The following is a 288,358-nucleotide window of genomic DNA, read 5'->3' on the forward strand; positions in this document are numbered from 1 at the left end:
TATTGGAGTATCTGTTTTTGTGTTACCATTGTTGAATTTGCTTTTGTTGAAATTACATACGAGCACAATCTCCTAATGGTTATCCTCATTAAGTGCTTTACATGACTTAGCAGATCTTTCTAGATCCATGGTAATCTCTACTACTTCAACAAGTTTGGTATTTTTATGCCATAAAAGCCGTTCCCCAATCTTCTAGTTGGCACAATGCCTAAATATCTGTTCTCTGATATATTGATCAGCCTGGGTATCAAAATCACATGTCGACCCTAGAATGTGTAAGACAGCCACGTACCTTTCAATATAATAATTGGTTAATTGATGCAGTGAATAAAAATTGACCCTCTCCATATCAACATTAGGCTCAATGCAAAGATGTATTAGCCAATTGCCTCTCAAAACTCATCCTAATCTTCAGCACCAGCAAGAGTTTGGATAACTAGGAAGTGCTGGAAAATATCCTGTGCTTCAGCTCCTATTGCATTCAATAAAATACCTTTTTTCGTGGCTGCAGTAAATTTGTTAGCATCAATGGCAATCATGAAATTGTTAAACAACCCCAACCATTTCTTCCACTTGAAGGGTTGATTTTCCGGACTTTGAAGTAAGGGAGGTGGAGGATTACATTACTGTTTGCAACAAGAGGCTGCTAAGTAAACTCAAAAACAGTCAAAGTAGGCTTCATATAACTTCACTTAGCAGGAGCAACACTCAAATCTAAACATGATGGTTTGAAACCCCTTACAAACCATAATAAAAGTTCATTTCCAAGAACGTCTCTTTTTATGAAAAATTATCACAAGCATTGAAAATCTTTGGAAATTAGACCCACAACCAAAGAATGCAGAGCTATCCCTTCAGGCTGTTTCAGTTTCAAGAACCGACACAATTGGAAGAATGGAATTGGAAAAACACACAGGTAATAGTCTAAAAAATGGTGTAACCTCATAACATGGTATGGCCTCACAAAATGGTGGCCACACTAATCCATAAGCCCCGGGTGGTTGAAAGCCTCGCCGTGCACCAAAAGTCCCAGCAAGTGCGTTTCAGTGACGCATACAAGGATGTGTATCAATAACGATAGGCCTGCTGAAGGTGAGCTTTTCCTTAAAATAAACAAATCGCTGGATGGTAGTATGGAAAGCTGCTTGAAAGTGACACAAATTCCTCGAAATGCCGGAACCAATTAGACATGCTGCAAGAGTTAAATCGGGTGCTGGTGACAATACACTCTGCAGTGTAAATGTGGCAGGGCTGACACAAATCATCGCCAAACTATAGTAATGATCGACGGGCCAGTTTTCTCAACAAGAGAAGTTTTTTCACAATAAGTGTCCCCAGCAGCGTAGCGGTGACCACACAGGTGGACGACCGGTGACCAGATGCCTAAGGTAAGTACAAATCACAACAATTCTAACTTACGCCACAGAGAATAACAACTGGCATGAGAAGCAACTCACACCCTAACATTCTGCTAATGTGCCAAACACCTCTCTTCATTTCTCAATTACAAACTACTACAGATGTCTAAAGTAAAGTCTTCAGAGGTGTTGCTTACATGAACAGATTGTCGGTAATACCTGGCAGGTATGACCTTCTATAACCCAGAATAGCACTTCTTGGTTTTGGTTCAGAGAATCTGTTGCAACACTTCTACCTTCTCAGTTGGGGGTGTTGGGTTGGAGAAAGGTCCATGGTATGGCTCTGGAGAGCATGCGCCACTGCTTCTAAGTCACCAATAGCAAGCTGCGGCTTAATGATCCTAACCTCAGTGCAATGTACTTTTGTGCAATGGATTGAGATCAAGAGTGTGACTCTGTAATCTAGACGGGCACATCATCTGCAACCCCTTCTCCGAGCATGACTACTGTCGGCTCTCTGGGCTGTAGAGGACAGACATTGGTAGTGGCAAAATCATTGATAGTGACACAGAAGGCCTTATTACCTGCCCTTTTCAGGGAAGGATTTGCCTAATGACATTTACCACCTTTTAAAAAAAGTTAGTAAAGGTCTGCCAGACCCTTGCAAATGGATACTTCGTCCATCCATTTTGGACATAGATGTTGCACTTGTATACTGTTTAGCATTTTTAGACAATGCATGTATGAGTGGATATGACACAGATGGCCATAGCCTACACCTCAATCAATTTTGTAATTATTAAAATCAAGTGGTACCTAAAATGGAGGGTTGAAAGGAGAAACCAGGCAGAATAGGTGAATTGCTGGACTCCCACCAGGACATTCCAGGGATTCTTTAAGGTGCGTCAGACTGAGGGGTGTTAAAACAGAGGAGAAACAGAGGGGCATATTATCAAGGACAGGCGATACATTATTGCCGCTTTTATCGGCAGGAAACTGCCAATAAAGCGGCGATAATGGCCTTGATAATATGCTCTATGAATTCCAATCGAAGCCCATGTTAGATGTGTTCATAGAGCATATTATCAAGGCCATTATCGCCGCTTTATCTGCAGTTTCCTGCCGATAAAAGCGGTGATAATGTATCGCCTGTCCTTGATAATATGCCCCAGAGTCCCTTTAAATCAAGGGAGATTCTTCAGGCCCCTTTCTGGTCCATTGTTCACCTAAAGAGCCACATCCCACAGGCTAACAGGTTAATTACATTCGGCAGACTCTCTTGCCTTTGAGCTGTTGATTTGGGGTTTTCCTCCCTGGAGACTCCCAGCCCCGCCCTATGTGGGAAGGGTATGCCCAGACGTGGGTCCCGTGCTCACTATGCCACTGGAGTCAAGCTATCCTGGCTGATGACGGATCATAGCCAGAAACCGGTCCTAGGATGCTTGATTCCGGTCCAGGGAAGACATGGCTTGGCAGTTCGAGTTGGACTGTTCCCATGAGGCACAGGGTCAAGACTGATTTGCATATGGCCATGTCTGAACTAGGGTGGCGTGGTCAGCAAAATAACGATGGATTAAACAGAGATTTGTGACTGGGGGTGAATGTTTTGCCAATGTGCAACATTCCGTCCTTCATCTTGGGTGTTTTGCTGTTCGCCCTATGTGGAAAGTGTATGCCCAGACGTGGGTCCCGTGCTCACTAAGCCGCTGGAGTCAAGCTATCCTGGCTGATGATGGCTGATAGCCAGAAACCGGTCCTAGGATGCTTGATTCCGGTCCAGGGAAGACATGGCTTGGCAGTTTGGGCTGGACTGTTCCCATGAGGCACAGGGTCAAGACTGATTTACATATGGCCATGTCTGAACTGGGGTAGCGTGGTGAGCAAAATAAGGATGGATTAAACCCAGATCTGTGACTGCGGGTGAATGTTTTGCCAATTTGCAACATTCCGTCCATTATCTTGTGTGTTTTGCTGTTCGCCCTATGTGGAAAGGGTATGCCCAGACGTGGGTCCCGTGCTCACTACGCCACTGGAGTCAAGCTATCCTGGCTGATGATGGCTGATAGCCAGAAGCCGGTCCTAGGATGCTTGATTCCAGTCCAGGGAAAACGTGGCTTGGAAGTTCGGGCTGGACTGTTCCCATGAGGCACAGGGTCAAGACTGATTTGCATATGGCCATGTCTGAACTGGGGTGGCGGGGTGAGAAAAATAAGGATGGATTAAATCCAGATCTGTGACTGGGGGTGAATGTTTTGCCAATGTTCAACATTCCGTCCATTTCCTTGTGTGTTATGCTGTTCACCCTATGTGGGAAGGGTATGCCCAGACGTGGGTCCCTTGCTCACTACCCCACTGGAGTCAAGCTATCCTGGCTGATGACGGCTGATAGCCAGAAACCGGTCCTAGGATGCTTGATTCCGGTCCAGGGAAGACATGGCTTGGCAGTTCGGGCTGGACTGTTCCCATGAGGCACAGGGTCAAGACTGATTTGCATATGGCCATGTCTGAACTAGGGTGGAGTGGTCAGCAAACTAACGATGGATTAAACAGAGATTTGTGACTGGGGGTGAATGTTTTGCCAATGTGCAACATTCCGTCCTTCATCTTGGGAGTTTTGCTGTTCGCCCTATGTGGAAAGGGTATGCCCAGACGTGGGTCCCGTGCTCACTATGCCGCTGGAGTCAAGCTATCCTGGCTGATGATGGCTGATAGCCAGAAACCGGTCCTAGGATGCTTGATTCCGGTCCAGGGAAGACATGGCTTGGCAGTTTGGGCTGGACTGTTCCCATGAGGCACAGGGTCAAGACTGATTTGCATATGGCCATGTCTGAACTGGGGTGGCGGGGTGAGCAAAATAACGATGGATTAAATCCAGATCTGTGACTGAGGGTGAATGTTTTGCCAATGTTCAACATTCCGTCCATTTCCTTGTGAGTTATGCTGTTCACCCTATGTGGGAAGGGTATGCCCAGACGTGGGTCCCTTGCTCACTACCCCACTGGAGTCAAGCTATCCTGGCTGATGACGGCTGATAGCCAGAAACCGGTCCTAGGATGCTTGATTCCGGTCCAGGGAAGACATGGCTTGGCAGTTCGGGCTGGACTGTTCCCATGAGGCACAGGGTCAAGACTGATTTGCATATGGCCATGTCTGAACTGGGGTGGCGTGGTCAGCAAAATAACGATGGATTAAACAGAGATTTGTGACTGGGGGTGAATGTTTTGCCAATGTGCAACATTCCGTCCTTCATATTGGGTGTTTTGCTGTTCACCCTATGTGGAAAGGGTAAGCCCAGACGTGGGTCCCCTGCTCACTACGCCACTGGAGTCAAGCTATCCTGGCTGATGATGGCTGATAGTCAGAAACCGGTCCTAGGATGCTTGATTCCAGTCCGGGGAAGACATGGCTTGGCAGTTTGGGCTGGACTGTTCCCATGAGGCACAGGGTCAAGACTGATTTACATATGACCATGTCTGAACTGGGGTAGCATGGTGAGCAAAATAAGGATGGATTAAACCCAGATCTGTGACTGCGGGTGAATGTTTTGCCAATGTGCAACATTCTGCCCATCATCTTGTGTGTTTTTTTGTTCGCCCTATGTGGAAAGGGTATGCCCAGACGTGGATCACTTGCTCACTACGCCACTGGAGTCAAGCTATCCTGGCTGATGATGGCTGATAGCCAGAAGCTGGTCCTAGGATGCTTGATTCCAGTCCAGGGAAGACGTGGCTTGGAAGTTCGGGCTGGACTGTTCCCATGAGGCACAGGGTCAAGACTGATTTGCATATGGCCATGTCTGAACTGGGGTGGCAAAGGTGAGCAAAATAACGATGGATTAAGTCCAGATCTGTGACTGGGGGTGAATGTTTTGCCAATGTGCAACATTCCGTCAATCATCTTGTGTGTTTTGTTGTTCGCCCTATGTGGGAAGGGTATGGCCAGACATGGGTCCCGGGCTCACTATGCCACTGGAGTCAAGCTATCTTGGCTGAAGATGGCTGATAGCCAGAAGCCGGTCCTAGGATGCTTGATTCCAGTCCAGGGAAAACGTGGCTTGGCAGTTTGGGCTGGACTGTTCCCATGAGGCACAGGGTCAAGACTGATTTACATATGGCCATGTCTGAACTGGGGTAGCGTGGTGAGCAAAATAAGGATGGATTAAACCCAGATCTGTGACTGCGGGTGAATGTTTTGCCAATTTGCAACATTCCGTCCATTATCTTGTGTGTTTTGCTGTTCGCCCTATGTGGAAAGGGTATGCCCAGACGTGGGTCCCGTGCTCACTACGCCACTGGAGTCAAGCTATCCTGGCTGATGATGGCTGATAGCCAGAAGCCGGTCCTAGGATGCTTGATTCCAGTCCAGGGAAAACGTGGCTTGGAAGTTCGGGCTGGACTGTTCCCATGAGGCACAGGGTCAAGACTGATTTGCATATGGCCATGTCTGAACTGGGGTGGCGGGGTGAGAAAAATAAGGATGGATTAAATCCAGATCTGTGACTGGGGGTGAATGTTTTGCCAATGTTCAACATTCCGTCCATTTCCTTGTGTGTTATGCTGTTCACCCTATGTGGGAAGGGTATGCCCAGACGTGGGTCCCTTGCTCACTACCCCACTGGAGTCAAGCTATCCTGGCTGATGACGGCTGATAGCCAGAAACCGGTCCTAGGATGCTTGATTCCGGTCCAGGGAAGACATGGCTTGGCAGTTCGGGCTGGACTGTTCCCATGAGGCACAGGGTCAAGACTGATTTGCATATGGCCATGTCTGAACTAGGGTGGAGTGGTCAGCAAACTAACGATGGATTAAACAGAGATTTGTGACTGGGGGTGAATGTTTTGCCAATGTGCAACATTCCGTCCTTCATCTTGGGAGTTTTGCTGTTCGCCCTATGTGGAAAGGGTATGCCCAGACGTGGGTCCCGTGCTCACTATGCCGCTGGAGTCAAGCTATCCTGGCTGATGATGGCTGATAGCCAGAAACCGGTCCTAGGATGCTTGATTCCGGTCCAGGGAAGACATGGCTTGGCAGTTTGGGCTGGACTGTTCCCATGAGGCACAGGGTCAAGACTGATTTGCATATGGCCATGTCTGAACTGGGGTGGCGGGGTGAGCAAAATAACGATGGATTAAATCCAGATCTGTGACTGAGGGTGAATGTTTTGCCAATGTTCAACATTCCGTCCATTTCCTTGTGAGTTATGCTGTTCACCCTATGTGGGAAGGGTATGCCCAGACGTGGGTCCCTTGCTCACTACCCCACTGGAGTCAAGCTATCCTGGCTGATGACGGCTGATAGCCAGAAACCGGTCCTAGGATGCTTGATTCCGGTCCAGGGAAGACATGGCTTGGCAGTTCGGGCTGGACTGTTCCCATGAGGCACAGGGTCAAGACTGATTTGCATATGGCCATGTCTGAACTGGGGTGGCGTGGTCAGCAAAATAACGATGGATTAAACAGAGATTTGTGACTGGGGGTGAATGTTTTGCCAATGTGCAACATTCCGTCCTTCATATTGGGTGTTTTGCTGTTCACCCTATGTGGAAAGGGTAAGCCCAGACGTGGGTCCCCTGCTCACTACGCCACTGGAGTCAAGCTATCCTGGCTGATGATGGCTGATAGTCAGAAACCGGTCCTAGGATGCTTGATTCCAGTCCGGGGAAGACATGGCTTGGCAGTTTGGGCTGGACTGTTCCCATGAGGCACAGGGTCAAGACTGATTTACATATGACCATGTCTGAACTGGGGTAGCATGGTGAGCAAAATAAGGATGGATTAAACCCAGATCTGTGACTGCGGGTGAATGTTTTGCCAATGTGCAACATTCTGCCCATCATCTTGTGTGTTTTTTTGTTCGCCCTATGTGGAAAGGGTATGCCCAGACGTGGATCACTTGCTCACTACGCCACTGGAGTCAAGCTATCCTGGCTGATGATGGCTGATAGCCAGAAGCTGGTCCTAGGATGCTTGATTCCAGTCCAGGGAAGACGTGGCTTGGAAGTTCGGGCTGGACTGTTCCCATGAGGCACAGGGTCAAGACTGATTTGCATATGGCCATGTCTGAACTGGGGTGGCAAAGGTGAGCAAAATAACGATGGATTAAGTCCAGATCTGTGACTGGGGGTGAATGTTTTGCCAATGTGCAACATTCCGTCAATCATCTTGTGTGTTTTGTTGTTCGCCCTATGTGGGAAGGGTATGGCCAGACATGGGTCCCGGGCTCACTATGCCACTGGAGTCAAGCTATCTTGGCTGAAGATGGCTGATAGCCAAAAACCGGTCCTAGGATGCTTAATTCCGGTCCAGGGAAGACATGGCTTGGCAGTTCGGGCTTGACTGTTCCCATGAGGCACAGGGTCAAGACTGATTTGCATATGGCCATGTCTGAACTGGGGTGGCGGGGTAAGCAAAATAACGATGGATTAAACCCAGATCTGTGACTGGGAGTGAATGTTTTGCCTTTGTACAACATTCCATCCATCATCTTGTGTGTTTTGCTGACTCCCAGCCCCACCCCATCTTTCTGCTCACACCTTGTGCCAAAGACCTCAGCTGGATCACTCTGCGTCGATAAGCAAAAGGACAGAACTGCACATAACCAGTTTCAGAACACAATTACTGGAATGCACACCTGATTATAAAGAGGGGACAGGCACTAACTGCCAGTGGGCAAGGTTTGTCAACCAGGAAACCATGGTCTTCTTACCAATGGTGACAAGAAAATCGACTATCTAATTGGCACAGGTGCCACTCCGAAACCACAGAGGGTGTTCCAAGTGACTGGCCAAAGCTGCATCCCAGGAAACCTGCACGGTTAGCTTCCTGGCAATGGAAGAAGAGATATAGGATGCGAGTAAAAGAATGTGAGCTCCTCCAACACATTGATGAGAAGCATGGCCCAGTGGATGGGATGATGCTTGCCCCTGACCTGAATCCTGAACAAGAGGTGAAGTGTAAAGAGATGTTCTGATAAGTTTGTGGAAATATTGTGCATGACAAGTATTTCAGTACTTTCAATATGTCCAGTGCCTACTGGCAGAGTGAAAGGAGACAACTGCATTCTTCACTGCAGAAGACCCCTCTCATTCAAGGTAATGGCTTCTGGGTTAAATAATGTTTCTTACACATTTCAGTGTGGAATCGGTACCTCGAAGAGGTGTGTAGAGACCTATCTGGATGCCATTGCTTCATCAGTTAGTGTGAGGACAAATTTAGGCAGCTAGACGCAATTGGCCAAGCTGACCATTGAGGCTACAGAGTGTGAGAGGTTTCAATTGTCTGTGATCTATCTGTGATATTAGGAGGGGAATGGAAAGATCTGACATTTGGAGGCAAACGTAAAAGCCATACTAGATTGAAGATTCCCACAACTGAAATACAGGAGAGAGTGTTCATATTACCGGAACTTTGTGGCCATCTATGGAACTTTGGTTGCCTCTGACAACACTATGACCTCCAAGAAGAAGCCCAGAAACGGAATCTGGACTTAGGAGTATCAGAGGCTTTATGTCATGAAGGCTGCCTTGTGCAGTCCAACAGTTATGCAGGCTATTGACTACAGTCAACCCTTCATTGTGTTTTTGGCAAGGGAGTCAGAGTATTACTTGGCTTGCTCAACAGGAAAATGAGGGAGCATCAGGTTGCCTTAATCAACCTTATACTGCTGCTTAGTGAAGAAATCGTTTGCAATTGAAAAATAGTGCTTTGACATATTCTAGGTACTCTGCAGGTAAAGGTTTTTTATTTGTTTGGTACCAAGTATGTCGTCCAGACGGCTCAGTGGCTGATGGCTATAAAGGCAGAGAACCCTAAATTGCTTCAATGGTCAATCCCTTTAAAACAATTCTTATTTTCGGCAGAGCACAAACCTGTATTCTGCACAGTGTGCATATGGATTTTCCTGATGCTTTCCCAATCGGATAACCGGGCTTCTCCGACTGTGAAGCAAGTTCTGAGGCATTGTGATCTGGGGGGGGGGAGTGTATCTGCTGGGACAGAGAAAGGTTCCCTGCATGGCTTTGGAGAGCTTACACTTATGTCTTCAATTCACTACAGCATAATATTCATCATGGCAAGGCAGGCTTTAGTTTCTGCCTGTGCTAAGGAGAAGCCCCTACTCACCTCTGCGGGTTTTTAAAGTGCCCTGTCAGTCTCCTGAAACTGGGTCCTTCACCCATCCATGTAGGAATGGATGTCATATGTATGTACCATTTGGTGTGGGTATAAGATATGTGTATGGAGCATGTGTGGCCCAGATAGTCATAGCCACACTGGATTAATTGTATGTTTGCTGCATTCAGATGGTACCTAAGAAGGATTGATTGAGAGGGCCCAGAGAGCAGATGTGAATTGTAGCATTCCTCCTTGAACACTCCAGATTTGGACTGAGATATGTTAAGGAGAGGAGACAGAAGGCACTTGATCCATTATTGTTTGGATGGGCTACCCACCCCAGGTGAACACATACTTAAGTGGGGGCGACCTTCCTTGTTTTTGTGACTTTGTTTTACGACCCCCTGCCTCCCAGTTGAACTTACCTTCCTGTTAATGCCTTGTGAAAAAAATCTTGCTGGACCAGTTTGAGAGGAATGAGCAAAAGAGCCTGAACTGCACAGAACTTGTTTGGGAATTTATTGTTAGAATACATACCTACTGTCTGTAACTTTAATACACAGATGGAGCAGAACCTTCCAACCAGTGCACCAAGATTCGTCTAATGGATTTGAGGGTCTCCACACCAGTAGCAACAATAAGCTCTCTGTGCTCAATGGAAGTGATATATATATGGTAGGGTTATACACAGCAAACTCCCCTTGTCAGGTTGGGTCCAGAAACCTAGGATCTTCATTTTAGATTGTCAGAAAAAGCTGTCAGGACTCTGCTTCAAAGGAGAAAGCTGACCAACTGCTCAGGAGGGACATTGGAGATATTCCTGCTTAAGTGAGATGCAGCTCAGAAGATGTGGGCTGTGTAGGAGCCGAAGAGGACCAAGCCAAAGTTGTCCACTGTGCACCGAGGAAGGATCTGCACTGTTCTAGGAGGGTTAGGGTTGGGAGTCCCCGAGTTCTTTCCACAACATGACCAGACTGTGCCCCCAGTGGATGGAGGGTACCTGGGAACTCATGTCTGTCCGAGTTCCCCTGCAACATCTGGTTTCCGTGAAGCTGCGAGGTACCAAAAGAAATTAGACTGCAGTCTCCGGTCCAAGAAAAAGAGAAGCCAAGGTGTCTCAGGAGCCCCATACCAATGGAGTGGCCAACACCAGGAGCTGGGTTTGTGTATGTGCCCAATGAAGATTCTTCAGCCCCAAGATTCACTAATGTGTGGGCAGCAAGACCTCACAACCCCACTTTGAATGGTACTGACGATGGTACGATTTCATCGTTCCACCTCTGGGGGATGCTGGACATGGACAAATTGCAGCCTGCAAATTACCACTAAAACTCTTCCAAAATCCCTGTATGACTTCTGCCTGCTTCCCTCTTCAATATTGGACTCATTGGAAACCCTTTGTTTGATTGAATGGACTAGTGAGCACAGTTCCTAGTATTCACAGAGACCCAGCATCCACTGTGCATTCCCGTCAATGGTAGTACTTCTGCAGTTCTTCAGCTCCTAATTCTCTCCTCTACGGCTTGTGGGAGATTGGAACTGTGCACACCTGTGGATAGTCTTGTGCAGGCCAGTCTGTGACTCCATCCTGGGCTTGCTGCTGCCTGGAACCGCTTTTTAGCTGCCATTTTCTGAAGTTCCTTGTTTGTGCATTGAAGTTTAAACCTCGGGGTACCAAGGTAGATTTCTCTCAGCCCTGCATTGTTTTTGCTTTACTCCCTTGTCTGACTTTTTTCTACTGTTAGGTGCAGCCCCTGGGCTCCTCCCTTTCTACTTATTCCTAGTTTGCTCCTTCTGTTCCTGCTAATACATATCTTTGCTTATTCCTTTGTTCGTCATAGCTCTTGCATTTTCACCTCAGCCCCCTAGATTTTGCCCCTTGTTCGATTTCCCTTTCTCAGTGTTTCTCTTGCATTCTCTAGTTCTCTTCAAGTGTGAATCTCTTGCCTGCTACCGATCCTAGAATCCTTGTGATTGACTTGCTTGTTTGTTCTGCAGTTTTTCACTGAATGCCCTGCTCCTGACTCTTTGCTACAGATCTTACTTTACTTTCTAGTTCTTGCTCTGCATGCTCTTGTGTATGGTAAGTGTGTTATTTGTCCTCACCTGTTTATAAGTGTATTCCTTTGTACAGGAGTTGATTTGTGGGTTCTAAGAGGCAATTCTTGGCCCATCCTTTGCTTGTGTTACATGTAGTCTAAGTTTCTTAGCAGTGACAGTGTGACATTTCTGTGTACTTAAGAATTGCCCTGTGTTTGCTGCTGGACCCATAAGTGGTTGTCTCATGTGCAATCCTTGTTTGTGTCCTAGGGTGCACATACAGAATCACTTCTGCTGACTCCTTTTTATAGGGTTTACAGGGTAACTATCTGTAAGAGTAATATGCAAGAAAAAGTGACATTCCCTTTTGCTGTGGGAAGTTCAGAGTCTTACCTGTGTACACCCTAATGGTAACAAAGTGTGTTTGTCCATTATGGGTTCTGTTCCCTGTTTGTTCACATTAAGGTTGCTTTTCTTTCTCCTGTTTTTGAGCTTTACCCTCTTTGTGCCTTTTCTTTCACTGGTGTATGCCTTTTCCTGCTCCTCCGCATCGGTACACTACTTCCCTAGGCAAATATTTCTTGACCTTGAGGGGTGCACTGTGCACAGTACTGGAGAGAAGGTGCCTCTGCTTAACTAAAATGAACAATGCGATTGATGTTCATACACAAGCTAGTCAGACTAGAGAAGGTCCCTCTTCCGTAGGTGCCAGGGGCCATGCGGTTAGTAACCCAAAAGTAGCGTTGTTATGTGAAAATACCTGATCTACGCATGTGCAACAGGCATAACAAACAACTCAACAGTGAAAACATGCTGTGCACTTCATGGGAGTCGAAGCAGAGGGAACTTGGCCGGGTGTGAGTACAAGGGAGGAGAGAGGGTAAGGTAGATTTGCTGTAATATAAAATAGCCAGACCTCCAAACTTCAGGCAAGCCCATTGATGTTTCCTAGCAATGGTTTCGCCATGCCAAACCCTTTCCATTGGTAAAAGGGTTTTTGGCATAACTCGCTTAGAAATGCCACTTATAGAATATGAGCTTTAAATGTGTGTGAACACGATCAGTGTGCACATCCCAGTGTTTGGGCACTCCCTCTGGTTCAAAAATGGATAGACTCCGTTGAATTTCCAAAGTTTGTTTAATTTGAATTGAAACCGGTAAGTGTGGTGTAGATTCTACACCACACTTACCGGTTTCCCTTATACTTCCTTACACTTATTCGTTTTTTCTAAATTTTTCACTGGGATATGTTTGCAACAGCACACTGTTATGTAACAATGTCATCCAACCTTGATACAAACGTAGATCATTCTTATTTTCAGAGCTCCTTGAGAAAGGGCCATCGACCCGAAATGCATTGGAGCGACGATGATTTTGTGTAAAGTCATATAAACTGGATGAAATTAATCCACTAATGAAAGACTTATGAAAACATAAATTCAAATTAAACAAACTTTGGAAATTCAACGGAGTCTATCCATTTTTGAACCAGAGGGAGTGCCCAAACACTGGGATGTGCACACTGATCGTGTTCACACACATTTAAAGCTTATATTTTTGGCGTAAACGGACGGTTACGCCACCAGTTGGAGCACCTTTAACTCACGAGTCATTGAGAATATCCTTTCATAAAGCATACATCTCAACAACGCAGTGCATTACCCACATTGTTTTTTTTGACTTATAGAATATGGACATTTCTGTGCTCGAAGAGTCTCATGTGCTGTTGTGCCTAGCTCCAGTAAACATCAGGGTAGCACATATGTGCATTTCCCAAGCAACAGCCATAAACCATGGGCATCCCACGAGAACTGTAGACCTCTGCCGTTTGAGAGCCGAATGTGATAGATTGGAGAGAGAGGTTTTGATACTTAGCCTCAAGGGGGCAGATCATGGCTCCACTAAAGATTTAGATCTGCACTGCATGGACCCATGGCAGATGGGCCTACAATTTAGGGGAGACATCTGCGGTTCAAAGGGAAACACCCTACACCACCCCTAACTTTCAAAGACACAACATAGTAAACCTATGGGTGCCATCCTTCAGCAAGGGGTGAAATACATTGTGGGTACGTGGGACCAGAGAACTTGGACTTCGTGGTGCGCATTGCCAGAGGACTCTGTTACGCACATGGAAGATAACTGTCCAAGTAGAGGTTGGCCTGGGTCGAGGACCTGCTGAAGAGTGGCCCCCTCAAGTGTGCCCCCCAAGGGCCCAAACATGGGCCTCCTGTTTTCCCAGAGATCTCAGTGACATCAAAGATCTTCCACAAGGGACTTTCACTATCTACCTTTGACATCTGGAGAGCGGTGCCCTCTCAAGTGCACACATCGACTACTGAATCCCAACTGGTAGCGCGGTGTGTGCATGGAACCAAGACTTGTGTCTGGAGACCTGATCGTTTAGTGCTGAGATCAGAAATCTTGCCTGTATCTATGGCTTGTGACTTCTGTACTGCAGGAAACCTGACATTCATAAGCGTCTAGTTGGTGGTGAGCGGATTCACCAGTTGTGGGACCACGCGTTGCCCATTTGATCAATCGTGCCACAACTCTTTCGTGTAACACGCCGACTGCATGCTCATTGCGTGCAGTGTCCGAGTCACACTGTGCAACCCTCGGAGGTGGGGGTGTACCCGTAGTAGTGCCTCATTCTACTTCAAGTGGCTCTGCTGAATTTGCACCTGTGTGTGTGACTGGACTGGTCTAGGCAACATGTATCATCGTGCGCCGGACATTGTACCCCATCTCCAGGGAGGTACGGAATTGAAACTTTTCGCAGTGTGTCACCGGAATCGCCTGGTGCGACGCAACTCGAAGTGCACCGGTCTTTGTGTCTCCTTTCCAGGGAAATGAGGAATTTGCAACTCTTCGTGTTTCTGAAGTGCCTGGTGCGACTCATACCAACGCGTACCAGACGCTGTCCCTGAATTACCTAGGTACAACCCTGATCATTTTGTATCAAGTGGGGCACCTCTTCCTGACGAGAGGCTCCCCTGTGTTACTTCCTATTCATCGGTTGTTCCCTTTTTGAGCCTCATCGTGGCGGACCAACTGCCCTCTCCAAACCTGGCCCCTCCAGAAGACTACTGGACACCAGGTAGTAGCAACTGCAATTAACTGGGTTGGAGGAACGCTTCAGAGAAAGTTCTGAAGCCGGTCAAGAGACTTTGTGACTCCTTTGTGTTTTGAGACCTGAGGGTGAATTTCCAGTGTGGCTGCTTAACTACCCTTGTTTACATCTACTTCCTAATTAAAACTGCTACATATTCCCACTTGCTTCTCAAGGACCCTGACTAAGGGGCCGATTAGGATGGCGGACGGACTTGCGTCCGTCCGCCACCCCTGAGTAGGAGGGACCGTCCGCATGGGCAGCGGCGGTCCCTCCATGGCAATTAGGATGTGACCGCCACCCTGGCGGTCACATCCTGTATGTTTTACATTGCGGCGGGTGCAGCTTGAAGCAGCACCCGCCGCAATGTAATAAACGAAAGCTGTGCATTTGCGTGCACGAAGCGGCAGGCACCGCGCGGTGCCTGCCGCTTCGGGCACGCAAAGGCAGGGGGGTACCATAGGTACCCCCCATGTGCACCCCCCACGCAACCTTCACCCAGGGGGCCCACAACGGGCCCCCAAAGTGATTGTCCGTATGCTTTTCCACGGTAGAAAAGCCGCCGCGGAAAAGCATTACTTTCCCTACATCCTAATATGGCTGGCGGTGTCTGATAGACACCGCCTGCCATGTTAGTGCTTTTCCGCCGTGGTCGCCTTCCGACCGCGGCGGAAAAGCGGCGGACAGATTGTGAGACCCACCAGCCATCCTGATTTGGCGGTGGGTCTTTCAGGCCTCCTCGGCGGATTTCCCGCATACTCCGGGCCGGCGGTGGCTTCCGCCGGCCCGGAGTATGCGGGAAATCCGCCATCATAATGACACCCTTAGTGTGGCTTCGGGTGCGTTTGGCCCAATGTCGAGGAGGCAGAGCTGGTTATCTCTTATTTGGGGTTATAGAACAATCAGGGTGAACTAGAGGGTGGAGAGAGGCTGGGGCCACAGAGTCTGCAGCGTTTGATCCATTGACCTGCTGGGTACTAGTGGCACTGCATTGGGGTGCTGACTGCATATGTGTGCAAGAGCATTCCGTATGGACTGGCTGGTACCGATCGCACCATGTAGCGGTGCAGAGTGACTGTGTGTCAGTGCGACTGATCGTGTGAGCACCGCCTGTGATTCATGACACTGGCAGGCAGTGCTGCCTTATACATTGATTTTAGTGTTGATTTTTATGTGACACTCATGTATTTATCACAAGTGACTGCTGTGCCTTTGCTTTACACATTGCCTCTTTAGTAAGCCTGACTACTCAGTGCAAAGCTACCAAAAGGTGAGCACAGGTTATACACAAGTGTAATCACCTGTCCTTGACGGGAACAGTAGGTTCGGCTTGGTTGGGACTGCTGTGGGGCCCAGGTGGTCCAGGAGGGGCGCAGGAGTTGCCTCGGAATTAAGAACAATAGGCCTGCGTAAGGATAAACAATTAATGCCAGAAGGAGCAACAAAAATGAATGTGTCCTCGTGTAACGCTACTGGTGATATGTACAGCGCTCTGATACCCGATACCGGGTCAAGTTCGCTATATAAAACTCAGTTAAAAAAAAAACAACCAAAAAACAGATCCCGTACTACTTTAGCTCCCAATGATTTTGGGGCATTTCATGGAGCAAAGATTTCATGAAAGGCAAGGTTTACCTAAAAAACACAAATATGTTCCAGCACTTATCGTAGGGATTGATAGGAAACTCTTGATTTCTGGAGAAGTATGTAGAGAAACTCAGTCCTTGGGAAAAACCTTAAATAATGAACACTTTGAAACCATTCAGTTTGGGCTCATTGGGACTCCTGGTTTCGATATTGTTTTAAGCATGTGTGACAGTATATGATATCCACTTATGTAAGTGGGCACCTTGCACCAGTCCAGAACACCCTTATGGTGATTTAAGAGGTCTCAGACAACCTTAGAAAGCTATCCAACTGGTAGCTGTAGAGAGCTGCCTTCAGGCTTAGTACTGAAGGAGTGTAAAGCAGCTTGTTTTATCAGAATGCAATTTTATAGTGTAGATCAAATGAAAAGAGAACCACACAGTAGTTATAAAAATATGCATTTATTATATAACACTATCTAGTACGTTACAGTATCTCTTACATGGAGATGGACACAAAGCACACAATACTTTAGCAAAGAAATCACAGTAAATAGCACTAATACACAGCGGGCCCCAGGGGGGACCAAACCATACACTAACAAAGTGGTATAAGAACCATGACTCAAGTCACAACAATGTCAAGAGGACGTAGAATTGCTGGGACCCCACGGAGTGCATGTGCAGTGTGTGAACATGACTGCGTGCTCTGTACAAGTCTATGTGCAAGTCGCGGTTGGAATTTTAAAGTTTAAGGACACTTTCCAGTAGACGCTTAAGAAACCCTGTGGAAGGCAGTAGGTTGGAAAGCCACCCCACCCGTGGATATCATGGTACGTGAGTCCCTTGCTCACTTTGCTACTGGATTCAAGCAAGCCTGGTTCAAGATGGCTGTAATGCCAGAAACCGGTCCTAGGAAGCTTGATTCCGGTCCAGGGAAGGCATGGCCTGGCAGTTTGGGCTGGACTGTTCCCATGAGGCACAGGGTCAGATTGATTTGCATATGGCCATGTCTGAACTGGGGTGGCAGAGTGGGCTAAAGAACGGTGATGGATTAAACCCAGATCTGTTGACTGGGTGTGAGGGTTTGATTGGTTCAGATGCTCTGTCCATCACCACCCCCTTTTGTACCGCTTTGTTCGCCATAAGTTGGCAGGGTATGCTCAGACGTGAGTCCCTTGCTCACTTTGCCACTGGATTCAAGCAAGCCTGGCTGAAGACGGCTGTAATGCCAGACACCGGTACTAGGAAGCTTGATTCCGGTCCAGGGAAGGCATGGCTTGGCAGTTCGGGCTGGACTGCTCCCATGAGGCACAGGGTCAGACTGATTTGCATATGGCCATGTCTGAACTGGGGTGGCAGAGTGGGCTAAAGAACGGTGATGGATTAAACCCAGATCTGTTGACTGGGTGTGAGGGTTTGATTGGTTCAGATGCTCCGTCCATCACCACCCCCTTTTGTACCGCTTTGTTCGCCATAGGTTGGCAGGGTATGCTCAGAAGCGAGTCCCTTGCTCCCTTTGCCACTGGATTCAAGCAAGCCTGGCTGAAGACGGCTGTAATGCCAGAAACCAGTCCTAGGAAGCTTGATTCCGGTCCAGGGAAGGCATGGCTTGGCAGTTCAGGCTGGACTGTTCCCATAAGGCACAGGGTCAGACTGATTTGCATATGGCCATGTCTGAACTGGGGTGGTAGAGTGGGCTAAAGAACGGTGATGGATTAAACCCAGATCTGTTGACTGGGTGTGAGTGTTTGATTGGTTCAGATGCTCCGTCCATCACTACCCCCCTTTGTACCGCTTTGTTCGCCATAAGTTGGCAGGGTATGCTCAGACGTGAGTCCCTTGCTCACTTTGCCACTGGATTCAAGCAAGCCTGGCTGAAGACGGCTGTAATGCCAGAAACCGGTCCTAGGAAGCTTGATTCTGGTCCAGGGAAGGCATGGCTTGGCAGTTCGGGCTGGACTGTTCCCATGGGTCACAGGGTCAGACTGATTTGCATATGGCCATGTCTGAACTGGGGTGGCAGAGTGGGCTAAAGAACGGCGATGGATTAAACCCAGATCTGTTGACTGGGTGTGACGGTTTGATTGGTTCAGATGCTCCATCCATCACCACCCCCTTTTATACCACTAATTAAAGTGGGCACCTTGCACCAGTCCAAACGACCTTATGATGTATGAGGTCAAAGATAACCTTTAGAAAGCTATCTTAGTGGTAGCTATGGAGATCAGCATTCAGGCGTAATCTCTAAGGACTGTTAAGCAGCTTGTTGTACCAGAATATCAACTCCTGAATTAATCAAATGAAAAGAGAACCACACAGACAGTAGTTATATAAAAATATGTATTTATTAATATAACACTCTCTACTTTCCTCTACATGAGGATAGAACACAAAGCACACAATACGAGATCAATAGAACAGTTGTAAGTAGCACAATACACAGTGGGCTCCAGAGGGAGACCAAGCCATATACTAAAATAGTGGTATAACAGTCGCCACTGGAATCAAGACATGGTCTGGAGCACGTAGAACTCCAAGGAGCCACCCAAGGTGAGTCGATAGGGACCCCACGGAGGACGGGTCCAGTGTGCTAACACGACTGCAGGCCCTGTACAATTCCATGGGGAATTCGGTGTTGCAATTTTAAGGTTTAAGGACCCTTCTAGGAGGACTTCGAGCAAGCCCGTTGGAACTTAGAGGGTTGGAGAGCCACCCCACCCCTGGATACTATAGTACCTGAGTTACCTATCCCAGAGGAGCCGGGTGCATAGGTCTGGAATGCTGTCGGAAACCGCAGTCATTCTCAATGAAGGGCTGTGAAGAAGTACTGCTGCTGTGAAGGTGAAAAGGGTCAGTTGGAATCCAAGCCTAGATTCTGGAAGGGAGGTACCTGAAAGCACAGGAGACAGAGTCTGGGTCACTTCAGAGTGACCAGGAGCTCTGTAGACGAATGCCCACCAATGTAGGGTGCTTCAGGTGTGAAAAAGGGATGCTTGACTCTCCAGCCACGGTGACCAGGAGACGTCGACAATGACCAGGAGCCAGATGAGAGCTGAACCAGGAACAATTTCGAGTGTTGAGGGGTCAGTGTTCGGCTGGAGCACCAACAAGCCTTGGCAATAGCAACCCACGCAGGAAGGTCAAGCAGGTTACGGTGTGAATCAGCAAGGTCCAGGGTACTCACCAAGAAATGGGGAGTCAGAGCACATCTGGAGCAACCAGGAAAGCCCAACAGAAATCAAGATGACCCTCAGGAGACGGCAGCAGGTCTCAAGCGACTCCCCCTACCCTACCTTGCTTTGTGTTGTCCTTCTTTTGTTGTGCCCTATGTTCCCAGTTTGGGTCAATTTGTACTACATCTATGCTGTCAGCATGCAAGCCTTCCGGCACTGAAACACTTCAACATTGATATGTCTTGTCCATGGACACTGCACGGCGGCCCATTGCGGCCACTATGATATACCCATCGGTCCCCTTTTGCATCATTAGGTACTGGGCACCTTACAGTTTGCAACTACCGTTCTCTTTTGGCCATATAAACACTGTTCTGTCTATATGCTTAAAATGTTAATAAAAAAAGATTTAAACCAAAAAAGATGACCCACCAGGAGGACCCACAGGCCGAATGACCAAGAGTCGCGAGGGTACCTCGAGCAAGATTGCAAAGTACCAGCCCACGGAGCACTCTGGTGTGTGGCGTTTTAAGCTCCGAGTCAATTTTCACGATTCATGCCCTTATATAGGTACAATTCCCATTGCCCTTATATAGGCATAGAAATCAAACCCTTATTTAGGCATAGCCCATGCTACCCAAATACAGACATGGCTACTTCCACCCATACCAAATGTCACAACGACTTCTTGGAAAACCAGCTTAAGCAGTCAGGGACATCCCCTTGCTTGAATATTGATTTGCAAGAACTCAGTTACTTTACAAAAAACAACTATTCCTTGGGGTTCTTTCCTGACGTTCATATGCCCGACTTTACGTCAAACTATGGCATTCCTAAACACCTTCAAGGTATAAATATACCTTCACTTGCTCTAGCAAGATACGGTGGTCCGGAGCAGTTCGAAGACCTACTTGCCCAATGCAGCTCGCTACAGCAAGTGCAGAAGGAAGCTGACTCTCCAGCTGACACTCTGATCAGGAAGCTGCCCTTCTCCTGTCGAGAATTCAGCTCCAGTGTTTCCGGCTCCCCTTGCGAGGTGTTGTGAAATCGAGTCCCGAGACAGAGATACCAGACCTCCTTCATTCTAACAAGGTATGGAGCTGATTGGAACCTAGACACACCTTTGGTAGATTCTTGGCAAAAACTAAACCTATGCTACACAATACTTACTTCTTCCCTCGTACTAGACTTAGGTTAGGTACATTGGGGTAGGCGTATTTTAGAAGCACCAGTTGAGTATTTTAGTCAATGTTATTTATGTATGTATTTTTATATGGTTTAGATAACATACAATGCTCTTACAGTATTATTTCACATTACTGTTTACGCTGTACGCATTATATTTTGCAGTCTGCATAACAATGTAGCAGTTCACCTCTCTTGCATGAGAAAGAAGACTGTTCAATAAACCCTTTTTATGGAAAACGCCCGTCTCACTATTTCTCTGCAACTCTGTAGAAAAGAAGCATGCACAATTGACTGAGTGAAATACTTATCTATTGTTTCTGCGACTCTGAAAGATGTATTCTTATTCTTGGGTAACAAAGTTGTCATGTTTATGCGGTTGTCAAAAACGAATCCCTTCTTGCGTATTCGAGAGTTTCTAGTGACCTCTGAGTTAGCTGGCACACACACAATTAAGTTTAGTATATTCGATAGAGACCTAGTTGACCTCAGTCCTACGTCAAATCTATAGGATATATTATTCCAATGCGCAGAGCCTTTTGGGAATATAGGAACTACACTACATGGCACCCAACGTTTGGTAAGGCACTAATTTAACGCTAGATACTTAAGTAACTCAGTCGTGCTTTTCTCAGAGACCCCTTTTTCCGTAATACTCCAATAGACGTCTTGAGTGGGTAAATGGATAATATCCGCCATAACTGAGTAGGACGAAAAATCCTATGTATTCGTTTTTGGTTTGTTCAACGTTGAAGCATACAGTGCTCCAAAATATTGTGCACCTTATCTTTGTTTCCTTGAAACTTGCTCTGCAACTTTCATTAAACACTGTTGAATAATGGCGACAACACCGAAACCAGTGGAGCTGCAGCTGATCCAGCCAATGCAGCTTTTAACGTAACAGGCTTTAATGAAGTCGACGAGGATGCTATAAGCATTCCAGAAACTTTAAGGAAAACCATCACTATAAAACTTTTACGAAATGGCCTATCAGCAAGAGGTGGTAGGGTAGTTTTTGTGATAGAGGCACATGAATATCATCAGACAGAGGTATTCTATTCATGGATAGTCTTCCCTGAAGCAAATTAAGAAACACATGTGTTTCACTCCTACAAAGAAGATGAACCACCAGAGGAATTTATTCCTTTCAAGGACATTAAAATGTCACTAACATACCAAGAGCATGCGCTCTGGTTTAAAGGTGCCCTAAAACATATACATCACATTACCAGGCTTGGTCCACTAGGTTGACCAGGAGCAACATGGCCGGCCAGCTATACACCACATCCTGCCATTAAAGAAATGTCAGATGCGGAACTATTAGTTCAACTCAAAAAGCTAATCAAAATCTATAAACAATTGGTTCAATATGTCATGTGGAATTTCACGGTCCAAACGGGAATAAGGATTCCACAATACACCCCTTACCAGGGGAACATAACTAAAATGACACCACAGACTCTACATTCAGTCGTTGGTAAATTACCCACAAAACAGGAACAAATTCCATTCTGGACAGCTCAAAACATTACTCAAATAGAGGCAATATTTCTTGATACTACCCTCATGAGAAACACAGAATTCTAACAATCTGTTTACCAATGGGGATTGCACCACACCTGGAGGACTGCGGCACTTGGGGTACAGTCTTTGCTACAATCTACACTAAAACACATGGTGTTCCGTCTATGGCGGTAATACCAGACGTACTGAAACAGATTCAAAACGAATACGGGGCAGAGCCTGCTCTAAATCTAGGTATGAAATTGCTGAAAGATTTCAAACAGGTCTCAACAATAATATTAGCTAATATGAAAGGTGAAGCAGCATCCATGGTGATCCGCCAAAAGCTAAGAGAATTTGATGTAACTGAGCAACCACGTGAACTGGCCAGAATAATTGAAAAATCATATGAAGAATTAGGCAGAGACAGCTTGGGTGGGAAACCAGTTAAAGTTCAACTGTCAGAAAGTCCTGAAAAGGTCTTTATTAAAAACACTCCTACTCCTCCTAAAAAGAAGTGGGAGAACACTAAACAAACTTCTAAAGAGAAGCGTTCTTAATCCCCAGGTAGGTCTCCTCAAAAAGAGCCCTCTGAAAGGAGGTATAACCTTAAGAATAGGGATAGTTTGAGAAAACCTGATAGACATCAAGATACTGATAAACGTTCCTCTCGTACCTTTCAGACTTCGTCACAGAAATCTGAAAGAAGAGGACGGTCAGAACGCAAAAAAGAACGCGTGAAGTCCAAAGACGATCAACACGCTCAGATAAATAAGAAAACTCAATTCACCAAAAAGAAGGTAGTAGGTCTAACTCAAGAATGGGGAATGGGCTCAAACGATGTTGGACAGCGCAGCAGAAGTCACCATAGCTCGCAAGAACTGGAAGGATCATCTGGAGACAGTGGACTTGAATGAGTACATCCAAGTTGAAACTGCGGATTCCAAGGTTAGTGTCCCACATAAGTTATACGAAGTAACACTCAGGATGGAGGGGGACATAACTAGAAAAATAAGAGCACTCTTTTGGGAGCGACTCTCTCAGGGTATGGCATTCTTCTAGCTGAACAAGACTGGCCCCCTGAAGTTGTCAGGGAGTGCCCACATGGCGAAGACATCATTATGCCAGCTTTCTCCAACCACATTCCTATTCATTTAAAATATACCTATGCCAGGAAATGGGCAGTAGCCCAGGCTCCTGCATTATATAAAAATCACGTAGGGTGGGATGAGGATTCTCCTCACCATAAAATCCAATTAAAAAATAAACCGATTGCATAAAGGCAGTATCCAGTTAAGCAAGAAGCTAAGAAACAGGTCAGGGAGATATTATATCAACTTGAATACCAAGGGGTGATTGAAACATGCACCTCGTCAATGAACAATCCTTTGTTTCCTTTCTCCAAACCAGACAATACATATCGTCTAGTTTTGGATTACAGACATCTAAACTCTTGTTGCAAAACTTTTGCAGTACAAAATGCACACAGTGCAGCACTAATGAATAACATTGTGTGTAAAAAATACAAAACCGCATTAGATATTTTTAACAGTATCTTCTGTAAAAAAATTGCACCAGAAAGTAGGTACTTGACCGCTTTCTCAATTATGGGGACACACATCATTTCTGTCGTCTCCCCCAGGGATTCAAGAATAGTCCAGGGTTATTTTCAGCCAGAGTAACATAGTTACTACAAACCTATGATGATGATGCATTATCATATGTCGATGACATCTATTTAACAGATGATGGCTTGGATAGGCACTTGAACAGGGTGAACACCATAATATTGGGCTTCGCCTCTGAAGGGTACAAATTCAATTTTAAGAAATCACGAATTGCTCATTTAGACGTCCTTTTCCTAGGATATGAACTTTCAAGTGAAGACAAAAGCCTGTCAGCAAACTTTCTAGAGAAATGTGCGCTGCTCCTACCTCCAAAAAAGCTGAAAAACTTACAGTCGATTCTAGGTTTCCAGAATTTTGGAAAAACTTTAATTCTAAACTACGCAGAAAGGGTTAAACCTCTCTACGAATTAATCAAGCCTGATTTCAAAATAGTTCATTGGACTCAAAAAACACACCGAAATTTTGCGTTCATTGCTAACAGACATGTTAGCAACAAAACATTTACAAACACGTATTAACGTACGCAACTTAGTGATCCGCATCATACCAGGATAATGCCGATTCACATACTTAACCTTTAATGAAGGAGAAAAAGTACCAATAGCTTACAAATCACATTTGTACACACAAGCAGAAATTAAATTCACTTCAACAGAAAAAATTCTGACAGCAGTTCAAACTGCAGTACCAAAAGAGAGAGCCCTCGCACAGGGTAAGCGCATTATGGTGGTTACACCTGTACCTGCCTTAGAGGCAGTGACAAAAGCGAGCATTCTGAATGCTAAAGCTTTACATCCAAGATGGATACAATAGGTTAATTCTCTTGCTGCAACAGACGTTGAATACGTTTTGACCGTTATTTGAAAACACAAGCATTTCTACAATACGAACAAGAATGTCCTCTGCCTACTGAGAATCTGCCTCTAGAGCAGTATGAATGTATAATTTACACTGATGGATCAGCCCAACCCGCTACGGGGGGGGGTAAACAAGCTTATAGTGCTGTTTGCGCAATTGTTAAAGGTCGCTGGCGCAATGGTAAATTCCGACCAATGGCAATTAAAAATAATGCAATCTCTAGGAGATTGTACAGCTCAGTGAGCTGAACTACAAGCATTCAAGATGGCGCTTGAAAATACAGATCGCAAATTCCCCACACTCATAGTGTGTAATTCGTATTATTGTGTTCAATCTTACAATGAATACTTGCAAAACTGGATTCAAAACGGTTACAAAGATGCAAAAGGTGGCACAATTAAGCATAAATTGCTTTGGGAACAAGTAGTTCAGTTACGACAAGAACTACAAAAGGCTCACGTGATACATACACTGAGTCAGCAACGTGATGGCGTTCATTAGCTGATGAAGCCGCGATGGCAGCTGTGCAAACGGCTTCCGTAGCTGCAATCACTTGTTCAAAAACTAAAATAGACAGTGAAATAATGCAAGCTGTCAATGCTTCAAGCAAAGACAGCGGTAAAGCATTATCAAAAGGCTTTCCACTCAAATACTCATATATAACTGCAAATAATGTTCAGTTTGCTCGAATCCCTGGAGTGGGGGATAGAGTAATTCCAAACATGGAACATAGATTATGACTAATTTTAGCAGCACATGAAGGGCTCGCCTCTGCGCACCAGGTGTTTCCGCCACAGTGTCATTATTAAAACAGAGATTCTGGTGGCCGCGCATGAGGAAACAAACCAGAAACTATGTTTTGGAATGTGAAATCTGCCAGAAGATGAGTGTCTACAGTGAAACGTCCCGCGCAGACGCCCCTGTTAATTTCAGACAAACCATTAGCTTGCGTTTACCTGGATCACTGCGGTCTCTTACAGAGGGATGGTAACTATAAATATATCATGGTCGTAGTGGATTCATGCTCAAGATTTATTTGGATGTGGCCTCAGCGCTCGGCTGACGCTTGAACTGTTATAAAAGATTTGCAAGTCTTTATCAGCACATACGCAGTCGGCACGCTACATTCTGAGCAGGGTCCTGCGTTTAGCTCTCGAGCTTACAAGGAGGCCATGGCCAAATTGGGCGTTGCATTGCAGTACTCTAGTCCATTCCATCCAGAGGGAAATTTGGTAGTGGAGAGAAAAAAACAGGACATAAAGCAATCTATAACAGCTAAGGTATTAGGCTCGGGTGATGGGTGGGTCAAACATCTAATAACTGTCCAACGCAGTCTTAATAATCTGCCAAGAGGTTCCCTAGGGGGAATCACTCCATATGAAATCCTTTTTGGAACAAGAATGGTTATTTCGGATCTCGATTGTCAGACTTCAGTGGTAGAACAAAAACCCTTTGATATCAAAGATCGTTTGGCTGTTTTGCAGGACTTAAATGAAATAAGTAAAAGCCAAAGTAACGTGTTCCCGAAGCCAACAACCACAGAAGAGAAACCGACCGTCTCAGCTAAACCTGTCTGGATTCCAATGATTGGGAATCTAGTCAGAGAAAAGATCGCGGACAAGAATGAATTTTGGCCTTCTTACAGGCAACCAGTACCTGTCCTAGCAATCCACGGATCAAGAACAGTATTACTGCCGCCCCTTGCTGGTAAAAAGGAGAACAGGTTCGGGCCCATCGACCTGGTAAAACCACATCATGTGGCAGATCATAAGCAGTAGGCCAAGTGGACTCCAAAGATGTAGCAGACGCCCTAATCTGGCTACTATCCAAGAGGTTCAAACTGAGAGACTCATCACCTTTGAAGAATCTGCAGTGCGAAAAGAAGTACTATGCAACAAAGCCATGGAACTTGTACCTCTTGAGACCCAAATAACAGTTCGCCAAGAAACGCCTTTCTACAATGAAATAGCATCTGACTATACAAATGTAACAAGTGATCAAGTGGTTCCAGCGATTTCAACGAATCCTGATGCATTCCCTACAATTGACAGAACTGCCTCTGGCTATTTCATTAACTTTGATACGTTTTCCGAGGATCCCAGCGAACCTGAAACAACGCCAGTAAAAAGAACTTTTAAAGCACAAGCAACAGAACTTTTTCATCACATGGAAAATACTTTTCTGGTTTCACCATTGATTGAACTTTGGATTGTGTTGGGTGTACTTTTTCTTCTACCTTGGTTGACTCTTGTAATAACTTTGGGGATGCTGATAAATGGAAAATATGTTGAAAAGGACACAGCAAGTAAGAACATCAACTTAGTACACAAGCCACACAAATCATCTCATTGTGAACAAAGAGACTTGTCATCAGTGAACATCACAGCCATTCCTATACCTGGTGGTATAGCTTGGGACAGAACTGATTATGACATTTTCGCTCCAGCGGAGCAGTTGAAGATTCCACACCAGTTCAAGATTTCCTTGAATTACTTTGTTTCATCTAGTACCTTTTCAGATGATTGGGACTTTGAGACTGTTAATAATATGATGTCAGACTTAGAAATGTCTGCACAGTTTACAAATCATGAATATTTAGAAGTTTCATCAGATTATTGTATTGTTATAATCGCTATGGTCACCAGTTTTTGCACAAATCTGCAAACCCTAGAAATGTACTAATGTATAACCAATGGGACCATTGTCCAATGCCACCAAAGTGTAGCTCAAAAACATTTTATGGCAAATTTCCATACTTTTCTGGTTTTAATGTTTCAAATCCAGAATCATTTTACCTTAAAAATGTTAATAGGACAGGAATGAAAAGTATGTTGACAAATACCAAGCAAATTTATTCTGCGGCCTTTTATGCTCAGCTGTCTTCGTTAGGTTTCGACTTTTGGAAAGACAACATTGAGACAAAAACTGTCTGGGGCACAAAAGACTGGCAGGTGCAGGGTTTAGAAGCCTTATTTAGAGCCTGCATCATCCCAGAGGAAATAATGTTTTTGATTGACACTGTCCAACAGACATCTTGTCTTGGGTTAGCCAAGATAAAAGATTTAAACAATCCGTCAATACCTACACCTATACCTGATAGCGGTAACACTTCAGAGGGGGTGGTCGACGTACATACTATTTTGCTTCACAACAGAACAGATCCAGATTGGAAAAAATGGTTAATCTGGCCCACAGACACAAACAACTGTCAAGATAGAGTCCTGCATAAGACACAAGGGTTCACATTCACTAGGCCAGATCCAAGATATGTTCAGAGACAACATCCAAGAATAGTAATAACATACAGTGTAGGGAAACTGTGCCTTGAATGGCTACACAAGTCTACACTAAAGGAAGTAAAACAATACTTATCTTTACTTAAAGATGGCGCTGATCTGAGGGACTTCTTAGAAGGACCTACTAAACCGCGTCATAAACGTTTTATATACGCTGGTATCTATTCTCTGTATAATGAAGCATGGAAGATTACGCAAGCAGAGACTGCAGAACGAATAGGAGAAATTGATTGTATTAATTTAGAGAAATCTCTCTCTGTAGTTGACAATGGGTTAACGACTCTGTACCAGGATATATTCTTTGGACAGCATTGTATCCTCTGCCATAGACATAATGGAACAGGACTTGGTCATGTTGCAACATGGTCAGTCGCAACTAGGTTCTATAATACTATTAGGCTGGACGTTACGAAACCTTCGTTCAGGCTATGTGCCTTGGCATTTAATCAATACCATGTCACTGTTTTCAGAATTTAATCTCACTGATAAACAGATCAAACTGGCACAGACGGGAGCAGACTCTACGGTGCTGAGCATTGAAAAACTGTAAAGATTGCCATTTACTGTCGCTGAAAAGCCAGCCATTGAATGGATAATACCTCTGCCTGTTACAATTTTCCATTTTTAGTATTGCTTAAAACATATACCAGCAGGAATATATGAAAGGTTGGGTAAAGAATACATCAAGACATCCTGGGAATTGCCATACCCAGACAAATGTTGGAGGGGGGAAAGGAGTGTTTCTTAGTGGTAAAAATTGTGAAAACGCACTAAGCGGTTCTCTCCTTTGTCAGGGTATTAATTTACACTGGGCCTGCGATGGTTTCTCTAACAACTTATCCTGCCACCTGCAAGGTTCACCAGCTGCAGTGATTGATCCAATTTTACGGCAACTTTCTAATGGGTGTTACATTATGTTGAATGATCACAGCTGCTGGGGCATGTTGCAAGGTCTAACCTATCTCGTAACTGTGTCAGCCAGGGTCACTTGCTTTATGCAAGTATTGTTTCCAAAAACCAAGACAGACCGGGAGTTGCCGTTATGGCCTTCACTGAACATCTCTTCTATATGAATTGATAGTTTAAGCAGAATGAAAGCCATTCTTTTACAGAAAACTGTGCCATTGACCTCGACCAAAGAGACCTATGATCTGCAAGTTGCAAGGACTACTGAAGAGATACACACCCTATTAACTACAAATTGCCCTGTACGTTTCTCAGAAATGTTAGGTCGTATCTTAAACATGTCTGATACGAGTGGTATTGTACATGTATCTAAGAGGATTTTTTCGGGACTGTTAGGACCTTTGAAGCAGTCCTAGGAATATTTCCAAACTTCATGTATTCTGTGTTTGGCGGATTGCCTCTCATTTTGGGACTCGCTCCAGGGATACTATTTTTGCTCCTACTGCTTTGAAATGGCTAGCCAATCCACAGCAGACACACAGATCACAGTGGAAAATACTCTACTTGAAGTGTCGTGAGCGCATAGTCCAAATTTTGGGATAAACTCTTTTAAGAGAATTGAATACCACATGGTTTATGTCATTCAGCCCAATCTGGCAAGATTGCATCTTACCTGTTCTACAATGCCTGCTATGTGGAGAAGAATACGTGTTAGACATCTGTCTCACACTCCCATCAGTCCTGCCAACGGATGTTAATACTTTGCTTGGACCAGTGATGGCTCATGCACTGTGTTGTCCCCAGCGGCTACCAATCCTGATGATGGCATTCATTGAGATCTCACAGACGCAAAATGCTGACGGTGAGGTACAAGAGAAAAGCGGCACACAAGTACCATCCAATTCGAACATTACTAACGCGACCAACGCTGACGGCGATGCTTCACATCAATGTGCAATTAATCTTCTAATCCAACTTTCACCTACAATGGTAGACAAATTCTTTACAGACTTAGAAGATTTGATGTTTTCACCAAACAATAACACTGACTTTTGATTTGGCACGCTGTGTTCTGAGAGACTCTGAATTTGACCTTCATTTTTCAAAACAAAGTCCTAACTTTGGAACTCTATTTTTTTTTATGATCAAACTTTTGTTTTTCTAAATTTGTATTTTTTCATTTTCTGGCACAAAGTAATCTGCTTAAAGTAGAACTATTCATAGAGAACTAGATTTCTTTGAAAACTTCAAGAGACAATATTTGACCTTGTCCACACTCAAACAGTTTATATAATCTGCCATGGAATGTTCTCAACTTTTTCTTCTGTAATTAAGAGCCATTTCATAAATGTATTTTCGTGATTCATTCAGGTAGCATTTTCAAATGTCATCTATATGCTTTGAATGAAACATTGCTTTAAATGCGTACAGCACAAATACTTTTCGTGCACAACCAGTACCAATGCATTTTTATGTATTTTGGGTGGGTTTTAACACATCATGTTTAGATATGTTTTTATATGTTTAGAACTTAGTAATGTCGTACCTAAGAAAGTGGAGTGGGTGTTGTGTGGCGTTTTAAGCTCCGAGTGAATTTGCCCGATTCATGCCCTTATATAGGTATAATTCACATTGCCCTCAGTTATTTTACAAAGAACAACTATTCCTTAGGGGTTCTTTCCTGACGTTCATATGCCCGACTTTACGTCAAACTATGGCAGTCCTAAACACCTTCAAGGTATAAATATACCTTCACTTGCTCTAGCAAGATACGGTGGTTCGGAGCAGTTCGAAGACCTACTTGCCTGATGCAGCTTGCTACAGCAAGTACAGAAGGAAGCCGACTCTCCAGCTGACGCACTGATCAGGAAGCTGCCCTTCTCCTGCCGAGAATCCAGCTCCAGTGTTTCCGGCTCCCCTTGCGGGGTGTTGGGAAATCGAGTCCCGAGACAGAGATACCAGACCTCCTTCATTCTAACAAGGTATGGAGCTGATTAGACCCTAGAGAAACCTTTGGTAGATTCTTGGCAAAAACTAAACCTATGATACACAATACTTACTTCTTCCCTCATACTAGACTTGGGTTAGGTACATTGGGGTAGGCGTATTTTAGAAGCACCAGTGGAGTATTTTAGTCAATGTTATTTATGTATGTATTTTTATATGACTTCGAAACCATACAATGCTCTTACAGTCTTATTTCATATTATTGTTTACGCTGTATGCATTATACTTTGCAGTCTGCATAACGATTGTAGCAGTTCACCTCTCTTGCATGAGATAGAAGACTGTTCAATAAACCCTTTTTATTGAAAATGTCTGTCTCACTATTTCTCTGCAACTCTGTAGAAATGAAGCATGCACAATTGACTGAGTGAAATACTTATCTATTGTTTCCGCGACTCTGAGAGATATATTCTTATTCTTGGGAAACAAAGTTGTCATGATTATGCGGTTGTCAGAAACTAATCCCTTCTTGTGGATTCGAGAAATTTCTAGTGACCTCTGAGTTAGCTGGCACACACACAATTAAGTTTAGTATATTCGAGACCTAGTTGACCTCAGTCCTACGTCAAATCTATAGGATATATTATTCCAATGCGCAGAGCCTATTGGGAACATAGCAACTACACTACAACTTGGTGCGAGGAGGCTGGAGTTCTTTGGTGCAAATACTGCTCAGGGTCAGGACTAAACGGAGTCCAATGTACGAGCTCGGGAATCGCCAACAAGCATATGCAACTGCAAACGGACGCAGTGTACAGGGGTTCGGGTATGCAGTCCCCATGAGGGATACTGGCCTCAAACTTGCTGAGATGGCAGATCAACCTCAGGGACCTTCGTAACCCACTTCCTGTGTTGCTGAAATCTTAGGAGTCTGCAGGAGGAGGAAACCGGTCAGTTGAATTGAGGTGCCTCCAAATGCAGGGGTGTGACTCCTTCACTCCAAGGGAGATTCTTCAGTTGTCCTTAGTGCACCACAGGTCCTGCACGGAGCCTGTATGGAGCAAGGGCACAGACAAAGCTTCGGACGGAAAGGAGGACAAAGTCGAGCCCAATCGAGGTCCTGCAAAGTCCAGAGTGTCCAGACGGTCGAAGGTCAGTGATTTCATCTTGTAGAATCTTCTCCTCATAAAATCTAAAGTCTTACAGGCAGGTAAGCCCTTTTGTGCCCACTGGAGAGGGTTGGACAGATTCAGGGACCCACTTAGGGGAGGGGCAGGACAGAGGGGAGGTTACTCCCATGTCCTTTGTCCAGTTTTGCACCAGAGCAGGAGCCAATGGCTCCCAGAACTGGTTTGAACTGGACTATGCACAGGGACACCAAATGTGCCCTACGTGCAGACTTTCAGGCACTCTCAGAGTGCACTTACCCAGCCCCAATACAATAAATCTTGTCTGGGAGGTGGTCACATCTCCCTGTGACATGATGCCTATTTTCCTGCCTTCCTCTGCTCGAGCTTGGCTCAGCAGCAGGAGGGCAGAAATGTGTCTCTGGTCGGCAGCATCCATTTTGTGCTGTCCGGGTCCATAAAGTTGGCACCGGATAGACCGGTGACCCATGAAGCTCGCTTCAGAAGGGTGGAATCATACCTCCCACACCGGTTGCCAGTGTGGAGGTACGATTCCAAGGTGTTTGATACCAAATACGATATGTTTCTATGCAGCCGTTTTCGAGATAACATTTACCGCGAGGTTATAATGCACCTCTACCTATATGTCCGGCTGAGTCTTAGGCAACCTGGGAGAATGATCTCCGAAGGCTGCAGAGGGGCTCTGCTAATATAGGGACATCCTTGCTAATGTAGGGACATCCTCTCACATAAAACCCAGCACCTTGCCTTCAGGATTGATAAAGCCTGCTATAGGGGTAACTTATAAGTTTTAAGTGTAGTGACTAATAGATATAGTGAACCTATATCTAAAGTAAGTTGTGTGAGCACCAGCTTACACAGGCTGCAGTAGCAGACCAGTAGTTCCATTTTGCATGGCCTCTCATGGGTGGCATAATACATGCTTCAGCCCATGGGAGGCCTCTGGGGTACCTATTCCCTGGGTACATGGGTACCATATACTAGGGACTTATAAGGGTACCCCAGTATTCAATCTGGAGGGTACCAAAGTACATGCATGACAATATAAAGGAGAATGCAGATAGACTGCGGTCCTGATTAGCATGAACCCAGTCAGACTAGTCAAAAACAGTGCAACATCGAGCAAAAAGTAGTGGTAACCATAAGAAGCAGATCCTACTTTCCTACAATGGTAACTAGGTATCATCCTCTTAGAGCTGAGACGGGGAACCATAAATTCATCTTCTACTCTAAATGTATAGATAATGAAGTGATTATCACAAAGATGAATTGTCTGAAAGAAAAAAGAGGAAAAAATTGGTAATTCGATTTATTTGGAGTTAGATTTTTATAGGTAATCACAAATAGATTAAAGGCTATTCTAAGCTATATAGTGTTACAATTTAGTATTAAATATTTAAAAAACTACATCAACTTATACTTAATTAAAGTCTGTTTCTGAGTCCAACAAATGTAGTTGATCTTCCACCAGAGTGTGGTGGGTGGGAATGGGATAATGTTAGCCTCTGTTGTCTTTAATGAAATCAAGATTCTCTCTTTATGATAATTAGAGAATCGTCATTTCATTACAAGACCAGAGGCTAACATTATGCATATTTAAAGCTTTTTAACGCTGAACTGCTCATATGTTCCACAAGTCTAAGGTAAAACTATGAAAATGTGGACGCGTTTGACCAGTCCGTAGCTTTCAAGGTATCAAAAAGGGATCCTTCGGCCTAGAACACTTTACTGGTCATGGCCCCGTGGGAAAAATAAGCCCCAAATTTGGACAAATCTATTCCTGCTTCTGACAATATTAGTCTAACCTATCTAGCAGTGGTAGCTGTGGATACTGCTTTATAGGGTTAACAAAGGATATTAAAAGTTGTTTTTCATCCTGAGGTCTAATGTTACACATTACTTTTTCATAGGTTTTCAAGTAGTCCACTATACAGAATTTTTTATAATCTGGAAAACAGGGGTAGACGATGCTTTTGGTCATTGTTTTGGCCCATTTCCATTGAGAATGGCTCTAAGCTGGTGCTGCAACAGTAAGCCAGTGCAAGCCTGCATGTGTTTTTTGTGTGCCATTGTGTATGTGTTAGTTGTTCGGCCGACGCTGCAGTCACTGCACTATTACAAGCCTGGACATCGGATTACATGGTTGCAGGTCCCCAGAGGTGGCCAGGATGGACCCAAAACCACACAACTTATGAAGAAAACATTTCTCTCAATGCAAACAGGCATGGTGAAGGCTTACAACACGTATTTTGTGGGCCCATTGTAACTGGCCTTTGCAGAAAGTTCTTAGTACCGCTACTTTGAGACTAAAACTACAAGTTATTGTCGTGATAACTTACAACAATAAACTACAAATACATTCGTTTGTTTCTTTTGTTTCTTTTGAAGCATTTACTTCAAGTGGTAATTTGTGTGATAGTAGTATTGGTGTATAGTTTATTGCACTTACTTTTAATAAACCCATTTGAGTGGGTTTGGACTGGCGCTGAGGTCACTCTGGCCAGGGTGAGCCTAGGTCTGATGTGCTGTGACCTCGGGGTACAGATGGTGTCTGCCACTTGCACCCTAGTGCTTCTCAGGCACTAAACTGCTGCAGTGATCACTTAAACATGCAAGTGCCTACCCAATGCCAGAAACACCACCAGTCCCAACATCCAAAAGGGTTTACGGATGATTACACCAGCATCAGTGGTAAGCTATTGCCCACAAGAACACCACATTCTCACCTTGGCGGGCTGCGTCCTATCCAGTACTCACTCACATCATTTGCAAAACAAATTATGCTCCATCTACTGTGGGTTAAAGTAAATAAATGGTGCAATGACTCTGGGATACACACATGCTTCTCTTCACGCAACACGCTTTTCAGCATCACCCTGGAGCAACAGGGCGCAGGCCAGTACCAGTGGCCACCAGATTCCCAAATCCCCCTTTGTAAAGCCCTCTCAGGTGTAAACCCTCCCGTGATGCATCTGAGAGGGGCAAGGTGCACTTATTGTAGGGACAGCCCTCCATGGTGGTCCCCACAACCTTGCCATCCACATTAACCCCTTCCATGTGGGGCTCATACTCCCGTGGTGCAGGGGGAGGGTCCACGCGCGGCGACGCGGTGCTCGTGACGAGCCCAGCTCGTCATGCTGCACAGTGGAGCTGTGCTCATGACAAGCCTGGCTCGTCACGACTTCGCTCACACCAATAGAACCCCCGCACAGGCGGGGAATTAGCCACGCGTGGGTGGGCCGCGAAAGTTATGACGAGCTCAGCTCGTCATGAGTACAGCTCCACTGTGCCTCATGACGAGCTGAGCTCTTCAAAAGCATAGAAGGAGTTCATCTTCAGAAAGTAGTTGGTGATGCACAGCAGCCTCCTCAGGCGCACATCTCCCTTGAGGTGTGGGTAGATGCTTGTGTGGTGGCACTGAGGAGTTGGCGACCCGTAGCGGCAGCAAGCCTCTGCTCAGGTTATGGCAGGTGACTGACAGGCATGATGCCCAGAGCAGCAATGTCAGGCAGGACAGCTAGGACAAGACGGCAACACCCTTTCTTAGTACACATCCCCACATCACTGTGGAGCTTGTGGCAGACCTCAAGCACTGCTCTTATGCTGTATATAACATTATGCAGCATAGGAGCAGTACTAGAATTGGCTGGAGCATGCAAGCACAACGCTCCATTGAAGACCAATGGGGCTGTGTCATGCTTGCTGTAGCCCAGCCACGGCCCGTGGAGGGAGTTTCGGTGGGGCGGAGAGGCGGGGCGGGGGAGGGACAGGGTGGGGGGTGTTAAAAACTGGAGTATGGATAATTGAAGGTAAGTAAACAATGTAATTAATAAAATGAATTTCGTAGCGCACCCTGCATTGTTGCGATGCAGGGTGCGCTACGAAATTCGTTTTATTAATTACATTGTTTACTTATCTTCAATTATCCATACTCCAGTTTTTAGCACCCCCACCCTGCCCCTACCCCGCCCCGCCCCGCCTCTCTGCCCCACCGAAACTCCCTCCACGGGCTGTGGTTGCTGTAGCCTCTCGCAGGCTGAGGCCTCTATTAGGGGCAGATTTACAATAAACTAACGCAGCAAGTCATTCTGCTACGCCACACTGCATTAGTTTCGAAGTACAGGGATGCAACATATTTACAACAATATGTTGCATCTCTGTGCTTCCCTTTGCGCTGGCACACAAACTGCAGCCATGCACCGGCACAGGCACCCTTGCACCATGGTGCAAGGATGCCTGTATCACGAGGATGATTGTTTATGTGCAGGAAGGTTTCCCTTCCTGCACATAAACAATCAGAAATGGCGTTTTACAACTTCTATGTGTGCTGCATTAGCACAAATAGAACTTGCAAAACGTCATTGTTCTAATGATTGTTTATGTGCAGGAAGGAAACCCTTCCTCTACATAAACAATCACCAGAGGGGATTTCCTCATTCTATGTGTGCTGCAGAATGCAGCACGCTTAGAAAAAGGGAAAAAACAAGGAGAAATGAATACATTTCTCCTCGTTACGCCTCCCCTGGGGAAGCGTAGCATTCAGACGCATTTCCAGATTTAGGATTTCTTGTTAACCTGGAAATGTGTCAGGTCCATGGGTGTTGCGTGGGAACACCCACAGCAGCACTCATGGACCGCCCCTTTCACGCAAAGTGCTGCGTGTAAAGGGGCCATATTTACACGGACAGGAAAAGACGCGTAGAGTGGCTTTTTCTGCCCTTGTATATATTGGACAACAAAATGTGCTGCTAGTGAGTCACAAAAAGTGACACACCGGTGGTGCAAGGTGCTTGTAAATCTGCCCCTTAATATGTGATTGCCTATGGCAAATGCCTGCGGCCTCTCTCAATTAATGTGGCCTAGCTCAGCATGTGGCTGCGGCTTCTGCTGCCTGTGGAAGCTGACTGCTGCCTTTCTCAGTAGTGACTGGCCGGTTAGTGCCCTCTCTCAGTGCTTGCTGCCTGTGCAGGCTGCGGCCTCACATTGTATGTGACTGAGGCTTCTTCTGCCTGGGACCTGTCTCAAGGCTGCTGCCTGTGTCACCTGCAGCCTCTCTCAGTGTGAGGCTGGTCCAGGGCATCCTGCTACTGGACTCTCGCAGTGTAGCTGCTGCCTTTCTATTGCCCGTGAAAGCTCCCTGCAGCCCCGCTCAGTGCTGGCTGTGCAGGATGGCAGGGCCGTCGCTGTACATGCCTGCTGCCTATCTCTGACTGCATGTAAGTGCGGCTCCTGATGCCTGCTGTGCGGCCTGCGGCCTCTCTCCGTGCTGACTGCTGTCTGAGGCCTCTCTCGGTTCCGGCTTTGCTGTCTGTGGCCTCTCTCCGTGCTGACTGCTGTCTGAGGCCTCTCTCGGTTCCGGCTTTGCTGTCTGTGGCCTCTCTCAGTGCTGACTGCTGTCTGCGGCTTCTCTCGGTACTGACTGCAGGCTGCGGCCTCTCTCGGTACCGGCTGTGCTGTCTGCGGCCTCTGTCAGTGCTGACTGCTGTCTGAGGCCTCTCTCGGTTCCGGCTTTGCTGTCGGTGGCCTCTCGCAGTGCTGACTGCTGTCTGAGGCCTCTCTCGGTTCCGGCTTTGCTGTCTGTGGCCCAGGCCCGGTTCTAGCGGGTGGGCCGGGTGGGCCAGGCCCACCCAAACATGAGCCTGGCCCACCCAAACAGGATCCTTGGCCCTCGCAGTGAGGGCTGGCGCGCAGCGCCTTTGATAACAAAGTGCTTCAACCCTCCCCCTCGTGTGTGTCAGCCCGGACCGAGACAGCTCCCGGGCGCACACACACACAGACAGTTTTAGAGATGATGGCAGCCGCACCCGAGTACTTCACAGGTCGTTAAAGACCATTAGCATGTAAACGAGGCTTTGTTCATTTTTTCACCCCTTCATCTCTGCATGTTGAAAGGTGACAAATACTTTGACAACGGTAACCGTCGGTAACCTTTGCCTACTGTCCTGCTCATTGATATTTATTTTTCTATGCAGTGCAGGAGAAAAGAAGTTTGTTCATTTCTATTCACCTTTCCTGACCCCTGCAGTTCTGACACCAAGTTTGACTAATGGAGTAGGCAAGAGAATGTGTTCCAACATTTTTTCTTTTTAAAATCTGCACAATGAAAAAGTGCTAGCTCTGTATTGTGGACTGATACTCTAACTTCAAGCCGGACCAGTGTCGGTTGGTGCTGCGATGACACTTGTAGACTGTCGTTGGGAATCTAACACTAAAAACTTGAGTAGGGTTTGGGAATTGTACTTCTACAAATTAACATTTGTTCATCTATATTGGTGCGTAAACTAAGAAGAAGGTCAGTATGATGAACACAGGTACTGTGGTTCCCCGTCTTTCCACTCAAAACGAATCTCGACAGAATCATTTAGGCAATTTGAGATTTCTAAATTCTTTAAATTTGCGCAGGATTTATTCACTTTATAGGTGTACAGTGGAAATCTAAAGCTGTCCCATTTTAAAAAGGTCAGTATTCTGACTGGTAACATAACATTTTTTGGTAATTGTAATGCCTTATCTGTGCCTTAGCACTTGTTTGTGGAAGGATTGGCCATCACCCTGGCATTACCCATTGGGGCAAAGAAAGGCAGCTCTCACTTGCACTGTCACAACCTCTAACTTTTCTTTCCTTCGTTTCTGTTTGTATTGTTTTTATCACGTGCTAAGCGTGTAAAAACACTGAGCTAACACACTGACCCTCTCTCTAAGTCGAAAGAGGCACTAACCTAGTTATGCTGCTGTACTTTATCATGCAAGGCAAGCAAGGAAAGAAACTAAATATTTTGGTGCCTTAGCAAATAATAGTTTGCCAATTATTGCTACGGGTGTTTCCGTCTTGGGCAATATTTTTTATATACTTAAAATGAATTTACTATGTAAATGAAGGATCTCTTTTAGCTGGGTATCAGAAGTATTGACCCTGCCTACCACAAATAGTGCATATGCTAGTTTTACTGTACTTGTTTGGTTGTTAAATGTGGTTGAAAGTATTACCTCTTAACCTTTTGTGTGTGTGTGTTTCTTTTAAACAGTTTTTATCATCATAGTGGCCAATGCATGACAACAATAATAATACAGAATGCCCAGATAACGCTAGTGATTAATGATCCTGCTGGAGAGCAATCATTTGTCTGTTAGTAGTTTTTTAATTTTGATGAACTGTATTTTATGTGGAATGCTCCAGGGCTTTAAGTGGGATGAATAAACTGGGGGGGGGTCTCTCAAAGGGGCGTGGCCAATCTAATTGAGGACGTGGCTTAAAAACAGTACGTTATAAATCTGTGTTTAGCAGTGTGCGGCCCGACTTGTATTTTGCTGTGTCTGTCATTGCATCCAGGTATATGATACAACAAGTAACATCATACCTACAAGTCAGGACTATTGGCTTTGTCAATGGTTGTTAGTTGCATAAGATAAAAACAGCAACTATGGCTTGTATATAATATTGCAAAAGCTTCCACTTAAAGCACCGGTGACATCACAACAATGTTGCTGCTCCTGGGTTTCAAAAAGAGAAGCGAAATCCAGAGAGAAAATGACTCTCTTTAAAGGATTTCCCTTCCCCCTTCAACCCTCACCTGGCATGACTTCATGATGTAACTTTCCACTTGTGAGTAGTGTGAACAGGGTACACCAATGTGCCTGCTGTCTCGAAACGGGTCTGTATCGGGCTACGTTTTGTGCTCGGGTACTTTTGTCCTGAATGCAGTGACAGCAGACTGCTGTCACTGCAGTTCGGAAAAAACTGACTTCCTGCGACCAGCGCACAAAATGAGCCCGATAGAGACCCGTTTCGAGACCCCTTAAAAAAACTGCCGGTGCTCAGACCGAGTGAGACCAGGCCCACTTAAAGCCCTGGATAGCTCAGTGGGTTACTGCCTTTGTCACATAGATCTTTGTGTTACTTGCAGTTCAGAAGTTACAATCCTAACATAGGACAGTAACCAATAAACTGTCATCAAAGAGCTGCATACAAACATGAATGGTATAGTTAGAATGTCGCTTTTTTTTGTTTTGTGATATAGTTAGAACTTACCCAGTCTTCCATTATTCTAATGTTGCTAAAATGAGTATGTTTGGGCAGATATACATTTTTATCAGTAAAGCTGACCCCATGGAATACTCTTTAAATCCTAAGGTTCTGTTTCCCCAGACCAAACCCTCTTAAAATAGCCTGCACACCAGTATGGATGACATGTGATTCATACACCTTGTAATCCTCATTGGCTTATATGACATTCCCTATAGACTGATTTACATGCTTATATGATTCATTGTCTCTGTATAATGTATGCATTGTGTAAAGTACACACACTACACTGATATGAGTAGCGCTATACAACAAATGGAATCCATATGAGAGAGGGGCTACGTATAGATAAGGGGAACTGTTGGAGGGTGGCAGTGAGGGAATCCGAGGAGGAGGTAGTGGGCAGGGCTACATAGAGAGATGAGGGGCACTGTTGGAGGGTGGTAGTGAGGAAATCCGAGAAAGAGGTCATGCCGTTGAGGGGGGAGTTAGGGAGAGATATGGGGCACTGGTGGAGGGTGGCAGTGAGGGAATCCGAGGAGGAGGTCAATAGGGGGAGGGGCTATGGGGAGATGAGGGGCCCTTGTGGCGTGTGGCTTTGAGGGAATCCGAGGAGGAGGTCAATAGAGGGGGCCGTTGGGAGATGAGGGGCACTGTTGGAAGGTGGGAGTAAAGGTATTTACTGAGAAAGAGGTTTTTGATGCAACGCCAAAATAGACTTTCGCATCAGCGCTGATGCCGGCCTTTCTGTTTTTGTTCATTTATTAGCAGTCGGGTCATAAGGGCTTCAGTGGCACATACTTTAAAGTGCGTGCTAATTATATTTACTACAATATTCAATGTTTTAAGTTAGAAGGTGATTTTACTAATGTTTTTACCGGGGAAAAATTAAAGTGGAGCCTGATGGTGCCTGATATGGGGCTAGGGCCCAAGGCCATCTGTGAGATAAGGTGCACTGGAGAGGAGTCGTGGATATTCAAGCCTGTAAGGGAGTGCGCTGCAGAGTCCGGGGTCAGGTGGAGGTAGTAATGAAGAGAGATTCTCCCTGAAGGCTCGCACAGAGGGAGCCCGAAAAGTGTCACTTGCCTGATACTGTCACCTCAGAAACCTCGTCTCCCCATCAAAGGCACATTACATGGAAAAAACACTTTTTGAGAGTGATCACATTTAGAAAGAGATTTGGGAAAGAATGCATTTTACTGGGCCTTGTAAGACTAAGAAGAGATAAAGGAAGGCCCTGAAGCAGGCCTGCCTAGACATATATGCGACAAATCGAGCCCGCAGTGGCCCACCCAAATGCACCCTTGGCCCACCCAAATAAAAATTCCTGGAACCGGGCCTGCTGTGGCCTCTCTCAGTGCTGACTGCTGTCTGCGGCTTCTCTCGGTACTGACTGCAGGCTGCGGCCTCTCGCGGTACCGGCTGTGCTGTCTGCGGCCTCTGTCAGTGCTGACTGCTGTGTGAGGCCTCTCTCGGTACAGGCTGTGCTGTCTGTGGCCTCTCGCAGTGCTGTCTGTGGCCTCTCGCAGTGCTGTCTGCGGCCTCTCTCGGTTCCGGCTGTGCTGCCTGTGGCCTCTCTCAGTGCTGACTGCTGTCTGAGGCCTCTCTCAGGATGGAGGCGCACACTCTTGCAGTCACAGCCTGGCCCCTCGTGCCCCCCTGGGAGACTGGCGCTGCTGGCAGCCACTCGCTTGTAACCCGCTGCCTTGGCAGCCAGTGCCCGCCTGCCTCTCTCCTCGACGTCTCAATTTAGAGATGGCAGCTGAGACCAGGGGAAGCGGCGCGCAGGGTGCGAGCGCCAGCACATGGGGCCCGCCGAGCTCCCTGCCTGGGAAGAGGAAGCCCCCTCCGCTCCCAGCTCCGAGGCGGTGCCCGTCGAGCCAGATGCCACCCCCTGTGAGATGAAAAGATGCCCGTCTGTACCAGAGGCGGACGAGCAACCTAGGCCGTCAACGAAGAGGCTGAAAGAGCTGTATTTACCTGCTGAGTGAAATATCGTGTAATCTAGAGGTCACAGGTTCCAGTACCAGTGAGGCAGCGTAAGGGTTAATACCACAAGTTGCACTTATGCTGACCATGAGGAGTCCAGGCATATGATACCTAAAGGGAAATGGAAAACCTCCACTACAAACTGAATTGTTATTGTTAAATATATAAGATATTTTTGCAGCCCTCCGCTTCTAAACCTGCCTGTGTGATGGCAGAGTCACGAGTTGTCCAAGGGCACCAGGAAACACCCACAACAGCCGCAGGTATGGAGGGAAAGACCAATTCCAGTGACTCGAGGCCCGTCACCAGGGACGTTGTTTAGGGGGCCAGCAGAGGTAGCAGCAGCTACCCCCGACGTGTCCATTACAAGCCCCCGCACTGTCCTTGCGACCCTTGGCCTCAGACCTGGCGAAAGCAGTGCCAAGAATATGAGGCAAACAGTGCCCCGATGGGCTCTGTTTTCTTTCTGCAGCGCCCACTGGGAAATTGCATTTCTAGTTTGTTAAAATAAATATATTCAGCAGCACAATGTGCACTCTTTTGAATATAACATAGCATGAAAATGAGAAACAAATAAAAAAATGCACATTTGCACATTTTTTTAACTTGTTGCCATGCTTTAATATTGTGAATACGTGAAAAGTGATGTGTTTGAACATAACTGTCAACTCTGTACGTGTGATAGTTCTTTCCATGTGATCATAAATCAAAGCTTATTAACAAAAATAAACCATAAATCAACCCAGTAATATAGTTCCTTATTTAATATATGGTTCATACGAATTTATACAGAAGGGCGAGACTACGATTATTTTCCTTTTTGAGCACCTCCCAGTGGTTTACCAATATCATTTCTCTTTGAGTTATACACTAGACTTCAGGGATGTAATTATTGTGATTACATCAGATTACGGTCATGTAGCATCACTTTCTGATATTTAGAATCAAAGGTCGTAGGATGTCACTTTCTGTGATGCCATTCAGGCCAAAGTGTGTGTGATGTCATTTCCTTTACCCCTGACCTTTTGGCGAATCAGTGACCTTGCCTATCACCTGACTGCAATGATGCCTTGCCATAAAGGTACCAGAAAAGTTCGGCCTCACTCCATCACGTCAGCCTATTCCAACCTTCATGCAATCAGTGAATCTGTAAGTGCTACTTTTTCAAAGGACTGTTGTTGTAACCAGTGCCCCATTCAAAGATACCTTTGTTTATTTTTATTATGTCGAGAGTGACATAGTAAGTAACTCTGCCTTGAAAAATGAAAAGCAGCACTGCTTCCAGGGCAGGTACAGGGTTGCAAGCCTTACAAAGCCTGCCAATATGTTCACACCACCACGTTTATTTGAAGGTAGCAGCATCTTTGTTGTGTCGTGCTGCGTGTTAGTGAATCTGTTTGAGGTCATATGTTCTGAATCTGAAGGATGTATGATGGTACAACGCAGTATAAAACAACGCAACCATCACAACGCAGGTTTTACAACGCAAGTCGTTACAACGACTTGGGTTGGAGGGCGCTGGACTTAGACGTAGTGTAATTTACTATTCCAACTCCAGTATACATACTGTAGGGAAGGAGTTGGATAGTAAATTACACTATTCCTTGTCATAGAGCGCCCTCCAGCGCAAGTCGTGGTAACGACTTGCATTGTGAAACCCGCGTTGTAATGGCACTGCGGTGTCATTACTGCGTCGTAAAGGATGTTTCCCGAATCTGAAGACCTCTGCACGTGCCACAAATTATTGTTTTTACTGTTACATCTACTTAATTTAATCAAACAGCATTTGTAAAGCGCCACACTGTCACCCCTGTGCGCTGAGTCTCCGTCAAAGAGCTAGGTCTTGAGTCTCTGTCTGAAGTCTGCCAGTGAGGGGCTTGTTCAGAGCTGGAGGGGAAGATTGTTCTAGGTCTTGGTGGTGATGTAAGAGAAGGTGCGACCACCTCTGTGGCGACGGCTGATGCGGCGATGGGGAGTGTACGAGGGCGAGTGAAGAGGAGCGCAGGTGTCTAGAGGGTTTGTGGAAGATCCGTCGATGGTTGATGTGGGCAGGTCCTAAGGCGTAGAGGACTTTGTGGGTGTGCATGAGGATCTTGCATTACAAAGACAATCTTTTTAAATGTAGTACCTGCACTTAATTGCAGCAATATGTCACACTGTATTTGCTCCCAGTTTTCATACCATCTCACATGAGGTAAGGATTGCCTGCTACCCATCAGATACCACTGGAGACTGTCTAGCAATGGCAGACCAGGTGTCTAGAACCCTGGGCTAGAAGAGGGAGCAGGCAGTGTTACCTTCAAGCTGCCAGGCACTTTTTGCAACCAACTGAATCTAAACAAAAACCTGCCAGAGACAATTGAAGCCCTCCGCAGTACCCCCAAAATACCCATGGTGGAGTTTTGAAGGCTGTGCCAAATGAGCGATGCACGTTTGCTGTACTTTTTCTTTGTGTTATGCTTGAATATTTATGAGTCCCTGTGAGTTCAGTGATTTAACATTAATGGTAGAACCCCCACTTCTAAAACCTTTCTAGTACCACTGGAGGGATGTGGCATTACCTCGATGTCCCTAGTCCTCACTAATGAGGTAATATCCAATCAGAGACACAAAACAAATCAGGAAATGCTTGCTGACCCCACCCACCCTCCAGCTAAGGGCTTTAATGATCTAGCTTTACCTTAGCACTTCCTGTTTTGTTTCCTGTCTCTGATGGGAGATTGGGGGACACATAGGTGGCTGCCGGGCTTTCACCTCCATCTGACTGTTGAGGGATATCTTCTTCTGCTGGGATTTAGAAGAACCCTGTAACCAACAAGGGAAAGACATATTGGAGTTAGGACACGTAGATGACCTCCCATGACTCCTTGGCTAGGTAGGAGACAACCCGTTTGGGGTGGGGGATTGTTACTGTTGCCTATGCCGTCTGGTGCCGAGATGAACACACGGTTCCCTCTCCATCAAGCAGTTGCGGCAGTCACAAGCCAACATAAGGCTTCCTGGCAACCCCTTTGGGCTCTATAGGCGCAGCTGCAGGGCTGCGTAAAACAAGTCAGGTGCACAACCGGTATTTTTCATGTGTTTGCATGATGCGCTCATGCGTGTTCTAAATGGGAATTTACTTCCACATTTGGTGAATCCAGTGCATGCAAGTGACAGCTGTGAATGATTGTTTCACGCAATAACCACTCCTTGCTGTTAGCTAGCGTAAAAGGCCATTTATTAGGACAGGGCTGAACAATCAATTATAAACATAACACCAATAAACAGTTAACAATCCCCAAACTCGTATCTTTCATCCATCATCCACACCCACACTCCAGTTACTCACTCCCAATTCACCCAGCGTCCTCTTCACTTATACCATTCGCTTCCTCACTTCTATTTCAACCTCTTACAGCATCTCCAGCCATCGCACTCCTGCCAGCCGCACCCCCATCCTGCACCTGTATCCCCCTCGCCGGAAGGGAGAGTATGCCCATCATGGACTCCCCACCCTTCCCAAGTACTGCCAACACCCGCTTCAACCCGTCCTAAACTGGCACGCTTATTCAAAGCCAATCCCATTCCCCACTCCGAAACAACATATAGGGTGGGAGGGTGGTCAAAACTTCCCTAATCCTTTTTCCTGAGGCACTGGAGACAGGAAGAGGAAGAACCTCCTCTCCTTCCCCCTTTAAGGCTTCGTCTCAAACCCCACCCCTAACTACCTAAACATCCTGTCCCTATCTCGCGCGAACACCCCAGCGGAAGACTGGTCTGTCGACCTCACTTCCCCTGGGGGCCGCAATGAACTGTCACTTGCGAGCGCTGTTTGAAAGCAGTCCAAGCTGCCATGTCAGGTCCACGTATTTTAGGGCATTCTACATCATTGTTGGTGCAAGCCAGTAAGTAAAAAGCTTATAAAGCTTATAAAGCGTGTGAATGCCCAGGTGCCCAGGAGCCCAGGAGCGTCTTGGCACTGGCATTCCATGAGAAAAGACAGACCAAAAGAACAACATTATATAAAAGCATTTGAGAAGAGCCAGCTTTTTAACTTTTTAACATTTTCCTGAACTGAAGTAATTTAGATTGAGATCTCAAATTTACAGGCAATGATTTTCAAAGTTTACAAGCAGAGAAAGAGAAACTCCTGCCGCCCCATCTCGCTTTGTTGATCTTGGGGACAACCACTAGTTTGGCTGAATTAGATCTAAGCGTACGTGTAGTTGTTGAGAGAGCTGGTGTTTATGGTTAGTACTCACTATTAGCTATTTTGCAATGGAGAAACATGCAGTGGAACGCAGGCATTGTTCTCCTTTATCGTCATCTTCTACTGCTTGCAGTCCTGTACAATCACCTCCCCCCAAGAAAAGAAGAGGAGTGATTTAAGCAAGTCATTTTGGCTACTTTATCTACCTTGAAGAAGAAGAAAGCAGGATCACAATCTTTGGAAAAACATGACCTGTGTTCAGATCTCTCCAGTTCTAATTCTTCGGATGAGTCCTCTCAGAGCTCAATAGAGCATAAAGGGAAATATATGTCAAAGGTCATGTTACCAGACATTCTACAGAACATTTGGGGTTTCCAGAGGAGAATGTTGCAAGTACATCCAAAGAATCTGCCTTGCCACAATTTAAAACCCAATCTAACAAAGCTCTGCTCATTCATCAATTTGTTATTGACATTCTGTTGAATGAAACGGAAAGATCCAGAATGCATTAATTTGCCTTGCTTCATGACAAAACTTTGTCTCTTGTGGGGGATGAAAGAAAAACTCTCAGAAGCAGTTCATGTGGATTTGATTGCGGGACAACCTTTAATGGCTGAAGAGAACATTCTTAAGGATGGTGCTGATACAGATATAGATACTTCATTAAAGAAGGCGTATCCTGGCTCCCATCTAGCCATTCCTTCTGGAGTATATGGGGCAAATGTGACACAATCTTTACAGTCTAACTTTAAGACTTTGTTCAAGGCAATACAAGAAGGTGGGCAGTGTCCAGATCTGTTGGAGTCTCTGGAAAGGCAAACTGGATTTCTTTCTAATATTGCTTTTGATTCTGTCAGGCAATCGTCTCTGTCATGTGGTGCATCTATTGCGATGAGGTGCAATCTGTTCATAAAGGGCTGGAACACTGATTCAGTACAATGTACTATGGCTTTCAGATTGCCATTTACAGGCCTTTCGCTATTTGGTCAGTACCTTGAAGACAAACCTCATACAGTATTCAAGGAACAGAAGCATTCCTTTCATTCCGGAAACACCAGCAGAGCAAACAATTCTTTTTCTCTTCTTGGAGCAAATCGTTTCGTCAACCATCCGGTAGACAACAGAACACTGCGGGAGGTCAGAAGTTCCATGGAAAGGTTTTCCAAGAGAAATTTCAGAAGATACACTGTCAGGATTTAGGAAATACCAGTCAGCGTTCCTGGCTATGCCACCACGGAGGTTCCTACTGGTGAGATACCAGAAGTTGGTGGGAGACTTCATAATTTCTTGGAGAGTTGGTGTCACACAACATCCTACTAGGGGGGCTGAGCATTCCAAAGAGAGGTTATCAACTTTAGTTCCTGTCCCTCCCGCCATCATCAGGGATGGTTCATATGTTCCTACCAAAGGATCCACTCAGAAGAATGGGATTTGTTCCCTTCTCCTTAAAGAAGGTGATTGTTCCAGTACTGAAAGAGCAACTTGGACAAGTGGTTTTATTCAATTGTCTTCCTAGAAAGATGACCGGGGGATTCAGGATTGTGATCAACATCAAGTCACTGAACAAATCTGTTTGAAAATTCCCGTCCAGGATGGATCATTCTATTGATTCAAGCCGGATATGGGATGACTACATTGGATCTCATGGATGCATTTCTACATGCTCCCATGGCACCAGAATTTCAAAGCATCTACAGTTCTCTCCACAGGGGCACCATTGGCAGTATTGATTCCTACCATTCAGCCTATGGCCATCGCCCACGGTATTCACAAAAGTGGTGGCACCTCTTGTTGCTCACCCTTATCTTCAGTGGTTTTCAATCTTCCCTTACCTGGACGATTGGCTCCTCCAAGCCTCATCTGTCCAGGTGATGCAACAAAATGTGGACCAGATTATAGTTACACTAGAGAGCCATGGGTTTCTTTAGAACTTTCCAAAGTGCAATCTTCCGCCTTCAACTTGGACAACATTCATAGGGGGGGAATTTGACTCTCTTTTGGGCAGGGTCTTCCTTCCTCTGTCCAGGATCCAGCATCTACAATCTCCTCTGGCATATCTGTTGTCTCAGAAAACGGCAGTTGCAGCCGGCATGAATCACGGGTGGGAGTGCGGGGGTTGCCCGGGGAAGGGGTGGGGGTTAATTTAACACATTTTTTTTTTAAACGTACCTTCGCCTCCTGTGCCGGACTCCCGCGTCCCGCCTCCTGTTCTCTGCAAACAGGAAGAAGAAGCAGGCAGCCTCCCTCTCTTCCCCAAAGCCAATCACAACGCTCCAATGGCAGCGTTGTGATCGGCTTAGATGCCGTCCTTGCAGGCGTCTATGGAGAGGCCTTTTTCTTCATGCAGGCTGCGCAGAGAGAAAACGGAGAGTGCTATGACTGGTTTGGTCAGCCCTGGGGCCGATCAAACAGTCAGCGCCTATATCATTGGGCTAGCCACTCCTTCCGACCCGCCCACCTCCAACCAGGCATACCCTTTTTCTGCTTTCTCGTAGTGCGAGAAGCAGAAACGTAAAATGGTCTATATACCATTTTACGTTTCTGCTTTAGGCACGGCAAGAAAGCAGTGGGGCGATGCTACTACGCCCACATGGAGGAGCCGCCCCTGGAAAACGGCCACATTGTTTCAGTGGCTGGAAGTACAGGACCATATGGCAGCCTCAGCCTTCACCGTGCAGTGGGCCAGGTTACATCTACGGCCATTACTGTGGCACTTTCACAGATTTGGGACATTTCCTATTCAGAATGTGGCCAAGGAGATTCCAGTTTCTCAAGAAATTGTTCACAGTCTGCAGTGGTGGTTGGAGTCGTTCAACCTCACCAAGGGGATTGTGCTGCATCCTTCACCTCCAATAGTAGTGACAACAGACGCCAGTGCCCTGGGTTTGGGTGCCACAATGGGACGATTGTAATTTCAGGCTCAATGGGATCGATAGGAGGCCACGTAGTCTTCTAATTGGAAAGAACTTTCTGCAGTGGAGAGGTCCCCCCGGTTTTTCGAGTTCCACCTGATGGATTGCAATGTCCTGATACGCTCATACAACACTTTGACAGTGGCATACATCAACCATCAATACAACCAAGACATTAAATCAGGTGGCTTGTTCGATAGCGTGATGGACTGAACTCCATCTTCAATCCAAATCTGCTCAGCACGTCGTGGGCATGGACAATGTTGTGGTGGATGCCTTGAGCCACTGGCTCCTGCCTTTCAATATCTGTAGCTCTGCAATAGAATAGTCTGGCTGATCTGCAGGAAGTTCAGTTGTTCAGAGGTGGATCTATTTACTTCCAGACAAATGCGCTCCTACCGACCTTCTCCTCCAGGTCTCCGAAAGTGGGTACTTGGGGAGTGGGATGCCTTGCCAATTCTGTGGCCTCCTTATTTGCCTCCTGTTCCCTTCAAACAGTCAAACACTGGGCTAATTTTGACACCTGGTGTTCTCTTTATAATATTTCGCCTACTTCTTGTACAATTTAATTTATTCTCTAATACTAATTCTTTCTGGATGGTTTGAAAAAGGAGATGCACTGTCTACTTTGAAGGGTCAGTGGGCGACTATCAGTGCGTTCAGAGATTCAGTTTCCATTTCTTCGAATGCAGGTTGTTTCATAGTTTTTCTCTAACTTTACCTACTATGAGACCTTCTGTTCCATTTTCTTTCTCTCCAGTCCATCTTCATGCTCTCCAGTCTCCCTTTGAACCTTTAACATATGTGGAAATTAATTTGTTTTCTTTTAAAATGGAGTTTCTGATGGCCATCACATCAGCCTGGCACTTGGGGTAGCTGTCTGCTTTACTGTTTTCCCCACCATTTTTAATATTCATGGAAGATGCAGTGGTGTTAAAATTGGATTCTGGTTTGTTTTAAAAAATTCACTCTAAATTTCTTTCTTCACAGGAGCACATCTTACCCTGTCTCTGTCCTTCTCCTTCCTCTCCAGAAGAACGAATGTTACACACTTTGGATGTTAAATGTGCATTGTCTGTGTATGTTGACAGATCTGCTGCATTTCGGACATCTGATAGTCTCTTTGTGACTTTTGGTCTAGCAGGACTCGGGAAAGCAGCATCTAAGATGACTGTCAGTCTTTGGATTAAGGACACTTTTTCTTTGTCAAATCAGGGCTCTGATTTGCCTTGTCCTTCTAATACCCAAGCGAGATCCAATAGAGGAGTGTCAACCTCATGAGTGCCCTTTGATGAAAGCTGCCGGGCTAGTACTTGGGTATCAGAGCCCTCTTTTGTTAGGCATTATCGTTTAAATTGTGCTCCAACCATTAGTTTGAATTTTGGGAGTGGTGTATTTCAGGCCTTGGAGAATTCTGCTCCTGTTTGATTGTTTCAATATGTTTTGGATATGGCATTACAATCACTTGGGTCTGTTTTATATCCTCTGATGTACTTTATTTCAGGTGCAGTATTTGCAAAGGCCTTACTCTAAATTGTACTTTGCTTTGCTATACCTCATTCGTAATGACTGGGTCCAGGACGAGAGACATAGAGGTAATGTCTGATTACTTACTGGTAATCCGCATTACTGTTAGTCCTACTTGTCCTGGACCCAGTCATACTTCTCACCCATCCCCCCGATGTCAGGCCTTTGTGGTACTAGTTATTTCAGGAAGTGCTAAGGAAAGGCAAGATAATTATAGCCTCTAGCCAGAGGGTGGGTGGAGTCTGCAAGTGTTTCCTGTTTTGTTTCCGGTCTCTGATTGGATATTACTTTATAAGTAAGGACTGGGTCTAGGACGAGTAGAACTAAGAGTAGTGAGGATTACCGGTAAGTAATCTGGGCTTTATATTTCACCAGAGCTGAGGAATCTACCCTTGTCCTCCCACCCCTGAGCAATGGACTCAAGCCCTCAAGAGGAATATGTCACATAAACCTCTATAATTTCTGATGTGTATAAAGTGCACAACCATAGGTAGGTCCATGGGGTGAGTGGCCCCTAGGGAGTAAAAAAACTGTTGTTGGACCGGCGTCATGCTGCCGGCAATCGTGAAACATACTGGGTCTTTTAGAGCCTGGAAGGACCGGAGAGCTTCTGTGGATCAGCTGCTCATCAGCCTCAGCTAAATCACATGTCTTCGCTATCATTTAGACTACATTGAAACTTCTGACTGACCACAGGTGGCGTGGTCATAAAAGGCAGTGGTCCGTCAGTCCATAATCCCAGTATTCAATTCCCTGTTAGTTGCCCCTATGCAAACAGACAAACCTCCTGTGCAAAGGGACAAACCTCCTGTGTGTCAGGACCATTGTTAATTCATTTTTGAAAACAGACCCCTGGTTTGGGAGTTCCTTTCTGAAAAAGGAGAAAGAATGCTGAGTAGCCCAGGAAACATAGCGTCCTGTGTGACATTCATCTTTGCCGGATCACACCCTAGTACACCAGCAGATGAATATTTGGTAGAGATCAGGTAGGTGGTGATCTCTCAATACAACGGGCACCCACCATGAGGTTGGTGGAGACAGAGGCCCCGACTGACCCTAGAGGCTGGTGGGCCCAGGTCTAAATGATATTAACTGCTGGTACCAAAATACAACAACCATTGGAAAAACCAATAGGTCTCCCCTTTGGGGCCTTTTGGCTTTACCAAGGGTTTTAGCTAATGCTTTACACCATACCCTTTGGTGTGCAGCATGGGTAAGAAAGGGATCAAATTGCCTATTACTATTGACTGAAACATGGCTGAACGAAGACTCTGCTCCTGACATTCTACAAGCCGTCCCCCCGAATTATGGGATCCTTAGACTAGATCTCCTTGGATGCAGAGGGGGTGGGATAGCTATGATTCATAAACTAGCGGTATAATGCTCCCTGGTGAGGTTGTCAATAGAGGCCAGTGAGGCAAGGCTCTTTACTATCACAGTGGACAACATCCATGTCATTAAGGGCCTTTTGATATACCGGCCACCAAGCCCAGCCTCACAGTTCGCCATCAGTCTTAGGGAGCACGTCATCCAACTAGCACTACGTTATGCAAAGATTCTGGAGTTGGGTGATGTTAACCTACACTTTGACGACAGGGACAGTGCCCCGGCGCAAGAGCTCAGCTAGGAACTGGAGGCATTTCAACTAACATTACAATCCACCCTCCCGACTCATCAGCATGGGCACTTACTCGACCCCATTTTCGCCAACTGGGGAGAGATCCGGGTTGACACCCCTATTCCAGTCCCGTGGAATGATCACTTTATCACCCCCTTTAGAGTACCAATACCCAAGGCTCAAGGCAGGCCAAAATCAGACATTAATAAACCCCAGAGGAAGTGGTCCAAGTTTACCGCTACCAAATTCCATTGTGCTCTTCAGCAGGGGGGGCAACCTGGAGGGAGTGATATCGAAATGGCCTGCACTGCTCTTGATCAATGCATCTGCGAGGCACTTGACAAGGTGGCACCATGGGCTACTAAGGCTCCTAGGAGACAATCTAGATCCGCGCCCTGGTTCAATGAGGAGCTGAAGGCGATGAAATCCATCTGTAAACTTCTGGAACGTAGGTGGAGGGAAGATTTCTCGGAAGAAAGGAGGGCCACATATAAAACCAATCTAAAGTCATATCACTCTCTCATAAGGAAGACTCGAGCGGCTCACTACAATATGAAAATCGAACTTGCCGACAATTCCTCAAGATAACTTTTCATGATCTTTAAAGAGCTTTCATCCCTGGACAGAACCTCTGCCCCTAGTAAAACCTTTGTTGAGTCCTACAATCTGATAGCAGACTACTACTCGGATAAAGTAGAGAAGATCTACTCTACTTTCCCGGAGGAGGCCCGTAGGGGGATAGGTGATGGAGAGGGAGTATGTAATCTGGAAGAGTCCTCCTATCTCTCCAGCTTCAGCCTCCCCTCCCTTGATAAGTTAAAATCAATAGCATTGAGTATCAAGTCAGGCTCCCGAAAGACCCCATTAAACCAAGAAACATGAGGGATAGACATTCTAGGGCCGTACATCAGACATCTTATCAAACTTTCCTTTGAGGTAGGAATAGTCCCCCAAAGATGGAAGGAGGCAGTGGTTGTCCCTATTAAAAAGAAACCCGGGATCACTGCTAGCCAACTAGAGAATCTTCGACCCATATCTCTCCTACCTTTCTACACCAAAATCGCGGAGAAGGTGGTCAATGCTTAGATAACAGATCACCTGAATCAAACTAGCCTACTCCACCCACGCAATCGGGCTTCCGGGCCTCATATTCCACAGAGTCGGTGCTCCTTCTGTCCACTGAGACCATCCGCCGGCTGGTCAATGCTGGACAGACGGTGGCGCTGATTCTGTTGGACCTTAGCGCTGCCTTCGACACCGTGGCACATTCAATAACTATTCAGCGCCTTGAGTAAAGCGGACTGACCAACCTGGCTCTGAAATGGCTAAGCTCCTTCCTACGAGACAGGAGCCTTCAGGTATCCCAAGGGCAGTATTACTCAAAGAATATCAGACTAGGTCAAAGGGTACCCCAGGGTTCAATACTCAGCCCTACGCTTTTTAATTTGTACATTGCCCCTCTGTCTAACATCATTGATAAATACGGCATTAGTATCGTGTCATACGTGGATGACACGCAGTTTGTCGTATCCTTGTCCCAATCCCAGGAAGAAGCGGCCACAAACTTCTCGGCTTGCCTTCAAGAGCTCTCAGTCTGGATGGCTAATAACTATCTAAAGCTAAATGGCGGCAAGACAGAGGTTCTCATTGTGGGAAATTCCCCCACAATATGGTCACCGAGTTGGTGGCCGCAGACCCTGGGCACTACCCCCAACCCCCAAGGAGGAGGTTAAAAACCTGGGGATATGGTTAGACCCCACCCTCTCCTACGATCACCATACCAGGACGGTGGCAGGAAAGTGCTTTGGCATAATGAAGGCCCGACGGAAAATTCTAGATGTGCTCCCAGTAGCGGCCAGGGAAAACCCTAGTCCACGCATTTGTCACCTCTCGCCTGGACTATGGGAACGCACTTTATATAGATGCCAGCAATAGGAGCGTGCAAAGATTACAGTATATACAAAATGCCGCCACCTGCCTGGTCCTGATGCTTCCTAGGAGAGCCTCATCTAAAAAGGCCCGAACCACTCTTCACTTGCTCTCGGTCAGGGAAAGAATTATATTTAAAACTCTATGTATCAACCAACGAATTCTGATGAAGAAGGGCCCATGGTACTTGCACAACTTACTGACACCGTACACTCCCCCCAGAGCCCTGCGTTCCCAAGGCTCAGGACTGGTCAATGTTATAAAAAGAATGAGAATGGGAGGCCGTTCTTTCCGCTAACTTGCCGCCAAGCAATGGAACGCTCTTCCCCTTGAATCAGAGTACACTTTTAGGAAAAAACTGAAGACCTGGCTCTTCCAGGCATAAAACACTGCTTCCCTGGTGCTCTACCGGCCCGCTCCCGATGCCTCTCCGTAGCTTATGACCGCCACGCGGGGACACATTAGTCAGTGTGTAACCAGGCGCTCTACAAACTCTTTATTATTATTATTATTATTATTATTATTTTTATCATTATTACACGGCTGGCCACTTAATGTTGTAGGCGCTCGCACTACACATGCGGGTGTCTACAAAATGGTGATGTTTTTTTTTTCTTTTAGTTTACCAATCCAAGTTGAATACGTAGTTCAAGTGCGTGACGGAAGTAACACATAAGGGGTAACCAACATGGTGGGATGGAATCATGGAGGATGGGAGTAAGGAAGCAACAGGAGGGTTGGGGAAGGCAATAAAGGAAGGGATAGCAGGAAGCAACATGGAGGGTACTGGATGAAAGCAAAGCAATTTATAATAATATGAAAATAATTGTGCTGGGTGAAGCAGAAAAACACTGTAAGTGGAGGAAACACGTAGACCCCTTGCAGTGCTTAAAAAAAGCGTGGATAAAGATTATTATAGCAAAACTATGTAGAGAGGAAGGAAAAAATTTAAATGTTTAAGGGAAAACGGCATTAGATAAAATTGTTAAAAAGTTAAAGTGCCTGGGAGCGTGACTCGAAGGGGGGAGCAGCCCTATAAACATGAAAGTGGCTTTAACCCCTTGGCTACGGCGGTAATTCTGCTGCAGCGCTAGGGGGCAGGGGGGCCGCGTGGCGCTCCCATGCTCTTGACGGAACCGCTCCATCACGAGCCTCGGGCGCGCTGTGCTTGTGATGGAGCCGTTCCGTCATGGCCCCGCCCACTCAATAGAACGCGCCGCGCAGGCACATCACAGCGCGTCCGAGGCTGGTGACGGAGTGGTTCCGTCACCAGCATGGAACGAGTTAAAGAAAAAGTAGTGGTGAATTCAACTTTTGTAATGTGATGAAAAGAAGTGTACTGAGTAAAGAAGGAAAGCACGGTGAATAGAAAAAAACCACATACGCTCTCATGGAATGCTTAAGAAAAGTGTAGCTTAAGCTTTTTTAAATTCTGATAGCGCTAATGGTACGAAATTAAATGTAACCATAGAAGTAAAGGAAAGATCCTGGACGAAATGGTTTAAAACTACACAGGAGAGCAAGTGGAATGGCCAATCTGTATAAAACTCTAAACACAAAAAAGTAGAACTTTTATTATGTTGTGAGAATAAATGTGCTGGGAGAAGTGAAAGAACACACAGAAAGGGGGAAACACATGCACTTTCATGGAGTGCTTTTACAAAAAAATGTTTCCGAAAAGCAGACACTTGTGGAAAGATAAAAGGAGCCAGTTGGAGAGAGGTGAACAGGCTATGTTGAAATTGAAAGGGCCTGGGTCTGAATGAGATCGCCAGTCTTTATTTTTTTTTAAATGCCCCTTTGTAAGTGCATGTTGGCAATTTGTGCTTGACTAAGGATGTTGCACGATCAGTGGGATTGATCCTCTCTTACTCGTTTCACTAAAAACCTTAACGTTATCAGAATGTTTTACTGTGTGATTCATTAAAGCCAACAGAATTGGAATAAAATCCATGTTAAAATATTCACATACTTTCTCTTTCATGATCATTGTGCAGAAGAAGAAAAGATAAGGGACTAAGGGCCATATGTATCAAGCTAATTAGCATTCGCAAAGGCCGAAGTTCGCAGAATTTCGACCTTTGCGAATGCTAATTTGCTAAATGGTATGTATGTAACATTTTTGCTGCAAAATAAGGAATCGCAAAATTAGCTATTCCTTATTTTGCGATTGCACTTAAGGAATCGTAAATTTTGCGATTCCTTAAATGCAATGTATCAAAGACAAATTAATGCAAAAATGCCCATAAGGATTCGCAAATTACCACCAACTTCTAGTTGGTGGTGAGTTGCGAATTCTTTTAACAAAGCAATTTTCAAAAAAACCAAAGGTGCCATATGACGCTCATACATGCCCTTAGGGCATGTATGTGCGCCATATGCCCCCACATGTCATTTTCAGGGGTGCAGCAGGGTGTTCTTGAGACACCCCTGCACCCTTGAAAATATTCCTAATTTGCGATTAGCAAATTGCTAATCGCAAATTTCCCCTTCATTCCTATGGGCCTCCTGGCCCATAGAAATTAATGGGTAATTTGTGATTAGCAATTTGCTAATCGCAAATTAGGAATGTTAAGGAATCCCTAAAAAGAAGCGATTTTTTACATACATACCGTTTTGCGAATTCTAAATAGCGATTCCTTAAAAATCGCTATTTAGAATTCGCAAAACGGAACAATGATACATATGGCCCTAAAATATTAAATAGGTCCTGTTGTGACTATACTTACTATGATCACTAATCGAAGCCCACTTTTTCTAGCCCAACTTGACAAAAGCTTAGAATAATATCATAACCATTCTCTCCATAAACATAATGTCTTTCACTTTAAGGTAAACATTTCTTGGAGTGTTCCAACTATCACAGAGAGCCACCACTAAAGAGAAACAACGTCTGACTATGTCAACAACCACACACAAATGTAATGAAATATGCCCAACATTACAGAGGGGCATGTCTCAAAAATGTGGATCACTCACAGACAAGAAAAGCACTGTAGATGAACCAAGTATCACTGTTGGGCGTCCCTCAAAGATCATAAAGACCATTCCTCCGTTTTTGGACTCAATGTAGGGTGTAGTATGTTTGCTTCTGCTGCAATGCTGTAGTGCCCGTGCCTCAGTGGTGTTCACAGCAGGGCAGATGATTGTTACATGCTGCTCCTGTGAATGTTCACAGGCTCGGCCATCTTTGAAAGGCTTGCTTAAACATCTCTGAACCTTCAACTCTAGATTTGATAAATGAAAGCATAGTACCAACCACCTTTGCTCTCTGCTAGCTGTATCTCTTGCCAAGTTTCGGTTCTCTTGTTCAGTCCCATATGAATATTAACAGAACTAAGTGCTCTTCAATAGCCTCCTTAGATTTCATTTTGATGGTGCTCCGTCAGTTGCTCACTCATGCCTAACATGCTGCGTCATTCCTTACGCCTGCGTCAAGCAGGCGCAGGGTTTTGATGCAGCATGGACGTAAAAGTGACTCCGTGAAATCTTGTAGATTTCACTGCGTCACTTTTATGGGGCTTCCTTGCGACGGAACGCCCACCCTGCATACATTATACCTTGATGCCTCACATTGTAAATCTGTCGCATGGAGGCGCATTGTTCACGCCACTGCTCCGTCACAGAAGTGATGCAAAGGTATTGTAAACATGTCGCAAGAGGCTTGTAAATCTGCCCCCCAGTTGTTTTAAACAGAAATTGAATAAGGTTTTAATGTAAGCCTATATGCCGTATTCAAAATCTAAATATTCCATGTGAAATTTTTCGAGATTTGGGTTTCTGTTTTTTTATAAAATTGGTTTACATAATTTCTTCATTGGCAACATGTTGTACTTCTTTGTAATTAGTCACATATATTCTCCCACAAAAAACAAAAACACATTTTGTTTCCATCAGAAATGGAAAACCTATATTCTTTTTCACAAAAAACCTTTCGGTGTGAAGCTTAGCAAACAAGGTACCAGTTACATCGAACGACTGGTTGTAAAATGTGTTACAGATTACACACCAATGCTTTGCAATCAGTCTTTCTTTTTGTGATGCTACCTATGTACTAATAGGTCTCATTTTCAAATGTTCAGTATCATGGGTCAGACCACTTCCTCATTCCCTTCCGTTTTCACCTATCGCACGTTATAACTCTTGCCCAACCTAAAAGAGCTTCCATCTGGTTCCGCAACACTAAAAACATTGATCTTGGCACTCTTTATGATTGATTCTGCTATGCTTGCAGCAGCCAGGGCAGCTGACATTGGAGCACAGGGTTCACAGTTCGATCCCCCACTCCGGAGGCAGCTCAGCTCAGCACTGTGTGACTCTGGGCAATAGCTCACTTCATTTCCACTACGGTCCCCAGCGCCTTGAGACCCGTAAGGGTGAGTAGTTCGTGCTTTACAAATACGGATTTACATTTTTTACATTTAAATTAGACCCTAACGTGGATGTCAAGGATCTCACTTCCCATTGCCTCTCAGTCCTTGCAGTCAAAATCAATAATGTCGCTCCACTCCACAGCAAAAGGAAAAGACCCACCCATTCAGCACCTTGGTTCAATAAAGCTCTCTATGATGAAAGGAAGAACCTTAGAATCGTGGAGAAACATTGGAGACAATCTCCATCCACCTCCAATCTCTCTCTTTTACGTTCAGCAAGATCCAAATGCCATAGTCACATCTTCCACAAAAAAGCATCACATTTCAGATCCCTCCTTGACTCAGCCAAAAACAGACCCCAAAAACGTTTTTACCTCATCAAAAATCCAAACTGCTCTCCCCTAACCATGAAGCCTGAGGATTCCTCAAAGAAAGCAGCAGAATTTGCTATATTCTTTGATGAAAAAGGTCAAATCACTGGTGGATCAGGTAACTCACCCCACACCGTTTGAGCGTTTCACTCGTCAGGGGCGAAATTATCAGTAGTACCATCTATAAAAAAAGTTAGATGGGGAGGCAGAAGTTTTGCCGCTGGTGCAGCGAAGGCTTGGAACGAGCTCCCTTTCTATCTGAGAAATGTTAATGATCTATTGGCCTTCAGGAAGGCGCTGAAAACTTGGTTGGTCTGAACACCACTCAGGCAGCAATCTACGAATGTCGGGCGGACTGCAGCAAGCGCCAGGACACCTGAGGGTAACCGTGCGCTGTATACGTTTTCCTAACATAACGCAACATTAGTCACCTCCTCAAATGCATCCTTGAAACCAAACCCTCCAACCATTCTTTTGACCCCATCCCTAGCGACATCACCATTGATTTCTACACCCCTACTCTCTCTTACTGGACCTGGCTAGTTATTCTCTTCCTCAGTCAAGGCACCTTCCCTGTTGCCCTCAAAACAGGACAGGTTACCCCTCTTCTAAAAAAACCTCCGCTGAGGCGAACAACCTCAACAACTTCCGACCCATCACCAACCACCCCTTTCTTTAAAAAATCACAGAAAAATGTGTTGCGAAACAACGTTCCCAACATATTATGGACAATAATCTCCTTGACGTTTTTCATTCAAAATTGCAGCACTGAAACAGCCCTGCTGAAAGTGCTTGATGATGCACTGCATATACTCGACTCAGGGGAATCGTGTCTTCTGATTCTTCTAGACCTCTCTGCAGCCTTTGACACTGTTAATCACAACACCCTCCTTATAACTCTTCAACAGAGAATGGGCTTGGAAGGCACAGTGCTTAAATGGTTTGCCTCATTTCTCTTGGACAGATCCCAAATGATCAAGATAGCAAACAGTCTTTTGTCTCCATTGGCTGACGTCAATGCGTCCCTCAAGGCTCTATCCTTGCACCCACTTTGTTTAATCTCTACCTGGAACCATTAGGGAACCTCCTAAGTAAATCTGGGATCCATTACCATATCTATGTGAATGACACTCAAATCTACCTCAAGGTGTCTTCAGCACACAATCACTCACTCCTCAACTCTACTCTCAACGCTATTCACAACTAGATGTTAGCTCACCAACTCATTCTAAATCCCTCCAAAACTGAATTCCTCCTCCTATCTACCTCTCTCTCCCCTCCTCCTGTTCAATCTTGGATGGATCAGCTGAACTTACTCAACAACAAATTCATCATTGTGGACAGCGCTAAATCCTTAGGTGTCATACTTGACAAAAGACTCAACCTAATCTCCCACATTAACTCTATTGCTAAGAACGCACGTTACCAGTTGCGCCTTCTGGGGGGACTCGTCTGTTCTTCCCGGAGAAAGACCTAAAAACCTTGGTACAATCGCTGGTTCTCTCTAGACTGGATTATTGCAATTCTCTTCTGACAGCCCTACCCAAATCCCACCTCTCCCCTCTCAAATCCATCCTCCATTCAGCAGCTCGCTTTATTTCAGGGTCTAAACAAAGCAACCACATAACACCCTATCCTGTCTTCTCTTCGATGGCTTCCCATCGAGGCAAGATCTATTTACAAAACTGCCTGCATCCCCCATAAAGCATTGCACACTTCCTCCCCTCGTTTCCTGGTGAATACATTTTAATTGTCTGGAGGCTCTATACCTTCTCGCAATGCGGAAACGTTTCTGCTTGAGCCCCCCTCCTTCAAAAGGGAAAGATCGATGACGCAATCCTTCTCATGTAATGCAGTGAGAATCTGCTTCCTCCATTGCTCTGTGCCACCTCCTCTACCCGGATCTTCAAGCTGACCTCAAATCTCTTCTCTTCCAAAGACACTTTCAGAACTAATACTTTCATTCTCAGGCCCCTCTAGGAAGTTCGCTCATCATTGTAAATTTGTAAATTTTTCCTGTACATTCCTCACCCTTGCTTGCTGTGTTGGATATTGTGTTTGTGTACCCTACCTTTTTTAGTCTCCTGTTTATTTTTGTAAAGTTCTATAGTGTAACACTTTTCTCATGTAACGTAACTGGTCCTATTGTATAGCTCTCGGACACCTTCGGGTAATGTCCGCGCTATATAAAAATGCACTAAATAAAATACAATAAATAAAATGGGGTTACAGAACAACGTGCCTAATGAATATTAAAGCTGATTTGCTTTTTAAAATATTCCTGTTTGGGAAAGCATCAAGGTGTGCAGTCTGTGGTCCACTCTACCATGCCTGCTCTCCAGTTGGCTGCTGACACCACTCATAGAGGGGGTTTGTGTTCCAATGAGACACCTTCTCTTTTGTAAATCAGTTACCACCTTCTTTAAGGTGTAGGTAACTAATCCATTGATTTATACCGTACTGAATTGTACTTAGGGGAGGACTCCTCTTTTATGCCCCTTCCTTATTGTGATTCAGTATGGGCCGGTAAACCCTCTTTCAGAGTCAGAAATACAAAAAAGCTATTTTTGGGTTGCAAATCCTGCCATTTTAGGAATTTGAGGGTGTGCAGTCGCAAAATGGTTTTGCACATCTGGCCTCAATTTTTTTAGATGATAAATTTTAAAAGCTCAACATTTACTGAATAAATTTAGATTTTGTTGGAAATTAGCCTTGGTGTAACTTTCATTTCTGCAAATAGCAGATATGTAGATTTGCTGAGAATTGCTCCAAATACAACATCGATATTGAAAAAAACCTAGAAAAATACTGATTTTGATTGAAAATTATATCCCAGCAAGGTGAGGAAGACTTGTGATGAAACCTAGTTAGCAGATTTTTGTTCTACAGATTCTGAAATGATGGTTTCATCAATTTCATGACATTGGCAAATTAACATGAAACACGTAAAGGGGAAAGGTTTTCGGGGCATATTATCAAGGAGGGCAATAAGAGAATATCGCCATTTTAGCGGCCGTTTTCGGCCGCTGAGAGGCGATAATTCTATCGCCCTATTAGCAAGCTGTCGCTAACAGCAGTTAGTGACAGCTTGTAGGCGATAGAGAGCGGTTTGGGGCTCGCTTTGCATGTCAGCGAAATTTATCACTAATGACATGCAAAGTGGGCGTACCCAACCTGTTAGCGACTAAAAACAGTCGCTAACATCGCTATCGCCTATTATCAACGCAGGCGTAGCGATGGAAATATTCGCGCTAAGCACGAATATCTCCAAAAGCTAACGCCTGCTCAGATCAGTTCTTAGCCATTATATGCAATGGGAGGTGGATATTATGGCTAAGACCCTATTGACGCTAATGCGTGAATATCGCTGTATTCTCAGCGATATTCATTAATCTCGCCGTATCGCCGGATATTTTATCGCTTCAGAGATAAACGTTGCTAATAGCACGTTATCTCTACGATAATATCCGGCGATGCTTGGCGATTAAAAAAAAACTTGCTAAGCCCATTTAGCGATAAATATCGCTAGTTGTTGGTAATATGCCCCTTAGTATTTTTCAGCTTTAATTCTAATTAAGGATGTGCTAAGTTGCAAAGTGTTTCAAAGTCTCTGTACTTGCAATTTCACATTTTCCTGTCACAGCAGTGTGAAACCAATGTATTTATTTTATTTATTAAGTTTTATTTAGTGTGGACTTGACCTGAGGGCATTAGAGTGCCCAACAGAGATTCACACAAGCAGCAAATACCTGAGATACGTTTGGAGTAAATACATATACAGAGTGACAGAAAGTGATGCAGTATGCAGACATTGTATAAGAAGCAATACATAAGATATATTTTGAGTGAAATATGGATGCATGATGACAGTATGTGACAAGGTATAATTCTAGTGCTGCTAGGTGCCTGCAAGGGGCAGCTGGTGGACTGGCACCAAGGGCAGCAACTCCCCATCACAGCTCCCAACACCAGCATGGAAACTGCCTCATCCCTTTGTATTGTTGCCTTTCTAAATGAGCCCCTTTCCTTCATTACAATTCTACTGTAGAGCTCCTCAAATGCACTGCTGCAGCTGTAGGCACCATACTCCTGTTCCTTCGATTATTAACACTCTGGTACATGTTTTGCATAAAGCTGAAAAGACCCACATGTATTCTAGGAGTTGTAGTCTTAGTGCTATTGAACTCTTTCTACTAAAGTTCTAGAAACAGTGGTGTGTAGAAGCTGAAACTGGTTTTAAATATAGTGTGTCCATGGTCACAAGGAGTCATCCAGTAACACCGGTAACACCGTGTATGGGACGTTACTGTGAACGTTTATGATGAAGAGCATAGATTACTTCATACGGATGTTTGCCAAGGGTAACTACTCCTTCTTGATGTTCCTTGACCTATAAGCGACATTCACAACCAACTTCTGCCAACACACTTTATGCCATAGCATTGGTAGCAAGGTCACATTATTCCTCTGGTTTAAAGCCTACCTGTCCAACAAAAAAAAACCATGAAAACAGGTATCTCCACATCAGCGCCCATCGCTGCTCCATTTTGAGTATTGCACGAATCCAAGCTAGCCCTTTTTCTATTAAACTTGTACATCAAACCATCAGGTGCGATCTTCTCCAAAGGACCTAGCCAATTTGACCAGTATGTGGACACAACAATGCAGTACCTTAATATAGACTGTACTGGTGGATTTCGCACAGGCCGGGGCAGTATCTAATCTCCGTCCAGTATTGTAAATTTTGTGTTGCGCTTGCTATAAGAAATTCCAGAAATTACGCCATTATGCCCCTTTGCGTAATTAGGTGACACTTGTGGTAAATGTTTTCTGTGGACATGCCATTTGTGGTAAAAGAATTACTGCAAACACACAAGAACAACAGAACATGAGTGACTGTTGTTTACAGTGCCTTTGCTTTTTTTGTACTATTATTTTAGTGCAAAATATTCCTTGCATCTAAAATTGACACAAAGATGCAAATCACTCCAACATATAGCACAAAATGACAGATTTATATTTCATGTAATTACATATAATTTCGTTGAAATTGCCCATAATTACATGAAAACAAATTACAAGAATTTTGTATACCCCTACTTTTATAAGGAGCTTAATGTCTCTCTGACATCACCTCTTGCATGTCACAAATAAAACGTAAACTGAGCCCTCAAAACTTTCTCTAACTAGATCCAAAATCAGAATGAATTGAATAAATGATATGCTCTACACATCTTTTCCAAAAATGAATGATTATGGAGAGGTGCACCACTGTGTGAACGTATTCCAAATGATGTAAAGGACAGCAGTTCCTTTAAATTCAAATATAATCATAAAACAGGCTCCGGCGTCCTCTCTACAGGCCGGCAATTAGTCACTAATTTCCGGCCTGGAGAGAGGACGCTTACTGCACGCAGCTGAGGTATGGATGCCGGGCCCATACATGGGAGCCCCATCATGTTACATCTCCAGTTATTAATTTAACTGACTTCTATTTGGGTTCCCACATATGGACCACTGGGTTAACGGTGCAATCTGAAGTACATTTGCTTTTTATCCATCATATCTAACACCCCACCATTGGATTACTCACCGCATATATACTATTTGAGCCCTGATGAAGTTCAATTCTCATTAAATGAAACGCGTTGGCTGAAGCCTGTTTTATGATTATATTTGAATAAAAGAATTTAATACAAAGGAACTGCTGTCCGTTCACATAATTTGGAATAAGTGCATACAGTGGTGCACCTCTCCATAATCATTCATCTTGTGATCTGCCTTGCAGCTTTCACCCAACAAAGGCAGGTGCAGGAGTTGTGCGTGCACACATCCACAGAATCTTCGACTAATTGCTACAGAAGGAACTTAGCAGTGAGGTGCGGAATCGATAGTCCGCCGTTGATCTGTCTTCTTGCATCTTTTCCAAAAATGTAAGCTTGGCTAATTCCATGACCCTAACATTAGACAAAATTTTAAATTATGTTCAGCGAAGAAATCACAGAAAAATCTAGATTCCACCTGGCATAGCACTGAAAGATCAGACTTTTAATCTCTAAGTGGTCGAATTGTAGAATATTCTTAGCAAAAATATTGCCTGACAGAAATAGTGTGTCCTAAATACCATTTACAGAGAAATAATCGCTTTTTATTTAGATTGTCTGTAATGAATGCTAAAGACTTGACATGTTTATACACTGTATTTAATACAAAATATTTCTATTCAGACAATCTTCTAGTTACAATATTCGAGTACTATACCACCTAAACAGGACTTTGAATTCACCCGTTAATATCTGTTGAGATCCAGGTTAGCGTATGGTAAAATCTTTCTAGCTGGAATGCCTCAATGCTGCCTTGTCGACCTCACAAGTATCAACTGTCAGACTTATCACTTACATGAGAACATTTGACATATCACACTAGCTCTAAACTCCCTCAAATAATCAAGAGTTATTGCCACTCAACATTAGAAAAACTGCCTGAAACACATATAAGGCCATGCACTTAATCACCCCATCCTTATCTCATGAAAAAATATAAATTAAGACAGACTTAAGTTAGGATTTTGTCTTAAGTCTGTCTTAAGTCTGTCTTAAGACAAACTTAAGACAAAATCCTAACTTCTGTGAATACCAAAAGTAGTAAGATTAGGATTTTGTCTTAAGTTAGTTCTGTAAATCGGGCCCACGGTCCCTTCACCTGCCGGAACTGCAGCTACACCAGCCTCAGAGCCGACGAACCACCCACCAAGAAAGACCCCAACCACCTCCGATGCATACTACTGAACACCCCCTCCACACGTAAACACGCCGTCGAGCTCTGCAACCTGTTCGACACAACATCCCCGGACATCGCCTTCCTGACAGAGACCTGGTTGAACAACTCCTCCGCACCCGAAATCGCCATAGCCATCCCAGATTACCCGCAGAGACCGCACCAACGGAGTCAGAGGAGGAATCGCCATCGTCCACAAGAACAGCATCAGGGTCTCGACTAGCACCGACAACGCGCTCAGCACCGCCGAACACATGCACTTCCAGATCCACACAGCCCCTAACTCCACCCTCAGAGGCACCCTCGTTTACCGACCCCCCCCGGATCCCGTCCCCAGTTCAGCGACTCCATCGCCGACTTCATCAGCATGCACCCCCTGACCTCCACCGACTACAATCTCCTCGGAGACCTGAACTTTCACCTTGAGAACAACAACGACAACAACTCCACAACCCTGATCGATTACCTCGCCAACCTCGAACTGAAGCAACTCGTCACAATGCCCACCCACTCTGCCGGCCACATGCTCGACCCCGTCTTCTCCTCAAGCCTGCACGTCTCCGTCAGCCACACCACCGAACTCCTCTGGACTGACCACCGCTGCATCCACTTCACCTTCCAGAAACCCACCCCACCCTACCGCACCCAACAGATCCCCCGCTGCTGCTGGAACAAAATCACCAAAGAACAACTACATGCAAACCTCGCTCTCAGCCCACCCACGAACCCTCCAACACCGACGACGCTTCCCACAGCCTCAGACGCTGGATCGAGGACTGCGCCAACACCCTTGCCCCGCTGAAGAAACCCCACCACAGAGACACCAGCAAGAGGGCCATCTGGTTCACCCCAGAACTCCTTGCCTCCAAGCACGCCTGCTGGAAACTAGAGAAGGAATGGCACAGTGAACAAACTCCGGACAGCCACGCAGCACACAAGGCGCCATCTGCAACCACCACTACCGCATCAGGGCGGCCAAGAGGACCTCCTTCAAAGACTGCCTCGACAACAACGCACACAATAGCAAGGAGCTCTTCAACATCGTGAAGGAACTCTCCAACCACAGCTCCAACACCAACGACATCCCGCCGTCGCAAGCCCTGTGCGACTCCCTCGCCACTTTCTTCCACCGCAAGAAAGCAGACATCCACGACAGCTTCAACACCCACACAGCCCCAACAGACAGCAACACAACAGACCCTCCCATCGACCACTACCCCCTGCTAGCCGTGGCCAGCGTGAGCGTCGATGACACCATCAAGACCATAAGCACAATCCACTCCGGCTCTCCGTCAGACCCGTTCCCGCACCACGTCTTCAACAAAGCAAGCAGCTCCATCGCACCCCATCCGCACAACGTCATCAATCTCTCCCTCGAGACTGCGACCTTCCCAGAGAGCTGGAAACATGCTGAGATCAACGCCCTACTCAAAACACCTAAGGCAGACCCAAGAGACCTCAAGAACTTCCGGCCCATCTCTCTGCTCCCCTTCCCGGCCAAGGTCTTAGAGATAATCGTCAACAGACAGCTAACCGGATACCTCAAAGAAAACAGAATCCTGGACCCTTCCCAGTCAGGGTTCCGCAGGAACAACAGCACTGAGACTGCCCTCATCGCCGCCACCGACTACATCAGGACCCCGCTGGACAATGGTGAGACCGCAGCACTCATCCTCCTAGACCTCTCCTCCGCCTTCGACACCATCTGCCACCGCACTCTACGCGCACGCCTCCACGCCGCAGGGATCCGAGACAAGGGTCTTGAATGGACCACCTCCTTCCTCTCCGGCAGAACCCAGAGCATCTGCCTCCCTCCATTCCATTCCAAAGCCTCCAAGATCATCTGCGGCGTACCCCAGGGATCCTCCCTCAGCCCGACACTGTTCAACATTTACATGGCCCCGCTCGCACACGTCGCCCGACAGCACAACCTCAACATAATCAACTACGCCGACAACACGCAACTGATCCTCTCCCTCACCAAGGACCCTATCACCGCCAAAGCCAACCTCCACAAAGGAAAGAAGGCCGTCGCCAACTGGATGAAGATAAGCCGTCTGAAGCTGAACTCGGACAAAACGGAGGTCCTCATCCTCGGCTCCTACCCTTCAGCCTGGGACGACTCCTGGTGGCCGACGGCACTGGGGGCAGCCCCGACACCCACCGACACCCACCGACCACGCACGCAACCTGGGAATCATCCTCGACTCAACGCTCTCAATGACCAAGCAAATCAACGCTGTCTCCTCCTCCTGCTTCAACACCCCCGCATGCTCCGCAAGATCTATAGATGGATCCCGACAGACACAAGAAAGAAAGTCACCCAGGCCCTCGTCAGCAGCAGACTTGACTATGGAAACGCCCTCTTCGCGGGAGCCCCGACCAAGCTCATCAACGTATCCAAAATGCCTCAGCACGACTGATCCTCGACATACCACGACACGGCCACATCACCCCCCACTTGAGAAACCTGCACTGGCTCCCCGTCAACAAGAGGATATCCTTCAAGCTCCTCATCCACGCACACAAAGCACTCCACAAGACCGGCCCAGCCTACCTCAACAGACGGCTCTCCTTCTACATTTCCAACCGCCAGCTACGCTCCGCTGACCTCTCACTCGCCACCGACCCCCGCATCCGAAGAACAACCACCGGTGTGAGATCCTTCTCTTACCTCGCCGCCAAGACATGGAACACCCTCCCACTGAGCCTACCACAGACCCAAGACATGCTGAACTTCAGGAGGATACTCAAGACCTGGCTGTTCAATCGGTAGCGACCCCTCTCCTCCTCCCCAGCGCCTTGAGACCCTCGCGGGTATGTAGTGCGCTTTACAAATGATTGATTGAGGGACCCCCGGCCTAAGCAATTTCTGTGATTGATACCTCCAAACAAAACAGAAAATCACATACATACCGAACAGGTGCTCAAATATTGAAATATTTTGTTTAATTCACAATCAAATATAGAAAAGGTTTTTAAAAGTTCAATTTTGCTTCTTTATTTGTAGATACTTTATTCATTTTAATAATATTTAATTTTGTAAACAGTCACGGACCCTTGGGTAGGCCTCGAAGATGCCAGGGTTTCCTCGGACCACAGGTTAAGAACCATTGACCTAGTGTGTACATCCTACACATTTATCAACCCTCCTTCAGCACCCCTTCCAGATCCAGTCTGACGCCTTTTCCTGGTGTTTACCCTCTGTATTCTCACAATAATCCAAGAATACCAGAGACAACTTGTGAACATAGTTTTATGCAGACTTTCTTATGTCTTGATGCTGACTACATTTGGAACACGTTGTTATATATGCAAATATTGCATTAACGAAACCTTATTGTAAAGCGTTCTGCCACATATTGTGTTTACCAAAATACTATTAAAATGTGTTGCTAGAAAATATATATTTGGTGGGATTTTTGCTATATAAATTCTCTCGGTCTTTATATAGAATACAGCTACTCCATAAGCACACATGTACATAGACATTTCTGAAGACCTGAATCTGGAGTGTCAGTATAGAATGTCCCCCTGAGCTGTGGATGCAAAGAGAATGGACCAATGCAACTCCTGGGCACATGCTGAGACGTCGGGAATTATGTGTGTAAAATCAAGCATAGAATGATAGCAAAGGAAGATCAGTGACAGAGAAAGGTAGGGAGAAATTAGATCTGTGATGGAGAACCATGACCTTAAAGTACTCTGCTAACTAACCTATAGAGAACTGTCACATAAAGTAAGCCAGAAGAGAGTAATGTTCATTGATGATTTCATGTAGGTGACAGTGTTACCCATCGCGTGAGTCATATTGTGAGGCACAGAACAGTTTTGTACATCATGGGTCTTGTAGTAAATGTCCTCTCCACTGTTCTTCACTAGATAGACTGTACTATGTCATCTGTGACATCATAGAATACCTGGGTGACTCTCTGGCTCACAGTGTCTCTCTCTACCTGACTGTGGCAGTTGGTTAACTCAGGCTGAGCTACTAACAGCTGGCTCCTGGTGGGGTTTTACATCTATACTTATCATCTTGGAAGGAACTTACAATAAAGGATCTTACTTACACAGTTGGACTGTGCATCTTCCTTTACTACAATTTGGCGATGATTTGAACTGGATTAACCTATGCGTGCAGTTAAGAACAAGGACAACTGACCAACAAGGAAACTCATGACAAGAAGGTCAAGACATCAAGCGTTTCAAGACATTTTTTTTTTTAGAAACCAAAGATAAGCCCCAGCTAACCCCACCAGAGTCTTACACCATCAAGACAGCCTGCAGTCTGGGCGTTTGTTTATCATCTACTTTACAGCCTGCTGTCATCGTCTAAAGTGAGGAGTGCTATTCTCTTTGACAAGTGTCAAGCAGCTGGCTGAGTGTCGTGTTATTTGAGGAGAGGTCTACAAGTGTAACGTTTTACGCTGTTGGTTCATCCTCTATGACTGTGTTTTCTTTTGAGGAGCTACACCTATGACGGTGTTTTCTTTTGAGGAGCTTTAACCATTCATACACAGGCCAGGTAGGATCGTGACTGTGACTGCGCGTTTGGGTCAGCGTCTTTCCTTGTGAGTTCAAGCATTTTTAATGCCCGACAGAGGTTCTTCATGCAGTTACAGTGGCTTGACTGTTTAACCGCTACTTTTGTAATTGCCACGAGCCTCCTGTCGCGCGCATACTCTTCACACGCGCAGTCTACCTGTCTCGTGTTGCATCCAGCAGTTACCTGTGACGTCTGCCTCACAGTCCGGTCGACGCTTTCTAAAGTACGTCTTTGCCGTGAACCACCCGGCGGAGGCGTGACAGCGTGCCGCCATCTTGGTCTGAACCAGCGCACTGTTGGTTAGCTGCTGTTGCAACTCGGAAAATGAAGCTGGTGTGTTTCCGGTGTGGCTACAACTCAACTCACACACTGTGGCTCTTAACTTCCTGGCGTCAATGTCACAATGTGTGCCGGCATCTAGTATATCTGTTTGAAACTATGGTGTTTATACGCATCTATGCTCCAGATCCGAGCGGCGTTGGGACACGAGTTTAATCTTTCAAAGATCCGCACCATGAACATTGTACTGATATCTTTCCGGGGACTGCACTAAGGTCAAGGAATCGAACAGACCTCTGGACAACGACAAAACGAGATGTTTTGGATGGACAAGAAGCGTAGCTCAACAACTTTTGTCTTCATTTCGTATATTGCATTTCAGTCTGCCTCACGCTTTACCCTTTACTTTTGGGGCAGGATTCAGCCCTGACTTCAAGGAGCTGTGTGTGGTGAACCCGGATGAGAGACCGCTCACCGGAGCTAAAGTCTTTTTGTTTATTTATTTATTCTTCGTAATGCTTAGCTTCTCAGTGCATGTTGTGGGTGGGCGCATTTTTACACCCTACGCTGTACCCTTCTTTGGGTGAGGTTGTGTGCTGGTGGGTTGTCTATGTTAATTTTTGTTTCCAAGTGTGATGTCAAACCTTATGGTTTAACCTACGTTGGTGATGTTGTAGTTTTGGGTTTCAAGGGAGAGTGGCGTATTTTATTTTGTACTCTTGTTTGGTGACGTTGTTGTGTTTGTGGGTAGTCAATGCCCCATTCATGTTCTCAGGGTTTGTTCCCTGCGGTGTACCCTACTTAGGGGAGGTTGTGTGTGTGTGTGGGTAGTCAATGCCCATTTCTATTAGTTTTCTTAGGTGTTGGTGTTTGTGGGTAGTCCATGCCCCACTTTGGTTCCCAGGCATTGTCCTGCGGTGTACCCTACATAGGGGAGGTTGAGTGTTTGTGGTAGTCGGTGTACCCTTTCAGGGTGGGTTGGTGTTTGTGGGTAGTCCACGCCCCATTTTTATTCCCAGGGTTATTGTCCTTATCCCTGCGGTGTACCCTTTTCAAGGGAGGTTGGTGTTTGCGGGTAGTCCACGCCCCATTTTTATTCCCAGAGTTATTGTCCTTATCCCTGTGGTGTACCCTTTTCAGGGGAGGTTGGTGTTTGCGGGTAGTCCACGCCCCATTTTTATTCCCAGGGTTATTGTCCTTATTCCTGCGGTGTACCCTTTTCAGGGGAGGTTGGTGTTTGCGGGTAGTCCATTCCTCATACTCTCCGCTGTCCCCTGCTTTAGGTGGAGACTGTTTGTGCACTTTATTCTTGTCAAAGTCTACCTTCTTGTAACTCGTGGCCAGGGTTTCATGTTGGTAAGACTTTGAGCTGTGAATTTATCATATCTTTAGTGTCAGCACGTCTTTATCAGGGGAAGCTCTAGTTCTTGGGAAAGATTGTTTTCTTTGGTGAATTTTTGTGAAAGGGGTTTGCTTTCTTAGGGTTGTCTTGAGTGAGTTCAACCCCTATTTTGTCTCTCTCTAGCGTCTCCGTTTGCACTCACTTTTTGTTCTAGGGTGTTTACCCTGTGGTGTACCCATGTGTGGGGAGGTTATGAGTGTGACCACTTAGCTTAGCTGCTTTGGTTCGTTAAGGGAGGGGGATGAGGCATATAGTATTACATTTACTTTTCTTTGTTCACATTTCTGCTAATGATACCTCATGCTAATGGTATCTTTGTACATCTCATTTGGTTCATTCTTGTACTTTTATGCTGATGTTGCATTTGAGGTATTTTGCCTATTGTGTTCTATGTTCTGTTCCTATTCCATAAGGGAAGAGGATGTGTAGTAAATGTCCTCTCCACTGTTCTTCACTAGATAGACTGTACTATGTCATCTGTGACATCATAGAATGCCTGGGTGACTCTCTGGCTCACAGTGTCTCTCTCTACCTGACTGTGGCAGTTGGTTAACTCAGGCTGAGCTGCTAACAGCTGGCTCCTGGTGGGGTTTTACATCTATACTTATCATCTTGGAAGGAACTTACAATAAAGGATCTTACTTACACAGTTGGACTGTGCATCTTCCTTTACTACAGGCCTCATATAGGGGAGTCGTAGCAGAGTAATGCATAACACCGGTCTCAAATATTAAATTCAGAGCAGAGTATTGCACAACACTGGTCTCATATACTGAAGTCAGAGCAGAGTATTGCACAACACTGGTTTCATATATTGAAGTCACATGAGAGTTTTCCACAAGACCGGTCTCATATATTGAAATCAGAACAGTGCATAACACTGGTCTCATATATTAAAGCCAGAGCAGAGTATTGCACAACACTAGTCTCATATATTGAAGTCAGAGCAGAGCATTGCACAACACTGTTTTCATTTATTGAAGCCGCAGGGGAGAATTGTACATCACTGATTACATATTGAGTCACAGATGACAATGTAACCCATCGCTTGAGTCATTTTGTCAGGAACAGAAGAGTACTATCCATGACTGGTTTCAAATATAGGAGTCACAGGAGAGTGCTGTTCCTCACTGATATCATATAGGGCTGCATATGCCAGCATTACCCATCTCTGGAGACATATTGTGAGGTACAGAAGAGTATTGTCCGTCACTAGTCTCGTACATGGGTGTAACAGAATGGTTGGTTTCAGAGTATTGCGCGCCACTGATTTCATATATGAGAGTCACAATAGAGTATTGTACCTCACTGATCTAATAAAGGGCCAGAGATGAGTGTTTCAAATCACCGGAGTAATATTGTGAGGAACAGGAGAGTATTGTATGTCGCTGGTTTCATATATTGGAGTCACAGGAAGGTTATGATCTGATATAGGGCCACAGTAGAGAGTATTACCCATTGCTGGAGTCATATTGTGAGGCCCAGAGAGTAGTGTCAATCCCTGGCCTCAATTATGGGAGTCACAGGAGAGTATTATCCGTCACTGGTTTCATATATGGGAGTTACGGGAGAGTATTGTACATCACTGAGACTGAACATATTTTGGTGGCCAGGGAACCCGCATGGCGCCCAACTACTAGTGTTATAGGCGTTTTGATTAACAAACCGGTTGTTGCCCTCCTCAAATAGCTAGCCACCAAATTATGCCACTAATAACTAATCTTGTAACACAGTAGAGAGGTAACTTCCCAAAATTCATAGGTAAAAGCAATGTGCTAAACAATCAACAAAATGGATGAATTGAGAGGTCTTTTTCGTGACCTGTTTCTTTTTATTCTTGTAGTTTCTTTATTCACAGTCTTCTGACTGAGGAGAACAGTTCTACTCAGCCAACGCATTTTGCCTAGTTATGGGCCACTTCAGGGCTGCAAATGCACAGAAACATGACTTAACATTATTCTCCAATACAAACATTCTAGTTTACAATTAATCACTAGATATTTACATACAATACAACACATACAATTTAAAAACAATTAATTGTGGCGGAACAGCGATTGATGAATACACAACTCTATTGAGAAAGTAAAGTCCAATCAAACTCAACATCCCATTAATGACGTACTATGTTAAAAAATGGGGTGGAGAACATTACTGCATTCTTTTCTATGGCCATTGCTCAGGGAAAATAACATCATATTGTTTTCTACTTGCTTGATACACAACATTAATATGCACATTACAACAACTTCACCCACTACGACTTTTTATAGAGCTAAATGCGACAGGACAAAACACTACAGGTTGTTGTTAGAAAAGACGGCTGTAGCTGAGTGTGTAAAAGGACCAGTGATGATACTTGAGAGGTTATCATTGTGCATTCTGCACCTTCAAAATCCAGAATTCTTTCAGATACTGAACAAAATTACTTTTTGCTCTCACGTTCCCAAACACCTCCTATGTTAATTCCCAATTGTCAAAAGGAAATTTGTTCTGCAATCGGTCCTGGTCCAAATCCCATCCATCCATATTCATTTGTAGAGCGAACGTTTACGACCCACGGCGGTTTCCAGGCGCGCAAATAGCAGCGTAGTCAGCCAGGGGAATGGGGGATGAGCTAGGGCAAATCAAATAACCAAAATTTCAGGGCCTTCCTAAAAGTGGATTCCGATTCTGCTTTATGCAGGTGGCCAGGCATAGAATTCCAGAGTGGGGCAGTTCTCACTGTGAAGGCTCGCCGCCAATCCTGGCTTTGGCAGAGTGAGGGGTGTGGAGTAGTACCTGAGAATTGGATTGCAAGTTCCTGGTCTGGCGATATTTCTGAAGTCTCTGTTTCAGATATCCTGGACCTCTATCTCTTGAGGCTCTGTAGGCCAGGGACAATGCCTTGAATTTTATTCTCCTTTTACTGTGAGCCAGTGAAGGCTAAGCAGATGAGGAGAAATGTGATGGCAGAGGGGCACATTTCTAGCGAGCCTAGCTGTGGCGTTCTGGACAATCTGCAAGCTCTGGATAAGGTAAGCAGGGAGACCCAGGTACAAGCTGTTAGCATAGTCCAGCTGAGATGTAATAAGGGCATAGACTATTGCTGCCTGACAGCCCATAGGCAGCAGGTGGAGGAATCTTTGCCAGGCTTTAAGTTTCCAAAAACAAGCTCTAGAGACTTGACCAATCTGGGCCTTGCCTGAGAGTTTAGAGTCAAATTTAAAGCCTAAGTTTCTGACAAAGGTGACAGGGACAGGAGGAGGATTTAACTGCACCGGCCACCAAAGATCTGCCCGTGGAGGCGAGGGTTTTGTCAGCGTTTAATTTCAGGCAACTGTCTGTCATCCAGGAAGCAATCTTGGTGAGGCAGTGCCTAAAACTGTCAAAAGTGGTCTTTGCATGGTCTTTAAATGAGAATACCAGCTGCGTTTCATCAGCGTATGAAATCATTCACACTCCACAATGTTCCACTACAGATGCCAAAGGAGTAAGATAAACATTAAACAGGGTGGGGCTCAATGCAAAAACCCTGGGGAACTCCGTATACCATAGGGCTAGAAGAGGAGACGTGAGGGCGCAGAAAGACCTGCTGAGACCGAGCATTGAGAAAGGAGCGAAACCAAGCCAAGATAGTACTCGTGATACCCATATGTGCCAGTCTGTCTAAAAGGATCAGATGGGAGAACATATCAAAAACTGCTGACAGGTCCAGCAGCACAAGCATGGCACAGCTAACCTTGGTCAAGGCATTCTCAGATGGTTTCTGCCACATCCAGCAGAGCAGTCTCAGTACTGTAGCCCGTCCTAAAGCCTGATTGGGAGTCATGAAGAAGGTTATTGGACTCCAGGAAGTCAGATAACTGCCTCTGAACGTCCTACTCCAGAATTTTTGCAGAAGCGGGCAGCAGAGAGATTGGCCTAAAGTTCTTAAGTATGCCAGGGTCGGCGTCTTCTTTCTTAAGAATAGGCAGGACATATGCTTTTTTCCAAATAGAGGGATAGCTACCCAAAGTCAGAGAAGCATTCCAGATAAAATTTAAGTGGGGTTTGAAAAAAGGGGCCAGCCGTTTAAAAAATCTGGCTGGGCAAGGATTAAGTGGCGAACCTGACTTAATTCTTTCCTGGTCTAAAAGGGACAATTTCGAGCAGAAAGGCCAAAATTCCGTCCAAGAATTGGAATGATCAGGGGACATAGAACTAGGCCATCTTCTCCTGGTCATTGAACTCAGTCACCAGCATGAGATGTACACCACCACCGTCACTATATATTTCACTTAATTACACACGTTCTATGGATCAAAAGAAGCAAACATCCCCAGTAAAATGCGAAGAGTGGACAATTACTGTTGACTACATTCTGCATTTGATCGAAATAAAGTTCACAAGCAGTCCTTATGTATTACTACTTGACCATCAAAAAAAAGTAATGCCATCACTACAAAAAGAAGATGATATGGAGAGTAGCAGGAAACACATGGCTATTGGGATCACATGTTTTATGTGTACAGTGACTGTTATATTTCACTATGGCAGGGGATGATGTAAACTATACATTTATCTCCTGGAACGTTCAGGGGCTAAACAATTTGGCTAAAATATTCAAGGTCCAGGCCAATTTGAGATGTAGACGGGTACATGTAGCACTGTTACAGGAGGCCCATCTGACAGAGGCTGAATGAGCTGGCGGGGGCGGACAAATTTCACAACCTAATCCACTTTTGCTCAGGGCTGTTGGTGTGGGTGCACCCGGGGCTCCTTTCCAGGTCTTGCACTACACAATTGACCCATCTAGGCAATATATCTTGCTAATAGCATGTCTGGGTGGGAGGGATATTGCCCTTGTTAATGTATATGCCCCAGCTATGACCAGGAAAACTTTGGAGGCGGTCGACCGGGTATATATGCCCTGCTCTCTGCTTGTGGGAGGCTATTTTAACGGGTTGGCTGACCTGAATCTGGACTGCTCCCATCCACCACTGCCGGGTGCACCCTCCGTAAACTGCTAAGAAAGTTAGAGAATGTCAGAGTCACTACGGGTTGGTGGACTCCTATTGTGTCAAAAACCCACATACACACTATTTCCAACTTGTCACCACTCCATGAGCTCCATGCCTGGCTAGACACATTCCTTTGCACACAAGACGTGCATGTGGCAGTAACGCAATCTGAGTTTCTGGCTGGGACGATATCAGATCATAACCCCGTAACTCTGACCTTAACATGGGTGAGATCTCGCAACTACCATTCCCAGCTGGCGACTGAGAGTTGGGGCCCTGGATGATCAGGTGTTTTGCCATACTATTGGAGAAAGTATAACCAACAAATTTCCGGGACAATGCTGGCTCAGCCTCCTCTGACCTCCCAGAATGGGATGCCTTTAAGCCTATGATTAGGGGGAAATATATAGCGACGGTGGTGGGTGTACATCTCATGCTGGTGACCGAGTTCAATGACCAGGAGAAGATGACCTATTCAATGGAGAAGGATAGGCAGCATCACCCAGATCTGCAGAACAGCCTCCTCAAGGAAAAGGAGTGCTTACTGGAGAGGATAGAGCAACTCTGCGTCTTTGTTTAGAAAGAATACCTGATGAAGACTCATGCTATTGTAAAAACAGGTCAAGGACAACTGATATTTGCCCGGCGGTATCGCCTCTTTAACCCACAAAATCTTAATCAATGAAGAGGCAGGCGCTGGAGACTGGAAGGCAGGAAACAAGGTTTATTCTCTCCGGAGGAGAACACATCAGTTCGGACAGCCAGTATCGTCACGAGGTGCTCTAACCGCATCTCTGAGGCCTGGCCTCTTATACACAGGTTTATGAATTTTATTACAGGTAACACATTCTTGCAATGCTTTGAAGTATGAAAGGACATCCTCGGAATCTCCCCATCAGGCCCGTTCCCACACACATTTACAGTTGAAGTCCCCACCCCGGTCACAATAGGTGATGATTATCGCGCAGCTGGACATTCCGCCGATTCACGGAATGTGTGGGGTTGATCGGATATCATAGGGTGGGGGCTTTGATCAATTCGAGGGCCCGTTAATGGGGGAAGCTTCCTACTGTACGGGGGGGCAATAAACAGTATCCGCAGGGCCAGGTGGCGGCCTGGGAACGAGGAAGACAAACGGGCACGCAGGAAAGGGGGTTTGTATCAAAGGGCCTGGGACCATGAAAGGAGTGAAGGGAGGTGTCACGCTGGGAACAGGATGGGATTCCGAGGCAGAGCTGCGCTGAAGAGGGGTTTATGACCCAAGGCATGTGAGAGCGGGGGGGGGGTGGCCAGTGCGTGGGGGCTTGTGAGGGCGAAGGGCTGTGCTGGAGGGCCAGTGGCGTGCAGAGGGTGGTTCTGATCGAGGCACCTAAAATGGCGGGTGCGTATGACAAAAAGTGTGGCATCAGGGGAAAAGGCAAGATGGCGCAGATAATGTTTACCAAATTGTACTAATTTTCCACAGTCCTCCCTTTAACATTTCCAAGACATCTTGCTGGCCTATTTCCTATCCATGTCTACTGTGGCGGTCATAAGTAAAGAAGTAGGAACCCAGGTGAAGGAGTTATAAACATTACATTTAAAATCTTTCGTCTTAGGAGGCGGGCCTATCGATAAGCTCGTTTGCAGGAAATTCATAGTAATGCAATATCGGACAAAAACGATTCTGTAGTGAGAGCGTTGGGTACATTTCATAGATGCTTATAGTCATTCGGAATATGAGCGGATAGGTTATTACATATGTGAGTTCTTTTTGTATTCGGTTGGAGCATAATCAATACAATGGTGGCTGGGAGAGAAATGAGACGTAGTAAAAACGATAATCAGAGGTGTCATTGTTCGAAGGGGAAGTCCTATTGTCATGGACCATTATTAGTGAGTTCTCAGCATTCTTTGTCGTCTTCTGTTGGCACTGTGGAACACCGGCGGTGGAGCTACGTGTCCAGCTCTATTCTAGGTCCCGCGTTGCAGGGCATGACCTTTTCCTCGCTTTCCTGGTCAAAAAGGTCCTTTTCGCCCTGTGTCCTTTTGAGTCGATTGTCAAAGAGTTCATGTGGAAGAAGGGGGGTGTGTGAGTAGTCCTTAGGGTAGGTCGGAGGAAAAGGGGGATGGAGCAGGGCCAGATCGGGAACAGACCAGGGGGACGGAAAATTTTAGGTAGGTGGGCTCATGACCGAGTTCAGAGAGCGGGGACTTTTCGGCACATGTTGATCATCGAGCAGGGGCATCAGGTCAGCCCTTTCCTCTCATTTTGTCGGAAACAGTGCCTCGTCCTGCGACTCCTTACTGTTGCGGTCTCGCCTTGGCCAATGTCGCAGATGTTCCACGATCTGTAGTCAGGCCGAGTGCTCCCACATCCGGTCTCTCTCTCCTCCGACAGTGGTACCCTTAAATGAGTTTGAAAAGACAGTCTTTAGAGAATTGGCAGAGGAAGGTAATCACATAAGTCTATTTCTCTCCCAGCTCCAAACAAATGAGAAACATTCGTTACATTGGGGTTCACAACCAACATATAAATAATTGATGATGGGCTTGCTGGATTTCCTATAACTTTCTTTCGTAACTATTTCTTTGGTGTTTGTTGGTGTTACATTCATTGTCGTGGTACGAGATCTGGTACCTATTCATTGCATTTTGTTTATTACAGTCACATCAGTTCTTCTGGCAGAGACCCACTTTCCTAGTACGAGCCTTACGAAGCTATACCGTTCTCCAGGGCTTTATATTTTACGAAAAAGTGCAACGTGCTACCACCATGGTCTGATAGGTATCTTTCTGAGGAACGAACATAGGCTAAACAATTTTCCATTCGATCAATGCATCCTACCTTTCAGCTAAACATTTTACTTCTAACAGGGTTTATAGCAACAATTTCTTCATTTTGGTCTAATCTTAACTTTGCAAACATCATTCTAATTCCTACATGGTCTCCTACAACCTGACTACTTCATTAAAAAACCGAGGTCTTATGGAAAACAACTAGGAACATAGCAAACTGTGGTGAGGGACTATCGTCTTGCTTTGTGTCATGAGGGCGTTATCTAGCAGAAGGCCACAGTTCAGTTGGTAAGCGTTCAGTGACATTTCTCGAATTCTAAACTCTGTAGCTTGCTCATCAACAAATCATTTCTAGGAACAACGGCTGGCCTGTGTTAGTCGTAAGTCGACCCATCTCTTACAACCGGGGGTGAGGGACATTTTTAAAACTCTCGTCCGGGGCAGCTGATACAAAACTGAGGGCGTTCTGGGAAGATGGGGATGTTTCGATCGCTTTTACTGTTTGGGTATTGAGACAATTCGGGACGGGGAAGGTCGCGTTATCTGAGGCATTTTTTTTTTTTTTTATAGAAGCCACTGACATGTAGTTCCCTTATTACGGGTCAGATTAGGGAACCTCAGTCGTCTTACCCGTCCTTTCCTTTTTGGCCAATTCTAGGTTTCATCAATATTTAGCAGAAAGGAGAGGTAGTGACATGGCATCAGGGTGATTTTATTTAAGACAGATTTGTGCAAATACTTGCGGTAGTTGGAGCCAATTGGGTGGTGCACCAGGGGTGGCGGTTTGCCAATTAGGTGCTAGTCGTTCAGAAGAGTGAGAGTGTGGAGGAGTGAGAGAGAGAGAGAGAGAGAGAGAGAGAGAGAGAGAGAGAGAGAGAAAGAGAGATGTGCAACAATAGGCTAAATAGTACACGTGCGACATGGGGAGTGGCCGTGTATTAAGATAGGCTATTCAGCGCATTACACAACATGAGACATTACGGGTCTGTGTTAGAATTTTGAAAGCATGCAGTTTGGGACGGACGAGCATTAGGCCGGGTACAGGGGACATGCATTGAGTAAAAGGCACCATTGTGTCGTACTTCTCGCACTCTCGGTCCTTTGACTAGTTAAGTCAACGCCTCAGTCGCATAAAAACATTTTCTCATAGTCTCAGACATACGTGACATGTGCCCATTCACGCAACACGGATTAGGGGTGATCGTGTTTCATCATATCATACAACTTATTGGCTCTTTCGTTACAAGAGCAGTTTGTGGGTGTGTTTAGGTGCCACCTTGCAGCGTTAGTCCGCTTCATGTATCAGACATGGCGAGGCTTCAGATCTTCACCATACCTCAGTCGTGATTCCAATGTAACCTGTAGAGGGAGGAAAAGAGGGGAAAGGAGGGGGACAACATTCGAGCATATCAAATGCATGGGCACGAAAGTCCTTTACTTACCACATACTCGTCTTATCTCCTCGGGATAGAATCCCTGGGGTCTTGGTTTCTGAAGCCAGGGGGGGGGCAGTGTGTCCTTATAGGCCGTGTGTAGGGAAACGTTAAAAAATCAGAGGCACTTAGTGCGAGGTATCTAGTTGGTAGATGTATCTAGCTGTCGGGGTCCTTAAATCTTTTTCAACGCTGTGATGTTCTAAGGCATATCAGCTCTTCGGCCAACTCTGTTCCCTAGTACCTTTGAGTGCCGTACCTTTATAACATTCTATCATTTACGCCGCTTCACTTTACCCGTCCTCAGAAGTCGAGGTCCTTCTCCATGCGTTAGTTCCTGAGCCAGTCGCATACTTGGAGGCAGAGTATCGTGTCTTAGATTCGATCCTCCATCCGGGGCTGAGCAACCATTTTCTAATAACCTTAAAAAGAGAGCAAAGCAGGGTGCACAGAAAAACTCTCCCGCTGTTCCCATATTTAAAGAAAAGCATGCAATACCTGTTCATAGTTTGGAAAACCTTTATTTGCACAATCGTTCAGCATGTAGATATGAGAGTGCAATCGTATTTGGCCGGACACGGCGATGGCTGAAGCACGTACAGTAAGGGGGGTATTTTGCAGCATTAAAAACATTTAAAAGGGTTTATGTATTCATTTGCAGGAAACTAAAAAGGTCTATCAATAGGTGAGGGATCAAGGGGCATTCATTTCATAATTGGAAGCACAGTCAGACTAGTTGTAATCAAATTTCCTAAATGCATACCGTGGGCGTGTGTCACAAGCGAGGTTATGTATCAGTTACAATAATATCATAATAAATCGTACATTGAAACCAACATTTTTTTAACAGGGTCCTTTTACATGTTCGTCGAGTGAACCCTCCCTCTTTGTCGTCAAGTGTACAAAAGATCATATACATATCTCAGAACATCAAGTCTTATTAGTTAAAAAAAACACCACGAGGTGTTCGTAAGTTCTTATTGACACCGGCGCCATTTTGGGCGGGGCCGGGTTAGTCCGGAAGTAGCATCAGGGACAAAATGTTTCCCACAACCGGCGGTTGGACCAGAGTCCTTTTCGGCAGTTCAAAAAACTCGTGCTAACAGAAGGGGTGGCTATGTCGTGGTTATTTCGTTAGCGATCAAGGCAGTTGTCCCTCATCGGAAGCCTGTAGGGGCCAAGGGCTCCTGGGACTTTTGTAGAATCTTCAAGGCTGTGGGGATGCTGTCGGAGGTGGGGGCTCGTGCCCCGGTGGGCAAGCGTCCGAGTTACACTGCTGGTCAGAGTTACTTTAGCGGTCTAGACCCGCCTTCCAGGGGGCCCAGACGCCATTTTGAGGCCCCGCAGCAGCCGCCCTTCGTCGAGTCTGCAAGAGTGGAAGAGGCCCTTTGGGGTGAAAAAAATTGGAACACCGTGCCGTAGGAGCAGGACATTCGGCTAGGGTGCAGCTGTGGTGCCCCCACCTGGGGGGGCGAGGGAGACTCATTCGCGCCATCTCCCTCTCCCAGTGCACCCCACGCCGCCCCTTCTCACGGGCATACATGATGGCCACTCCACATCCCGTGCTCCACAAGTACTCTTGAGGGCCATCGTATGTCTTGTGCTGCGCAAGTATGGCCGCCTGCAGTGCATGTCCTGTGCTGCGGAAGTATGGCCGCCGTTGCATGTCCGGTGCTGCGCAAGTATGGGCACCGCCGTTGCATGTCCGGTGCTGCGCAAGTATGGGCGCCGCCGTTGCATGTCCGGTGCTGCGCAAGTATGGGCGCCGTCCGGCTGGAGGATTTCGGCGCCGGGCCGGGGGCTGGGAAACCTCCTATCCGGGGAGGTGGGAGAGGCTCGTCCGCGTCGCCTCTCCCTCCCAGCCCACCCGGTACCAATTTCAGCGGAGGTATTTGTGATGGCCGGACCAGGAGATACGAGGGAGGGGGTCATCTGCACCCGCCCCCTCCCTACTCGTGGTCCGGGGGACGCCACCCCACGAAGAAGAGGAAGGGACGGCCATTTCATGCTGGGCCCGTGGTGCCCCCTGGACATCCCACTGGCGATCTTTTCGATCGATGGCTGTCAGCAGGCTCCGCCCCACACGTGCTGTGAGTTTCACCTTCCGGATGGGCGTGACCGGTGACCTGTGGCATTTCGGGAACTTCCGGAGTGGGGGTAGGTATTTTGTTTGGACAGGCATGTCTGGGTAATGGGGGTTGTCTATGCAGGCCTGTAATTGCTCCTTTTTTTACAGAGTGGGGGGGGCAACAGAGGGTAATCAGTCCCATTGCACTCGAAGTTTGAGTTCATTAATGGAATGTATACTAATCTGTCCGAGACTACTCTGTGTATTGTTTCTGTAGTTTATCCGAAAAAGGGTGGCTTTTTTGTGTTAGGGAACAGTAGCGGTAGTACGGGGTTCGTCACCGGGTAACTTAGAGCTAGACTGGGTTTCCCGTCTTAGCGTTGTTCGATCTATGAGGACTCAAACATGTCGCTGAAATCGGTCTGGCGAAATCTGTGCCATCGGGCATAATCAAACGTGGTGGTTCTATCTGGCCTGTCCGCGTCAGTCTGATTTATCTTTGTCTCGCGCCTTTTCCCTTTCTGCCGGCCTGTTATTTCTGTCGGCCCTCTGCTCTTACCCACGTTCAGTAGAGTCGGGCATTGGGCTTTCCAGTGCCCGGAAAATTTACAAAAAGCACATTGGTTTTGCCCTAAGTCTGGTCGTCCTGTGCGTAGTGTCGGGGGATTACTTTCGGGTCGTTGTGTCTTGGGGTTGTCCTGTCGATATATTCCTTTACCTACTCTGACTTCGTCTCTTTTCTTTCGTTGCATTGCTTCTTTGCGCCACATACCGAGACTGTCGAGCATAATAGGCGTTGTCTTATTACTACAAAGGGCTATTTCTAACGTTTCTATTTTATCAAGATCGAAGGATCCTATCAGTGGCCACTGTTTTTCTTGATTTTCTTTGGTATACCTGTGCCACAGCTTACTATAGGCTATGGTAACTAATCCATACTTTGTGAACATGTCTTTATTAGGGGTGCCTTCCAGCGGAGCTAGATGGTCCACCTCTAATAAACGGTCCGGGCTGAACCAACTACCAATCAGTGGGGAGAAGACAGACATGACGGCTCACAACGAGGACAAAAAGTCAGCACTGCCTATCTTATCACTGCGTGCAAAGACTAGACAGAATATTTCTATTCTACGTTGTTTGCAGGCAGTGAATACCTCATGAACCAATATCAAAAAGTCAATAAACAATCAGTGGGGAGAATAAGTAGGCCCGCAAAAAGGTCTGCGTCCTCTACCCTTTCACTATCTGCAAAGAGGAACATGTTCTTTCCTGTTTGCAGACAGAGAATCTCCAGAAAACAGTAGTTCGGGGTCAAAAACAATTAATCAGTGTGGGAGAGGGAAATCTCCCGAGAGTTCAAAACAATCAATCAGTGGGGGAGAAAGATAGGCACGATGGCTGCGTTACCTATCCTTCACTGTTTGCAAAGAGAGAGAGCCTATTGTTTCTCCGTTTGCAGACAGTGAATCTCCAAACAAATCAACAAAGAGTAATACTAGTATTTTCCGATCAATTAAACAATCATTTCGCAATTCGTCGTGTTTACACGACCTTACCCGGACCGTATGGACAGTTTCTTATCTTCCGAATCCAGCGCCCGATCGTCCTCTTTTCCTCGTATTCCTCGCGGCACTCCTGATGGTTCCCAGTCAGGACCGTAGATCACTCGAGAGAGGTCTGTTCGGAACCAGTGAAGTTCGGATGATCGGCTGCCAGACGAGGGTCTATTGGGCAAGAGCTCTCCCGATCGTTGCAGTCGTTCACTCTGTCGTCAGGACCTCTCCCACTGGATCCACGTGTCGCTGATGGGCCCCACGTTGGGCGCCAATTGTAAAAACAGGTCAAGGACAACTGATATATGCCCGGCGGTATCGCCTCTTTAACCCACAAAATCTTAATCAATGAAGAGGCAGGCGCTGGAGACTGGAAGGCAGGAAACAAGGTTTATTCTCTCCGGAGGAGAACACATCAGTTCGGACAGCCAGTATCGTCACGAGGTGCTCTAACCGCATCTCTGAGGCCTGGCCTCTTATACACAGGTTTATGAATTTTATTACAGGTAACACATTCTTGCAATGCTTTGAAGTATGAAAGGACATCCTCGGAATCTCCCCATCAGGCCCGTTCCCACACACATTTACAGTTGAAGTCCCCACCCCGGTCACAATAGGTGATGATTATCGCGCAACTGGACATTCCGCCGATTCACGGAATGTGTGGGGTTGATCGGATATCATAGGGTGGGGGCTTTGATCAATTCGAGGGCCCGTTAATGGGGGAAGCTTCCTACTGTACGGGGGGGCAATAAACAGTATCCGCAGGGCCAGGTGGCGGCCTGGGAACGAGGAAGACAAACGGGCACGCAGGAAAGGGGGTTTGTATCAAAGGGCCTGGGACCATGAAAGGAGTGAAGGGAGGTGTCGCGCTGGGAACAGGATGGGATTCCGAGGCAGAGCTGCGCTGAAGAGGGGTTTATGACCCAAGGCATGTGAGAGCGGGGGGGGGGGAGTGGCCAGTGCGTGGGGGCTTGTGAGGGCGAAGGGCTGTGCTGGGGGGCCAGTGGCGTGCAGAGGGTGGTTCTGATCGAGGCACCTAAAATGGCGGGTGCGTATGACAAAAAGTGTGGCATCAGGGGAAAAGGCAAGATGGCGCAGATAATGTTTACCAAATCGTACTAATTTTCCACACTGATTGGGACAAACCTGGGGCTTTACTGGCATGGTGTGCCAATCCTGCCATGGGAGACTCTTCTAAACTGGAAATAAATGATGCACACAAAAAGATTATTTCGTGTGTGTCACTGCAGCAGAGGCCTCAAGAAGCGGACACTCAAAAGGGGGCCTAGCGATCCTGGGACCAGGAAGAAATAGAGCTCTCGCTCCCAAATGTGCAATGCATCAAGTGCCAGAAAGAAAGAAAGGAGCCTACTTTAGAACTATTGCTTTTTAATATATACTTTCCTCCTGGTTCTTCAAATGACCCCCTCTTAACGAAAATTGAACAAACTCTAGAATAAAGGGGGTACCCACCGATGATAATAGCCGGGGACTTCAACTGAAAAATCTCCAACGCCTTATTTAATAACAAGGGGAAGTCTCCTCAAGAAATAGCATGATCAATACCAACCCCCATTTTTCCCGATAAGATAAGAGCAGATAAACTAGGAAAACTGATTCTGTCATTCATCGGGGTATTCAATGGCAGTATCTTAAAAGGGAGAACAGATGGAGATATCCTGGCTGCATTCACTCGATTGGGCTCCTTTAATTCTTCTGTTTTTGATTATCTAATCTGCAGTTTAGACTTGTTTGCGAAAGTCCAATTATATCCATCCAGTACACACATGAAAGTGATCATGCATACTTAACCATTGGAATCAATATCAACACCATGGTTTTTACGCACCTTAGATGGCCGGGCAGGTATAAACCAAGAAAACAGGCAGGATTCACTGGATCCCCAAAGCAATTAATAAAATGAACACCGCAATTTCCTTTTCTCTGCCAGCCTTTACAAAAGGAGAAGGTGACTTCAGGTCCAGATACGAAGATACAATACATTCCGTACTGGCTTCCCTTCAAGGAAAATACAACAAGTTGAGAAAACGGCAAAATCCATCCAAGAAAATGAACAGATCATCTGTCTCGATATTTAAATAACCTGACCAGAATGCAATTTCAATCTTTCTGTGCTGCAAGACAAGGAGAAATAAGAAAGCTAAAAAAAACTATGCCAATGAAAAAAATAGAGAGATCAAAAAGACAGAGTCTGGGTTGACATCCAAATCGCAGTAAAACACAGAAACAATAAGACATTCTGGAATATAATTGCCACACAAATGCGGATAAGAAAATCAACACCAGTATCATCATCTAAGTGGGAAAAGCACATCCTCAAACTTTACAAATCTAATTCCCATAACCAAGTTTCTCGCTGGCCTGCGTCCCATCCACAAGTGCCAATTTGATCAGGTCTTGTCAAACATCTCGGCCACACAGATCTCCGCTTTCATAGAATCATCTGCAGTGCTGGGCCCGGACAATATTCCAATTAAAGTCCTACAAACAAATACCGATGACTGCAGTAAATTTCTAGACCCACTATTCCAACACTATTTTGAGACTGGGAAAATACCATAATCTTGGCGGGGGAGCATAGTGGTGCCTCTCCTTAAAAAAGGCACAAAATCGAACACATTCAACTATAGACAAATAGCCCTCCTTGATGCCACCGGAAAGATGTTTGTAGCATGCGTTTTAAAGCATCTAAAAGACTGGGCATTCTAAAATAATGTGATTCCTATGACACAGGCGGGCTTCCGCCCAAAACACTCAACGTCGGATAACATCGCCATTCTTCAGACTGTCCTTGATAAATATGTTATGTTAAATTCATAAAAACTATACTGTGCTTTTATCGATTTTTCGACCGCTTTTGATAGCTTGGACAGACCGTCATTATGGAAAAAGCTAGAGTGTTTAGGGATTCCCACTGATCTTCTTAGAGTAATTATCTCCCTGCAACTGCCACATGATGTAAAGTTCAAATAGGGGGAGAAAAGGGCCTAACCAATCCAATCCCTTCGATGAATGGCTTGAAATAAGGCTGCCTAGTAGCACCCATATTATTTTCCATTGGCATAAGTGGTCTACGGGGGCGCTTTTCTCAAATTATGAACTCCCCACCACAATTACCATAGCACAAAATCCATTGCTTAATGTACACCGATGAGATTGTAATATTTGATCGTACCCCAATAGGTTCGCAAAGAAATTTAAATTAACTAAAACAATATGCAAAAGAAAATATATAAAACCAAAATCTTACCTTTTAGTGGAAGAAGGACATTTTTACCTTTCACATGGTTATTGGGAGGTACCCCAATTGAGATAGTGAAAGAATATGTCTACTTTGGCCGTATCTTTCGGCATAATTTACAAGATGTTTCCCATCTCCAAAATCTAGGGCGAAAGGCAAACTCCCATGTTGGGGCACTACAGAGATTTTATTGCTCAGCAGGCAATAGACATTTTAAATCCTTGTTGGAGGTTTACAGCATGAAAATCTCAGAGATCTATTTTACGCCATGGAATATACACAAATTAAAACATGGAAATCGATAAAAGTAAAGGAAGGTATCATCCTTCGAAATCTGTTAAAAGTATCCCAATCAATCCCCATACAAGCCTCACGCACAAGCAAGCACATTTGCTCGAGTATTCTCCAATATCATAAGGTGGGCCTTTAATCTCTTTCAAGCAGTTCCTGGCTCATTAAGATATATATTAAAATTGGAGATTTTTAGAGATGAAGCGTCTCGGTACACCTTCAATGGGAAACTTATAGAAGCCCTTGAAGTGTCACAATGCACCGTCACACTTCTGTAGACCTGCACTCCAACGCATCTGAAGCTCTTTTTAAAACATATGTCGCCTAGAATAAGCTATGAAATGGATAAAGAATATTGTATCCAATTAAAGCATTACAATTTCTTTCCGGAAAACATAGTATATAAACCCCCGAGCTCTATCTACAGTTCCAGTTAGAGCACAGTGTAAGATGCTGTATCCTTCTTCTGCAATCAGGTATTCTCCCTTTAAAAGCATATTATGCCAGATGGGACGCCTCAAATAATTCTTTAGGCAAATGTGACTTGTGCAACAGTGGATCACAAGATCTCGATCACGTATTACTAAGTTGTCTTAATCGATATTGGCAGAGGCTCGGCGTCGATTCACAAAGCCAATCCGTCTAAGACTCATCGCTATTTTAGCTCAAGATCTGGGGCTAGATGTAGGTAAATTAGATTAACAGATTCATAAATACCAAATTTTACCGATTCGGTATTCATGAATCGGTAAATCTAATGTAGCTAATTATTCTGTCATTGATTCCTATGGGCCTTGAAGCCCATAGGATTCAATTACAAATACCGATTCGGTAATTACCGAATCGGTAAAATTACCGAATTGTCAAGGGGGACAGGGTGTCACTTTGACACCCTGTTGCACCCCTGTTTCTGGCTTGTGTGCCATGTGACACACATATATGCCCTTAGGGCATTTATGTGTGCCACATGGCACAGGTGTACATGCACAGATGTGCATGTACACATGTATTTGTTATTTACCACCAAATAGTATTTTGTGGTAAATAACGAATCGGTAAGGGCCTGTGGCACTGTTTTCAGTGCCACTTACATTTCAAATTACCGATTCTGTAAATTTACCGAATCGGTAAATACCGATTCTGTAAATTTACCGAATCGGTAATTTTTTAGCCCCCTACATCTGAAAATCCAAATACCGGTCGGTAACGGCCGATTCCTATATCTAGCCCCTAATCATTGAGTGGAAGTATCACCCCAATGAATTTGTTTGCTCTAACTTGTTTCAGTTTTTAAATAGTTTCTTAAAGCTATTTTTTTTTAAAAGGTGCACAAATCTAATAGTTTTAACTATTGTATGTTGTTTGTGCGGACCACAAACTATTTTAACCTGTTTTTTCTTATAAAAAGTTATCTAAAATCGCTTTAAAAAACATAATCTAACATCTTCTTTTTTATTTAATGGTATTTGTTGACCTCAGTTGGGGTCTGAATCAAATAAAATAAAATGATTATTGATTGATTGATTGATGCCACTATGTCCATCAAGGGATCAAGGAGAAAATGGAGGGGTGGGGGTAGCTAGGTTGAAACACCAATGTGCCTTGCCATGTGTCGCTATGCCAAGCCTAGTGTCTGCACCACTCACCCTTGTTGTCGGGTCCACCTTCTCACAGGGTTGGGTAGGGGCATGGAAACGAGCCTGACAGTGTGAATGGGGTTTAGCCCATGTGTGCATGCTTTGTGTTGTGTGGTGTATGATTGCTCCTACCGCCTTCCCCCACCTCGAAGCTTTTTTGCCAACAGCGCCCAAGGACTCTTTGTGGTGTTTCAGCATCACCCGTGTCAATCACTGCATGTCTGGCACTGCTTAGCGCCTACCCTGGGGCCATTGGGGTCTCAGGACCGCTTGGGTTAGCTCCGTGCCTCCCCAGTGCTCATGGCATGCTGCTGAATAGTTTCTAAAAATCACCACACAGCTGTTGTGACATGCCGAAAGTGGACGCAGTTCAGTGTCGTCTTCCAGCAGCGCGAGATGCCCAGTAGTGTTTTGGGTTAATTTGTGCCTCCCCCGTGACCGTGATGCGGCCGGTAGAGCCAGGCTATGTATGACCTGTGTCTCGCTAGCCCATGCCAGCATTATCCATGCGCAGGAACAGTCCCCAAAAAAATGAATCTGACCTTGTGTAACCACGAATTTTGATTCTCAGGTAAAACGCTCCGGTGCCCTCGGGTCGAGTTCGCGCTATACAAAAACTGCAAAAATAAATCTCCTGAGAGAAGACCCAAAGCTGAGCTGGATTCAGGCCCCGCATCCCCCAAGCCCTGGGAATGGATCTCCTTCCAAGCAAGGCGTCTCCGCCGCGTGCACGAGTAGCGCCGTAAAGCTCTTTAGCTCCCGCGCCCCTGCATTCTTAGCATGGCATGCTGTCGGTGCAGACATAGGAAGAGCATATGGCTTATAATCTCGCGCTCAAATTAAGCTGACCCCATCTTTGATTCACGGGGCATCCCTCTTGTCACGCGCTCGCACTCTGGCACCGTGCCCTTGCCCCTGACACTTCCGGGCATCATATGTTTGACTTTCATTGACACGGACTTTCCATCTATTTTTCTCCTTAGAACCTCACAGACTACAGCCAATGATCTCCTTGATGTCATAAAGTGGGGTGCGGGGAGAGGCCACGCTGTAGCTGATGTGCGTAGGAGCCTCTCCAGAGCTGACGTCCTGCCCAGCCCAACAAGTGACCCATCCTCCCGCCACCCTCCATCAGGCGTCTGCCCACTGAGCTGCCCCCCATCCCTCTGCCAGCAGCTCTCATGACCTACACGCTGCAATCCCACAAGGCCCCGAGGAGCCCCTTCCAGCTGTGCCATTCTGGATGCCAGGCTAAAGCAATTAATAGAGTCATATTGTGCGCACTGGCACCGCCAAGGCCTGCTCACTGAAGGCTGGTGGAGGTTCGAGGCACGAGGAGCCGCGCCTCGGAAAAAGAATGGGAGATTCGAGAGCAGGAGGCAGAATGTGGGAGAATTAAGGAGGCAGGTTGTTGAAGAGCAGGAGAAACCGACAGGGGTCAAGGGTCAGGAGAAATGAAAGGCTCTGACAACCCGCCGCCGCTCCAGGCCCGTTCCAGCGGACACCGGGTCACCTAACTACACGGGCCACAGTAAAATTAACACGTGCTGTACAATCAGACATGCAGACACAGCTGCAGTGACAGCAAACACCAAGCCCATGAGAGACAGACATGCAGACACAGCTGCAGTGACAGCAAACACCAAGCCCATGAGAGACAGACATGCGGACACAGCTGCAGTGACAGCAAACAACTAGCCAATGAGAGACTGAGACATACAGGCACAGCCGCAGTGACAGCAAACGACAAGACCATGACAGACAGACATACAGACACAGCTGCAGTGACAGAAAACAACAAGCCCATGAGAGACAGGGACATACAGACACAGCCGCAGTGACAGCAAACAGCAAGCCCCATGTGAGATAGACATACCAACAAAGCCGCAGTGACAGCAAACAGCAAGCCCATGAGAGATAGACATACAGGCACAGCCGCAGTGACAGCAAACGACAAGCCCATGAGAGACAGAGACAAACAGACACAGCCGCAGTGACTGGAAACGACAAGCCCATGAGAGACAGAGACATACAGACACAAGCAACAGTGACAGCAAACGACAAGCCCATGAGAGACAGAGACATACAGACACAGCTGCAGTCACGGCAAACAACGAGCCCATGAGAGACAGACACACAGATACAACAGCAGTGACAGCAAACGACTGGCCCATGAGAGACAGACATACAGGCACAGCCGCAGTGACAGCAAACGACAAGCCCATGAGAGACAGAGACATACAGACACAGCAACAGTGACAGCAAACGACAAGCCCATGAGAGACAGAGACATACAGACACAGCTACAGTGACAGCAAACGACAAGCCCATGAGAGACAGAGACATACAGACACAGCTGCAGTCACGGCAAACAACGAGCCCATGAGAGACAGACACACAGATACAACAGCAGTGACAGCAAACGACTGGCCCATGAGAGACAGACATACAGGCACAGCCGCAGTGACAGCAAACGACAAGCCCATGAGATACAGAGACATACAGACACAGCAACAGTGACAGCAAACGACAAGCCCATGAGAGACAGAGACATACAGACACAGCTACAGTGACAGCAAACGACGAGCCCATGAGAGACAGAGACATACATACACAGCAACAGTGACAGCAAACGACAAACCCATGAGAGACAGACATACAGACACAGCCGCAGTGACTGGAAACGACAAGCCCATGAGAGACAGAGACATACAGACACAGCAACAGTGACAGCAAACGACAAACCCATGAGAGACAGACATACAGACACAGCCGCAGTGACTGCAAATTACAAGCCCATGAGAGAAAGAGGCAGTTTTCGTGGCAATAAATGCTGAGATGTGACAGCCAGTTGTGGCTTTAGTGTTAGGCTGTGACAATACAGTGACGGTTGGTGATGCCCAGTGACTGTCCCAGTGACAGGAGAGGTGACAATAGTGCCAGGCAGTGATGCACATAAGCACACCTAGTGACAAGCCGTGATGGTCCCGGTGACAGTCCTTGTGCCAGGAATGGTTGCACAGAAACACATCTGGTGACAGGGTGCGATGGCCCCAGTGTAAGATTGTGATGCACAGTGGCAGTCCTACTGTCAGGCATGGATGCACAGAAACACATCTGGTGACAGGGTGCGATGGCCCCAATATAAGATTGTGATGCACAGTGACAGTCCTAGCGTCAGGCATGGATGCACAGAAACACACCTGGTGACAGGGTGCGATGGCCCCAATGTAAGATTGTGATGCACAGTGACAGCCCTAGTGTCAGGCATGGATGCACAGAAACACACCTGGTGACAGGGTGCGATGGCCCCAATGTAAGATTGTGATGCACAGTGACAGCCCTAGTGTCAGGCATGGATGCACAGAAACACACCTGGTGACAGGGTGCGATGGCCCCAATGTAAGATTGTGATGCACAGTGACAGCCCTAGTGTCAGGCATGGATGCACAGAAACACACCTGGTGACAGGGTGCGATGGCCCCAGTGTAAGATTGTGATGCACAGTGACAGCCCTAGTGTCAGGCATGGATGCACAGAAACACACCTGGTGACAGGGTGCGATGGCCCCAGTGTAAGATTGTGATGCACAGTGACAGTCCTAGTGTCAGGCATGGATGCACAGAAACACACCTGGTGACAGGGTGCGATGGCCCCAGTGTAAGATTGTGATGCACAGTGACAGTCCTAGTGTCAGGCATGGATGCACAGAAACACACCTGGTGACAGGGTGCGATGGCCCCAATGTAAGATTGTGATACACAGTGACAGTCCTAGTGTCAGGCATGGATGCACAGAAACACACCTGGTGACAGGGTGCGATGGCCCCAATTTAAGATTGTGATCCACAGTGACAGTGCTAGTGTCAGGCATGGATGCACAGAAACACACCTGGTGACAGGGTGCGATGGACCCAATGTAAGATTGTGATGCACAGTGACAGTCCTAGTGTCAGGCATGGATGCACAGAAACACACCTGGTGACAGGGTGCGATGGCCCCAATGTAAGATTGTGATGCACAGTGACAGTCCTGGTGTCAGGAATGGATGCACAGAAACACATCTGGTGACAGGGTGCGATGGCCCCAATGTAAGATTGGGATGCACAGTGACAGTCCTAGTGTCAGGCATGGATGCACAGAAACACACCTGGTGACAGGGTGCGATGGCCCCAGTGTAAGATTGTAATGCTCAGTGACAGTCCTAGTGTCAGGCATGGATGCACAGAAACACACCTGGTGACAGGGTGCGATGGCCCCAGTGTAAGATTGTGATGCGCAGTGACAGCCTTAGTGTCAGGCATGGATGCACAGAAACACACCTGGTGACAGGGTGCGATGGCCCCAGTGTAAGATTGTAATGCACAGTGACAGTCCTAGTGTCAGGCATGGATGCACAGAAACACACCCGGTGACAGGGTGCGATGGCCCCAGTGTAAGATTGTAATGCACAGATAATGTGTCAGATAAATGAGACGTTCTTATCGTTCGAGTCACTGATGCACAGCGATAGTCCTAGTGAGAGGCCGTGGCGCACAGTGACACTGCCTGTCCGTATTTTATTTATTTATTTATTTATGCGATTTTATATAGCGCGAACTTTACCCGAAGGTGTCAGAGCGCTTTACATAGGACCCAGTTTCAACCATAAGGACTGATGGTTACATTCGGAAAAACAGATTTGCAAATGTTTGACTTACATAAGAGTCCGTATAGGAGACAGTGATGCACTGCAATTGTCTTGATAACAGTGTCTCGCTGAGACGTTTCTGGTGTAGGGCAGTTACCGTCCTAGTGTCAGACATTTGACTGCTTTAGTGACAGCCCTAGTGTCAGGCATGGATGCACAGAAACACACCTGGTGACAGGGTGCGATGGCCCCAGTGTAAGATTGTGATGCACAGTGACAGCCCTAGTGTCAGGCATGGATGCACAGAAACACACCTGGTGACAGGGTGCGATGGCCCCAATTTAAGATTGTGATCCACAGTGACAGTGCTAGTGTCAGGCATGGATGCACAGAAACACACCTGGTGACAGGGTGCGATGGACCCAATGTAAGATTGTGATGCACAGTGACAGTCCTAGTGTCAGGCATGGATGCACAGAAACACACCTGGTGACAGGGTGCGATGGCCCCAATGTAAGATTGTGATGCACAGTGACAGTCCTGGTGTCAGGAATGGATGCACAGAAACACATCTGGTGACAGGGTGCGATGGCCCCAATGTAAGATTGGGATGCACAGTGACAGTCCTAGTGTCAGGCATGGATGCACAGAAACACACCTGGTGACAGGGTGCGATGGCCCCAGTGTAAGATTGTAATGCTCAGTGACAGTCCTAGTGTCAGGCATGGATGCACAGAAACACACCTGGTGACAGGGTGCGATGGCCCCAGTGTAAGATTGTGATGCGCAGTGACAGCCTTAGTGTCAGGCATGGATGCACAGAAACACACCTGGTGACAGGGTGCGATGGCCCCAGTGTAAGATTGTAATGCACAGTGACAGTCCTAGTGTCAGGCATGGATGCACAGAAACACACCCGGTGACAGGGTGCGATGGCCCCAGTGTAAGATTGTAATGCACAGATAATGTGTCAGATAAATGAGACGTTCTTATCGTTCGAGTCACTGATGCACAGCGATAGTCCTAGTGAGAGGCCGTGGCGCACAGTGACACTGCCTGTCCGTATTTTATTTATTTATGCGATTTTATATAGCGCGAACTTTACCCGAAGGTGTCAGAGCGCTTTACATAGGACCCAGTTTCAACCATAAGGACTGATGGTTACATTCGGAAAAACAGATTTGCAAATTTTTGACTTACATAAGAGTCCGTATAGGAGACAGTGATGCACTGCAATTGTCTTGATAACAGTGTCTCGCTCAGACGTTTCTGGTGTAGGGCAGTTACCGTCCTAGTGTCAGACATTTGACTGCTTTAGTGTTTTACGCTGTGAATCGCCGTGTAACACGGGCAGTAATGGAGCATCACTATTTGACAGCGGTGCACAGGAGGCCCCAGTGTGCAACAGAGACATCCACGTCTTCACAGGTACTGGCATGGAGTGAGGCACTGTGACAGCTGAGGACACTAGTGGCAGACCCTGTGCTCGGCAGTGACCCGACAGAAATACCCCTAGTGAAAGCGCCGTGATTGTCGTGATTGTCCCTGCGATAGTGAGTGATAGGGGGTTACAGTAAACGTCACACATAGTGAAAAGCGTTAAAAAAGTGACAGAGAGGCACCAGCAAATCCTAAAGCCAATGCCAGGGAGGGACAGTGACCGGGGCTTCAGTCCTAGTAACAGTGACATGCTGTGAGAGTAAAGAAGCTGGGCCCTTTGTGTCCCTCTGCTGCCACCTGGTGGCCACCAGTTCATGTACAGGAAGAGCAGTGAGAGATGCGAGAGAAATTACACGTCTATAACAAGACAGTGGAGTTAGACCAGGCAGGGAGCTTGCTGTACATACAGGGCCAAGCAGCCCCTGCTACTGGGTGTGATATAGGGGTCAATCAGATGGAAACCGTGCTGTTGATAGAGAGAAACAGGGCCCACCAACCTGCCTTTCTAGAACCCTACAGTTCTCGAGAGGCCACCCCCTACTGTTTCTTCCAGGGATGCTGCTATTCGCATACTGGACTCATAGCACCAAGAAGGCTGCTTCTTTCAACATGAGCCATGCAGATACAGAGAACCCAGGGTCCAACCAGACTCTCCCTACGGGCAAAACCAATGCAGGGAACTCTGGTTTAATAGCCAGTAGCAAGGGATTCTCTATGTAGACACATACAGAGAACCCTCGGCCTAACCAACCTATCACTCCTCGCAGGAACCATGCAGGCAAAGGCAATGCATGCCTCATTACTGTACCCCCCCCAGGCACCCTGCCTGCCAAGATACAAGGAGCCTTATTTATGAGACCCTCACACCGCCGTGCGTCACTTTTTGTGACGTTCTGGCAGTGTAAAAAATGCGCAATACTGCGCCATATTTACAAAGTGACTTATCTAGGCAGATGCATCACTTTGTAAACTCTTGTGCTACGTTACACCTGCAACAGGTATAATGTATGCAGGGTGAGCATTCCGTTGCAGGAAAGCCGCGCAGAAGTGATGCAGTGAAATCTATGAGATTTCACTGCAACACTTCTACGGCGTCAGTGCGTCAAATCTTTACGCCTGCTTGATGCAGGAATTAAGGGTGACGCAGTGCCTTTCACATGGGAATGACACATTGCTGGAGTTGCGGCTATGTATACAGACACATTCCAGCAATGTGTCAATTTCACGCCTTCAGATACATCAGGAATACTGACGTATCTGTAAATCCTTGCGACATGGAGCGCCGTACAGTAAATACGGGCTACGGAAACAAATGATGGACAGAATGTTGAATAAATCATACATTCACCCCGAGTCAAGAGATCTGGGTTAAACCCATCGTTCTTTTGCTCACCATGCCACCCCAGTTTAGCCCCAGCCATATGCAAATAAGTAAATACGGTGCATCACTGTTGTCGCAAGGATGGCACTATGGAAAGTGTTGCATTGCTGTTTTCCCTCAGCAATGCAATACTTTTCATAAATGAGGCCCACAGAATACAGGACGCAGCAGGCGGTCTCTGGGAGACATAAACGATGCTGATACAGGGGGCCTCATTTATGAGTTTTTGCCGTAGGGAAGTGCCGCAGGCATTTCTGTTGTGCTGCCCTACGGTAAAAGAAAAGGGCAGGGATGCCCCATATCTATCAGATAGCATTCCTGTCCTTTTCCCTTGCGCTGGTGCACAACGGGCTGCCGTCTGCCGTGCACCAAAGCAGGCACCTTTGCACCATAGTGAAAGGGTGGCTGCATTGCAGGATGATGATTGGGAAACCTTCCTGCACAAAAACAATCACAAGAGGTTTTTTCATCTTTCTATCTGTGCTGCAGAATGCAGCACACATAGAAAAATGAGGAGAAGTAAAGATATTTCTCCTTGTGCCTCCTTTACGCCTTACCTGGGTAGGCATACGTTTTTAGCGCTGCTTGCATCCCTCAGTGGTCATTGTGAGAACTGGCTAGCTGTTCTTAACAAGCCGAAATCAATGTCTGAATTCGACATTTACCTCATGTTTAGAGACGGAAGTGCATGGGGGCCTCATTTATGAGGCCTTGCGTGAGTTTTGCGATCCCGATGCGTCACTTTTTGTGACGCATCGGTGGCGTAAAACATGCCTCCTGATGCGCACTATTTACAAAGTGACGCATCTAAGCAGATGCGTCACTTTGCAAACCCCTGCGCTAAATTATACCTGCGTCAGGTATAATGTAGGCAGAGGGGGCCCGCAAAAAGCCTCGTAATAGTGATGCAGTGAAATCTATGAGATTTCACTGCGTCACTTTTAGGACGCTGTTGCGTCAAAATCTTGCGCCTGCCTCACAGCAGGCGTAAGACTGATGCAAGCCCTTTCAAATGGGGCTTTCCACATGTGAAAGAAAGCATTGCTGGAGTTGCGTCACTTTTGTGACACACTTCAGCAATGCGTAACTTTTGCGCCTACAGATACGTCAGAAATACTGACGTATCTGTAACTCCTTGCGCCATGATGCGTCATATTATAAATATGACGCATCAATCATGTCGCAGGGAGAGCGCAGTGAAAAGTGACGCATCGCTGTTTTCACGCAGTGATGCGTCACTTTTCATAAATGAGGCCCATAAGTGTTTTGCAGCAGGAGGCCCATTATGCTGGTTGCAGTTTTTCAATGATCCTTCCCTTTCCACCCTTTTTTGGTATATAAAGGCAGTTAGTTATTAGTGCAAGGAACCACAGAGACCTTGACTCCAGCGCACCCTCTGTGAGTACAGCTGAGTACAAGTTTTACTTTTACAGGCGAATTTAGTCAAACATGAGAAACGTCGCCTCGGTGAAGCGATGGAAGATTTCCCACTTCAACCTGCCTGGCCCGCAGTCAGTCTGGCAGGATTTGCTGCTGCTGCATGTCCCTTACAGCAGTAGATTGAAAGCCAGTCTCAAGACATGAGAGGAATGTGCCGGTATAATGCAAGAAAAAAGCCACTCTGAAATGTGCCACCTTCTTTTTTTATACTTGTAACAATTCAATATAAAATTGTATTGCCTAAAATTACAAGCAGAGTGTAGTAATCTGGTAGTCAGATTCCATTGATGGAAGAAGAAGTTTATTCCAGAAACAGCTTAGACATCCACAGTGCATCCAAGTAAAGCTTCCTCTGCCCAACTCCCACATAAAGAATCTTAAGTAACCTAGATACAATAACAATTCTAAAAGAGCATTCTAACTAAGAATACTACACAGAGTTGGAGCAGAAATATTTAAATTCTGCATTTTTCTACATACTCTCGAACGTGGTTAATAGATAATTACATTACGTACAATTGTAGGTATTGTATTATAGCATTTACATAGCACTTAATACCTCATTGTGTAGGGGTCAAAGTGCATTTTCGGATGGTAACACACTGCACTGTGGAAAGTGCTAGTTTAGAAGAGTTGTTTTTCTTGTAAGCTTTTGTGGGAAGTATTTTGGAGTAAAGCGCGGGAAACCTGAGAGGTCCTCATATGTTGTCTTGGGTCGCACCACTTCCTGGTGTAAGAGAGGCGAAAGTGTGGGAGGAGCTCGACAAAGTATGGTTGTAGTTTGCTGGCTGCTAACGGTTAGCTCTGTGCGTTACTTACTGTGAGCATGGTATTTTTGTATTTTACATTTATTTTCCCTCATTGAAGTTTAATACTAAATTCTGATCACTGTGCAAACAGGAGTTTGCACAAGGATTGGAGCTAGTTGTGTGATAATTATGATCCCATGTGAGATTCCATTCTGGGGCCACAGAGCAGATAGGAGCATTGGGCTCCGACCCTGGTGGTTGAGGTCTTTTGTTTCTGGGCTTTTCCCTTCTATGGATCTACAAACTGCGCCTAGTACAACCCTTTTCAAACTTTATTCTGTGGGTAGTGAGGGCGAGCAGTCATGGATTTTTCAGGAAAGTAGTGCGGTGCTGCTTGAGCTCAGAACTCAGCAGGCAACCAACAGACACAATAACGTAATGTCCAGTCCAGTGCTTATTTGTAATAGAAAACAAGCATTGGTTTAGCCAATAGATCTCTCTTTTGGGTCCTTATAAGTATTTAGTTATGCAGCACAATGTCCTTGGTGCAACAACACCAACTGTTGCTTGGCTAAACACTTATAAGGTCCCAAAGGCGAGACCTATTGGCTATGCCAATGCTTGTTTGTGGTAGTATGGACAAGCAGTTTAGGCTTATCAAAGGGTAGTGTTAGGCATTTTTTGAACACAGGAGTATTAATATGATTACTCACATTTAAAAGAATGATGCTATGCCAAAAGACACCTTGTGACTAAACCATGGATAATGGTTGCCATCAGAAGGGGCACTGTAAATCCTGAAATATATCGAATAATGTTCAACAATGAATGGTGCTCTGCAGAGAGCCCCTTGAAAAGCAAAAAAGCGCAAACGTGTTTTTGTAATAAAGCGAGTGCGGAGAAAGAAACATCGGGTGGGGAGCGGAAAACATCGGGTGTGCTGAGGAGTATCAAAGGGATGCTCATCTTTGCACCTATGTGCCCTTACATTGGAAAAGAAGAAATTAGAGTGTCAGAAGTGGGATATAGTAAAAGAGGTCAAGGTAAGGAAGCTGAACAGGAGGCTGCAGCAGGATGATAAATGATGGGAAAGAAAGGGAAGAATGGAGAGGGCAGAAAGCAGGATTGAACAAGGGTGAAAAGAAAACAAGCATTGGAAATGCAATAGGTCTCGCATTAGAAAAGTTGGAGCTATTGGTCTTGTAAATGACAAATATTTTATTTATTTGTTGGTTTTTAAAACAGCTAAATTGATAGCTTTGTCATTTACAATGCCAATAGTTATAACTTTCGCGAATGTGACATCTATAGCATTTGGAATGCAACACTGATTAAGAATTCTATTTTCAGACTGCCATGTGATGCTAAAAAGAAAGAAAATGAACGTTGTTATCAGGTAATTCGAAATAAAGGGAGAAACGGCCTGGCGGCCGTGAGAGAGAGGGGAGGTGCGAAAACAAACAGAAACAAGTCGGGCGGCACAACAGGGGCTGAAAAAAAAGGTGAGGCTGAAAAAATAACACGGCCTGGCGGCCGTGAGAGAGAGGGGAGGTGCTGGCGGCTGGGGAGGGGGAGGAGAAATACGAGCAAAATAACACGGCCTGGCGGCCGTGAGAGAGAGGGGAGGTGCAGTTGGCTTCAAAGCAAAAAAATACTTCTTTGTGACCTAAAACCACGCCACAGATGCAGTGGCGCAGTGTGCATAAAATGCGCAAATGCGTCCGTCCGTGTAGGATCGTTTACCGCAGGCGGTAATCTCAGAAATTAGCCGTAATGTCTGTGTGTCATTACCGCTGGGCGTGAACTCAGGTGGAGAAATGCAGATTAACGCTGCTTTTCTGAGTGTTTTCGAGGGGGCGGGGTGCCTGCAAGACAAGTTCTTGCTACTTTCAAAACGCCATCCTTGCCTTAAAGTGCTGGGAAGCCCGTGTGCTCTGCTGGCAGGCACTTTCGGTTTGTGTTGAGAGAAGAGGGACGGAAAAGGAAAGGGGGAAGAGAAAGAAGCAGGAGTGGGTGAGACAGAACGAGACACACAGGCATGCGGTGACTGTGTAAGAGAGGGCGAGGAAGGGGAGAGGGTGATGGAGAGAAGAGAACGGGGTGGGGAGGAGAGACAGAAGAGAGGGCGGTTGGAATATGTAGGGATGAGGAGGACGCAGAGGGGAAGACAGTGAGAGGTAACGGTGAAGTGGGTAGAGAGGCGGTAATCTCGGAATTAAGCCGTAATGTCTCCGTGTCATACTGCTGGGCAGTGAACTCTGGTGGCATCATTTGCGAAATGCTGATTAACGCAGCTGTTCTGGGTGTTTTTCGAGGAGAGTGGGGTGCCTGCGAGACACGTTCTTGCTACTTTCAAAACGCCATCCTTACCTTAAAGTGCTGGGATGCCTAGGTGCTCTGCTGGGAGGCACTTCCAGTTTGTGTTGAGAGAAGAGGGACGGAAAAGGAAAGAGGCAGAGAAAGAAGCGGGAGTGGGTGAGACAGAGCGAGCCACACAGGCATGCGGTGACTTTGTAAGAGAGGGCAAGGGAGGGGAGAGGGTGACGGAGAGAAAGAACAGGGTGGGGTGGAGAGACAGAAAGAGAGGGCGGTTAGAAGATGTAGGGATGAGGAGGACGCAGAGGGGAAGGCAGAGAAAGGTAACGGTGAGGTGGGTAGAGATATTCATATTCAATGTGGGCAGGACCCCTAAACACTGCCCGATATTCTAAGGGCCAGAAAGCCCTCGTGCCTGCTTGGAAAGCGCTGCATTAGAATTCTGAAAAAGGACACCACGGGGTAGAGGCATTTTGAAATACGTAAAGGAACGTTGCTGTGGTACTGTGTTACAAAGTCCTACATGCCTGCGTGAATTAGACTTCTGCAGTCTTAGTCCCATGCATGAACAAAGGTGTGCAAAGCACTTAGCAAACTTTGTAGTGGGGCACATCCATCCTACTTACTTTGTTTATTTAATATTTATGGAGTTTTGCATAGTGCTGGCATTGCTCGAACGCTTGAGTGTGCTGTACAAAGAAAGTCCAAGGTAACACAGAAATTAAATAATTCACATAAGCTTTGCTATGGTAGCAGTAAGTGACAATAGAATACATGAAGTATAAGGCACCAAGGTGCCAAAGCAGGAAGGCTGGAGAAGTGTGAGCCTGGTGGGGGGGCGGGATGCGAACGAGTGGGAGGCAAAGCGGCCGCAAAATGAAACGAGCGAAAGACGTAACTTGCCATGATTTGATTTTTAAAAAACATTCTGATATGCGGGATGAAGCTCTTCTGAAAGCACGAGAGCTCAGCCCAGAGAAAGCCAAAGCAGGAAAGCTGGAGAAGCGTGAGCCTGGTGGGGGGGCGGGATGCGAGCGAGTGGGAGGCAAAGCGGCCGCAAAATGAAACGAGTCACGCATGGTTTAACAAGTTAAAAAACAAGAACTACAGTAGGCAAAAGCAATAAAAGGCTTTCACGCCAGGCCGGGAAACTGAAAGCACGGCCGGCCGGCCGTGAAAGCCTTTGATGCAGCAGGGGGCAGAGCGGGAAGAGCTGCTGGCGGCACCAAGCTGGGCAACAGATGGCTGGCGATTTGATGCTGTGCACGCGCATTTTAACTCATTGCGCTTGCGCATTGAGCTAAAAGCGCACATGCACTTCATCAAATCGCCAGTCTGGTTAAACTCTGTTTAAGCCCCGATAGTCTCGCTCCGCTCAATGCGCATGCGCATTGACAGGCGAGACCTAAAAATGATTGAACAAGAGAATGATTGGCTAAGATAACGAAGAGGAGAATAAGTTAGGTCTACAGAATGTCTGGAAGCAGTGAATCTAAGGAAAAGTAATAAGTGAGACAGAAAAAGACATGGGTAGAAGCCAACTGGCAGAAACAGGTTTCAGAAAGTGGAACAAATGGAGAGAGTGGAGAGCAACAGAGAAGGGGTGGTAAAAGAATGAAAGAGTCTGGGAGAAGAGAAAACAGGAAGAGACGAGAAACAAAACAGAGCCCACAGCTATGAGAAAGCAAACCAGAGAGACTGGAAGAGACAAACAAGTAACAGAAAGTACAGTGAGACACGAAGGAGAAAGAAAAGTTGAGATGAATTGTATATAGTGGCTGACAACTTGGGACAGAGAAGCTCAGACTGGAAGCGGAGAGGGAACGAGGGGAGGAGAGAGTGCGATAATATCACCCGGCTCAGGACCTGCATGTATAAAGAGTAAAGTACTCAGGGCCGGCTTTAGAGCAGTGCGACTGGTGCGGCCACACACGGCGCTGACCTGCGAGGGGGGCGCTGTGACCTCAGCGGCGCACTGTGTTTAGCAATATCTCATGATATGGGAGATGAGGGGTACTTTTGTAGGTGGTAGTGAGAGAATCCAAGGCGGAGGTCAGGGGATGTGGGGGCGCTAAATGTGATTGTCGCACCGGGCTCCACCAGCGCTAAAGCCAGCCCTGAAAGTACTCTTGTACATCTAGTTCCATGCTGTAAAAGGAAGGAAGAGTACACTGGTACTGCTTGGAGGGTGACACTGGTATTTTACTCCCAGGCATGAATTATGCTGCTCGAGATTTTCAGAAGTTGGTCAGGACAGTAGGGCTCTTTCCTTTTTATTTGAGGAAGACACACCTATTTTTCTCAAGCATCCCCCAGGTATCAGCTTACTCGTTTATAACACCAATATTGTAGACGGAGGGCGTCAGTGTCACTGCTACATTCTGGGATCCTAAAACTTTCGATTGGGAAATCAATATATTATTTTGAATGTCTTTAAACACTCACTGGGGATCCGATCAACAGAGAAATACCTGCTTTTTGGCGTGGGGCCTTTCACAGCAGGTGTCGGACATTTCACAAATGTAGGAGAGAAGGACAGGAACTGTGCTCTCCTGCGGGACTCCGTGCTGTCCGTGGGGGAGTTGGGAGAGGTGGAGACAATAAGTGCCCCAATGCAAAACAGTCCCCATGACACTGCCCCCGCTCGGCCTGGGAGCTACTTCTTTGAAAAAAAAATTATGCATCCTTGGTTAAACAAATTGTTTTAAAGTGTGTTTGGGGGGGCGCGTGCGCACTGCAGTATGGTCTGCACAAAAAACTTTGGAGAGGGCGCTGAATAGAGTTGATGTGTGTGGGGTGCTGCCTTACTCCAGCACGCACCTAGAACCCAGCAATAGCACTGTCCAAAACGGCATGATTCTACACAGCAGATGAGCACGAGGCAGCCTTTGCAGGCAACTAGTTTGTAGTTGGGCGGGAATACAATAGGCCAGTCTGCGACCCTCCACTCCCTTAGTTGCAACCAGGAGCCAACAACCGTTCTTTTTAGCTGTAATGTGTACCACTGTTTACGGAGCACCCAATTCTCCCACATAAAGCACTTCATTGGGGCACGCACCCCGTACAATAAGCAGACGTCAGGTGAGTTTTCTAGCAGGAAGTGCATTAAGTGGGCTGAAAAAGTTGAGGAAGGGTTCTCTCAAAGAGGAGTGACTGAAGAAGTCAAACTAAGGATCCTTTCCAAGTATGGCCCTTGTAATAAGGGGCGCGGCTAATAATATGTGCACCAATATACTTTGTTTCACACCATGGTTCACATGACTAGTGTTTGTGGTGCTCTGTATGAGTTTTCTGTCATAAAAGACAATAATCCACCTATACCCAAAACAAGTCAGACCTTTTATCTCAATGCTCCTTTGCATTATAAAATAAGACGTGCGGCTGAGTGGTGCACGCGCGAGGGTCAAAAGCAGACATGGCAGGAGCCACAAGATTTGCGGCTGAGTGGTGCACGTGCATGCGAAGGTCAAAAGCAGACATGGCAGGAGCCACAGGACGTGCGGCCGAGTGGTGCACTTAATGACCCGTGAAAGACACATGGCGACTGCGCGCGTGAACGCAAGCGCCAGGCCAGCCAAAGTGTGGGGTAGCACTTTGAAAACTCACCTACTAAATGTCTCACAGAGCAGCGCATGCGCTGACTCAGCGAGACCTAAAAAGGACTTTATTCATTCAGCAGAACTAATTACTCCAGAACACGATAAGAGCATAATACAGGGTTATCATCAGTTGCATCTAACAGTGAAGTGCTACAACTCTACTTTCTCCTTACCGCTTCTTTCTTTCCTGTTATGGCTGAGTTTCTGTCTTTACAGTTCTCAACAATAAATGGAGTAGACGAGAGTTTAGTTCAGGTGCAGACCACTTAAATTAGTGTCACTCGTTAGTGAAGCAACTTGGTTCCATGTCTTTTCCCACCCGTCTCTATCCTATGAAGGCTAACCCTGCACTTACCTGCTCGTGGTGTACGGTAGGCACAGAACATGCTTCCACTTTTACAGCGCAGGCCTTTTCTTCAAGGGCACGCGGCAACAGCCTTGTTCAGGTCAGGTTTTGCGTAATGGACTAGACAGGTCTGCGCGTTAACAAAAATCCTCAGCAGTGACAGCCCTCATAGCTGGCCGCAGACCGGTGATCACACATAGCACTTGTGGCCACTTCCTGGCTGAGTTTCTTTGCAATGATATCTCTACGGTAGTTGTGGCCTCCAGGCTGATCCTGGCTTCCTACTTCACCAGAGGTTAACTTTCATTTTCTCTAGCTACCGTACCAATATCTCAAGCGTATGGTAGACTGCAACATAACAGGAATCTTTGCTGTAGGGCAACCATGATACAGTTCACACAGGAACAGTGCAGAGTGACTGGGTGGATCCCTTTGTGGCACGAGTCTCTCCTGGCTCGCTCTATTTGTTTGTTAGCTTCCTCTGGGTGCTCTACACACCGGGCACATACTGGCCCTCTCCTGCTGAACTGTCTCTTCTCTTGCAGGGCCAAGCACACCCCTTCTGTTAGAAGAATAAATCCAGGGAAATCCAGTGATGGAGAAGTTGTAGTTTATTGAAGTAAATACTCCACCCAGCACACGAAGCGTCTGTCCCATAGAAAGCCCAACGGTGACTACCAGTCATTGCTAGAATCCCACAGAACGGACCCTCCATGCGTGAGCCACATGTTTGAAACATAACAATTTAACAAGTAAACAATGCGCGTGGAATGCGCGAGAATACAATGCATGAATAGACATCGTGCGGCCCGCCGCGCGATGTATGCACTTACTTACTACTATACCTTCCCTCTCTTAGCAAGCATCTAGGAACTTTAGGCAGCTCCACTGCTTTTCCAGTCAATAAAAATATCCAAAGAATAGACCTGGGTGATGTCCCCTGACCTCTGTAAGACTGGCTGTCGGGCAGACATCAGGACGGGCTTCACTTCGAGTACCCTGCAGAGCTTCCCTTCCTTTGTCAAGAAGGACTTGGGGCTGGAACAAAGTGTGACGGTTTAGGTCCCACTCTTATAACAGTTTCTAGACAGGGGATGTGAATCCCCTATTTAACAACCAAGGGCCGTATTGCGTATTGGCATTGTTTGCTCTGGGCGCAAACAATGCCAATGCGCCACATTATGGTAAATGCGCTGACCCAGGGCATCTGCGAACTCGCGCAGCCCCCAGGGTAGCACATTCATGTGAAAAAATGGAGCAGCCGCTCTGTGTTTTCACAGTGTAGGCGGCATCTGCCGGCACTTTCAAATGGGGTTTACACATCCCTTTGTAAGCGGGTGCAGTCAGTGACTGCCCCCGCCTGCAAGGGGATGTCTGGTGGGTCCATGGGACCCAGTTTACCCCCTGCAGAGGGCTACTGTCAGGAGACGCACTGACAGTGCGCCACCTTTTAAATGGTGCACTTTCTGCGTGCCTCCTGAGGGCTTCCCTAACTCTGAGCCCGCATCTGTAATATGGCGTGGGCGCAGTCTCAAAGGAATTTCCTCATTTGCATAGGGTACTCCCCTATGCAAATGAGGGAACACCTTCTGTTGTTAGCACTGGCGCTTTAAGTGCGCCAGCGCTATCGGTATTATAGAAGGGGACGCGCAAGCGTCTGCATCCCCTTCTATAGTAACAAAGTGCCACAGGGGGCATGCAAAGTGGGCACAAATGCCCGTTGCGCCCCCGGGGCACCTTCTGCACTACAGCTCCAGTTCGGGTTTGTTCTCTTTCAAATGTCATTTCCAGTCTGGCCTCAAAAACGCCGCTTTTGTGCAAAGTGATGCTTCTCAAAGCAGGTAGCAATGTAGCTGGCTCCAAGCAGGACTAGATAAAAAAGGGGCAGCATCAAGTGTTATCTGCACCTGGCAGTTATCAGCCTTCCTAAAAAAAGAATCCATGAAAGACAAAAGAGCAGGTCCTGCCTAGAACTTTGCTGACCCTGAAAAAAAAACTGCAGTCCTACATCTCACCTCTATCATCCACCAAATGGCAGTGATTATGAAGAACTAATCAGCAGTCCTTTGTTTACAAGGACTTCATGGAATATCAAAAGGTGAGCCCTGACTCCAATCTCCTTACTACATTACCCGGACCACCCCCCCCCAGCTTGGGGAACACAGGCAACCAATTTCCACTGTCCAGGGAAGCTATCCTCACTCTCCATCTTGTGGCATGCCAAACTAGGGGCATCCAAAATGGAACCCAATGGCCCCAACATAGAGACACACACACATGCACACACACACATACACACACACACACACACACACTTTAGACACGCACAAGGGATGCTCAGTGCAAGGGTCAGGGTTTTACATAATAGAGGAACTTTACACATGAGGGGTCAGTAGGCCATGCTCTCACTGACAAAGAGAAGAAGGTTTGGACACACAACAAATACACAAAACATGGTATGCTGTCTTCACTGGTTTACACAATCTACACAGGGCAAGGAGAGAAATCCACTCCCTAGTATGAGGCTCTGCTTGGTGAGACTGCCAGGTCCCAGAATATATTCTGGACCTGATATTGGCTGGGACAGGCATGGGCCTCTATGCATATGCTAGATAAGTACGATGCCAGGTCCAAGATAAGTCAGATACCAATTTCACATGCATTCAGGCACTCAAGATAGTGGTGCACACCTGCCTACTATGGAAGGGAATTCATGTCCCAACACTCACTTGCAGTTTTCTTCTGACACATACTGCCAGGTCAAACGCTGAAATTTATCAGGGGAAGAAGCCTGGAAAAAAGTCAAAGCATGCCGAATTCGGTGTGTCGGAAGTAGATTCTGCATGTTATGCCTTACTTCTAAATTAGAAACTCAAAATAGGTGGTATTTATTACGCACCATAAATGCCACATCTTAGTGTAATGGCATTTATTAGAATTGGTTAATAAGCTGGTAAGCCACTCTGCTGCCTTATGGGTCAGGGGTATTGACAGGCAGAGACAAGAACGGGGATGGACTAAAATCTGGCTTGATGGTCTATGGTACATTCATCCTTTATTATATAATGACTTTGGGATGTTTATAGACTGATAATGATATGAGCGTTTGTAGAAGATCTCTTCGAGTATCGACTGACTGTCTGTTTAAGAACTGAGTGGTTGACAGAGGTGGACTGATATCTGCTTTTAGGTGTGTAGGTATAAGTAGGGAATTAGGTGTCCTGCTGTGACTCTGCCTCCTGGGATTCTACGTAGGACCACCGGCGTGTGTATTTATTATGTAGCTTCAGCTACCTAAGGTTGTCTGTTTTAACCAACAATTGTTCCAGTCCTCAGATGACACCATTAGGGTGCTACATCGATGGCTCTGTTTACTATTGCTGCACTCATCCATAGAGTGGATCCCAATTAGTTTGATGCCTTTGATGCTTCTCTGCACCGAGTACAGTCAGCACAGAGAGGATGCAGGTGGGTTTCAATATTTATGGCAAATGGCTATACTTGAGTGTAGACTGCTATTCTGGTCATATCAAGTTCGATCATCTTGGGGGGTGCCAGCTGTAGGGATCAGGACATAATTCAATACATATAAAAAGGGTCTAATAGGTCTACGTTTTATCTCTGTAAAAGCCAGGTTTTTACTTCCTGCCTGCCTATCAAATATTCTTGTATATTTTGTATAATGGCTGGAAAAGAAAACCTGAGTTTTTCTGCCTGTGCCGAGAAGGCAGGTCTCGCAATGATCTCATTACCGTAGGAATGTACAATGATCTGAGATGCGAATATTGACCGTAGTGTGCTCTTCTGAGAGTTTCATTTGAATTTCAGTTGTTGGTTTTGTCAGCTTTTTTCTTGACTAGCTCGGTGAAAGGTGCAGAGTGCATTGAATGCCAACCACTTTGCTATTGGTTGCCAAAGTATTGCATGTAAGACTGGTGTCATGCGCTTCCTTATTTGGAAGTGTAGTAATCCTCTTGCTGTGGTACTCTGAATCCTTTATAGTTTACATATTAGAAAGCAAGGGGGGTAAGGTTCAGATTGGTTACTAATCAACATTTGACGAGCATAAAAGTGACGTGAAATTCCTCTCGGTATCATAGATAAGGTTAGATGAGTCTTCGCATTCTCATTGTTTGGTATGTACTCCTCACGATTTCATCAACATGTAGGATCAATGATAGGTCTGGGTCCATGTTCACTTCAAGTTTTCTTTCTTCTCTTTTAGGTCTGGGTGGTAAATTCCATTCCGCTCGTGGAATTTGCGGAATTTGGGTAATTTTGCGTTCCGTGGAGAACGCGGAATTGGCAATAATTCCACGTTCCGCGTCTTCCCGGAATTTTTTGCTTGCTCGCACTTTCAAAGTGCATGTTCGCGAGATATTTCTCCCAGAGCACGCAAACAGCGTTCACAAACAGGAAAAAAGCATTGCTAACACGTGGAACAAGCAATTCCGCATGTTCGCGAAACTTTTGCGTGCTCGCGTACATTTTATGCCGTTTCACGGAGCTTTGCGTAACGCGACTATGCAAATTCCGCCCTCCCCTATTTGTTGCCGATAAGAATTCAAGTAAATTATAATCTAATCTGCACCTTCTCACCTCCATGGGACAACGGGCATCTCACAAAGGGCTGTCTTAAGGTGTTTATGGGTTTTGGAACAAATACCATCAAACCACCTAGGCCTATCACTATTTAACTGGGGCTGTGTTCTGCCCCAGAGCAGCTTTGATACCCCCAGAAATGAACAGAAATGTAGCCTTCATATAAATATTACTAGAGGAAATATCCAAACATGTGTCAAAGGCACCCCAGTTGGCAATAAACTATTTATCGAACAAGTTTCCCAGGTTCGCCAGAGACCAACGCGAAGAGGAGACCAACGCGAAGAGGTGCCATTATGAGTTGTCAATACTGAGTTGTCGAAGATGTGTTCAACATTAATGTTTGTACAACTGTACTCCAGTCTAACATTGATGCTCTGGGTAAAGTGGTCACTCATGCAAATAGAATGGGACATAATATCATCTTAGACATACTCACAGTTGACTGAACATAAAATATAATCAATAACAGAATTATGACCTTCCCCCAAAAATGTAGGATTAAAGGGAATAGGTGGGAGAATACAGTTAATTTGAAAAATACAAGGTTCAATTTTGACATTAAATCATTAAATTTCAGCCCGTAATCACTATGTAAAAAAGGAGATCATCATTATTTAAATCCACATTACCACATACCATTTTACCAGGAAAAAACCATAAATGTATGTTAAAATCACCACCTCACAATATAAAATAGCTTGTACCAAAAGAGGATATTTAAAAGGCATTACTATACAGTCACCTGGTAAAGATTTGACTCTTCTGCCAATCCAACTGATCCTTCTGAGAATTTTTAAATCTTCAAAGAGGACATTAATTATGCCTGTTTTATTACCCACCCAGTATATTGACTTGTTTTTCAGGCTCTCCCAGGATTGAGTACTGGGGTGGGCAAGAGTTGGTACATTTCCAAGAATCACCACAAAGGGAATTGCTTCTGGTGAGAGTTCCACAACTCTTGATGTTCCCCCGATTATGGAATCAGACGAAGTGACTTTAGGTTTAGCAGATAGGGTGTTAAGACACCGGGTCTGCTGAGCATGGTTACTGGTAGATGGAGTAGTATCGGTGCATGGTCCTGCAGTGTGTCATATGGGAAAATGGTTGCTGCAAGGATTTAAACTAGAAAATGGAGCGACAGAAAGAGGCTCAGTGGACAAACTTGAAATTGGCAGAATACTATGTTTGGCATTGGCTTGCAAAATTTCATGGTAACTGGTGGTATTTTTTTAATCTAGGTAAGTCTAGAAGACAGAGAAACTAAAGAACATTTAACAGAAATTTATAATGCTTGCACTAGAGCAAATAAACAGTTAAAATCCTCTATTCTTGGCTGCTGTTTTTTTTTTTGGTTTGCCCTTTCTCGTGACAGGCCTGTGTGGCTGAAAAGCAGCTTCGGTGGTTTGTATATGTCCTTGTGGTACTGTGCTGGTAAATATAACCAAAGGGGATCTGGAATTTGCATGTGTTTAAGTGCAGAATCTGAAATTGATTTAGAGGGAGGAATGGAATTAACTTCATCTAAATTGAGCTGGACGCACCCATTAACCGTATGTTCAGAAATGTCCCCAGGGCCTGTGGTGGTCAAGGCAGAGATGTGGAGGGAGCTTTCAATGGCTCCAACATTACGGTTGCAGGATCCTAATCTCTGTTCAGCCGAGGTTATTTCTTTATAGAGGGCACTATGCCATTTGTGAGAGAGTTGTGAAATTGAAGAACTGGGCTTACCATGAGCTTTGGATGGCAGCAGTTTTTGCTTGCCCATTATAAGTGCTGAGGGAGGAGTGAGGGGCCAAGAGAGAGGGCCCGGCCCAGCCTTGACCGGCAGCAGAGGGGCCCACTCTTGGCCCTGGAGCGCCCCTCCCACGTCCATGTGAGCTCAGTGCACTGAAGAGCGCTTCCCCGGTTGTAGAAGTCCTCCTCCTGGTCTGGTAGTGGTAGCTGTAGTCCCTGGTGCGGGCCAAACAGTAGAAAAAGTGTCCCACAAGAGCTGAGCGCACTGAAGAGCACTTCCCAGGTCGTCGGAGCCCTCCCCTGAGCTTGAGGTGGTAACTGGAGGCTGTAGGCCATGGTGCGGCCCCAAAAGCAGAAAAGGCGTTCTGCGCCCGTGGGAGCTCAGCGCACTGAAGAGAGCATCTCCAGGCGTTGGAGTTCTCCTCCTGGGCTCGTAGTGGTAGCTAGGGGTTGGTGTGGTCCCAACAGCAGAAAAGGCTGGATGGAAGTCTTTTTATGTCAATTGTTCTGCCCCTTTGTTTGTTTTTTGTTTTTTTTCCAATTCCCTTGATTTTGTTGTCAGTCTTCGCGATTTTGTGCATTTTGTGGACTTTGCAGATACTGTTTCCCTTTCCTGCTCTCCAACTTCAGGTAAGAGTAATTTACAGTTCCTTTCTAACATTTTAGTGTATTGGGGGAGGTGTTAATAGTTGGATTAGCATTTATTAGTTATCTAATTCCACCAGGTTGCTTGTTAGCGTAATCTGCATTAGCTATTTTAGTGTAATAAGGTTGGCCTTATTGTAATTGATATTGCTATGTATTTTATATGAATGTATACATATTTGTAATGGTTTTTGACTTTGCTGAGCTTTGTATATTGGTTTGGTGGGTTTATATGTTCTTGCTTCACAGATTTTTATTTCAAGTATCTGAGATTATTTTTAACCTGAATATGTTTTAAGCATTTGTTTCAAAGAAAATTAGTTTTAATTATTTTTTTCTTTTTCCTTGAATTTGTAGTTTCTCCTGAGTGTTTATTCGTTGGTTATATATTTTTCATGTTTTGAATGGATTCCCTGAATTAATGAAGTCGTATTAGGTGTTTTTATTTTTCTGTGGTTTATTTCTTTATTTCTTTGGGATCCTTTTCATAGACACTGTTTTTGTGTGAGTGTAAGCAAGTAGGGCGCTGAGTGTTGTTGGAGCAGGAGTGGTGGGTGTAGGGTGTGGAAGAGTGCATGAGGACCCACAGGAGGTGCATGTGAGCTCTCCATCCTTGTTGTATGGTGTGGCAGCAATGAGGCGAGCAGGGGCCAAGATTGAGCGGACGTAGGAGCGGGACAGGGTAGAGGTGGGTAGGAGGAGAACCAGTTTTGCTTTTTTTGGATCATGATTTCATTTTTTAAGGACTTCAGCAACTAAATCATGTGTCATTTTAATGTATTCATTCATTCATTTGATAACTTTATTTCGGTCAAAGACCATAAAAGTGCAATAAGATATATACAGGCACGAGAATAAAACCATAAATACAATCAAGTTAAAAAGTTATTAAACGTTAAGTTATCAAAGAGTAGAGGTACAATAGATAATTATGGGCCATTATTTCATACTGATGAAAAGAGATCTTCTCCGCCACATGCCATATAAAAAACGGGAAACAGCAAAAACAATGGGAGGGGCAGTGTCATAGGTTAAAACTCTTGAAGCTTGTGCACATTGTCTAAAACCCAGATTTTTACACAGTGGAAGGATCCAGCATTTCCGAATTCCACTGTATGCCGGGCAGAAAAAAAAGATATGTACAATGTCTTCCCTCCAGTAGTTGCAAGCAGGGCAATTGGCCTCCATCGAATTCGACCATCTGGATGTTAGTGCCCCTATCGGTATGGAGCCATGCCTCAGTTGAGTGTATAATTTTCTTGCAAATGGGGGCTGCACCAGGTCCAAAAACACCTCCGTCCTGGGATCAGCTTTCATCAATAAAAACTCTATGGACAGCCTGCCCAGGGAGGTCGAGCGATGTAGAGTTTTAGAGTTATATAACCTTACAGCCGCCACTATTTGGGACCTTTGCGTCCTCACGCAACTGTCTTCAGGTGCATCCCAAAGTTGTGGCATGCCAATTTGGTGGAAGAAAGCCTTAACATGGACCAACCAGGGTATGTTCTTATGCTGTAACTGACCCCAAATTGCAGAGAACTCTGTTCTAAAAGGTACAAGCTCCGGCACGGACCAGAGCCTTCTCCAATAGAGCAGAGGTCGTGCAGCTGCCAGTACATCGATGGATTCCAAGCCTAGGTCTAGGCGTAGTGGTATGAGGGGAGTGCTTTGGGGAAGGGCAACCAGGTGTTGCATGAAGGCCTGTTCAACCTTAAGTAACTTTCGTGTGTCCCCAAAGTTCTGCAGCATACAAAGCTGCTGACCTGACCTGTGTTTTGTATATCTCAAGGGCAGGAGTGACAGGTTTAAAGGTCGAAGCACTATGAAATCTACCTATGCCTCCCATAATCTGAGCCAATCTCAGGGATGATTTTGAGATTTGGTGATCCCAAGTGAAATGCTCAGTCAATGTGACCCCCAGGTATACAAAAGTCTTGACTCGCTCCAGGGGAGTTCCGTCCAGTGTGGGATTTGGGCGGGTGTGCCTCGGGGGATTGAAGATCATAAACTTGGTTTTCTCCAAGTTGACCTCCAGCCCCCGGGAGGCACAGAAGGACACAAACCCGTCCAGAACCCGCTGGATGCCCGTTGATGTCCGCGATAACAACAAAGTGTCATCCGCGAACATCAGAGCGGGCACCCTACCAGTGGCCAGGCGAGGAGCATCGTTATCCCTAACACCATTGAGTACATCAATCAGACCATTGACATACAGGCTAAAGAGGGTGGGGGCCAGTACACAGCCCTGGCGTACACCCTGGGTAACGGGGAAGCGAGCTGATAATTCTCCGTTCCTCCCACACCTCACCTGTGCATAGTTCCCTGTGTGGAGTCTGATAAGGGCATCTAGTAAATAGGGGGGAAGACCAAGCTCCTCCAAGACCGACCAGAGCCTCTCCCTAGGAACCAGATCAAATGTGGCCCGCAGGTTCGCAAAGACAAGGTAGAGGCTGCCACCCTCTACTCTTGCAGTTTTCGAGTATAGGACCTGGAGTCAAAAGATCTGGTCCATGGTCGAGACCCCTGTTCTAAATCCGGCTTGAAGGGTGGTCAATATTTTATTCTCCTCCATCCAGCCCAGTAATCTATCAAGTAGGATTCACCCCATCAGCTTCTGGGTAGTGTCAATTAAGCTGATTGGTCTATAGTTAGAAGGGGCGAGCGGGCAACCCTTTTTAAAAATTGGAACGATCTCGGGTACAAGCCAGGTATCAGGCAATGAGGAACCTTGTAGGACCGCATTGAACAAGACCATCAGGTATGGGGCCCAGATTTTAGGTTGAGAGCGGAAAAGATCACCCGGGAGCCGGTCGAGGCCGGGAGCTTTGTTCGGGAGCAATCTCTCGATTGCCGACTCAACTTCCTTAAGGGAGATAGATCGAACTTAAATGTGGTAATCCTCTCATGGGCACCCGAGTGTCCCGTCCGGTCTCCGGGGCCCGAGGCCCCCGACAGTCTATGCTCGTGCGGGGAGTCTGGGGCCACGGAAACCCCAGAGGCTAGCAGGGTGTCCTGGGTTTTGCAAAAGGAAACCCCGGGATCCGAGGCCCCCGGCAGTCGATACTCGTGCGGGGGGTCTGGGGCCACGGGAGTCCCAAGCGCGGGCATAGTGTCTTGGTTTTTAATTTATATATTTACATTATTGCAGTGGGAAATGTTAATTTGTTGATTTTATTTATGTTATTATTTATTACTACATGTTTTATGTTGGGATATGTGCATAGACGATAGAGGAATGTTTCGTTATTTGAATCAAGTAAGGTTTTGTTGGCTTGTATATTCATTTACTTTTTACATATTTATTATTGCGAATTTAAATGATCCATCTGAGCAATGACTTTCCAATCAATATTTAATATTGTTTTAATATTTGTTATACATAAATATACATAAAGTATGCATTTTCAATTTTAAATTGTGTTTTTGTTGTTGTAATGGTGTTAATGTAGGGTTTATGCTGTTGAATCTAGAAATAGTAGGCACTTCTTGTTAGCAAACATTAATACTTTGCATCTAAAATTCTATGTAATTCTTTAGTTTGTTTAGCTATTTTTGGCTGATTTGGGCCAGGAATTGATCCATTCTTAGTTCCTGGTAGCTTTGGGCCCGATGTAGGTAAAATAGATTTACCGATTTTTAATTACCGAATCATACCGATTCGGTAATTAAAAATCTGTAAATCTAAGGGGTTGAGATGTAGGAACATCCAGATGTTCCTGCTACCGAATCGGTAAAAATCTGTATTTACCGATTCGGTAAATACCGACCGGTAATGGCCCATTCATTCCTATGGGCTTTGAAGCCCATAGGAAAGAATGGGGCATTACCGGTCGGTATTTACCGAATCGGTAAATACAGATTTTGACAAGGGTGCAGGGGGTGTCACTTTGACACCCTCTAGCACCCCCAAAAAAGAATTGGGGGCCATGTGGCAGGCATACCTGCCCTAAGGGCAGGTCTGCCTGTCATATGGCACAGTTGTGCATGCACAGATGTGCATGCACACCTGAATCGGTATTTTACCATCAAATATATTTGATGGTAAAATACAGAATCGGTAAGGGTTGTGGGACTCAGAAGAGTCCCACCTACATATCAAAAATACCGAATAGGTATAAATACCGATTCGGTATTTTACAGATTCAGTAAATTTACCGATCGGTAAATTTACCGAATCTGTAAAATTCTGGGCCCTACATACCAAATCTGATTTTCCGGTCGGTAACGGCCGAAAATACCGATTTTCGGCCGTTACCGACCGACCTACATCTGGCCCCTAGTTCTTTTTTGAGTATTTCTACAAATTGGTATATTGTAGGGTGGGTTTTACCAAGTGTTCAGTAGTAGGAGTTGTGCCATCCTTCTACTGCATTATTTGTCTTTGCTTCTTGATATGTATTGCTGTTGTAGACATTCCACCATGGAATATGATACTTGGGTTGGCATCTCTGCCCTGATTGGTGCAGGCAAACAACCCAACTATCGTCAGATTAATGCGTTAGTGGGTGTAGATTTGTTTTATGCTTTTGATAATAGGGTGATTCAATTAAAATGTCATAATGTCTAGTCACTTCTGTTACAGGGACGTAAGCTAAAGCTATATGTCCTTTAATCTGATGTGCTAATTCTAGGTAGAGGCTGCCACCCTCTACTCTTGCAGTTTTCGAGTATAGGACCTGGAGTCGAAAGATCTGGTCCATGGTCGAGACCCCTGTTCTAAATCCGGCTTGAAGGGTGGTCAATATTTTATTCTCCTCCATCCAGCCCAGTAATCTATCAAGTAGGATTCACCCCATCAGCTTCTGGGTAGTGTCAATTAAGCTGATTGGTCTATAGTTAGAAGGGGCGAGCGGGCAACCCTTTTTAAAAATTGGAACGATCTCGGCTACAAGCCAGGTCTCAGGCAATGAGGAACCTTGTAGGACCGCATTGAACAAGACCATCAGGTATGGGGCCCAGATTTTAGGTTGAGAGCGGAAAAGATCACCCTGGAGCCGGTCGAGGCCGGGAGCTTTGTTCGGGAGCAATCTCTCGATTGCCGACTCAACTTCCTTAAGGGAGATAGATCGAACTTAAATGTGGTAATCCTCTCATGGGCACCCGAGTGTCCCGTCCGGTCTCCGGGGCGCGAGGCCCCCGACAGTCTATGCTCGTGCGGAGAGTCTGGGGCCACGGAAACCCCAGAGGCTAGCAGGGTGTCCTGGGTTTTGCAAAAGGAAACCCCGGGATCCGAGGCCCCCGGCAGTCGATACTCGTGCGGGGGGTCTGGGGCCACGGGAGTCCCAAGCGCGGGCATAGTGTCTTGGTTTTTAATTTATATATTTACATTATTGCAGTGGGAAATGTTAATTTGTTGATTTTATTTATGTTATTATTTATTACTACATGTTTTATGTTGGGATATGTGCATAGACGATAGAGGAATGTTTAGTTATTTGAATCAAGTAAGGTTTTGTTGGCTTGTATATTCATTTACTTTTTACATATTTATTATTGCGAATTTAAATGATCCATCTGAGCAATGACTTTCCAATCAATATTTAATATTGTTTTAATATTTGTTATACATAAATATACATAAAGTATGCATTTTCAATTTTAAATTGTGTTTTTTTTGTTGTAATGGTGTTAATGTAGGGTTTATGCTGTTGAATCTAGAAATAGTAGGCATTTCTTGTTAGCAAACATTAATACTTTGCATCTAAAATTCTATGTAATTCTTTAGTTTGTTTAGCTATTTTTGGCTGATTTGGGCCAGGAATTGATCCATTCTTAGTTCCTGGTAGCTTTGTTCTTTTTTGAGTATTTCTACAAATTGGTATATTGTAGGGTGGGTTTTACCAAGTGTTCAGTAGTAGGAGTTGTGCCATCATTCTACTGCATTATTTGTCATTGCTTCTTGATATGTATTGCTGTTGTAGACATTCCACCATGGAATATGATACTTGGGTTGGCATCTCTGCCCTGATTGGTGCAGGCAAACAACCCAACTATCGTCAGATTAATGCGTTAGTGGGTGTAGATTTGTTTTATGCTTTTGATAATAGGGTGATTCAATTAAAATGTCATAATGTCTAGTCACTTCTGTTACAGGGACGTAAGCTAAAGCTATATGTCCTTTAATCTGATGTGCTAATTCTAGGTGAGTTATACTCTATACTCAGGGTGGGTTGTTGCAGGTGCTTTTATATGCTCTGGTTGGAGTAACAGTAGCACCCCCAAATTGCAGTGTAGCACCCCCGAATTGCAGTGTGTGGGTATGTTTACAGTAAACTGAAAATCATTCTATGTTCAAAATCTATGATGATTTTCTGAGGGTTATAGATGTTGATGCTGGTATTTTGGTATTGGCCATATATTGTCTATTTGAGGAATGGTTGAGGGCACGACTTAAATGTGGTGCCATCATCCACAAGTTAGATTGTGTTAAGGTTAATACACTGTTGTTAGTGGTATAAATTATAATTCTTCTGCCATTCTTGTGGAAGCCAGAGGTGGGAAAGTTAATATTGTCATATAGGTAGCTTTCTATGCATGGCTAGTAAGGGTTTGGGGTTTGTCTATTTCTTATTTGGTGTTACTGGTGTTGCCGTATGTGTTCTACATGTTCTGGCAATTAATCATTTGAGGGTTGGTGTGCCAAGCTCTGTTGCATGTTCAGAAAGGTTTAGAATAATATTTTTAAGTATTGTTCCCATAGGCTCTTGTGAGTTGCACTGGCCTCTTCCAGGTACTGTAGGACATTCCTGATTTCTACTTCTGTAATATTTGTGGTACAACTACGTTCCCTAACATTTTCTACAATATCATTTTTAGTGGTAACCTTCCATAGAATACATTTGACTAATATTTGGTGCATTTCCAATGTGTTTTTGTTCATGTTGGTACTCTCCTTACTAGAAGTATATTTCCTATATCTTAATAACAGCTTCTCTTTTAGGGATTTGGAGTATGATGTGGATTCTGATATTTGATCTGTGGGTTTCAGAATATTAAATGTATAAATTAGATATATTATGTATTTTATTGGTCATTTATAAATTTTACATGATATAGCTGCACCTTTCTTGCTTATATTTTATATGCAGATGTTTTCCCTACTGTCTGCACTTTCGTCTGTAGATTTCCATTTTGTAGGGCTGTTTGCTTCTGATTTTGGTGACAGCTGGTTTTTGTCAGAGGGCCTGATTATGAGTTTGTCTGTTAAGTCCATGCTGTTCAGGAACTGTGCGTGCATGCAGACAGGGGGGCACACATCTGCCCCCTGTATGCATCCCCTTGGTCTGAGGCACCAGGGGGCCCCATGGGGCCCCCTTAGTTTCCTCACTGCCAGCAGTTTCATGGTGTTAACACCACCATGAGACTGCTGGCAGTAAGGGAACTCGTAATATGCTTAGCTGGGCCGCAGCGGCCCTGCCAAGCAAATTGCAACCTCACACCATGGAGGTCTGACCACCGCACCTCCACCACAGGTTTGGCGGTCCGATTGACTGCCAAACTCGTAATCAGGCCAAGAGTTCTGTTGGTTTATTATGTATATTTTTTGTTTAAAGTTTTTTAGGTTAAGGTTAATTTCATACTTTATAATACTTAGTCTTGGTTTGTGATTTTCAAATGTCTGTGGCTTGATTTTCTTTTTCCTTTTCTTCATGTTGTCTCCTTGTAGTGGACGTATCTCTGTTGTGGAGCTATACATGTAGAGCATAGTTTTAGCTACTTGTAATAATTATATTTGTTTGTAGTTATTATAAGGTTACATTATTGTTATAATTGACTTTGTCAGTTGAATTTAGTAGTCCTTTCAAGTTTAGTTATCTTGTTATGCTTAGATTCAATCCAGCAGAGTGACCTTGTCCTACTGTGATTGATTTTTAGTGTGCATTTTTGTTGTACCTTTTTATGTCTTTTGTATACTGTTTTTAATTGGGAGACTGTTTCTATTTGCTAACTATTTGTAAGTTTAATTTCATAAGTTGTTTGGAGAGTAGTTTGAATAATTCTTTTACCATTTATGATAAATACTTATTTGATTTTCGTTTTATTGATAAATAAGTCTATGTGGAGATATAGGGGTCCATTAGGATGTCGGGCGGATTGCCCCCGCCAGGATGGCGGTAGCCACCGCCAGCCTGGCGGGGGCAATCCACCCGACATCCTTCCCTGAGTTCCCCCCCCCGCCATATTAGTATTTTTCAGCCACTTTTCAGCCCCGGTCGCCTTGCGGCGGAGCGGAAAATGTTGAATATGGTGGCGGTGTCTATGAGACACCGCGAGCCATATTACAATGGCAAGAGTGCAATGCCTTTCCGTGGCGGCATTGCTGCCACGGAAAGGCAGGCAGTCTTCACTCTGGGGGCCCCCTGCGGGCACCCAGAGTGAAGGTGATACCTGTGGTACCCCCCTTCATTTTCATTTCCAAAGCGGCTGGCACCGCGCGGTGCCTGCTGCTTTGGAAATGAAAATGCTGTGATGTATTGTCAGGCAGTCTTCACTCTGGGGGCCCCCTGCGGGCGCCCAGAGTGAAGGTGAGTGGGGGGGTGTACACGGGGGGGTACCTGTGGTACCCCCCTTCATTTTCATTTCCAAAGCGGCAGGCACCGCGCGGTGCTTGCCGCTTTGGAAATGAAAATGCTGTGATGTATTGTCAGCATTGTGGCGGGCAGTGCAGAGAGCACCGCCCGCCACAATGCTGAGAATACAGGATGTGCCCGCCACTGTGGCGGGCACATCCTAATGGCACCCCCGGGACCCCCGCCCTTAAGGCGGGCGGTCCCGTTTTCCGATAGGGTGGCGGGCGGGCAAAGCCCATCCGCCATCCTAATGGACCCCTTAGTTTATGTTATTTTAAACATGTTTATATTATGTCAATTTTCTGGTGGTCACATTTTTTTTGTTTGTGGTTATTGTTAAAAAGCATTAGTTTTATGTATTCGAGATAGTTAGTATTCTTGTTTTTGATATTATTATATTTTCAATTTTTCCATCCATATTTTATTGCTGATATACGTGTTTTCTTGTTTAAGTATAGGGTTGTGATATTTAGGTTTTCAAAATCAAATTTTATTGAGTTTTCATGGTACATTATGGCCCATGGCCCTTTGTATACATTTAGAAAATATAATAAATTAGGAGTACCAATACAAATATGAAACTGTAACTCCTGCATAATAAAAACATGGCACAGATAGTCACAGATCCCACAAGGCTTAATAAGTCTGATTGATTATGGGTGTTGACGGTATCATACTTTGTCCGGGTTGCACAGTAGTCAATTATGAGTGGGAAAACAAACCTTATCAGGGGTCCACAGATGGTAAGGGGGGTAAGTCTATGCTCCGATATTTCGCCCAACCGGACCATATTTTCCTGTGTTTCTGGGGGCAACCCAGGGCTTGGAACACCACAATCTCTGCTCCCATGCATTTATCGATGGCGTTTTTCCACCCACCGATTGTCAGAGGGGATACTCTCTTCCACAGCTGGGCGATGTCGCACTTAGCAAGAGTGAGGGTGAGAAAGAGCAAGTGTTGTTTGTACCTGTTCCCCCTATCCCATCAGTGCTATGAAGTAGAAAAAGTCTTGGGTAAAATGGGAGATCCCACAATAAGACACTGCCCAGGCAGGACGCAATATGCCGACAGATCGGCCGCAGTGCGACACAGTCCAGACCGTGTGCATGAAAGTCCCCTCTTCCCCCTCGCATCTCAGACACATGGGGACTGGATGGCTCCCATCTTCCAGAGATGGGATTGTGTGAAATAAATACGATGTATGTATTTGAATTGTATGAGGCGGTAGCGTGTTGACACTGCTGCGCCAAGGGGCGGGGGCTAGCCAAGGCTTCGGTCCAGTTATCATCGGTCACGTCAGGTATGTCCTCTAGCCATGCCCTTTTAGACTTGTACAGTGTTAGACGGGTGCGGGTGGTCAGTGTCTAATAAATCTGATGGATCTTATGTGCTCCTAGGTCCCCCTTCAGCAGGCGACCTTTAAGGGGGTGAAATTAAGGTTGGGTATCAAGTGAATGGATTAAGGGATGTTGTGAACCATTTTAGGACACTATTGTAAATTTCCCGATTAATGCCCTTGTATAGGTATAAATCACTATGTCCTTATATAGGCATAAGAATCATAACCATATTTAGTCCTAGCTCATGCAGTCCAAATACAGCAGGGCTACTTCCACTAGTTCTGAAAATCTACAACAATTTCTTGGAAAACTCAGCTTCAGCAGCTAGGGACTTTCCCTTGCAAAAGGAACTGACTTGTCCAAGAACTCATGGAGTTTTCAAAGATTTGAGAGTCTTTAATGAAGTTATTATGTTCACCTTTACATCAAATTCGGCAACTTCAAGGTATAAATATGCGCACACTTGCCTTAGCAAACACACAGTGGTTAGGAGCAGTTCGACTATCTACTTGCCCGACGCATCCTGCTCCAGCAAGTGCCAAAGAAAGCCGACCCTCCAGCTGATGCACTGAGAGAGACGCTGTCTTTTCTCCTGCCGAGAAATCCATCTACAGTGTTTCCAAGCTACCCTTGCGGGTTGCTGGGAAATCGATTCCTGAGCCTGATCTTCTTCACTCCACACTAAGGTACGGAGCTGATTAGACCCTAAGAGAAATCTTGGACAGATTCTTGGCTAAAGAATACTACATATATGCTACACCTCACTTACTTCGTCCCTCGTACTAAGCTTAGGTTAGGTACATCGGGGTAGGCGTATTTTAGAAGCACCAGTTGAGTACTTTTAGCCTCTGTTATTTATGTATGTATTTATCTATGCTTTAGGAACCATACAATGCTCTTACAGTATTATTTTAATTATACTGTATGCATTATATTTTACAACCAGTTTTACGATTGTAGCAGTTCATTTCATATGCTTGAGAAAGAAGACTGTTCAATAAAACCTTTTTATTGAAAACGCATGTCTATCTATTTTTCAGCACCTCTGGTGAAACGAAGCATGCACAATTGACTGAGTGAAATATCTATCTATTGTTTCCACGACTCTGATGATCAGTTTTATCTTGGGGAAACAAAGTTGTCATGTTTATGCGGTTGTCAGAAACGAATCCCTTCTTGTGAATTCGAGAAAGTTTCTAGTGACCTCTGAGCTAGCTGGCACTCACAATTGAGTCTAATATATTCTATAGAGACCTAGTAGACCTCCGTCTTACGTCTAACCTATAGGATATATTATTCCAATGCGCAGAGCCTATTGGGAATATAGGAACTACACTACATGGTGCCCAACGTTTGGTAAGGCACTAATTTAACGCTAGATACTAGAGTAACTCAGTCGTGCTTTTCACAGAGACCCCTTTACCAGTAAATACTCCAATAGACGTCTGGAGTGGGTTAAAGGATTAAAATATCCGCCATAAAACTGAGTAGAACAAAAAATCTTATTTATTAGTTTTTGGTTTGTTCAACGTTGAAGGATACAGTGTTCCATAATATTGTGCACCTTATCTTTATTTCCTTGAAACTTGCTCTGCAAACTTTCATTAAACAATGTCGAATAACGACAACACCGAAGCCGGTGGATCTGGAAATCATCGACCCGGTCTTGATACCACAGGGTTTAATGAAGAAGACGTGGATGCTATAATCATCCCGGAAAACGTAAGGAAAACCATAGCTATAAAGCTTATAGAAAAAGGACTATCTGCAAAAGGTGGTAGAGTCATATTTGTCATAGAGGCACGTGAATATCGGCAGACAGAGGTATTCTATCCATGGATTGTCTTTCCACAAGCAAATCCAACAACACATGTGTTCCACTTCTATAAGATAGAGGAACATCCAGCAGAATACGTTCCTTTCGAGGACATTGAAATTCCACTAAATTACCAAGAGCATCAGCTCTGGTTTAAAGGTGCCCTACAACATCAAAATCACATTACCAGGCTCTGTCCACTAGGTAGACCAGAAGCAACATGGCCGGTACTAGCCAGCTATACACCACATCCTGATATTGAGAGAATGTCAGATGTAGAACTGTTAGCTTAGCTAAAACAATTAATTAAATTACATAGACAATTGGTACAATATGCCATGCGGACTTTAACAGTTCAACCTGCTATAAGAATTCCACAGCACACCTCTCATCAGGGGAACACAAACAAAATCACACCACAGACTATACAGTTAGTCATCGGTAAGTTGCCCACAAAAAGGGAACAAATTCCATTCTGGGTAGCCCAGAAAATTACTCAAATAGAGTCAGTATTTCCCGATAGTACACCTCATGAGAAACACAGGATTCTAACAATCTGTTTACCAATGGGGATTGCACCACAAGTGGAAAACTGTGACACTTTGGGTACAGTCTTTGCTTCAATTTACACAAAAACACATGGTGTCCGGTCTATGGCGGTGATACCAGACGTTTTGAGACAGATTAAAAATGAAAACGGTCCAGAACCAGCCTTGAATCTTTGTATGAAATTACTGAAAGATTTCAAACAAGTCTCAGCTATTTTATTAGCTAACATTAAAGGTGAAGCAGCATCCGTGGCAATCTGCCAAAAATTAAAAGAAATCGATATTACTGAGCAACCGTATGAACTTGCCAGAATTATTGAAAAATCCTATGAAGAACTAGGAAGAGATAGTTTGGGAGGGAAACCTGTAAAGCCTGAATTAACAGAAAATCCTGAAAAAGTTTTTATCAAAAACAATCTAACTACTCCTAAAAAGAAATGGGAAAATAGTAGACAGTCACTTCCTAAAGAGAAGCGCTCTCAGACCAGATGTAGATCTCCTCAAAAGGAGCACTCTGAAAAGAGGTATAACCTTAGAAATAGGGATAATTTAAGAAAACCTGATAGATATCAAGATACTGATACACGATCCTCTCGTACCTTTCAGACTTCCTCGCAGAAATCCGAAAGAAGAGAACGATCAGATCACAAAGAAGAACGCGTGAAGTCCAAAGACGATCAACACGTTCCAAAAAATAAGAAAACTCAATTCTCCAAAATGAAGGTAGCAAGTATTAAAATTAGACATGCCGAGGATCTTGAGGACACAACTCAAGAACGGGGAGGGACCCAGACAATGCTGGACAGCGCAGCAGAGGTCACCATAGCTCGCAGGATCCTGAAAGATCATCTGGAGACAGTGGATCTGAATGAATGCATTCAGGTTGAAACTGCCGACACCAGGGTTAGTGTACCACATAAGTTATATGAAGTAACACTCCGGATAGAGGGGGATATAACTTGAAAAATAAAAGCACTCTTTTGGGAAAAACTATCTAAGGGTTATGACATCCTTCTGGCTGAAAAAGATTGGCCACCTGAATATGTCAGGGAGTGCCCACATGGCGAAGAAATCATTATGCCAGCCTTCTCAAACCATATTCCTATTCATAAAAAATACACCTATGCTAGATAATGGGCTGTGGCCCATGCTCCAGCATTATATAAAAATCATGTGGGATGGGATGAGGACTCTCCTCACCATAAAATCCAGTTAAAAAATCAACCTACTGCTCAGAGGCAGTACCCAGTAAAGCAGGAAGCTAAAAATCAAGTCAGGGAGATCTTAGATCAACTTGAATACTAGGGGGTGATTGAAACATGCCCCTCGTCCATGAACAATCCTTTCCTGTCTCCAAACCAGACAAATCATATTGTCTAGTTTTGGATTCAGACATTTAAACTCTTGTTGCAAAACTTTAGCAGTACAAAATGCACACAGTGCAGCACTGATGAATAACATCGTTCGCAAAAAATACAAAACAACATTAGACATTTCAAACGGTTTCTTCTGTCAAAATATCGCACCAGAAAGCAGGCATTTGACCGCTTTCTCAATAATGGGGACACAGCGTCAATTTTGCCGTCTGCCCCAAGGATTCAAGAATAGTCGAGGGTTATTTTCAGCCAGAGTAACAGAGTTACTAAAAATGTATGATGATGAGGCATTATCTTATGTCGATGACATCTATCTCACAGATGATGATTTAGACAGGCACTTGAACAGGGTGAACACCATAATACTTGGATTCGCCTCTGAAGGGTATAAATTCAACTTTAAAAAATCAAGAATTGCCCACCTCAACGTCCTATTCTTGGGATACGAACTTTCAAATGAAGGCAAAAGCCTAGCAGCCAACTTTTTTGAAAAATGTGCGCTGCTCCAACCTCCAAAAACGCTGAAAAACTTACAGTCAATTCTAGGATTCCTAAACTTCGGAAGAACTTACATTCTGAATTACGCAGAAAGGGTTAAACCTCTCTACGAACTAATCAAACCTGATTTCAAACCTACTAATTGGACTCAAAACCACACAGAAATTTTGCGTTCAGTACAAACAGACATGTTGGCAACAACACACTTACAAAGACGCGACAATGTACGCAACTTTGTACTCCGAATCATCCCAGGGAGATGCGGATTCACATACCTAACCTTTAATGAAGGTGAAAAGGTACCAATAGCTTACAAGTCACACTTGTACACACAAGCTGAAATAAAATTCACTTCAACAGAAAAAATTCTGACAGCGGTTCAAACTGCGGTAGCAAAGGAGAGAGCCCTCGCACAACGTAAACGCATTAAAGTCGTTCCACCTGTACCTGCCTTAGAGGCAGTTAGGAAGGCAAGCATTCCAAATGCAAAAGCTCTACATCCAAGATGGATACAATGGGTTAATTCTCTTGCTGCAACAGGCGTTGAATACGTTTTTGATCCTTACTTGAAAACACAAGAATTTCTCCACTACGAACAAGAATGTCCTCTGCCTACTAAAATTCTACCTCTAGAACATTACGGCTGTATAATATATACAGACGGATCAGCACAGCCCGCAATTAGGGGTAAATAAGCTTATAGTGCAGCGTGCCCGATTGTTAAAGGTCGCTGGCGAGATGGTAAATTCCGACCTATGGTCACAAAAACTCAATCTCTAGACGACTGTACAGCTCAGGGAGCTGAACTACTGGCTTTCAAGATGGCGCTTGAAAATACAGATCGCGAATTCCCCACACTTACAGTGTGCGATTCATATTACTGCGTCCAGTCTTACAATGAATATCTGCAGAACTGGGTTCAAAATGGTTTTAAAGACGCAAAAGGTGGCACAATCAAGCATAAAATGCTTTGGTAACAAGTAGTTCTTTTGCAGAAAGAACTACAAAAGACTTTCATGAGTCATACACTGAGTCATCAGAGTGATGGCGTTCATGTTGAAGGGAATTCATTGGCTGATGATGCAGCGAAGGCAGCTGTGCAAACGGCTTCCGTAGCTGCAATTACTCGTTCAAAAACGAAAATAGACAGCCAAATAATGCAAGCAGTCACTGCTTCAATAAAAGACAGTGGTAAAACACTACCAAAAGGCTATCCACTCAAGTACTCATATATAACTGATACAAATAAGGTTCAGTTTGCTCGAATCCCTGGAGATGGGGATAGAGCAATCGCAAACATGGAACACAGGTTAGGACTAATCTTAGCAGCACATGAAGGGCTTGCCTCTGCACACGCAGGTGTTTCCGCCACAGTTTCATTATTAAAACAGCGATACTGGTGGCCGTGCTTGAGGAAACAACCCAGAAACTATGTTTTGGAATGTGAAATCTGACAGAAAATGAAAGTTAAAACAGTGAAACACCCTGGGCAGACACCCCTTCTGATTTCAGATAAACCACTAGCGTGTGTTTACCTGGACCACTGTCTTCCCTTACAAAGGGATGGCAACTATAAATATATTATGGTCGCAGTGGATTCATGCTCAAGATTCCTTTGGATGTGGCCTCAGCGCTCAGCTGACGCCCGAACTGTTATAAAAGATTTGCGAGTCTTTATCGGCACATACGCAATCAGCACACTACATTCTGACCAGGGTCCTGCTTTTAGCTCTAGGGCAGTGTTTCCCAAACTGTGGTCCACAGACCCCCAGGGGTCCTTGACACATTCCCAGGGGGTCCGCAGGCAGCAGTTTTAAAAGCACTGCAAAGTTTGCCGTATCATTAGCAGTTTTCGAGCGACAATAAAAGTGTCAAGATAACACCAGTGATTAATGTACCTGCAGGAGTGAGATAAGAGTTTTGTCCAGGGGCAGCTTTAACTTATCTAAGGTAGCACAGAGGGTTAATATGCCTACTGCAAAGAACATGTACCATGCATTAAAAAAAAATGTATTTCATGTGCATAAGTCAGTGGGTTACTGCTTTTGTCAGTAACTTATTTTTCTTCCCAGATTGTCGTACCCTGGTGCATAGTTAGGTTTTCATTTACTATTCTTTCAAATAAAAAAAATTCAATATGTAATGATAAATGTGTTGTAGACTGCACCATTGTTTCCAAAAATATTTTGGGGGAGAGCCTTACAAAGCCCCCTCTGTAGTGGCCAGGCTAACTCACTGCACTTGGTATGCACCACATGAGGACTGGTCTGAAAAAAAATACTAGGCTGGCTTTTGGTTTCCAGTCTGGCCCTGGCAGGAGCAGGAACCTCGTACTGCAAAATAAAACCAGCAATTTAAAAGTTAGTCACTGGGATGCAGCACCAATCTTCCGATTAAATTATTTAGTTTTTTGAAAATTCTTTCAATATGAAATATTAAGAGGGATATTAACAACAGAAGTGGAGGAGCGTGTCGTTAGCCTCCTTGGCTTAACGACACGCTCCGCCACTTCTGAAATGCAGGGCTGCACCATATTTACAAGAATATGGTGCTGCCCTGCGTTTCCCCCTGAGCTGGTGCTACATTTAGCAGGGTAGCACCAATGCAGGCACCCTTGCACCATAGTGCAAAGGCATCTGTGTGCAGGGGAAGATAGGTTATGTACAGGAAGGTCCTCCTTGCTGCACATAAACAATCTTGAAATACTGTTTTGTCACTTCTATGTGTTCTGCTTAATGCAGCACATATGGAAGTTACAAAATGTAATTATTTTAAAGATTGTGTATGTGCAGGAAGGGTCACCTTCCTGAACATAAACAATCCAAGCTTTTTGCTTTTTCCATGTGTACTGCATAAGGCTGCACACGTGGAAAAAGCAAAATCAAGGAGAAATAAAGCATTTCTCCTCGTTTCGCCAAGTTAAGACCAGGTGTTTCCTGGTTTAAATGTTGGCGCAGTCTCCTATTTATGCTGCCCTTGTAAATAGGAGGCAGCGTAAAAATCAATGGATGTTGCAGTGGAATGCGCACCGCAACACCCACTGCCCACCTCCTTCACGCTAAGTATTGCATGAAAGGGGGCATTATTTGCAAGGCAGTGTTAAGCCACGGTAAGTGCCTCAACGCTTCCTTGTAAATAAGGCGAAACCCCTATCACCATAGGAACATCACAAAATGTGACATTCCCTTGGGGATAGGGGCTTGTAAATATGTGTGCATATGTGTGTTTATTTTGTTCGAATTAATATTTGAAATTTAAATCCTACAAATTGCTTGAGGGTCCCGGCTTCCAGTGGTGACTTAATGGGGGTCCCCAGAAGTCAAAAGTTTGGGAACCACTGCTCTAGGGCTTACAAGGAGGCCATGGCCAGCTTGGGCATTGCATTGCGATTTTCGAGTCCATTCCATCCTGAGGGAAATTCAGTTGTGGAGAGAAAAAAACATGATATAAAGCAATCTATAACAGCTAGGGTATTAGCTTCGGGTGATGGGTGGGTCAAACATCTAATAAATGTCCCACGTAGTCTTAATAACCTGCCAAGAAATTCTCTGGGAGGAATCACTCCATATGAAATCCTTTTTGGTACTAGAATGTTGGTTGAAGATCTCGATCGTCACACTTCAGTGGTGGAACAAAAACCATTTGATATCAAAGATCGTTTGGCTGTTTTACAGGACTTAAATGAAACAAGTAGAAGTCTAAGCAACACCAGTGAAAAGCCAACGACCACTGAAGAAAAACCACCTGTCCCAGCAAGACCTGTCTGGATTCCAAAGATTGGGGATCTGGTCAGGGAGAAAATAGCGGACAAGAAGGAATTTGGGCCTTCTTACAGAAAACCAGTACTTGTACTAGCAAACCACGGATCAAGAACAGTGCTACTGCTGCCCCTTGATGGAAGAAAGGAGAACCGGTCTGTATCAATTGACCTGGTAAAACCACACCATGTGGCCGATAATAAGTAGTAGGCCCAGTGGGCTCCAAAGAGGTAGCAGACGACCAATTCTTGCTACTATCCAAGAGGTTCAAACTGAAAGACTCATCACCTTTGAAGATTCTAAAGTAAGAAAAGAAGGACTATGCAACAAAGGCATGGAACTTGTGCTTCTTGAAATCCAAATACCAGTTCGTCAAGAATCTCCTGTCTACAAAGAAGTAGCATCTGACTATACAAACATGTCAAGGGAACAAGCAACTCCAGCAATTTCAAAGAATCCGGATGCAATAACTATTGACAGAACTGCCTCTGGCTATTTTATCAACTTTGATAACTTTTCTGAGGTTCCCAGTGAACCTGAAAACTTGGTCAAGAGCTTGCAAAAACATATCTAGTTTCACCATGGGTTGAATTTTGGATTGGATTAGGTGTATTTTATCTCCTGCTATGGCTCATTCTTGTTTTAAGTTCGGGAAAGCTGATAGATGGAAAACACATTAAAATGGACACAGCAAGTAAGAACATCAACTTGCTTCTGAGACAACACAAATCATCTCATCATGAACAATGAGACCTGTCATCAGTGAACATCACAGCGGTTCCTCTACCTGGTGGAATAGCTTGGGATACAACTGATTATGACATTTATGGCCCTGTCGAGCTGCTGAAAATTCCACACCAATTTAAGGTTTCCTTGAGTGATTTCGTTTCACCCAGCACATTCTCTGATGGTTGGGACTTTGAAACTGTTAATAACATGATGGCAGACTTAGAAATGTCAGCAAAATTTACATAACATGAATAATTAGAAGGTTCATCAAATTATGAAGAAATGTATTGTTTTAATCATTTTGGCCATCATTACTTGCATAAATCTGCAAACCCTAGAAATGTTTTAACTTATAATCACTGGGAACATTGCCCAACACCTCCAAAAGGTAGTTCTAAAACATTTATTAGAAAATGTCCATATTTTACAAGTTTTAATGTTACAAACCCAGAAAGTTTTTAATTAAAAAATATGAATAAAACAGGCATGAAAAGTATGTTGACAAATACTAAACAAATTTATTCTGCAGCCTTTTATGTTGACTTTTGGAAAGACAACATTGAGACAAAAACTGTTTGGGGCACACAAGACTGGCAGGTACAAGGGTTAGAAGCATTGTTCAGAGACTGCATCATCCCAGAACAAATACTGTTCTTAAATGAAACTGTTCAACAGACATCTTGTCTTGGCCTGGCTAAGATAAAAGATTTAAACAAACCGTCCATACCTAAGCCCACACCTGATAGTAATTTAATTACAGGTGAGGAGGTAGACGTAAATTATATTTTTCTACAAAACAGAATACATCCTGAATGGAAAAAATGGTTAATCTGGCCCACAGACACGAATAACTGTCAAGATAGATTCCTGAACAAGACACAAGGGTTCACAGTAACTCGGCCAGATCCAAGTTATATCCAAAGACAACATCCAGGGATAATAACAACTTATAGTGTAGGAAAACTATGCCTTGAGTGGCTGCAGAGATCCACACTTCCAGAAATAAAACAACACTTATCTTTGCTTAAAGATGGCGTTGATGTGCGAGAATTCTTACTGGGACCTCGTAATCCACGTCATAAACATTTCATATACGCCGGTATATACGCTGCATACAATGAAGCATGGAAAGTCACGCAAATGGAAACAGCTGAAAGAATATGAGAAATTGATTTTATTAATTTAGAGAAATCACTCTCTGTAGTTGACAATGGGTTAACAACTCTGTCGTCCAGAATATATTCTTTGGACAGCATTGTATCCTCTGCCATTGCATTATGGAACAGGACTTGATAATGTTACAACATGGCCAGTCTCAATTACGCTCTATAATGCTGTTAGGCTGGACGTTGCGAAACCTTCATTCTGGCTAAGTGCCTTGGCGTTTAATCAACACTACGTCATTGTTTACTGCGTTTAACCTTACAGATAAACAAAGCTCGTTGGCACAGAGAGGAGCAGACTATACGGTGCTGAGCATAGAAAAACTGGAGACATTACCATTGACCGTTTCTGAGAAACAATCGGTTGAATGGATAATACATGGAACCATCACAATACCAGTGACGACTTTCCAGTTTCAGTATTGCTTAAAACACATACCAGCAGGCCTGTATGAAAGGTTGGGTAAAGAATACGTTAAGTCGGCCTGGGATTTACCATACACACACAAATGTTGGAGTGGGGGAAAGGAGGTATTTCTTAGTGGTAAAAATTGTAAAAACTCACTCAGCGGTACATTGTTATGTCAAGGTATTATTTTACACAGAGCCTGCGAGGGTTCTTCCAATACCCTTTCTTGCCACCTGCAAGGTTCGCCGACAGCGGTGATATATCCAATATTTAGGCTGCTTTCCAATGGTAGCTACATTATGTTAAATGATCACAGCTGTTGTGGAATTATGCCAAGAATAGGCTATCTCGTTAGTGTGTCAGCCAGGGTCACTTATTGTATGCAAGTATTGTTTCCTAAAACCAAGACAGACGGGGAGTCGCCAATATGGCCTTCACTGAATATCTCTTCTATACGAATTGATACTTTAAACAGAATGAAAGCCATTCTTTTGCAAAAAACTGTGCCACTGACCTCGTCCAGAGAGACGTATGATCTGCAAGTTGCAAGCTCCTCTGCAGAGATACATGCATTATTATCAACAAACTGCTCAATACATTTTGCAGAAATGTTAGGTCGTATCTTTAACATGTCTGATACCAGAGGTATTGCACATGTATTTAAGGGACTGCTAGCACCCTTTGAAGCAGTCCTGGGCATTTTTCCTAACTTTGTACACTCTAGGGCCGATTCCGATTCAGGAAAAACCTCTCCGAAAAGCCTTTAGGACCGGTTTTCCCATACAAATCATACCCTGCAACGTCCCCCGTAAGTACGACGAAGTACGATTCGTACCAGGAGCCATACTCCATACGAGTCGTACAGAGACCGTACGATTCTCCCTCGGAACCCGCTGTACGCGACATCTGTACGGTTCGCGGCTGGTTTTTACGACCCAGCAAGTACGATACGTGTCGGGTACGCACCGTACGACCCCTTTTCTACGGGAGCTGATAACAGCCGTAAAAGCAGAGTTCGCGCCGAAACAGGTACGGAACAGCCCCCCCGGGTACGGTGCATACCCCCCATGATCACAGGAGTACGGTGCGTACCCCTACGATCATGGGGTGTACGCACCGTACCCCATGTACGATGAGTGTACGCACCGTATCCCATGTACGATGGGTGTACGGTGCGTACACCCATCGTATATGGGGTACGGTGCGTGCACCCATAGTACACACCCATCGTACATGGGGTACGGTGCGTACACCCATTGTACATGGGGTACGGTGCATACACCCATCGTACATGGGGTACGGTGCATACACCCATTGTACATGGGGTACGGTGCGTACACCCCATGATCGCAGGGGTACTCACTGTAACCCTGCGATCATGGGGTGTACAGACCGTACGGTGTGTATGTGTTTGTGTGCTTTTCCGTACGACTCGCCCTTACCTGACGTGAACCGTATGAATCGCGTCCTCATACCCCGGTCTGGATCGTACTCGTCGGGTCGTACGGCATGTGTACGAGTCGTACGGTTCACGGTTTCAGCCTTGCAATACGTACGGATCGCGACGATTCGGACGGATTCACGGAATACGGATCGTACTACGCGACTCGGACGGACAGGTATGATTCGTACGGAGAGGCCTCCGGATACAAATCGTACGGACGGTTTTTTTCCCGAATCGGAATCGACCCCTCTGTGTTCGGCAGCAAGCCTCTCATTTTGGGACTCGCAGCAGGGATACTATTTTTATTCCTCCTGCTCTGTTATGGCAAATCCGGCCACCAGCGATACCCAAGTCAGCATGAAAAATGTGCTCCAGGCCATGAGGTATCGTAACAGAATAACACAGATCCTTGGCTTAGCTCGTTTGAGAGATCTGAATACCACATGGTTCCCGTCATTCAGACCAATTTGGCAAGATTGCATCTTACCTGTTCTATGATGCCTGCTTTGTGGGGAGGAATGCGTGTTAGATATCTGTCTAACACTACCATCGGCTATGCCAACGGATGTTGACGCATTACTGGGTCCGGTAACGGCTCACGTGTTGTGTTGCCCCCAACGGCTACCAATCCTGATGACAGCATTCATTGAGATCTCACCGGCAAATACAACTGGAGGTGAGATACGCGGACCGACAGGCACACAGGTACCATCTGCTATGAACATTGCTAATGCGGCTGACGTTGACGGCGATGCTTCACATCTGTGTACAATTGACCTTCTTAATGAAGTAGTTGAACTTTCATCTACTGTGGTAGACAATTTCTTTGCCAGCCTGGATGACTTAATGTTTTCTCCTGACACCGAGAATAACTTTTGAAATTAGCACACAGCGTTCTTTCGAACTCTAAAATTCGACCTTCACTTTTTTTCAAAACAAAAGCTTCCAAGTTTGGAACTCTATTTCACTACAATTTAATTTTTCCAAAACAGACTGAACTTTGGCACAAAGCAATCTGCTTAAAGTAGAACTATTCTTAGAGAACAAGAATTCTTTACTACTTCCTAGAAACAATATTGACCTAATGCACAAATCGAACTAGCTTGTATATTCTGCTATGGGATGGTCTCGACCTTTTTTCTGTATCTAGAGTCATTTCATAAATGTAAATTTCGTGATTCATTTGGTTAGCATTGCTAATATCATATCATATGCTTACAATGAAATCATTGGCCTTCGATGCATATTGTACAAATGCTCATTTTGTGTACGACCATTTTTTTAATACATTTCATGTATTTTTAGGGTGGGATTGTAAAAACACATGCTCTAGCTTTTATGTTTAGTACTTAATCTTAGATGAACATGATAACGTGGAGTGGGTATTGTGAACCATTCTAGGAAACTATTGTAAATTTCCCGATTCATGCCCTTATATAGGTATAAATCACTATGTCCTTATATAGGCATACGAATCATAACCATATTTAGTCCTAGCTCATGCAGTCCAAATACGGCAGGGCTACTTCCACAAGTTCCGAAAATCTACAACGATTTCTTGGAAAACTCGGCTTCAGCAGCTAGGGACTTTCCCTTGCTCGAGAACTGACTTGTCCGAGAACTCATGGAGTTTTCAAAGAACTGAGAGTCTTTAATGACGTTATTATGTCCACCTTTACTTCAAACTCGGCAACTTCAAGGTATAAATATGCCCATACTTGCCTTAGCAAACACACAGTGGTTTGGAGCAGTTTGACTTTCTACTTGCCCGACGCATCCTGCTACAGCAAGTGCCGAAGGAAACCGACCCTCCAGCTGACGCACTGAGAGAGACGCTGTCTTTTCTCCTGCCAAGAAATCCAGCTCCAGTGTTTTCCAAGCTACTCTTGTGGGTTGCTGGGAAATTGATTCCTGAGCCTGACCTTCTTCATTCCAAACTAAGGTACGGAGCTGATTAGACCCTAAGAGAAATCTTGGACAGATTCTTGGAAAAAGAATACCACATTTATGCTACACCTCACTTACTTCTTCCCACGTACTAAGCTTAGGTTAGGTACATCGGGGTAGGCGTATTTTAGAAGCACCAGTTCAGCACTTTTAGCCTCTGTTATTTATGTATGTATTTATCTATGCTTTAGGAACCATACAATGCTCTTACAGTATTATTTTATTCTACTCTTTATACTGTATGCATTATATTTTATAACCAGTTTTACGATTGTAGCAGTTCATTTCTTATGCTTGAGAAAGAAGACTGTTCAATAAAACCTTTTTATCTATCTATTTCTCTGAACCTCTGGTGAAACGAAGCATGCACGATTGACTGAGTGAAATATATATCTATTGTTTCCACAACTCTGATGATCAGTTTTATCTTGGGGAAACAAAGTTGTCATGTTTATGCGGTTGTCAGAAACGAATCCCTTCTTGTGAATTCGAGAAAGTTTCTAGTGACCTCTGAGCTAGCTGGCACTCACAATTAAGTCTAATATATTCGATAGAGACCTAGTAGACCTCAGTCCTACGTCTAACCTATAGGATATATTATTCCAATGCGCAGAGCCTATTGGGAATATAGGAACTACGCTACAGGGAGTGAGTGCCTTAACTGGAGATATTTATAAAATTGTGTACCAACAACTAGCGATAATTATCGCTATGTTGGCTTAGCGGCAATAATTTTATCGCCGTGTTGCGGCGATTTTTATCGCTTATGAGCATTGCTATTATCAAGGTTTATCTCCTAAGCGATAAAAATCAGCCGAAATGCATGAATATTGCTGTAAAGTCAGCGATATTCATGCATTACCGAGCTAATGCTCTTAGCCATGTTATCCACCTCCCATTGGATAACATGGCTAAGAACTGCTCAGGGCAGGTGTTAGCTTTTGGAGATATTCGTGCTTAGCGCGAATATCTCCAAAAGTCGGTAATAGGAGATAGCGATGTTAGCGACTGTTTCCAGTCGCTAACATCTTGGCACGCCCACTTTGCATTTCATTAGTGATAAATATCTCTGACATGCAAAGCGGGGCCCAAGATGGTCGCTATCTCCTACTAGCTGTCGCTAACTGGTGTTAGCGACAGCAAGGTAATAGGGAGATAATTTTATCTCCGCTTTCTTGGCTTTTAAAGCCAAAAAAGCGGAGATAAACCCCTTGATAATATGCCCACCTATACAAATGGAACTCTTTATGTAATTGTTGAAGCAATTTTAAGGTAGTACCTTGCAATATGTCTCCCAGAGTGGATATGCCCACCTGGTCCCACTTGCCAAAACCCGATACGGCTGTCACAGGGCGAAGATGTGTACTATACCATAATGGAGTCGCCTCCGTCAAGTGGCCGCGCCTCCCCATCTGTCTGAATGTGTACCTCCAAAGCCGGACCATGGTTCTACTAGCTGGAGGCAGAAAGTACTGGTTCCGTGTGCTATATAGGAGCTGAAGGAGGGGAGCACCCTCCATTGCCATATGCTCGAGTGCGAAAGCGCTGGTGAGCTGTACCACCATTCATTGATGACTAATAGATGAGAGGCTGCATAATAGGTGTAGACATCTGTTTCTGCAATGCCTCCGCAGTTCGCTGACTACTCGCACATGCTTAGCGCCACCCGGCCTGTCCATCTATTCCATAGAAATGTGTTCTGTATTGTGTTAACTTGCACAAACCATGCATGTGGTATATTATATGGGAAGTTCTGCAACTTGTATAATATTCTGGGCAGTGAGATCATTTTAAATTGCTGACCACCCATACAACGATAGCGGGAGGGGAGACCAAATTGCCATATCATCCCTGAGAATAGTAATAAGTGGGTTGATGTTCTGTGCCCACGAGGTCTTCGGGGAGGGCAACATGAAGATGTCCAAATATTTCAAACCTGCGGTCGCATGAGACAGCTGCACCGTCCAGGTTCCACATCCCTGATTCCCACATACCGGGAAGAGCACCGATTTTGAGGGGTTAGTATTGACCCCGGTGGTCTGACCAAACAATCAGAGGATCTGTAGGATTTGAGGTCCCGAAAACCACATATCGGTTATGAAGAACAGCACATCATCAGCGCATAGTACGATGCAGTCAGATTGGGACTGTGACCATTCGAAACCTCTGATCAGTGGTTCACCGCGTACCCACGCCGCCAAGGGTTCCACTGCTAGGGCGAACAGTAGCGGAGACAGGGGGCAGCCCTGGCCCTGTCTCATGCCCCGACAGATAGGGAAGGAGGCCGACCGACGTCCCGCGATTCGGACCGAAGCCGTTACATCTGTATACAGCAAACGTACATAGGCTAGGAAGCGCAGGCTGCAATTAATAGCTACGAGGAGTTGGAAGAGGTACAACAATCTAAGCGAATCGAATGCCTTGTCTATATCGGCCAATAGTATGGCTGCAGGGCGTCCTAGTTCCGAGGCCTTTGCCATAGCATTATGGACCCGCCGGATCCAGATGAATCAAGTCCTGCACACAGGTCCGCAGGGGGTCAACGAGAATTTTGCCCAAACGTTTGTGCTCAAAGTTGTTGAGGAAAATGGGTTTATACGAGCATGGGTCCTCTGGTGGGCGGCCAGGCTTCAGAAACAGGACGATATCAGCATGTCGCCAATCTTGAGGCAACATGTGTTGTCAAGGGCTTTGTGTATTGCCTTCAGTAAGTGTGGGTCCAGTATGTTCCTGTGTGGTCCCAGGAATTCCATAGGGAAACCATTGGGTCTGGGGTCCCGCCACTGACGCTTAGCGGCCAGCGCAGCACTGAGCTCTTCCGCTGTAATAGGGGCATCCAGTTGGTCCTGCACATGATCAGTAAGCCTTCGAGGGGTGTTGTCTTGTAGGAATTTGGCGATTAAGGCCTCCGACAGCTGCTCCTGTCATGTATATAGTGTTGAGAAGTAATGAGCGAATACCCCAGCCACCGCCGCGAGGGACGAGCACAAGGTGCCATCTGCACCACAGAGTGTTGGGACGCTCATGGGAGTCCTCCCAGCCTGGCATTACCTATGGAGCCTTTTAGTGTATTTGTCCCCCCATTGATAGATCCGATGTTGGGACGCCAGCAAGATTTCCTTCCCCTCGCCAATAAGATGTTGCTGTAGGTGTGTTGTGTCTGGAATAGACTGCGCTGGAGGGGTGAGCTATATTCAGTGAAGAGCAGCCCTTCCAAGGCCTGCTGACGATTTTCCAGTTCGGCCAGTTGTGCAGTTTGTTTTCGCTTTTCATTGGCACGGAAACTTATATCTACTCCGCGGATTGCAGGTTTTAGAACTTCCCATAACATGCCCCCAGGTGAGGCCAAGGGCACGTTAAATTCGAGATAGTACGAGACCGCCCTGGTTAATGTCTCCTGATATTCAGGATCTCGAAGGTGCCATGGAGACAATTGCCACCTAAAGGGGGGTTTATGAGAATGAATACGGAGTTTGAATAAAATAGGGGAATGGTCTGACAATCCCCTGGGAAGATAGGATATATGGGAGATCTGGTGGATGTAGCTTTGTGGTGTGAATAATATATCATCTAACCGGGACAGTGATCTGTGCACGGCGGACAAATATGTGTAGCCCATCTCGGAGGGATGATACTCGTGCCATATGTCCGACCATTCCAGTATGGTGGCCAGGAGGTGCAATTTGTATTTATCTATTTGGGGTTCGCCATCTGTCCATTGGTGTCATAACATCATTCCAATCCCCACCCAGGAGCGTCAGGTCCTCTGGGAGCTCTCCCCACAATCCTGAAATGTTGTCTATGAACGTGTTTCCCAGGGGGGGGCATATATGCTGCCAATGTTGATATGTTTCCCATGTAGTGTGCCCGATAGAATGGTGTATCATCCCCCAGGATCCAGCCAACGTTTGATGGGAACAAACAGGACACGGCGGAGTATAAGAATGGCTGTCCCCCGAGATCCCCTGGTAAACCCTGCATGATATATTGTGTGGTATCCGAATTTGGCAAGGCAGGGGGCGTTGGTACCAAAAAGGTGAGTTTCCTGCAGGAGAAGGATGTCATTCTTGTATTGCTTCACTTGGCGCAGAATAGCACAGCTCTTCATTTTATTTAGTAGTCCTCTAACATTCTTTACACCATGGTCAATCCTCCAGGCAGAGGAGCGTGTGTCTGTGTAGCCATCTACCTTTAATATATGTGAATTGGGTTCATATTGTGGAATCCAGGCATAACATCTGTGCACATGTAGTAACTAAAACCATTTTAACGTTGACTCTCAGGTAGCCCCCTACCCTCGCCTCCCGATACTGCCATAAGCAAGGAGCATCTGTTGCAGTGAAGGAAACCCCAAGCCCCCACCGGGGGTGCCCAGAGCACCTCCTCCAACTATACCCAAACCACCCACAAAACGTTAACATAAGGTGTAAACATGAAGTGTGTATTTTTTCCGTTTTGTTCCTCTTTGGTCTATTCCGTTGCGAGCTCAAGGAGGAGTCTGATTCCAGCTGCGGTAGAGTGTGTGGCTTCAGGTAAGTACGCTCATCAGTCCAGGCGAAGACCGCTTTTGGTGAATCAAAAAAATGAGATTTGGAGTTATGGATAACTCGCATTCGAGACGGATACAGAAGCATATATTGCATGTTAAGGTCTTGTATCGGCACTTCGCCACCGTGAAGGAATGACGTTGCTGTTGCACCAATCGAGTATAATCCGGGAGGATCATAATAGGACGTGAGTCAAACAGGAGTTTGTCCTTGTGAGATTTTGCGTCTCTGTCAACATAATTAAGTAACTTGGCAATCACCGGCTGGAGGTTTTCTCTAGGGGAAGGTTTCTTTGTTAATGCCCGATGTACCTTTTCTACCACAAAGCAAGTGCATAATGTATCTTCAGGCAGGAGACTTGTTAGCCACTGGGTGGGAAGCCCTCCGGGAAGCTGACAAAGCACAGATTGTTACTTCTGGAGCGGCCCTCTGCATCTTCCACCCGGGACGCCAGCTCATGTGCCACTACTTTAAGTTTATTCACTATCTTCTGTAGGGTATTTACTTGATCCTCGATGGTGAAACACGTGTTTCGACGTCTGTGATCCGGTCCATGGCCTTCCGGAGGTCTTGTCACAAAAAAGGAAACTTCGGATCCCATGGCACCGATCTTGGCATTGAGGTACTGGGTTTTTCAGAACCGGTACCGAACCGGCAACCCAGTGGTGTCAGGGAACACACCCAAAGACCTCAAGTACTTTCCTGATTCAGACCACAGAAACTCAGAGTCTTCTAGGTGAAGTCAAGGATCGATTTTATTGGCTGCAACCAAGAAACAAGCGTCCTAGAAGTACAACAGCACGGGATGTATATTCTCAGGAGACTGCTCAAATTTACAAAGTCAGGCTTCTCTTTTTATATGAAATATTGTGCTTTAGGCAAACATTCTTCGAATTTTAGTATACCATAGACATGTTCCCATTACAAAGAAAAAGCAGAGTCATGATGACAAGCCCATTTTTCAGTTCGTCCAGCCCACAACAAATTACCCGGCAAGGCCCAGCATTTCCATCAGATACCGGTGGACCCCCAATAAAAACGGGCACCTCCCCATCATAAAGCAAGTGAGAGAGAAAAGAGCAGGGACAGGTGTGAGCAAGATTCGGCGGGGTGTGTGTGCGATGAAAAGGGTTTATGGCCTGTTGTGCCTTGATACTATCTTGTTCGGCCACTGGGAGAGGAACTGAACAAACAGGTTCGGCCTGAGGCAAAGGTTTCAGCTTGCCCAGGTCAGAGAAAAGTCAATCAAGGTGTACGTGTCCTTTGATATCGACTTTAGCTGTATTATAAGCCTATGTCAGGGCAACCCACAAAATGGCTGCCGTACACAAAATGGAAGCCAAGGGTTCAAGACGAAAATGACGATTTCGAGGTGAAATCGTCACTCGAATATGACGAAAATGCTTGTACATAGTGTACTTGCCATTTTCGGTCTTTTGATATAAAAATCGTCATGCTACGACGAAGTTTTATTCACGAGTTCAGAATTTTCAGAGCTACAAACCCTCCTTTTGCCCTTACATAGGCAATTAACCTAATCTCATGCTAATCTGAGTCCAGGTCTATATTCCTAAAGTCATTGAGATGTTGCTGTAACATCATTCTAGTACTTAGCTCGTCTCTTGATACAGGTGTCCTTACACATGATGTAGCACAGAGGCCACATATTGCAGGAGCACACTGCACGCACAGACAGAACAGGAAAAGAATGGCTAAGACCATCCCAATGACCATCAGAATTTTCCATCCCCAGGCGGATATCAGTTCCCAGAACCATCCCATTAAAGACCAATCTCCTTTATCCACATGAATAGATTCGAAAATCTTATGCAGTTTAGAGATGGCCTGGTACACTGTTGGAGCGTTATCTGGAATGAAAACACAGCAACTCGATTGGATCAATCTACATACCCCACCTCGGTCTGCAAGTATGACATCTAATGCAACCCTGTTCTGAAGGGTCATAAGACGATCCGACTGGAGCTCAGCAGTCAAGTTACTAAGTGCACCAGCAGTTTCAACCACGGTGGATTCAACCACCCTTGTCAATTGCCTTAGGTTCCTGCTGTTAGCCATCGGTCCCCAGAACGGCAGAAAACCCTTTACGAAGTCCCCAAATTCTTGTCCTGCAGTGTCGTCTTTGCTGAAGACACCTCTAACTATCCTTGTCTTGTGGTAATCTGCCGCTGCTGTGTAGGTGGGAGGCAACAGGAATGAAACAAAACATGTGCCCGAAAAGTCAGGGGGCAACCATGTATAGGCTCTATCATGGCAGATGAAATAGGTACCCTTAGCTGCTAAAAACGAAGGGGAAGTCTGGGCTGCAAGAACATACGTTTTAGTGCAGATACTCTTCCCTAACTGAGCTCTGGGATTCTTGCCATTACCTTGCAGACACAGGTGACCCTGATGGGGTACAATCCAAATCGGGGAAGATCTCTTAGCTTGCTGTTTCTCACTCAGAGTAGCTCCATATCCAGTTACGTTCTATCCTATGTATACTAGTGTCTCATCTCTCGGGATAGTCTCATAAGAAATATCTTCCTTAATCATGTCTACTATACCCTTAACTAGAGCACTATTCTTAGGATTGTCTGTTACAGAACGTAGGGGGTAGATTTCATGTGCATATATGAACATGGTTCTGTATGCCCACACAGAACCATTGTGGCTGAAAGGCAGGACCAGATAAGGGATACCTTTATCCGTTGTGTGAGGCATAAGACCACACACCCAACAGTTAGTTGTGTACATTACAAGTTGGTGTTGGTGCAAGAGCTGAACAAAGGAGTTATTAATAAACTCTAATCTCCTAGCTGATTCGTGTTCAGGAAGGGGTTGAAAAGAGTGTGGGGAAACAGTAGAAGGAGGAGGTATAGGCGATGTAGTGGGTGCAAATGTTACTCAAAAAGAGAATAAAACATAACTTATTAAAAATATCATCACACTGAATAACATGAAAATGCACAATATCAAAAAGCTTTTCTTTGTCATTATTTTACATATTCGGTTTTTAAAGTTCACAGTTTTGGCAGATCTCTCCATCTCGAAAAACTCCATCCTCTCTAAAATGCTGCCCGCGATGGGAGGTTGTTTCTGCTAAGGAATGCTTCTGTCAGTCCAGGGCAACTCCCTTAGACCAACCGGAACTGTCGACCTAACGTCGTCAGCTGCACCCCAAAGACTTTGGGCAATCGCGGCCCTAGCAGCGGAACCCGGATGGCGGTTCGAAAAACAAAAATAAGCAAGTTTCTCAGATGGGAGAGCTGCGCTTTCAAAAATAGTACTTGGAGGAAATAAAACTTTTATTAGTTCGTATTTCTCGTCCTCAGATTATACCGTTGTTTTCCTGGTATTGTATTATCTTGGAAAAGGAGTTCAGGTTCTGTAGTGTCCAATCGAACTGATGGTGATACAGCTGGTTGCAAAATTTTATCACTCTCTTGTTCAGTAAGTGTTCCTTTTACTCGTGCATCACTGAAAGGCAGAAAACGTGGCACGGTTTCAGTCTCTGAGTCGGCGACACCCTCCTGGACCCACCGGTCATATGGCAGAGGCAGAGGGATCTGCTTGCAGTGGATCCCGTGGATCCAGTTTTTCTTCCCATCCACTCGAACAGCAGAGCTTGTGACAAGAAGGACGAGGTGCGGTCCGGTCCACCTGGGCTGGTCGTTCTTGGTTCGCTGGAAGTTCTTGACCAGCACCCAGGATCCAGGGTCGATCTGATGTCCTGGAGCTTCAGAGACTTGAGGCAGTGTATCATGCACCTGTTGGTGTAAAACACGCAATTTAGCCGTCAATTCGTACAAATAATCAAGCAAAACAGGGTGTTCTATTTCGCTGAACTTAGTGGGCCTTGGCACTCCCCATATGTTGGCCGGGCGGCCAAAGACTATTTCGTAGGGACTAAGTTTCATTCGCGAATGCACAGTCATTCTGGTGGATAGGAGTGCTAAGGGTAGAGCATCAGGCCATTTAAGACCTGTGCTCGCTTGAATTTTGGCCAGTTTTAACTTAAGCGTGCCATTGTAACATTCTACTAATCCAGCTGATTGGGGGTGATTTGAAGCGTGGAACTTTTGCTGAATGCCTAGCCCTTCACATACTCTCTTCATCACACGACCCACAAATTCACTCCCATTGTCACTCCAGACCATTCTAGGCATTCCGAATCTGGGGAAGTACTCTTTCACAAGGGCTTTAGCTGTGGATAAGGCAGTGTTGTCTTTTAGGGGATAGGCTTCCACCCATCTTGAAAAGGCACAAACAACAACGAGTACGTATTTTAAATTGTTGCACCTTTCCATGTGGATGAAATCTAGCTGCAAAACCTCGAACGGATACGTAGGAGGTGCAAAATGACCAGCTGGAGTGTTCCCCTACCAGGATTGTGCTTCAGACACACCATGCAATTCTTGACCACATTCTCTGCACACTTGGGAATTCCTGAATTCTGCCATACTGGAGCCAACAACTTGCAAATCCCTTTCACGCTAATATGAGCCATTCCATGAGCCATTGTAACCACCGCAAGCACATATGCATCGGGTAACAACCATCTCTGATGCTCTGACAATTCCATCCAACAACCATTTGCATCCATTTTACCCGTACTTTCTCTCCACGTGTTCAACTCTTTCTCTGTAGCCTCAGCTTGAATAGACTTCACACTCTCTATTGTGTCTCCACACATTCCAACATCACCAACCCATCTTGCAGGGCCTGCAACATACATTCGGCTCATTACATTCCTTGCAGTTTCTTTCGCGATTTCGTCAGCAAATGCATTTCCACGACCAACATCATCAGTCACCTTCTTGTGAGCACTACATTTCACAATCGCCATTTGCAGAGGCAAGGTCAGTGATTCAAGAAGCTCATTCACCAACTGACCATGCTGAATCTTAGCTCCATGCGAAGTCAGGAACCCACGTTCTTTCCACAATTGTCCAAAACTGTGAGCCACACCAAACGCATACTGACTATCGGTATAGATAGTCACTTTCATTCCTTTAGACAACACACATGCTCTTGTAAGTGCAATCAATTCTGCTGCTTGAGCTGAATTATGTGGAATACGTGCAGCTTCAACAATTGTGTGCAAAGTCGTGACAGCATATGCTGCAGTCGTATCACCATTCGGGAGCTTGAAGCATGAACCATCCACCCATAATGTACCATCACACTTTGCAAGAGGAGTGTCCTGGAGGTCTATTCTCCCTTTCGTTTCTTCTTCTGTTCTAAGAAAACAATCATGCTGTTCTGAAGCATCTGGTTCCTCTACAATTGGTAACAACGTAGCTGGGTTGAGTGTGTTGCATCTTTTTATGTGCACATGACTTGCTAACAAGGTTAATTCGTAACCTGACAATCGAGCACTAGTTAAGTGCTGTGTCTTGGTTCTGTTTAACAACGTGTCCACTGCATGTGGAACCATCACAACTAGCATATTATTCATCACTAGACCTGTCGAATAGAAACAGCTGCTGCCGCTGTTGCTCTTAAACAACTCGGCAATGCTTTAGCTACCGGATCCAAAGTCGACGAAAAATATGCACATGGACGCTGCTTGTCTCCAAACAACTGAGTCAAAACTGACAATGCACAACCTTGTTTCTCATGGACATACAATGTAAAGGGCTTACTGTAGTTGGGGGTACCCAACACAGGAGCCGAACATAATGCTGTGCGCAATTCAGAAAAACTTTTCTGACACTCTTCAGACCAAGGAATGGGATTGGGTGTATCTTTACACGTTAATGCCACCAAAGGTTTGGCTAATAACGAAAAATTTGGTATCCATTGCCTGCAATATGATGTAATGCCCAAGAAAGCACGCACTTCTCTCTGTGTTCTTGGCACACTCAATTTCGCTATTGCCTGAATTCTTTCTGGGGTCAGTTTCCTTCCCTCCTTCGATAAGAGATGACCTAAGTAGGTCACTTCTTGTCGACAATATTGCAATTTTGAGAGAGACACTTTGTGATGCAAATCACACAAATGACGCAACAATGACAACGTGGCTTCTTTACAGATTTCCTCAGTATCTGCAGCAACAAGCAAATCATCTACATACTGAATGATGGTAGCGCCATCAGGTAAGACAATCGTATCAAGCTGTGTTTTTAAAGCTTGACTATATATTGATGGACTTTCACAGTAGCCCTGGGGAGCGCGTTTAAAGCGGAAGCTGCGACCTCCTAAACTGAAACCAAAAATATCCCTACTCTCCTCAGCAATCGGGATGCTGAAGAAAGCATTCTTCAAGTCAATCACCGAAAACCAGGTGGCAGAAGCTGGAATCATAGTCAATAGGGCAGTAATGTCAGGAACAACTGGAAACTGTGGCACAACTATTTTATTCACCTCTCTAAGATCAATCACGAATCTGTAAACAGGTGGCTGGGAAGGGTCAGTTCGCTTCAAAACAGGCAGAACAGGACTATTGCAAACGTTGCCTCTTGTCTCTTCAATCACATCTTTTTCAATCAGATCGTAAATGATCGCTAACAACGCTTTTTCACCTTCACTAGAGATTTTGTATTGGGGAATTCGTGGCATTTTAACACTGGCTTTCAATGTTACAACATATGGTGGTATTTCCAAAAGACCCACATCATTAGGACCAGTAGCCCAAAGAATATTAGGGAGAGGTGACAATTCTGTTGGAAGTTTATCCCTCGACAAATACATTGGAGAAACCACTTTCTTACCCAGTGTAAGTTGTACTCCAGAAGGAGAACAGTACAAAGTCGCATACAATCTTTTCAGCAAATCTAATCCTAGCAAGTTTTCACCACAACCTGTTGTTAAAATAAGGGGTGCTTCGAATTCACAAGGTCCAACAGAAAGGGACAAAGGGTCAGAAATCGGAATTCTAACTGGGGCGCCAGAAAAACCTACAGAAACATTCATTTCGCCAGACAAAGGTGCGCCAGGGAGTTTGGAGTGCATAATAGAACTCTTTGTAGCACCAGTATCCAGCAGAAAAGGCTCTGACACACCTGATGTAATCACCTCAACGTAAGGCCCACTCTGATCTACTGGAACTGAAACAACTCCCTCTCTTTGTCTATGGCTGTCCTAGCAATCATTACCTTCCAAATACTCATCTTCTGCATAGTAATCATCAGCATAGTACTGAGCTGTCCTACCAGATGCGTTATTCTGCTGATCGAACCTATTCATCGAATTTTGAGGTGGAAGAGACTGTGTGTTCTGGGGGAAATTTCCACGTCCTCTACCTCTAGATGCTTGTTGAACACCTCGACCTCTTACACCAGAAGCACCATTTGCACGCTGTAATAAAACAGGACAACTATATTTGAAATGACCCTCTTCCTTACAATATGAACACTGATTGGGGCCTACAGGGACATGTGGTTGAGTATACTCGACTCTTTGCGAGTTCCTCTGATACTGTTGAGGCTGCTGATAGTTATTCTGATAGTTACTCTGACCACCATTATTTTGACCACCACTATTCTGGCCACCACCACCACGTGGCGGATATGCTTGTTGTAACAAAACCTTCATTTTCAACTCTTTAGTTTTCTTCTTTGCTCTATCTTTCTCATCTTTGTCTCGATTTTCGTAATATTGTGCAGTAGCCAATATCTGTGCTGAAGAGGAAACTGCCCATGAACTCTCTGAATCTTTTAACTTCTTACACAGCTCCGGAAGCAGATTGTGCACGAATTTATCGACGAACAAACGCTGACCACCTTCTGTGCTCATATCTTGACCACTGTGGTCGACAAACGTTTCTTCAAACCTGGTGAAGAAATCCGAGACCGTTTCATCTTTCTTCTGCTTACATGCAGACAATTTATCCCAATTTACTCGCATGGCAGGCATTAAAGTCTTCATGTAATTAATAATCCTACCAGGGAGGTCTGCTCCTAAAGGCTCGGGTTTAGCACCATCAACTTGTCGGTCATCTGCAGCAGCAATATTAGCCCATGTGTCACCTAACTCCTGATCATGATCTGCATGACGAATCTTTCCCCACAAAGGCTGTGGAACAACGTTCCCAAACAACATGTCTATGTCTGCTAAATTCATGATACATGACCCAGCAGTTTGTGACAACTCTTGTAATACCCTGCGGGATTTTTACGGGGATCAGGCAATGTCTGTTTAAGGGCCAAAACTTCAGCTCGCTTCCAAGGAACATGTACCCACACACGCTGAAAATGTGCTGGCACAAGTGGTGGAACATTACCAGGACCAGCTGCTACTTCTTCCTTCCATACTGGAGGAACTTCTCTAATGGGGTACTGTCGCGCCTTTTTCCTACCGGATGCGTCACGCTCAAATAGTGATCGAGAAGTGCCCCCCTTACTCCGATACGACAACAATGTTTCAACCGCTCTCTCGACATCGGGACCTACGATCATGCCCTCTGCAAACTCGAACCGCACACGACACAACTCGGGCGGGTTGTATTCCAGATCATTGTCTTCCAAATCTTCACAGAGAAAAGCACACATTTGTTCAAAAACATATCTCTGCTTCGGTGCTTCCCATTGACGGAAGACTTCCATGACAGACTCTACATCATACCTTACAGCGTCGATAACCCATTTATGCGCTAAACGATTCAGTAAATCTCTCTCTCGATAGTCAGGCAGTTGACTCCGCAACTGTCTTCGTTCCGTGTTAGGGGTCATATTAGGCGACCCGAAGAAGGGTGAGAGAAGATTAGTAACAGTGTTGGCCATTCTCTGTCGAACGGAAGGAGAAACTGACGGAAGAATGGGCAGAAAAACAGGGTGTGATAAGGCAGGAGCAGAGGCAATAGCAGAGGGAGCATTAGGAGAAATAGAAGGTGCACTAGGCAAAGTCGTAGAAAGCACAGGTGAAGCAGATGTGATCGGTGGGCCTTGAGGAGGCTGCACCGAAGGAGCAGGAGCCAGCTGAAGAACAGCTGGTGGGTGCTGTGGGGGAGCAGGAGGCAATGCAATCACAGGTTGCGCAACTAAAGGTTGCGGAGGTGCAGTAGCATTTTGCGCATAGGGGGTGGCGAACTTAATAAATGCGTCATTAACGGATCTTTTTCAAGCTCTTTTGCTGCATCTTGCTGAAGAGGCGGCAAAACTGGATAGCATTTATCTGTAACCATTTTACGTTGCCTGTGCAACTGCTCACTCATCTGTTCTTCTTCATTGTCTTTAAACTGCATAGCAGCTTGCATTATCGAAATACCCCTTTCTCTCTTATTTTTCTTCGCTAATTTAATTTCCTTCTGTTTGGCTTCCTTACGCCATAGGCGGAAAGAGTCAAACATCGCCGGCCGGGCTTTCTTCTTGAAAAGTTTAACTTCGAGGTTATCTAAGATTTCCGTGTCAAAGCTACCATATTGGGGCCATTTTAAAACACCATCTTTTCTGGTGTATTTGATCCACACTTCATTATATGTGATGGGGCATACTCCATGTTTCACATACAGTTCATAAGTTGGAGTTCCAATCGGAGGAACCGGACACGAGTCCTCCAATCGGGAGTCCCTATTATTACAACCAAGACAAAACAAATTTCCAAGTCTGCTAAGACCAGGCATCTTCGCTCTCTAGTCTAGCTTCAAACTTCAAAGGATTATCGATTACGATATTTCTCGTGAATACACGAGTCCTTTGGCTTTGGCACTTGCAAGTTCCAAAAAAGTGATCCCAAAAGGGGATACCCAAACTAAGACCAACTAAGGACTGGGAGACGCTCCACTTATACTTAACTGAGATATCGATGACGTCACCAGAAGACTCGTCTTATCGTTTCGCTCTACCAAACTTCAAGGGTCCAAATCAGGGCGATAGCCAGGCCAGCAGTCCTTTGTAGCCGTCGGGAAGCGGGGAACCTCGCAGCAAAGACTTTCGGACCACGTCGACATGCAGGGGTCGTTGAAGTGGTTGGCCTTCCTCCAGAATTTTCACACGAAGCTCCTCACGAACCTCTGGCTGGACCGGTACCGCTGGTATCGCCCCGTGTTGGGCGCCAACTGAGGTACTGGGTTTTTCAGAACCGGTACCAAACCGGCAACCCAGTGGTGTCAGGGAACACACCCAAAGACCTCGAGTACTTTCCTGATTCAGACCACAGAAACTCAGAGTCTTCTAGGTGAAGTCAAGGATCGATTTTATTGGCTGCAACCAAGAAACAAGCATCCTAGAAGTACAACAGCACGGGATGTATATTCTCAGGAGACTGCTCAAATTTACAAAGTCAGGCTTCTCTTTTTATACGAAATATTGTGCTTTAGGCAAACATTCTTCGAATTTTAGTATACCATAGACATGTTCCCATTACAAAGAAAAAGCAGAGTCATGCTGACAAGCCCATTTTTCAGTTCGTCCAGCCACAACAAATTACCCGGCAAGGCCCAGCATTTCCATCAGATACCGGTGGACCCCCAATAAAAACGGGCACCTCCCCATCATAAAGCAAGTGAGAGAGAAAAGAGCAGGGACAGGTGTGAGCAAGATTCGGCGGGGTGTGTGTGCGATGAAAAGGGTTTATGGCCTGTTGTGCCTTGATGCTATCTTGTTCGGCCACTGGGAGAGGAACTGACCAAACAGGTTCGGCCTGAGGCAAAGGTTTCAGCTTGCCCAGGTCAGAGAAAAGTCAATCAAGGTGTACGTGTCCTTTGATATCGACTTTAGCTGTATTATAAGCCTATGTCAGGGCAACCCACAAAATGGCTGCCGTACACAAAATGGAAGCCAAGGGTTCAAGACGAAAATGACGATTTCGAGGTGAAATCGTCACTCGAATATGACGAAAATGCTTGTACATAGTGTACTAGCCATTTTCGGTCTTTTGATATAAAAATCGTCATGCTACGACGAAGTTTTATTCACGAGTTCAGAATTTTCAGAACTACAGCATCAAGATTGTCTATGGCCTAGGTAATCGCTGCCAGGAGTGCCACGTTGTCCGGCACTGTGCCACCTGTTTCTCCCGGTGGCGCCACCCCAGGTCGTAGTGTAGTGGTCGAGGGTGCTATGCTTAGTACCCGCACTGTCCTGCTTGTCTTTACCCATGTTGGCTGGTGGGAGGGCGGCTGATCTAGGGGCCACAAGGATCTTATGCCCAGGGGGCTCCCAGTTTATCCACTTCAGGCCATGGGGCACTGCCACTGCCTCCAGCAGGCCCGAGCACACACCGTGACCCGGTCAGCCACAGCTTGTGATGCACCCGACAAGATTACGCCGGCTCCGTGCCTGGAACAGTTGCTCCGGCAGTTGGCTCAACTGATGTGCTCCGTTTGCTCAGAATTTTCACCAGATTAACAAGTTTATTTGGCGTGGACGTGCGGAGCCCTGTTAGGTTGCATCCGCCACGTTGGCTGTCCAAGCTACGCCCCCTAGGATGTCTTTTTTGGCGATATTTTTACATTTCAATATTGTTTTTCTCAGTATAATGACATGCAATGTAACAGATCGAGCACATGTATGAGGATGCTTTTGAGGATATTGCAGTAGCTGCAACATGTTTTGCTTAGTAAAAAAGTTATGTAGTATGCATTTATACATCATATTCTGCCATTAGTATGACTGCAAAACGCTGTTGTGGTCTGGCTCCTTCTCATCTTAATTTCAAGGATTTTGACATAGCCCAGAGCAAGGGTTGGTTTAAAAACTATAGCTTCAAAGTATATTTGTGCTTCAGAAGTTGTTTACAGTTAGAGTGTTTTAATAATTGAAAAGTCAGTGTGTTTTAGTGTTGAGTGTCTTACCAAAGTATTTTACTGTCTAGGTTTTTAGTTCAGAGCTCCAAATCTTGTTATGAATTAACATTATCAATTGTGTTGAAGAGCTATGATGTCCATCAATAGGATGACGTGGACTATTGTGGGTGGGCAAAAAACAGATGAGCAGTTTTGTTTAACATGGTTTGTGGTTGGTTGGCATGTAGAATATTGGTTTCCTACAAAAAATATCTTTAAAAGAAGAAGCCAAGCAACAGGACTTCATTTGCCATCACCCATCTGCACAGGATGTGACATCATTGGATTTCCCATCGTACATCTGTCCAAAAAATAACAACACTGGTTTCTGCCCACATCACCCTGGGCTCCTACCCTTACCCAGGAGCTACTCAATGGCTGCCTCAGTGAGGGCGTGCAGCATGCACATGCAGCTGGTGTGCTGCTGGCATGCCAAAGGTGCACCAAAGGCAAGCCCGTCTGCCCCTAACTGCACCTGGACAGTGCCCAACGTCACGAACACTGGTTCTCCCCTATCTACCACTACCCTACTGTGTTCCTCCGTGCTCTCAATCTCGGTCTCCTCTCACCATTCTGCTGCCACACTACACATCAAGGAATGAGAGTACACATGCGTTTCCTTCAAGTACTTATCAACTCTTCCACACCCTACACTCACCACTGCTGCACCAACAGCAACCAGTGCCCCATGTGCTTACACTCACACAGACCCCGTCACCCTCACACTGCACAAACACCACACATAAAGCACACCACACTTGCATGTATGCTACTCAATACCCACTCACTCACCAAACACACCACAGAATATGGACCTACTACACGACCACACTCCTGAACGGCTCTTCCTCATGGAAACATATCGAACCCAACCTCTGCACTGGACATCACTACAACCCTCCCCGCTGGCTACAGGATCACCAGGCAAGGCTGTCAGCACAAGGCCGGAGGAAGAGTTACCATCATATTCAACAATGCCATCAGCTGCACCACCTACATGGACTCCCCCACCAGCTACATGGAACACCTCACCGTCAAGATATGTATCACAGCCAACTTCTTCTTGGGTGGAATCCTTGCATACAGACCACCAGCACCCTGCACCAATTTTGCTAGCGAAATCATGGACTTCACATCCCTAATCAAGAGTACCAGCACCTTCATTCTCCTTAGAGACCTGAGCTTTTGCCTAGAAGACCACACTGACCCAAACTAAATGGCCCTTCTAGAAAACATCGGATACCTTGGCCTCAACCAGCATGTTACCGAACCCACCCACACTGCTGGACACCTATTTGACACAATTTTCTCTTCAGTTAGGAACATCACAGTTGCCAAGCCAGCAACCAGACCTGGACAGGCCATACCCTCATCAGTTTCAGCATACCCATCCTGCACCACAACAGACCTACCACCAATGGAACCACCCATAGCAGCTAGAAAAGCATCACAGAAGAGGAGTGGTATTCTGCCCTCTCTGCCCACAGTCCTGAGCATACTAGCAGCTTGCTGAAAACCATGAAGAACCTCAACTGCTGGATCACTGCATGCACCGACACCCTGGCTCCCCTCACTCACAACCCACAGGCAAGAGCCCGCCCACAGGCTAGTTGGTACAAAGAGGAGCTCAGGCTGACAAAACACCACTGCAAGCAACTGGAGCGCAAATGGAGAACAAGTCAAGACACCACGGATAAAGAGCCCAAAGAGTCTACAAAGCAGATATTAAACACCAAGCACACAGCTCTTGCAGATCACAGCGACACCAGCTTTAGCAACAGCATGAAATTGTTGTCATCATCAAAGATTTCACTGCGCCTCGTGCCGCCTCCAGCAACATCACCCCCTCACAAGACCTTTGGAACAAGCTCTCAGGATTCTTCTGTTACAAAGTCACCTACATATATAGCAACTTCTACCCTCAACTGGGCGCCGTCACCGGTGCAAAACAGCTACCCATCACATCCGAAGAACAAACCATGACCTCGTGGACCGCTGTCACCACCGTCTAAATCACTGGTACCATGAAGACCATCCACTGGGAGCCCCATCTGACCCTTGCCCCCACCTCGCCTTCATCACAGGATTCCTACAAATCAGCCTAGCGCTAACACCCACACTCAATGCCTCGATCGACTCAGCCACATTCCCGGACACCTGGAAACATGCCACCATCATGCCCCTGCTCAAGAAACCATCCACTGTAGCAGCCTTACTTTCCTATTACAGAGCCATCTCCTTCATAACACACCCTGCAAAGGGCTTAGAGAAACTAATCAACCGATGCCTCACCGATCACCTCAGCAACCAGCAGCTTCTCGATGCCACGCAGTCTGGATTCAGGCCCAACGGCAGTACAAAAACCACACTCATCACCACTGCAGACGACATCCGCATGATCCTTGACAGAGGAGACAAGGCAGCCCGTATTCTACCATACCTCTTATTCTTCTGGACATCTCTGCAGCCTTTAACACGGTTTCACACCCCATCCTCATCAGCCGCTTGCACGAAATAGGCATCCAGGAAACCCGCTCTCCGCTGGATCTCCTCCATTATAATGAACAAAACACAAGCTGTCAGCCTGTCAGCTTACTCCTCAGAAGCCCAAAAACGTATCTGCAGAGTGCCCCAAGAGAAACCACTCAGGCCCACCCTATTCAGCGCATTCATGATGCCTCTGGTCAATGTTATCTGTGCACACAACATCAACATCCGTTCTTATGCCACCAACATGCAACTCATTCTCTCCCTATTTGACAAGACCGCCAACACAAAAAACAAGTCCAATGTCTACATGACCGAAGTCGTTAATCGGATGAAAGCCAACAGTCCCCTGCTCAACGCAGACAAGATAGAAGTAGTGATTTTCTGCAAAAACAGCTCATTATGGAATTCCAACTGGTGGGCAGCTGAACTCAGACCCACACTCAGCACCCGTGCCATAAACCTCGGAATAATCATTGACAGCAAACTGAACATGACCACACAAATCAAAAATATCCCTGCATCCTGCGTCCACACCCTGAAGATGGTGAGGAAGATCTTCAAATGGCTCCCACGCAACATTGTAAAACTGACACAAATACACATAACATAACCTAACATAACATGGGGTGCAGCTGATACTACTGTTTGTACAGTTATGTCTAACTATATGACATGTCTGTGCTGTGCTTGATGTGTGCAGGGTGTTCTGTCCAATATGACGTGTTGAGTGTTTTGAGTGTGTCATATTAAGTGACTGATGCTGCTATGACAAGGTTGATACCAAACGATATTGCATATTGTGCATTGTTGGATGACTGTGGTATATTGTGTTTAATGTACTGTGCTGGATGTTTCCTTTTTTGTGTTGTTTCTTAGTTGCAGTGGTGCTGTGAGAATAATGATGTTCAACTATATAGCATATCTTTGTTATGCTGCATATTTGTTTTTTGTTCTTTACATGTTAGATGGATGTTTCACTGTGTGTTGTTTCCTAGTGGAACGTTCTACGGTGAGCATAGTGATGCATGGCATATCTGTCCTGCGTCGGATGCTTATGCAGTGTTCTAACTAAGCCCAGGCAGAGCTGACGTAGTTGCTCTACACGGAGCTCCACTGAGTTAGGCACAGACTCCGTTGAGCTCCGGTGCACGTCTCCACGCCTCTTCAATAAAGATTTTAAAAATAAAATTAAAATTAAGCCATTAAGCACACTAACCTTTTTCGCGGCATCCTCCTACTTGCTGTGGTCCTGCAAATCCCCTACGTCAGACATACATTGTGGGTCGGACTGTGTGCGCATGAGCAGTCCTAACATGACGCACGTCTGACGTAGGGGATTCTTTAGGACCACGGTAAGGAGGAGGAGGACAGCCCGGAGGTGCAGCGATAAAGGTAAGTGTGTTGAATTTACCTTAATTTTTATTTTTATTTAAAAAAATATTTATTGAGTGGGGGTGGAGGCGGAGATGGTCCAGGGCTGAACTCCGCTCCACCACGGAGTCAGAGTTTTGCATAAACTTTGCATTCTCAGCGGAATGCGGAGTATGTAAAAATCCCCAAGCTCCGTTAGAGGAGCGAATTTCTGCCCACGGTTAGATCTAACATTTACAGTAGTTTTGGGTTGTAGTTAAATGATGTTGGGTGCACCATGTATGGCACTTAAATGGCACATTTATACAATATTTGTATCAAAGACATTGTCTGGCTGCAAAGAACTGAGAGCAGGTCTACTGTTAGGATGCTACGCTAGCCCCATTTTGAAGTGGGTACCCAGACAAAAAATTTTTTTCTTACATTCATAAAAAATATCTTAGTAAGGTTGGGCAGGTGCTGTGTAATAAATATTAAAGTCAAAGTGCAACAATTACGAGATAAAGATGTATTGGGCAATGTTAGAATTTCTTTCAGAGAGCCACGGAGTAAGCATGGTGGTTGAGGCCTTTCACTCTTGATGTCTCGGGGCTTGGCCTACTATAGGCTTTAAGTGACTGGGATAAGTACCCCTTCAGCGCTTGACTCTCATTTTAGCACTGTTCAAGCACTCCAAGGCTTTTCGGGGAGGAAGTAAATGTAGGATAAATGTGACTCCATATCCATATATAACTTTATTCGGTCATTTGTACAAAAAGCCATCAAAGTAGACAAAAATAAAACAAAGGTACAATTACAATTAAAATAGTATTAAACCATTGCAGGCACACGTACAAATGACATCCCAAATCAGGTTAAAAAGATATAGGTACATAAATACATAACTACAATTGACCTAGTCACTGCTATACAAGCTCCAAATATATGGGATAGAAGACCGTGTATACCAAGCTAGATATTTAAAATACGTATACAGCATAGAGTGGGAAAAGAGTTAAATGTGGCAAATCAGCTATAATAAAAAAAATTGCGAATTAGCCAAAAGGAGAATAAAAAACGGCTAAGAGCAAAAACTATTGGCCCAGAGGTACCTGTTTTTAAAAGTCTAAACGCAATCTGGTACTGCCTAACACCCAAGTTGAGGCATATTGGTCTAATCCATCTCCTACGTAACTGCCGATACTTGGGACAAAAAAACAAAATGTGTTCTTCAGTTTTATCAGCTTCACGGCAGGCAGAGCAAGTGCCTAAAACTAGGCAGATCTCCTCTTTCCCCGGAAATTTCAATAGCAAGTTAACATATCTAAACCTAATATACAAACTTTTAGCAAAGGGGGGTGAAATCAGGTCAAGAAAAGGTTCAAATAAGGAACATGATCTTATATTTAAAAAGTTGGATGTTACCTGGCCGCTTGTTTGATTATTAGTGTATTGCTCCCCCACTACCTTCCAGTACAAAGACTCAAAACACACCCAGCAATCTCAATAAGTGATTGTGCAGTAACCCCGGGTGGAGACCTCCGCTCTGCCCGTGGAGTTTGCGGAGATTTGTCCCGCGAATGTTCTTTTCTTGCAAGAAATGCGCATGTGCAGTTTTCTCAAGCATTACCGGTAAGGTGAGGAAGATGAGGAAGGCAGCCCGGTGACGCCGCAGCATAGAGGTAAGTGGTTTTAAGTTTATTTTTAATTAATGTTAACTTACTTCTTAATAGGGGATTGGAGGCGGGCGGCATAGCATAGCGGAGCGGAGTTTGTTTGCAACTCCATGGACCTCCAGGTAGCTCCGCTACGCCCACTACACCCGGGATTAATGTGCAGTCAAAACTTGCTTTTATGCAAAAGGTAGTATTTATATATGAACACAATGTATACTCCGGCATAATACAAATAATATACACAGTCTTCCGAAGGCAGACACACTAGTGTTACCCAGGTAAGCTCTCAAGTCCCACTTCCTGTTCTAGGACCATAGGTATTCTGCATTTATGTGAAGTGACATCCTAAGCTAGGGCCCGCTAGTGTGTTCAAGTCTTAGAAGTTCTACAATAGCTTTGCAGAAGCTAAAGTGTCCCTGAATAGAACAGCATCAATCAGAGTAACTTCCCACAGAGGCAGGATAGCCTAGTAGTCAGTCTTACCGAATATCACTAGGAGTCGTGGTTTGGTGTCTCAAAGCTCAATGCTGGAAGCTGCGGTCGAAGCTGCAGATGTCCATGGTGCTCCTCCGGTCAGCAGTAAGTGTCTCTCTGAGTACGGTGGCATGTCTTGAGTGCTGATAGTTGAAACTTCCTCTTCCTCCATCGGTCATGGCCTGTTCCTTCTTCACAGCTGCAGCCTGCTTCAGGCTTTAACATGGCCCCTCCGGATACCTGGAGGTCATAACAGTGTGCATGGGGCAACAGCCACTACAGGTTACAGTGCCACAAAGGGCCACGGCCCTCTTGATTTGGCACTGTTCCAGGGTGACTGCAGTGGCTGCCACCTGGCATACAGGGGTCGTAGACTACACGAGCAAGGCATTGGCATGCACATTGTGATAGCCCTTCTCTCCCTTCTACCAGGAACGAAGGGTGATGACCCTTATACTTCACTGTGGCCCCTATCTGGTATTTGGGGGTCACAGACTATGGACAGACTGACTATGTGCACAGACAGACAGCCCAATGGGCGCCATGGTGCGCATGGGCAGACAGCTCGATTGGTGTGGTGGTCCAGATGGGCCTGAATCTCACACTTGGCTCCCAGGATCCACTGGCGAGGATACGCACTGGACTCCAGACGATCTCCTCCTCCTCATAGGGTACTAGGGTCTTGGGTCAGGCAGAAGCTGGTGTTACAAGCTCCAATCAAGTGTTATTTATTCCCCTGGGAGATATCCCCTCACCCAGCATGGGAGACTGGCGGACCCTTAGTCCCCGTCCTGGTCATAACAGAGAGAAGCATGTACAGATTCGGTTTGACAATTTGGGAGTTTCAGACTCACCTTTTAGAACTAATTTCCAGACACAAATGTGATTTAGGGCCATATGTATCACGCCTTTTTGGATTCGCAAAGGCCGGAATTCGGCGAATTACGGCCTTTGCGAATCGCAAAAGGCTGTTTAGCATTTTTTGCTATGTATGTAAAATTCGCATCATAAGGAATCGCAAAAATGTGCGATTCCTTATTTTGCTATAGCATTTAAGCAATCGCAATTTTGCGATTCCTTAAATGCTACGTATGATGCAATTTTCAATAGCGATTTTAGCTTAAGAAATCGCAATTTACCACCAACTTTCAATTGGTGGAAAATTGCGATTTCTCATAGAAATGCACAAATTGGCATTTTTAAATGTGGCATGTGACGCACTTACATGCCCATAGGGCATGTATGTGCGCCATATGCACACACATGCTGATTTCAGGGGTGCAGCAGGGTGTCCTTGAGACACCCCTGCACCCTCGAAATCAATCTCATTTTGCGAATTCACAAATTGCGATTCGCAAAATGTAATGCATTTCACATTCATTCCTATGGGCCTCCTGGCCCATAGGAATGAATGGGTAATTACTCCTTATTTGCGAATTCGCAAATTGCGAATTCGCAAATAAGGAATAATTGGAAATCGCAAAAAAAAAAGCAATTTTCTACATACATACCATTTAGCGATTTCTAAATAGCGATTCCTTAAAAATCGCTATTTGGAAATCGCAAATGGTGATGATGATACATGTGGCCCATAATGTCTTCGGCATTTGTGTTCTAGGGGTTGCCCACTTGAAGTGCCCACTCCTCAGTTGTAACTCTTCCTCCAGAAAGCGGTCTATCACATTAGAAGTGTTTCCATACTTGATAACCCCACACAGAGGCCAGGGGAGTGATTAAAGGATAAATCCAGGATCTGTTTCTGGGTTTATTGTGGGTACAGCAGACTACCCCAAACTGAATTTTAGTATTAGATGTGGGAAGACATAGGGATTACCATAGTACACTCCCCACACACCCAGCCCTCAGAGCCCAAGTTTAGTGTGGCCAAAGATGTTTGCCTTCTTGAAAAAGCTCAAAGTGGGTAGGGTTGGCCCCATGAACATTTATCCCATTGGTTAAGGCATGTCCAGGAGTCAATCCATCCCATCCACTAACTTGTGGCATCTCTAGGTACTCAAGAACACTCCTCGACCTGAGAAAGTCAGAGAAGAGCCCTGAAGGACTGGACCCAGGACAATGAAGTGGACTCCAAGGGTCATATGACTGACCTCCTGTTCTAGCTACAGGACCACAATAAGCTACAAGAGGTCTTTTCTGCAACTACCAACCAGATCAGAGGAAACTGGACTTCAACAGGCCACTGTTTGACACCCTGTGAGGTCGAGGTTCCTCTTCTGTGGTCCTGGGGGGGCATTAAAAGTGCACTCCTTTGGTGGGTTGGGGCTTACAAAACTAAAGTTAGAAGGTAAAATCTTTGAAAAAGATGAACCTGGTGTGGGTATCCGCCCTGCATTCCATCATGGTCAGACTTAAACTGTGCCTCAGTCACTGTCATCAGTGACATTGATTGAAGCTTTATGCTTTTTGGCGCTATTCCTTCTTAAAACTTTACAAAGATGTATCTCCAGTACCCCTTACTGGATTTTAGTCATTTTGAGTAATTTTGTTAGTTACGTTTAATTCTATTTTTCTAATTTTGTTTGGGAGTTTTATTGTTTTGCGTTTCTACTTTATTACTGTTTTGATACTGAATAAATTAGTGTATATGTAACAAGGACCCCCTGTATAGAGTAAGAATCAGATTCCTAGACCAGGGATAAACAAAGGTTGATATGTAACAATCTAGGCAATCATAGAAAACAGATCAATTCTCAGTAATAATAGAATCAAGGAAATTAAGCTACAACAATATAGAAAAAGTTACAGTATTTTATTGATAATTAGACATGAAATCATATTTCAAGACCTTTAAAATTCATGTTAAAATTTCTACAATTAGAGAAGTGACATAATAATGAAAACAATTAACATATTAAAACATTCTTTTTGTTAAACCACAAGTTAAAGGGGAATAAGTGGCAGGTTGGTACTCTACGCGCGTTTCGGCGACCAGCGCCTTCTTCTGGAGCAGCCACGAATAATTATGGTCAAGATTTTTTTGGGTGTGTAGACCAATTGCTTGGGAGAAAACAGAGACAACGTCGATATCCTTTATTTGTACTGATAAAGTAAAAAGATTTTGAGGTTACTCCCGCCGTCCGGAACCTTTAAATTATTTGGGTCAGTTAAGGATGTCTTGACCAAACTTGAAAACAATGAGATTCCACCTGATATGGGGATCTTGCTTAAAGGAGACTTTCTTTTGCACTTGTACTTTGGTTTTGGCACAGATGTAGTTTTGTGGCAAAGATGTAGTTTTTAAAATATCTCCCTGTCCAAAAAGATATGACAGGGCTCCAAACTTCCGGCGGCGGGACAGCGGGTTTTCACGTTCTACGCGGTGATGGAGATCATCACCGCCTAGATTGTTACATATCAACCCTTGATACTGAATAAATACTTTGCACATTGCCCTAAGTTAAGCGCATCTGCTCTCTGTCATAGTTACCATGGGGTTGAGCTCAGATTAATTTAGTTACTTTGATGGTTCACTATGACAAGGGTTGTGATGATTCCTTGAGGTGGACAGTCACCTTCCTTACCCCCAAACAATAACAATCCAATTCCTTGCACGGGTTTGCAACAAATGATTGTGTTGCTAGGGCAGATGGAGCATTTAGTTGGCAAAATGACAGTTTGCGCGTGCCTCTGAAAATACTTGCACTGGACAGTGTAAGAAGCTTTGTGTATCTTGACAGAGTGCTGCTGCTTCATGGCTCCAGAGAGGAGAGTTATGCGATGTTAGTGAGTGTTTTCATAGCGCAGTAGTCCCCAGTTGCTTGCTTTTTACCGCAGTCTCCAGTTATGGTTTTCTCTAGTGCAGCAGTACAACGGCTACAACGGGTGTCGAAGGGCATGTCAATGATGGGAGCTGGTATCCCTGGCCACCACTAAAAAAACATCCAGGCAGAAGAGAGACGCAGGGAGGTGACCCAACTGAGGAAAAGCTTAAGCAGTGATGACGAGGTGTGGAGGCAACAGAAGTACCTACAGGCAAGACCCAATGAGATTGGGACACAGTATGGGAGGTGGGGTGCTGCAGCAACTGGAGTCAAGGTAGCCTGGGTAATGAGAAGTGAAACCCTGAAACAGTACCCCAGGATGCTTGCTTCCGGTCCAGGGAGAACCTGGCCTGGCAGTTCGGGCTGGACTGTTCCCATTAGGCACAGGGTCAAGACTGATTTACATATGGCTGAGTTTAAACTAGAATGGCATGAGGAACAAAAAAAAACAATGATTTAAGCCCAGATCTCTGTACTGGGGGTGAATGTTTGACATTGTTCTTCAATGCTCTGTCCGTCAATTGTTCTTTTTACAGTAAGGGGTGGTGCAAACACAGTTTCATGAAAGTAAGGCCATTCATTGAGAGTAGCGCAAGTTACGAGGTACATGGAGGGTGAGGTATGAGGACAGTGGAATTGGCAGTGGGGCAGGATGAGAACAGTGAGGTTCGGCAAGGTAAGAGCCAATCAGAATACGGTAAGATATAAGAGGGGGTATATCACAGTCCCAGTGATGTCAGCGCAAGTGAAGGAAAGCTGGAGGTACGAGAGAAGCTGAGAAGAAGGAATGAGACCGTGAACAAAGATGGTAAAAGGAAGATTAAGGAAGGTGACACTGCCAGATCATCGTGGTAGCAGGTGTCCGCTGTCACATGGTGGCACCAGGAAGCTAGGCGCCCAGGTGGACTTCCAGCCCATGAGGACAAGCGCATGGGGACTACCGAAAAGCGCGGGCTACCCCTTTAAGGCGGCGACGCCATTAATGCAAGTCCCTGATTGGGAAACAGCTTGCGCCAAGCCATTACCCAGAGCTGCAGCACGAAGAGAACCATAACGCATAACAATAAGGCCTCGTTCCCGCAGACTTGGAGCGCTGCCACGGCCGAGGGCGGGAGCCATCCGTGGAACATTCTGGCACCGGGCGGGGGGCGGGGAGGGTCCTCCGCGCGCGGGCGGCCTACATAGCGTTGAAGCCCCTCGTGGCGCCGTGGCCTGCACTCAGCGTCCACCGGCCGTTGTTTAGGGATGGATGGTGGTGTAAAGGGGGGTCACCTGCTCGCGTGCCCCCCCTCACCGCCCTTCTCCGGGGCTGCCGAAGTTCACGCGCACGACGACTGCTTTCCAGTCCAGTTCACAGCAACATCTGAGTCCCCAAACTTCTCATTTTCAGAGTAATCACTCCACTGCACTAATTGCACATGCAAATATGCAAATTCGTATTAATTAATTACTATACTAATTAGTTCTGTGGTATTTGCGAGTAATAAATCATTCGGCTGAGGGGGAGGGGGAAGGAGGCAGGAGACCTGGCCCATTTGCACTTCGCATAAAATTTTAATAGTTACTGTGGTACAGGCGGGACGAAAAATACAATACATTAAAAAACCTCTTTTTAGAATTCTTTGGGTGAAAGAATAGAACCATCTGCACTCTAGGGTAGACCATGATGTACGTGTATGGGGACTACAAGGTGTAAAGGGCACAATTAGTTCTTCCCAATCCCCACCTCCCTTCTTGCACAAAATATACATATATCCACCTGCGTCTCGCCCTCGTTCACCTGCCCCTCGATCGCACAAGTGGCTGTTTTTTCAGGCTTTCTCGAGTGCTTCCATTCTGTCCTCCCTTTACTCACCGTGTGACCTTTCTCTTATAGCACTTCACATCTTGTTAATCACGCCATACCTCACCTTTATCTCAAGCCCCTCTCACCGATACCCGAAGGCGACCTCTGACCTCGCTTCATTTTCCTCTTCCTATACCTGCTTCCTCTTGCCCTATGCAGCGTCCCTTAACCCTGCCCCATTGGCTACTTATTTTTCATACTCCTTCCCTAAAGCTCTGCCTCATCCTTCACTTTGATCCCTTCCTTCCTCTGTGTATGTTACTTGTGCTCTAACTAAGTTTGTCCTCTATCTCCCTGTTGTCTGGACACTACGTCACTCTCCCTGATCTTAACTATTGCAAATCATTGGTTTTAGGGTCCTTAGTTTACCCGGGCCAGTAGAAACAAACCACGTGCTGGCAAGATGGCTCAGTGACCTGCTTGCTCACCTTCAGGAAGAGATTAAAAACTGTTCTCTTCCTGGAAGCTTGGAGCCCTATATAAGCATGCCTGACTCTCTGCCTCTCTCTACTGGACCCCTCTTGGACAGCGCTTAGAGACCTCTTCGGTGATAATGCGCTATATAAAAACACCATAACATAACATAACATAACTTAATCACTAGCCTCTGAAAAGTGCAGTAAACTACAGGATTCCAGACTGCATATTGGCAAGTTCATTAAATTGTGTAAAAGCAATACCTGCGTAGAAACTGCAGAATTGCGGTATGAAATAACATATATATAATCTCAGACACCAATACATGGTAGAAGGAAAGCCTAGTTCAAGAAACATCATGACGTGGAGTAAGGTGGCAACCCAACCTCTCATAGCGCTATGACCAGGATGACTGGTTCCTTGCTAGATTTTAGGGCTAATCACTGGTTATGTATCTGACCTACATTTACTTTAATTGCTTATAAACAGTGGTGGCTGGTGACTTTTGAAAGTGGTGCGGAATTAAAGTTCTTTCCAACTTTCACGCCACGACAGCCGCGGTCCCTGCAGGTAACAGCGGTGGGGCGGTGGAGTCAGTTGGGGGGGCTTCCGACGGACGATGCTGAGGGAAAATTATTTATTTAATTTTCCCTCTGCATCGTCCCTCGAAATTCTCTCCCCCCACCCGGCCCCACTGCCCCAGCGCTGTTACCTGCATGGACCGCGGCTGCCCCGCGAGCAAGTCGCAAGGTCTGAGCTGCATAATGTAAAAGCAAAAATCCTCTGACAAATTCTGGCTTTCTACTTGACCAAACTTGACCTAAAACGTAGGCAAATATTTTATTTTACCAAGCATCAGTTTTCTTCATTATCACATATGCTTTCACCTTAAAATGCGCAAGTTCAGCATATGCTCTGTAAAAAGACATCTTATGTTGATTTCACAGAATATAATGTTGAATATAATGTTGCTTAAGGTATCATAAGAAACTATGGTCATATATATAGTGTAAAATAACCTTCCTAATAGCACTGTGTTTATGATGAGGACACAGGAATGTTTCTTAATTCATATTTAAAACAATCATTTTAGACAACATCGGACACACATATTGCTTTCGTGACATTCACTATAGAGGGGACCTTCTTATTGAGCATGTGGTGCAGCAACAATAAAAGCTACTGCTACTGCCACTCTCCCTAACACCAGGACAAAAGTCCTAAAAAAAGAAGTGGGGGGACTAACCTAGTTAATCAGTATGCAAGTGGCATCGCAGCGCGTGGCATCGCAGCGTGTGACATCACGGCACGTGACATCACAGCGCGTGACATCACAGGAACTGGCATCACAAGAAGTGATTCAGATCTTAAGCCCTCACATATATGCTTAGCAGGTGTATCATGAGGACATTTGAGCACATTTCGAGTATACTTGCAAACCCTCCTGATTTAGGCAGAAGATTCACACTTTTGTACGCGACATAGAAAACAATGTTACCTTTTGTCAGCATTAAGCTTTCTAAAGCCATAGTGCTTTAAAAGAAATAGTGATATTTAAATTATTACAACACCTCCTCAAGGGTGATAAAAGTATATAAATGCAATTTATTTTGTGCAAATACTGGGAAAGATCAACACATCTGACGTTCTAACAGTGCATGCATATCTCCTAAACAGGGACTGAACAAAGTGTAAAGCTGCCTCTCCTAAGTATGGATGAAGTACTAACAAGGTGCGAGCCTTTGTTTCCCCTCTGCTGCTTTTGCTCCCAGGTGGGAGGCTCCTGACTGCTGCCAGCCAGGAAACTCCAACAAAAGGAGGCTTGATGACCCCTCAAATTCGGCCTTTGTTATGGCCGAGTATCCCAGCAGGAGTCAGTAATGAGAGAAACCCCCCCACCGCTGACCCCCTCCCCCCCCCCCCCTCCCCCCCCCGCCTGTTCCCATCCCTGCCTGCACGTTATTGTGATGGAAAGCAGACAACAACGTGCAGGCGCTGCTGAATATGTTCCGGTGTTTGGAAATTACACTGGGACGAATTCAGCATCTTTTTTAGTGGGGCCCAACTTCTTGGCAGGGTGGATGGCTTCCACCCTGTGAAAGAAGTGGGGGGACGCCATCCACCCGCGTGGACCCTCGACTCGTGCCGTGCCTAACACAGATTTGACTTCTTTAACCAATGACTGAGGTGAACCTTTGTTACTGTGAACCTAGAAAAGAAGTGGTAGACGCACTGGCAGAATAAATGGCCATGACATGAGATGAGATTCATAATTATTTGTGATCATTTAAATCTGATATATTATCAATACAGCGCTCACCACAAACTGAACTGTTTTTCAATGGCGTTCATCCAATCCAGTTTGTATTGCTCATTCCATCCACCTCGGAAGGATGAAAGGCTGAGTCACGGCCACTGGCAATCTTTCATATTTATGCTTCAGAGCCACACCAGGAGCATTTGCAATCCACACCGCTCCCTTCACTGTTTTCTTATGGACTCACAGAATATTGCTTGTGTAGCTGGCTATATGTTTGAGTCCTTATTACAATTATAATTTGCATGTCAGTTTATTACATAACCTCATCCATCACACTGCCAGGTGTTGCCCCCATAAAACAATAACCACATCTTGGTGGTCCTCATGCACAACATGAAAGCACTTCCTACACAACTGCAATAAAAAACAAATCCATCCAGCCACAAGCAAAGGCTGGCCCAAACGTTAAGTTTATGTTATGTAATGGACGCACTAGATCTGACTGTCTGTAGCCCATACCTTAAAACTAAATTAATGTACCATGAAAAAACATATTTAATGGTGCCTAAGTAAATAAATGGAACAAAATCATAAGGACCACTTTGCACAATTTCTTTTGTGTTCAGTAATGAATGGTTTGCACTACAAAACGAACTGAGCACTCTGATTGGACCCTGTTGTTGCAGTGTCTACAAATGAGGAACAGTGCAAATACATTTTGCCCACTTTTCTAAAGGTAAATCTGAAGCTGAGCTTGAGTAAAAATGTGCATTTCCCACTACAAAATCAGCAAAAACAGACTCGGGTCACTCCTTTGTTCACACCAAATTTCTACCTGGACCAAGCTTTCTTAAAAAACAAACATAGCATACGGTAACAATATATGTTCGCAGTCTCCCGTACTATGTAAGAAGTGAAATTGTTTGCTCTGTTTTTGTAGAAGTTCAATGTTAAAAAAGAACATAATTCATGATATACATGTTCACCGCATATGCAGCAGTTGGCCACGTCCACGAGATTCCAGCTAAAACAGGGCAATCTCAGAAGTGCTATTATATATGCCATCTCTCATTCAAGCTTGCCAACTCCGAATGATAGCTTACGGGCTCAAGACTGCAAGATCAGGACACACCCCATAGCCGACCCACACTACAGCCATTTGTCAGTAGAGCCAGGCATTGATACTAACATCTTAGACGTGCATGTCTTCCAAAGCAGCACTACCACTCATGTGATACAACTCTCACACCCTGACAACTGAGATAATTCTCAAGCATTCACAACATCTGCTGCCAACTTCCATTTGTTATCAATTTTGAAAATCATATTTAAGTAGAATGACAAATCTCAGCACAAAACAGTAAGGGATGGATTAAGACCAATCCTGCTCCGAGCGTTCTGCAACTGCCCTGCTATTTATTTATTTTATTTATTTAATGCGATTTTATATAGCGCAAACTTTACCCGAAGGTGTCAGAGCACTTTACATAAGAACCAGTTGCAAAACATAAGGACTTAGGATTACATGTGTTTCATAAAAGATACACACAGAAAAAAATTGCAAATGTACAAGATGTAAAGTCACACAAAGAAGAGACTGGTGATTATAGTTATCTCTATATACATAGGGAAGGGATAAGAATGTATATACTCTAGAATCACATAGGAATGGTGGAGAGTACAATGGTCTACTGCATATAGTAGTGATTAGAGTTATCTCTATATACATAGGGAAGGGATATGAATGGATATGCTCTAAGAGTCACATAGGAATGGTAGAGAGTACAAAGGTCTACTGCATATACTAGTGATTAGAGTTATCTCTATATACATAGGGAAGGGATACGAATGTATATACTCTAAGAGTCACATAGGAATGGTAGAGAGTACAAAGGTCTACTGCATATACTAGTGATTAGAGTTATCTCTATATACATAAGGAAGATATATGAATGGATATACTCTAAGAGTTACATAGGAATAGTAGAGTAGAAAGGTCTACTGCATATACTAGTGATTAGAGTCACCTCTATATACAGAAAAGCAGAGTTCCATTAAGTGGGGGTCGGAGGGGGGATGCAGTCACAGCACCAAGGGAAGGACAGAGAAGGGCAGGAAAGTGAGATCCATGCAGCTTGCTGGTCATGTTCCGTGTTTCCTGGGTCATCCGAATAGGTTCACGGCTTTCCTGGAGACCGTATCACACTACAAACATTCTCCATAGTGTGGGGCGGGCTTTCTTTCAGGTACACATAGATCCTGTAAATTGTCCTTGTCGTATACCAATCTGACATCATCTGTTAAAAGTATCACCAAACAATGTATTCAAAGGCAGTAGGACTAGCTAAAGGATTGTATCCTGAAACCCGCTTTCCCTTTCACCTGTGATGGTGATGACCGGCGAGTTGACGTCCATATTAAATGAGCAACAGGCATACACTCCCCAGTGAAGTCTGATCTCTTGACTTTAAGTTTAGGACTTTTAAAGCAGATCGAAAAGGCCATTCCACTCATCATCATGCACCACCGATGCCTCTCGCCATAATGCACGCTGCGGTCCGTCCTGCAGAGGTGTAATGGCACCCGCCCACTAAACCAATCCTGATGCTGCTTTCATGTTGTTTGTATCAGTGAACAGAATGACAGCAGCACCCAGATTGGATAGGGCAGGCAGACATGGCACTCATAATTACCAGGACCAGGAAAGTGTGTCTGAGTTCCCTCGGCTCCACTGTATAGCATAGGTTGAGAACAGCTGAAGTACGCATGTCAGGTTGGCCGTGAAAAACAAAAGGACCAAACTGACATGCACACTTCGCTTCAACTTTCCCTGCGATGGGTTGCCAATAATTGTGCTTCGCTGTGGCTAGCCCACAGTACATGGGTTGGTGGCAGGAGTCACGGGCCATAATGATAATTACAGTCACCTTGTTGAACTGCAAAAAATATATGCTAAGACTAACACGCAGGGGGGCAATGCCCTGGCGCTCCTGGTGCCCCTGCTTGTAAATGTTTTGTATGTGCAAGCTACACAACTCTGACATAAATGAAGCCAGATCAGACCTATAATGGTCACCTCTCTGCAATGCTTTGTATTCCTCCTCTAGCTCTACTTGTCCTTTTCTCAAGCCTAGGCTTACAAGATGACTCACTCTATTTCCAAGGAACACCATTCAAAGCTCATAAGTTTTCCAGGTCCACGCATGAGTACTTATTCAGTCCAGGTTCTTTTTAGTATTCAGGGAGTTGTAGTCCTGAAAAAATATTTTTCTCTTGGTGTGCTGCAGGCTAGTGGGCGGCTTTAAGAGGTGTCTGGGCCGCATGACCCAACCACAAAAGCCCCACTGTCCCATCATAGTCACAGCATCCTTCAGCCTGGGAATTATTTAACATTTTTACCCAAGACAGATGATAACCCTGTTCCAGCCCTCTAGCTCCATAAGTGCTCCATCTTTTAAAGGACTGCCTGAAATTCAACTTAGTCTAGCAACGGTATACAAAACATTACACAACTGTCTGTGCCTAGCCTCTAAACATTCGTATGCATGGTTATGTTATATGCTAACATGGATGCCAGATCACTCTGTGTCTGGTGACCACCATGCTTCCAACCCAAGGCTTTTGCTCTACATCTTTTTACAGGGCGTTAAACGAATTCGTACAACTTAAGTGAGACAAAACAAAAATAACCAACAATTGCTAAATGGAATTCCAGGTCCCAAAAACCCACATTTCTTTGTTATGTTTTAGCGTGCACACATCAGCGTTTCCTATTTCGTTTGATAAAGATCTTTTTAGCCATCTAGCGGAACTAGCAAGATAAACAAACAGACTATTTTTACAATAATTTACCACAAAATACATCTCAAGTGTTTTTTTTAAAGAAATAAAATAAGTGCATGAACCAAAGGTTTTCTTTAGAGCCTGCCACCAGTGCTGTTGAAAGCAGTAAGCCAGCCGTAAAATACTAGACCTGCAAACTTTTGATGCCACCTCGTCCCTCCTAGCCCCATCCTAAACTTCCTGTCTCTGTACCTCACTCCACAGGTTCTTTTAAATCCCCGCTTTCTGCATTTGACAGTCTTTTCCTATACTTCTCTCCCTCCTTCTTTGCCCCTTTTCTGCTTTTTTATATGGGCTTTGCAAGGTGCGCCAGACATTTGATTTCCCCCCCCCAAAAAAAACTTGATATATACATATTAAGGTCAGCCAGCTTCATGCATTGGTCTGTTTAGCTGTCATTCACATTTTGCTCCCGCCCACTACAGTATGCAGCTCGGGCAACGGGACACCTTTCACTTTAAATGACTACACGAGTCTGGACACATTGTTCACATCTGCCTAAAAATGGTTTCTTTCACTTCAGTGACAAAAATGGTTCAAAATATGTTTTTATTTATTTAGATCTTTTTATTGCGTGCACTTCAGCTGGTTAGTTAGATGGGGATTTATTTTCAGCACTTTTTTTAAGTTACTGCTAAAGAGTGTTTAAGTGACATTATAACATTGTAGCTGCAAACGATTTGAGTGCTTGGTTATGTTGTGATATCTGCTTTTCATCATCACAAATACTAATTCTTATGCACAGAGCAGCTACAAGGCATGTTATTTAAAACAACAATCCCTATTTAAACAGCACATATTTGAACACTTAAGTGTAAACATTTTATGGCACGGATCTAGCACCCATGTTTACATTGTGGAATATTGTCTTTTCTTCCCTTTTTGTGAAAATAAAAAAAATAAAAATATAACTATCGCCCCAGCAAGCTAAGGCCTGGCCTGTTGGTTTTGCCAATGTTTTTTTTCTCAATTGCTCTGGCTGAAAGTCAGATGGTAAAACATATGACCTGGTCCCAAAAAGGAGTGCAGACGCCCACCATCTGCAGCCACCATCAGCACAAAATTAGGAACTGCACGCACTGAAAAGAATAAAATTACAATGGCAGTTAAGTGTCCACATGTTATAATACTTTGAGCTAGCCTTGCCTTTTTACCAAAAGCACTTTACACTATGCAACTTGGAGTTTCACTTGTAGCATTGCAAGAATGAACTCAAAGTTCTGGGAACAATGAAGGACTTAAATTAAACATAAAGTTCACCAAATATAATGGATATATACTTGATATTACTTTGCCCGAGCGACTAAAAATCATATAGAAATACCTCTTGAAGTGAAAGGTACCTATACACTGTATTGAGTATTAAACTAATTTAGCTGCAGCAGTTCTTCACTGGTCACGCAGAACAAAACGTATGCCCCTCTGTGGTTCATGTACTTACTTACAGTACTGACTTTTTGAAACTTTCTCTTTTTCGCCAGACAAAACAACAGCAACCAGGGTCCATTGGTTCAGCAAACCAAAGTCCCAGACTCTCTTCTGCCAACCAATCCTTACCAATCAGCTGCACGAGAATATACCTTTTACTGTCAAACATATATAGATGTATATAACAGCTTCCCATCCGACTTCATTCCTGCAGGTTCTGTGTTCGACCTATTATCCCATGATCTCTGACCCTAATAATCCCCAGGGCGCCGTGGTGCTTGCCAGAAAACAAATTGGTGCTGGTTGGCTGGAGGGGCACCCAGTGTGTTATCCTTCCCTTTGCGGACCCTCCTTTACTAATTTTGGGCGACTAACTGGTTGGCGCCAGTGTATTAAATATTGGATAGTCTTTTTCTGTACCCCAGAGTGAGGCCTGTTGATTCCACCTTGTAAAATCGTTTTAGGCCCCCCTAGGAGCCCCTTTCTTCTCATAGCACCTGTGTGTTATTTTTTATGTAATGAAACCTTAGATAGGTCTTAGCTGCAATAGAGTCGCTTGCCACTAGAAGGCCTTCCCTGTGAAACCGACCCTTCCCCTTCTTTCATCGCGGCCAGCCTCTATATTGATGTATTATTCTCTCTCTTTGTCCAGGATTAACCCATGAACATACCCTCGGAATTCAAACAATGCGGCATTTCTATTGAGAGCTGAATTCGTTCTCCAGCTACTCAGAGTAGTTTAGTACTGGACTCTTTCTGCCAGAATTTAAGCATCTCTTTGAAACTGTTTGGTGCTTTCCTGAATATGGATCCGCATGGTGCCCAGCCTTCTACCTACGGACAAGGCTGGATACATTTCCTTTTTGAACTTTGATCGACACAACTACCTGAAGTGTACCATCACCTCTGAAGCTCACACCTGTGGAAGGAGAAAGCAGGCTCAAACCCAGAGCTAGCCAGCGAGCTACCTTGAGACTGCCAGCCGCCCTAGGACAGACACCAGCGAGCCTCCGTAAGGAATGACCAGCTGGGCCAGTTCTGAAGGTAGAATATGATACGGATACGAAATGTATGGTTTCAGTTGTGAAATATGAAAGTCAAATAGAACTCTCCAGGTGTAAGGTAACTTCAGAGGATAAGCTATAGCATTAACCTGATTAATGATAACAAATGGGCCAAAACATCATGATCAAAACCTTCGCAGCAATGAGTGCAGAGGAAGAAATCGGTAAGATGGCCAAACCTTAGTATCTGGAACAAAAGAAGAGGAAGTTGACCTAGACATAGCTGTATTTTCATTCATCATAGCTTTATAACAACAGAAGCTTTCCTAGCCCAATGGTGTCCTGTAGATGTATCATCTTATTTGTAGCTGCTGGAACTAGACGATCATTGCAAGCATAGGAATGGAAGGTCTTGAATACAAATCTGACAGATAGAAAATAGTCAAACTTTATTAGCACTATGAGTTTCCTTCTATTAAGAAAGTTCAGCTGGTGGCAAATATGAAGGTCTTTTTAGCAAAGCATTGAAATCCGGCAGGTATGGCGACAAAAACACTTGCTTATTAAATATAGTTAGAAACAAATTAAATGAGAAACTGTAGGACTCTTAAAGATAATAATTTCTTTCAAGACATTAATACATCTTATTTTCTTCTGTTGTTTTAAACAATAATCCAAAATCGAACTTCAGAGTTCTTTCTTTTTAGTTTTTATCAGTTTGATTGATCAGCTCATAGGTTCAAGGGTCTATTTCTTCATCTGGACACTTCAGTATGAGACAAAATGATGATTTTCTTGCCGATTTCAAAACCTTATTTTCAAAATTTCACAACCTTCAGGATTTCAAAGTTCAAGGTGATTCTTCTTCTTGTTTGTTTTCCAAGATGAATTGGCAAGCGTTTGTTGGATTATAGACTTCTACATCTAACTCCTTTGCTTCTTCTTCTTCAGACATAGATGCCAAATACGCCCACTCAGGTGATGTATACTTTCTATTCGAGACTCTCTTTCTTGTCGGCCTCTTGGCAACTGGTGATGCACTGTCACTATTTTCAGAATCAATTTGAATAATTCCTGGTCCTTTTTTATTTACTCTGATTTTTTGTTCTCACAATGTGTTCTTTTCTAAGTTCTGTTCGCTGCTGTAGCCACTTGTCTCATCTGAGTACTCTCTTTACTCTTGTTTCTTCACTTGCGACTATAGCTGAGTCTTCTTTACTCACAGTTGAACTTGTACTATGATCAGCATCTCGGCTCACTGTGAACTGCTTCTTCCTCTTGGGGGTTCATAAAACTCAAATTTCCAGCTGGAGTGGTTCATGAACTAGATCAGAGAATATTTGGCCCTGCTGGCATGACCTTGTAACAGTTCTTCACTCCGATTCTCAGACTGAAATTTACTTCTGGTACTTTCACCAGGATCTTCACTTTCACCAACTCCTCACCTCTCTAGGTCTGTGTTTGACTCTGTGAATCAGTGGTTCTTCTTACCACTTTTTCATCTGCAGTCTCACTCATCTTGTGGGAGCTACGTCGATCCACGGCATGCTTCCTGCACACTTTACAATAGTGCTAACCACAAGCATGGCTTGATGTGGCCCCTTTCATCTTTACTCAATGGGTCTCTTACAAAAATGCTTCTAGGTCAGAATCCAATCACCTGGTTGTAGTGAATGACAATGAGTTTCTATTATCAGTGCTGTTGCAAAATTCACCTAAAGAGAGACAGATTTCAACACATCAAGAAGAGCTTTGCAGTAATCCAATATGATATCATCAGTTATTGATGCAAGTGTTGCTGAAGGAATACATGCTACTCTCATGGCTCTGCCCATCAGAAGTTCATAAGGTGACAGACCAGTCTTTTTATTTAGAATACTTTTAATTCTCATGAGAACAAGTGGAAGAGCATCTGGCCTCCTAAGATTGGCCAGCTTACTTTTGATGGCAGCATTCATTTTCTCCACAATTCCTGATGACTGCGGACGATAACTACAGAGGAACTTCTGTTCAGTTTGGAGAGCAGTGCACAGTAACATTAGGATCTCATTTTAAAAATTAGAATGAATGAATGAATGAATGAATGAATGGCTTTATTTCGATATATGAAATATCATAAAAGCAGAAATACAGCGTGTTAAGAATAATAAAAAAACAATCACATCCTGTTTATACAATAAAAAGACATAAGAACAGATAATACAAGCATTAAATAGCCAGAGAAAGCCTATTCAAACGAATTAACCATAACCATTCTAAAAATGTGGACACCCCGGAAACAACTAAAGTGCGTGTGTCGGATTTTAAAATGCGGAGCGCCTCTCTATGCTGCTGGGTACCTAATAGTCTACATAGGGGTTTAAGCCATCTCCTCCTCGGCAATGCATATGCTGGGATCTCAAAGAAGATGTGGGCGACCGATTCTATGCGGGTTGGGCAGGTCACACAAAAGGGGGAGGACAGGTGGGATTGCCAATGGGCAGTGAGTTCGCCTATGGGTAGTGCCCCACTCTGAATTTAAAATACAGGGCTCTATCTGTTGAATTAGAAATAATATCAAGATAGGGTTCTTATGCCACCACATCCTTCATTTTCAAGAATTCATCAGTAGAATTACAATGGTTCACATCAGTGGAGTTTTTACAATGGACCCAACTCCAGTAAAGTTTCTTTAGAGCAGCCTTGGGGGGGGCGGTCCTGGCTTCCCACGCGTCCCCAAGACCCAAGGCTCCCAGCAGCCATTTAACATCCCTCAGCCACTTTATCTTTGACCAGCCCTCCAAAGACATGACCTCATCCAAGGCCTCTGCATATGAGATCAATTCGGGCACACGCCGCAGACGCGCCCAAAGCAATAAAGGGCGAATTCGGGCTTGGTCCCCAATCGACCTGCAACCCAAATCCATTAACACGGGTACTGATGGAGTGCTCTGCGGGAGAGCCACTAGATCTTTCAAAAATTATCTCTCTGATCTGGCTAGCACATCAAGATTACACATACCCCTCAATTCCACCCCGTACAAGGTGGCGCTAACCCCTCTAGCTTTATAGATCTCCAAAACTGGGGCAATAGGCTTGAATGTAGAAAGACGTTGCTCCTTAAGAAGTGCACCGCCCACCCTTTTGTGGCTCAATAGCATCTTTTGGATGTGCGAATTCCAGTGCATTGAGTCCGAGAGACGGATGCCTAAATAGTCAAATTCAGACACCCTCTCCAGGGGCACGGAATTCAGCAGCGGGGGGCGGCCCATTTTTTTGGGCGGGTTCATAACCAGGAACTTTGTTTTATTGGAGTTGATTATCAAGCCCCGTTGTGAGCAGAACTCCTGATAGCTGTTTAGGAGACTCTGCAAGCCCACAGGAGTCTTGGAAATGAGCAGGGTATCATCCGCGAAGAGCAGAGTGGGGAAGCGCTTGCCCGCCAGGGAGGGTGCATCTGCAGGGTGTTTGAGCAGATGCTCCACCACTCTATTCACATAGAGTGAAAAAAGAGTGGGGGCAAGCACACAACCCTGACGGACACCCCTTTCAACCGGAATCCTAAAATTAGTTCCTTGATCAGCCTCAATAGAGGTTGGTAAGACAAAAACGTGTTATTAACTCTCTAAACACAAGTTTGGCTACTCTCAAACTGTCCCTTCTCCTGACTGGATAAGCTTCTCCCCACTTGGAAAACAAGCATACAATCTCAAGAACATATTAAAGACCATTACAAACAGACATTTCAATTAAATCCGCTTGAAGTCTAGATTTGCCTATGTGGCTTATAGCAACTGATATTTTCTTTCCCTGATAATTTCTTGCAACTCCTTTGGCACAAATCTTCTGATATATTTCTGAATTTTATATTGTACCAGTACTTTTTGAAAATGTTGGCCATTGCATCCCTTCCTACTTGTGTATGGCTATTCAAATATCGGACCATGGAATATAAAATGGAGTCTGGGAGTCCATACTGATGATCTGCAGTAACACATAAATCATTTGAATTCCTCTTACAACCAACTAATTCCCATTTCTTTCTTTCATATGATACTTTCTTCTGGGCTCTGTATTGGATTTAACAAAAAAATACTGTTGACATTGTTTGCATTCCCAGCAATTCTTATATTGGTTTCACTTTGTTCTGAATCTTGTTTTGAAGTCTGCTAATTTAATCTCACAGCTGCATTTTTTAGGGCGCAATAGTTAGCCTCTCGTTCAGTATAACAATTTTCCTATGACTATGTCATCACTAGCTTTGTGGGCTGTACATTTGACCACTGATATTTCTCTTGTTTGCTGTATCACCTCCAAAAGATCAAGAACATGGAACCATTCCTGATGGGAGTACCAGAGGATAGCATAACACTCCTTTGTGACCATAAATTCCCCAAATCACGTACCTTTCCAAATCCATATTGGATGTCTTTCAAAGTTATCACACTCAATATTTCTGCTAGGCAGCAAGCCTTTGTCAGAGCAATCCGTTCTGCCACTTGTACTGAAGTTATGACAGACTAGTATGATGCTTCAATGATTTAAGAAATAGAACTGACTGTGTAAGCAGCTTTTAAAGCTTGTTAATGATTTCTCAAACAATAACCCATTACAAAGTCAGATCAACCATTTCAATCTTTGACATTTGGTCTGGCTTGGTACACAACTCTGTCACAATAACACAATCGTAGTCAGGTTCCTCATAATCATCTTCACCATTGTCTGAAATCGCCAACAGCGTTCCAGGAATTAAGGTATTGCACCTCTTGATCGGAGAAACATAACTGCAAATAAAACAATAATGGAGAGATCTCATTGAATGTAATGAGGGATGCATCAAAAGCGGTTGTATATGAGAACTGAAATCATACACAGCCACCTTTACCAAACTAGCACATTCTAAAAAAAAGCTGAACTAGAATCCCAGATGAAATAACTAGAGACCCAACAAAATTCAAGATGTTCACAAAAAAAATCTACAGAGAACTAAGAAGAGTTAGGGGAGAATTAGATCAGTTGTATATGAAAGACATTGTGAAAAATGTGGTAGGGGGGGCGTGGCTTCGGAGCCGATGAAGGAGGAAGTGTGAGCTTGCAGCTCCGCACCGACCTCGCAATTTCTCCTGTTTTGGGGACTCCTGGGGTCCCCCACGCACTATCCTGTGTGAGCGGAGGGGTGTTGAGACCTGCTCCGGCGCAACCCAAACTAAAAGGCGCCTCCCCGGCGATTTGGAGTCCTGTGGAAGATCCTGTGTCTGGGCCTGGCCGCTGGTTAAAATGGCGGTGGTGTTGTTGCTGGCGCAGTAATGCCCTAGATTTCGTACCTGGGGCCGAGTGGACTACAAGGAACATCGGAGGACTGTTGACGCCGGCGGCGGGGTGCGGACACTTGGCGGAGCTGAAATACGAGGCAGGAGCACTGGCGGCGTATTGCAACGGGCCTCGCTGGCTGGAAATGCGGAGGAGGGGCCGACCGGACGCCCTGGAGCAGTGCTGCCTCTTAGTTGGTAGGGTAAAAATACCTTCAAGGGGTTTTGTTATTGTACAATTCACATAGACTTTCCAACAATGTTTGAGGTCCTTATATGTATAAGACCAATAGTGCAAAGCAACAATCTCAAATATTCATGCAATTTATATTGGTCACTGCAAGTTATCCAAAATAGAAGAGAGGGAGAAGGTGTGTATGAAAAAAGTTTGTATTTAATACTCCAGAAATAAATTAAAAAGGGTACAGAAATATAACAATGTTATAGGAGAAAATGATTCAAGAATAACAATCAAACAAAAATTCTCTATAACAATTGTAAGCGCTTGTCCGCTTCTTCACAGTTGAACAATTAATTAAACAGACAAAGCGTATATGTCGACGTTTCGGTCTCTAGTCTTGAGTTGAAGAGACCATCCTCAGGACATATAAATCATATCTGGAAAAACCCTGATAAAATGGGGTCTTGTAGCCTCCAAATACACTTTATTGATGATTAAAAAAGGCGATCGATAATGCCCTCCTGTATAGTAAGTGGCATATATAATCTTCCACTTGGATGTATTTCGGTTGCTTCAGCTCAAAATTACTCTCGCAGTTTAATGCGGACGGTTAAGAATTGTCGATCTACTGCGCAAATTGATGTCGCACAGAGTCTTCCCCTTTACTTTAATTCTTTATGGAAGACAAGAGATCTGCATGAAGAGCTCAAAGAATCGTCAGCGTGGCCGCATGCACCCAAAATGAAGCAAGGAGCCCAAACTGAAGAGGCCATCAGCAGGCGACCCGGCCCCTCTGCAGACTGTGAGGGAGCCGAGAAGAGTGGCTGAGAAGAGCGCTGAAACGCTCGGTGCAAAAGAAGAGTCCTTCGCGTTCAAAATGCGAAACACGCCGGAAGCGTGTGAAGTGAGTGGCCCTCATGAAGACAGGAGTCGGGAGCCCAATCCGACCCTGCTATGCCCCCAGAGACCTGGAATAAGTGCCCAGCGGTGGGAGAATCGATCCCTGAAGGACCGGCTGAGGAGCGCGACTGAGCGCCGGAGAACCGGGGCTCGAATGCCCGTGATCGAAAACAAACCTCACACCCGATGCGTGAGATTTGGCATGGTGTCGGTGCCGAGGCGCGCGAAGAGTGCAGAGTAAGGCAAGAGCCCACTCAAACCTCACCTGGTGGCCGTGGCAGGCAGAGGAAAGCGAATCCTGGTGAGTGCTGTCCCCGGAAAGTGCCTGGTGAAGAGCTGTGACTGAGGAGAGCAAGCCTCGTGGATGACTGGTGGCGGCCATTTTGAAGTCAGGTATCTGGGAAGGACATCCCTGTGTAGTGTGAAGGCGGCCATGTTGAAGTCAGGCACTGGGCAAAGAAACAAGCATTGGCACCAGAAAATAAACAAGCATTGGCAAATAAACAAGCATTGGCAAATAAACAAGCATTGGCAAGTAAACAAGCATTGGCAAAGAAACAAGCATTGGCACCAGAAAATAAACAAGCATTAGCAAATAAACAAGCATTGGCAAAGAAACAAGCATTGGCACCAGAAAATAAACAAGCATTGGCAAACAAACAAGCACTGGACTCAACGTCTAAACAAACATTACATAGAGACAAATAGGAAGCGGGAGACACATACTGCAAAATGGTGTCCGATGACGAAGGTAATCCGCCGTCACTGGACGATGCCAAGCCCAAGGCTGCAGGTGGGTCGCACCTGCGAGCACCCGAACCTCTCAAAGTGACCACTGGGGGAAGCATGGGTCCCAGATGGCAAGAATGGCTAGAAGAGTTTGAAGACTACATCGAAGGATCGGAAGTGATTGTGGACAAAAAGAAGTTGATTGCCCTGCGCAACCTGGCGGGGCGGGAGATAGTCAAAATAATCAAGGACCTTCCTGCTACTGAGGCGGATACCTATGACAAAGTGCGTGACACATTGAATAAAAGATTTCTTCACAAAAAAAACATAGACTACGAACGCCATACATTCCGCTCGGCTCGTCAAGGGAAGGAAGAACCCATGAGTGCCTTCATGATGCGCCTGCGGAGACTAGCCAAGCATTGTGAATTTGATAATTTCTCAACAGATGCTGCAATAAAGTCACAAATAATAGATGGATGTCACTCCGACCAACTGAGGAGGCGACTATTGAGAAAAGAACATAACCTAGACGATATAGAAGAGATGACACGAGTCTATGATCAAGCAGAGGAGTATGCAGCTGATATCGAAACGGGGCACAAAGGAAGTCGCGAACAAGTGCGATGTGTGCACGCCAAAAGTGACAGTAGAAGGAGTTCGAGAGACAGACAATGGAGGTCACGCCAGTCCTCTCGTCAAGAACAGTCAAAATATCAGCGGCGAGAGCCGTGGAAGAAGGAGAAAAAACCTGAGAGAGTGAGGAAATGTTACCGATATGGGTATGATTACCCCCATGTGGATAGCTGCCCTGCCATGGGTCAGAGATGTCGGAAGTGCGGTCGAACCAATCACTTCGAAGTGATGTGTGGGGACTATAATAAGGGGAGACGAAGTGGTGCCACGAGGACACCCCAGTCTGACACACGAAGCGATACCCCGAGAATGTCCCGGTCCGACACCCGAAGACACTATGCGCGAGCTGTCCAAGAACAGACTGAGCAGTCCTCTGGATCGTCACACTCTAGCAGAGAGTCACGTCGGTCCAGGTGGGAACGGAGGTCACCATCCAAGGAATCTAGACCGTCATCCAGAGACTCAACATACACCATTGAATACCTGAACCTAGCGGCAGATCCGGACCAACTTAAGACATATCCTCGGCTGGACATCAAAGTTGGCAATCATGACACAAAGTTCGTATTAGACTCCGGTGCATCCCTGAACTATATTCCGGTCACCGAATATGAAAGAATGAGTCCGCGTCCTCCTCTGACATTTGCATCAGTTGGAGTTTTCACGTGGATGGCTAAGAAGCCACTTCCCTGCCTTGGGAAGTTCTCGACGACCCTCAAACATGACAACACAACCATATCAGCGGTCATCCATGTTATCAAGGGCCCAGAAGCGGACTGTCTACTGAGCCTACCGACAGCTGAACGTCTTCACCTGGTGGAAATCCTTTTCAAGGTCAGCGGCAACCAAGATGTGACCCGTCAGTTTCCCCGACTATTTCAAGGATTAGGCAAATTGAAAGACTGCCAAGTGCGGTTACATATCAATGAACAAGTCAGACCCGTCGCTCAACACCCTCGACGGGTACCGTTCCATCTCCAGACCGCTGTTGAGGAAGAACTCCAGGATCTGCTAGCTGCTGATATCATCGAGCGCACAGATGGTCCAACACCGTGGGTGTCACCAGTAGTTATCGTACCCAAGAAGGGCACGGCCAACAAAGTCAGACTCTGTGTGGACATGCGCCTGCCCAATACTGCAATCGAAAGAGAACGACATCCGGGACCACATTTGAGCGATATGATCTGAGCTCTCAATGGTGCAACGGTGTTTTCCAAGTTGGATTTAAATAAAGGTTACCATCAGCTAGAACTAGAAGTAAGGTCAAGATACATCACCACTTTCGCAACCCATCTGGGGTTGTTCAGATATAAGAGACTGAGTTTTGGAGTGTCCTCAGCGGCTGAAATATTTCAGGAAGCAATTCGGCAAGTCATCCAAAACATTCCCAACACGCTCAACTATAGCGATGACATCCTCGTATATGGTTCTGATCTACGAGAGCACGATATCGCACTCAATCGTGTCTGCCATGCCTTATTGGAGGCAAACCTGACTCTAAACAAAGAGAAGTGCGAGTTCCACCAGGACACACTGAAATTCTTTGGCCATATTTTCTCAGGCGCTGGCATGAAACCTGATCCTGACAAGATTGTGACTCTGAACAACACCAAGAGTCCCCAGGACGTCAGTGTACTCAGATCGTTCCTCGGAATGGCCAGTGACTGTGCTCGCTATATCAGAGACTACGCGACAATCAGTCATCCCCTCCGCATCTTGACCAAACAAGGTCAACCGTTTGAGTGGACTCCTCAATGCGAGCAATCTTTCAAGGAGATCAAGAGGGCGGTGGAATCTGCGGATCACCTGTCATATTTTAACACAAAAAGAAAGACTGAAATAACTGTGGATGCCAGCCCTGTCGGGCTTGGAGCCATCCTAGCACAGTATGACAATGACTCAGATCAACGTCGCATCATTGCATATGCGAATCGTAGCCTGACTGACCCGGAGGGGGCATACTCGCAGCCCGAGAAAGAAAGTCTTGCCGTGGTGTGGGCATGTGAACATTTCCATGTCTTCATATACGGTAAACATTTCACTTTAATCACAGACCATCAAGCTCTCGTCACCATTTATGGAAACCCACGATCCAAGATGCCCCCGAGGATTGAAAGGTGTGGCCTAAGGCTACAGGAATATACATTCACCATTATTCACAAGCCTGGGAAGTCGGAAAACCCGGCTGACTACATGTCCCGGCACCCACTTGCATCGTCAGCCTCTAATTCATTCATCGCGGAAGAGTACATACATTTTGTGACCGACCAAGCCCTACCTCCAGCTATCCCCATGGATACTATCCGAGAGAGCACGGCCCAAGACGTCATCCTGCAGAAAGTCCTTCGTAGGGTTCGAAACAACAGGTGGAGACATGATCCTCAGGATGAAGAGACTGATCCCATTATCAAACAAGAACTGCAAGCCTTCCGTCATGTATGTGGTGAACTGTCAGCCACCACTGATGGCATACTACTGCGAGACCAGCGGATCGTGATCCCCACTCAACTGAGGCAAGGAGTGGTTGCACTTGCACATGAAGGGCATCGGGGGATTGTGTCAACTAAACGTGCGCTAAGGGAACGAGTATGGTTTCCGTATCTCGACCAACTGGTGGAAGCCACTTTGAAGGACTGTCACCTCTGTCAGCTCACAAGCGAAAGTGATCCTCCAGCACCATTGCACATGACCACCCTGCCACCTGGAGTGTGGCAAGAGATCGCCATTGATTTCTATGGACCCCTGTCATCGGGCAAATATGTGCTGGCCATCATTGATGAACATTCTCGATATCCCATTGCATACTTCGTACCGTCTACAAACGCCTCTAGTACTCTCAAAGTACTTGATGAAGTCTTTGCAACATGGGGAGTTCCCACAAAGGTGAAAACGGACAACGGACCCCCTTTCAATGGGCAAGACTTTGCAGCGTTTGCGAAACACCTAGATTTTCATCATCGCAGGATTACACCCCTCTGGCCATAGGCAAATGGAACAATCGAAAGATTCATGGCCACACTCAAAAAGACTTTTCAACATGCTACCGCGGAAGGAAAAGATTTACAAATGGCACTCAATGAGGTCCTCCGAGCTTACAGGACAACTCCTCACGCAACGACTGGGCAGTGCCCGGCGACACTCATGCTGGGATGTCCCATGAGGAATGGCATTCCAACGTGGGAAGGGGCTTTGCGAGCACCATCATCCGCACAAGACCATCAAGAGATGATGATAACAGACAAGCGCAGTAAAGACAAAATGAAGTCATATGCAGACCACCGGAGAAGAGCGAGGTCACTGTCATTACATGAAGGGGACCATGTTCTCGTCAAGCAAGAGCAGCAGAGAAAGACTGACTGCCTGTTCAAGAATGAACCTTTGCTGATCACAAAAAGGAAAGGAACCATGCTGACCGCGGAATCGGAGCAGCGGCGAGTCACGAGAAATATCTCACACTTTAAGAAATTGTCACGAGATACCACCGGAACCATGATGAGTGAAGTGAACATTCCCAGTTCAGAAGAACCACATTCAGTTGGTCGCGAGAACACTGGTCTGGTCAATGAGACACTGAACAATAATAGTCCGAGAGCCAGGTCGCCACGACCTCATCATGACACACGTCCACCCAAAAGACTTATTGAAGAAATGGACTGAGAAGTCAGTGTGTTTGTTTGTTTTGTTACAAAAGGGGGAGATGTTATAAAGTTAGCAGGCTAGTGGTTGTGGGGTGGAGCCCAGGGGAGGACAGGAAGAGGAGGGGACGGACAAGGGAAGGTCAGATAGAGTAGGGACAGGAGAGAGGCTGGTTGCAAGAGAATAAAGCTCCAGTACAAGAAGAATTGTGTCTGTGGTTATTTGTAGCAGGATGCTACATGGGGGACCTCACCTTGACTGGGTGGTGGGGCTAGTGACACCTGCTGTCTGCCCTGGATACGCTGTGGCACTTGCCTAGCTTGGCGGTCCTTTCTTGATTGCTGCCTGGCGGTGTGTGGCGCCGTGGACCTGCCTGTGCGTGGCTGAGGGCACCTCTATCCTGAGTGGTGTTGCGGATACGAAATTGGTTTATGGGGAAGCCCCGGGGGAAACAAGGGGGCGACTCCCTACCTGCAGCAGATTCGGAAACGGGGCGGGATCCGCTGGCTTCCCCCCCTGGTCTACTCCCGCAGAACCAGGTGGAGCAGATACTGCAAGCTATCACGGACACTAGGGCAGTCTTACAGCAGGATATAGCGCAGGTGGCAACCAGTCTGGGGCTCCTGAAGGCCGATCATGCAAAACTGGCTGATAGGGTGCGGCAAGCAGACGTCAAGTTGGATGACATTGAACCTGGGCAGCGTAAATTGGATACTCAAATGGGTGACGTCCTATCCCAACTGCGGACCCTCGAAAAGCATGCTGATGATGCGGAAGGCCGCAACAGAAGAAACAACGTTCGAGTGGTGGGCCTTTCAGAACGCATTGAGGGGTCTGATATGGTGACCTACATGGAGCGCTGGTTCCGGGAAGTGGTTGTGCCGGAGGGTCTGTTGCAGTTTTACACGTTGGAACGGGCCCACAGAGTGCCGGTGCGTCTGCCGGATCCTGGACGCCCGCCTAGATCGGTGGTAGCACGTTTCCTTCACTACAGGGACAGGGACTTGCTTCTTCAGAAGGCCAGGACTTCGGGCCCCTATACTGTTGAAAATTGCAAAGTCAAACTATTCCCGGATTATACCTTTGAGGTGCAAAGGGGCAGGACATCCTTTTTAGCGGTCAAGCGTGCGCTCAGGAGCGAAGGTATCCAATATTCCTTGATGTTCCCTTCCCGGTTGAGGATAGTATTGGATGGCAAAACACACTTTAGCGATAGCCCAGAAGAGGCCTGGACGTGGTTGGAGGACTATTGAGCTGGGAAGGGGGCGGCTGGTCTACCCTCACAGCAGCATCGTCGGCCTCGCCGGACTAAACGACAACGAGCAGCTCCTGGTGGCCCTTCTGCGTCTCAGACGGAAGCGGAGAGGTTGGCGGCGCTGAAGGCTGTTGCAGATCTGGCTGGAGCGGAGCCATCTACGCCGGCGGGTTCGTCGGGCTTGGAGAAGGGAGCCGATGACACGGAAGCTGAGATGTCTGAGACTGGTAGCCAGATTCTCCCTAAGGTGACGCCGAACACAGCGGATGAAATGGTGGATGCTCCGTAACTTGTTATGTACGGTAGACTCTTTGCCTTCTCATGGTGATGCAGTTGCTGGGCGGGATGATGCTGGTGTATGCCGGGCTGGAGGCTCCTGGGGGTTCCGGGGCTGTGGGTGGCCGAGGGGACTGCCTGACTGTGGACTCAGTTCTATTGTATATATTGGGGGACGCTGTTGCTCTCATGGCTGGGGGATCGGACATTCTTGGGGGTTGGTGTTGGATGTGTTGGCTGGCTGCTGGTGCTTTACTTGGTTCCGCCTAGCCCCCACCGGATGGTTCCCAGTTAGCGCGCCTTTATTGTTGCTTGAAAGGCGTTTGTTGGGGTTGGTTTGGATGGGATTCATTATGTTAGTGCCTGTTCTGGGGGGAGTGGCTCTAGCTAGGGGAGGGATCGGGGTTGTTGGGGGGGTTGGTAGGGGGATGGTACTCACCGTCTTGTCTGGAAAGATTCGGTACTGTACGATGCGTTTGCAGATCGACTATGGGGCCCTTACCTGATGTCAAATGTAGGACTTGGAATGTGCGGAGGCTACACTCTATGCAGAGTCGCTATAAGGTTCATTCTTATCTGGTTCGTAGGGGCGCGCAGATAGTGTTCCTGCAAGAGACGCATCTGACTAAAGCAGAAGGATTGGCACTGCAGCATATGTGGAGAGGGCAACTTTATTATACTACATATTCGGCTTTTGCGAAGGGGGTCTTGATTTGGGTTCGGGCGGGAGTCCCCTTTCAACTTACTGACCAATTGATAGATCCTGAGGGCAGATACGTAGTGGTTGCGGGACGCCTTCATCGGCGGGATGTCACTCTGTGCAGTATATATGCCCCTAATGTGGAACAGGCGACTTTCTTTGCTCGAATGTCCGAGACGCTGGCTGGCTACCTTACGAACCCGGTATTGATGGGGGGTGACTTCAACTCCATTACTGACGTAAATATGGACCGTTCCCACCCCCCACTGCCTGACGCCCCAGTACATAAGTTATCGAAGGTTAGGCACCAGTGGCAAGAGGACTGGGGACTCCTTGATGTGTGGCGCGTACAGCACACTGGAGAGAGGGATTATTCCTACTTCTCGGCCTTGCATGATATGCATGTGCGTCTTGATGCGTTCCTCTGTAGTGCTGGGCTCGCTGCCATGGTAGCTAATAGTGAGTATTTATCGCAAACCATCTCCGATCATAACCCATTGTTGGTGAGCTTTTGCTGGGCCAAGGAGCGTCCGGCCGTGCCATCCTGGAGGCTACGTCCGGAGATGCTGGAGGACCCGGGATGAGCTGAAGGCGGGGATAGAACACTATTTTAGTGAGAATGAGGGCACCGCTACATCGACGGCAATTGAGTGGGACGCTTTTAAAGTGGTGGTCCAGGGCTTGTGTATAACTAAATGGGTGGGAACTCGGAAGGTGTTGTTACGGGAAATTGACTTAGCAGAGGAGAAGCTTCGAGAGGCCGAGCGAGCCCATTCGGCCGCCTCGGGGAGCGGGAACTGGTTTTGAATGCTAAGGAGGCAGTAGCTGCAGTGGTGGAACGGCTGCGGTGCTTCGATCATAGAGCTTATCTGGCCCGAGCGCACGCTGAGAGGGATAAGGTTGGTACTTTACTGGCATGGTTGGCTAGTCCCCATCCTAGGAATGCGCCTATTTTGGCGTTGACCTCCCCGACGGGGCGCATGGAGTACACTCAACATCGGATTAATGCCCGATTTCGGGACTATTATGCAGAGTTGTATTGCAGTAAGCTGCAAGCTGATGAGGCCGACATGCGGCAGTTTCTGAGGGATCTAGAGTTGCCTAGCATAGATGCGGAACAAGCTGACGCCCTTGGGCAGGATATCACACTATCTGAGATTAGGTGCACTATTAAACAGATGGCGCAGAACAAGACGCCGGGTATGGACGGTTTGCCCATCGAGTTTTATTTGACCTATATCGATGTCCTAGCCCCTAGACTACTGTTGATCTTTCGTGAGGCCAGGGAGTTGGGAGTTTTGCCAGCATCTGCTAGAGAGGCGGTGATCACCCCCCTACTTAAGCCGGGGAAGACCCCTGAGGACCCCTCGGCATATCGCCCATTGTCCATGCTCACTACAGATTATAAAATCTTGAGCCGTATACTGGCCACTCGACTCCTCCCGCATATGGGTCGTTTGATTCATCCGGATCAGGCCGGATTTATCCCCACCTGTAATACTGCTGGTAATGTACGTCGCTTGCTGCGAATACTGGGAGCGACGTATGATGAGGAGAGACTAGCGGTGATCCTCTCAGTTGATGTTTCAAAGGCCTTCGACAGCCTAGAGTGGCCCTATCTGTTCTTTATTATGAGGGCCTTTGGACTTGGGGAAGGTTATGTGACATGGACGGAGATGTTGTATTTGTCGGCCAGCGCTAGGGTGCGGGTCGGGGCTGTGGTTTCTTCCTCGTACCCAGTGGGGCGGGGTACTCGGCAGGGTTGCCCCTTGTCCCCGCTGTTATTTTTTTTTCTTGCCATAGAGCCATTGGCTATTCGAGCTAGGTTAGGGAAGGCGTACCAGGGCCTGTGCCTCCGTGGCACCATGCATTTTATATCATTGTATGCTGATGATCTCTTGATGTTTTTAAGGGATGCAGAGGTTGCCCTGGAGGGGGCGCGTGAGTTGCTTCATAGGTTTGGGGAAATTTCGGGCCTTGGAGTAAATTGGGAGAAGACTTGTATTTTTCCGGTTGATTCGCAATGCGACCCGTCTGCTGCTGCGCAGGGTATAACGTGGGAACCCCGCTGTCTTCCTTACCTGGGGACGCACATATACCATTCCCAGGAAGACTTAGTAGATGGTAACATTGGCAGGGCGCTGCAAGGTCTTAAGAGTAGCATGCAGTTTTGGGGAACCTTGCCACTTTCGGTGGCGGGTCGTGTAGCTCTTTTGAAAATGGTGGCGTTGCCCCGATTGCTTTATTATTTCCGCACCCTGTCGGTGTGGGTCCCTGCGGTTTATTTTCGACAAATCCGGTCTATGGTTGGTGGTTTTATCTGGGGACACGGGAGGAGGAGAGTGGCGCTTGATACGTTAGTGCGCCCGAGGGCAGAGGGGGGCCTTGCAATGCCTGATTTTGAGTTGTATTGTCTAGCGGTGCAGTTCCATGGTCTCACCCAGGCAGTGGCGCTGGAATTCCGGGGGCCTGAGCGGTATATTGAGCCGGATATCCCCCGGCAGGTATTGTCGTTTGTTATTCTCCAGCAAAGACTAATTATGAGAGCCTTGTCTGTTGAGGAGCGTACTTTGCGGCTTTGTTGGCGACGGTACCACCGTAGAGTTGGGATACAGCGGCCATATGCTCCGGAAATACTGCTAGGTATGTGTACTGCTCTCCCGCACGGGGGGATTGGTCAGCGCTGGTGGAATGGGAGTTGCTGGGCCTGCAGGCAGTGGGAGACCTGTACGAGGACGGCGCTCTGATGCCCTATGATGTGCTGCAGGGGAGGTTCGGCCTTCCGCGGGCCCACTATTTACTCCATACGGCTCTGGTGGCCGCCATTCAAAAATATTGGGGAGGGGGCCTGTCTGTGCCGGCGGTGAGCTCCGCCTGCCAATACGTGGTGATGGCGACGGGTACTTATAAAGCCGTTACCTGCTTATACCGGCGGATGATTGGAGAGGGCTTACCGCCACTGCGGAAAATACGGGAACAATGGGTGGCGGACATTGGTAAGAATATACCGGATACGGTCTGGCCGCAGTTAGTTAAAAGAGCTTGGAAGAGCACAAGAAATGCCAGATTCCAATTGGTTCACTTCTTTATACTGCATAGGGCATACCTCACCCCGGCGAAGATTAACCAGTACTTTCATGTGAATACAGCACAGTGCCCCCGTTGTATGTTAGTAAGTGCAGAATTGGAGCATATGTTGTGGGGTTGTCTGCAATTAGGCACATATTGGGAGGATGTAGTGGCGCTATTGTGTGATATTACGGAGCGGCAGATTCACCCGGACAAGGGTACCTGCATATTGCATTGGTTCCTTCACACTAGTAAAACGAAAGTCATTAGTAAATTTCTAGATCTGGGATTGTTGCTGGCTAAGAGGGAGCTCACGATCCATTGGAAGGCAACCGAGGGCCCTAGATTTGCCAGGTGGGGAGCAGCGTTACTCACATGGGCGGAGAGTGAGAGTGTGGTTCGCCTGCGGCAGGCCCAAAGGTCCCATAATGATAAGGCACTGGAGGCAGCGCGGGCGTGGGAGGGACTGGTTTCGGATCTCAGGAATGAGGATGCGGCCTTGGGGTCGGATTCAGGCGAACAAGTTGGGAGTGGATCTGAGTGACTGAATGTGTCAATGACTATAAATGGGTGTGAGTTGGTCTGTCCTCCCTTGGCTTAGCCCTGTTGGTGCGGATTGCTGGGTGAGTGGAGCCCTGATTCATTGGTATTGTTCCCATGGATATTTGTGACCTGATATGCTGAAGAGTTTGACAAGCCGGTGAGAGCGGGTGGGCTGTGGGTGGGTTGTTGGGAGTGGGATAGGTTGATTTAGTACTATGTAGCCATGTGATACAGGAATGTCGGCAATGCAGTTGAATTTCTGGGACTGACTGTGACTAGTGGGACTGCTTGGTTCTTGCCTGATGTTTAGTCCTTATATATCCTGTACAGAGCTGTTATCGCTGTTGCTGCATGGACTCTGGATTCTTTTATTTATGCACTGTAGAAGATACATGTATTGATGTACTTGGTCACCGTGTTGTTTGTTTGTGGTGGAAAACTAATAAACAGATTTAAAAAAAAAAAATTGTGAAAAATGTGGTATATATTAATCAAAAACATTATGAAAAATGATCTTAGCAGATAAACGTTGGTAAAAGCAATCTAGAAACCATACATGCCACATAAACTATAAACAAGGTACAATAAAGGATTGTGTGGACTTTCAATACTTACTATTCCACTTAATATCAGGCCCAAAATCATGACTCAGACTACAGATACATACATAATCAGTCCTCATATCATGATAGAATTGGAGAATCCTTTCACACCTGAGGAAGCGGGTAGTGCTATAAGCATTCTAGAAAATAACAAAGCTCGAGTCACAATGGTTTCTCAGTGTCCTTTTGCAAAGTACATCAAGCATATCACTATTTACTAGCCATACCATTGTCTAAAGCCTTCAACTCATTTTTATCCTCACACACAGTTACTAAATCCATATTAGAATCCACTGTTACCATAATACTTAATCCAGACAACGACCCTATGAACTTTACCTCATATAATTCAATAGCTCTATTGAACTTTGGTGTAAAAATGTTTACATCTCAAAAAGGAACTCAGCTAAATGATATCTTACCATTGTCAGTGCTGGAATTCTATTCAGGATTTATAAAAGACTGACAAAAAATAGCAATAAAAGGTTGGCAGTTGACCTAGCTAAATAAAAAAGGAAATAAATGATCCTTCCCTTGCTTGATATAGAGAAGGCATTCAATCGGGTCAATTTTCAATATATAACAAAAGTCTTAGTTAAAACTGGATTGGGCATCATTCTTCCTAGCTAGTTATAGATCACGTTCTGCTAAAAGTTAACGTTTTCCACTGTTGCTCCTTTTATTTGCCCTTACAATGGAGCTGTTAATCCAGGGGTGGCCCAAATATTCTCTTCCGTAGACAGAATTTCAGAAATTTTGTCGACTCTAGCCACATTCCACCAATCACAACATGTTCGAATTTATTCTTGCATGTGACTCGAGGATGCTAAATTAGCGAGCACAAGCGAGATATGGCATCCTCAAGCTTGATTTCCGTGTGCTAGGAGGACATCTGTTGAGGTTTTTCAAATGTGGGGGGTTGTTACCTTTTGGGGTCAGAAGGCTGTCACTTGAATAGAAAACGTAGTTGAGCTGCAGCAAAATCAACTTGAGTAGCTGCACCCACTGGCACGCCGAGAGGTGCCATTCGCCCTGATTTTTCAGCTCGGAATGTGCTCCCGGCATTAAATCACAGCGTGAGTAGTGCAACGTTGCGAGTTCTGCAAATTGGCGGAACTCCACAAAATCTTGCAGAGTTTTTATCTAACTCTGCGGAATTCCACGGAGTAGAATTCTGCAAGTTCTGCCCAAAGGGTGAAGGGGCGTGAGGGTGAGGGTGTGAGGGTGAGGGGGTGTGAGGGTGAGGGGATGTGAGGGTGAGGGGGTGTGAGGTTGTGAGGGTGAGTGAGGGTGAGAGGGGGTGAGGGGGTGTGAGGGGGTGAGGGTGTGTGAGGGGGTGTGAGGGTGAGGGAGTGTGAGGGTGTGTGAGGGTGAGTGAAGTTGTGATGGCGAACGAGTGATGCTGTGGTGTTCAGTGATGCTGTAGTAACACATAGTGATGTTTGTGGTGCCCCTGAGTGATGTTGTGGTGGTGTTGAGTGATGCTGTATGCTATGCTATGTTTTGTTTTGCTATCCTATGTTTTGTTTTGTTATGCTATGCTATGTTTTGCTATCCTATGCTTTGAATTGTTATGCTATGCTATGTTTTGTTATGCTATGCTATGTTTTGCTATGATATGCTTTGTTATGCTATGCTATGTTTTGTTATGCTATGCTATGTTTTTTTGTGTGTTTGGTATGCTATGTTTTGCTATGCTATTATATGTTTTGTTTTGCTATGCTATGTTTTGTTAAGCTATGCTATGTTTTGTTGTGTTTTGCTATGTTTTGTTATGCTATGTGTTGTTGTGTTTTGTTATGCTATGTTTTGTTATGTAATGCTATGTTTTGTTATGCTATTCTATGTTTTGTTTTGCAATCCTATGCTTTGTTTTGTTATGCTATGCTGTGTTTAGTTTTGTTATGCTATGCTATGTTTTGTTGTGTTTTGTTATGCTATGCTATGTTTTGTTGTGTTTTGCTTTGCTATGCTATGTTTTGTTATGCTGTGTTTTGTTGTGTTTTATTATGCTCTGCTTTGTTTTGCTATGCTATGTTTTGTTATGCTATGTTTTGTTATGCTATGCTTTGGTATGCTATGCTTTGTTATGCTATGTTTTGTTACGCTAGGCTAAGCTTTGTTTTGTTATGCTATGCTATGTTGTGTTTTGTCATGCTATGCTATGTTTTGTTGTGTTGTGTTTTGTTATGCTATGTTTTGCTATGCTTTACAATGCTATGTTTTGTTATGTATGCTATGTTTTGTTGAGTTTTGCTATGTTTTGTTATGCTATGCTTTGTTTTATGTTATGTTATGCTATGTTTTGCTCTGCTATGATTTGTTATGTTTTGTTATGCTATGCTATGTTTTGTTCTACTATGCCATGTTTTGTTTTGCTATGCTTTATGTTATGCTATGCTTTGTTTTGTTATGCTATGTTTTGTTATGCTATGATATGTTATGTTGTGTTTTGTTATGCTATGCTATGCTTTGTTGTGTTTTGCTATGCTATGTTTTGTTTTGTTATGCTATGTTTTGTTTTGCTATCCTATGCTTTATTTTGTTACGCTATGCTATGTTTTGTTATGCTATGCTGGTGAGGGTGTGTGAGTGTGTGTGACGGTGAGGGCGTGTGAGGGTGTGTGAGGGTGTGTGAGGGTGTGGGTGTGTGAGGGTGAGGGTGTGTGAGGGTGAGGGTGTGTGAGGGTGAGGGGGTGTGAGGATGAGGGTGAGGGGGTGTGAGGGTGAGGGGATGTGACGGTGAGGGGGTGTGAGGGTGTGAGGGGGTGAGGGTGTGTGAGGGTGAGGGGGTGAGGGGGTGTGAGGGTGAGAGGGGGTGAGGGTGTGTGAGGGTAAAGGGGGTGCGGGTGTGTGAGGGTGAGGGGTGTGAGGGTGAGTGAGGGTGAGTAAGGGGGTGTGAGGGTGAGTGAGGGTGCGTGAGGGTGTGTGAGGGTGTGAGGGTATGGGGGTGTGAGGGTGAGGGATTGTGAGGGGAGGGATGTGAGGGTGTGAGGGTGAGGGGGTGTGATGTTGAGGGGGTGTGAGGGTGAGGGGGTGTGAGGGTGAGGGGGTGTGAGGGGTGTGAGGGTGAGGGAGTGTGAGGGTGAGGGGGTGTGAGGGTGTGTGAAGGTGAGGGGGAGTGAGGGTGAGGGTGTGTGAGGGTGAGGGTGTGTGAGGGTGAGAGGGTGTGAGGGTGAGGGGATGTGAGGGTGAAGGTGTGTGAGGGTGTGTGAGGGTGAGGGGGTGTGAGGGTGAGGGGTTGTGAGGGTGTGAGGGTGTGTGAGGGTGAGGGGTTGAGGGATGTGAGGGTGAGGGGGTGTGAGGGTGAGGGGGTGTGAGGGTGAGTGAGGGTGTGTGAGGGTGTTTGAAGGTGAGAGGGTGTGAGGGTGAGGGGGTGTGAGGTTGAGGGTGTGAGTGTGAGGGGGTGTGAGAGTGAGGGGGTTTGAGGGTGAGGGTGTGTGAGGGTGAGGGGGTGTGAGGGTGAGTGAGGGGAGGGGGTGTGAGAGGGAGGGGGTGTGAGGGTGAGAGGGTGGGTGAGGGTGAGGTGATGTGTGAGGGTGAGGGGTGCGAGGGTGTGAGGGTGAGGTGGTGTGAGGGTGAGGGGGTGTGTGAGGGGGAGGGTGTGGGGTTGTGAGGGTGAGGGTGTGTGAGGGTGAGGGGTGTGAGGGTGAGGGAGTGTGAGGGGGTGTGAGGGTGAGGGGTATGAGGGTGAGGGGTGTGAGGGTGAGGGGGTGTGAGGGTGAGGGGGTGTGAGGTTGTGAGGGTGAGTGAGGGTGAGAGGGGGTGAGGGGGTGTGAGGGGGTGAGGGTGTGTGAGGGGGTGTGAGGGTGAGGGGGTGTGAGGGTGAGTAAGGGTGTGTGAGGGTGAGAGGGTGAGGGGGTGTGAGTGTGAGTGAGGGGGTGTGAGGGTGTGTGAGGGTGAGTGAGGGTGAGTGAAGTTGTGATGGCGAACGAGTGATGCTGTGGTGTTCAGTGATGCTGTGGTAACACATAGTGATGTTTGTGGTGCCCCTGAGTGATGCTGTGGTGGTGTTGAGTGATGCTGTATGCTATGCTATGTTTTGTTTTGCTATCCTATGTTTTGTTTTGTTATGCTATGCTATGTTTTGCTATCCTATGCTTTGAATTGTTATGCTATGCTATGTTTTGTTATGCTATGCTATGCTATGTTTTGCTATGATATGCTTTGTTATGCTATGCTATGTTTTGGTATGCTATGCTATGTATTTTTGTGTTTGGTATGCTATGTTTTGCTATGCTATTATATGTTTTGTTTTGCTATGCTATGTTTTGTTAAGCTATGCTATGTTTTGTTGTGTTTTGCTATGTTTTGTTATGCTATGTGCTGTTGTGTTTTGTTATGCTATGTTTTGTTATGTAATGCTATGTTTTGTTATGCTATTCTATGTTTTGTTTTGCAATCCTATGCTTTGTTTTGTTATGCTATGCTGTGTTTAGTTTTGCTATCCTATCCTTTGTTTTGTTATGCTATGCTATGTTTTGTTGTGTTTTGTTATGCTATGCTATGTTTTGTTGTGTTTTGCTATGCTATGCTATGTTTTGTTATGCTGTGTTTTGTTGTGTTTTATTATGCTCTGCTTTGTTTTGCTATGCTATGTTTTGTTATGCTATGTTTTGTTATGCTATGTTTTGGTATGCTATGCTTTGTTATGCTATGTTTTGTTACGCTAGGCTAAGCTTTGTTTTGTTATGCTATGCTATGTTGTGTTTTGTTATGCTATGCTATGTTTTGTTGTGTTGTGTTTTGTTATGCTATGTTTTGCTATGCTTTACAATGCTATGTTTTGTTATGTATGCTATGTTTTGTTGAGTTTTGCTATGTTTTGTTATGCTATGCTTTGTTTTATGTTATGTTATGCTATGTTTTGCTCTGCTATGTTTTGTTATCTTTTGTTATGCTATGCTATGTTTTGTTCTACTATGCCATGTTTTGTTTTGCTATGCTTTATGTTATGATATGCTTTGTTTTGTTATGCTATGTTTTGTTATGCTATGATATGTTATGTTGTGTTTTGTTTTGCTATGCTATGCTTTGTTGTGTTTTGCTATGCTATGTTTTGTTTTGTTATGCTATGTTTTGTTTTGCTATCCTATGCTTAATTTTGTTACGCTATGCTATGTTTTGTTATGCTATGCTGGTGAGGGTGTGTGAGTGTGTGTGGCGGTGAGGGCGTGTGAGGGTGTGTGAGGGTGTGTGAGGGTGTGGGTGTGTGAGGGTGAGGGTGTGTGAGGGTGAGGGTGTGTGAGCGAGGGTGTGTGAGGGTGAGGGGGTGTGAGGATGAGGGTGAGGGGGTGTGAGGGTGAGGGGATGTGAGGGTGAGGGGGTGTGAGGGTGAGGGTGTGAGGGGGGTGAGGGTGTGTGAGGGTGAGGGGGTGAGGGGGTGTGAGGGTGAGAGGGGGTGAGGGTGTGTGAGGGTAAAGGGGGTGCGGGTGTGTGAGGGTGAGGGGTGTGAGGGTGAGTGAGGGTGAGTAAGGGGATGTGAGGGTGAGTGAGGGTGCGTGAGGGTGTGTGAGGGTATGGGGGTGTGAGGGTGAGGGATTGTGAGGGGAGGGATGTGAGGGTGTGAGGGTGAGGGGGTGTGATGTTGAGGGGGTGTGAGGGTGAGGGGTGTGAGGGTGAGGGGGTGTGAGGGGTGTGAGGGTGAGGGAGTGTGAGGGTGAGGTGGTGTGAGGGTGTGTGAAGGTGAGGGGGAGTGAGGGGGAGGGTGTGTGAGGGTGAGGGTGTGTGAGGGTGAGGGTGTGTGAGGGTGAGAGGGTGTGAGGGTGAGGGGATGTGAGGGTGAAGGTGTGTGAGGGTGTGTGAGGGTGAGGGGGTGTGAGGGTGAGGGGGTGTGAGGGTGAGGGGTTGTGAGGGTGTGAGGGTGTGTGAGGGTGAGGGGTTGAGGGATGTGAGGGTGAGGGGGTGTGAGGGTGAGGGGGTGTGAGGGTGAGTGAGGGTGTGTGAGGGTGTTTGAAGGTGAGAGGGTGTGAGGGTGATGGGGTGTGAGGTTGAGGGTGTGTGAGGGTGTGAGTGTGAGGGGGTGTGAGAGTGAGGGGGTGTGAGGGTGAGGGTGTGTGAGGGTGACGGGATGTGAGGGTGAGTGAGGGGAGGGGGCGTGAGGGGGAGGGGGTGTGAGGGTGGGTGAGGGTGAGGTGATGTGTGAGGGTGAGGGGTGCGAGGGTGTGAGGGTGAGGTGGTGTGAGGGTGAGGGGGTGTGTGAGGGGGAGGGTGTGGGGTTGTGAGGGTGAGGGTGTGTGAGGGTGAGGGGTGTGAGGGTGAGGGAGTGTGAGGGGGAGTGAGGGTGAGGGGTATGAGGGTGAGGGGTGTGAGGGTGTGTGAGGGTGAGGGGTGTGAGGGTGAGGGGGTGTGAGGGTGAGGGGTGTGAGGGTGAGGGGATGTGAGGGTGGGGGGAGTGAGGGGGTGTGAAGGTGAGGGTGTGTGTGAGGGGTGCTAGGGTGTGGGGTGTGAGGGTGAGGGGGTGTGAGGGTTAGGGGGTGGGAGGGTGAGGGGGTGGGTGGGTGGGTGAGGGTGGGTGAGAGGGTGTGTGAGGGTGAGAGGGTGTGTGAATGTGAAAGGGTGTGTGAGGGTGAGGGTGGGTGAGGGTTCAAGGGTGGGTGAGAGGGTGAGTGAGGGTGAGGGGGTGTGAGGGTGAGGTGGTGTGAGGGGGTGTGAGGGTGAGGGGGTGTGAGGGTGAGGGGGTGTGAGGGTGAGAGAGGGTGTGTGAGGGTGAGAGGATGTGTGAGGGTGAAAGGATGTGTGAGGGTGAGAGGGTGGGTGAGGGTGAGAGGGTGGGCGAGGGTGAGTGAGGGCGAGGGGGTGTGAGGGTGAGGGGTGTGAGGGTGTGAGGGAGGGTGAGGAGATGTGAGGGTGAGGGAATGTGAGAGTGAGGGGTGAGGGGGGAGGGGATGTGAGGGTGAGGGGGTGAGAGGAGGTGAGAGTGTGAGAGAGGGTGTGAGGGTGAGAGGGTGATGGTGTGTGAGGGTGAGGTTGTGTGAGGGTGAGGATGAGGGGGTGTGAGGGTGATGGGGTGTGAGAGTGAGGGGGTGTGGGGGTGTGAGGGTGAGGAGGTGTGTGGGTGTGAGGGTGAGGGGTGTGAGGGTGAGGGGGTATGAGGGTGAGGGGGTGTGGGGGTGGGTGAGGGTGGGTGAGGGTGAGTGAGGGTGCTTGAGGGTGAGAGGGTGTGAGGGTGTGTGAGGGTGAGGAGGTGTGAGGGTGAGGGTCCGAAGTAAATGGTGGCAGGGCAGACATCATAAGACAGAGAGAAGAGACTGCATGTGACTTTCTTGGTCAGTTTCAGAATCAGGAGGGGCAGAGTCAGCACAGTCTGCAAGGGATCAACGTGTCTAGAGGCAAAGCATAGCCGATGTAGCATTGCAGCTAGCAAGTCGAGTGTGTTCAAGCTGAGTGTCCCTAGAGAGATGGCAACACAGCAGCAGCATTTGAGGAGCAAGGCTACTGTAAACAAGCATGGTAGGCTTTCACTTTCGTCCAGAACAAAAAAATAGAAAAGTTGCCGAGAACGTCGAACAGAACACGGCTTCCCCGCGAAATGGATGCAAAAAAAACACAAGCTCTCGGCATTGCTGTGGGGGGACAAGGGGGTGTGAGGATGAGGGTGAGGGGGTGTGAGGGTGAGGGGATGTGAGGGTGAGGGGGTGTGAGGGTGAGGGTGTGAGGGGGGTGAGAGTGTGTGAGGGTGAGGGGGTGAGGGGGTGTGAGGGTGAGAGGGGGTGAGGGTGTGTGAGGGTAAAGGGGGTGCGGGTGTGTGAGGGTGAGGGGTGTGAGGGTGAGTGAGGGTGAGTAAGGGGGTGTGAGGGTGAGTGAGGGTGAGTGAGGGTGTGTGAGGGTATGGGGGTGTGAGGGTGAGGGATTGTGAGGGGAGGGATGTGAGGGTGTGAGGGTGAGGGGGTGTGATGTTGAGGGGGTGTGAGGGTGAGGGGGTGTGAGGGTGAGGGGGTGTGAGGGGTGTGAGGGTGAGGGAGTGTGAGGGTGAGGTGGTGTGAGGGTGTGTGAAGGTGAGGGGGAGTGAGGGGGAGGGTGTGTGAGGGTGAGGGTGTGTGAGGGTGAGAGGGTGTGAGGGTGAGGGGATGTGAGGGTGAAGGTGTGTGAGGGTGTGTGAGGGTGAGGGGGTGTGAGGGTGAGGGGGTGTGAGGGTGAGGGGTTGTGAGGGTGTGAGGGTGTGTGAGGGTGAGGGGTTGAGGGATGTGAGGGTGAGGGGGTGTGAGGGTGAGGGGGTGTGAGGGTGAGTGAGGGTGTGTGAGGGTGTTTGAAGGTGAGAGGGTGTGAGGGTGATGGGGTGTGAGGTTGAGGGTGTGTGAGGGTGTGAGTGTGAGGGGGTGTGAGAGTGAGGGGGTGTGAGGGTGAGGGTGTGTGAGGGTGAGGGGATGTGAGGGTGAGTGAGGGGAGGGGGTGTGAGGGGGAGGGGGTGTGAGGGTGGGTGAGGGTGAGGTGATGTGTGAGGGTGAGGGGTGCGAGGGTGTGAGGGTGAGGTGGTGTGAGGGTGAGGGGGTGTGTGAGGGGGAGGGTGTGGGGTTGTGAGGGTGAGGGGGTGTGAGGGTGAGGGGTGTGAGGGTGAGGGAGTGTGAGGGGGAGTGAGGGTGAGGGGTATGAGGGTGAGGGGTGTGAGGGTGTGTGAGGGTGAGGGTGTGTGAGGGTGAGGGGTGTGAGGGTGAGGGGGTGTGAGGGTGAGGGGTGTGAGGGTGAGGGGATGTGAGGGTGGGGGGAGTGAGGGGGTGTGAAGGTGAGGGTGTGTGTGAGGGGTGCTAGGGTGTGGGGTGTGAGGGTGAGGGGGTGTGAGGGTTAGGGGGTGGGAGGGTGAGGGGGTGGGCGGGTGGGTGAGGGTGGGTGAGAGGGTGTGTGAGGGTGAGAGGGTGTGTGAATGTGAAAGGGTGTGTGAGGGTGAGGGTGGGTGAGGGTTCAAGGGTGGGTGAGAGGGTGAGTGAGGGTGAGGGGGTGTGAGGGTGAGGTGGTGTGAGGGGGGTGTGAGGGTGAGGGGGTGTGAGGGTGAGGGGGTGTGAGGGTGAGAGAGGGTGTGTGAGGGTGAGAGGATGTGTGAGGGTGAAAGGATGTGTGAGGGTGAGAGGGTGGGTGAGGGTGAGAGGGTGGGCGAGGGTGAGTGAGGGCGAGGGGGTGTGAGGGTGAGGGGTGTGAGGGTGTGAGGGAGGGTGAGGAGATGTGAGGGTGAGGGAATGTGAGAGTGAGGGGTGAGGGGGGAGGGGATGTGAGGGTGAGGGGGTGAGAGGAGGTGAGAATGTGAGAGAGGGTGTGAGGGTGAGAGGGTGATGGTGTGTGAGGGTGAGGTTGTGTGAGGGTGAGGATGAGGGGGTGTGAGGGTGATGGGGTGTGAGAGTGAGGGGGTGTGGGGGTGTGAGGGTGAGGAGGTGTGTGGGTGTGAGGGTGAGGGGTGTGAGGGTGAGGGGGTATGAGGGTGAGGGGGTGTGGGGGTGGGTGAGGGTGGGTGAGGGTGAGTGAGGGTGCTTGAGGGTGAGAGGGTGTGAGGGTGTGTGAGGGTGAGGAGGTGTGAGGGTGAGGGTCCGAAGTAAATGGTGGCAGGGCAGACATCATAAGACAGAGAGAAGAGACTGCATGTGACTTTCTTGGTCAGTTTCAGAATCAGGAGGGGCAGAGTCAGCACAGTCTGCAAGGGATCAACGTGTCTAGAGGCAAAGCATAGCCGATGTAGCATTGCAGCTAGCAAGTCGAGTGTGTTCAAGCTGAGTGTCCCTAGAGAGATGGCAACACAGCAGCAGCATTTGAGGAGCAAGGCTACTGTAAACAAGCATGGTAGGCTTTCACTTTCGTCCAGAACAAAAAAATAGAAAAGTTGCCGAGAACGCCGAACAGAACACGGCTTCCCCGCGAAATGGATGCAAAAAAAACACAAGCTCTCGGCATTGCTGTGGGGGGACAAGGGGGTGGGGGAGCGGGAGCGCTTTCCTTTAAGTCTGATGCCAAGGCTCAGACAAATGGTTGAGTGGAATGTGCAGGGGGGGCGGGGTGCGGCAGCCTTTGAAGTCTGATGCCGAGGCACAGACAAATGGTGGTGTGTGAAGTGGCTGGCTCTGTGCACGCGCATAGCTCACATGAACTGTTCGCGATCCGCAGGCTATGTAGACTTTTCTTTTCCCCTTACTATAATCTCACCTATTTATCCCTGCGGTATATAATAGGCGAGCACTGACATTCAGAACATTTGCAAAAAGAGACTGGACCAGAACAAGAGATGGGCCACAGATGCCCACAACCCTGAGCACTTTGGGGGTGCAGAAGCTCTCATCCCTCTCACACGAGAATATAATGCCTTACAACTAAATGGCCTGTAATGCATATTATGTACTAGAAACAATGAGAATAATTGTATACCAGTTGTCTCTCATGTGGTTTTTGACTGTTGTTCAACATGCATAAAACTACCTGTCGTAAGTCATTCAATTCCATCTAAATATCAAATAATGTAAACATATGTTTCTTGTTAAATTAGTAACTTAGTAAATTAGTCCCTCTCCCTCAATGTGCACACTTTCCTGAATATTTATGTGGACCATGTCAAATATATGCATTTTCCCTAATGTTTGTTATATGAGAGTAAGAATAATTAATCTGACCCCCCTAATGTTCGAATTTCCCCAATGTTTGTTAGACTATTGTTAAAATAGAAAATCTACCCTACCACATATATATGAACTTTTTCCAGTGTTCGTCTAACTTCAGTTACACAAACACTGAACACATAATAGTCAATTGGACATCCTCCCCCACCGCTTCCAATGTATACAATTTCCATCAGTATATATTTGACTGGAGTTAGAATAGTAAATCTAACACTCCTAATGTTTGCACTTTCCCCAGTGTTTGTTAGACTGGAGTTAAAATAGTAAATCTGACAGTCCCCATATATATAAATGTACCCAAAATTTTTTTTTAGATCGGAGTTAGAACCACACGTTTGACCCCCAATGTATGTACTTTCCCAAGTATTTGTTGGAGTGGAGTTAGAACAGTAAGTTTGACCTCCGTAACTTTGCACTTTCCCCAGTGTTTGTTAGACTGGAGTTAATTCTGACACCCTTTCAATGTATTCATTTTCTCCAGAGTTTGTTAGACTGGAGTTTAACTAGTAAATTCAAGCCACCCCTCCCCCCTGCTTGTAAACACTTCCCCAGTGTTTGTCTGCCTGGTTTTAGAATATTATATTTGTTTCTCCCCTCTTGACAGATCTAGATTTGCTCCAATGATTGTTAGACTGGAGTCGGAATATTAAATCTAACCCACCCAACCAAATGTACGCACTTTCCCCCATATTTCTTTGACTGGAGTTAGACAAGTAATCTGAACCTGCCTAATATATGAATTCGTAATATTGTTCATTAGATTGGTGTTAGAATAGTAAATCTGACCCATTGCCCATTTATGAACCTTCACAGTGTTTTTTCGGAGTTGAGCTAGAACAGTTCATTTGCCTCTCGTCATGTCCCCCACAGACATTTACTGTAAAATGTGATCAATTGGTGTTAGGTCTGTAAATCCTATTCTATATGCACTTTTCCTAATATTTATTTTAATGGAGTTTGAATGGTAATCTGACTCTGCGCAGTCTATGCACTTTCCCTAATATTTGTTTGATTGTAGCTGAATCAGTGTATTTGATTTTTGATTTTTTAATTGTTTAATTTTATAATGGGTTTGTGTTGGTATTTAATTAGTAAATGTAACTTTATCTTGGAAGATTTTAAAGCTATTTTGAGCCTATTTTAAAACTATATACACTTTCAGTGAAAAAAACAAAGGTTAAAGTGACAATATAGTTAGGTGCTGAAATAAGATGAAAACTAATGTTTAAAAACAAAAAAAACACTGATAATCACCAGTTATAGTTTTCCGAGCTAACTATAAGTTACTCCTCATCATGCACTGCTTATTACCTCATATATAAATCAAATCACTCATTTTATATTACATTATTGATGACATAATGCTTGACATCTCAAATTTCCAATGTAGAATTTTGAGCTGAGCGAGAAAAAATCTTGCATTGCTAGCTTATATTTAATGGTAAGTCAGTGTTTTATTCCCTTCTATGAGCTGTATCCAAATGTTTATCACTCACTTCCCTCGAACAGACTGAGGGGGTAGCGGACAATTTTGACTGAGTGGCAGATTCAGTTGATTGCTCCTGGAATCTTTCCCAGGTAAGTGGGGCAGCCCTTGCTACTCTCGCAAAAGTCAGAAATTGATGAGTTCCAATTGCATATAAGTATCTCCCTTCCTCAAACAACAAAAAACTATCATTATCATATAAGCCCCCTAGCGTGCGACCCCCTCCCTCTAACTAATCAGCTGTGTCTGTTTCATGCCCCTGTTTGTGGAAACTTGAGGAAGACCAAGATCACAGTCCACGAAAGGAATTATTTTCAGGGCTCGCTTTACCACCCAGTCCCATATCAAAGGCATCTCTTACACCAGGTGGGAGACCCCAGAGCCTGTTCATTTTGGCAGCAGACACAAGGGGCTCTTCCAGTTCCTTCTCCTGATAGCACTGAGCAAACAATAATTGTTCTGGTTGGGAATCTCTTCCAACCACATTGGGAGATTCTGAAATACCAGAAAGAAGGTTAGAAATTTGAGAGGACTAAACTTCTTTGTTCATATAGGAGTTTAAGTGTAAGCTTATCTCTGTGGTGAGCTGTGGGCTAGAGCTGAGCGACCACCATGCTTTCAATTGTTCGGAAAGCCCTAGCCAAAAGGGTGTCGGTCAGTCTATACCTTGGAGACCTCTATCAAAATGTTGTTCAAAGTTGGCTGCGGGACAATGGATAACATGTATCCACAAAAATGTGTGCATCCAAGTTGCCATATCAGTCCTAGGTTAGGTAGGAGTTCCACTGCTTGGTGAACCATTGCTCCAAGGGGGGAAACAGGCGTGAACTGGACAGTTGGTCCAAACCCTGATATTCATCCAAATTCATCCAGTATCCTAAGTATGCGTTGTGTGGTACTGTTCGTGTGTGTGTCACTTGTCTCTCATATAGACAAGAGCATTGACTGCATACAGTGATACTACCTGCATCATATCACCCACTCTGATGCCCCTGTTCACCATTTCTATTCTCAGTTTATTGGCTAGTGGCTCAATATCTAGAGTGAAAGGAGAGATTAGAGAGCACAGCCTTGGACAAGTGGCTCATTTCCTCCTTCATGTTCATGCACAATCTTGGGAGCCTTGCCCTGTCCAATCCACTTCACTTTGTACTGGGCTGAGGGCTCAGTTTCTGTATGCACACTCTATAGGCATTTCCGTAACACCCCATTGGCAGTCTCTTGCATTGTCTGTGTCTGCTCAATATCATCTACAGCTGCCAGTATATTCTGCTTTTATATCTCCATCTTCAGGAGCCACACCTATTTCTTCCCTGTCACCTTCTCTATGAAGTATTCGGTGTTATGACCTCTGTGAATACTTATCCAATCTAGAAAGTAATTCCCCTAATTACTGTTTTTGGTCAATTACCACCTGTCAGTTGAATGAATGAGGTATTTATAAAGTGCAACGTATATTCTACTAAGTTGTCCTAGGGCTAAAAGGGAAAAAAAAGGTTGGAACAGATGTTAATTAAATAACCACATTTTCATTTTATTCCTAAAGGGCAGGTAATTAGAGGAGGGGTGATAAAAAGATCTATTACTTATTGGTGTGTTTTTTATTCTAGGAACAGAGAGCAAGATTCTAGATGAGGGACGTAGTATGTGAGAAGGGCGGTAAGGAATAACATGAGTCCTCGCATCTAGTGCCCCTCTGCCTACAGAGGTGCTGTGGCACATGTGCAAAGCTTTGAATGCCAACGCACTGTGCAGAAATGTGTGGAGATGGATTTGTCGGACAATGCCTAATAGCAATCTTGCAGCACTGTTCTGAATATGCTGTAGCCTGTTGGGTAAGGTGGTTGGTAGTCCACTATAAAGGACGTTCCAGTATTCCATTCAGGCAGTGGCATAGCAAGGAGGGTGAGGGGGGGTGGTGCGCCCTGGGCGGCACGAGTTTTGGGGGCGGCGACTTCCACCCCCCTACTATTACCTGTGGCCATGGGCGGCCCCAGGAATCGGAAGCCCCCCACTTCCCGCTCTTCCATTCACCTGCTGCAGGCATCGCCAAGGGCGGCATAAGACCCAGCTATGCCACTGCATTCGGGAGAAAGAAAATAACCGCCTGTACTACAAGTTTATGTTGTTCGGGAAAAGAGGTAAAACTTTGTGCAATAATCGGATATAGTAAGTTAAGTGGCAGTAACTTTATTGAGAAAAAAATTACAGTTGAATATAACTAATAAATACTTTGATGATATAGAAAAAAGTAGGGAGCTGACCTAATTCGTCAGACCACCAGTTAGCCAGTGTAGAGGTCGGAACCCCGACTGATAAGGGTCAAGCAAAGTGTACTATTCACCTAACACCATACACACTGAAAAATGTAGGCACATAAAGAACAATTAACCTGGAAATAGCCTGACTGAAGCCTGTAGATGGTCTCTTAGGTTGGAGGCAGGTGGGGCAGAGTGATAGAGAAGTACACCAGAGAGAAAGAGAGTAAGTGGCGTTGAGGTAGACCTTAAAAATAAGTGATTCTGCTAATGAAAAGGGAAAATCGGCTAAGATACAGACTGATAGGGAGGTGTTAGATATAGTAGCATTTTTATATAACAGTCACACCAGAAAATACTATAACCTTGGGGAATAGCATCTGCACGGTTCAGATTAGAAATGTAATTTAATCATGTTTCTGCAACATATAGGATCCTAAGAGAGGTAATAGCGAGTGTTAATTCACTCTTATGTGCAGCAATAGAACAGGCATTTAATTAAAAAAAACAGTTAATAGTACTCAAAGGGCCTGATTAGGACTTTGGCCGTGGTCAGACTGCCCACTAGATTCTGAGTGTAACTTGTGTCTGGTGGGCTTTGTTTTGGCGTTCCCACAGCGGTGCCCTGAAAATGGGCCCCACAAAGGGAACGCCAAAAACAGTTCCTGCATGGCATGGACTGAAAAGTCCATGCTGTGCAGGAACTGGTGTGCATGCACACAGGGGGGCACATGTTGTGCCCCGTTGTGTGCATCCAAATGCGGAGGAAGCACATGGGGCCCTGCAGGGCCCCCTTTGGTTCCCCTCCGCTACAGTGTTCATGGAGTAAGAACGTCCATGACACTGCCGGCGGAGAGGAAACTCGTAATATGCTTGGCGAGACCATGGCGGTCCCACCAAGCATATTGCGGCCTCCTGACTGCCGTAAAACTGCAGGGGAACGGTGGGTTCCCTGGTGGCTGCGGCGGAACTGCGGCTGTCCAACTGCCCAAATCGTAAAAGGGCGGTCAGGAGACCGCCACCACCGCGCCCCCACAAGTCTGGCGGTCCACGGACCGCCAGACTTGTGATCAGGCCTAAAGTGTGTTTACAGGGCTAGTTGAATTGACATCAGTTAAGGCAAGAACTTGAGTACTAATTTTGTATCGGGAAGAGTGCAGGTTAGACCTGACCTAAAGAAATTTATGAAAACACAACAAGTCAAGTCTAGAGTAGATAAGGCGGTGCAGACTGTCTTGCCTTTGGAGCAACCGCTAAGTGGATGCTTGAAGCCGCTGAATATTGGAAATTGCTAAAGAGCTGACTTCAATGCTGTCTGGTACACTCCATCCCAGGATGATGACCTCTACACTAGAAAATGAAAACATTCTATGGGGAGAAGGAAGTGTATGGCTTTGTATATGGCTGGCAGCCACCAGAGTACAAAGTCATTTAACTGAGACAGACGGCAAAATGGAAAGCAGGAGAAAGGGAGATCTAAAAATGTTGATACAGCTGATTTATAAATATCAAAAGCACCGAGTGTAAGCAATAGAAATGCAAACAATTCTCAATTGTTCCAGTGGCTGCTACCCTGGGTGCTACCTTCATAGTGTCTCATTCATTGGTTGTAGTAAATGTCAACACCTAATTACCATTGAGGTATGTCATCAATTTACTCTTGATTGATGCATTACATATTTCATCTAGTATCTTAACTCAAAGTTGCCCTGCAGGCATGCACAGTCTATGCTGACTCAGAGAATAAGTGAGAATCAGCGTGAAACGGTCCAACTGGATTGTACACGTTTAATGTACTTAATTGCAGCTCATATGTAACTTGTGGCAAAATAACCTGTCCAGCCTCCTATAGACCATGAGGAGAGGAATAGAAGGAGTATACCAGGTCCCAAGTAAGAACCAGTGGCTGAGAATGATTAAAGCGTTCCACACGTTTTTGTTTACTTCAGTGTGACACTCTTTAAGTGCATCGGGTATGCTCAGACAAGGGTCGCGTGCTCACTGTGCCACTGGAACCAAGCTGCACCTGACGGAAGAGCCCCAACTTGGGTGAAATCTGACTTGGGCTGCTTGACCTCTGGATCAGAGGGGACCTGGCCTGGCAGTTCGGGCTGGACTGTCTCTATTGGAGCAGGACCAAAGGTGATTTACACATGGCATAAACATTAAGATCAAACCCATCCCATTTGTCCATTCCTGAGGAGTTATGTCTGCAGGCCCGCTGTTTTTGCTCATTCCCTGGCATATAATGACCAGATCTATCCACTCTGCCCATTTCCAGGCAGATAACTCCAGCGAGACCTACCCACTCTTTTAAGTTCCCTGTGGATAAACCCAGCCAGACCCATCCGCACTGTCCATTTTATGAGAGATAAATTTGGCCAGACCCATTTCCTCTGCCCATATTCATTCATTCGACCCATCCACTCTGTGTCAGCTAAACCAACAGTGTTGTGCCTATTTCTCTGCTGACCATGGCTCCCCTGACTGTACTGGGTCTCCAGCCTTGTCTTTGCCCGAATCACATGCTTCTAGTGCACAGCAGTCCTCTCTTCAGTCCCGGTTCAAGGGGGTGGGCCAGGCCCTCCAAGATAAATCCTGACCCATTTAAGGCATTCAAAACTGGAAAACCAGTGTTTTTTTAATTTAATGTTTAGCAGGGGTGTCCAACCGTGTAGGCCATGCCTAATCCTTTATTTTAGTAATTAACATGTTTGACTTTGAGCCTCGGGACAGGTGTGAAGTCAGCAGGTATGGTAGCTGCTATTGTTTACAAATGAACAGCATGGATATGTTATGTTATGTTATGTTATGTTACTGTTAGTTTTATAGAGCGCTCAGCTGCTCAAAAGAGCGTCCCGGCGCTAAAGATCATCACACCAAATACCAGCAACTAACACACCTCCGTGAAGGCCCCAAAAATAACCATAATGGCATTACAGGACAAAAAGATGGGTCTTAAGTCCCTTTCTAAAGACCGAAAGATTGGAGCATGTCCGCAGCGCCAGGGGCAACGTGTTCCAGAGACGGGGTGCGAGGTAACTGAAGGAGCGACCTCCACAGCGAGCACGTTTCACTGTTGGGACGATGGCGTTTGCCTGGGCAGCAGACCTCAGAGGTCTCGATGGAAGATAGAAGTTGACCCTTCTCTGCAAATATCCAGCGCCGACATTGTGAAGCGCCTTAAAAGCTGTAGTTAAAGTCTTGAAGAAGATGCGCTTACGAATCGGCAGCCAATGCAGGGAGACAAGGAGGTTACTGGCCCTGGCTCTTCTAGTTAAACCAAAGATTGCCCTGGCTGCTGAATTTTGAACTATCTGCAGGCGGGTCAGCAGATATTCAGGAAGACCTAAATAAAGGATGTTAGCGTAATCTAGGCGAGAGCCTATTAGTGCTTGCACCGTGATCTTCTTGTGCTCCAAAGATAGATATGGCAAAAACTTACGCAACATCCTTAAAATGGCAAAGCACTTCCCAGTCAGGCCAGCCACCTGGGCTTTGAAGGAAAGAGTGTTATCAACCATCATACCCAGATTCTTTGCTGTAACCGAATCGCTAGCAGGGGGGAACATAGCCGAAGGCCACCATTGCTTCCATCTCCGGTCTGCAGGACAACCAAAGAACAATATATCGGAATTGCCGGAGTTGCATTTGAGGCCACTTTTCCCGAACCAATCAAACACAAACTCCAGACACTTCCGGATAGCTGCTCCGTCAAAGTCACAGCCCCTGTCACAGGTGAACAGGAGCTGTGTATCATCCGCATAGGATATGATCTGGGCCCCTAGCTCCTCCACCCGTGCCGCCAAAGGAGTGAGGAAGATATTAAAAAGGGAGGGACTGAGGATGGAGCCCTGCGGGACCCCAACATCAAGCTGCGGCATCAGGGCAGAAAAAGGTGGGCCCAGATCGTTTGTCTCCGGTCGGCCAAAAAAGATTGAAACCATGCGAACACCGTTCCCCGCAGGCCAATCTCCCAGAGTCTTGTAAGGAGGAGGTCGTGGGGAACGGTGTCGAAGGCCGCTGACAGATCAAGCATGATAAGCAGAGCCTTTCCACCCCTGTCGAGAGTCTCCTTCACAGCCTCGGTTACCTCAAGTAGAGCGGTTTCAGTGCTCAGGTTAGATCTAAACCCGGACTGTGACTGATGTAATAAGGAGTTTCCCTCTAAAAAGTTGGTCAGGGTCGTGTGAACATGCTTTTCCGTAATCTTGGCCAGGGCCGGAAGCAACGAGATTGGCCTGTAGTTGGAATGCAGTTTAGCATCTGCATTCGGTTTTTTAATGAGGGGAAGAACTAGAGCCTGTTTCCACGACGAGGGGACTTTGCCCGAATTCAGAGAAGCATTGATGATAGGATTGATGATCGGGTTAAGGGCAGGTGCCAGGGTCGCAAGACACTTGGCAGGGCAAGGGTCCAGTGGAGAGCCAGATTTCAGGCTAGACAGAAGGTCGAGCGAGGCCTGAAGCTCTATGGAGGGGAAACAGTGCAGGGTAGGACCCAAAGAGTCCATATGCGAGGCCAATGGATGTAACCAAGGGAAAGAAGAACCGTCGACCATAGAACCCGCGATTGAGATGTTATGGGTTCCTTGCAAGGCTGCCTGGATGGTACGTATTTTATTGGTAAAAAATACTGCAAGCTCCTTGATCCATGGTTCCGAGAAAGCAGACGTAGGAGTGCAACAGGAAGGAGAAATGAATTCTTTAACAATCTTAAAGATCTCTTTGCAGGAGCTATCTGCTTCCTCGATCCTTTTAGCTAAGAAAGATTTTTTCTCTGCAGTGATCTCCCTGTGATATTCTTTCACTGCTTCTCTGTAGGACTGCTTAGCAGATGTATCGTACTGCCTCCTCCAAATTCTCTCCAGCCGCTTACAATGCCTTCTTTTAGTAGCCATGGTAGCAGAAAACCACGGGGCTGATGCTCTTGCCAGTTCTGATCTAGCTAGACGAGGTGGTGCCAAGGCTTCCAAGCGTGCAGTGAGCCAGTACTGAAAACACCTAACATCGTCCTCCAGTCTACCCGTGAGAGCACAAGGATAGGTCTCTAAAGCCTGGGTGAGCATGGCCGGGGTGACTTTGTGGAAGGCTCTAGAGTTACGAGCTGTTTGCCGCTGCGAAATGCGAGTGGCTACTGGCTGATGTGCTATCGTGAAATCCGCTAGGAAATGGTCTGACCAAAGAACTGGGGCAAGGGAGGAGAGGGCCACCGGAGCGGTCGAGAAAATTTGATCTAGAATATGCCCTTTCTCATGTGTAGGAGACTGCAGGTGCATATGAAGTCCCACCGAAGATGTCATGTCCAAAAACTTTTGCACTTCAGGATCCTCACCCTTGTCCATGTGGATGTTAAAGTCCCCGAGGATCAGGCAGTGATTTGTCCTAAGACTTAGCGTGGAGATGATCGATAGCAAGTCCTCAATAAAGGAGCCTAGAGGGCCAGGCAGTCTATAAAGCAAGAGCCCCAAACAAGATTGATGGGGGGAGAGGGCCAGGGAGAAGGCAAGGGTCTCACAACCTGGTAATTCATCCATCGACAAGATGGTACAGGGAATGTGCCTCTTGATGATAAGTGCCACTCCGCCTCCCCTTCCTTTGCATCTATCTCGACGGAAAATAGCAAAAGAAGGAGGGATGGCAATAGCCAGATCAGGTTCCGATCCCTCACCAAGCCATGTTTCCGTGAGAAAGAGACAGTCCATATCATCGTGTGTTAAAAGATTATGAATGTCAAGAGCGTGCTGAGGAAGGGACCTGGTGTTTAACAAAGCACATTTACTACCTAATGGGGAAAGCTTGCCCGGAAAGGAATTGATAGGGACAGGCAGCCACCCACACGTGGGGCACTTGGTAATAACCCCTGCAGAATAGGGGATAGCTCGCTGACATGGAGCAGTGTGTACATTATAAGACAAAAGTTCCTCTCTTGTGTACATCTGGCCGAGTGCTCAGTGGGACCCACCAGGCTCGCGTCCGAGCGCTTCCGAGACGCTGACGGGCGCAGACGGACTGACTCAGGTGAGACTCCGGCGCTAGGGACGGTGCTCCCGCAAACACGACCGCTAGCGCGGTAGAGCATCCGTTTCCTTTTATGTAATCCACTAGAGCGCTCTCACCGCTCTGGGCCACACTCAAGATGGCCGCCGTGGAATGATTTCAATAACCCCAAATAAAGCCCAAAAACGGCCGCTAGAGCCGTGGAATGATGGCGAAAATGAGTGCAGGAGGCCTAGGGGTGTGCTGTCTGCATCACAGGGTGAAAAACACAATTTTTTTTAAATGACGATTTTTATGATTAAAAAGCCTCAAACAGCTAACAGAAACAGCAATATTTGGTAGCCCTTAGCAGGTAGCTCTTCCAGATAGTATTTGGCAAAGAATCTCGCGAGCGCTAACACAGGGCTCCTTTTATGTGATCCACTAGAGCGCTCACATACACAGAAGACGCTGCATGCTCCCTTCACAAGGTGCTTTGAGGCACAAGTGCAGAGCCTTTTTCCAGTCGCAAAAGGTCCAATTCTCTGAATCGGCCATTTGTGACCGCAAATAGACTTTTTTACAAGTACAAATGACAAATTGCAAAATTTGAGTTTGCGACCAAAGTCCAAATCAGTATTTGGAAAGGGCATGTTTAGAGTGTCCTTTCCAAACACTGATTCGCATTTGTATGTATTCATATTTTACAACCAAATTCTGGTCTCAATCTTTCACCACCTCCTCCAAAGAGCCCAAGCGACACTTTCCCGTTTGTGAACGTTAAAAAAATATTTTTCCGCGGTAAACAGTGGACCACTGCCTACTCTTAAAATGTTACTTAAATGTTTGCTTTTTTTAACGCATCCCATTTTCCTTTAAGAAAAAACGTATTGCATTTAAACAATAAAAATTTGCTTCTAGGTGTTCTAGTGACATCATAAGCCACGAGGCCGAAGGCTCAGTGATTTGTAAATGTGACTAGAACCCTGAGGTGGCAACTCTGCAATGTAGGTGGATTTAGGTGATTCTGCGCCTGCAGCATTCTCTACATACTTATGATCTACTGCGTTTTCCACAATTTGCAGATTTTACCAATAATGGTGTTTCTCAAATAGATGCAAATATTTAAGCTAGAGAAAGTGCCATAAAGTTTGCATTTTTGCTGCATTACTTAAATAAACTTGCAGCATAATTTGGCCCTCTATGCATGCTAAACAGCATATAAGCTCTACAGAGTGGTTAGAGGAATGCCATGATGATGATGAAATCCATATTTCACAGGCAACTGTGAATTATTTTCTGTATTCCACTGTTCCCTGCAAATATGGGGTTTTACACTATTATATTTTGCGCAATAAGCACCAAAACCTGTAAAACATTTATATATAAATATAGATGTTTTTCAATGTAAAACCAGTTTAACATCAGAGTTATAGTTCTGGTGCAAATGCTGAAAATCAGTGAACTTTTGTCCCACAACACACGCCATAACCATAATGTGGTTACCTTTTTCATTGTGTCTCTTCCGTTGCGAGAATAGGTATTTTGAGCATTACGGGCAACATGAGTCATTATCTGTGTTGTGTGCTTTGGTAACCATAACTGGTGAGTTTCAGTGGTCTTCTGCATTTTTCGGAACCATAACAGTTTTCAAACATGTGTTTTTCAGTGAACATGTGTGTAGAAGGGAGTATATATAATGGTAAATTGTGCATTATGGTATTAGGTAGGTTTGCAAAGAAGTTAAAGGGCTCGGTACACCTAATTGTTTTTAACTTTCAGGGCCTTATTTATGAGAAGTGCTACATTGCTGCGACAAAGCAGCGGTGCGACACATCTCAGTGTGCCCTCCTTGCAACACCTTCGATGCGTCATATTTACTGTATTTACTGTATCATGTCGCAAGGAATGACACATACGTCAGTATCACTGACATATCTGTTGGCGCAAAAGTGACACATTGCTGGAGTTAAGTCAGAAGCGTGATGCAACTCCGGCAATGCAAGGGGGAGGGTTATGATTATAGCAGTGCGTCACCCTTGCACCTGCTATGAGACAGGCTTAAGGATTTGACGCAATGGCATTCTAGAAATGGCACTGAAATCTTATAGATTTCACTGTGCCACTTCTACGAGGCTTTTTGCGGAGGATTGCCCATCCTGCATACATTATACCTGATGCAGGTATAATGTAGCGCAGGGGTTTACAAAGTGAAGCATCTACCTAGATGCGTCACTTCGTAAATATGAAGCAACATGGCACATTATTTACGGTGCCGCAACATCACAAAAAGTGGCGTAAATGTGCCGCCAAAGTTTTTTTTTTTACATGATAAGCTGCAAAGGAGCCATGCGTGGCCGCAGGGACCTTTCTGCAGCTGCACATCACCAGGAGTATCCTGAGGTCAATCAGCATCAAAATGTTCTGACAGGTCGTGTTCCCCCCTTCTCTAAAGCTGGAAGCACAGCAGGGTGGCAAAGTAGGAGGCTGCTTGGCTGGCGATTATTGTGTTAAAATGTAAAAAGTGGACAGGTGTCAGCACCTATAGTATCAGATGTCTCAATACCAGGGGCCCTGGTGCGAGCAAGGAAAATGGCCCCTGTGACTGCTTTTGAGGTAATAAAATACTACAATTATCAGGATTCAGAGGGCCCCTCAGGTCTCTGGGTTCCGGGGCTACTGCACCTGCTGCTCCATTGGCATGGCCCTCCCAGAGCACGAATCCTGGAGCCGGGCCTCCTTCTCTCCATGCCACCCCTGCTAACGTGCCACTTCCCGCCTTTTTATCCCAGCAGGCCGTCCTATCCGCAGCCATCTTCCGAGATTTGTTTTCCCGGGACTTTAATTATCATAAGCGGAGACTCATTAAGCAGCGATCAACAGAAAGGGCCTTGTGTATTATTGATGAGTGGGGGTGAGTAGAGGTGGGCCCAATCCACCGTAATTAAATAAAAAGCACACACGCTGCCCATTGTAAACACACAAATGATACCCTTCAGTTCGAGGTGGGCTACTTACTGTGCAAGGGGAGAAGAGAGGGTGGAGAGAGGCGGCAAGGAAGGGGGACGAGGGGGGGACGAGGGTGGGGGGGGTGGAAAGAGTAGTGGGTAGGGGAGGGGGGCAAAGCATTTAATTATAAGGAGAGCCAAGCCACGATACAACAAACAATGTAAAATAAATATGGTAAATACTCTTTAAAATTATAAATACGTCTTTTTTGTTGAACGCCTGGGTTTCACTTTCGGGTACTGGGCAATATCACTGACATCTGTTCAAAGCAATAGGTTTTTACACACAGGAACTATTCCCCACTTCCTGTCGACGGACAACACTGCCATGAGTAGAGCAAAAACATGTTAGTTTGTTACCTGCACTGTATATATGGCCATTCTTGTTTGCAACAACTATATGTGCTAATAAACCACACCTAAGCGAGTTTTGCCTTTTATTTAGCACACATCCGGAGATGAAATTCTCCAATGAGGTCTCAGATATGACAGTCATTTAAAATGAGGCAAAGTGAAGGAAAGTGATTTGAGTAGGCTTACACAGTTTGGTCAAGTGGAGAAGCCAGGATTTGAACCCGAGTTTCTTTTTAAGACTTGTACTTTGGCCACTGGATGAATCCCTCCATCTTCTTCCCTTTTCCCACTGCAGGACAATCCGTCGTGCTTAGTTATCTCATGACCTAAATTAGTAAAGTATGGTCAGTAAATACAGGTTGACTCGATCAATGTTTAAAATAATCAGAGAGTATAAAGTGCGCAATGGAAGATCTGTTAATATGTTTGTGTTGACCTCATTGAACAAACAATAAACAAGGAAAGGGTGACCATGTCAATGACAGCTGCTGCATTAATTAGCCAAATAAAGAGGACTCTGCACAAAGGGGAGGCAAGGGCCTTCTCTTGGTGTTCGGCTCGGCTCTAGTTTGGGTCGCCAGTCTCAATAGGCCATGGGCCAAGACAGAGTCAGATATTCAGACCAGGCCGGGTTCCAGCCTTGTCTGGCCTGCCCACTTCCAGGAAATGAGGGAGAGAAGAAAGCAAATGGAATGTTGAGGAAATCAGCAGGGAAGCTCGGAAAGAGAAAGGAAGTGGGCAGAGAGCAGTTATGGCTAATCAGGGTAGGGGTCAGAGCTCCCCCCCCCGCCGTTTTCAGTGTCTGATGAGCGTCAAGTTGAGCAAAGGTCAGCCTGACAGACACTCACAGGCTTATTTACAAGCTCCTTGCACCACTTTTGCGTCATTGTTAACATGGGAAAAGTGACGTACAGGTGGCACAAGGGGATTGTAAATCTGCCCCTCAGCGTCCTTGTACATGCATTAATGCGTATGCACCCAGCAGCCGGAGAACAGGTTTGCCAAGCTGAAGATCTCACAGCCATGAGGGTAGTGACATCATCTACCCGGCAAAGGCCTTTTAGGGTCCTACCCCTGATGACGAGGGGGTGGGCCACTGACAGAGTCAGTCCTGGGCGCTTTAGGCCTCAGCCTTGAAGTGCCCAGGACTTATTGTCTACCAGGGAAGCCTCACTCCTCCCATTCTCAACTCATCACAGAGTTGAGTAGGATCTGCAAGTCTCACCATCCTGTGACAAGTAAAGAAAGGTCATCCTTGTATTGGCTGATGTTTGACAAGGTTAGCCAGTGAGAGGAGCATCTTCTTCCTGCTGCCTGCTTCAAGCTCTGTCCCAGGCCATTGCACTTCTATCTCACGTCTCCCTCTGATCCACAGGTGGGTGCTCCATTAAATATTTCGATGTGTGTGTGTATAAATATTAATTTATTTGCACATCTGAGCTTGTAAATGGGTGGGTGTAAGTGTGTGCATGTATGTGTTTGTGAATGGGTGAAAGTGAGTATGTGTATGCGTGTGTGTGCTGTGGCACTGCCCATCCCCGGTTTTAAAATAAGGCAGCTGCCACTGACAAGGAGGTGTGGTGGCACCGAAAGGGACCCACAATGACAGAATGGAGCAGGGTTTCGGACCGACAAAGGATACTTTCACTAAAATTAATAGGGTCGCGCAAGTAACTGAGGAAAAACAGCCCAAATTACAACCGATGCCCAGGCTGCCAGCATAAGACGCCTCTTAGTTCCCATCTTGAACAGTTACCAAATAAAGAGACGGGCGCTGGAAGCGGGAGTGCAAGAACAGGTTTTTATTTCTCATGAGGAGAGCCTGTCATTTCGGACACACGCACAATGTCTTCAAGAGGTGCTCTAACAAGTTTTTCTGAGGCTCCGTCTTTTATACACAGGTTTATGATGCACAAACATTCCTTATTGCAATAAAGAAACTTTGAAGTACGAAAAGGCATGTTTGGAATCCCAGCTTCAGGCCTATTCCCACACCCGTCGCTCGGATGTCGTTTCCCCTCCCAAATGTAACATGTGATTGTAATCTTGCAGCCGGACATTCCAACAGGACACGAGGGCAAGAGGGGGTGGGCAGATCTAAGGTTGGGCAGGCGATAAGATCGGGCACTTCGGTTGGTGTAACACGTGTTGCTATGCGGGGCCAGGGGGGGGGTACATCCATGAGTCTTTGTTTTATGACTTGGGACCGGGTCGAGAGGCCAGGTGTAGCCGGGGGGGGGGGGTCATCAGAAGAGGGGAAGGGTGTTCCTGGGAGGAATGCAGGGGGTGTCGGTCAGGCAGGGGTGTCACTTTTAGAGCGGGGTCGCGCAGAGGGAGAGGGTTTATGGCCTATGCATGAGAGACCGGGGGCTGTCGGGGATGCTTGCGAGGCTGGGGAGTGAGGGGGAGAGAGAGAGAAGCGCTGGCTATCGGGAGTGGGCAGAGAGGCCTTGGTGCCTAAAATGGCTGTCGTGTACGTGCGTGCATGGGCCTATATTGGCGAGATGATGCGGTCAATGCTTCGCGGTATCCGTTCTGCTTACAGCGAGGGGTATGGTGAACACAAATGAACGCCGCTTATGTACATACACATTGTCATTTTTCACAGTCGCCGCTTTTTAACATAAGTTAGTTCATTTCCGTGTTTATCATAACTACGGGGTGTACATATGGCCATGTGTGGTCAATGAAATAGCGTTTGTCAAATACTGGCGAATTGCATATAACCATGTGCAGTCGATACGATAGACGAGGTGCAATACATATGAATTTACATTTGTCGTGTTATATATACGAGTCTAGAGATCGGTATACAACTTAGTCGGAGTCAATCAAGGAAATGTTCCGACACATTATGGAACCATGTTCTGACTCTCTCTCCGGCGGTATCAATGTACAGTTAAAAGTGACAGATGAAACATTTTGAAAGCAATGCAAAGTGGTTGAGAAAGGAATTCAGTTCAATACAAGCAATTAGTCGGGGGGGGGAGGTAGGAAGTCCAGAAAGGGGAGGGGGGGTCTTCGCCACAGTGTCCTTTTTTTGGCAGCGAACCATCACTGGTAGGCTCTAGTAGTTCGTTTTCTTCCGTTGGCGCTGTTGAGCACCGGCGGTGGAGCTATAGGTCCAGCTCGGATCCATCCTTACACATCGCAGGGTGCGATCTGTCCTCTGCTGTTAGACCACAGTCCTGTTTCCTAACTAATCTTTTTAAGGGTGCCTCATGCTGGGCACCTGCATTTCTTTCTCCTTCCGTAGCAAAACCCTATCCTACCTAAATGCTGTTCTTCTTCTCTGAGTCAAAATCCATGTGAAGAAAAAAAGGGGGGATTGTCGGATAATCGAGGGAAGAGAGGGCGGAGTGGGATCAGATTTTTGGGACAAACCAAGGGAGCAAAGGATAACGAGCAGGCAGGCCCATCAATCGGGCTCAAAGGGGTGGGGACTTCTAGCACGCGTGGGTCAGCAAGCAGAGGGCTTCAAGGCAGCCCTCCATCCTTTCATTTTCCGTGTTTGAGAGTAGTGCCTCGTCCCGCGTCTCGTTGCTCTGCGGCTCCACCTTTGGTCGGGGTCACATGTGCTTCATGATCTGCGGCTAGGCTGTGCGTCACGTCCGGCCCCTCTCCTCCGGTGATTGTGTATCTTTGAATGGGTACAAAACAAGCTTTAGAGAACTGGCAGGAGAAGACATTTATACATTTCAATTCCGCCCCCAATCTTAAGTAGTTGGGGGGTATGTTCATCGGTCACGATCAGAAGTTATCACTATGGAGTATGTATGCGGGCATTTCTACTGAGTTTGTACTAAGTCTATTTGGCGTTCATTCATGACGTATATGGAGAGAAGTCAGACTCCTATCAACTGCGTATTCCATCAAACTCGAAATCGGATCCTTCGGTAGAGACTCGTCTTTCTAACCCAAGCCCTGGCAATCTTCTATCGTCATGAGAGAGGGACAGAGGCTAAACATTCTTTTCTCGGGGAGCAACGGTTAATCAGGGTCATCAGTTATACTTCGGGATATGGAGCTGGGGTCAATCAGGAGAAACGAGGACGCTTTGGACATCCGTACTTGGGTGCAGAGAGGTGGGGCAATCTGGGCATTGGGGATTGTGTTTCTAACGAACTGAGAACAGAAGGCCACTGACATATAGTCCCTCTATAAAAAAAAGGCCAGATTAGGGGACATCAGTCGTCTTACCTGTCCTGTCCTTCTCAGCCAATTCAAGTTCCATCATTTTACAGAAAGGAGAGGTAGTAATATGGCAAATTACAATTGTTTTAGTTTCTGTCAATTTTGCCGAACACCTTTGTGTTAAAAAACCAATTAGGCTTGTGCCGGCGGGGCACAACGTTACCGCACAATGGAAGAGGGAACAGGGGGACCCTCAGAAAGAGAGTCGTCCGCATTCTAAACAAACTATTCGGTACACGTACGACATGGAGAGAGAGAGAGAGAAACGTGTACAATAATAGGCCATTTAGTGCGCACACAACACAGAACAGCAGGGGTCAAGTTATATAGAAACACAGGCTGAGGGACGACGTAGATCCATACATTACGTACACATGAATTCAGGCGGGGGGGATAGTACATGCATTATATACAAGAATTCAAGACAAAACATAGAACAGCACTTGGCCAAAAAGATTTCTTCCTGCATGCTGCGCATCCTTAGTATCCTACTTAATTCATCTGGCTGCCTTTGCTGGTGGCCTCGGTTGCAAATGCTTACACCTTTGTCAATTGTTCGGGAACTAACCTGGTCGGGCTAATACTCACGGTGGGATCTTCGAATCATTTTTAGCGAATGGGTATCCAGGCTGAGGCAACGGAGGGTGTCAGTCGGGAGAACAAAGGGGCAGCTTTGAGTTTCATGTCTATGAGGGTGCAAGAAGGAGGTGGTAAATCTTATCATAAACAAAAAGGAATCCACTCGGTGGACGGCGGTTGTTACCACAATGGTGGAGAGCAACCAGTGTTGTTAAAATACCCCTCACACACCAACAGGCCCCTTGGTGTCATGCTTCATCATCGGGGTCTTCGCAAACCTCTACGGAATGCGGCGTGCTACGACTTCACGACTACGCAGGAGCACTTTATGAGTGAACTATGTGTTTGGTGTGTGTGAGGGTACCAAGATGTGAGTGGTGAGGTGAAAGTGAGGGATTAAAAAATACCTGGCACGTGAGTGCTGAAAAAATTTTTTATTTAGTCTCCGGCTGGTATTGTTAAAAAGAGTGCTAGAGTGGTTGTGGTTTACTAATTAGGGTAACCCAACCAAGTTAGTGCGTCGACATGTTTCGGAGTAATGGAACTCCTTCTTCAGGACGGGAATATGCACTACTTATCCCCACCTTACTCACATGTGTGTAGATTTTAAAAAATGTGCTCTACAAAAATAGATATGGTGAATAATGTACCTATCTATGTTGGATGTACGGTCCGTTGCGCCCAGTTGGCGGTTCAGGATACCTGTAAACAGAAAAGTCATGTAAAACAAGATGGCACAGATTGTTGTGTCCATACTGTGCTAAAAAACACAGAAGGGTCATAAGGAACAAAAGTGAAGGTCCAGGAACCCTAAAAATTACTACTAAGCAAGATAATACATATTCTTATGTTAATACTGTGTAAATACACAGAAGGGTAACAAGGAACAAAAGTGAAGGTCCAGGAACCCTAAAAGAGGGAAAAAAAACGAACTACATATAGATTGAGACACATACACATTCAAAGTATCAGATAGGTCTTAGAGGGTATGGTTTTTGACCCAAATGCGTAGCTTACTTATTAAGAGAGGTCCAATGGCCTCATGAGCCACAGCGTGTTGGGGGGGTCCGTTCTACCCGATATGGCAACCTGTGAGGTATTTAAGGGAATGGATCAAAAGGTTGTAATGCCTCGGTAATAATAGATCACACACCTTTAGGCTTGTTCATACATCCACCCACACTCACGGTTTTACACAGGGCTGTCTGGCTTGTTCCCCCTCCACGCGGCTCCGACGAGTGAGGTAGTGAACTAAGGAGCGAGTTTAAATAGTCTCAAAAGACCTCAATTAGCCCCTAATAGAAAGCGGAAAAGCCCATACTTGGTCCGGACCCCTGGTTTGCTATCCGCATCTGCGCGCACCGGGAAGGGTGTTCCCGTGTGAATGCGCATGTGCGGAGGAGTAGTGTTGCGCATGCGCCCATGCTCTATCGGTCAGAGACAACACTGAGTCGCTTCGCGCATGCGCGAAACCCGGATCCAGTGTCTGCCACCTCGCGCATGCGCGGAGATGGTATTATGGCCTGTAATCGACTTGATTTGACAGAGAAACCCCGTGTTTTACAAAGGGACGAGCTGAGATCGCTATGGTGACAGTGAAAGGCGCCATGTGTAAGCCGCCTACACACAAGGGGGTACTGATAAAATTTAACCATATGCATTAGGGGGAAAAAATACAGGTATTAAGAAAAGCCTGGTTAACAAGCCTTGAGGTAGGCAAGATTTTCAAAACAAGGACTAATAAGCTACACCTATCCCTGAACCCCTATGAGCCAAATAGAAACATTAGGGTTTGACCTGGATGTCCTCCAGTGGAGTGAGTAAAGGGTATAGGGAACTCTAAAAATGAGTGTAGAGGGAGATGGTTTACAGATCTCTGGGTGCTGGTTTGTTAAACGCAGTTGGTTTCATGCAATGGAGTTGATGGTTAACAGATCTCTGATTGTTTGGCAGAAAAAGGGGGTTATTTAGCGCAATTGGCTCCATGGAATGGAGTCATTCAACCCGGTCACATCTGAGCCCAGACGGAACACCCATCTTTGTTCCTTCTCAAACAAACCTCTTTCAGATTTTAATTGCTCAATAACAGTCCAATGTATATCATTCACACAGTGCTGTGCCTCTAGGAAGTGAGATGCCATTTTCGTTGTCTGTTTTTTGCATCTCACATTGCTCTTGTGTTCATTAATTCTGGTTTTGACTGCACGTGTGGTCATTCCTACATACTCTTTTCCGCAAGGGCATGTGATAAGATACACCACATTGCGGCTGTTGCAATTCGTGACAGCGCGTTGTTCCCATTTCTCGCCATTACTGAATTCAAGAGACAGGCTTTTCTTAGTCAGGTGGCAACTATTACAATTCCCACATGGGTGATGCCCATGTAATCCTTTTAGCCTTGTCTGCTGTGTTACATTGGTTTGAGGTCTTGTATGGACCAGGATGTCCTTCAAGTTTCTTCCTCTCCTATGTGCAAAGATCGGTTTCTCCAGATCTAGATTCACACTCGTAAGGATGCGCCAGTGTTTGTTTACCAGCTTGGTTACCTGGTTTGACACGGGGCTGAAGGTTGTGACACAGACTGGTCTGACAGATTCCTCTTTTGGTGGGTTGTCATCTAAAAGAGCTTCCCGGTTGTTGTTCCGGGCTCTTTTCATAGCCTGGTTAATGATCTTATCTGGGTATTTTCTCTGTTGTAATTTTTTGCTCAGATCCAGTGCTTGGATTTTGTACTTGCCCACATCGCTGCAGTTCCGACGTAGGCGAAGGAACTGTCCATATGGTAAGTTCTCCCTCAGGTGACGTGGATGGAAACTGTCGAACCTGAGGAGGCAGTTCCTTGCTGTCGGTTTAAAATGTGTCTCTGTCTTTAAATGTCCAACCTCATGATAAATGTTGAGGTCTAAAAAGACCATAGACTCATTGGACATTTGGTGAGTAAATTTCAGGAATTCGTTCTGGCTGTTGATCCATTGCATGAAATCCAAGACAGATTGGTTGTTGCCTTCCCATATGACCAAGACGTCATCGATATAACGTTTCCATGACAGGATTTTGCTCCTGAACGGATTGTTCTGGTGAAGGATTTTGGTAGTCTCCAGGTGGTGGACATAGAGACCTGCCAGGCTTGGAGCAAAGGTGCTCCCCATGCTAGTCCCATGGCGTTGTAAGTAGAGGGTACCTTCATACTCGAAAAAGTTTTTTGTGAGGGCCATTGAGATGCATTCCATTACCACACCTCGTGGGGTATGGTAAAGCCACTGCTTGCTATACAAGACTTCCTCAATAATGTTCAGGGTTTCATCGTGTGGGACCCCCTTGTGTGTAGGCGGCTTACACATGGCGCCTTTCACTGTCACCATAGCGATCTCAGCTCGTCCCTTTGTAAAACACGGGGTTTCTCTGTCAAATCAAGTCGATTACAGGCCATAATACCATCTCCGCGCATGCGCGAGGTGGCAGACACTGGATCCGGGTTTCGCGCATGCGCGAAGCGACTCAGTGTTGTCTCTGACCGATAGAGCATGGGCGCATGCGCAACACTACTCCTCCGCACATGCGCATTCACACGGGAACACCCTTCCCGGTGCGCGCAGATGCGGATAGCAAACCAGGGGTCCGGACCAAGTATGGGCTTTTCCGCTTTCTATTAGGGGCTAATTGAGGTCTTTTGAGACTATTTAAACTCGCTCCTTAGTTCACTACCTCACTCGTCGGAGCCGCGTGGAGGGGGAACAAGCCAGACAGCCCTGTGTAAAACCGTGAGTGTGTGTGGATGTATGAACAAGCCTAAAGGTGTGTGATCTATTATTACCGAGGCATTACAACCTTTTGATCCATTCCCTTAAATACCTCACAGGTTGCCATATCGGGTAGAACGGACCCCCCCAACACGCTGTGGCTCATGAGGCCATTGGACCTCTCTTAATAAGTAAGCTACGCATTTGGGTCAAAAACCATACCCTCTAAGACCTATCTGATACTTTGAATGTGTATGTGTCTCAATCTATATGTAGTTCGTTTTTTTCCCTCTTTTAGGGTTCCTGGACCTTCACTTTTGTTCCTTGTTACCCTTCTGTGTATTTACACAGTATTAACATAAGAATATGTATTATCTTGCTTAGTAGTAATTTTTAGGGTTCCTGGACCTTCACTTTTGTTCCTTATGACCCTTCTGTGTTTTTTAGCACAGTATGGACACAACAATCTGTGCCATCTTGTTTTACATGACTTTTCTGTTTACAGGTATCCTGAACCGCCAACTGGGCGCAACGGACCGTACATCCAACATAGATAGGTACATTATTCACCATATCTATTTTTGTAGAGCACATTTTTTAAAATCTACACACATGTGAGTAAGGTGGGGATAAGTAGTGCATATTCCCGTCCTGAAGAAGGAGTTCCATTACTCCGAAACATGTCGACGCACTAACTTGGTTGGGTTACCCTAATTAGTAAACCACAACCACTCTAGCACTCTTTTTAACAATACCAGCCGGAGACTAAATAAAAAAAATTTTCAGCACTCACGTGCCAGGTATTTTTTAATCCCTCACTTTCACCTCACCACTCACATCTTGGTACCCTCACACACACCAAACACATAGTTCACTCATAAAGTGCTCCTGCGTAGTCGTGAAGTCGTAGCACGCCGCATTCCGTAGAGGTTTGCGAAGACCCCGATGATGAAGCATGACACCAAGGGGCCTGTTGGTGTGTGAGGGGTATTTTAACAACACTGGTTGCTCTCCACCATTGTGGTAACAACCGCCGTCCACCCAGTGGATTCCTTTTTGTTTATGATAGTTGCTAGGGGAGACAGAATCCACTATTCCCTCTCCATCCCTCCTTTGTTAAAATTTATTGGTGGTAAATCTTAAACATTTGACAATATTCCTAGTCTTCCAGGAGGAGGGTACTTGGGTAAACCTCACCCCGGAATATTCCTGAACCTCTCCCTATTTAGTTACCGTATCAATTTACTCATGGGTGCACGTCATTCTTGGTTGCATTATTTGGGGCGCCGGTTGGAGTCATATTTTGTCATACTGCAATAACCCGTCAAGTTTCTGCTTTAGGCCACCCTCCCAGTCGCTGGGTTCAGAGAGAGAGAGAGAGACAGTTGTTTCTAAGTAAGGGAGTGCTATATCTTTGTTTGTTCGTCGTGTATAGGCACCATGTTCAGACCCCTTTTCCCCATTCCATCGGCCGTTCGATCATCACTTAAGTCATACATAAAACATTTCTCTTATCAATCCAAACGTGTGCAACATGTATTCAGTCGAGCTATACACATCAGGGCATACACGCGTGCATTCATATCACACAAATTCGTCACGTTCTCAGGGGCAGTCCCCATAGACAATATACAATTTTCCCGTGCGGAACCATGGCGTGTTGCTTAGGTCTTCTCCATACTTTAGTCGACGTTCCGATGTGACCTGCAGAAAAGGAGGGGAAAAGAAGGGGTGGGGGCAGCGATTTAAAACACATCAGTGCGCATAAACCCGAAAATGCTTTTACTTACCACATACTTGACCTATTTCAGCGGGATGCAGTCCCTTTCATCTCGGCGTTTAAGCCCAGAGGGACCGGTAGTGCGGGAGAGATAATCATTGATGAGCTGTGTATTGCATAGATCGCCCAAGTGTGGTATTACGGGTCGTGTGTAGGGAAGGGGCAAAACAAAGAGCAGTCAGTGTAAAGTGGGGGGTGAACTCGTGCTCTCCTTCGAAGAGGAGGGATGGTCTACAGTGGTACGGGGTCGTTTTTTGTTCATCAGGCACGGAAACTAGAGGGGCTAGGTGGCATTCCTTCGGAGTGGCTTAGGGGCATCTGAAACAATTTCCCTGATACATGTGGCACATAAAGTAAAGGCTAAATACCGGAACCTTTATCGATTGCTTTACGTTGCACAAAAATATATATATATATATATAAAAACACACACACACAACAAACCTGGACCATTCACATTTGCAATATTTCTGTGTACTTTGCTTTTTAACCTTTAAGTAATCGAGTTGCTTCATTTCACCTGTATTTTACTTATATCGGAAACAGTGGCCATTTATTCGAAACTTATCAATCTAAGCGCTACAACTATGTTTGCTTTTCAAAAACCTTTATTTAAAAATGTTGGCGCACAAATACGGGTCTACAACCACGTGGGCCAGCCACGGAGCAGACTGGAACTGTACATGAGGGGATATTTATATGAGGAAAACGTAACGGAGTCGGTGGTCGTTAATTTCATAAAGGTGCGACAAGTGCAATAGAAATCATATCGAAAATTCATTGTGGGCAAGTACCATAAGTGTCGAAAATTCGAACTTTCGATAATACGGTAAACAGTGACGCGTCAGAACTTAATATCAATTGATTGTCCGAATGTTTGATCAGTACCCATCCCCTCCCACCATGCGCTTCAAACATTGCATACATATCTCATGATGTCAAGGCTGAGCAACCGGAAAACAACAGGGAGTTGCGAGTTTCATTTGTACCGGCACCATTTTGGGTGAGGTCAGGCAGGTCCAAGTATAGTCAAAATGTCTCCGCCAACTCGTGGTTGGACCAGAGCCTCTTTTTGGCAGTCCAAAAGTTTCGTTAAAGGGCAACAGAAGGGGTCGTCGATAAGAACCATCAGTCAAAGGGGGGAAGGAGGCAACAATCTTTCCTACCGGGTCATACTGGTGTTCCACCGGAACTGATCAAATTGGTAGTCTGCAGGATTTTGGTCATTCAAACTGAGGCTGGCGCCAGCATGAGAGCGCCGACGTCTCGTGGCTACGTCTTGGTCGTTCCGCGGGCAATCATGGCAGTCATTCCCCATCGGGGGGCCCGCGGGGGTCGGGGGGCCCCTGCGGCTCTCATAGAATCTTCAAAGCTGAGGAGAACGCTTCTGGACGGGGGGCTCATTTTCTAGCTGGCAAGCGACCTGGCCATCTTTGCACGCCAGGTCCAATCTTGCAGAGTCGACCGTCATTTTACGAGTTCTGCGGCAACCGGCAGTCGTTGGATCGCAAGGGCAGGCGGACTCCAGCCTGTCGGGCGTGGCGTTGCACCGCAAGAGTGGACGAACCCTTGTCGGGTGAGTGGAGCGTTGGGGGTGCAGCTGAGGGGCCTCCGCCTGGGGAGGTGGGAGAGGCTCGTCCGCGCCACCTCTCCCTCCCAGTGCACCCCACGCCGTCTTCTGGCGTTGACATTCGTGATGGCCGGACCAGGCGATGAGAGAGGGGGGGGTCGGAGGCATAAGCAAGACATCCCCCCCCCGTGGCCTGCAAGGCGCCAGAAGAGGAGGATGGTGGGAAGACCAGTACATTCCGGGCCATCCACCCCACGACCTCTCCGGCCGATGGCGGCCAGCCGGGCCCCGCCCTGCACGTGTCGAGGCCTCGTCTTCCGGATGGGCGTGACCGTGGACCTGTTGCACTTCGGGAGCTTCCGGAATGGGGGTAGGTATCTGCTGACTTGTATCTATCTTGTGTTACCGTTATTGGGCGTGGCGGGCGGTGGGACAGACATGTTTGGAGCAGTGAGGGGCGGCGGAGCCTAGCTACCTCGTGGCTGCCGTGATGTTAAGCTTGGCTTCTCTCACCACTTTCATGTTTCTTATTGCGGGTTATTTCCAACGTTTCTTATTTCTAGCGAAGTCAAAAAACTCATCAGCGGCCTACTGATTTTGCTCGATTTCTTTTTCCTTCCTTTTCTAGTGTGTTTTGCGCTAAAGTTTCTGTTAACAGGATACGGTGGTTACTTCGTATTTTACATATGTCCTTTTTATTAGGGGCGCCCTCCGGTTGAGCCAGATGATCTACCTCTAATAAATGGTCCGGGTGGAACTAGTTTACCAATCAGTGAGGAGTAGGTAGGCATGACAGATTACAACGGGGGACAAAGGTCCGCATTACCTACCCTTCACTACTTGCAAAGACTAGACAGAATATTTCTATTCCACGTTATTTGCAAACAGAGAATACCTCAAAAGAACTATTCCTTGAACATTAAATGTCCAGACAATCAATCAATCAGTGGGGAGAAAAACAGTCATGACGGATTACAACGGGGGACAAAAGTCCGCATTACCTATCCTTCGCTATCTGAAAAGGGAGACAGAATATTCCTATTCTTCTCTGTTTGTAGACAGGGAATATCTCAAAAGAGCGCTAATCGATAAAAATCGATAACAAACAATCAGTGGGGAGAAAAATAGGCATGACGGATTACAATGGGGACAAAAGTCTGCATTACCTACCCTTCACTATCTGCAAAGGGAGACAGAATATTCCTATTCTTCCCCGTTTGTAGACAGCGAATGTCTCAAAGAGCAACAGAGCAACCAATCAATCAGTGGGGAGAAAAATAGGCATGACGGATTACAACGGGGGACAAAAGTCCGCATTACCTATCCTTCACTATTTGCAAATAGAGAGGAACGTTCCTATTCGTCGCTGTTTGCAAACAGAGAATGTCTCAAAGAGAACCAATACTTCAAGTAGCAACCAAGGCTAAATGAACCAATCAATGAACAATACCAGTATTTAAATACCGATTCCAATATAAACAATCAATCAGACGTAAAGACGTCCTACTTAACCTTACCCGGACCGGACCGTGCGGACAGTTCTTCGCCTTCCCTTTCCAGCGCCCGATCGTTCTCTTACTCCATGTTTTTACCGCAGCATTCCTGTGGGATCCCAGTCAGGACAGTAGGTCACTTGAGAGAGGTCCGTTCGGAATCGGTGAAGTTCATTCAATCGGCAGCCGGACGAGGGCCCTCTCAAGGCAGGTATACTCCAATCGTTCAGATGTTCACCCCATCGTCTGGACCTCTCTTACCGGACCTTATGTCGCTGATGGGCCCCGCGTTGGGACGCCAATTAAGGAAAAACAGCCCAAATTACAACCGATGCCCAGGCTGCCAGCATAAGACGCCTCTTAGTTCCCATCTTGAACAGTTACCAAATAAAGAGACGGGCGCTGGAAGCGGGAGTGCAAGAACAGGTTTTTATTTCTCATGAGGAGAGCCTGTCATTTCGGACACACGCACAATGTCTTCAAGAGGTGCTCTAACAAGTTTTTCTGAGGCTCCGTCTTTTATACACAGGTTTATGATGCACAAACATTCCTTATTGCAATAAAGAAACTTTGAAGTACGAAAAGGCATGTTTGGAATCCCAGCTTCAGGCCTATTCCCATACCCGTCGCTCGGATGTCGTTTCCCCTCCCAAATGTAACATGTGATTGTAATCTTGCAGCCGGACATTCCAACAGGACACGAGGGCAAGAGGGGGTGGGCAGATCTAAGGTTGGGCAGGCGATAAGATCGGGCACTTCGGTTGGTGTAACACGTGTTGCTATGCGGGGCCAGGGGGGTACATCCATGAGGATTTGTTTTATGACTTGGGACCGGGTCGAGAGGCCAGGTGTAGCCGGGGGGGGGGGGGTCATCAGAAGAGGGGAAGGGTGTTCCTGGGAGGAATGCAGGGGGTGTCGGTCAGGCAGGGGTGTCACTTTTAGAGCGGGGTCGCGCAGAGGGAGAGGTTTTATGGCCTATGCATGAGAGACCGGGGGCTGTCGGGGATGCTTGCGAGGCTGGGGAGTGAGGGGGAGAGAGAGAGGCGCTGGCTATCGGGAGTGGGCAGAGAGGCCTTGGTGCCTAAAATAGCTGTCGTGTACGTGCGTGCATGGGCCTATATTGGGGAGATGATGCGGTCAATGCTTCGCGGTATCCGTTCTGCTTACAGCGAGGGGTATGGTGAACACAAATGAACGCCGCTTATGTACATACACATTGTCATTTTCCACATAACTTCACACACTCTTTAGCCCCCTCCCGATGATATCCAAAGAATTGACATAACCCAGCATTTGTAATGGAATCTCAAGAAGTGGATACACCTCCTATAAAACATGTGCAATTATTAAATAGCTTCAGCACAATCTATTAGAAGCTAATAAAAGACATGCACCAAAGTTGCAAGGACAGAACAGGGAACGTTTCCTCAACCAGGTAACCTGTAAATCATTCATGTGCCATGACTTATTGTGAAACAGAAAATCTGGACATCAGTTTTTGCTGGTTCCTAGGGTAGAGTTGGTGCACAAAAACACTACTGTGTTGTCGCTTTGGATGCCAGGATGACACGTGAAAAGTAACATGCCATGGAAAATAGGAGGGCACAATTTAAAAAGAAATTGTGGGTACTGTTAAGCAAAGGCAAGACTCCAAAATGTCGCTGTAATACCAAGACAGTGGTTCCCATGGCCTCTTTTGCAAAGACAGGAGAACAACTACACCAATCAGTGGTATCCCGAGCTAATCCATCCATTCAATGACTGAAATGAGTACAATATATGAGCCTTCTTTCTGAACCATTAACTATGGGTATTTATGCACACATTTCATCATCATGTAGTTTACCTAACAATGTACACGTTATCATCAAGTGGGTACACAACATTGAATTGTTACATAATGACAACGGTGCACATGACACAGTGTTTGAAGGTGCACACAGTGACTATATACAAAAAAAAAACTCATTGTGGTAATCCCCGGTCTATACAACAATTTAGTTGGATCAAGTTATAAAGTGGTACACACTGAATGTGTCCTCATGTAATGCAACTGGTGCTATGTATATAGCACCAGTTGCATTACATGAGGACACATTCAGTCTTGTTAGGCACTGGGAGATTAAGTGATTTGCCCTGAATCACAGGATGTTCAGTGTCATTGCCGAGACTCGAACCCAGGTCCCCAGATTCGAGGTAGACCGCCCTAGCCGTTAGGCCAACTCCTCTACCACTTTATAACTTGATCCAACTAAAGGAAAGACCATCCCACCCGCCCGGGAGGAGGAATAGCCATCATCCACAAATCCACCCTCCGCCTTACCACACTCCCCGACGAGCCCACAGACCTGATGGAACACCTGCACTTCAAGATACAGGCCAGCCCTACCACCACCTTCTGGTGAACCCTCATCTACCGACCCCGCGGACCTTTCACCGACTCCATCACAGACATCATCTTCTCGCATGTCATCGCCTCTACCAACTACACCCTGCTTGGAGACCTCAATTTCCACCTTGACAACCAACTAGACCCCAACACCGCATCCCTCCTAGACAACTTCCACAACATTGGACTTCGCCAGATCGTGACCAAACCCACGCACTCAGCAGGACACACCCTCAACCCTCTCTTCACAACAGGAAACTCCATCACTTTCAGCCACACCACCAAACTCCCGTGGACAGACCATTGATGCATCCACTTCACCTTCAGTACACCAACCATCCACAGACACCAGCACCGGCTCCCATGAAAAAACTGGACCAAAATCACTGACGACCAGCTCACCTCCTCACTCAGCATCTCCACCCCAAACACCACACAAGTCAATAGCCCCCAACACCGCTGCCTGAACTCTACACAGATGGATCACCTACAGCATCAACACCATAGCTCCCCTCAAGAAGAACAACAATGCATATGCCAAGAAAGCACCTACTTCCACCGCAAAATCAAGAACATCTAGGACAACTTCGACGAAGACAACTAACACACGGAACCCCCAGCAACCACCCGGCACCTTGAAGCCAACGATTGACAGCTGGACAACCCTCACCACCGAAGACACACTGAAGACGATGAAGTCAATCCACTCCCGGGCTCCCATGGACCCCTGGCCCCACCAAAATCTTCAACAGAGCTGCCAACACCATCGCACCCATTCTTCACCACACCATCAACCGCTCCTTGGCAAATGCCTCCTTCCCCGACGACTGGTAACACGCCGAGACAAACCCCCTCCTAAAGTGGCCCTCGCGGACCCCAGCAACCACAAAAACTGCAGACCCATCTCCCTGCTCTTGTTCCCAGCGAAAGTCATTGAGAAAGCCATCAACAGCCAACTCGCCACCTTCATCGAAGAACACAACATCCTCGACCCGTCACAATCGGCTTCAAACACAGCACAGAAACCGTCCTCCTCGCCACAACAGACGACATCTGCTCCATACTGGACAAAGGAGTAACAGTAGCCCTCATCCTCCTCGACCTCTCAACAGCCTTCGACACGGTATCCCACCGCACCCTCACACGCAGACTCCATGAGGCAGGTATCCAGGACAAGGCCCTCGACTGTCTATACTCCTTCCTCTCTGGCAGAACGCCGCCCGTCAGACTCCCCCCCTTTCCTCTCGGACCCTACACCAACCACCTGCAGAGTCCCCCAGGGGTCCTGCCTCAGCCCAACGATCTTCAACGTCTACATGGCTCTCCTCGTCCCCATCGTCAGAACCTACAGACTCAACATTGTTTCATATGCAGACGAAACCAAACTCATCCTCTCCCTGTCCAACTAAACCAACGCAGCCAAACACAACTTCCAAGAAGGCATGGAAGCTGTCACCAAATAGATGAAAAGCAGCTGCTTACAACTCAACACTGACAAAACAGAAGTACTCATCATGGGCCCACGCCCCGAAGCCTGGAACAACACCTGGTGGTGAAGAACCGGGTTTTCTTAGAACCCACCGGTGCCAGGGACACACCCGAAGTCTTCGGGTTCTCCTGTCTTGGAATACAGAGACACGGAATACTTCTGGATGGCGTCAAAGATCAAATTTATTAGCTGCAGCTAGTAACAGTAAACCAAGCAATACAACACGGTGTACAACTCAGGAGACTGCTCAATTTTCATAGAGTAAGACATCACTTTTTATACACCATATTCTCATTACAAATGTACACCCACTGCGCAAAATTCTGACCAATAGGACACATTTTCTAACTGAGTATCACATTAACAAAAACCCAATTTACAGTAACCCAACCCAAAAGTTAATTATTAGGACTGTCCCAAATTCAATTTCCACAAGCCGGACAAACCCATAATTGAAAAGCACTACCCATGTAATGAAAAGTCGTAAGGAAAGACAAAATTTAGATGTTGAGTAGATTAAGATATGTGCAAGAAACTAAAAGTTAACGATATCCTGAACATTGATTGGCAATTTTAGACAACGATCAGCCAGAGAAATTGGCTTCGTGGTGATGGTGACGGGGTCAGCGTCTTTGCAATTCACTCACAAGTCAGAAAAGGGCCTGTTAATGCATACATGAACAATGAGACCCATGCAACTTTGTACGTTCGGTTACCTCCACGGCCTACGTGAGGGCAACACAAAAATGGCGTCACGAACAACTCAAACAAAATGGAGTCTGGTTCGAAATCACGGAACCTCAGACCCTCCTTTTGCCATTACGTAGGCAATGACCTAAACTCATGTCAATCTGAATCTAGGTCTATATCTATTCTCATCAGGTCATCAAGGTGTTGCTGTAACATCATCTTATTATCCTTCGCTTCTCTCGGGACGGGTCTTCTCACACAGATTGTAGCACAACGGCCACAAATGGCTGGACCACACTGGATGCATAAGCAACACGAGAAAAGGATTGCTAAAGCCATACCAAGAAACATCAGAATCTTCTATCCCCATTTGGACAGCAGTTCCCAAAACCATTCTATCAATGACCAGTTCTCTTCGTCTACATGTATCGACTCAGCGGACTTATGTAACCTCAAGATGGCTTGGTACACTGTCGGGGCGTTATCTGGTATGAAAACGCAGCAACTAGACCCGATCAATTTACATACCCCACCTCTATCTGCAAGTATAATATCTAAAACAAAGCGGTTCTGTAATGTCATAAGGCGATCCGCTTGAAGCTCAGCTGTAATATTGCTAAGGGCACCTGCAGTCTCATTTATAGTGGCCTCGACCACTCTCGTAAGCTGACAAATATTTCTACTATTAGCCAACCCTTAAAGAAGTCCCCAACTTCTTGTGCGACAGTATCTTTCGCATCAATAACACCTCTACCATATCTTGTCTTATGGTAATTGAAAGCAGCTGTATTCGTAGGGGAAAGCAAAAATGCCACATAACATGTGCCTGAAAAATCAGAAGGCAACCACGTATATGCTCTGTCGTGACAAACAAAATACGTGCCTTTAGCTGGCACGAACGGTGGAGATTTCTGGGATGTATAGACATATGTGTGAATACACACACTCTTACCAAGCTGAGCTCTCGGATTCTGACCATTACCTTGCAGACAAAAATGACCTCGGTGGGGTACAATCCAAATAGGAGGAGACCTTTTCTGTCTCTCCTTTTCTGTCAAACTAATGCTATATCCAGTCTTATTCCAACCGATATATGCTCGTACCTCATCCTTAGGGATAGCATTATACGCATCGATATCTCTGATCATATCTACTATTCCCTGTATCAAGGCATTATTACTCGCATTATCTTTGACAGAACGTACAGGAGATGCTTCATTCGCATAGATAAACATTGCTTGGAGTGCCCATACTGACCCATTAGGCGAAAAAGGCAAAACCAAATATGGCATTCCCTTATCTATCGTATGTGGCATAAGACCACAAACCCAGCAATTTGTGGTATTTACGACTAGCTGATGCTGATGCAACATCTGTATGAACAAATTGTTTACAAATTCTGATCTTCGTGTCTGTTCATGTTCAGGCAACGTATGAAACTCATGCGGGGAAACAGTAGAGAAAGAAAGAGTTGGTTGGGACGTAGATGCAAGTGTATGTTGTATGGCATAAACAATCCAAACCACACATCCCAATATAATATTCAAAAGCATCAAGAAACACAATATCAAAAAACATTTGCTACGGACCAATGTACACATTTTCTTTTTAGAACCAATTTTCTCAACACTCTTATCAGATCTAAAAGACTCCATCCTCTAACGTGCTGCTCACGGTTATTACCTTCTTCACTTAAGTGTGCGTCAAGATCGCACTAACGACCCTGAACCACAGACCTTATGTCAATACGCGGCTCACCCCTTAAGGCTGTACCGCGACCCTGCAGCTGAGTCCGGATGGTGACTCGAAAAAGAAAAAAGTAAAAAAGTCTCTTGATCTGACAAGGTGTAATTCACTATATAAAAAAATTCTGATTTTATTTGTCCATGAGAACAGTCTTTCTTGGTCTCAAATTGTAGCGTTCTTTACCAAGCACAGTTGGGTCTTTAAAAAGGAGCTCCGGATTCATCGTGTCAAGCTTCAGATGTGGAGGCACAGCAGCTTGCAGAACATCATCATCCTCGCGTTCTGACCGAGTCCATGTCAAATGAGCATCACTAAAAGGCACAAATCTAGGAACTCTTCACATTCAACGTCGGCCATACCATCCCTCACCCACTTATCATAAGGTAGGGGCAAAGGGACCTTCTTGCAAAGGGTAGCATGTACCCAGTTTTTTTTACCAGCTACTCTAACATCAGTTCTAGTTACTAACAGAACCAAATAGGGACCAGTCCATCGCGGCTCCAAATTCTTAGTTCGCTGGAAGTTTTTCGTTAGCACGTATTGTCCAGGTTGAATCGTATGACCTGGATCTGCAGTAGATGTCGGCAAACTGTCATAGACCTGTTGGTGGAGAACACGTAATTTAGCAGTCAAGTCATGTAAGTAATCCACCAACATATTGTACTCGATCTCACTATTTTTCTTAGGACGAAGCACACCCCAAAACATTCGCTGGACGACCAAAAACTATTTTGTATGGGCTAAGTCCCACACGAGAATGCACTGTCGTCCTTGTTGACAAAAGGGCCAACGGCAAGGCATCTGGCCATGTAAGACCAGAGCTCGCTTGTATTTTAGCCAATTTCAGTTTGAGAGTGCCATTATAGCACTTGACAAGTCCAGCAGACTGGGGATGATTCGCAGCATGGAATTTCTGATTGATACCCAAACCCGCACACACTTTCTTCATGATCTGGCCAACAAATTCACTCCCATTGTCGCTCCATACAATTCTCGGCAAACCATACCTAGGGAAATACTCTTTGAGCAAAACCTTGGCTGTGGACAAGGCAGTATTATCCTCTAGGGGGTAAGCCTCTATCCATCTGGAAAAGGCGCAAACAACCACAAGGACATACTTCAAATTGTTGCATCTCTCCATGTGTATGTAATCTAACTGTATCACTTCAAACGGATAAGTCAGAGGAGCAAAATGACCAGCTGGAGTTGGAGTTCCCTTTCCAGGATTATACTTCAGTCAAATCATGCAATGTTTCACCACATTCTCAGCACATTTCGGAATTCCAGCATTCTACCATACTGGGGCCAACAACTTGCATATCCGTTTCAAACTAATGTGAGCCATTCCATGAGCCATAGTAACCACTGGGAGCACAAACGCGTCAGGCAACAACCATCGCTGGTGCTCCGACAACTCAACCTAACAACCTGTCGAATCCAACATACCCGTACTTTCTGTCCACGTACTCACTTCTTTCTCAGTAGCTTCAGCCTGAATCATTTTCACACTTTCTATTGTGTCTTCACACATTCCACCAGCCATAACCCAATTAGCTGGGCCTGCAACATACATACGGCTCATCATGTCTTTCGCCGTTTCCTTCGCAACTTCATCCGCAAACGCATTCCCTCGACCTACTTCGTCCACAACTTTCTTATGCACACTACACTTCACAATTGCAATCTGCTTTGGGAGAGTAAGTGATTCCAAAAGTTCATTCACCAACTGCCCATGCAGTATTTTCGTTCCATGGGAAGTAAGAAATCCTCTCTCTCTCCACAAACGTCCGAAACTATGGGCAACACCAAACGCATACTGGCTATCAGTGTAAACATTCACTCGCTTTCAGTGCAATCCACTCTGCTGCTTGCGCAGAATTCTGTGCTATACGTGCTGTTTCAACGACTGTATGTAAAGTTGTGATAGCATACGCTGCAGTCGTCTCACCATTCGGAAGCTTGAAACACGAACCATCTACCCATAGGGTACCATCAACATTCGTAAGAGGAGTATCTTTCAAATAATATAATAATAATATATATATAATATATATATAATAATAATAATAATAATCCACATTTGTAAAGCGCGCAATCACCCGTAAGGGTCTCTAGGCGCTGGGGGCCGTCGGGAAGATTAAGCAAGCTATTGCCCAGAGTCACATGGTGCTGGGCTAACCTGCCGCCGGAGCCGGGGATCGAACCCTGATCCCTAGATTCCAGCGTCAGTCGCCCTGGCCGCGGCGCCACACCTCTCTAGCCTTAGTTTCCTCCTCTGTCCGAAGAAAACAATCATGCTGTTCTTGAGCATCCGTCTCTGTTGAGATCGGCAACAACGTAGCTGGATTCAACACATTACATCTTTTAATGTGAACATGGCTTGACAAAAGTGTCAACTCATAACCTGACAAACATGCACTAGTAAGGTGCTGAGTCTTGGTCCTGTTTAATAAGGTATCCACTGCATGTGGGACCATCACAATCAGCGTATTATCCAATACCAAACCAGCGGACTGTCGGATAGAAACAGCCGCTGCCGCTGTAGCTCTAAAACAGCTCGCCAACGCTTTAGCAATCGGATCTAACGTAGCTGAAAAATACGCACATGGACGCTGCTTGTCTCCGAATGGTTGCGTCAACACTGACAACGCACAACCTTCTCTCTCGTACACATACAACGTGAAAGGTTTACTGTAGTCCGGAGTACCCAATACCGGAGCCGAACACAATGCATCACGTAATTCAGAAAAACTTTTCTGACAATCATCAGACCAAGGGAGAGGGTATGGAGTATCTTTAAGAGTCAATGCCAACAGAGGTTTTGCTAGTAGGGAAAAATTGGGGATCCACTGCCTACAATACGAGGTGATACCTAAAAAAGCACGCACTTCTCTCTGTGTGGATGGCACACTCATTTGCGCAATCGCTTGACTTCGTTCTGGGGTCAACCTTCTTCCCTCCTTCGACAAGAGATGACCTAAGTAGGTTACTTCTTGTCGGCAATACTGTAACTTTGAAGGTGACACTTTATGATGAAGGTCAGACAAAGAAAGAGTAGCTTCTTTACAAATCTCTTCGTCATCAGCAGTAATCAGCAAATCATCAACGTACTGAATAAGAGTAGCACCAGTAGGCAACACAAAACCATCAAGCTGAGTTTTCAACGCCTGACTATAGATGGAGGGACTTTCACAATAACCTTGAGGAGCTCTCTTAAACCGGAAGCTTCGGCCTCCTAAAGAGAAGCCAAAAATATCTCTACTCTCCTCGGCAATCGGAATACTGAAGAAAGCATTCTTCAAGTCGATAACAGAAAACCAGGCTGCCGAAGCAGGGATCAGAGTCAACAAAGCAGTGATATCAGGAACAACAGGAAACTGTGGCACAACAATCTTGTTGACCTCTCAAAGATTGATCACAAACCGATACACATGTGGCTGAGAAGCATCAGTATGCTTAAGGACAGGCAGAACAGGACTGTTACACACGTTACCTCTCGTTTCTTCAATTACTCCCTTCTCAACCAAATCATAAATGATCGCCAAAAGAGCTCTCTCGCCATCACTAGAGATTTTATATTGCGGAATACGAGGTAGCCTAGCATTTGACTTAAGAGTAACAACATAGGGTGGAATCTGCAAAAGACCAACATCATTGGGACCTGTAGCCCAAAGTGTATCAGGAAGAGAACGCAATTCCAGTTGAAGGCAATCTTTAGACAAATACATCGGAGAAATCACTTTCTTACCCAAGGTAAGATGTACTCCCGAAGGAGAACATGCAGTCTTTTCAGCAAATCCAAACCCAACAGATTCTCACCACAACCAGTCGTCAAAATAAGAGGAGCTTCCAATTCACAAGGACCAATAGAAAGGGGCAAAGGACTAGAAACTGGAATACGAACTGGGGCGCCTGAAAATCCTACGGAAACATTGGTCAAGCCAGACAAAGGTGCGCCAGGAAGCTTAGAGTGCATGATAGAACTCTTCGTCGCACCAGTATCCAAAAGAAAAGGTTCTGCCACACCTGATGTAATCACTTCAACATAAGGTCCACTCTGGTCTACTGGAACTGACACTACTCCCTCTCTTTGCCCATGGCTGTCCTAACTATCATTATAACCAGCACTCTCACTCTCGACATAATAATCATCAACATAGTACTGTGCAGACTGACCATTCAGAACATTCTGTCTGTCAAAATAATTCGCAGAATTCTGAAGGGAAGAGGAACGCTCATTCTGGGGTAACACACCATGTCCCCTACCCCTAGGAGCTTGCTGGAAACCAGCACAACCTCTCTGACCAGATACACCATTTGCACGCTGTAACAAAGCCGGGCAACTATTCTTGAAATGACCTTCCTCTCTGCAATAAGCACACTGATTAGGACCAGGAAAGAATCGCGGAGCATAAGGCTCAAGCTTCTGTAACAATCTCTGAAACTGTGGAGGTTGCTGAAACTGAGGCTGATTCTGACGAGGCGGATAAGCTTGCTGCAAAAGAACTTTCGTTTTTAATTCTTTAGTCTTCTTCTCTATTTTATCCTTCTCATCTTTATCCCTATTCTTATAATATTGTGCAGTATCCAATATTTGGGCCGACGAAGAAACAGCCCATGAACTCTCAGAGTCCTTTAACTTATTAGAAAGTTCGGGAAGCAAATTAAAGACAAATTTGTCCACAAACAACCTTTGACCACCTTCCGTACGCATGTCCTGACCACTATGATCGATAAACGTTTCTTCAAACCTTGTGAAGAAATCAGACACACTCTCGTCTTTCTTTTGTTTGCATGCTGCTAACTTGTCCCAATTCACTCGCAAAGGAGGCATCATAGTTTTCATCAAATTAATAATCCTACCAGGTAATTCTGCAACTAAGGGCTCAGGTTTGGCACCTCCTACCTGCCGACCATCTGCAGCAACAATATTAGCCCACGTATCTCCTAATTCTTGCGCATGATTCTCATGACGAATCTTCGCCCACAAAGGTTGAGGAACTACATTACCCATCAACATATCTATAACAGCTAAATGCATAATAAACGCTTCAACTGTCTGAGACAACTCCTTGTAATAACCGGCAGGATTCTTACGGGGGTCAGGTAAAGTCTGCTTAAGAGCTAAGACCTCTGCTCTCTTCCAAGGAACATGTACCCATACTCGCTGAAAATGAGCTGGCTCAGCTTGAATACTCAAATTTACATTAGCAGCAACTGCCTCTCTCCATACCGGGGGAACCTCTCTCATGGGATACTGCTTCACTTTCCTCCTAACAGAGGAATCAGGTTCATACAATGTCTGAGGCGATAATCTAGACCTGAAAGCAAGTATCGTCTCTACGGCTTCCTCAACATCAGACTCCACTATCGTCCCTTTAGCAAATTTGGACTGAACATCAAGCACTTCCTGCGGAATCGGACTCAACTCATTATCTTCCCATTCCTTACGGAGAAAAGTACACATTACATCAAAAACATACTTTTGCTTAGGCGGCTCCCACTGAAAGAAAACATCCATAACCGCTGGCAAATTATACCTGGAAGCATTTAAAATCCATCTACGAGCCAACAAATCCAACACTGTCCGTTCCTCGGAACTAGGAAGCTGACTACGACTCTGCTTACATTCCGAAACAGGGGTCATATTCAGTGACCCAAACAATGGAGACAACAGAATAACAACAGTCTCAGTCATTCGTTTTCAAGCAGAAGGAGAAGAAGCAGACATAAGAACAGGAGAAAGAGTATATTGAGGCAAAAGAGGTGTAGAAGCAAGAACAGTAGGAGTCGAAGATGCAGAAGTAGAAGGCAAAGGAGTTTCAGGCAAAGCTGGTAGCAAAGCTTGTGACCCTAGAGTGGGTTGCGCAGTAGGAGGCAAAACCATCTGTGGAGCACCGGGTGGCTGAACAATAGCAGGAGGTTGAACAACAAAGGGTGGAACAACCGGGAGTAATGGAGGCGCAGTAGCACCCTGCGCATAAGGGGGTGGCAATCTCAGTAGATGAGAGATCAAAGGATCTTTTTCAGGATCTTCAATCACTTTCGGAGGAGAAGGTGGCAAGGCCGGATAACATTTATCAATGGCCATACAACGTTGTCTATCTAAGACTTCACTCGCACGCTCTTCTCCATCTTCCCTAAACTGCCTAGCAGCTTGTAGTATTGACATATTCTTATCTTTCCTATCTCTTTTTGCTTGCCTAATTTCTAGCTGTTTGGCTTCCTTACGCCAAAGGCGGAAAGAGTCAAACATTGCCAGCTGGGCTTTCTTCCTAAATAGCGCAACTTCCAGATTATCTAAAATATTTAATTCGAAACTACCATGTTGGGGCCATCGTAAAACACCATCTTTCTTTGTATAGCGAACCCATACTTCATTATAAGTAATAGGACCCACTCCGTGTTTTGACTAGAGCTCATAAGTTGGAGTTCCAACCGGAGGTATCGGACATGAATCCTCAAATCGGGAATCCCCGTTGCAACCACAACTAAACCATTTCCTAATTTTGCTAAGACCAGGCATCGTATAGCTCACTAATCTAGCTTCAAACTTCAAGGGGTTATCAACTATCGATACACTCGTAAATATACGAGCCCCTCGGCTTCGATTTTTGCAAGAACCGAATCAAAACCAAGAACCAAAACAAAGATCGTGGGAGCGACCTACTTATACTTAACCAAAGTATCTGTCACGCCACCAGAAGACCGCCTATTGTCTCGCTTTACAAAGGATCAATCAAGGGTCCAAGACAGGGCGACAGTCAAGGCAGCAGTCCTTCGTAGCCGTTGGAAAGCGGGAAGCCTCGCAGAAAAAACCTTCGGTCCACGTCGACATGCAGGGGTCAATGAAGTGGTGGCCTTCCTCCAGAATTTCCTCACGGGGCTCCTCACGATCCTCACGCTTGGACCGGTACCGTTGAAGTCGCCCCACCGTTGAGCGCCAACTGAAGAACCGGGTTTTCTTAGAACCCAGCGGTGCCAGGGACACACCCGAAGTCTTCGGATTCTCCTGTCTTGGAATACAGAGACACGGAATACTTCTGGATGGCGTCAAAGATCAAATTTATTAGCTGCAGCTAGTAACAGTAAACCAAGCAATACAACACGGTGTACAACTCAGGAGACTGCTCAATGTTCATAGAGCAAGACATCACTTTTTATACACCATATTCTCATTACAAATGTACACCCACTGCGCAAAATTCTAACCAATAGGACACATTTTCTAACTGAGTATCACATTAACAAAAACCCAATTTACAGTAACCCAACCCAAAAGTTAATTATTAGGACTGTCCCAAATTCAATTTCCACAAGCCGGACAAACCCATAATTGAAAAGCACTACCCATGTAACCGCGTGGTGTATGTGCGCTTTATAAATATTTTAATTTCAATTTCAATGAAATGTCGTAAGGAAAGAAACAATTCAGATGTTGAGTAGGATAAGATATGTGCAAGAAACTAAAAGTTAACGATATCCTGAACATTGATTGGCAATTTTAGACAACGATCAGCCAGAGAAATTGGCTTTGTGAAAGGGTCAGTTTCAGGTGACGGGGTCAGCGTCTTTGCAATTCACTCACAAATTAGAAAAGGGCCTGTTAATGCATACATATACAATGAGGCCCATGCAACTTTGTTTGTTCGGTTACCTCCACGGCCTACGTGAGGGCAACACAAAAATGGCGTCACGAACAACTCAAACAAAATGGAGTCTGGTTCGAAATCACGGAACCTCAGTGGGCCACCGACCTCGGCAGGCCACCCGCCCCAACGGACCACGCAGGCAACCTTGGAATCATCCTACACTCCAAGCTCAAAATGGACCGCCAGATCAACTCCGTCACATCCTCCTGCTTCCACATCCTCCACCTCCTACATAAGACCTTCAAATGGATCTCCCTCAAGCACAGAAAAACCATCACCCACACCCTCGTCACCAGCAGACTCGACTACAGCAACACACTCTATGCTAGAATAAACAAAAGCCTCACCCACAAGCTACAAAACATCCAGAACGCCGCCGCAAGTCTGGTTCTCAACTTACCACGACACTGCCACATCTCCCAACACCTGTGCACAATCCACTGGCTCCCCATCGAGGCAAGAATCACCTTCAAGATCCTCACCCACGTACACAAAACCTTCCACAACACTGGACCAGCATACCTCAACAGCCGAATCAACTTCCACGCACCCCAAAGAACCCTACGATCAGCCCAGCTCTCCTACACCGTGGTTTACCACACCAGAAAGACCAGAACAGGATGCAGCTCCTTCTCATTCCTCGCGGCCAGTGCATGGAATGCCCTACAGCTCCACCTTAGGCAGACAACATCACTCCCCTTACGGGTGAGTAGTCGCACTTAACAAACCCATAATTGATTGATTGCTTGGTCTTGGATCATAGTTGACGTTTCGATCCTTCAGAGGAAAGGCAGGGTCATCATCAGGGCTCTTTGCATAATTGGGCCCTCGAACAAACTAAAGGAGAATATCAAAAAAATAAATCAGTAAGTAGACACAGAACACAGACACTGTAAGGCACAGACAGTGCATGAAAGATTACTCACAGGAGGAAGAACAACCTTATGAGACTGCTGGACAGTATATAATTTGGACATTCCGAAGTTTTAAATCCCATATAGAGTAATATACATGAGAACAATGGCGAGCTGAATCAAAAATTGGTGGTATGAGAGAATCACCTATTACCTTAAATCCGGAGCCCCAGGTAAATATCTGAATAAAAGGTCCAAGTGCACATACAGAGAGCCATTCAGGAGGTGCCCAAAAAGATAAAAGAGGTCACCTCCAGTCCTCGGGGTAATGTGTCCGGTAGAATGCCACCATGCAGGTGCAAACAATGAGCAGGTCTCGATTACATTAGCTCAATGTGTCTAGTCACTCACATCGGATAAGCAGTGTATAAATACTTGAATTGGTGGCATGACTGCAAAATGTAAGGATTTTTTTTGGTGAGCGGTATGCGCATGGCCGTAGTGACTTGGAAATGAACGTGCTCTAAGCAGGCGCTTCCATGGCCGTGGTGGGCTTGGAGCTCGAGAGAGGAATTGGAGTGAGTGTGCTCCAGGGAGCATTGATAGCATCAGCTCCTCGGAGCACGCTGATGTTGATGGTTATTAAGAAAAGCTTTGTTTATATTATAAATAAATAACCATTTGGTTGAAAAATTATTTTGTTGGCAAGGTCCCAGAAGACTCTTGGGTTCCCTTGTTACTCACAACTACTGATGTATGTGAGCGCCTCAGTAGTCAATGATGTCCACCACCTTAAATCCAGATGTGCATGCCAAACACCAACCTCAAGCCAACAAGAAGGGAATTTGTGATCAACAGCAATAGAAATGCAATTTCAGGATTGGCGCACAAATATGAACCCGGACAGATTCACACCCAACACTCCAACAGTATCAAATTATTTTCCTTGTCGTTGACTGCAGCCTCTTCTTCAAGACACTGATTGCCAAAGAAGTCCAAACAGGGGGTTCCGGCTATCACTTCACTAAAAAATAAAATCTTGCCTACCTAAATCAGACATCAGAACTACCATACAAGCCCTCGTCTTCTTCCTCCTGGTAGAGAATTCTACTCACCACAGGTCGCTTCATCAAAGGACTAAATACATTTTACCACCTCACTGCTCTTTAAAAAATCTTTATTCCAGGCCTCTTTTATCACCAGATACCTCTACTCAGATGCAAGGCTGTAACATGCAATGCATCACCACGAAACCAACATATTGACAGGTTAGAAGTCAATAAGTTGAAATCTGAAAATAAAAACACAAGACTTTTCAGTCAAGGACTCTGTACCACTGCACATAAGGCTTCCACCACCACTCTTGTATTTTAGCAAAGCATTGAAAACTCACTCTTCTAAAAGGATCTCGATCATAATTATTATTCACACCAGCTCCTCGTATCAATTAATTTGATACCCAGTTACACTATCCTTACCTCTGCCCCTTTGCATAAATCTCTACCATTGACCCAGAATCAGCGGCCCCCCATGAACAGCATTAATTCCTAGCCTGGTTTGCACTTTCTAAATACTGATACATGCACATAGTGTGTTGGTCGAATGCAATGGGTGGAATGAAGCTTATAAAGTCCCGCATACATTTGTGCACACAGGTACAGTAGTAATATGACAACAGCAGTTCTGCTGCATAAAATAGACTTTTTATCAATATATAAGAGTGAGTAATTTGTACGATAGTCTTGGCACAGCAGAAAATTGTATGGGCAGTTGCGTGGTTGTGTAGACATGTTTACTGTATACACATGACTCGCACCTGGATTGAATTATCACCAGAAAATTATCACGTATGCTATAGCTGCACCATGTATGCAACTGTACTTTAACCCAAAAATCCAATAAACAGATGGTTTAAAAAAAAGAGTGAGTAATTTGTGGGCACTGTGAATGTGTGATGTCTTTGCATTCTAGAGGATTTTTCTTAATTGAAATCACAGACCAACATGCATCAGCTAACTCAGCAAGAGAGATCTAGAAGAGGTTAAAATCTCTAAAGAGGCAGGTATGTGTTGTGTTAAGGTATGTTATAGTATGGTATGTAGGTATGTTATGCTATACTATGTTGTGTTTGGTATCTTGACACTAGAAAAATTAGGGAATTTGCGGCTAGATGTAGGTAAATAGGATATACCTTTTCTAAAATACCAAATTTTACCGATTCGGTATTTTAGAATCGGTAAATGCTATGTAGGTAATAATTCGGTAAAAATTACCGAATCGTTAGGAATTGGTATTTACCGAATCGGTATTTACCGATTCGGTAAAATAGGGAAAGAGTCAAGGGTGGCAGGGTGGCACTTTGACACCCTGTTGCACCCCTGTATAATGCTTGTGTGCACATGTGACACACATACATGCATGTATGTCTGTCACAAGGCACAGGTGTAAATGCACAGATTTGCATTTACAGAGCTGTTCGTTATTTACCACTAACTAATAGTTGGTGGTAAATAACGAATCCTTAAAGCACAGAAGCACTCTTCAAAGTGCTTCCTACATGTCATTTACCGATTCGGTAAATAGCGAATCGGTAAATGATGATTCGGTAAATACCAAATCGGTAAATACCGATTCGTTATTTACCGAATCCCCCCCAACATCCCAAATGCCCAATACCGGTCGGTAACGGCCGAAATTCGTTAATTTCGTCCGTTACCGACCGGTAATACCCTTCCTACATCTGGCCCATAATACAGGTAGTTATTGAGTATAGAGAAAAGTTTTAAGATGTTTCCTGAAAGCAATCTAGATAGAAGTGGCCTTCAGAACATGAGGAAGATTATTTGAAAGACACAAAGCAGACACATAGAAAGATTCGCCTCCTACACGACCTTTTCAAGTGAGGAATAACCAATATTTTTGCTGAGCAGGCAGCAATTGGGGGTATATGTGGCAAACTTAGATCTGAGGAATAAAGGCGCAGATTCACTCAAACTTTTATAAGCAAGGAAGAGGGATTTGACATGTATTCTTTTCAGAGAATGCCGCCAATGTAATCTTTGGAAAAAAATCTTTTTGGGAGGAAAACCATCTTTTAGGGGCTCTGGATTTGGTCATTGGACATTCCAAGATATCATGAACTACAGTAATCAAGCCTTGCACAAATCAAGGATGAGACAGAAGAGGCAGTAAACGTATTAATATTAGTGAAGATGTAACATGCATGATGACACTACTGCTGAGGTATGAGACTCCAGTTTCAGTTTAGAATCAATGTGGACACCAAAACTGCTGAGAATAGACTTTGCAATAGGGAAAAAGACCGAGTCACAAGGTCAAACAGAGGGAGATCAGGCTGGGGAGACTTTAAGGCCTAAGCACAGACTCCAAAAGTTAAATGATGGACATATCAGAGAGGAGAAGGAGGTAGATGGACAGAGAAAAATCAAGATCCAGAAACCCTATTTACAAAGTTATGACTTTAAAGCCTGTCCAAACACGTCAACTCATTCAGTGGAGTAACAAAGGCCCCCGCAGCCCCCTCAGTGCGGGCGGCCAGAGCTCTGGGGGGTAGGGGGTCAGCTCGGTACCATAGCCTGAGAGCTCCTGGGTGAGTCAGGAGGGGGGCCCTCTATGTACTTTGCAGGAGGACCTCAAGTTTCGTTACGCCACTGATCCCAGTGGCTACTGGGAAGACATCTCATTTACAACAATGGGACAAAGCATGGGTCACAAACATCAAAAATATAATTCATCACCTCAATCAGTCTGAACCTAGAGATACCCTGGCTCTCTAAAAGCAGGCCTCTTTTTATACTACTCCTGCTCCTCATGGATGTGAGTACTCACCCGTTGTCGCTAGAGACATAAAAGGCTTTCTTGCCTCCTGTTCAGGACATTTGAATTCTCTCAATTCCATAAGACGATAAGAACATCTTATGGTTTGAACCATAAGACCATCTAAAATAATATGCACAGTAGATTGATTTATTTCGCAAACAGGATACTATGGTTCTTGTAGAAATTGTATAAAAAATGTACAGATAAAATATTTTTGCTACCAGAATTTGAGAGAGTGAATGTGTGGAGCGTGAGAATTGTAGAAAGAATGTGTTTGAATGAATCCCAGGGGTATAATGTTGAATATGTATATATATGTTGATTCTATGTTTTTTTTAAATGTTTTTCTTTTGAAATGAAAACATCCGCTTGAACAAATGGAAAAAATGAAATCAAAATCAAAATCAAATCAATAAGATTAATTCACAAAGACTAAAACGTTGCCTTCATAGTGTTTCATTCGTATGTTGGCATTAGAAACAGAGACTTTGATTGAGATTGGCAGCATTGGCAATTGTTTTGTATTATATATTTATAACAGAAACATTCAGCCAATCTAATGGGAGAAATGTAAAGTGCTGAAAAATATTCCTTATTATGAACATTTTGCCAGAACATTTTCTGCACTCTAAATTTTTCCCATAAAAAAAGGGGTTATGTATTTATGTTGTACATGTAACAGTGCCACATATGGCGAAAGGTGTTCACAGCATTTTGTTCAAACCGTAGTATCGGGCTCCATGGACATTAGGTTTAAAGGAAATGAAGCTAGGAGGGGGCGTCTGGTAATAATGTGCGAGTAACTAGGCCTTCAGTAACTCAAGACGATGTTCACTGATCAGAAGTAGCTCTCATTACAGAAAAGGTTGGAGTCACCTGCGCTAGCACATGCATATCGCTTGAGAGACACTTTTGTTAACATAAAAGGGCTAGGGACCTGCCTCTTGCTTTAAATGTGTTGGCTTTCATAGCACTGTTTACAGCCTCGCAACTGATCACTGCAGGCCTACCATCATTTTCGTTCGTTTGTGTAGAGCAGGGACCAAACATTGATTGTTCCACTTAATCAGTGCCCATCTGCTGCTGTCAATGGGACTGAGGTGTTATTTTGTTCTTTTCAACTTCTAGTGCCCTGCAAACAGAAGGCATACGACTGGCAAAAACATGCCCCACAGGACAAATACAATTGCAAAGTTTATATAGTTAACTTTCTTTTATTTTGCCAAGTCTTCTTTTCTCTATACTCCAATCCTCTCAAACTACCCACTCCTATCTGCCCCCACTCCAGTTCAAAACAATCTGCCCCACTCCAATCCAAAACAATCTGCCTCACTCAATTCAAAACAATCTGCCCCACTTCAAAACAATCTGCCCCACTCAAATCCAAAACACTCTGCCCCAATCCAGCAATCCAAAACAATCAACCCCACTCCAATCCAAAGCAATCTGCCACACTCCAAAACAATGTGTCCACTCCAATGTTCCCTACTCCAATCCAAAAAAATCTTCCCCACTCCAATGAGCCCCACTCCAATGTGCCCCACTCCAATCGGAAACAATCTGCCCCACTCCAACATGCCCCACTACAATCCACAACAATCTGCCCCACTCCAATCCAAAACAGTCTTCCCCACTCCAATCCTAAACAATCCATCCCCCTCCAATCCAATCCGCCCCACTCCAATACAATCTGCCCACTCCAATATAATCCACCGCCAAAATCCAATACACCTCACCCCAATCCACCCCACCCCACTCCATCCCAATCCAGCCCACTCCATACCAATCCACCCCACTCAAATCAACCACACTCTGCCCCACTTCAATCCTATCCACCTCTAAAAATCCAATCCATTCCATCCCAATCTACCCCACTCCAATCCCAGACCAATCCACCCCACTCCATTCCAACACACCCCACCCCACCCCACTCCCATCCACTCCAATCCAATCCTCCTCATTCAGTCCATCCTACCCTACCCTACTCCAATCTAACCAACACCACTCCAAAACAATCTGCCCCACTCCAATCCAGAACAATCTGCCCCACTCCAATCCAATCCGCCCCACTGGAATACAACCCATCTCACCCCAATCCAATCCATTTTACCCCAATCCAGTTCACCCCACCCCACTCCATCCCAATCCACCCCACTCCATCTAAATTCATCCCACTTCATCCACTCCAATCCACCCCACACCAATACAATCCACCCCATCCAATCCACCCCAATCCCTTCCACCCCACTCTGCCCCACTCCAATCCACCACAATCCATTGCAGTTAACCCTGGGCATAGTTCGAGAAGTAGCGTTACGCGTAGCTACGCAAAGTGCACTTCCCGCTACGCAAAACACTACTCGAACTGCGTAGTACTCTGTTCGCACTGTACGAGATGCCGTTTTCAATGATTGCACACTGCGGACAAGCATCCGGCACTGTGCAATAATTGAAAACAGCATCTTGCACAGTGCAAGCTGTAGTTTTCTGCCACTCTAATAGATTTTTACTCGAGTGGCAGCTTTCTCAACGCGGACTGGTAGTTTCTCATCGCGAGCGGTCGCGTGCATACGCGACCACTCGCAATGAGAAACCTGACCTCCCCGCGTTAAAAATTATTTTCCATGCTCGTGATCGGCAACTTGATGTTGCTGATCGCGAATGAGGAAAAAGTCTCGCCGGGATGTCATTTTGCTTGCTCGCAGTCGCCAACTTGACATTGAGGACCGCGAGCAAGCAAAAAATGACAGTTGCACTACGCTACGTGTGTTTGCACTGTGCTACGTGCAGTTCGCGTAGTGCAAAGTAGCCCAAACTTCGCAAACTACGCGAGCGTAGCGTAGTGCTTTGCCCAGGGTTAATTGCAATCCACTCACTCCAGTCCAACTCACCCACTCCAATCTACCCAACTCCAATCCAATCCACCCTTTTCCATTCAAACCCACCCTACTCCAATCCAACCCACCTCACTCCAATCCACCTCATTCTAATCCAACCTACCCCACTTAAATCCAATCCAACCCATTCCAATCCAACCTACTTTACTTCAATCCAATAGAAACCAATCCACCCATTCAAATCCATTCCATCTCATTTCAATCCACCCCCTCCAATCCAATCCACTGCAACCTAATTCACCAACCCCACTCCAATACACCCCACTCCAATCTAATCCATTTCAGTCCAATCCAGTCCAATCTAGTCGAGTCCACCTTAATCCACCTCACTCCAATCAACTCTACCCCACTCCAAACAACCTTAATCCACCCCACTCTAATCCAATCCACATCACTCTACACCAATTAATCCACCCAACTCCAATCCGGTCCAACCCAACACACTCCAGTCCAATATACCCCATTTCAGTCCAGTCCAGTCAAATCCAGTCCACTCCACTCCAAACCACCACACTCCAATCCACCCCACTCAAACCCACCTCACTCCAATCCACCCCACTTTAATCAACCCCACTTTAATCCACCCTAATGTATTCCACCCCAATCCAATACAGTCGACCAAATTCCAATCCACCCCACGCGGTCCAATCTACCCATTCAATCCAGTTCCCCACACTCCAGAGTCTACCTCACTGCAGTTCCCCCACTCAAATGCACCCCATCTAGTCCACCCCACTCAATCCAGTTCACCCTAGTCAATCCAATTCACTCTAATCCAGTCTACCTCACCTCAATGCAATCCACCACACCTCAATGCAATCCACCCCACTCCAATCTGACCGACCCCACCCAAATCTACTTTATCCCACTCCAGCTTAATCCACCCACCCCCTCTAATCCACCCCACTTTAATCCACTCTACTGGAATCCACCCCATCCCGTCGACTCCACTCCAATCACCCCTCTCCATTCCACCCCCTCCAATCTACCCCACTCTACTCCAGTCCACTGCACTCTACTCCAGTAAACCACTCTATTCCAATCCACCCCTCCGCTCTCCACTTCATTCCACCCCACTCCACTCCCCTCTACTTGAATCCACTCAACTCTACCCCAAACCATTCCACCCCACCTCAGTTCAGTACACCCCACTCTACCCCAATCTAATCCACCCAACCCATACTCCAATCCACCCACTCAAATCAAATCCAAGGACCCGTCTCCAATAAATCCAAAGCACCCCTCTCCAATCTATCCCACTCCAATCCAATTCACCTTAATCCACAACACACTATTCCATTCCAGTCTGTCTTCATTCACCCCACTCCAATCTAATCCATTCCACTCTAAACCACCTTAATCCATCCCACTCCAATCAAATCCATCCGACTGTTTACCAATCCAATTCACTCTACTCCAATCCAACCCAACCCACTCCAATCCAATCCACCCCACTCAAGTCCAGACTACTTCATTCCAATACAGTCCACCTCACTGTAACCCACTCCAACAAATCCACCCACTCCATTCCACCCTGCTCCAATCCAGTGCACTCCACCCCAATCCAACCCATCCCATCAGACCCCAAACTAATCCTCAATCCAATTGCACCCAATCCATTCCACCCCAATCCAGTCCGCCCCACTCACTGCAGTCCACCCCACTCCATTCCACCCCACTCCTGTCCACCCCATTCCAGTCCAATCCACCCCACACAATCCACCACACTCAATTTAATCCACTCCACTCAATCTAATTCATCCAATTCTAATCCGCCCCACCTCAATGCAATTCACCCCACTCCAGTCCAGCCCACCTCACCTCACCCCAATCCATCCCATCCCACCCCATCCCTATCAGGCCCACCCCATACCAATCCAGTCTATCCCACCCCACTCCAATCGACCCCACTCCATTCCACCCCACCCCATTTCAATCCACCCCACTCCAATCCAATCCAGTCGACCCCACTTCAATCTACCCACTCCAATCCACCCCACTCCACCCCACCCTACACCACCCTGCTCCAATGCACCCTACTCCAAATCACCATTGGATACGCCATTGGAATGATCAAATGTTTATGAACTGGCTAGATTTGGATAACCACAGATCTCAACTGCAGGCACTTCTCTGTCTGAGCCATGTCACACCATGTGTCCGAAAATTGGCCCCGCTAACATAGGAAGCAAAAATTATATTTTCCAGATTACATTTTAGCATATTGAAAAATAGCTTGATGTGGTACATATTGGTCATTTTTTTCAGATACGACAAACAAAAGAGTATCCCTCTGCCTAATGAGGAACAAGCATTTACAATGCAATAGGTCCCGCATTTACGCGAGTTTGAGCTATTGACATTGCAAATAACCATGCCTTTTATTTTTGTTTTCGTTTTAAAAACATGAATAAAAGGCATTGTCCTTTCCAATGCCAATAGCTTAAACGTGTGTAACTGCGAGACCTATTGCATTGCAAATGTTTGTTATAAAATGTCAGGGGCCATAACGTCAACAGACAACATGGACCAGGACCAAAACATCAGGATAGAAAGGGGCGATTGCATAACCAATGGACTGTAGGAGATGGGACATGGGAGGAACCAGACTACCAATAGGCCAGACCAGAGGGTTAAAACTAACAGGCCAATGTGGAAACGGCTAAACAGGTCAGTAGGGGAGAGCAATGATTATCAACCCATTATCAGGAGGGGATTACAAGGATATGGATACCAAATATGTTAAGAAGAAGGGTAAAACTAGTCAGGTCCCTTCCCCCCCAAATACAACCCCCGAAGATAGCAGCTGCGACGCCTGAGTCGGGTGCTTACCTGCATGCTGCTTCTGCTGTCTGTCTGGGGGGGTGCTTGGCTTTCTCCCCCGCCACTGTGCTGAGTTCGACTCGGAGCATGCCTATGTCCTGCAACATTGCGTCAATCTTGGTCTGCACTGCGGTGCTGGAGGTTGCTAAGGCCACGAGAATTTGCCCGCCAGTGGGAGAGGCACGTCCACTTCTGCTGTCAGTGTATGTCTCACATAGTGTTTCTGACTTTGCTGCTCATCCTGTCGCCTTGTATTGATCCATCTTTTTGTTTGTTGTGCCTCCCTCTGCGGCCGGTCTTTCCCCATGTCTGTGTTGTCCCTGTGGTGGGGCGTCAAGGCTCAGAGTTTGAGGGGCGCGGTACTATATTTTGCAGAGTCTTTTAGGGCACTCACGAGTGTGCTTGAATGAGGGCCACTGTCATGTCCGCGTACATGCTCTGCCTTTCCCCGGTGACTACCCCCGCAGGGAGAGGGCAGGGAGGGTACTCAATCAGAAGACCTTACCACACAACCACACACACCCACAATCACACACACACTCAACCAAAACCACACACACTCACACACTCACCCACACACACTCACCCACACTCACATTCACCCACACCCACACACACTCAACCACACCCACACACACTCAACCACATACTCACACACTCAACCACACACACACACACACACACACTCAACCACACACACCCACACACACACTCAACCACACACACTCAACCACACCCACACACACTCAACCAGTCCCCTCTCCGGTTACTGCCAAATTGCTCACCAGTGCAGCGCTGGGAAACACCGTCAAGGAAGGCCAGTCGAGCCGCACCACGAGGGCTGCTTGGTGCACCAGTGTCGAGTTCTCTCGGTTTCACCCCGGTCCACAACTGCTTTAGGGATAGTAGTCAGTGACGGAGAGCTCGCACAGCACCCATCATTGTCTATTGGCGGGGGACCTCGTTTTCGTCTCCATGCAACTGGGTGGAAGGAGTATTAAACTGATTTTAAGCAGGTACTTGGAGGGATTAAACGGTCAATAAAGGAGAGAGCAGGTGGGGGGGTTGCGCAGGGCAGCCGGCGGGCAGGTGTTTGCTGGGGCCGGGAGTTCGGAAGGTGCGGCACAAGGAGGGGGGGGGTCGTCTTGCTTGAGATCAAGTAATTTCTTGGAATAAGTAGATGGATGGGACGGGTGCAAACCTGGTGGCCATAATGCTTACAATCAAAAAAGAAACAACAATTGGCAACCATCTTAGACTAGTATTGTACGGGGAACATCCTTTACAACTAAACTTTTACAACGCGGTACCATTACCATGCAGGTTTTACAACGAAAGTCGTTACAACGACTTGCGCTGGAGGGCGCTGTAGGATAGGGAATAGTTTAATTTACTATCCAACACCTTCCCTGCTATCCACGGGGACTGGAGGTGGAATAGTAAATTAAACTATTCCACTATCCAGTGCTCCCCAACGCAAGTCGTTGCAACGACTTGCGTTGTAAAACCTGCGTGGTAACGGTACGCATGGTAAAAGCATGCGTTGTACCGTCATACATCCGTATTGTACATAATGAGTAGTTGTTTTAAAGTTCTAACATGGCCCCCACATTTAGACGTAATGTGTTGGCAATCTGGGTGTGGTAAAAAATATGATAGACTATGCACAATAGGATTCCAAGACGGCCACTCCACAAACGGTGAAATGGGTAGCCGTCCTAGAATAGTACAGTGTAAAGTGTATAAGTGTTGCACCAATCAAAGATTTGGAACAGTAAAATAATTATAAACTACGGATGCTATCATTCCAAATTAGTTGACCCTCATGAGATGCTGTGCACTGCAGATGGAATGAGAATACTTTTTGCACAATCTAGAGGGCTGAAGGATGTAATATAAAGACAAGCATTGACAAAGCAAATATTTCTTACATTGGCTGGCAGCCTTTTCGGTTTGCCAGTGCATTTTTTGTTTTGTCATGTTTGGGTAAAATGTTAATGTTGGTGGTTTTTCAAGAATATTTTAAATAAAATTGGCTTAAAAGCACAAAATAAAATTGCCCCAAAATACACACCATGCCATAGTAGTCTTTGGCATGGAACGAGATGGGATTTCTTTGTGTGCAAATTTGCTCCTTGCGAAAGAGCAGAATGCTATCACTCACTGCGAAGTTACCCATTGGCTGAAGTGGGCTGACCCACTGCTGTATACTCTTGTGGGCAGTAGAAAAATATGAATGCTAATAGAATAAACCAATGGATGAAGAGAGTTGTCTGAACGCCCCTATAAATAGCATGCCATGCATATTGTTTTGGTAAAATCAAAAGAGCTTGGCTAATGCAAGACCTAAACAAGCATTGTCTGCCAGCCTTTTAGCTTTGCCAATGCTTGTTTTGTTTATCTTACTTTAGTAAAAAAAAAAAAAAAAAAAAAGAATTGCTGGAGGGGCTGCTGGCCCCGTCAATATATAAAGAAAAATTGCCTAAAACAAAATGATTTTTCATTCACAAAAAACAGATATGGCAATAATAGCCTCTGGCGTACACTGAGCTGATTTGTGTGTGATTATGCTTCTTGTGAAAGAGCAGAATGGAATCATACACAGGAAGTTAGCCATTGGCTAAAGTGGGCTGACCAAATGTCCCAGACTGTTTTTTTTTGTAGCAGGTTGAAGAAAAATGTGAATGACTTAAGAATAGACCAATGAATTAAAAGGGAAAGCTCAAACCCATATATGAATGTATATCGTAAAAATAATTTTAATAAAATGCAAGATCTAATGAAAAAGAGAAGGAAAAAAAATAAAGAGGACTAGTAATGCATAAAATGGAAAACTAAAGGATAGGCCCACCAGCCCTGGCTCTTAAACACATTCCTTTTCAGGCAGATGTGCACATGTGAGCAGGCAAAATGCTGTCACTCACAGGGTAAAAGAGCTAATGGTTGAAATGGGGTGAGCAATTGCTGTAATGGGAGCCAGCAGAATGTGAATGACACTCGAACAGACAAAGGGCAGAAGGGAGCTGACACAAAGCCCCACTGTAAGTGTATCCATGTATGCATTTGTATTTTATTTTATTAAAAACGACTGGCAGACAACTAAACCTGCCAGTCCCTTGAGGGAGGGTCAAGCTAAGATTATCACAATATAAATCTTATACCTCCAGTATTTTTCAGAGTGGCAACCAGAACAGAAACTCTTTGCCTGCTGCAGTTATCATTGAGGTTCCAAGTAATAAAATAACAGTTTACAGGCTTTAACACAAACAACAATCTGTCATTTTATTTTGTTGGTGGGGGGGTGATTATAGGTATCAGAGCGCTTTACATGAGCACCAGTTGTGTTACAGATGGACATATTCATTTCTGTAAGGCACAGGGAGATTAAGTGATTTTCCCAGAATAACAGGTTGTTGAGCATCCCTGCTGGGACGTGAAGCCGGTTCCCCAGCATCGAGGCCGGCCACTCTAGCCGTTAGGCCACATCCATATATGGTAAAGCCTAATGGCTTTACTATAAATGAAATATGGTTTTTTCAGAAAGAACCAATCATTCCTGTAGCTTTTACCATCGGCTTGTGATCATTACTACCTCACACCTACTGTACTTGAACGCATGGCTTTCCCACATGGCAATACTCTTAGCACTGAAAATATGTTAAAAATTATAGCTGGTAAAATAATATATAACCTATTGAGAAAGGGCCTAATAAGAATTATCACCATGCAGATCTTCTACGTCAAGGGATTGTCAGAAAGGGTAACAAACAAAAAAAACTTTTCTATGATGGTAACCTGTGAGATGCCATGCAACAAAATATGTTTTACAACAGTAGTGCACCTCAAAGCCAACTTAGGGATTCCGCGACTACTTGGAAAATGACATACTATTAACAGATTTATAAAGTGTATATAAATAAAGAGGCAAAATGTAAAATCAAAAATTTTAAAGTATTCTATAAATGTGAAAGAATTTGAAATTGGAGGCTAAAAATTAAGTAAATATCTTTACGCGCAAGTGCATCAAACAGAATAAAGTATGGATGATGAGTGCCTCAATTGTATTTAGAAAGGCTCCAACCTTCTTGTCAAAATGTTATTTGTTGTATTTTTTCTATATTACAAGAGATCTCTGCGCAACAGAAATCGAGAGCCTAGCTACTAACTATAGTCCTATTCACAACATTCACTGGAGTTGGAATAGTGTGTATAGTGATAGAAAAAGAGTATTGCTCTTTTTCTTGGTGTCCCCTCACTCACCAGGGTTGCCCCTTGGTGACATGCTTCATCATTGGGGCCATCCCAGTCCGCTGCGGACTGGGGCGTGCTGCGACTTGCGAATTACGTAGGAGCACTTTTAATGACTATGTGTGGTGCGAAAATAGTGATGTGATGGAGTGGGGTATGTGTAATAGTTAAAAATACCTGCCTAGTAAGCTTTAAATAGTTTATTCTTGCTTCCAGGTGGTAGAATTAAAACCGGGGTGAAGTCTTAGGATACCCAAAAGACAATGTGTTTAGGTGTACCTATCAACTCCTGTCTGTCAACATGTTTCGTGCATCCCCCAAGCACTTCCTCAGGACTACACAGGGACCAGCCCTGTGTTCGCCACTCCTAAAAGATGCCGCAATTAGCTAATTAGTGAAAAGATGCTGCAATCAATATTAATGCATGCATATAGTACCTACGTAACCAAATGAATCACGAGGTTCCTGTAAGACAAAAAACATAGCTTAATAGTTGAGGGGTAGTCATGACCCCCAGTACAAGCACACCAAATCACACACATAGAACGAACAGTGATTATATTCCATGTGGTCGTAATAAGTGTATTTCTTATAAAAACGTTTTCCTGCACAAAAAAAACGTGGTTCACACCTTGTGGTATCGAAAAACATGCACACATACTGCTTGCACACTCATACACCTCGTTTTTACATACATATGGTAGAGTTTAGTTGCGCCCCATGGACTCGGAGGGGTTCGGTATCCCAGCAATCTAAAGTACCGGTAGGAAGCACAACATCAGATTTTTTGTGTATGTAAAATCGAGGTGTATGAGTGTGCAAGCAGTATGTGTGCATGTTTTTCGATACCACAAGGTGTGAACCACGTTTTTTGTGTGCAGGAAAACGTTTTTATAATAAATACACTTATTACGACCACATGGACTATAATCACTGTTCGTTCTATGTGTGTGATTTGGTGTGCTTATACTGGGGGTCATGACTACCCCTCAACTATTAAGCTATGTTTTTTGTCTTACAGGAACCTCGTGATTCATTTGGTTACGTAGGTACTATATGCATGCATTAATATTGATTGCAGCATCTTTTCACTAATTAGCTAATTGCGGCATCTTTTAGGAGTGGCGAACACAGGGCTGGTCCCTGTGTAGTCCTGAGGAAGTGCTTGGGGGATGCACGAAACATGTTGACAGACAGGAGTTGATATGTACACCTAAACACATTGTCTTTTGGGTATCCTAAGACTTCACCCCGGTTTTAATTCTACCACCTGGAAGCAAGAATAAACTATTTAAAGCTTACTAGGCAGGTATTTTTAACTATTACACATACCCCACTCCGTCACATCACTATTTTCGCATCACACATAGTCATTAAAAGTGCTCCTACGTAATTCGCAAGTCGCAGCACACCCCAGTCCGCAGCGGACTGGGATGGCCCCAATGATGAAGCATGTCACCAAGGGGCAATCCTGGTGAGTGAGGGGACACCAAGAAAAAGAGCAATACTCTTTTTCTATCACTATAAACACTATTCCAACTCCAGTGAATGTTGTGAATAGGACTATAGTTAGTAGCTAGGCTCTCGATTTCTGTTGCGCAGAGATCTCTTGTGACTTACGTATATTCTGGAGGGCGAGCCTATGCCAATTTTTCCCTCTACCTCCCCCTTTTGTGTTATATTTTTTCTATATTCTCATTGTTTTACAGTTCAAATCATTTAGAAAATGCTCTGGCTGTGCTCCTCAGCTTCCACTAATGAGTCAGTGAATGCCCCTGGATTAGAATAATAATTAAGTGGGGGCCCCCGGCTCCAGAAATGATTAAGGGGGCCCCACAGAAGTCAAAAGGTAAAGAACTACTGCTTCACTGGGTTTAACACAATACGCCTACCATCAAATGCGTATTATCATGAGACTATGCTTTTGATAATAAATAGGTCAGGCTACTACCTTTGTTGTAACTGTTGGTAATAAACAGGTCAGACCTATGGCATAAAACTTACCCCAATGAACCAATCAGGCCTATAGCCTTGATCACTGGCCTGTTGACACAACCAAATCAGTCCTCCTTGATTAAGGTTAAGCTTCCCTACAAATCAAAAAATAGCAATACAGGTACTCTTTTTCCCTGTGGAAGCACACATCTTCCGCTCAATCCGATGCTGTATTCAATAATATCAACATGTGGGTAAAGATAAAGCAGCTCTCTCACTGGTGTTTCTTAGAGCTATTTTTCTGTTGATCACATAACAAGCATTGGCTTAGCGCCAAGAAACTTGCGAGTGAACGTGCATTGTACAAATTTTGGTTAAGATAAGATAAGATGAGATTAATGGCCATGCATGTTTTCTCAATGCCGGGGATTCACCCCTTCTGATCAGATTTTTTATTTGAAGACCATTCAACGATGCTGAACCTGACACGGGGCTGGTTGCACCCCATGGAGGCTCGTACAGGTAAGAGAAGTGTATTGTTGGTGTGGCGGGTGGTGGAATTCGACAGACGACGGGATAAATCATATTAAATAAAGTAAGTGCTTTCATTTATTTATTTAATATTACTTATCCTGTTGTCTGTCGAATTCCACCACCCCACACCACCGCTCTCACTTGTGCGAGCCGCTACTGGTTGCACTTCGCATCTTGTTGGCACATAAGTACACTAAAAGCACCACCAACATGTTGCTGCTTCACCCCCCTATTCAGCCATTCTGGACCCAACAGAACATTCATTTGGTGATAGCTTACCAGATGGCTCCATGTTATTAGGTACAGTACGCTGAATTTCGGGGAACTTGTTTCAAAACAACACTGCATTCTGGGACTTGTAGGCTTAATCCATGACAATGAACCAGGATTTACAAAAAAAATAAGCCTGAAATAATGAATCGCTTATAATTTGGCACCATCTGAAAACCCTAGGCTCAGAACTCAACACCCTCAATAATGCTACTTTCTCAATGAAAAATAGTGGCCAATTATCCATGTTATCACTTTTTAAGGCTAATGAGTTAGTACTGGAATATGGCTTTGTGTTGACATTTTCTATATGTTATTGTAGCATGGCAATATTGCCTCTGTTTTGTCAGTGAGGATAGTTTCAACCGTTATATTGCAGTAATTTCTTTATGTACTTGTACTGTTAAGTTTACATTTTAAAGTGGAAAAAATACAAAATGTTCTTGATTGCCCCAATATTTTCACTTTCACTCACATAAAATATTGGCTGTGCCAGTAAAATACTTGCTAGGAGACAACTACACTCCAGTCCAGCCATAGCTGTCAAATAGTCTCTTGTTATGTGTGACACCTTCAGCCACTCCTGTTTTTTCCCAGTCCTGGGTTTTCTGAGTCCAAGCTCACAGTCTGAAAAGACACACTACAAGTCCCACAATGCAACAGTCTGTTGGCTAAAAGGCCGACCCAGTTAAGTAGTCACACTTGATATGTGGCCACTGTAGCAGCTATGCCAATTTCACAAATCCCATGCCTGGTTACTAGTGGCCGTCAACACTCCATCTCTCCCCACCCCGTGTGTTTTATTCTCGCTCGCCCTCTGCCGGATGCCCCCTGGCTCTTCCGCCTTCTTATTATCGAGGGCAGGGTTGCTATGGCGAAGAAAATAAATGTTGCAAAATATCTTCGCGGGAGGGCCCCCGTCCCTCGGGAGCTTCAAGAAACAAGTGATTAACCCCAAAAATAATAATATTAGCGTGGCCGCCCCCGCCGCGGTGCGCCGGCTCCATATGCCGCGGCGCTCTTTTCGGATTTGCATTTGAAAGCTGCTACTCTCGCTGTCGGGCGCCAACTTTAAAGTATTTCTCCTCTATGAAGGTGCAGCGTCTTGGCTTCAGACTCATTACCAGAACTTTCCCGCGACGACCACCTGGTAGAGAACCCCCAAAGGACTGGCACCCCCCTAGCCGCCTTCTCCTCCCTCCCGCGTATCTCCTCGGCTTTTAACTGGGGCCTCTGAAGGCTTCTTACTTCCGAAAATGCGATGCGTTTGTTTTTTAATTGCTGTTTTCCATCGCTAATCCCAAACTGCCGAGACTGAAAGGCCCAGTGTGTGTCTTGGCGTATTTGTGTGCATCAGAGTGTACAACTAGGTGCGTGCGCTATGCGTGTGAGTGTGGGAAAGTGGCCCTTGTGCACATTAGGGTGTGTGAGGGAGAGCGTTTGGATACATATTGATGTGGTTTTGAATATGCGTGATTGTGTTTCTTTTAATGTTGAATATGTACATATGTGTTTTATATACACCCCTCAACCCCCGATGCAGGCGGGAGACTCGCGATTTTTGTAGGAAAACATTGCTTTATTTTGGCTGTCTTCTGCCTGAAATTGCCTGTGCTTCAATAGAAGTCAGTGGGAGATATACATTCGGACTATTATTTTAAAAAAAATCTCTCCCTTACCGCTTCTAAAATGTTGTCATCATACATACATACCAATAGACCGGATTCAGACGTGAGACTCCCGATTTTTAAAGCCAAAAATGGATTTATTTTGGCTGTCTCCTGCCTGAAATAGCCTCTTCTTCAATAAAAGTCAAAGGGAGAAATACATTATATCAGAGTTTTTACAACAAACATCTTTAGAATAGAGGGTAGAAACCCTATTGGGTATTTCTCAACACGTTAATATTTAGGACTACAAGTGTTAGGACCCCTCCATGTACAAAATACAAATAGGGTAACACCAAGGAAAGAATGCATTAAACATTGTCAGCCCATTCAGAGCATGATCGTACTATAACATTTGATTTAATTAGAACAAGGAAGTATAGGGGTGTGAGATCCCTGTGGCCAGCCAATTCAGGACATAATTCTGGAACAAGGACAGCTGTAACAATACTGCCTTATACATTGAAAATTGAATTAATTTAATCATCGAAAATTAATATTTGTGGTTTTTGATTTAAATAATACGGTAATGAATTTACAGCAATTATTCAAGTCCGACCGGTTGGCAATCTCTGGTATTTTGCATTTTCGTATTGGATAGAGACTATTTAGATGAATTGTTCTGTTGATCACTCCAAGGTGGCCGCCACGCAAATTAGGACATGTAACTTAAAGAGTCCTCTTCTATGTTGTTAGAATTTTCAATGAATTAACTGCCACTCTAGCTTTTAACTTTTTGAGTAAGCCACAGCCGCACTGACATTGAAAAAAGCAAATGTGCCGAAACACGTCTGTCTAGTATGCTATTGCGATGTGGCAATAAATCTTAATTGAATACAAACTCCACAGAGTGCGCTTCATCCTTACGTGGCCAGGACCAGGCTGCGAGATAAATATATAAATATCAGTGATCAAGGATACTTTGTTAGTCGAAACGCGTCTGACGAGGCTTCAATAAATCAAGACCTGCCCAAACTACGCAAACTGGTGTCCGTTTCCCTTGCTTTGAAGCATTGCCGGCTGGTGTGCGAAAGATGATTGGGGATAAATACATGGATATATATATATATACACATCATGTCATGAGTGATGTAATATGTGGGATGATTCAGCAAGCGGGTGCCAAGAAAAAAGGGGGGTCCCAAAACGTGTTTTCTCCTTGTTAATTACCATAGGAAACTTTAGACACGGCAACAGCCGAACTGCTGAACGAAATGACACCAAATTTGGCACAAAGGTAGCCCTTGTTTCAGAAAGAACTCTTTTTGTTAAATGGTGTAAATCCGTTCAGTAGTTCCTGAGAAATTCAAGAAAAAGAGGTAAAAAAATGCATTTCCCAAAGGACAATTTAGACACGCTACAGCTCGAACTGCTGAACGAAATTACACCAAATTTGGCAGAAAGATAGTGCTTGGTTCAGAAAGCACTCTTTTTCTTAAATGGTGTAAATCTGTTCAGTAGTTGCTGAGACAAAAAAAAATTAAAGTTTCGATATCAATGGCCACAGTGGATCCGCACACCCTGCCGATCACGAGCTGCATTCTAATTGGCTGACAACACTCCAAACCAGGAAGTGTTGGCAGCCATCTTGTGCCAACAGTGATGTTATCAGTGATGTCACTGACCATGTCATGAATGTAATATGTGACTGGGTGTGAGTGTTTGATTGGTTCGGATGCTCCGTCCATCCCCACCCTCTTTTGTACCGATGAATGTAATATGTGACATCATCAGCAGTGCATTACGGGCGCGCGAGTTATAGTTAGCAGAACTAACTATAATGGAGGAATTTCTATGGTTTTGTACGAATGAAATGTCCAGCTAACTATAATACCCCTGAAACCTATGATTTTTTCAATGAATATATATATATACATGACTATTGATTGTTCCTTTAAACGTGAAGAATGTCCCTTTTCAATGTCTAATAGTTACATTATTTAAAAGCAAACAAACCCACCGTAACAACAGCAAGTGGCATATGATTAACCTCTTCCATGCTCATGACGAGCCCAGCTCGTCATGAGTCACAGTAGAGCTGTGCTCATGACGAGCTAGAACTGTGCTCATGACGAGCTGGGCTCGTCATAACTGCCGCGGTCCACCCACGCGCAATTGATTCCCCACCTGTGCGGGCAAATTAATCAGTGGGCGGAGTCGTGACAAGCCCAGCTCGTCATGAGCACAGCTCTATTGTGACTCATGACGAGCTGGGCTCATCATGAGCACCGCGGCGCCGCTGCCCCCCCAATCCTCTGCGCCGTGGGGGAATTACCCCAGCAGCGAAGGGGTTAAGAGCCGCAGGACTCGAAACGCGTAATGCCTGTTGGGTTTTTTAAATAAAGCATCTGATGGAAGCACTGTTGGTGTGGCCCGTCTGACGCTGCTGCAGAAGCGCGTGTTTCTTTTGGATTGTTAAAAGAGGTGTCTGACCACCTGAAATGGGCCCACGATCTGTGGGGCAGAGGCATTCCTATATGTCAGGGTATGGTTGGAAGCTCGGAGCTTAACTTAAAGGAATGCCCGCCGGCTGCAATATTGATCAGGAACTAAGCTTTGATGGAAGGGCCACACTGTGAGGCCCGCCTGAACTTGGTGAATGAACTCTTCAACAGCCAGGATATGCAGGAGGAATTTTCCCATGCACTTCGTGCTTGTGACCACTTTGAAAGTCGGACTGAGAGCTGTAAAGGAACACGGTGGTAGTGGGACTACCCTGTTGTATACTGTGGCCGAGTTATGGAACTTTCCTTTGAAGCAAGTGTTGCACTCGGTACACAGTAAAAATGAGTGAAGTTTTACCAAAATCGACCTTGGAAACCAGAAAGGTAAAAGGACAGTTGTGGAGCATTTTGGGAGTTGCAGTCCCGGTAACAATGTAAAGAAATTTTGCAACGAAGGAAAACATGGAATGTGAAACCATTTGGGGGTTAAAAGGGCTAACCTAAAATAAATAATTGTACTTACCCTCGTTTATTTATATTTATTTATTTATAAAGTTTTATGTAGCGCAAACTTGATCCCGAAGGATTGCATCAAAGATACATGGCAAAATCTAGAATAGCACCAAAAAAATGAAAATGTACTGTTCCTTTAAACTGGTAGAATGTCCCTTTCCAATGTCTAATAGTTACGTTATTTAAAAGCAAACAAACCCACCGTAACAACAGCAAGTGGCATATGATTAGGAGTCGCCGGACTCGAAACGCGTAATGCCTGTTTGTTTTTTTAAATAATCTATTTGTGCCCGTAAATTACCTTGGTAATTACCGTCATATTTCCTAGTTAGCCCAGTATGCGAGTTATTTGGCCTAGAATTGGCTCTTGCATGAGTTTCCAGGCATGTTTATGCATTAACGGCAATCAAATTTCAATTCTGGTGTTTATGCGTAAGTTAAATGTACCTATATCGATTGAGTTTACGGTGAACGATAATCAGCCTGACATATTAGTCCCTATTAAAGTATCCTCGAAGAGTTGCCCAAGTGGAACTGGTAAAACTACCTATGAAGTTAACGGTGAAAGGTATTAAACAGCCATGGTTCGTACACGTAACAGTATTTACCTTGATAGTGACAAATATAAAGGCAATTTACGGGCACATTGAATCACTGTTTTGTTCAAAGCATGCATCAGAGAGAATTGACATATGTTTTATGTCCTGTATTGATGTTTTGTCACTGTCACTTTTACTTTACAGATTTGTTACACATTCAGAAGTGCTGAAGGCGTGATTTTTTGGAACCGTGAGTAGTCCGGTTTGTGTGGTTCACCCTGATAGGGACTGTGGTTGCTCCTGACAAAGGGTTCACACACTCCAAATAAAAATCAAATTTCTTACATTGGTGGAAGTGGCAGGATGCAGTACTTGTTTGTGCAGTACCATGCAGTAATTGTGTAAAAGCCCAGATAAATAATTTGGCATCAAATTAGATTTAAAAAAAAATTCTCCTTAGTATTTGATTTGGCTATTTTTCCCTTTTCCCAAATTTAAGTTTACCTTACCTCTTTTTTGCGACCATGGAGTTGGAGCTAGTCAATGTCGATGACCTCAAAATGGTACGGCTGCAGAGGCTTTGCCACGAGAGGGGCTGGATGTAGGAAGAAGGGCCACAAAGATGGACCTCCAGGTACCCTCAGAGCCTTTGAGAGGATGTTATAGATCCCTTATTAAAACACTAAAACATTCTTCTGGTGGACAGGAAGGCTAAGAGGGGGGCCGAGGTCGATCAAATTGCTGGAGGGCTACCTGCCTACCTGCTTCCACGCAAACAGCCCATCTTCAGCAGAGGCTGCACCGGGGTCCTTGCTGCACGGCTCCCGCTCCCGCTCCCGCTGACGCCATACCAGCACTGCCGCCAGGGGTAGGACTCCAAGTCCCAGCACCCCCCAGGCGGCGCACACCACCAGCGTCACGAGGAAGCGCCCGGAGGCGCTTGAAAGGAGGAGCGCTACCTCCGCCCCGCGGAGCGCGCGCGGGAGCGCGCCGGGAGAAGCCCGGGACAAGGGCGGGACCGTCTGTGGCCGTCCGGGGCCGGAGGAGGCAGGGCAGGGCCACCCCATTTCCATCTACCGTACCGGTTTCAACCTGTGGTGCCGCGTCTCAGCATGTCAACACGCTCCGGTAAGGCCTTGAGGGGTTGCGGGGAGAGTGCCCCCGGGGGTGCTATGTTTGGCTCTATGGACAAATTCCTGACAAGGGTGGCGGCTGTCATAGACAATGAACTTGCCATATCTGAACGGCGCCTTTCACTTGACTTCCCTCTTGCTAAAAGTCCACCGCCAGCAATAGTGTTGTCCCCTCTAAATCCTACTTCCCCTGCACCTTTGCTTGGGGATCTACCTGGGGATTCCCTTATTGCACCTCCAATGGGTGGCTTAGAGGGGTTCGAAAGCTCGCTGATTGGTGTCCACAGTACCAGTCCATGTCCTGTGCTTGTGGAGCTCTCTTTAGTAGGCTCACCCGGCATACAGGCCCTACACTGCCCTGAGGTTCCTGCTCCCGTCCCACAAGCTCCGACTAAAAAGCAACCCATCCAGGAGCCTATTAAAAGGAAGGGGAAAAGGGCAAATTACACTAGAAAGGGTTGCCCATCTAAGACCACTAACCATCCTAGGCACCCGCCCCTGAGGGGTCCTCCCCCCCAGAGCAAGCAAGGACCAATATCCACAGGGACAGCCATCTGCGCTCCGGCTGTTATTGATACAGTACCACCTCTCTTGTCGGCCCCACCAACGCCTGTTCAGGACAACGTGGGTCACTCTATGGAGGCATTCGAGAAGATGGTCAAGTCTCTTGTGTTGCCACTTATAGACCAGGTCAAGAGGTTGGGGGAAAGGCTTGACTGCTTTGAGCAGGCTACTAGGGACAATTTCTTTGCCCTAAAGACCCTTCTCAAGCACCAGCCAAAGCCCAGTAAGGATAGGACTGATAGGCTAGATGAGTCCAATAGGATAGAGGTCCCAGTGAGCCCCCCCCTGGGAGACCAACTGATGCAGCCGCCCAAGCACCATGTACCTGGGAATACGATCTTGGCTGCTCCAAAGGTCGGTCTTAGACAGATAAAGGCGAAGGCTCCAACTTGTGCTGCCCACGTGCATGCTACCCTTCCCCCAGCGGCAATATCTCCGGTGGCTACCCAGGCCCCAAGGCAACACAAGAAGGGTGTGACGGGCCCTACTTCGCAACCTGGGGTTGTTATATCTGACGCAACTGGTGGTGTTGTATCAACTCCTAAGGTTGCATCTATTCCCGTCCCACCTACAAATCGGCTCCCTTTGGGTCCTCCTCAGAACAGTAGACGCAAGTGTCCCCCAGTTAACCTCCCCCCTGAGTGCCACCCGTATGTTGTCATCCTTACGAAAGTCCCCCCTATTGGGAGTACCCAGCGGGAAAACCATCAGGCACTAAAGAATAAGGTCATCCACTGGCTGAAAGCCAACAGGCCCTTGCCTGCGGGAGTGGATGGAATTATTCTTGGTGTGCGCAGGGTGGGTTGGATTGGACACGGGAAAAAATCGCTTGAAGGGGATTGTGTGGTTGTAAATTTTCAAGATGCTAGGGTTGCCCAATTTATATGCTCCCAAGGTCAACCCACGGCTGGTTCGGGTATCGACATAGTCGATTTGACATTTTTTTACCCACGGTCTATTATGTCCACCCCCTCACTCCACCTTGGACTACCCTCCTTCACTGGCAGCCCAGGGGGCCAATATTTGGTGGAAAACACTGCCCACGGCCTTCTGACCCCGGGAGTTCTCTCTCAGCAGCTATGCCCAGCTCCAGTGTTACCAAACTGGGGACCTGTGAGTTGTTGACTCAGTTACGATCCGGGGGAGGATGTGGTGGCCCCAGGTTTTGTCGCTGGGTTAACACCATACCACAGATCCAATGGCTCCTCCTCCCCACTGCAGACTCTGGCTACGGCCGAGTCTGTAGAGAGGAAGGGGGAGACCGGGGCTTCCCATAACTCTTCGTTTGGTCCCCTTGATGTGGGTTCTGCGGACTTGTCACCCCCTGTCGAGGTTTGTAGCATTGCAGCTGTAACGGACCCCCAGATTAGGGTTTTCAGCTGGAATGTTGCGGGCCTCGAAAGGAAGCTGGCGTTGCCGGATTGGAGCGAGCGTGTGGAGCAATACTCCATTTGCCTGTTCCAGGAAACCTGGAGTCGGGTGCCCCTTCACAAGGCGGGTTATTCCACCCACTTTTTGCCGGCAGCAGAAAGTGCAACTGGTAGGGGTCGCCCTTCTGGCGGTTTGTTAATCTGGGTAGCCACCGAACTTAACTGTAGGGTGGAGGAGAAGGACACTAACTGCCCTGACCTCCTAAATATTTTACTTAGAAATCCCCAGGGCAGAGTCATTCTAAACATTTTTAACATCTATGCCCGTGGCACTAAGGGGGGAAGAGAATCCCCAGTTATAGCTTGCTTGGAAGCGCAACTCCGCTCATCTCCATACAGGTCTTGTACACTGTTGGCAGGTGATCTGAACTGCACCTTCGAGCCTCTTGATCTGGACATCCTAGCAGATCAAGAGGAACTTGATAATGGGTGGGGGATTCCTCCCCTCGAGCTTGGCCCTGTTAAAAAGTGGACAGATGTGGCCCTTCAGATCAACTCCTTAGCTATGGAGTTTGGGCTTAGAGCTGCCAATGGCAGAACCAGGTCCGATAAAGTAGGGGCGCACACCTATAACAGGCCAGGACACACGTCACGGATTGATTATTTCCTCCTTGACTTACACTTGTGGGGCATGGTGGAGGACATGGTAGTTTTACCTTCTGTGGAGAGTGACCACAATCTCCTGTCCCTCACCCTCTCCCGCAGGTGCGTCAACAGCACCGTGAGTGGTTCTCCTTGTAACCCCGCTCCAGACCTGTCAGTGGTCACGAACTGTGGGCGAAGGCTAAAGTGGGCGAAGCTGGCTCTTTCGGAAGAGAAATCCTCTGCGATCAGGCAGCTTCTGGTTTCAGCTGCACTGTATTGAGATTGACCTGCACTCCTTTAATAAACCAATTGCACGTGTGTGCTCTTGTTAAAACTATTTTTAGGAGCAACCCGGTAATGAGTTGTGCCCACAACTCTCGAAAACTAGCTCTGTCGAGGCCTGGCAGCAACCAGGTCTATCCGGGAGCTCACCCTAAGTCCCTAAGGTTTCAAAGCATGTAAATCAACTTCTACATAAATGGTCTCAAATCATTATCAAAGATAAATTACATTATTCCATACATTTCCGCATGTTTTTCAAAAATTTATTGACTGTTATTCAGTATTAGTTATTCAAGCTGTACTCAATATATAAACAAAAAGGCAAACAGTGATAAATTCCGCACTGTACATAGCATTGAAACAATTAAATCATTCACAAAGCAAATTCCCAATGCATTTCGGGTCACTTTGACCCTTCTTCAGGGGCATATAACTCAATCTTGAAAATAATATTCATTCCGATGACATGTACGTCAGTTCCTTGTCAGGGCACTACAAAAGTAATATAATATGATATCACCATCAATGCTCTCATAATATACATGTTGAAAATTAAGGTTTAACTACAATTTCTCCGTGCGTCTAAAAATGACATTATGTGCTGAGCAAACGGCTAACATCCAATGGACATCTAAGGCTCATGGACCTATACCAGTGTTCAAAAGATTAAGTATAAGCGTGAGTAAACAAAACTCCCAAATCTCAACCATCAATATGTTGTCTTAACAAACACCCAAGTGACTCCCCACGTACACCACAAGTGTCTAGACTCCAAACTGTTCCCATTATTTAGATGTATAAATGGTCATCAGACCACTCACCATGCCCGTCTAGTTCATGAAATAAGTGAAACGCTATCCACGTCAGTCGTATGCTGCAAATGGCCAGAAACGAAGTGGATACAACTGTTAGTACCTAAATCATCATTAAGTGAGGAATGTTGAATGCATCAACCTCAAAAACGCTTACCCCAATACTGGCGGTTCAACCTCTGTGCTGTTATTCAAATGTATGCGTCTCAAAGGGGATGCCTCCAAAAAGCCGTCTGAACCAACTGCAAATCAATGCGTCCGCGAAAATCAGGTTAGTGTGCGCGTTATCGTTATTTAAGTTGGGGCAATAAACGACTCTGAAATGCTGAAGCAGTAGTTACCTAGCGGTCGTGTACTGGCGTGCCTGCAACCCTGAAACGAGTGTCGGCGTCTGCGTCCGGTCCGTCACCGGTTTCTACTATCAGCAACCTAAAAGCTCCAGCTCTCATGGAGCTAGAGATGGGACTAATCGAGTATACGCGGAATGCCCATAAACGTGTGCTTCCCTATGAACCCCATGTAAAACCAAAATGTGTTCGACAATAATGTGAAACATTGTAATACGTGCATCGTCATTAATACCATTCAGCTGTGCAACAAATTATAAGACTCGAAAATCCTATGTTAATCTCTTCATGATAACATATCTACTGTTCAAAGATCAAACAGAAAGGTACACAGAGAGAGGTTACCCGATAAACATACTTCAGGATGCTGCACTAAAAGTGTCAAAGATGGATCGTAAGAATCTTTTACAAAAGACAGAAAAATCGCCAAATGACAGAATTGTTTTTGTAATGAAACATTCAACGCAATCCCAAAGGATTAAACGCATCTTGAAGAAGCGATGGGAGATGATAGCTAACGAGCCAGATTTCACTAATCTGTTTAGAAATTTTCCAATCATAGCACATACACGTGCTAAAAACATCAGGGAGATACTGAAGAACCCGAGACCAACGCAAGGAATGACCTACAAAGGGATGAGAAAATGCTATAACTGTGGTCAATGCAACAACGTTACAGTAGGCAAAACGTTTCATCATCCAAGTACAGGAAAAGACATAGCGCTTAAACATAATGCTGATTGTAACACTACAGGTGTGATCTATGCGATCACATGTCCATGCAGTTTAACTTATGTGGGAAGGACGTCGCGAAAAATAAAAACACGTATCATCGAGCACAAGAGCACTATTCGCAATAGGTCATCCACTTCCAGTCTAGCAACGCACTGGACCAGGTCCAATCACACAATTCCACAAATAAGATTCACAGTATTAGAAGTAGTTGAGAAACACACAGGTAAAGATCACAACACAGCATTAGCCCGACGAGAAACATTTTGGATTAAAAAATTGGGGACCATGACACCTGGTGGGCTCAATGATCAGTATGAGATGCTATGTTTCCTTTAAATGTAGTGACATTAAGTAACATGATGGGGTAGCATGTTGACCTCTAGTGATAATCCCTGGTAATTGATGTGAATGTTTTGTGTACTTAAAACCTAGAGTAAACACTTTGTAATGCATGAGATCAGTGTTTTACACTTGATTATTATTTTGTGTAGAGTGTTTGGCTCGCAATTTAGGATCCTTAACCTTGATTGATCGATAGCTGTTCATCACACAGGAGATTGGAATAATCTACTGGTACAACAGTTGAGACTATGCATGTAACAACAGAAGATAATGACGCATGTCGATAACCTATTTTTTTGATGGTGTTTAAAAGACCAATAACTGATTACTTTCGAATGATTGTGAAAAATAGCCATTGTTGTAAATATGATATTAATGCCCTTTTGTACAGGATTAACTACAATTTCTTTGCTCGCAATTTGACACTGAGGGTGCCCCAAATATAGATATGTTATCATGAAGAGATTAACATAGGATTTTCGAGTCTTATAATTTGTTGCACAGCTGAATGGTATTAATGACGATGCACGTATTACAATGTTTCACATTATTGTCGAACACATTTTGGTTTTACATGGGGTTCATAGGGAAGCACACGTTTATGGGCATTCCGCGTATACTCGATTAGTCCCATCTCTAGCTCCATGAGAGCTGGAGCTTTTAGGTTGCTGATAGTAGAAACCGGTGACGGACCGGACGCAGACGCCGACACTCGTTTCAGGGTTGCAGGCACGCCAGTACACGACCGCTAGGTAACTACTGCTTCAGCATTTCAGAGTCGTTTATTGCCCCAACTTAAATAACGATAACGCGCACACTAACCTGATTTTCGCGGACGCATTGATTTGCAGTTGGTTCAGACGGCTTTTTGGAGGCATCCCCTTTGAGACGCATACATTTGAATAACAGCACAGAGGTTGAACCGCCAGTATTGGGGTAAGCGTTTTTGAGGTTGATGCATTCAACATTCCTCACTTAATGATGATTTAGGTACTAACAGTTGTATCCACTTCGTTTCTGGCCATTTGCAGCATACGACTGACGTGGATAGCGTTTCACTTATTTCATGAACTAGACGGGCATGGTGAGTGGTCTGATGACCATTTATACATCTAAATAATGGGAACAGTTTGGAGTCTAGACACTTGTGGTGTACGTGGGGAGTCACTTGGGTGTTTGTTAAGACAACATATTGATGGTTGAGATTTGGGAGTTTTGTTTACTCACGCTTATACTTAATCTTTTGAACACTGGTATAGGTCCATGAGCCTTAGATGTCCATTGGATGTTAGCCGTTTGCTCAGCACATAATGTCATTTTTAGACGCACGGAGAAATTGTAGTTAAACCTTAATTTTCAACATGTATATTATGAGAGCATTGATGGTGATATCATATTATATTACTTTTGTAGTGCCCTGACAAGGAACTGACGTACATGTCATCGGAATGAATATTATTTTCAAGATTGAGTTATATGCCCCTGAAGAAGGGTCAAAGTGACCCGAAATGCATTGGGAATTTGCTTTGTGAATGATTTAATTGTTTCAATGCTATGTACAGTGCGGAATTTATCACTGTTTGCCTTTTTGTTTATATATTGAGTACAGCTTGAATAACTAATACTGAATAACAGTCAATAAATTTTTGAAAAACATGCGGAAATGTATGGAATAATGTAATTTATCTTTGATAATGATTTGAGACCATTTATGTAGAAGTTGATTTACATGCTTTGAAACCTTAGGGACTTAGGGTGAGCTCCCGGATAGACCTGGTTGCTGCCAGGCCTCGACAGAGCTTCTGGTTTCAGCCATGGCCAATCTTGACGGCCAAGAGGAAGGGCTGATGGAGGTGGCACCTAGGTTTTGTGTCATAATTCAGGCCATTGGCGACCTCTTTGTAGTCCCAGCCCACCCGAGCGGAAGGAAACCCAGCCTACGACCGGGTCAGGGCTGGTACAACCAAAAGTGTAGGGAGGCGAAATCACTTCTTATCGAGGCGGTCAAGTCCAAATTGCCGCTTAGGACTAGGGAGGCCAGGAGACATTACACACTTTGCCAGAAAAATGCTAGGATGGAATGGGAGGATAACTTCTGGCAGGACCTCCTGGCTGCCAGCCGAGGGAAAGATGCTAAAGGTTTTTGGGACATGGTGGGCAAAAGGAATCGTCCCGTCGATTCCCGGAGGACTTGTGCGATCAATGCCCAGACTTGGTTTTCCCATTTCCAAAATCTTTACTCTCCTGTTGAAGGCCCCCTTAATGATCCCTTTAAAATCCCAGCCTTTACTCTAGACCGTGACCTGGATCTGTTTTCCTCCCTTGATGTAACAAAGCAGATCAAAACCTTGGTCCCCTTGAAAGCAGCTGGCCCGGACGGCCTACCAGGGGACATCCTCCGTGCTTACCCGGAAGAATGGGGGGCTCTTATCTCTGCACTCCTCAATGCAATTATGGGGGGAGGGCTTGTGCCTGACTCCTGGAGAGGTGCGGAGGTGGTCCCCATTTTTAAAAAGGGCAGTCGGGATTTACCCGGGAACTATAGGCCTATAAGCCTAATAGACTCCAGCCAGAAATTGGCCGGGAAAACCATCTTGGGGAGAATACTCAATGGGTGGACGACAATCACATTCTGTCCGACATGCAGGCTGGGTTCCGTTCAGGTACAGGAACTATTGAACAGGCCTTTAGGCTTTTGTTGTTACACTGGAAGGTGGTGGTGCTGGGCAAAGGCAGTCTTTATCTGGCCTTTATTGACCTTAAGACTGCCTTTGACCTGGTACCAAGGGAGGAACTTTGGAGGGTGCTTCATGGTTTAGGGATGCCCCCGTACCTACTGAACCTCCTCATTAACCTGCACACCAACACCTATGCCCAGGTTAGATGGGGGCTGAATGGGGAAAAGACCGATAAAATCAGGGTCGAGAGGGGAGTAAGACAGGGCTGTGTCTTGGCCCCTACCTTATTCTCCCTCTATATTAACGGGGTGGTAGATCATCTACTGGGCGTACCATCAGACGCTCCCAGTTTGGGTGGAGTAAAAATTCCAACTCTGTTGTTCGCCGACGACACCCTCCTCATCTCCAAAACCCCCCAAGGTTTACAGTCTTTGCTGAACCGCTTCCAGGATTTCTGTACCACTAAAGGCCTTGTTATCAACATAGATAAGACCAAGTACCTAGTCATGCACCCACCCCGCAAACTTGGTCGCCCTCCAATTCTGAACTCCATACCTCTAGAAAGAGTGGCGGAATTTGATTATCTGGGGATCCGTTTGAATGACGCAATGAGCTGGACTGCCCACATCGATAAAATGACTCTGGCCCACAAAAGGGTGGGGGGCGCCCTTCTTAAGGAGTACAATAACTCCTCAAGACATTGTGTTGCACCCATACTGGAGATTTACAAAGCTCGTGCAGTCCCTGCTTCTCTTTATGGATCGGAACTGTGGGGCTTGGGCAAAGTCGACTCACTGAGTAAGGCCGAAAATAAATTTATCAAGGATCTTCTTGCTATTCCATCGAGCAGCCCGACCATCCCAATGCTCTTGGACACTGGCTGTAAAGCCATAAGGGACCAGGCTCGGCTTCGTCCCCTTCTGCTCTGGGCACGCTTGTGGAGGGTCCCGGAGCTACAATCGTATGCCAATGGGCTGGCAGAAGTAATGCATGCTGATGGTTGGAGTAGCATCAAATGGCTGAAGGACATAAAACATCTTTTAGGGGAATTGGGTTTGGCCTCTTGCTGGCATAGTCACTCCGCTCCACCAAAAAAGATTCTAAAAAAACTTTTCTGGGAGTGGGTTGACGTGAAGCGCTCTAGTAGCCAGCAGCATTGCAAAACCACCGCAGCTTTCCTGTTGTTCAAAGACGTTGTCTTGTATGAGCCATATATGGATATTATAACAGTTGCTATGGATAGGTCCTTGTTCATTAAATTTCGGCTTGGTACCTTGCCCTTGGCGGATCTCTGTTCAAGGTGGAATAAAGCCCAGCCCACCTCTCGCTTTTGTGCCTCTTGTCCGGACAAACCAGAGACGGTGCCACACTTCCTTTTTGAATGCCCGGACTATGGTCGTCCCAGATCACGTTGGCTTGGCCCCATTTGCAGAGAACTGGGGACTCGTCAGCACTCTGTTGCCCTTCGGATTCTTTTAACTAACACAGCCCCTCCTATTGTTTGTGCTGTTGCAAAATTTTTAAAATGGGCTTGGTTGATAAGACTTAGAAGACTGTCTATAACAATTTAATTCTTTTTTATTTAATTTATTGCTGACATATCGTGTTTTAATTATCGTTCCTCTTGTACAGTCTTACTTATTTCGACATGCTGTTTTTATCTTTTTGTACTGCTTTTATGATATGTGCATATCGAAATAAAGCATCAATCAATCTTCTGGTGGACAGGAAGGCTAAGAGGGAGTTCAGGCTGCAGCTAGCCAAGTTGAAACTGAAAGCAATCAGCGAGCAGTATTCTGCTAAGAGGGCAGCAGAGGAGGCCACCGGGGACATAGAGGAGAAGAAGCTGGCTGTGGAAGAAAAGGGAATGACTTATGAAATGAGTCTGAAGGAGCTGAACCTAAAGGCCAAGCAAGCAGCAGAATCCAGCAGCCATGGTAGCAGCCATCCAGTGTCCCATGGAGAGGTGGGAGTACGCATACCCCAAGACCTGGTGTTAAGCTATGTGGTGGGGATTATTTAGATAAATGTTTTTCTGCCTAAGAAGTAGACCTGAGGATGTACAAGGTCCCAGAGGAGGATTGGGAGGCAGGCCTTTCGAATCACATGGATACAGTGGAGAGGGATACACTTCTTATTGTAGAGGCTGCGAACCAGATGAGGTATGCTCCCATGAAAGCCATTCTACTCACCAAGTTTAGGATGACCCTTGAGAAATACAACATCAGTGGTGCACCCAAAATAGAACAATGTTAGAAAAAAATTCCAACTAAAACATCCAATTTTCTGTGTTTCTTCTTTTTTTTATATTCCTAAATGCTGTTGTACTTTCATATTCCAATAGTTACAGCCTCAGCCAATGCGTTTCACCTACATCAGTGGACTTCTTCAAGGCTGCAATACAATGCCCTACATGAAGATCATATCAAATGATATCTTAAAAAAACACTTTACAAACCCATTCCCAGACAAATGAGAAACCCATCACATAATGACATTCTGTGTGTTAACAAAACAAAAGTAAAGAACCACACGAAATAACCAGCATTCACATAACAGGAGTGCAATTCATGAATCTCAGTGTACAGATAATAATGACCAGGTGAAATCTTGTAATATAGAAGAGAAGAGAATATTATTTAAATCAGTTGATGTACAAGAAGGAAAACTGATTAAACCCAAGTCACATAGAATCAAGGGATGTGAATAAGAAAAAAGGGAGAGATGGCATTACACTTTCTTGACATTACCATGGTGCCTATGTAACCCAATCAGTATCTGAATCCCATAGCACACACCACTCAAATTCTACTGATAATAGTCCATCAAATTTCTAGAGGGCAGCATATTGAACCCTCCTTGTCTTTTCAGTCCAAGAGTCTCATTCCTCAATGCGAAATTTCAAAATGCATGTACCCTGAATAGGCCAATCTCGTATATGATATTTTAAATATGTATATCGAACTCATGTTTCATGATTCCAATCAATGCAATAACACTGATACAATCACGCCCCATATAAACAAGGATTATTTCCCACTAAATCATCATCATGTTCCAATGATAAATATTGCACATCGCCTCTATTAAAACCACCTCCATCTCCATAACAACCATGGAATCACCATCTTCTCCCTAACACGTCATATACTGTCCCTCATAAAGACAGAATCATAAGCAACCAATAGCACAATGAACATCGCCCTCAAAGATACCTTTTACTTCCGCATTGTGTAAGAAGGGTACATAAAACTTAATGTAAACTTAGCTGACATAGCATGCCAAAAGCACACCATACACCTCAGAAGATATTTCCAAATACTCCTATTGCAAAACATTCATAACATTGCACACTAACATCATCACCAAACATTCCAAAAATAATATCCTTTTTGCTTCATACTAACCCATTCAAGTTTAATACCACAACTAAATTAAGCTGGATCCGTGTCCTCCTTAAAAGAGGGGCTCTTCCACATGTAAATAGCACAAAAAACTGGGAAGGTACTGAAAGTCTAACCCAAACAGCTAAATGCCAGAGTCAATTGTGACAAACACCTGTGGGGAGAAATCACAGCTCTAACCGTAATGTCAATATGTCATCAAATATGTCCGTCATTTTACTATGGTAAAAAGTTCCATAAAGCACATTGGGACTTAACCAAGTGTTCTAATAATTCTACGCTCCTTACTAGATATCATCCATCTCAAGTATCGTACTAATTCAAATAATCATATGCTCTTCACTACATATCAGCCACCTCAAGTATCATTCCACAACCTAATATTAGGTAGGACACACTTTCAGCATACCTGAATCCATGTCCTACACAAACAAGGGGGCACTCCAATCTTAAATTAAACAAAGACCTCGAAAGGTCCCGGATATCTTGCTTAAATAGCAAAACGCCAAAGTCAATTATGACGAACACTTTCCAGTCCAAGAAGGCATCTGAGGGGTGTAGTATTCCCATTAGTTTGTGATTACTGCACTTGCTTGTAGAATGTTATGCACATGCTTGTAGAATGTTATTGTTCTCTCTGGGGTTAACATTCCATGAGTGGGGAGTTGGGAGTAAGAGGAGGTTCTTCATGGATTGTGGATGTACAAGCTGTCTGTTGCCATTAAACCTCATCTTCTTCATGAACCCTCTTTATTGATTACTTTAAAAAATTGGCGACGATCGGGAAAATCTCAAAAGGGTGATAAGGTTCCCCAACAGAAGAGGAGGGGGACAAAAATAACAGTAAGGAGTTCCCCCAAAACAGTTCCCAGGGGAAGGATGCCCATCCCCAAACTGACTAGAAAAAACATGGGTTAGTTGACAAGAAGACAGGAAAGTTTGTTCCCCAAGTGCTATGAAGGTTACCGGAATGGGCACATGTAGGGAGATGCCAAGTGTCCCAAGAGGGCACAGTCCTCCACTGGAGGGCAGACCCAAGGGCTGTCCAGTGTAGTGCTTGCGGAAGAGATTACCCAACTTATTATGAAGGAGGGATAGAGCAGATATTACCCTAGTGTCCATGGGTGACGAGATTGTGCCCCAAAGCGACGTGCATGCTAATGCTTCCAAGTATGGGCAGTGGGTCATCTTCACTGGGCAGAAGGCGGAGGTTCCGAGGGACATAGGAGCCAGTATGACTGTTGTAAGGTATCCTTTGGTGTCCTCAGAGCACATAAGCCCCAATATATTCCATCAGGTTTAGTAGTCAGGTGTTAAAAAATTAGAAAAATGTTACCAGACCTGCATATCTAGTGACCTGAATAATCGACTTGACCTAACGGTAATGCGCATGACCCATAAACTTTTCTCAAATTGTGTGATCTTAGGCAAATAGTTTATTTCATTGTGTCACCTTTTTCTTCATTATCACATACAAGACTACCTTCAAATATGTGAGTTCATATGTGCTGTACAAAAACCTCTTGTTTAATAGGCTGAACTTGCTCCATTAGCCACAGCCGGTGGTCGGTGTAACTGCAGGGCGGTGACGTAGGGAGGGGGAGGGGCAGGGTGGGGGGTTGTAATGTATGGATTACGGACTTTAACAGGTAAGTAAACATATAAATTAATAAAATGAATTTCGTTGCGCGCACTGCATCGCATTTGGTGATGCAGTGCACACAACGAAATTCGTTTCATTAATTTATATGTTTACTTACCTGTTAAAGTCCGTAATCAATACATTACAACCCCCCACCGTGCCCCTCCCCCTCCCTACGTCACCGCCCTGCAGTTACACCTACCACCGGCCGTGGCTGTGCTCCATGTATAATAAGAACCTATCTCACATATAGGGTACACATGACCCCTAACTTGCCACTTAGTTCACTAATAGCGTTGTCATTAGGGCGGGGCAGTAATTTTTCTTAGTTCATATTTTAAAACTCTCTCTTTTAATAAATATATCACTAACGCATGATGCAGTAGCGCACTGTGATTTACAGACAGACATTTTCCAGTGAAATGGCGATAAACATTCCCACTACCATACAGTTTTACTGATACAAACAATAATGTGTGGAAATTGAGTTTCAGCAAATATTTTTTTTTATTGGCATTTCAAAAACAACCAACAGTTACAACAACTGAGCCAGAGAAGCAGATCAATGCCACATGTGATTCACAAATAGTTAACAGTAGCACAGACAAACATTACGATCAGAGTACAACATATCATCTGAGGTGTTACAGGATGTTAATACAGAGCAGGCCTTAGCCTAGCCAGTGGCCTGGAGCAACTCCAGTGTGGTTGGGGAGGGTGTGGGGGGTGAGTTCCAGACCGGTAAACTTATAATGCACAGCTAGTACCCAAATAATGTACATATCTCGAGTCAACCTCCCCTTGTAACCGACCGCTATCCACACATCCCTTTATTGTGGACCTGTGGGGCTTGTCTGCCCCGAGGAATCATCTCTCATAGTCTTTCGGTCTAGAAGCAACCAGCATTAATTCCCAGAAGGTTGTCACTTGTGTATGGCGGAACGTGACATGGTGTACCCATGCAGCTAATGTACCCCCAGTACATAGCTACCCTGCGCTTAGCTAGCAGCAACATCATGGCATGTAGTTTCCACGTTTCGGCAGCCGTGTTCTTTACGTAACACAGTAAACCAATAAGCGGCTCAGGATCAGGTGATGTGCCTATTATGTCATGTATTTTACTAAAGATGTCGGCCCAGTAGGTGGCCGGGGAGGGGCAGCTCCACGCCATGTGTATGAAGGTAGCTGGTGTGTAGCCGCATCTCAAGCAGCAATCGTCCACTCTAATCCCCATACGATGGAGCTGAACGGGGGTTCAGTAACAGTGATGAATGTATTTAAAATTAATTAATCTCAATTTGTTATTGGGGGACAACGCCGTGAGCTGGTTACAGCAGAAGGCCCATTGGTTCTCCGTTACCTGAGTGTTCAGTTCCGAGTTCCAACTCTGAAGAGCCTTCGGCTTTATTATGGGGGCTGTTTCCGCATATTGCCATTTAAGCGTGTTATGAGCCTGCGGGAGGAGGCTGTCTGAATTATATTCTAAAGTGCCATTAGAGTTGGCGGGGGCAGGGAAAGTGGTGTGCCTGCATGTTGCACAAAGTTTGTAGTATAAAAACAGTGGCGTAACGAACCTTGAGGAGGCTCCCCTGCAGGGTAAGTGAAGGGGCCCCCTCCGGACTCAATCTAGAGCTCCCCAGCAGAAGTGTGGTGCTGACGGGGCCCTCTGGAGGGTGAGGCCCCCCGCACCGCGGGGGCTGCAGGGGCCTGTGTTACGCCCCTGTATAAAAAGAGTTCTGAGAATGACCCGCCCCCCCCCCTCTGATGTTGTTGGCGGGGGTCTGAATTCGTCCTCGGTGTAGAGATCTACAAAAGTGCGTAATCCCAGAATCCTGGCTGCTGACCTGCCATCTGCCATCGTGGGGACCATAGGATTGTGCGCTAGAGGGACGGAAGGGGCATATCATATTCTTAGCTGGGCTCTGTCGCGCCGTCTTTCCCACACCCTGCACAGGGTCTTAACAGTGTCTATACCATCTTGCGGTGTCCTATATGGCTGATAGATAGCCACCTGCAGAGGGATCGGCGCCACCACATCCAGCGGTTGGAACGGGGTAGGGTGCACCCAGTAATGCAGGAACTGCAGGAACTGAGCCTGTGCACAGTAGGCGTATAACTACATGTCTGGGGCTCCCCAGCCCTTCCTGAGTCAATGGCAGTGCCAAAAGTTCCCACGAGATCCACGCCTGTCGCCCCGCCCACACCATGGATATTAATAAAGTACGTATTGTTTTGAAGAACACCTGGGTGAGGGGGACTGGAATATTTACGAATAAATAGAGGAATTTTGGCAAAACCACCATCTTGGCAATCGCTATCCTCCCAGCCACGGAGAGGCAGCTTAGCCCAAGCGTTCACTTTTCCCTCCAACCATGCAATGGCCCGCCCAAAGTTCATGTTCCAGCTCTCCTATTCATCCCTGCTAAGCCAAACCCCGAGATATTTCATCGGGTCATCTGCCCACCGAGGGGGTACTCAACTGGGAATGGAGTTGTGTTATCTGTGAGTGGGAAGAGAGTGGACTTGGCCCAATTTATGGATATTCTGGATAAGCCTCTGAATTTTATCAGTTCTCGGAGAATGGGGGCAGTGTTCACGGCGGACTCAGTGATTTAGAGTGTAATATCGTCCGCATATAGCAAGACCATGAGACCTCTTGTGCTATAACCCAACCCCCTGTTGGCATGATTTTGTCTCAACCTCCCTGCTAGTGGTTCCATCGCAGTGGCGAAGAGGAGAGGAGAGAGGGGGCATCCCTGCCTCGTTCCACGAGTAATGCGAAACGGCTGCAAGATCATGCCATTCATACGGTTCCTTGCAGACGACTCCATATAGAGCAGGCGTATGAGACCCAGAAACAGAGGGCTGTAACCCATTCTTTCCAGTATTGAAAATAGAATGTCCACTCCAGCGTGCCAAACGCTTTTGTGGCATCAAGTAGTACCGTGACCGCCTGAGATTGGGGATGTAAATAGTGTAATACTGTAAAAAATGTGTGGAGATTATGGGAGGTACATCTCTCCGGGATGAATCCCGACTGATCTGGGCGGGCGATCAATGGGAGTAACGGCTGCAATCTACCCGCAAGCAGCTTGGCGAAGATTTTAACATCTACATTAATTAATGATCGTAGTCTGTAACAATCCACTTTATTACTGGGTCTCCCGGGCTTCAGCAGCTTTACCATCATGGCTTCACGCATTGAGGGCAGTAGGATGCTGGAAGTTTGCGCCTCTTCATAAACTGCTATCAAATGTGGGCCAATTCTGACACGTAGGCCTTGTAAAAGGCGGTGGTGAGTCTATCGGAGCCCGGGGCCTTATCTAGGGGCAGGCTTCGTATGACTTGGACTAATGGTACATCTAGGTACTCCCTGTGCCCCCTCCCCAGACAAAGCAGCTCTAAGGATTCCAAAAATGGCTGAAGGTCCACAGGCAGCGTTTGGTGCGTGGCTGTGTATAACGTAGCATAAAACTGTGTGGAGCGATCTACAATGTCTTGCGGACCTCTAATCAAAGTATGGTCTACCCCTAGGACCTCATTGACATATGCAGCAGAGCGTGGTGTCCTGAGCATGTTTGCCTGGCCTGTCTCCCTCAGCATATCATCTAGCTTGTGTGTGTTTGACCATGAATTTCACTACGCGCTGTGCTTCCTCCTCAAATTCTGTGAGTGCCTCCTTCAGTGAAGCTTGGAGAACAGGATAGTTCGTAATGTAGTATTGGGACTCTAGCTCCTTTTTGCGGGCCTCGAGGGAGGCTAGCCTACCTCTGATTGCCTTCAGTACCCCAGCTTGGCATGCTTTGGATTTCCCCCTTGATGGCTTCCCACAAAGACGACTGAGATGTAACTGAGCCAGTGTTTAAGGTGAAATATTCCTCAATGTCTCCATCTATTTCCTCCTTGCAGGCCTCATCTAACAGGGCGTTGGGGGGAGTCTCCAACTGAACATTCTGTTTGGTGTATTAGTCAAGAGCAACCGTACGAGGCAGGGAGCGTGGTCTGAGAGTGTTCTGGGAAGATGAGCAACTTCCAGTGGCCACATCTCAACGTAGCGTGAGACTAACCAAAAATCTAACCTCGACCAGGCACTATGATGTACTGAAATACAGGTGCCTTCTGTCGTGTTTGGGTTACGTCTTCATCATCGAGATTACTATCTGAGATTATAGCATTTATGATGGTGCTGGAATTAGGATGCAGCGTGCGAGACGACCTCTTTCTGTCAATAGCATCATTCAGCACAGTATTAAAATCACCCCCCTTATTTTGGTGTCACATCCCATAGATTTAATTTTTGCCCACACCATCTGGAAGAAAACTGGGCTATCTGTGTTTGGTCCGTATAGTGATGCAAGCGTAACCGTCACACCGGCAAGCACCCCAAGCAGTATCACATTCTGCACTTCTGGGTCTGCATGAGATTCAGACATCTTCCAATACAGCCCTTGCCGCACCAATATGGCCACCCCATGCGTAGTTTAAATAGATTGAGGAGTAGATGTGTCCCCAGCATTTGTGCTGCAGCTTAGATGGGGAAGTGCTATTTAAGTGCATCTCTTGTAAGAAGCATACATCTATATGGTGTCTAAGTAGATATGCCTGAACCAGTCTTGTTTTTCTATGGTTGTTCAGACCCCGATATTCCAGGTTAATAGATTCAAGGATGCCATGATAGTCTTAGTTGTGTCCTAAGAGATGCCAGGTAGTGAGTAACTAGAGACTCGCCCCCGATGATCGCAGCCCGCTTCGCGGTATCTTTGGTGTTACCTCCAGCCCCCAGAGGGACCTGGGTGTAAACCTCGTGCATGCCATGACTTCGTCTCATAGGTCCATAGCGATGCGATGCTGCTCCGACTGAAACTACAACCGTATCCATTCCCACCCTCCCCCCACCCACACCAACCCCCCCAATCAGGTTGTGTATAATTACCCCCCTGTAAATCAAACTCAATATTTGTTCCTGATGTGGAACAGAAGCATAATCTGGGAGCTCACCCTGGGGGTGTGGGGTCACCGAAATATTACCCTGCCCGAGAGCGGGGTGGCCGAGGCAGTTGTGGAAGAGCCATTGCTTAGTATTCGTGCATTTAAAAAGGACATCTGCGAACCAAGTGCATGCCGTGTCTGCTCTCCCTTAATTGCCAGTGTGTGTCATCTCATAGCCTAAGCATAATGGTGAACCCAACAATATCAAACCCACCAATTCACTTGTCTTTCGAGGATTCATTCATTGTGGCTCATCCCAGCCTCCGAATTATGTCCTTTTGCAGGTTTTCCATTACTCTTCTTCCCTCTCGCGTGTTTATGGAGAACTTCATGGTGGGCTTGGTGTCTGTGAAGTGGTGTACTGTGCCATCATAGGTCACCTTCAACTTAGCCAGGTATATTAGAGCGTATGGTATCTTAGCCTGAAGTAGGATACTTTTGCAGGTAGAAACTCTATCTTCAGAGGCGCTTCTCCTTTTACTTTCCGTCCCGTGCATTCCGATCTATGTCCCTGCGCCTGGCTCGGGTTCCATGCTTTAAGCTTCAGAGGGTGGGTGGCAGCTCTTTTGTTGTGAAGGCTAGTGCAGCCTGGAATGCCCTCCCCCTTGCTTTGCGGTCCATTCAGAACCCAGCTGTGTTCAAAAGGAAACTTAAGACTCACTTCTTTGTCTGTTAGCCTCTTCTTGTACCCCTCTGGCATCGCGCCGGGACACTCACGAGTATCCGTGCGTGCTACAAGTGGATATACCATAACATAACTCTCTGCGGGCCACCTTCACCGCCGGGGTAAAGTCTAGATAGAATGATATGGTATTCACTTTGTGTTTATAGTTCCCCGCCCTCTGGCAAGTCTCAAGATGACATCCCGGTATTGATACTTCAGTATTCGAGCTAGCATAGGCCTGGGTGTGGCTCCTATCGGTGGTCTGGGGCCCAGCGTGCGGTATTCTATTTCGACCGCAAAGACAGCGGATAAATCAGGGCCAAACAGTTCACGCAGCAGCTCGTCAACATAGGTCTCCATTTTCGAAATGGCTGTCATCTCAGGAATTCCCGTAATCTGAAGATTATTGCGACGAGATCTGGCCTCTAAATCATCATTCTTGGCCCTAATTAGGCTGAGTACCTTATCCATTTGCAGCAGATGCTCTTTTGTCTCAACCTGGAATTTGTGATTGTCAGTGCTACGGTTTTCTAACTGATCCAGATGTAGCTTGTGTGTATCAACCTGTTTTTTCACTTACTTCAGTTGTGAGGTAAGTACGTCCAGTTTGGTAGCTATAGTTTTCAGGCTGGATCTCATTTCCAAGAGTAATGAACGGAGGTCCTCGCCTTGTTCATCTGGTTGCTCTCCTAGTGGTGGGTCTGCGCCTCCTTCTAGTTCCGATTCCATCAGTCTGGTTTGTCATTTGTACTCAAAAGTCAGTTTGGGCTGTTTCACATCGTGTTTGCCCATGATAATGTGCAAAGTAAGTGAGCCACTACAAGGGGACTGTCTTGTACAGCAGGTATGAGCTAAGTATCCCCTCAGCTTATCTTGGAGATGTTTATTAATAGGGCCCAGCTCAGCACAGGCCCCTATCCTCACAGCCCATCGCCCAGCCAGTCGTGTGCTTGCAACAATAAGGTGTGTTGTGACCAAGGAGCTGATTGCAGAGTTCTCATTCAGGTCTATCCACAACCAACATACGCGGGCCCCTCATTGTTTCTGCCTCTCTATCTAAGGCTCAGTAGGCGACACGCCGATCTGGCCACATCATTCACAATAACACGACCTCCGGCGGGTGCATACGCCCACATACGGCTCCTCACCTCCTGTTCTCACGCTGTATCCGCGACAGCAGGCCCGGAGTGTAGCGCAGGATCACTCATGGCAAGGCAGCGACCACATGGGCATGCACCCCACAAGCCTCAGGTGCTCACCGGCCCCACCCGCGGGTGCCACGTGTCCAACTGTCCCAAAATGCACCAGGAACCCACAGAGTCAGGACATCCGCCTCTCTCCACACAATCCCGCGAGGAGACAGGCTGCGGCAGATCCCCTGTCGGCTCCAGGTGAGTCCTCGCCCTCGGCAGAATCCCCACCTAAGATGGCAGCCCGGCCGTATCTTTGTCCGAAGGGCCGGCCAAGTGTTGCGGGAGGCTGCACGTCTCCAACAGGCAGGTTCGCTGCCCGATGCTGCCTCCCCTCGTTGTAGGTGTTTGGAAGCCTCAGCGAGCCCACCGCCCAGCCTCTGACAGCGGGCCCCAACCGCACCACCTCCCAGGATCGGGACTCGCAGTGTGACAGGTAGGAAATCTTTCACAGGGGTACCCCTGCAGTTCCGGCTCCGATGCAGTAGCGAGTAACGGCTCGTCCGCCGCACAGACCCGCAGGCAATACCAAGGTGTGGTTTTCGGTTAGGTATGGCTCTCCTGTTGTCGCGGATGATGAGAGGATTATAGCTCGACCGGCAGAGTGTGCTCAGCAAGCGGCCATCTTGCAGCGTTGTTAGACCATGCCCTAGAATTTCCGCAAATATTTAATAATTTTCACATCATATTCTGATTTGTTTGGATCATATTAGAATCTTTATTTCCATCTCACTACAAATTACAAAAAAGTGTTTTCCTAACTACTGAAATATATTTTGAAACATGTATACTGTTCATTTACAAGCTATTTACATGTTGTGTGCCCAGAATGACTACCAGACAGTTCACTTTACAAAATTCTCACCGAGTCTGGTGGCTCAGTGGACTAAAGCAGCCACTGCAGGGGTCTGTGTTCAACCTCATGGTCACAGGATCAAATCCCGGGGAGTCCACTCAGCCTTTCATCCATCTGAGGTCGATAAAATGAGTACCGTTGGGTAACAATAAACATCTGTTATTCAGCGCCAGAACATCTACGGGTAATCGTGCGCTTTACAAATACACCTGTTAAGTTTGCAGTCAGAGAAATAAAAGTAAACACAAATCTCAAGGAAAAAATAAACAGAAGACATAGCCTGATATTTGATCTTTGTCTTTAAATGCACAGCAAATGTGACAAGATAGAAACTAGATTTAAAGGCATTTTGATTGCTCATTCACTTTCTAAGTTAACAGAACACCGTCTGTTCTTTGCAAGCTTGCCAGACAGGCCCAGCAGAGCCTAAAATAGCTTAATCTGATAAAATCTGACTTGCCAGAGTGAGTGACTAGGTTTCTAAAGGCTTAGCCGCAGACAACCATGAGAGTCACTACCTAGTGACTCTTGTTGACTTTGAGTTCGGGGGTCTCAGGTTCTTTAAAAGTAGCTGTGAGTCCTGCCATGCCCGTTGATTGTCTCCTAGGGAATGACTTGGAGAGCACTGTGGGGAAAGAAGTGGAGCTTAGGTCCAACCTAGAAATGTTAGGCGTTGCCTGAGTGGGTGTGCATGACCACAAGGGCCATGGCAGCCCAAAAGGGGAGTCAAGGAGGCCTGGAACCTGGAAATATGTGCCACTCAGCTGCTAAAAAGAGGAGGGGCAAGGGGAGCGGGAAACCAGCCCCTAAAACTCCCAGGGCACAGGAGGAGACTGAGCCTGAGGGCCAGCCCCAATACCCACAGGGGAGGACATTACTTCCCTGGGAGACCTGCCTGAGCTTGCTGGATGACAAGTTGAGGGTGGGCCCACCAAGGTAGAGTTCTGTAGAGCTGGAGAGAGTGCCAAACTCTACAGTGATTGAAGCAGCGAGCTGAGGCCCAGGCAGCTGGTGACACATCAGGAAATCACCTTATCTATTGGGAGAATAACCTCCTATATATAGAGATTAAGGTTCTTGGGCCTGGGGTAGCTCTAGTGTTGGTGATCCCCGTGTGCTGCAGAGCCTTCTTGGCAGGACAAGCTTGTCACTTGCTTTGATTGGCCCCGGTTCAAGATAACCTCAGATGCTATCTACATGCCATGTCCCATCTGCCAGGCCAATGGGAAGTCAGGGAAAAGGCTAAAAGCTCCCCTGGTTTCCCTATGTGTCGTTGGCATCCCTTTTGAAACAGTGGTCATCAACATTGTTGGGCTTCGGGACCCTAAAACCTCCTTAAGCAACAGGTTTATCCTGGTTTTGGTGGACCATGCCACAAGATACCCAGAGGTCATCACTCTAAGGTATGTGACTGCACCTCCAGTGGCTAGAGCCCTGATAGGGATTTTTACCCGAGCGGAGCTCCCCAAAGGAAGTTGTATCTGACAGGGGCACAAGCACTATGTCTACATGTATGAAGCCAATGTGGAATGAGTGTGGGGTGACATGAGTTTTCCACACCCTATCACCCACAGACCAATGGGCTTGTTAAGAGGTTCACCAAGACCCTGAAAGGCATGATTATTGGCCGGGAGGAGCCTATGAGACGGATGTGGGACTTTCTTTACCATGCCTGTTTTTTGCTTACTAGGATGTACCACACAATAGGTTGGATTTAGCCCATTTGAGCTCCATGGTCACCCTATTAGGGGACCTCTCAGTAAGGTAAAGTGGGAGGAGGGGTTGGGAGCAAGCTTCCACAAAGCCCCCCAAAATGTAGTTCGCTACATCCTGGCTCTCAGAAACTAGGTGCAATATTTCTGGAATCACCCTTCTTTGAACCTGGAAACGAGCCAGGAGGTAATACAACTCTGTGAGGATGAGAAGGCCACTGTAGTCGAGTTTCAACTTGGGCAAAAAGTGTGAGTTAAGGAACCAGTGGACACCAGGACCAGGACTACGCTCAGCCTCACAGGCTAATTTTATTGTGCCAAGGATCAGACTGTCCTGGATGTGTGGCCGGTCGTTCTCTTATCTTGGCCCTCGGTTGTGGAATTCCCTTCCGAGGACACTTCGGAACGAAACTAGTTACGTGAACTATCGCAAGGGCCTAAAAACCTGGCTATTTAATCTATAATGCCTTTTCTTGTCTCTTTTGACCTATCAG

The sequence above is a fragment of the Lissotriton helveticus genome, chromosome 5_1, assembly GCF_964261635.1.
Source record: "Lissotriton helveticus chromosome 5_1, aLisHel1.1, whole genome shotgun sequence".
NCBI lineage: Eukaryota > Metazoa > Chordata > Amphibia > Caudata > Salamandridae > Lissotriton > Lissotriton helveticus.